The sequence below is a fragment of the Stegodyphus dumicola genome, chromosome X1 (genome assembly GCF_044657685.1).
Source record: "Stegodyphus dumicola isolate Sdum_Otavi_A_Nest chromosome X1, ASM4465768v1".
Taxonomy (NCBI): domain Eukaryota; kingdom Metazoa; phylum Arthropoda; class Arachnida; order Araneae; family Eresidae; genus Stegodyphus; species Stegodyphus dumicola.
In genome coordinates this window covers 257,037,947-257,326,304 of record NC_140780.1, presented here as the reverse complement: position 1 = coordinate 257,326,304, position 288,358 = coordinate 257,037,947, and the positions used below count along the sequence as shown (strand labels likewise).

At 34.3% G+C, this 288,358-nt stretch overlaps 2 protein-coding genes across 7 annotated transcripts; one reads left to right on the top strand and one right to left on the bottom strand.

Moving 5' to 3' along the window:
- Positions 1-19,573: 19,573 nt before the first annotated feature.
- LOC118188581 (DNA oxidative demethylase ALKBH2-like) lies at positions 19,574-63,598 on the bottom strand. 2 transcript variants are annotated; one of them, XM_035359057.2, is made up of 3 exons: positions 62,759-63,598; positions 31,280-31,428; positions 19,574-19,939 (listed from the first exon to the last, which is right to left on the bottom strand). In XM_035359057.2, the coding sequence occupies exons 1-3, from the start codon at positions 63,140-63,142 to the stop codon at positions 19,633-19,635; spliced, it is 840 nt and encodes a 279-aa protein (XP_035214948.1). In that variant the 5' UTR covers positions 63,143-63,598; the 3' UTR covers positions 19,574-19,632. The 2 variants fall into 2 exon arrangements, with proteins under 2 accessions (XP_035214948.1, XP_035214949.1); XM_035359058.2 differs by having other exon boundaries at positions 63,229-63,592.
- A 75,790-nt stretch (positions 63,599-139,388) lies between these two features.
- On the top strand, positions 139,389-287,924 carry Bili (FERM domain-containing protein 8 Bili). Of its 5 annotated transcripts, XM_085807582.1 has the most exons (13): positions 139,421-139,912; positions 143,092-143,221; positions 144,746-144,943; positions 167,525-167,701; positions 189,421-189,522; positions 207,962-208,020; positions 223,234-223,400; positions 223,567-223,752; positions 230,205-230,334; positions 235,375-235,533; positions 270,094-270,208; positions 274,093-274,182; positions 283,117-287,924. In XM_085807582.1, the coding sequence occupies exons 2-13, from the start codon at positions 143,197-143,199 to the stop codon at positions 283,158-283,160; spliced, it is 1,452 nt and encodes a 483-aa protein (XP_085663708.1). In that variant the 5' UTR covers positions 139,421-139,912; positions 143,092-143,196; the 3' UTR covers positions 283,161-287,924. The 5 variants fall into 5 exon arrangements, with proteins under 5 accessions (XP_035208896.2, XP_035208895.2, XP_085663708.1 ...); XM_035353005.2 differs by lacking the exon at positions 143,092-143,221 and having other exon boundaries at positions 139,389-139,523; XM_035353002.2 differs by lacking the exons at positions 143,092-143,221; positions 283,117-287,924 and adding an exon at positions 277,788-283,107.
- Positions 287,925-288,358: the final 434 nt, after the last annotated feature.

Below are 288,358 nucleotides of genomic sequence, written 5' to 3'. Positions count from 1 at the left end.
TAACACGGCTCCAAAACGGAAGATCTACCCATCGGATAGGAGTCTACGCAGCAAATGTCGAAGAATTGATGAAGGAAGACCAGCTGCAGATGCAAAGAAGCAAGAAAAATTTGAATAGCCAACAACGAAATCCAGGCAAGAACGAGAGAGAGTTGACCCGGTTCGCCAAGACCAGCTGCCATCAAACTGCCGAGACTAGAGGCAGATGCTAAAAAGAAGGTCTTCAAGGGTCACCGAACTGGAAGGAAAAAAAAGCTCATGGAGGATGGAACCGAAAGGCGAACCCGCACAAGACGGAAGATCAACCAGACTGTAGTCTTCGCTACTTTCCAGGACTGGGCAGAAAGAAGGATGTCTGAATATTACAAAGATAAGTAAAACTTTATGTTACTTTGAAGCCTTAAGTTAATTTTTCATTCTTACTGCAAGTGGCAGAATTCAAGAAGTTTTACCTCATGTGAGGCCTACCTTTATCGCCAAAAAGGCGAGAAATGAGTTGTTACCTATTTTGGTATTATGTTTTTCAATTACTCGCGAGTAAAACTAAAACTAATGTATAATAGGAATGTGTAAATACTTGAATATTGTAAAAGCATTGATAATCTTTGAGAAAAGTACCTTAAGAGCGTTTAATACCCCTTTCTCACTTCAATATTGTAAAAATTATTGTATAAAATTTTATTTAAAAGATTCTGGCAAGAAAGAAGTTTTAGTCTGAAAGACTTTTGAAATGTAGTATTTCAATGTAGAAGAATTGGCACTTGCTTGGAAAAGAATAGAAGTTAACAATGTACTACTAATGTATGTTTTAAACTGTTATCTTAAAAGTTAAGAAATACTGTGATATGTTAAAAGTGAAAATATTAGAGTAATGCCAAAAAATTTTAACTTATTGGTGTGACTGTAAAATGAGCAAATTATTGTGAATATGTGTTAAAGGTTGAATGAATGTAATTAGGCTCTCTGACGCTACACTTCAAGTTAGCCACTTTTCAGAATAGTACCTCAGGGTTTAAAGATGAATATAAGGTGTGTTCTGAGGTCTTGTTATGTTGAATTTTAACACGTTAGTGTTTTGATTGCAGGCGGTAGTATTGAACACTTGTACATAGACACGCTCGTGTTTGGTGTTTTTCTTTACAACATATGTCAGAGAGCACGGGGAGATAATTAAATAACGTCATGAATGAAATAAGAATTTTAAAGGAGAAGTATAAATATTCATGTTACTTGCCATTTGATTGTGTAACATTTCATTAAACTTGTTTTCCTTCCAGCAACTAAGAAACTCCTGTTTATAGATGCAGTACAGATGAAAACTACTTGTCCATGGAGTTGTTAATGTAAAAACGACTTTTTAATTTCTAGTTTCTAGAGAGAAATGTTTGTAAAAGATTGTCCTCGCGTTAGATTCTAGAGCTAAAAGTTTTCAACAAGGTCGTTTTAGACCTCAGTTTCAAACTAATTAACTCTGGCGGGAAGTATGTAAGGATCCTAAGTTTTACTAACGTTTATTTTGTTTTAAATCTTTACTATCACTTCTTATTTTCTACTTCCGGCCAGAATTAAAAGCTTTAACTTATTTATGCAAATTTGTCTTGCTAACGCCAAGTACTTAAGTTGTGGCTTTTTGCCAAGCAAGAGAGAGGAAGGAGTTATTAGAAGCAGGCCGTTGGCCATAGTAGTTTTACTCATTTGCTGGTTGCCTTCAAGGCCAGAGGTTTAGTCTTCTTGATAATCTCACACGTATCGTAGTTTTAGCAGCTCTCTGTACTACATACGGATTTTTGTTAAATAACGGTGAATCTTAAAGTTAGGCACTTGTATATTAATCCAAAGTTAGTTTAGTTAGAGTTTTAGTTAATATTTTTATATTCTTACATTCAGACCACAAGTGGTTGGTCTCTGTATTCCGAAGTTCCGGAAATCGCTGTAAAGATAGAAAAATAAAGGGTTTTGTATACCCTTCCTGTGTGTATTGTCTACTTTACAAATTATTGAACATAGCTTGAGTAAGCTCCCTGTTCCGAGTCAGGACAGTTCATGTTTCCAAAGCAAGTAAAGAGGAATACTAGTCCTGATAACCTCACTTAACTATCCCTCTAGTCCAATATCTTTAAGTACAGACCTCCAAGCTGTTGCCATCCAAGTAAATATACGGAGCTTACTTTCAGTCTGTTCTGTTTATTTGCCCCCAAAACACTATATCGCTCAACGAGAATTATATGACCTAATTGAACAGCTGCCTAAACCCTTTATCATCATAGGGGACTTAAATGGACATAGTCCACTCTGGGGAAGTAGAGATAGAAACCCCCGAGGCAGACAAATTGAGCAAATAATTGAAGACCATTGCTTTTGTCTCCACAATAACGGTCAGAACACCTACTTCCATGAGCCTACTAGGACATTTCATGCTCTATATCTGGCTATCTGTTCACTATCTATCCTGCCTTTTTGTACGTTTAGTGTCGGAAATGACCTTTATGATAGTCATGATTTTCCCATTTTTGTATCTAAAATGCGAGATGGAGTAAATCCCATATCAAGATATCCCCGTTTTATTCGTACTAGGGCAGAATGGGAATTCTTCTCGTCTCTCGCAAAGATTACAGAAGAGATGGTAAAAGATGTGCCAATCAACGTAGCTGTGAAAGCAGTCACAGATGTCATTATTCAAGCAGCTACGGTCTCTATTCCAAAAACATCAACATAGCTCCCTAAGTACGCAAAACCATGGTGGAACCGTGAATGTCAAGATACACTGAAACAACAGAGGAAAGCTTGGCAAGTCTTTCATAAACACCCCCACTTTGTCAAACCTTATGACCTTCAAGAAAGCTAAAGCAAACGCAAAAGGAGTGAGGCGTAAAAGCCAGGGGGATTCGTGGATGTCCTAGGTGTCTGGAATATCAACCTCTACGTCTAGTAAACGAGTATGGGAAAGAGTTAAAAAAGCATGCGGACTGTACAAAGACCACACACTTTCCTTTCTGGAAAAAGATGACCGAGTGATCAGCACAACAGAAGAAATTGCGAATGCGATTGGTGAGAATTTTGCTGCCGTTTCTATGGCAGGAACTACCCACCGGCATTTCTTTCTGTTAAGCGACGCTGTGAAAAAGCTCTCATTCATTTCAACTCTCCCATCTGCGAGACATATAATAGCGAATTTTCCATGTTTGAGCTAAGTAGAGAATTGACGCAGACACGCAGATCAAGTCCGGGTCTGGATGGTATCAGTTATGATATGCTGAAGCATCTGTCGTATAAGTCTTTGGTTGCCCTTCTTATCCTTTTTAATCGAGTGTGGAAGGAGCACTCCTTTCCCAGTTGCACGGCAGAGAACTGTTGTCATCCCGATAGCTAAACCTGGAAAAGACCCGAAAAATCCTTCGAATTACCGACCAATCGTTCTTACAAGTTGCGTTTGCAAATTATTTGAAAAAATGGTTCACCGCCGCCTAGTCCATTATTTAGAAAGATACAAAGTAATCTCACTATATCAGAGTGGTTTCCGTAAAGGTAGAACAACTATGGTAATATGCTCATGTTGGAAACCTCTATCCGTAAAGCCTTTGTCAAAAGGAACCAGTTAGTGTCAATATTTTTTATATTCAAAAAGCTTATGACAAAGCATGGAGATATGGCATATTATGTGATCTTTACAAAAGTCGCTTGCGTGGCAACCTGCCAATTTTCATAAGGAATTTCTTGAAGGCTAGATTTTTTCAGGTAAGAATTGGCTCAGTGTTATCAGATCTGTTTTGTCAAGAAGAGCGTGTGCCTCAAAGCTGCGTTCTTAGTGTTACTCTTTTTAGCTTAAGAATAAACTCTGTCTTAAAAGAACTTCCTCCTTCCATTTCAGGTTCACTATATATTGATGACTTGCAGATAAGTTGTCAAGGGGAAGATATGAGATACGTGGAGAGACAGTTGCAGATCGCTCTGAGTAGAATTCAAAAGTGGTCAGATGGTGAGGGCTTTATATTTTCAAAAGAGAAGAGTGTATGCGTGAACTTTTGTAAAAAACGGAACCTTCATACTGAACCTGAGCTTTACCTTCACGGCTCGTTGATTCCAGTTCTGTCTGAAGTAAAATTTTTAGGTGTAGTGTTTGACCGTAGGCTTACCTTTCTTTCTCATGTGTTATATTTAAGGAAGAAGAGTTTCAAAATAGTAAATCTACTAAAAGTACTGGCGAACACCTCCAGGGGTGCGGAACGTGGCTCTTTACTTCGTATTTACTGATCGCTTGAACGCGCCAGATTAGACTACGGCTCAATTGTATATGGATCTGCACGGCCTTCTGTTTTAGCGAAACTTGATCCCATACATCATCAGGCCCTGAGGATTAGTTCGGGAGCTTTCAGAACGTCTCCTGTCCAGAACCTATATGTGGATTGTTATGAGCCGGCGCTTCAACTACGGCGTGAGCAATTGTCTCTTTACAAGTATTTCAATATTATGTCACAATCTGATCATCCCCTCCAGGTCTACAGGCTTGATGACTGTCACAAACTTCTATTTTCTGCACAACCTCTTAACATACTTCCTTTTTTAGAAAGAACAGAAATGCTGATAGAAAAATTTTGCTTGTCTGATATCAAGGTCCAGGCAGTAAAGTATCTAGAGTTCCCACCTTGGTACAATCCTAAAATTGAGCTACTGAATGCTTTTCAAGATCTTAATAAGAGTGACACTAATGAGGTAATATACAGGCAAGTTTTTCTTAAGAATAGAGATGAATACAACACTTTTACTCCCATCTATACGGACGGTTCAAAATCTGCCGGTCATGTAGGAGCGTCCTTTGTATCTCAGAACCACACTGAAAGAAACGATTTTCCCATTTTTGTATCTAAAATGCGAGATGGAGTAAATCCCATATCAAGATATCCCCGTTTTATTCGTACTAGGGCAGAATGGGAATTCTTCTCGTCTCTCGCAAAGATTACAGAAGAGATGGTAAAAGATGTGCCAATCAACGTAGCTGTGAAAGCAGTCACAGATGTCATTATTCATGCAGCTACGGTCTCTATTCCAAAAACATCAACATAGCTCCCTAAGTACGCAAAACCATGGTGGAACCGTGAATGTCAAGATACACTGAAACAACAGAGGAAAGCTTGGCAAGTCTTTCATAAACACCCCCACTTTGTCAAACCTTATGACCTTCAAGAAAGCTAAAGCAAACGATTGCAAAATGCATGTTCTGTATTTACTGCTGAATTAACTGCTGTGTATATCGCTCTTACATTCATCTCTAAACAAATCCAGAAAAAGTTTAAAATTTACACAGACACTTTAAGTACTCTAAAAGCTTTAAGTAATTTTTCTGAGACTCGAAAGCCTCTGCTAGTAAACATTCTAATAATGCATAAAAAACTAAAGAGCCAAGGGTATGATATTCTTTACTGCTGGGTCTCTGGACACGTCGGCATAAAAGGCAACGAGCTGGCAGACACAGCTGCAACGTCTGCAAATGCTTTATTGAATCCGCTTGTTCCTTTTAGTGATATCAAAACAGCCATCAAGCAGAGAATCTCAACTAAATGGCAGTTATTCTGGGATGATCAGGTTTTGAATAAATTGAAAAGTGTCAAACTTAAATTAGAGTACTGGAAGACAAACAGAAACCGGAGGGAGGAGGTAATTTTAACCCGCCTTCGTATCGGTCACACTCGAGCCACGCACGGTTATCTGTTGAAGGGCGAGATTCAACCTGTGTGTTCAAATTGTAATGATGTTTTAACCGATCGTCACTTTTTAATAGATTGTCCACAATTTAACAGACTTCGAATGAAATACTTTAATGACTCTGACTTGCCTCTGGACCTTATAATCGGAAAAGAAGCCAATACATATTTATTTGATTACCTGAAAGAGACAGGTCTTTATAATTTAATTTGATTTTATCTTGCTGTTACACATTAGTAATTTAATAAAATCTATTTTCAATTATTTCATGTTTTAGAATTTTACACCCAACTTCATCTGAGCATTCATCATTTCATAACTTTTGGATTGTATACTTTTCGTTTGATTTTAAACCTGTCTGTTTATTTGTATATATGTCTGTTTTATCTATCAGCTGTGTTTTAAGTGTCTGACATGTGGTTCGGCGCGTATAACCTCTTAGGTTTTGCGCCAGAATATGAACAAACCAACCAACCAACCAAACCAAATCAAATCAAATTACAAGAGGAATCTATCGTGTTGCAAGAGACAGTGTTTGTTTGGGTAGTAAGTGGGTCTATGAATTTAAGTACACAGAAGAGTTATCATTGTGGATTGGTAAACAATTTCGAAGATTTTGATATTCAGTTAGCGAACTTCTGGGAGTTAGAATCCCTTGGTATAAAAGATATCGAATTGAGAAAGATAAAGCACTAGAAATGTTCAATGAAACAGTGCGATTCGAGGTTGGGTTACCTTGGAAGAGAAATTGGAAGGAACTTAAAGACAATTATGATGTTGCAAAAAATCGACTTGCGAACCTTGTTAAGAGAACGAAACGTGATAATTCCCTGTATTTAGAGTACTGTGATATCTTGAATAATTATTTAAGTGAGGGAATTATTGAGAAAGTTATGAGCCCAGTTAAGGAAAGTGAATAAACTTTTATATTACTTACCTCACCAATGCAGTTGTAAGGCAAGAGAGCTTAACTACTAAGGTAAGGATTGTTTTTGATGGAAGTTCGCATAAACCAGGATAATTATCTCTAAATGATTGTTTATATCAAGGAGTTAATTTAAACCCAAATATATTTCATTTGTTGACATTTTTTCGCTTGAACAAGATCGCCTTCTTAGCAGATATAGAAAAGGTTTTCTTGCAAATTTCTTTACGTGAAAGAGACAGAGACGCAGTGAGATTTCTTTTTATTGACAATATGGATAACAGATGTGTATATAAAAGGATGTGTATCAAAAGGATAATTTTTGGAGTAAATGCTGGTCCGTTTTCATTGGCAGTAACTATTAAAAACCATATAGAGTACAGAAAGGACTTTCCTGCTACAATACTAACGCTTGATACCTGTTTTTATGTAGATGACCTTATCACAGGTAATGACGACATTCCATCTGCCTTTGAAATTTCTAAACGTGCCGAAAAAATAATGAGAAACGCTGGGATGCCCTTAAGGAAGTGGATTTCAAATTCTGAAAGGTTAATAAAAGAGTGGAAAGCTGTGGGATTTAAGCAGTTATATCCAGAAGATTTAAAGGATAAATTACACAGAGTTCTTGGTCTCTTATGGGATCCATGTAGTGAGCACCTGTTCTTAGAAATTAATAGTTTGCTAGAATTTCTCCAACAGGAAAGGAACACCAAGCGGTTTCTAATAATGGCTGCCGGAATCTTCGACCCATTGGGTCTTGTGACTCCTTTTACTATCCGCTTCAAATGCGTGTTCCAGGAGATCTGGCAAAGAAAATTTTCTTGAGATGAAGCTTTACCTCATGATATACGCGAGAAGTGGATGAGGTGGTGTAAAGAAGCTCCACAACTTAAAAATTTAAAGATTCCGAGATATATACTTGGTTCTTTTATCAATCAAGATACCGAACTGGAAATTCATACATTTTTCGGATGCTAGTATTTAGGCTTATGGAGCAGTTGTTTACGTTAAGTTAAAGGTTGAGAATGAAATCATAATCAATCTTGTGGCTTCAAAATCCAGAGTGGCTCCGTTAAAGAAGCTGTCACTGCCAAGACTTGAGCTTAAAGGTGAAAAAAAAACAAATACCGAAAAGTTGTTTTTTTTTTTTTTTTTTTTTTTTTTTTTGAGTGATTCGAAAGTCACCTTATACTGGATTCAAAGTCCATGTAAGAAGTAGAAACAATATGTATCAAACCGCGTGAAGCAGATACAAGGCTTGACAAGTGATGCTACGTGGTATCCTTGTCCAGGCAAGGCTAATCCAGCTGATTTACTTACGCGTGGTGCAAGTAGTGATTCTCTTCTAAATAATTCAACTTGGTGGACTGGACCTGCCTTCCTAACGGAAATTATTCCTGAGCCTCCAGAACTTAGTGTCACAGAGGACGAGTACTTTAATGAACTGAAAAAACACTATGATAATATTGACTCTTTGAAATCTTTTAGTATAACGAAGGACTTTAACTTTTTAAATCGTATTTATGACTTAAGTAATGATTTTATGCATATTTTACGTGCTTTAAGTTTCCTTTTCACGTTCATCTATAATGCAAGAAAACAGAGTACCAAAAGGTCAGGCTATATAACCGCTGATGAACTAGAGCAAGCAAAGATTTTCTTAATCAGAGAGGTACAATCTCAAGAATTTTCGGCAGAGCTGAAAAGTTTATCTAAGGGTGAAACAGTAGCCCCCAATAGTAAGCTAAAAGGTTTAGCCCCTTTTATTGATCAAAATTCTATTATTTAGTTATATTAAGAGTTAGTGGTCGCCTCCAAAATTCTAATCTTGAGTTCTGTAAAACACATCTTGTGGTGCTTCCACCAAAAAAATCATTTAACCGAATTATTTGTAATGTATTTTTACAAAAAATGCTTTCATGTGGGACCGCAAACTTTATTATATTATGTGAGAGAAAAATACTGGCCCATAAATGGGAGAAATATTTGCAGAAGATTTGCCATCAGTGCATTGTTTGTTTTAAGGCAAATCCTTCTACTTCTCAGTTAATGGGAAATCTGCCATCTGAGCGTGTTAATGAAAGTTTTGCATTTAAAGATACAGGAATCGATTTTTGTGGACCCTTTCTTGCGAAATACGAAAACCAACGTAAAAGTGTATTTAACATAGTTTATGTTGCCGTATTTGTTTGCCTCGCAATTCATTTGGAAATCGTAACAGATCTAACGACACAAACTTTTATTTCTTGTCTTAAACGTTTTTTCACGAAGCGGCAAATCTAGAAAACTTTACGGATAACGCACAAACATTTGTAGGTGCGGCAGAAGAGTTAAGGAGATTGTTTAATATGGTGAATTCTCCTGATGAACTTCTGGCAAGATATTTATCTTACGAAGGTGTTGGCTGGTAGTTCGTCTTCCGAAAGCTCCCAATTTTGGCAGTCTTTGGGAGGCTGGCGTAAAGTCATTCAAATACCATGGGAAGTACTAATTTAATTATAGAGGAGTTTTTACAATTGTAATACAAATCGAAGGGTTTTTAAATTCACGCCCTCTTTCTCCTCTGTCTTCCAATCCTAATGATTATAGAGTCTTGTCCCACGGACACTTTTTGATTGGCAGAGACATCACCTTTATACCTGAGCCTAATCCCCGAAAACAGACTTTCCAAGTGGCAAAAAATAACTAATTATGTTAAAAAAATTTGGTAGTTGTGACGAAAAGATTATCTTAGTAACTTACATCAAAGTGGCAGTTTGATAAAAAATAATGTTAAAGTTGGAACTGTTGTACTTATAAAAGATGAGAATCTTCCACCAACTAAATGGTTGCTAGAATTGCTGAGATATTTTCAGGCAAGGACGGAAAGGTAAGAGTTGTCAATTTACGATTACCAAATAGAAAATTTCTTAAAAGAAGTAGTCGGCATATATGTATCTTGCTAAACCAATAGTTAGACTATATGGTGTATTATTGAAATTGTGTTGTATTCATTGTTATAATTATTTTCATTTAAGTTGTTATACAGTGTTATTGTAATGTGTTTTATTATTGCATATTATTGTTATTCAAGTTGCAAAATTTGTTTTGATATTCTCATATTGAAATTTGCAATTTCAATGGGTGGGAGGATGTTCAGTCTTACCTCCTTGATATATGAACTGCAAAATGTAGAAAATGCCTCTAGAGGGCAGTGCTGTGCAAAAAGGGGAAAACCCAATGTGTTCTCGCTTTGGAGAAGCGAGTGTTCCCGCCTTTGTGGCAAAAGTGGTGAAATAATTATAGAGATGTGAAATAAAGCTACAGTCCTAACTTTATGAAGTGTTTTCAAGTTCTTGAGAACAGTGATTTATAATATGAACTTTCAGTAGTGATGAATTATTGTCCACCAATTACTTTGAGCGCCACTGTAGAATCATTAGCTTTTTTTATGCTGGACATGTGAAAAATTAGCAATGTTCTCGCCGGGACTGAATACGTGCCAAGTGTGCTACTGTTACACCACAAAGGCATGCTGGAAGGAGTGAGAAAATATCTCATGAACTTGTGAAATCTGATCTGGCATGAATAAATTTAAAAAAAAAAAAATTCTGAATTGCATTGAAAACACAGATTTTCAGGTTTTTTTTCGGGAGGGGGGGGTAAATGAAAGACAACATTTTGGATTTTTATTAATGGAAATCTTTCTGTTTTCTACTTTTTCTTTTTGTTTTCTACTTAATGCAAGAATCTCCTTGCATTATTTATTATGCTTTGCACATTAACATAATAAATATCATTTGGAAAGGCTTATGGATAATTTTTACTATATTTTTCAGGAGAGACAATACAATATTTGTGATTAATAGGACAAATATATTGCAGGGAATTGCCTATAATCTGAACATCAGCCATTCTAATTTATCAGGATTTGTACACATTTCTGTACACGGAAATTAAATACTTTTAAGGACCATTAATGAAAAAATTAAAGACCTATGAGCAAATGGGAACTGAATAAATTCAATTACAAATATCATCTATACCTGAATTTAACTTTTGTAATACCATCCTAAAAATAAAATACATCCCTAAGTAGTATGCATTATTACTAAACATGAATTAATTAACATAATTATTAATAAGTTTGAGAATAAAATAAACTTTATGCAATTTATCAAGTAGCATTAAATATTTTACACTTATAATAGTTGGACATATTTGAAAGAAAATAAGTGACATTTACGTTTTACTAAGTTAGTTTTATGTTGATTTTTTTAATGTCTCATTTTGTCACATACTTGGTCAGTCTAGAGGTTTAGTAAATATCAGATAGATTTTATGGCAAACAGCATAGGTTAAAATAAGCAGTAAGAGCATACTCAGCATGATTCATAACAAAAGACTGAATGTTGTCAGCTTGTCTAAAGAGAGACCTGCTGATTAGAACAAACCTGAAAGGCCTCATGTAGGCATGGTTGGTGTGGCGACTCTGTAAACTTGTGTTGTACTCGCCAACAACACAAGTTATCACTAAATGTAACCGAAGGTGATTTCGACAACACACAGTCACGTCTCGTCGTCGGTGCGGTTGGTCTCTCGCTCGCTTTCCTCCAACGTGATTGTCTGTCAACTGTACTAATTAATTTTTAATATTGTAATGTTATTAAATGTTTTTGTTATCTAAAAATTGGCTCTAATGGCATGTTATGAATTCACCCTTAAAAGCTCTGGCAAATTCCAGTACTCATAGTTTGTTGTTGCACACAGCCGCAACCACGTGCAACAAATGGTGACTTCAGGACGGTGAGGCTTAAGCCAAATGAATCGTCGAAATTTATAGTACAGCAGAAATTTTGTGCTTAAACAAGACCTAGTAATAATGTGCGAAATGCAGCTGAACAATATTTTTTACTTATGTGTATTGGATTACTTATCGTGTCTATTGGATCGTGCATCAGTCTCATCATATTACAGCCACGGGGATTACCTTCATGTTTCCATTTCTGATCATCTTCCATTAGTGATAGTGTCCCAACGTCAAGCGAGTGGATAATTTCTGTACATCAAAGTAATTTTCTACCTTTTATTCCGCACATGGATTCGTATGTATTCGTCAAGCGGGTGAGTTTTTTCCTATATTTCTGATGTTCTAGATCATTTGAACCCAGGTCTTAACATTAATTATTTAGTGTTTCTTCACGTGTACTGCAACAGTATTCTTGAACTATATCGTTTTTTTTTTTTTTTGTTATCTGTATTTATTCATATTTATCATGGCTACTAGCGATCCCCTAGCCACTGATGACAAACAAATGGCTCGCGTGGCTGTGAAACCTGCCCCATTTCGCCGTAGCGACCCCAACCTTTGATTTTTTCAATTAGATGCACAATTCAAGCTCGGGGGTATAATACGCGACGACACGAAATTTTATACTGTGATTTCCGCCCTCGACATTGAGGTTCTTCAGTCAGTACGCGAGATTGTTCTGAAACCCCCCTCGGGTAATAAATACGAGGAATTGAAAAATAAATTCATTTCAGTTTATGAGGAGTCTGAAAACACCAAACTAAAGCAGTTATTACAAGATTTGCAACTTGGTGATATGCGCCCACCCCAGTTATTGTCAAAAATGCAGGAGCTTGCGGGTGACAATTTTAAGTCCAATGTTTTACAATCATTATGGCTCAATCGTCTCCCGAAAAATATCCAAGCTATTCTTGCCTCCAGTAACGAGAACCTGGCCCAAATGGCAGACTAAATTCATGATGTTCTGCAACCACAAGCAATTAGCCAAGTTCAGCATCCCAGTGTTGGTATTTCATCTCTTCAACAAGAAATCCAGGAATTTTCATTGCAGGTCGCAGCCTTAAAGACACGATCTCAGTATCGTCCGCGCGGTAGATCAAAGTCCCGGAACCGAAATAATAGGGATTACCGACGCGCTCATTCTGGTACTCAATCAGACATTTTCTATTACAGCCGATTCGGTGATAAAGTGCGCAAGTGTACACCTCCATGCAAATTTCAGAAGACCTCTTTAAACTGAAGGAGCCGTCACTCGAAACCATGAGTGTCAACGGCCCGTGCATTAGTCGATTGTTCGTAACAGATAAACCGTCAGGCAGACGTTTTCTTGTTGATACAGGTGCTGACATTTCGGTTGTACCTCCCTCTCTTGCCGAATCCAAACGGCCGCCTGGAAAATTTAACTTATTTGCAGCTAACGGATCAAAAATTGCAACATATGGAGAAATATTTATGTCTTTGGATCTAGGATTGCGTCGCAAATTTCAATGGCCATTTGTCATCGCTGCGGTTTCGCACCCAATAATTGGTACAGACTTTCTGCAAAAATTTTCTCTTTTGGTCGACATTAAAAATCGACGCTTACTCGACTCCATCACACAATTGTCCGCGGTAGGTAGTATTGGAAATGCCACTAATTTTGGAATTAAATTAATTTCCGGTAATTCTCCTTTCCACAAACTACTTGAGCAATACCCTAACGTCATCTGCTGAGTAACTGGCAAACCGACTGCTGACCACGGTATTGTACACGTCATAGAGACTACTGGACCACCAATCTTTGCCAAAGCACGGCGGTTGCCTCCAGAGAAATTAAAGGCTGCAAAAGAAGAATTTAAATACATGCTTGAGCAAGGAATCTGTCGGCCATCTAAAAGTTCATGGGCCAGTCCACTCCACATGGTCCCTAAGAAAAACGGCGACTGGCGTCCTTGCGAGAATTACCGACGTCTTAATTCAGCTACTTTGCCTAATAGATATCCGGTTCCTCATATTCAGGACTGCATGCAAGTCTTGGAAGGCAAAAATATTTTTTCTACGTTACATTTGACTCGTACTTACCATCAGATCCCTGTCAATCCACCTGATATACCAAAAACTGCTGTAATAACACCTTTTGGATTATTCGAATTTCCTGTCATGACTTTCGGGTTATGTAACGCTGCGCAAACGTTTCAGCGCTTCATTAATGAAGTCCTTCGAGATTTAGATTTTTGTGTCCCATATTTCGATGACATTCTGATAGCCTCGACAACTGAAAACCAGCACCTTGAACACCTTTGCATAGTCCTTGGCCGATTTCAGTCTTATGGTGTAGTCATTAATCCATCAAAATGTGTTTTCGGGAAATCTAAAGTGTCATTTCTTGGTCACGAAGTTTCTCCGGAGGGCGTTCGTCCACCTAGTGACAGAGTCACTGCAATTCAAAATTTCCCAGAGCCAAAAACTGTTCAGGAACTGCGTCGTTTTCTGGCCATGTTAAATTTTTATCGTCGCTTTCTTCCTCATGTCGCTGAAAAGCAAGCACCTTTGCACACATATTTGGTTGGGAGTAAAAAGAAAGATACGCGGCCAATTATTTGGTCTGATGATGCCCGTACAGCCTTTGTACAATGTAAGAATGACTTAGCGTCGGCAACAGCTCTTAGCTATCCTTCTAAGCACCCTTTAGCATTAATGGTTGACGCGTCTAATACGGGCGCGGTTTTGCAGCAACTGGTAGACGGAGCATGGAAGCCTCTGGCTTTCTTCTCGAAAATATTTTCTGCAGCGCAATCAAAATACAGCACGTACGACCGCGAACTTCTTAGTGCGTATGAGGCTGTTAAACATTTTCGTCATATGGTAGAAGGTCGTGTGTTTTCTATCTATACCGACCACAAGCCGCTAATTTTCGCTTTTCGACAAAAGCCTGACAAGGCTTCTCGCAGGCAAATGCGGCATCTTGATTACATAGCACAGTTTACAACCGATTTTAGGCATGTAGAAGGCCCTCAAAATACAGTTGCTGATGCTCTGTCCAGAATTGAAGAGGTTCAGTTGCCATCAACAACAGATTTCTCCGCCATTGCTGAATGTCAGAAACAGGACCCAGAATTGCAACATCTTTTGCTGACAAGTCTTCTCATGGACTTAATTTAGTACCTATGCAGTTAGAACCAGATCTTTCACTGTACTGCGATGTGCAAGGTAATGTGGTGCGGCCATACATTCCACTGAAATTCCTGCATGGTATTTTAGCGGCCTCCATAATTTATCCCATCCTGGCATCCGTGCTTCTCGCATGTTAATTCAACAGCGTTTTGTATGGCCTGGTATGCAGAAGGACATCGCTGCATGGGCGAGGGCATGTGCAGATTGTCAAAAATCAAAAATTCACAGGCACACTCGAACTCCATGTCAACGCTTTGAGTTACCATCTGCTCGCTTTAGCCATGTACATATCGATTTGGTTGGACCCTTGCCCCCATCACTAGGTTATACATATCTTCTTACGTGTGTCGACAGATACACACGCTGGGCAGAGGCTATCCATATTGCAGATATGTCAGCCGACACTGTGGCAAAAACTTTTTTTTTTCTGTATGGATTTCACGGTTTGGGGTACTCGAGTACGTTACCACGGACCAAGGACGGCAGTTCGAATCTCAATTATTTACTGCACTAACAAAATTCTTGGGAACTATAAAGATCCGTACATCACCGTACCACCCGAATTCCAATGGACTTGTCGAGAGGTCCCATCGCTCTCTTAAACAGGCCATTAGATGCCATACTGCTATTCACTGGGTTGATGTCCTTCCTACTGTGTTGTTAGGACTCAGAACGGCTATCAAAGAGGACCTGGGTTCTTCAAGTGCTGAAATGGTTTATGGTACCAATTTACTTACCGGGAGATTTTATAAATCCTGCAAAAAACTCACCCAATGTCCAGCCCCATGCATTCCTCAAACAATTGCGTGAAACCATGGCTGCATTATACCCTAAGCCCACAAGCATACATCCTTCAAGACCTGTGTTTGTGCCTAAAGAACTCACTACATCCTCACATGTGTTCTTACAGTGTGATGCATCAAAAAAGTCCTTGGAGCCTACCTATACAGGGTCACACCTAGGCACATCCAAGAACTATCGGATACTAATCGGCGACAAAGAGACAGTGGTGAGCCTTGATCGTCTCAAACCAGCCTTTATCTTAGCACCACAAACTGTCGAGACTGGTACATCAGGTCCCACCTCCTTCATCTATTTATTGGGTCTACACCAACATCTGCTACTACCCAACTTTGTTGTTTGACTTCTGAATCAGTATCTGCTACTACATCAGTTCCTGTGCCTGGATCCCAGAAAACAAGTGCTCCTCAACATACACGTTCCGGACGTAGAGTCCGATTTAACCCTCGGTACCTTTAATTCGTTGCCACTGGAGGGGGAGTACTGTGGCGACTCTGTAAACTTGTGTTGCACTCGCCAACCGCGCGCCGTTATCACTAACTGTAACCGAAGGTGATTTCGGCGACACACAGTCACGTCTCGTCGTCGGTGCGGTTGGTCGCTCGCTTTCCTCCAACGTGATTGTCTGTCAACTGTACTAAATAATTTTTAATATTGCAATGCGATTACATGTTTTTGTTATCCAAAAATTGGCTCTTATGGCATGTTATGAATTCACCCTTAAAAGCTCTGGCAAGTTCCAGTACTCATAGTTTGTTGTTGCACACAGCCGCAACCACGTGTAACAGTTGGCAAGTGTTGAAAGTTAGTCAGGCTCTGTTTGATGCAGTTAGTGTCGTAGCTTCGTGTAACGTTCCAGCAGTTGTAAACTAGTTAATATACTGTAAAGTTCCAATAAGCCATAAAAGCACCAGAGGTAATAAGTTGTTCCTGACTAGATGCATAAAATAAGTTTTACTTGAATTTTTACATTTTAGTGTTTTATCTTGTGACCACAGTGAGTATTAATGAAAAGCAATAACTCGCTTTAATATGTACAGATAATTTTTAAGGGTAAGCAGTTAGTTATAAATAATTAAATTAGGTAGTTAGATAACCTTAGTCATTATGGATTTACATGGCCACTATTAAATTTTAATTTTTCTTAAAAAAGCCCTATTAAAATAAAAATCTAATAAAATTTCACAGTTTAAAATACATGTAATTTATGACATTGACTGTTAAGCGATATTAGGATAATTACACATTAAAAGCTAGCTTTGCCAACAATAACACTCAACAAAATATTTATCCATCATTTTAATTTGATGCCTTGCCAAACATTTTGGCTAGTTTATATCGATTTCTTTAAGCATCTTTTCTAACAATTAAGAGATTTGTCTCAAGATGCAAACCAATGCTCTTGCTAGTTTCTGCGTGCTTTATCTCCTAACTTGTCAACCTCTCCACAATGTACCTCTATGAGGGTTTACTTTATCTGGTAAAAGTTAAATACAGTACAAAGTCCGTAATCCAGACTCACTGCGACTTCGGCGATTCCGGATTATAGATCATCAATTTAAATCTGGTAAGATGGCATGCAGAAAGTATGAAACCGTAATTTATGAAATAAAGAGCAATTATGATCTAAAGGGTATCAAAATTTACAAAAAAAAAAAAGCTTGATATTTATTTGTTTACTTTATTAAACATTCCTTTCAATGTAAGTTGTTCAAGTTGCTTCGTTTGTGTGCTAATGCTTTCTCTTTAATTCTATAAACAGACATAATTTCTTGTTCAGTTACAAAGTTCCACTGTTCAAGTCCTGCTGCTGTGTCGAGAATGCCGACTAACTTAACCGAAATACCTTTCTGTCACTTTCTTCACTATTGGAAGTGCGCATGGGTAAACGCTTTACACGCATTAAAAGCGCATGCGTAAGTTTGTGGCTTTGAGGTCCGGATTATAGATCATTCCGGATAATGGATGTCCGGATTACGGACTTTGTACTGTAGTCCAACCCCCCCAGCAGAAGTGAAGCAAATTATTGCTATGTTTGAAAGTAACTACAATATCAGACAAAGGTTTAAATAAGCCTCTTATTTAAAAAAACTTAGAACATAAAGGCATGTTCTGATGCTATCAATAACTCTATCATATGAGGAAATAGAAATGGGAAATTAAAGTAAAGGCTAAAATCATAATGAATTGGGTAATTTACAGAATAATAACTGAATATACCTTTGAAGAATAATTTTCTCTTTGTGTATTCAGTTTCTTTCTTCAACATGTTTCCTTTTCATTTTAGAATTTTTTAATTTAATTTGATTTCTGTTATTCTAAAAAAAAAAAAAAAAAATTAAAAAAAAATAAAAGTATAGAAAAAGTGGCTAATTTTATTTCTTTAGTAATATGAACATTCAGAAGAAATATGAAATATATATGGTAAAGGCCGGTTACAGAGCTGGTGTGGCAGAATTTTTAGAATTTAGAGCAGACATTGGAAGCAGAATTTAGAATCCACAGAGATTGCATCAGGTGGGAAAATGTTTAGTGCCAGCTCTGTGTATGATGCATTAAGACATATTAGATGAACCTTTTAAAATGTAAGTTTTCAATTTCTTTATTAATAAAAAAATCCCTTCCTGTAATGCCTGCCCATGTGATAAGATTAGAAGCATTTTGGATATTTTCCATGCTTGAGTCTAGTGAAAAGTAGAGAAAATACAGGGAAGATAAACATGTTCAGAAAAAGATTCCAGTATCAGGAATAAAACATTCAAATATTATGTTTTCATTGTTCTTCCAGACGTTCTCCAAAAAGTAAGAAATTCATCGCAAACTTCCCATAAAATACAGAACAAAGTCCGTCATCCGGACTCGTCGGGACTTCAGCGATTCCAGAATAGGGGTTTTCCCGGATTATAGATCATCAATTTAAATCTGGTAAGATGGCATGTGGAAATTATACAATTAAAAATATGAAACCATAATTTATCAAATAAAGAGCAATTATGATCTAAAGGGTATCAAAATTTACAAAAAAAACTTAATATTTATTTGTTTACTTTATTAAACATATCTTTCAATGTAAGTTGTTTAAGTTGCTTCGTTTCTTATGCTAAACGCGCATGCATAAAGCCTACAAAAAAAATGTTTGTGGCTTCGAGGTCCGGATTATAGATCATTCCGGATTATGGACTTTGTACTGTACATCCATTATGTGTTGATACCATGAAGACATTTTTCATTTTGTCACATACTTCTCGAGTCTTCTAGAATCGTGGGTCTATAAATCTTTCCTTCAAATCCTTCTAAACTTTCCAAGCTGCAATGTCTAAAATACTAAAGAAAAACTATCCCTACCAATTCTGTAACAGCAAAAAGCCAGAAATATTTTGAAAAAAAAGGAGGGAAAAAGTGTAAAATTAATTTTATAGAGAAAACTGATGCATATTCTGAGACAATTACATGGGAAAAACTCTTACTATGAAAAAATTAAAAAGAACACATTTTTAATTAATTACATAGCTAATTTTGCTTTTGCTAGGAGCTGTTTCATAAATTGTGCTTTATATCATTATATCTTGTTTATTTTTCAGATTCAAAATATTGTATAAGTTGCAAAAATGAAACTTTATAATATGACAGTGAAAAATAAAAATGTTTTATTTTAATGTAATTTTTTAAATATAACTTCAATATATTACCATTATTTTAATGAAATTTATCAATGTTACGATGCTTTAAAAAAAAATCGTCGAAAAATTCTCAGATCTTGGAATTAAAAATTTTCTATAAAAACTGATTTTAAAATCGCCAAAATGTTGGCCAAATTTAGAACAGTTTAATAAAAGAATTCACATCCCCAAAAGTGAAAAGTTGTTTAAGAGCTCTCTTTATTAGAAAAAATGAATTTTGAAATGCTTATGTTTCACTTCTTGCTTAGAGACTCCAAGTATCCCATCATTTATATTAGAACTAGAAACACATATATATGTCAAAAGATAACCATATATGTCAGTGAATCACCAAAAATACTCCTCCAGAATGGCAGTCGTAAACATAGACAGAAATTTCAGATGGTTAAAAATGAAAGACCTTCTGCTGATTTTGGCCAAAATTAACAACTTTTAAGGACCAAAAATCGGTTACAAAAAATCCAAGGACTCTTAAGGATCGTACGAACCCCGTTTTATGCAGTAAAAATCACACGCAGCACAAACTCAGAAACAATCTTTAATTTTAAATTTACATAACAGCATCCTACACATACATAATTTTATTTTATGACCATTTGTCTGAAAGTTAAATTGATTCTTACATTAGGAGCTTTTTTCCTAATAGGAAGACTATGATACCAAAATTTATTAGTAGGCCACTCCATCAGAAGAAGACTACCATGCTCAAGTTCAAGTTTCCTAACATTAAGAGAGGCATCAGGCTTTTCAGTTTTCTTTCTACAGTCTTTGTGCCTGAATATAAAATCCCTTGCTTGACCAAAAGATAAAGAAGCAATAGGAGCTTCTGGAACAAGATCTTTCTCATCATCCCGGTGTTCTCCCATATGATCAGAGCCATCCTTGTACCTAAAATTTGTAATAATATTACAAAATGAAAATTCTACATTTATTAAATTCTTAGCTAAAAAAAGCAAGTATCCATATGAGTCATTGTCAAATTATGGCTTTTCGCCTACTAAATTCATTTTAAAAACAAATGGTTTTATTTTTTAAACATAATTATAATTTAAAAAAATATCTCATAGCTACATACATTTAACAATTAATTATTTAATTTTTAGATTATTTTCCAAGCACAATAATTTTAAAATATGGGATGTATGCTAGCTGTCAAAGTTTTAAATAAAAGAGGATTTATGTTTCTGATATTTTTATGATGAGTACCAGCTATCAAGAAAGCAGGAAACCAAATACAGCCTTAACAAGCTGTACCAAACACAAGCATACTGAATGGGATTATGGATATGAATAACTGCAACCTGCAATAAAAAAACTGAATGTATCTGATGATCAAGATTGTAGCTAATGGATTTATTAAAACAAAAAGCTGAAGTACTAAGTTTTAACAAACTAGTTAATAAAGTAGAAGTAGTAATAAAAAAGATTAAATTTAATAGTATTACGTAGCTAAATGAGTAATTTATATATTTTTGCATTTTTTATATTACAAGGAAAAAATTAGGCAGGGGGGGGAGATCCATTTCAAAAGCATTTCAACATGTTTGTAATAGAAATAAACAAATTTCTTAGAAAGTAAAGGTCCCTTATTTAACATTATTTTCATATTTTTCTAATGAAAAAGCAGTAACTTTTAAAAATTATTATTATATTAACAAAAATTATAAAGGCACAGCTGCTTTGCAACAGCCACACAGGCCTCTTACAATAGAAAATGCCAAACAGGATCACCATAATTAATGAAAAGGCTTTATCAGGACACAATTCCTGTGAAAACTAGCTTAACTCTCCTTCCATATGACACAGGAAGTCGAGATGACAAGACACATCATTGTTAGCACACCATGCAGAAAGGCTACGATTTTTATTAAAAACAATGTCACGAAAACAGATTTGCTAAATTCAAAATCTTGGATAATGAGGCAGTTTTTCTTGCAATGGTTTGATCTGTCCAATGTTTTCTTTTCACACGTGAAAAAAGTTTTTAGAGGAGAAAAATTTCCATCTGGTATTGAATAATCTACTTGCATACCTTTTAGGATTGGAAGAAGATTTTAGATTTGAACATGACTTAACATGGATAAAATCCTTGTCTCTAATACCACTCACTCCTTTCAACCAGGCTACAGAGCAGGTATTTACCTCTAATGTCCAAAAGTTCTGCATAAAAACACTTTTCCTGAGGTTGCTTTATCGTTACTTTAAAGCAGGGTTTCTTAAACTTTTTGGTGTGGGGAATTACGAAAATTTTGTGGGATCCCATAAGCATTACACAAATCCAACACACATGCGAGTGAAACTAACAGTTTTTCACTTTTACTGTAACATACTGTCACAGTTTTAGGTCACTGACTTTAATTTTTAAATTGAAATGAACGTTTCTATTATATAAAAAAAAATAGCCCCTAAGTAGTAAATATCAAATGAAATGAAGGCAGTTCCCCCTTTTGAATGAATGGCAGCATCCTTCCCACATTTTTTAATAAACTAAACAAATTTTAACAATTCACAAATTAAAAATTATCTAAACTAAGTAGTTAAGAATAAATTTTAATAAAATGATATAGCAAATAAAAATAAAAGTACTTTTCTGTTAAAGGGGTGCCAGTCACCATATATGATAGCCTGCTAAGTTTGCACCATAAAAAGCTGTGCAATATTTAATGAGTAAAATGTGAAGGCTGTGTAATATTTATATTACAGATCTCTAATGTTTATACATATAGATCAATGTGTAGATGGGAAGAAATAACTGCAATATTTAATGTGCACAATGTTAAAGCTGTGTGTGATACAAATTTGGGCAATGTTTTCGTGTTTTATGAGGAAGTAAATTGCTCTATAGATAGGAAGAATTATGTATGCATTGATATGTTTTCACTTAAAAAATATCAAATAGCTCAAATTTGGCACAGAGCTTATTAAACATCATATATATATATATACAAGGAAACCAAAAACATTCTTGCCATTTCTGATATGACATTGGAAGAGTGAAGCCCAAAATAATAATAGTAGCCAAACTTGGTGATGAAGTGGTTAAGATGGGAGTCCGAACATTGACCAAGAGTATAAAAGTGAGGTGCATCAGTACTTCAAATGTAACTCGCTTCACAAAATCACAGAAAACTTCATTCATTTAAAAGTAAAAATTAATTATTTTTAGCTTTCTATGAATAGCAAGAGCGCGCTCTTTCGGCGAGCAATGGATGGCATAACACACTGGGCCCCCATGACCCCGTCATCAGCTCAACTAGAAATATAAACTGAAATATAATGCAACACATAAAAATTAAACTGTAAATATAATTATAAAACATGAAAGAAATAAATCGATCAGTCATTTATAGGAAGTCTGACAGGTTTATGTATTGATCTTTTCATTTCACCCGACACAGTTTTTAAGTTGACTGACCTTACTCTTTCGTCAGTTCCCTAGCACGTGCAAATTACTTTTGCCATCTTGCACTTAAGTGGCGGCAAGTTCTTATCCTTGATTAGCACTAAGTCATTCACATGTAAATCGGCACTGAGAAGTTTCCACTTGCAACTGAGTCGAGTAGTCTTTTGACCACGGATTCCAAAACGATCAGGAAATCTGTGTGACTAATTTCCACCGTTCACGGATGGGAATTTTCTCATTTATAACATCAGGCTCAGGAACACTTTTTAAGTTGAACCTGGTAATAAAGTGACTCGGCATACTGACAGAAAAATCATTTGGATCCTCAGAAGCAGCCATTAAAGGACGGGAGTTCAGTATGGCTTCAATCTCCACTAGACATGTCAAAAATTCTTGTGAGAGGATCTGCAATCGTATAGCTTGTCTCATGTGGAACTTCATCGATTTAATGGCAGCCTCCCACAGGCCTCCAAAATGATGGGCTGATGGAACATTCATTGTCCATTTAACGCCTTTGTTGGTCAAGTAAGTACCAAGTGCCTCTATCATACACATTTTTAAGTAATTCTCTGCCAATAAAGTTCGTTCCACAATCACTGAATATTTCAGCTGGCTTTCCTTGTGATCCGATGAATCGTTTCTGAGCTGCAATACATGCCTGAGCACTAAGATCACTAACAAGTTCTACATGAACAGCTTTCGTTGCAAAGCATACAAACACACACATGCACATTTTCAGTGGTTTAACTTGTCTACCACGTCTAGGGCTGACCAAGAATGGTCCCCAAAAGTCAGTTCCTGATTTAAGAAATGGTCTTCTGTGATTCACTCTCGCAGAAGGTAAGTCAGCCATCATTTTTTTTTCGAAAACTCAGAGCAAAATCTGGCACAGATAATGCACTTTCTTATTTCTCTGCGTTTTGCGGTTTTTTTGATCCTATAATCCAATACTTTTGTTTCATCGCAGAGTTAACTAATTGTACTCCAGCATCCATATAATTATGATGATAAAATGTCACTAATAATTTGTGTAACAGGATGATTCTTAGGCAATATTATTTGATGTTTCACAGACTCTGGCAAGCTTGCATTTCTTAAACATCCTCCTACACATAGTATGCCACTGTTGTCTAAGAGCGGATTTAGAGAAATTAAAGAACTTTTCTTTAACACTCTCGCTTTCTCTAAAGTAGCTATTTTTTTTTTATACTCAGTTCTTTGGACCAGTCTGATTATAATATCATGTGCTTCTTTTAGTTCACTTGTTTCTAAGAAGGGAGTCAAAATCCTATCCCCCCTCACATTTTTTATAAACCTTAAACACCAAGCAACAACTCTCTGCAACTTGCTCCAAACTGAAAATTTGTTCCAAAGCTGCTCAACTAATTCCAACTGAACTACAATACATTTGGCAGAATTTTTTTTCTTTGCTCTCTTTGTATTTCCGCACTGTCTACATTTGGTAACCCACTGTTTAGGCCAACCCTCAAAACTTTTCCGAAGCCAAATTGGACCACCATTTTTTATTAAGTACCAACTTCTCAGCCAAAATTCCTCTGATAAGCAAATCTGCGGGATTGTCAACAGATGGACAATAGTACCAATCACTTAAGCTCATTCTTTCCTGAATTTCCACAACCAGGTTGGCAACGAATTGTTTCCATCTCTTCGCAATTCCCTTTACCCAATGAAAATCAATACAAGAATCACTCCAAAACACTATTCTTCCAATTTTATCCTTGAAAACACTTTTAAAGTAATTTCCCACCCTAGTGCCTATTACCATGGCCATTAGCTCCAACCGTGGCAGCATTAGTTTCTTTAATGGTGACACTCTACTCTTCAACATTATAAAGGATACTCTGTAATTCCCATTATTCTCACAATATTTAAAATAAACAACAGTTCCGTAAGCACTTGGTGAAGCATCGCAAAACACATGTACTTCCGATTGCTCATTCTCACAATCCAAAAAACAATACCTTGGAATAGTAACGTCTATTAAATTTTCAATTTCATTACATCACTTTTGCTATCCACTTTTGCTGCAAGTCCTCTGGCAACTCTTTGTCCCAATCACACGCTCTCTCCCAAATTTCCTGTAACAATAACTTTATATGTATCACAAATGGCGCAATCAAACCAATAGGATCAAAGATTCTTGCAGCTGTTTGTAAAACACATCTTTTAGTGCATCGCAATGTTTTCCACGAATCCACCAAACCCTTCACCTCCAACGACAACTCTTCTCTACTGTTCAACCTCAGTTTCTTTAAATTAAATCCACCACTTTTTAATATTGATACAACATCCGACGGCAACTCAAATGATTCTCTAACACTGTCTCCACCATAATATAAATCGTCTACGTAAAGTGATGAATTTAACATTTCAAATGACTTTGGTTTACTTTTCTCGTTTTTTTTTTATATGATGCTTTATCGTAGCACACAAAATAAAAGGGGAACTTTTACATCCAAAGGGTAGTCCTTTCATTTTCATAATTTTATATTCTTCACTAAGGTTATCTGAATACCAAAGAAATTTTAAGATTTTTCTCTCTCTTTCAGAAATTTTTATCATTAAGAAAGACTTCTCTATATCCCCATTAAAAAATATTTTGTAATTACGAAATTTTAGAATCACGTCAAGAAAATTTGGATTTAAATTTGGGCCAATTTTCAAATACTCGTTTAAAGAAAGATTACCTTTAGATTTTAAACTGCAGTTAAAGACTATACGAAATTTGATTGTTTCTTTATCTTCCCTAACAACTGCTCTATGAGGTATAAAATACTCATGCTCATCTCTCTCACATTCCTCAATCACTTGATTTTGTTTTTGGTCATTCACTATTTCCCTATACTCATTAGCATTCCAAACATTTTTAGAAAAGTCTTTTCCTAACTCATCAAAACGCTTTTTAGCTAAAATATAACTATTTCCTAATTCATCTTATCTAAACTTCCATAATATATCAATTTTATATCTCTCATTCAAGAATGTTAAATTTTTCTCAAATTCATCTATCAACGCTTTAATCAACTACATTTAAGTCTTCTTTTTCTTTAATTCCTAAAGCATCAAGCTCCCACAATATTTGAACATCTGAAGCAACTACACAAAAATTTGCTGAAACTGCAGTCTTGACATTTGGCTTGTAAACATCTTGACTTCCTGTAAAGCAAACCTGAAAATTGTTGGCATGCAAGTAATTTTCTGGTTTATTTTTTCAAAAGAAGAGGGTTCAATAATCTGCCAAAACACATATGCCCCAATTAATATCTCAATGTTTATATCACTGTCACAGCATTTGGCTAAGATTAATCCGTGGGACTGCATAATATTTTGTACTTCATTTGGAACAGAAACAGATGCCGCTGTAATAGTATTGGCCACTAGCACTTCAATTTGAGTACATTAGATTAGGGTTGTATCTGCTAGATAATTTTAATTCTACTACATATAATTCCTTAATAGGCTTTGCTGAACCAAAGGAAAAAAACTGACAGCCTTTCCCTTCTAACTGCTTTTAATTTTAAGCAATTGGCAAGGGACTTCATACACCAGCTTCTTTAGGAGCCATTATCACATAATATGTGTGTCATTTTATCAAATTTTGTTTTATCGATAGAGCTAACGTATACACTGCCAGTGAGTAACAGCACAGATTACTTTTGTACTGACCTTGACACTGAAGCATTACATTGAGTTTGTTCGGCGTCACCGTTCTCTAGTTTAGCTTTATTTTGCTTATAGAAATGAATCATCGAATGATGAGCTTTCTCATAGAAACAATTTCTGACTCTACATTTTTTTGCATTACACTCAGAAGAAAAGTATTTGAAGCAAAGATTATTTTGTTTAATTATTTTAACTCGCTCATTTACTGAAAGTCTTTTAAAATTAGGACAATTTTGTATCGAGTGGTTTGGATTTGTTTTACACAAAATACATGATTGATCTTTTGCTCCAGATTCATGTACATTAGAAATATTTTTGCAATTTTAATTACGAAGTTTATTAACATTATTTCCATCGCCTCTTTTATTATTGTTACCTGTAAATGATTTTGCAAAAAGGGATTCTGGTTTCTGTTTACCTTTTGATGACAAATAAATATCGCATTCACGACCTAAAGTTTGGGGTTCAAAAGAGAGACATTCTCCCTGTTTAACTGCTATATAAGTCTTTAATTCACGATCAAGTTCACTGAATATTTTATCCGAAACCATAAGATCACATAACGATTTAAAATCGTTTAACATTTCTCAAATGACAATAATAGTCAACATTTGCACTTAACCTTGATGCAAATTGTACCAAATTCTCAGATAACAATTTTTGCATGGAACGAAAATCATTTAAGCACTCTTGAGGGGTTGGCTGAAATTCCTTTAAAATTATGGACTTTAGTTTATCGTAATTATTAATATCTTCTTCCTTCACATAAACCACTAAATTAGCGACCTTCTCTCCCAAAATATTTAATAGGATTTCTGCTTTTAAATCTTCAAGTACTTTTTTTGTCCTAAAAGCCCTTTCAATTGACTGGAAAAAGAGATTAAAGGATTCTGCTTTAGTAGGTACAGAAAACTTTTTTTTACACTTTTAATTAAATTTTCCATATTTTGATTTGAGTTGTTCGTCTCAACATTTGGATTTTGTAGCAAGTCTGTTCTAGTGTTAGCTAAAGCTAATTCCACCTCTAACTGAGAAAGTTTTATTTTCTCTAACTCTAATCTAATTTCGTTTTCTGATTTTTGTTTCTCAGTTTGCATTTTTTTTTCCTCTAGAATATTATCAATAACATTTTGCACAAATTCAGTATCATTTGCATAAAGTTCTAAGCTTTCTATGAAAGTTTTCAAAGTAACAATTTTTGCCCCACTCGAAATTACTAATCCTAATTCCTTCGCCACGAGCGTCAACTCATCTTTTTTAATGACTTGAGCGACTTCACACTCATCTTAATTCAAAGAAAATTACAACAACTCTAAATCGACAATTAGAACACAATGAGCACAAAAACAAACACATCAAACTCAACACAGACACTATCAACTCAAATTATCAAGTAGGAACACTTCAATGCACAACACTAATGAACAGAATTTAACACTAAACATTATTTCAACAAACCGAAATAACTACTCACCTTAATCTACACAATGGAACCATTATCTTCACATTCGATTTCCGTGCAACGCATATTCCCACATCACCACACTATTTTTTCTCACAAAATTTGACGATACACATTATTAACACATTTTCATTTAACTCCACTTCCTGACTCCAAAAATATTATGTCCACCTCTTTGAGGAATGGGCTGGAAATCAAAACTCTACACAATAAATATAAATATTTTACCTTTGCTCCAACGTACAAACTCGAACTTCTTCATTTAAAAATAGAAATAAATTATTTTTAGCTTTTTACAAATAGCAAGAGCCATGCTCTTTCGGTGAACAATGAATGGCGTAACATGGACATAAATTTTTATTCAGTTACAAAGTTCAAGTCCTGTAATTGCTGAATGGAGAATTCTGACTAACTTGTCAATCGAAATTTTTTTGTTTTCAGTAACCTGTCACTTTCTTCACTATTGATAGCGGAATTTTCTGGATCTAGAACCATACTACAGATTTGGCCATCCATTAACTGATTGATCAAATGGTTTGCTCCATTCTGGCAATTTGGCACTCTATTTTCTGGCAATGGCAGCAAAGTCCGAGATCCGGACTCATCAGGACTTCGGCAATTCCAGATTTTTCTGGTTTTCATCAGTTCAAATTTGGTAAGATGACATGTAGAAATTAAAAATATGAAATCGTGATTTATGAAATAATGAAGCATTTATGAAATAAAGTGTATCAAAATTTATAAAAAAAAAGCTTAACATTTATATGTTTATTTTATTAAACATTTCTTTCAATACAAGTTGTTTAAGTTGCTTCGTTTCCTGTGCTAATAATTTCTTTAATTCTATAGACGGACATAAATTTTTGTTTAGTTATAAAGTTCCATCGTTCAAGTCCTGTCATTGCTGAATCGAGAATTACGACTAACTTGTCAATCGAAATTTTTTGTTTTCAGTAACCTGTCACTTTCTTCATTATCAAAAGCAGAATTTTCTCGATCTAGAACCATACTACAGATTTTGCCATCCATTAATTGATTGATCAAATGGTTTGTTCCATTCTGGCCATTTGGCACTGTCATTGCAATGAGGAACTGCTGTTATAACATCTTCATTTATTACCACTTCTCAACATTTCTTTACAAAATCCATTAATTGGAAATTTTCACCTTTGGTCTGCAATAATTTAATATGGACCTACCTTAAACATGCTACTTTATAATAGCATTTCAGCATGCACAACATTACGATATCCATAGGCTTATTGATGGATGGACAGTTTGGAGAAAAGAATAATACAGATTACATTATTTTCACTAAAACTTTAAGTATGAGCCAAACAGTTGGCTACAATTAGGGCCAGTGAATTCATGAATATATTATTTATGAATGCTTTATGAATAAATAAGTTCCCACGTATACTTAAGGCTTATCGAGAGCTGGCGTTAGATATCTTACTGCCTAATGCAATCTCTGCAGGTCCTAAATTCTGCTACCATGCACCTCCCTAAGTTCTAAATTTTTGCCACCCTTAAATGTTGGCTCACAGTGCTTTTTCAAAATTCTAAAAATTTTGTCATTCCTTAATTTTGTTGCCCTGTGCTTCCCTAAATACTGCTACCCAGTGCGGTCATACGAACTCTGGTGCTGGTTCTTGGTTTATGTGAATAACAAATCAGTTATTCTTAATTCAAACAGCACTAAATGCAATCTTTTGGCCTATGAGTATCACTAATAAAATCTATTTTTAGCATATGGAAAGAAATATTTGTTAAATTTTTTCTCATTAATATTTTTTAGTGTATTTAACTTAAATCTGTAATCATTGCCATTTGGCGGGTTGGCGTCAGTATATAGAATATTAGTAGGTATAAAACCAACAATGTTTTTATGTAGAATGTTTTGATTTGAGATGTATGCCAAGCAGATATGCAGCTACAGAACCAAATTATTGATGACACAAATGTATGCTAAAATGATTGTTTCTTCAATAACAAGGTATTTTATTTAGTGCCGAAGTGAAATTAAGAATCGGGCCCAAAGTCTGTTGGTTCCGAGTCAGAGATGTTTTCGGATATTAGATCATCAATTTTAAATCTAGTACGATGCACATGTAGAAATTATAAAATTGAAAATATGAAAATGCGTTTTATGAAATAATGAAGCATTTATGACCCAAGAAATGTTTGTATGACTTTCTTCACTATTGGTAAGAATACTTTCTGGCTTTAAAACCATACTACTGATTCTGCCATTGGTTAGTTGATTGATGATTGAGGCACTGTCATTACAATGAAAAATCTTCAATCATATCCTTATTTATTACTTCACCACAAATGTCATTAATTGGAAAATTTCCCTCTTTGTTTGATATCTGTAAATCTTCAAATTTGTGATGAGTATCATAAAGCTTACCTATTGTCAGTTATACACCAATGGTGATGTATCATGAGACTGGCAAAGAAAGATAGGTTGTTCTGCTAAATTTTATTTTACATGCTGATGAAGTTATGCATGCTTAACTGAGTCCTCAATAAATATATTCCCAGATATATGTAAAGTTTACCTAGGGCAGATGCTAGATATTTTACAATCTAAGGCAGCCTCTGTATGTTCTAATCTCTGCTGTCAAGTGGCTCCCTATATTCTAAATATTTTGCATCCCCTTGCCTTACCTAAGTTTTAAACATTTTGCCATCCCTTAATTTTGTTGCTTGGTGCTTTTCTAAATTCTACAAAATTTTGTCTAACAAACCAGTCATTCTCAATTCAACCAGCACTAAAAGTAATCTTTTGGCTAACAAAGTTCATTTATAAAATCTATTTTTTACATATAGAAAGAAATTTCTGTTAAATTTCTCGTCAACATATTCAACACTTCACAGTATTGAACACTGATGTCTATAATCACTGCAAAGCACATCAAAATAAATGGTTACCATGTTTTTTGGTATTTAATCACTAATATTTAAAAACAAATTTAAAAAATCCCTTCATAAGTCATTCTTTGAGTTGCCATGTGTTGATAATTATGCAATTAAAAAGCAAACTATAATAATGATTCACTAGGTTGGAGATGGGTATAAATTATTTAGCAGGTGTAAAACTGATATAGAATGTTTCGGTTTGAGATATATGGCAAGCAAAAAGGCGGCTGCAGAGCTAAGTTATTGATCAAATTGACTTATGCTAATAAATTATCATTTCTTAAGTATGGAGGTATTTTAGTTAACGCCAAAGTGAAAGTAAGAATCGGGATTCCACATGCTTTATTATGAAAAAATAGCAAATGCATAGTGGTACAGCAGACAAAAAGAAAAGGTTGTTGGTTGTCCAGAAGTCTGGATTTTAGATCATTCTGGGTACTGAATGTCCAGATTTCAGACTTTTTTGCCCTGTATATAAAAATTTATTTTAATGATAATGTACAAAAATGTATATTATTATTATGTAGCAACTTTTTATTTGGGAAATTTACACTTATTCATAATTCACTTTCATAACTGAAAACAAACTCAAAACAATATTTTAAAAGCAGAAAAATTGTATTATGATTCTGGAATTCAAATTAATGAAATAATTCAAAAGAAATTAAATTAGCTTCACAATTATAGAAATATCAGAGCATGTAAATTAAAATGCAGCAAAATAATTTTCTTTATGGAATTATTCTTTAATTACCTGTTCACCAGAACAAAATTAAATTTGCAGTTTGTGACAGACTCAACTACCTCTTTAAGTTGCTTTATAATATTACAGTTTTGCCAAGGTACAGCTGGAAGGCAGTTTCCAGAGAATGCATAAGATAAACCAGGGTGGCCATAAGCTGCCTAAAAATAATAGTTTTAATATTATTATAATATTCAGAATGAACTTTTTATGATAAATTATTTTAAAAATAAATTATTGTTACAAATAATTCTTCTTTAAGGCAGTGGTCTCAAACTCAAATTGCATGCAGGCCACATGCACAATCTAAAACCAACTGAAGGGTTTTTTATGAAAAAATTTATTAACAAAATTTTTAAAAAAATTAAATAAATACAAATTTTGCTTACTAAACATTCATCAAAACATACCATACACATATAACAGTTTTAGTCTTCTTTGTTAGCATAAACTTAAGTCCACACTCCTAACAGACTAGAAGCGAATTATCACTTCATCTGAAAAGAACTACATAGTCTTAGGAAGGTTTTAAAACAAAAGTTTTTATTAAACCAGAACTGGAATGCATGATTAAAGTATCAGTAGAATTCAATATTAAAACTAAGACTAGCAGCTGAAGGCTACAACACAAAGTTGGCTCAAATCTCTCACCGACGTAACAAATGCTGACAGCTATAATGCAAAGCCAACTAATACAATCTTAACTGACCTAGCAGAAACCTAGCAACATGACCTCGAGAGGCAGAAGCATTAGCTCTCTTATAATCCAAAAATCTGAAGTTATGTGCTCTTAAACTAATACATGAATATTTTATCTTTTTGCTGACATAAATAAAAAAAACACAATTTCTTGAAAGTATGTGAAACTCGGAGCACTTAGCAGCGACACAAACGAAATAATAACCTCAATCCTGCTTTGTGCTCATTGGCTAATATATGGCAGGTGGCCCGCAACACCATTTGATACTCATTGGAAAACTGAAGCACGACATTTTCGGATACATGAGCTCTCAGATACGAAAGAGAATTGCACCATATTTCACTGATGAAACAAATCTGTCTTTTTTTTATATGTAATCTAGAGAAAAACCATGCACTTTCAGCAAATAATAATAATTATTACAAGCCTGCTTTGCCTCTCATTGGGCATAACAGGTTGGATTATAGCATTCTTGTCGTTGCGTTAGAATCTTTCAACTGTTTATGTTTCCAGCCTACTTTTATTTATGACACTACAATACATTAGATTTAAACTAGATTACATTAAAGTTTTGTTAGTTAAGAATTTTAAAGCATGTTAGTAATAAGGGAAACTATTTACAATATTTACATACTTCAGGTCACAGGCCTGGATTTTAGCTTATAACAATATCTCTTCAATTTAAGTTGATGAATTTCAGAATGGCTCGTGCTCCTCTTTGACCATAGTAATCTGTGAAGATCTTCTGGAGACTTGGAGTGTGACCGAGGAATGTGGTGTCGAGACCGCAGATCTTCAGTGAGACTACAGGAAGTGAGATAGTGGATGGCTATGAGAGATGGAGAGGAGTTCTGCAGGTGCATCTTATGCTCTAGTGACAGAACCTTTCAAAGTAGCTCAGAAAACGCCCATGATTAGTGAGACCTTAAAAAATATAAAAGTCGGACTTCAGCGTCTAAGAGAGACTGAAGGGAAGATCCTGCAGGTGAAGCGACCGGTGTTGGCTGACTCCCAGTGGTCTTGCCAGTGCTCTAGAAGGATCTGAAAGATTCTGTCCTTTAGTGCCAGCTCTGAGATGGGGACTTAGGAGTCGAACTCTGGGCAATCTGTAGCTTATTTAGCAAGGCTATCGTGTGATACCTTATCCACATATCCAGTTATTTGAATGTCCAAGGGTCAATAGAACTTCTTTAAGAGAGGAGATGTGATGAGGCCTTATAGGATGCTCATTCTATCCGTAAAGAACAAAATGTCCATGGAGTGGAATTATCTTGGCCATAGGGCAGTGACTTTGAGGGCTAAGGATTCCGCCAGGAAAACTGAGGCGCAGTCGCTTAGTCTAGTCGCTGCTGTGTGTAGTTCCTCGTTGTTGATGTAGGCTACAAAGGTTGCACCTACTCCGTCTGAGATCTTGGAACCGTCAGTGAAAATCTTACAGTTGGTAAGGACTTTTTCCAAGAGAGTCTTTTGCGAATGCTGGATGAACTGAGGGGTAAGGAACCGAGGTTCCATGGAATTGCCATCCAATTCGGCATAGAGAAATCTTGTAATCTCTTTTATGAAATAGGCAGTAGGAGCATCGTTCTTCTGCTTTAAAGTCTAGAGGCATGGTACCCGCTAGAACTTGAAGAGCGGTTGTGGACATGGCTGTAAAAGACTTAGTCATGTTGAATAGAATAATCTGCTGGATCTGTAAGAGCTTCTGGTTGAATCATGTGGTGCCGAGCATCCAGATAAGAGAACCATAGAGAAACATCCTTTCTACCCCTCTGAGGTAGTCTTTGAGGAGTCTACCTTTGAGATTCAATCTCATATCTACTATCCAGCTTAGATTGTTCAAGAGGATGCTGGTCTTGTCCCTTATTGCAGTTAAAGGGGGGAACTAAGTTAGCTTCTTATGGATGAGGAAACCCAGGTATTTGAGGGTGTCCTGCTTTCTTAGCACGTGGCCCTCCCATTTAATCCTGGGGGGGATTGCTGATGAGTCTATTCCCTTTCGGGAATATTATCATTTTTGTCTTCTCCACGCTGAAGCTCAGTTTGTAAGTGCAGCTCCATTCTGTAATCCAAGGCTTTGTGAGCCTTTCTTTCTATGGTACTATGATTGCTACCATTGATGACCAGAATAAAATCACCAGCATAAGCTTGAATAAAAGCAGTCTTCGAAATCTAAGTTCAGAGCAGTATTGGCTATGAGGTTCCAAAGAAACATCACCTTAGACGGCCTGCAGAGAAGCATATCAGTGCTGGGGCTGAAGTTACATTAAAAAATCACTCTGCTTTGAAACTCATCTGCGACTGCATCAATATCACACATAATATCTCAAATGGGCTGGAGTAACTTTCAGTTGCCATCCTAATTGCCAGCACAGCCCCTATATGTTCAGTACTTGCGTTTAATCTAGCTTATTTAATGTTTTCTGTTCTCTTTTATTTCCTTTCGTCTTATTTCTTTTTATGAGTTTTTATTTTTTTTTACTTAATGTGCATGTATACATACACACATATTATCTTACATACACACACACATATTATCTTTTAATTAATGTCAGGTCCTCTAATTTTAACTTTGAATAATTGTGCATATTGCATTGGTTAATGTATTATTCTATCTTTTTGTATCAGTAACTCTGTTAAATGTTTTTCGTCACACTCACTGTACACTGCTAGCCATTAAAATTTCAACACCATGAAAGAAAGTAAATACAAAAAAGATATTGATTGCACATAAAACAATATTGCATGAAGACAAATAAGCTTGATGCCAGTGCAAGTCGTGACCTTCGTATCGAATACCCTGTGTATTGAGAAAGGTCAGAACATGCTGTGCAACATGTTGTCTTGCATTATCTTGTTGGAACATGCCGTTTGGGGGCCTTGAAGATAGAGCAAAACCACTGAAACCAAGGTGTCAGAACTGTACCCATCAGTGTTCAAATTACTGTCGATCCAAATTACAGATGTGCATGTCGTTTACCCAATGGTTACTCAAACCATCACAACTGGTACAACAGCTCCTATGCCGATATCGAATGCAAGCAGACACCATGCAGCCTCCTTGAACACTCCAGATAAGCTAAGAGAATACTGCACGTAGAACTGGGACTCGTTTGAAAGGGCAACACTGTGCCACTCCTGTACCCAGATTTGTCGTTCGGTGCACCAGAGTCACTGTCTCTCTCTATGTTGCATTGTCAAGGGAAGCTGAAATAATGATCACCCTGCTGATAGTCCACGCTACTGCAAACGTAGACTCATCCTATGAGCTGATATTGGGCATGCTGCAAACACACCCATTTCCTGATTAATGATCCGTGATGTGGTAGTATGGTTTTGCTGGGCTTACCTCACAATATGGCTGTCCTCTCTCGCATTAGTCATGGAAGGGCATCCAGGAGATCCTGCATGCCATTCAGCATGACCCTTAGCAATTCACTGATTCAATATTCGCATGACAGTAGTTGGATGTTGATCAGTGCAACCAGTGATATCACAAAACGATAATCTACACTTTCGATAGGCAACAATCCTGCCTCTATCGAATTTCAAAACTTGCTGGTAAGCATTTCCTCTTCTTATTCAAGGCATAACACAATGTTCTGAGCAAACTCCAACCTTACACAGCACTTTCCAGATGAGAAATCTACTAAACTTTTCTTTTATGTAGTGCTTCAGATATCATTTCTCCCTCCTGCATTGTCTAAATATGCTGAAATACTAATCATTTACATATCGCAACTTCCTCCTTTCATGTGATTTTGATGTCCATCAGATCATTCCCTCTTGGTGTTTCAATTTTAATGGGCAGCAGTGTATTACATAGATGATCATACCAAGTACATCCTTGTAACTCAGTCAAACCTTTACCTGTACTGTAATTATCTACAGAACTCATTAACTGTTTACATTGTAGAAGTGCATTAAGTATTTAAGTTGTATCTATTGATCTCTAACTTCATAATGTGGACAGTAGAACAACCACTGACTCGTTCAGCACTCTGTTTTGCATCCCTCAGAGCTCATCTTGCAAGCAACACACCAAAGCATTTTGTGGATTTTTTAAAAGGATTGAAAAATTTTGTTTACCCCTCACTAAACATAGGCATGGAGAGCCTGAAGTCCAGGAACTTTTGTAGCAAAGTTAATAACATCAGCAGGGCCACCTGGCTGATATGCTAACTGCCCCACTGTCAGTAGAAGAAAATGGTACATGCGCCATACTGCAGTTCAAAACACAAGAAAACCAAAAAATGCCCATTTCCATGAAATACCATATGCAGAAACTCTGAAAGAAAGATGTATCAAGAACGCATGCCAAAAAGGTATACAGTAAGACCCCGCTTAACACGGGGGATACGTTCCATCAAAGTAGAGCGTAATGCGAAACAGCGCTAAACGAGGCTATCTTTACATGTAAATATTGGGGTTAGGGGAAGATGGCTAGGAAATTGGTTAGGTATTAAATTTAAAAAGTATGTTTTTTTAATAAAAATAAAACCAAACATTTATTTCTTAAAGCCCAAATTAATACCACATTATTATTTCTTGCAAAAATAAAAACAAAATATAAATAACAAAACGAATATTCTTAAAAAAAAAACAAATAAAATTCTCAGTCATATTTAGTTAGCCTTCCGCGTTTTCAGTGTTCTGCCTTTTTGGGACAAAAGCATCTAATGTTGTTTGCCTTTTTCTTTTGCGTTGTTCTCTTAAAAGTTCTTCATAAACGGATAGAGCATTTCTAACACCACGCCTTACTTTTGAGCTCCTGTCAAAATTCGGATCATTTTCAATGAATTGATCCATTATTTCAGTTATGGTAGACAAACTCCTTTTTACAAACGCCGTCGAAAGTTCTTTTTGCTCTTCTTCTGAATCACTGCTGTCAACATTTTTGTTTTCTTCTTGTTCAGCTAATTCCTTGAGCTCATCATTAGAAAGACTAGCCGCTGCTTCTTGAATTATTTCTTCGACATCTTCCACATTTACCCCTTCAAAATATGTCTGTACAATACCGCACCAAACAAGAAATACAAGTACACTCTTTCGGATATGTATTTGAAACCTATCGCTGCATAATATTTCGGGGAATACCCGTATGCTGCGAGCGATTTCGTGGAATCCCCAGGTTGAAATAAAAGAGCGCTAAACCGAAACAGCGCTAAACCGAAACAGCGCTAAACGAAACAGCGTTAAGCGGGGTCTTACTGTATTACTATTATTTAGTAGTTAGGAACTGAAAGTAGATAAAAATTAAGCTTCAATAAAAGTACGCTATACATATTTTTTTTTTCTTCCTTCTTTTGGTAACAGAATAAGTGTATATTTGGCTTTGGTAAAATCAAGGTGGTTAGAATTCATGGAGATATACTACTCGTCATCAGAGTGGAGCTAAAAAATGGGAGAATGCATGCTCTTAGAAGTCGGGACTTCGAAAACAGCATACCTAACTAGGCAACTATCACTGAAAAATACAATACATAATTGCATGTTATCATTATAAATGCTTGAATAGATGCTATCAGTAAGACCCCTACAACAGGGAGCTGGCACATTCCTCCATTTTTAATCTATAGCTAGGTAATCTTAAAGATCCTAAAAAATATCATTTAATTTCCCATGTCAATGGTAAACATAACGTTTTCCGTGCACTTGCAAAATTTAAGGCTATTTTGTGTTGAAATTTTTTTTATTTTTATTTACAAAGAATAATACTAATTAAATTTATTACATTAATTAATTAAAAAATACTTATACACATCTAGTGTAATCCTTCTCATCTCCATGGGATTACAACCATTCATATCAAATATGCTTTTACGTTATACGATATTACTAATGACCACAGTTCTTGCTCAAAGCATTACTTTCAAAGTTACAATTAAAAGAACAAAACAATTACATAATGCTGATTTAAAAATTAAGAAATATTTAGAAATTAAGAAAAACAATTATTGTTTTCATTCAAATCGCAGCTAAAAATTTCATAAAAACTAAATCTGCATTAATTCAGAAGTCAAACAACAAAAATCAGCGTTATATTTTCAAAATTTTCACAGGACTAGTTTCGATGGTTTTATTGAACCACCATCCTCAGCTGCAAAACCGCAAATGAACAAGATAGTAAATTGTGATTAGATAAGATAAGAAAGCCTGGGCAAGAATAAGCAAGTGGCACCATCTGTTGGTGAAACCAGAACTACACTCATGTCCATAAATTAAGGATAATTCGGAGTCGCGCAGAAATCGAACGCTAAAATAAATATATCACCTGTAAAATCACTACACACATCTTCAAGAATCATATGCAAATTTCAGGAAGTAACCAGATGACACCGATGGTACATCACAATGACGAGAGTGTAAGAGAGTGATATATAAGGAATACAAGCAAAGAAGTAAAATTGTTTGCAGGTGCTTTATAAGCATTTCAGTGCAATAACCGAATAGTTATGACACGGACGCATTTGGATGATTTTTTACATGGTAGAATTATCGGCCGTCTGGAATGTGGGGGTACCCAACTGGAAGTATCAGACGAACTAGGAATTGCCCAGAGTGTCATCTCCAGGCTTTGGCAACGATTCCAAGATGATGGTAATGTGAGCAGACGTTACAGCACAGGTCGCCCCAGAGTTACAATGCCGAATGAGGACTGGTATTTGGCAGTTACTGCCAAAAGAAACAGGCAGAGCACAGCCTCAGACCTGTGTCGTCAGCTCTCTTCAGCCACTGGTACGACAATTTCAAGGCAGACCGTGTACAGACGCTTAGAGCAGATTGGTCTATATGCTCGTAGACCTTGTGTGATGTTTTCCAACGAGTCCAGGTTTACCTTGCAGTCTGATTCTCGCCGGACTTTCATATGGAGAGCTCCAGGTACCCGTTACCACCAAGAAAACATCACTGAACGACACTGTTACTTTGGTGCAGGAGTGCTCGTTTGGGGTGGAATTATTCTGGGTTCCAGAACTGACCTGCATGTTCAAATTGGAACCATGACAAGCCAAATCTATCAGGACGTCATTCTGGAACAACATGTATGTTTGTTTCGGGGCGCCATGGGCGCACAATTTGTGTTTATGAATGACAATGCCTGTCCTCACCATGCAAACACCGTAAGCGAATGCCTTCAATCGGAGGATATCACCCGTATGGACTGGCCAGCATTCTCACCGGACTTGAATCCAGTAGAGCAGAACATGCTTGGAACATGTGGAACATGCTTGGCGACGAGTTACAGCCCGTCAACCTCCTCCTACATGTCTACCGGAACTTCGGAGAGCATTGAATTTTGAGTGTAATATCCCGCAAGATCAGATCGAGAATTTCATACTCAGCATGCCTAGGCGTTGTACGGACTGTATTGAATCATCTGAGAGACATACAATGTATTAACAATCCTACCAACCATGTAATATTGGTTTTTTGTAAATAGGTTTTTTTTTTTTTTTTTTTTGTAATTTGCTCCAGGGAGAGAAAATTGCTAGTTTTTTTAATAATATCAAACATATAGCATGTTTTTTGCTCTTTACCTTTTGTTTAATAAATAAGCTTTACAAATAAGTTAAATTTGTTTTGCTTCTAACACTTCCTTTGCCTGATTTTGCATTATCCTTAATTTATGGACATGAGTGTAAAACATAATTTCTTTAAAGGCCAAAGGCAAAGATGGATTGGAATTAGGATCGTTAACTAGAACAGAAAGATTTTTTTGAATGTGAAATGTCTCTAGAAAATCCAGTTCCCGAATGGAAGATGTTTTTTGAATAATTTTGGCAGCAGAAAAATTGAAAGTGTGATTTTCGGACCAACAATGTTGAGCAACAGAAGATTTCCTTTTTTCTAACATATGCCTCATGTTCCTTGACGCAAAATTTTAAGGCTCTCTTAGTTTGTCCAATGTAAATTAAAACACACTGGCAAGGAACCCTATAAATACCCCAAGAATTCATATCCAGAATGGGATCCTTGAGTATGGAACTCGGAATTTTATTGATGGGCGAATACACAACCCGAAAGTTAAATTTCTGCAAAATATGTGCAACTTTATAGCTAATTGATGGAAAGAAGGGAAGGACAACACAATTTTTATAATCTCCTAAAACAAGAGTGTGCCTTTTAGTGTGTTGAGATGAGAATTTTTTAACTGTTTGATTAATAATGTTGGGTGAAAAAGCCCCTGTCAATAGCTATTGGTTTTAAACAATTTACTTCTTTATCAAGGGCTAGTTTAGAAGAGCAAACTTGAAGAGCACAGAAAACATAGGAATAAAATGAAGCTAACTTTTGTTTAGTCGGATGACATGTTTTAAAGTGTGGTGGAAGGCAAACCGATGAAGGTTTACGGTAAACCGTAGTACTGAAGTTGAATGTGTTACGTGTGACCAGAATGTCGAGAAACGGAAGAGAATTGCAAGTCTCAAGTTCAAAAGGGAACTGAATAGCAGGATCAATAGAATTCATTGTTGAAAGAACTTTATTTAAATCATCTTTATTACCTTCAAACAGGGTAAAAGTATCGTCTACGTAGCGGAACCATGCCGGGAATTTTAAAGTTTCAGACAATTTTGATTCATAATAATGCATGTACTAGATATCAGCCAGGATAGGACTGAGGGGGCTTCTCATGGCTAATCCCTCAGTTTGCTTGTAATATTTATTTTGGAAAACAAAATGTGTTTGTTTCAAACAGAGTTGAGTGAGAGAAATTAGCTCATCAATTTCGATGCAAGAGAGAAAAGAAATTCGGGAAGTCTGATATCTAGACATCTTAATGCACCCTCTACTGGAACATTGGTGAATAATGATTTTACATCAAAAGAAACCATGAGTAAATTTCTAGGAGAAATGTTTTTAACCTTTTTTACAAACTCTATTGAATTTTTTATGGTGTAAATGGTATTGTCTAATACAGTTGAAAATCTAGAAACTAAATATTTAGCTAAGGGAGCCCTTTCCCAAAATTCATAAAAGTGATATTCCTTTCCGCCCTATTGTATCAAATTTAGGTACTGCCTTGTATCCCTTAGCTAAACATTTAGTTTCTAGATTTTCAACTCTATTAGACAATAACATTTACACAATAAAAAAATTCAACAGAGTTTGTAAAAAAGGTTAAAAACATTCCTCCTAGAAATTGACTCATGCTTTCTTGTGATGTAAAATCATTATTCACGAATGTTCCAGTGGAGGGTGCATCAAGATGTCTAGAAACCAGACTTCGCGAATTTCATTTGTCTTGCATCGAAATTGATGAGCTAATTTCTCTCACTCAACTCTGTTTGAAACAAACACATTTTGTTTTCTAAAATAAATATTACAAGCAAACTGAGGGATTAGCCATGGGAAGCCCCCTCAGTCTCATCCTGGCTGATATCTAGTACATGCAATATTATGAATCAAAATTGTTTAAACTTTAAACTTCCCGGCATGGTTCAGCTACGTAAACGATACTTTTACCCTGTTTGAAGGTAATAATGATGATTTAAATAAAGTTCTTTCGACAATGAATTCTATTGATCCTGCTATTCAGTTCACTTTTGAACTTAAGACTTGCAATTCTGTTCCGTTTCTTGACATTCTGGTCACACGTAACACATTCAACTTCAGTACTAAGGTTTACCATAAACCTTCATCGGTTTGCCTTCCACCACACTTTAAAACATGTGATCCGACTAAACAAAAGTTAGCTTCATTTTATTCCTATGTCTTCCGTGCTCTTCAAGTTTGCTCTTCTAAACTAGCCCTTGATGAAGAACTAAATTATTTAAAAGCAATAGCTATTGACAGGGGCTTTTCACCCAACATTATTAATCAAGCAGTTAAAAAATTCTCATCTCAACACACTAAAAGGCACACTCTTGTTTTAGAAAATTATAAAAATTTTGTTGTCATTCCCTTCTTTTCATCAATTAGCTATAAAGTTGCACATATTTTGCAGAAATTTAACTTTCGGGTCGTTTATTCTCCCATCAATAAAATTCCGAGTTCCATACTCAAGGACCCCATTCCGGATATGAATTCTTGAGGTATTTATAGGATTCCTTGCCAGTGTGGTTTAATTTACATTGGAAAAACTAAGAGAGCCTTAAAATTTCGTGTCAAGGAACATGAGGCATATGTTAGAAGAAAGGAAACACAGAAGTCTTCTGTTGCTCAACATTGTTGGTCCGAAAATCACACTTTCAATTTTTCTGCTGCCAAAATTATTCAAAAAACATCTTCCATTGGGGAACTGGATTTTCTAGAGGCATTTCACATTCAAAAAAATCTTTCTGTTCTAGTTAACGATCCTAATTCCAATCCCTCTTTGCCTTTGCCTTTAAAGAAATTATATAGTAGTTCTGGTTTCACCAACAGATGGTGGCACATGCTTATTCTTGCCCAGGCTTTCTTATCTTATCTAATCATTATTTTCTATCTTGTTCATTTGCGGTTTTGCAGCTGAGGATGCTGGTTTGGTAAAACCATCGAAACTAGTCCTGTGAAAATTTTGAAAATATAACGCTGATTTTTGTTGTTTGACTTCTGAATTAGTATTTATTCGGCGTGTTATTGTGTCTTAAATCTGCATTATTATTAAGTATTTAAGAAATTTGTATTTAAGAAAGAGGCTATAAACTCAAGCTCTAGTATTTTTAAGCCTCAACTATTTTGAGACTTCTCAGATTATAGAAAAGTGGACCTTTAAAGTTCTGCACACCATGTGTCTACATTTAGACAAATTCAATGATGTATTATAAATTGGTAATAACTTAGAGTAACTTTTTCTTTCTAACTGTTTTTATTAAACCCCTGTGTGTTATTTATGAGGTTTCAAGCCATAAGTTGCTTTGTTTGATTTCTTATATTTTTAAATTGATGTGAGCAGCCATCAAATAAAATGTTATATGTGGAAGAGAAACTAATATAGTATTAAAATCAGGCCAACAAACTCCTTTAACTTCGAGTTTTATTCAAAATAGTTCCATCGTTCAAAATAGTTCCAAACTAAAGTTGTTTCTTGACTAATAATCATAGCTGTGACAACCTGCCTACTACAACTCAGAGCTGCCAGTCTGGTAACTCACAGCAACGAAAAACATAATAATGATTATTCTATTGTTAATATATTATTAACGATCGGTTTTTGTTATCATAGTTGCTTGTCCAGCTGTGCTTTATTTATTATTGTTCAAAACAATATCTCGGGGAAAAAAAAAAAACAATATCTCGAGAAACAGATATTACTGTAGATGAAATGCTGATGTTGTATAAAGGATGTTTATTCTGGAGCCAATACATACCCTTAAAAAAAGAGCAAAATTTAGTATCAAAACATAAATGTTAAGTGAATCTAGTTCTGGTTATATATGGTCATTTATTATATATACAGGGAAAGGTACTTTGTTTCATCCTAAATTCCGCGGCCGAGCGGTAAAGTCGCTGAACACTGGTAGTTCAGTCCGCGGTTCGAATCCCGCAAACGGGCTGGCTGCATGGGCGTTTTCATGGTTTTCCCCATGTGTAACATGTATACGAGCCAGTTTCCCTTAGAAAATCCTCCACGAAGGCATCCCTTCCCTTAGGCAGATAGCCCTCGTGTGCTTTACCGTAATTAAATAAACCAAACCAAACCAAACCTAAATTCCGATCTCTCTTGGTACCTTGGTACCTTCACAAGTTATAACTCTGATGATGCCATTATTGAAATAAGGCTACTGCATCAACATAGATAATTATTATACTTCACCAGAATTATGTGATATCCTTTTAACTTATAAAACAGATATGGTTGGAGCTGTTAAGGCAAAACAAAAAGGATTTACCTTTAGCACTGAAAAATACAAATTTAAAAACTGACGAAGTTATATCATTTACACGTGGCAACATCCTCGCTCTCAAATGGAAGGACAGAAAGGAAGTAACAATGTTATCATATTTTCATGATTTTGAAACGGTTGAAGTAATGACCCAAAGTAAAAAACTGAAAACAAAACCAAAGGTAGTAATTGACTACAATAAAACAATGGGAAATGTTGATCGGTAAAAATATATTTAAGGGTGCCCCTTGGCGTAAATTGGCAGTACTTGGATACTGAGTTTGTGCAAATCTTTGACTTGTTATTTTGGCTTTGTGTAGCGGCGATTTTTGGTATACATTGAACTATTTTCACATAACAAAATATCAGAAAATTGACAAACTTGGCATTGCGCACTCCCTTGACTTTGTCCATGTACACATAGATCTATTTTCACTTAAAAAGTTAAAGGAGCAGCCAACAAAAAATATATAACCTCAATGAACTACATTTTAAATCAAACACTCAAATAATATAAAAAAGGAAATTCATTTTAGCACTACACAAAGGAAATATCCACTTACTTTATTTAGAATAGTCAAACAAAATTCCCTAAGAGCATTCAAAACCTTCTTATAATTATGTGAACTAGAATCTGTATAATGGCATCGCCACATAAACTCACAAAGATAATCGTCAAAAACATCCTGCGTAGTGCTGGTATCCTCCAACATTCAATCATATGCATTTCCTTCCAAAAACAGGGAACTAATAATGGCTAAGTAAACCTTCATTTACACACCAGTCAACTAATGCTCTTTTCCCTTTCATTCTAAATTGTACAGAAACCTAAAATTAATCTTAGCATGTTCAGCCATTTTACCGTGTAAACCAACGGTCGCAAACCGGTGGTCCGTGAAAACATTTTGATGGTCTGCAGAAACATTAGGACATTATTTATATTTTTATGAAGATTCAATTTAAAAAATGACGAGTAACAAAATCTATTATGGAATATGGATTATATGTTTTTTTAATTTTAGCTACTACTTTTAGTGAAATTTCTTCTGAATTTAGCAACATTTGCAGGTGTATCCTGCGACATTTGAAAGTGAGAGTTGGCATCCATAGATATGCTGCTATTATCAATAATAGTGCGAAATGTAATTCTCCTTCCTTTTGAATTAAAAACATACGGTAATGTTGTCGTTAATAATACAGTTTGGTACTACTCTTATACACGCCCTTAGGTCGCCAAATGTGGCAATATGTGTTTTATGCTGTTTTTTGGCACAATTGCGCATTATTCTGCGATGGTTTTGGAGGTGACATTGGTTTCTATGGCAACCCTTTTCACGTGGAAACTTGGATTTGACTGTAGGGGTTTTAGTTGCTGGTTGGTTCATGCGGTGGGTGGTTTGAAATGGTTTATGATGCAACGAAAGATGTGTTAGCAAAATTTTAGTCGCGTGCCAGGTACAACTATTTTTTCGGGTGGCTGGAAATTCAACAAGGATTTAGGAGAAGAAGGTTTTTGTTGGAAAATATAACTTATTGTAAACCTTTTGCTGCATCATCTCTCCTCCTTGAAATGTTTATTTAGTTTAGTTCTTATTTTAATGTAATATAGTAGTTACTTCTACTTCTTTTTCTTACTGCCACTGTTTGCGTTGAGAACAGACTGTTTCAACCTAATTGAGATGCAAAAACGAAACGTGATGTTACGTCATCTGGAAAGCCGATTCGTGCCGATAGTTGATTGGTTGCCGTAAGATGACGTCATGCCTATTTCTGCTATAAGTATCTCGTGCCACTCTGGCTCAACCCTTCTAGTTCCTGCTTTCCTGGCCCTTGAGTGTGTGGTTTCCAGCCCCTTCAGAAGGATGCATGCAGTCCGGTGAATAAAGTTCCTTGGTTCCTGTTCACAAGATGACTGTTCCTGAATAAAGTTCCTTGCTTCATATCCACAAGATGATTGTTCCAGAATGAGTTCCTTGGTTCCAGAGGCTACCATGTGAGTGACTGCCATGGGCGGCATCCATGTTCTTCAATGAAGGTGGCATTTAAAATACATGAGCGGCGATTCCTCGTGTTCAACTAATGCAAACGGAGTTAGGCCGGTTTTGAGTGCTTTCAAGAACTTGATTTAAATTTCAGGTGTTTTCTCGACCATTGATCATGGACTTTTTGAATGTGTAGCCAACTTCATTTTTAGGCCGCATAATTACTGTTTAGGACATTTTTGTTTGTATTGAATGCCAGTGTTTTTGGAGACCAGGTAAAAATATTATTTGATGAATGATGGTTATATTATATTTTTCCTAAGACTCTGATATTGTTTAAATTTATTTTCTGTGTTTTTATTCTTTATTATATTGTTAATAAATTGGTTAAGTTCGAAACTTTTCATTGTTTTCAATCTCTGCACAACACATTATCTCAGGGAGCTTTTATTGCTACTATTGCTAAATGTTTAATTTTTTTTTAAAATTTAAACTTTGCTTTAGCATCATTTTGGTTATGGGCCCAGCCCCTGAGTTATTTTTAGTGCAGACTTTTGAAGTTTAAAGTTAATTTAGGACTTAAGAGATTGGGGGGCGGTTTTTGTTAAAATTCAAATATGGCTACTGTTAGTGTCATGCATAATATTGCTAAACTTGAGGCATGTAATTACTTTACATGGTCCAAAGATATGAAGTTTGTCTTAAATGAGAAAAATGCATGGCTTTTGGTTAAAGGTATTGAAAAATGTCCTGATTTAAATGATGTTAAGGGTATTACAAAAGAAATTATTGCCGACTATCAAAATAGAAGTCGATTGGCATTATCTTTAATTTATATGAATGTAAGCCCTGAATATAGAAGCTTGATAAGTGAAATTGATGACCCGGTAGTGGCATGGAATACGCTTGCCAAATACTTTCAGCCAGATTATCGATCAAGACATATGTCCCTGTTTTCAGAGTTCTTAAATTGTAAAATTAAGCCAAATGAAAGTATTAGTTTCTTTTCTTCTAGATTAAAACGCGTAACTGTTAGCTGATATTAATCAGGCTTTAAGAGACGTATATATAAGTTTCCAGTTTCTTAGGTTCCTTCCAGATAAATTTGATCAAGTAGTTCAGAATGTTTTGAGGTGGCCAGATGAAAAGTTCATTTTTAAAAATGTTGAACTTGAAAAACTAGCAGAGGAAACGCATCTTAACTTAAGAGAGATAGATAGGGAAAACTCCAATAAGACTATAGAAGTTCAAAGTACTCACTGTGAACCCAAATTTAAGCAGATTAAAGGGCTCAATTGTTATAAATGTGGCCGTCCAGGTCATATTCAAAAATACTGTAGAATGAAAGGTAATTTTTCCAGATCACCCTCACCTGCTTCTTCCGTTTCCTCAGCTGTATCTAGTAGTAATAAAGCGTCTCCTAAATTTAAGAATAAACCCAAGTTGAGTAAAGGTAAAAATAATTCCTATGCTCAGTCCCATTTTATAGCTCAAGCTAATGTTAACAATTTGGAGGAAAATGATGATAGTTGGATATTTGATACTGCTGCATCTCATCATTTTTGTAAAAATCATGAATTGTTTGATACTTTTTCTCCTGTGAAAAATGAGAATATGCTAGTAGCTACTGATAGGATAACTTTTCCAATTCATGGGAAGGGTACTGTTAAAATGAAATTTTGTGATACAGTTATTTTGCTTAAAGATGTGTTATACTCGCCTGAACTGAGACGAAATTTAATATCTGGACCTAGGGTGAATATCAATGGAGCAAGATTTTATGGTAAAAATGGGCAAATTAAAGTTACTGATGATGAAAATGAAACTTTGTACAAAGCTAAGTTGATAGGAAGTAACTATCATGTATTCCCGAAAATAGTGAAAAAGGGGGGAAAATCTGTAAAATTTGAGGCATCCACAGTTCAGCATAACAATAGTGAATTATGGCATGGTCGGTTTGGTCATATAAATTATGGTGCTATTGTCAGGACTAGTAAGAGACATTCAGTTCGAAGTCTTCCTGTGTTCAAGCACTCACCTAATTTGTTTAGTGCACATTGCCAAATCAATAAGCAAAGACGAATCTCCTATAGACCCTTAGAAGGTATTCAAGTAAAGAGGCCGCTTGAAAGGGTTTTTTTCTGATGTATGGGGACACATTAACATTCCAGGTAGGAATAGTGAACATTATTTCGTTTCCTTTATTGATGAATATTCTCGTTACGTGGTAGTGTACCCCATTGTGGAGAAAAGTCAGGTGTTTGAAGTGTTTGAAAGGCATATAGCATGTGCGGAAAGATCTTTGAACCTTAGGTTGAAATACTTTAGGACTGACAATGGGCGAGAATATGATAATGATCAATTCAGGTCATATTGTAATAAAAATGGTGTAAAGCACGAATTTACAGATGTATATACTCCAGAACAGAATGGAGTTTGTGAGAGATTTAATCAGACAGCTCTCAACAATGTACGTGCAATCTTGCATGATAGTGGAATGAGTTCCGAATTTTGGTCAGATGCAGTAATGTATTTTGCATATTCATTTAATAGAATTTGTCATAAGGGCCAAGATAGAACCCCATTCGAATTGTACACTAATCGGAAACCATCAGTACGTCACCTTAAGGCATTTGGAACAATTGCCTATGTGGGAATTCCAAAGGCTAAAAGAAATTCTAAGCTTGATCCAAAGGCAACGAAGAGCCGATTGATTGGGTACAGTGTATGAACAAAAGAGTACAAGATTTGGTAGGAAAATGAGCAAAAGTTAGTAGAAACCCTAAATGCTACTTTTAAAGAGTCAATTGGAATGCAGAAAAGTGGCAGTGGAGCTGCACTGGGCACCCTTCCTGATTTGGAATCTGAAGAAAGGGCCGAGTTCTAATCTACTGATACTCCAGTTGGCTATTTTCCTGAAATAGAGGAAAGAACCGATACCAATGTACCTTCTTCTACAATTGGCACTGACACTCAATCTACATTGAGACAAGTAACTTGGCTTTTTAAACCTGTTCCAAGGCCAGACGGCACTCGTACGGATGTGTATTATTTTGAGAGAGGGTCTAATCAAAGACTACGATCACCAAATGATGTAGAAAGGTATTGCACTGAACATAATATTCAGTATAATCCTACCTTGTTTGATTTCAAGGGAAGCAATACTTATAGTGGTGAAATCGACCCAACTCGCACTCCTTCAACGTCATATACCCGAGATAGCTGACTAGAGATTTCAATTCCAAACACTTATAACCAGGCAATGAAATCCACAGAAAAGCTTAAATGGATAGAGGCAATGGAAGAGGAAATGGCCAACATGCGAAAGCATAAGGTATGGCATCTTGTTCCACTTCCTAAAGACAAGACTCCACTAGGTTGCAGGTGGATTTTCAACATTAAATGTGATGAATTTGGAAACGTTCGTTTTAAAGCTCGTTTAGTGGCTCAGGGTTATCAGCAAATTAAATACGATACCTATGATGAAACCTACTCTCCTGTAGTCAACTTTTCAGTAATAAGGCTCTTTTTCTCCCTTTTAGTTGCACACCTTGGATGGGCAAATATACAATGCGACGTAAAAAGTGCCTATCTCTACGCTCCTTTATCAGAGGAAATTTACATGTCCCAACCTCAGGGTTTTGTAGAGCTAGATAAAGAAACTTTTGTGTGTCGTTTAGATAGAGCCTTGTATGGTTTGCATCAAAGTGGGCGATTATGGTACTACGAGTTGGATAGAACACTATGTAACCTAGGGTTTTTCAAGTTTGAGTGGTGTAATTGTGTCTATCGTTTTAAAGATTTTGTCATTCTGTTAGTTTATGTTGATGATATAGTTGAGTTTGGAAAAAGTGAAGTTCAGGCCAAAAGAATATTAAAAGTCCTGAGTTCACATTTTGATTTGAAAATTTTAGGTAAAACAAGAAAGCTTTTGGGCGTGGAATTTGAATATGAGAACAATAGTGTTTTAATTCATCAGCAATTATACATAGAAGACATAGTTGATCGATTTAAGTCTTTTAAAATACAAATTACTTCCCTTCCAATAGTTAAAGGTGTGAAATACTCAAAGTCTCAAAGTCCCAGTACACAAGAAGAAACGACTGAAATGATGAACTATTCTTATAGAAATGTTTTGGGATGTCTCTCGTTTCTTTGCAATCGTACCCGTCCGGATATAGCTTTTGCTGTTAATATATTTTCTCAGTTCCAAAGCAATCCTGGTAAGTTTCACTGGGAAGGATTACTTAAACTTTTAGGGTACGTTTCCAATACCAGACAGCACAAACTTAAACTGGTATGCAAGGAACTGAAGCTCAATATATATTCAGATTCGGATTTTGCTTCAAGCAGGGATGACATGGTGTCTATTGGTGGACAAATAGCTTTGTTGGGAAAATCACCTGTATCTTGGCGTACATTTAAAGAAAGGGGAGTGAGTTTGTCTACTATGGAGGCTGAATTTATCTCCATGACTGAATCAGCAAAAGAATTAGTTTGGTTTAGAAATATTTTGGATGAATGCATTCAGTTTAAAATTGCAAGTAACTATGTTTCAAAACCAATATTGTTTGCTGATAACATGGCTGCTATATGTTTTACAAAATCACCCATTGAAAACTCAAGGACAAAACATATAGATGTGAAACTATTTTTCATTCGTGATCTATTGAACAGGGAAATTTTTGATTTAAAATATGTTCCAAGTAAAGATAATCTGGCTGATTCCATGGCAAAACCGCTGACTAAGCATAACCTGATAAGATTTTGTGGAACAATTTTCTTATGAAATTTGTTTTTGTGTGTATTTAAATTAAGAGTTTTGTTTATTTGAAAATAATATGTTTTAAGCCATATTATGATGGATATTAGGTAAATGTAAAACTGTATAGTGTAGAATGTTGTATGAGTGACCAGGGCCCTGGGTAAAAGTATTGAGTGTGTGATCATACATATGTCTTTATATTGTTTTGTAACATGTTGGACTTTCTTGTTATGGTAAATTTTTGAATAATGCGATAAGATGTTCCCAAAGGAAAATTTTTCCTAAAAATTTCTGAATTGAATGAAATTGTGATATTTATTTATTTTTGTTTTGAATTTTGTAAAGATACTGGCATTCAGTTTTTATTTCAGGTCGGAGATGATGATGTGGGGGGCATTTGTTGGAAAATATAACTTATTGTAAACCTTTTACTGCATCATCTATCCTTCTTGAAATGTTTATTTAGTTTAGTTCTTATTTTAATGTAATATAGTAGTTACTTCTACTTCTTTTTCTTACTGCCACTGTTTGCGTTGAGAACGCACTGTTTCAACCTAATTGAGATGCAAAAACGAAACGTGATGTTACGTCATCTGGAAAGCCGATTCGTGCCGATAGCTGATTGGTTGCCGTGAGATGACGTCATGCCTACTTCTGCTATAAGTATCTCGCGTCGCTCTGGCTCAACCCTTCTAGTTCCTGCTTTCCTGGCACTTGGGTGTGCGGTTTCCAGCCCCTTCAGAAGGATGCATGCAGTCCAGTGAATAAAGTTCCTTGGTTCCTGTTCACAAGATGACTGTTCCTGAATAAAGTTCCTTGGTTCATATCCATAAGATGATTGTTCCAGAATGAGTTCCTTGGTTCCAGAGGCTACCATGTGAGTGACTGCCGTGGGCGGCATCCATGTTCTTCAATGAAGGTGGCATTTAAAATACGTGAGCGGCGATTCCTCGTGTTCAACTAATGCAAACGGAGTTAGGCTGGTTTTGAGTGCTTTCAAGAACTTGATTTAAATTTCAGGTGTTTTCTCGACCATTGCTCATGGACTTTTTGAATGTGTAGCCAACTTCATTTTTAGGCCGCATAATTACTGTTTAGGACATTTTTGTTTGTATTGAATGCCAGTGTTTTTGGAGACCAGGTAAAAATATTATTTGATGAATGATGGTTATATTATATTTTTCCTAAGACTCTGATATTGTTTAAATTTATTTTCTGTGTTTTTATTCTTTATTATATTGTTAATAAATTGGTTAAGTTCGAAACTTTTTATTGTTTTCAATGTCTGCACAACACATTATCTCAGGGAGCTTTTATTGCTACTATTGCTAAATGTTTAATTTTTTTTTAAACTTTAAACTTTCCTTTATCATCATGTTTGAACATTTATTTGTAAAAGATAGTATCAATTTTGTGGATAGTGAGTCTGGCTGTCATATAAATGCTATAGAGATTACGTGGCGGCATGTTAAAGTTACGTTGCCTACTTATTAATAAAAATGCGATTTTGAGTTTTATTTAGTGGTTTATATATTTTTCCCATCATTGCTCTGAAACGAGAGAAGATGCTTTCAATAAATTTGTGGTAAAATTTTACTAGTGATGATTGAAATTGGTTTTTCTACTGTTCGAAGAAGCATTCATTCATGGTTAGTGCATTATTTTGTAGAATGTTATATTCATTGCTTTTTTTAGTATGAATTTCAGGTCATTATTGTTGTTTTTTGAATTGTTTGTAATTTATTTTAGTTATTTTGGTTTATTTTGTTGATTAGTGCGCAAAGCCTAGATTGTGCAATTCGTAGATTTTTTAAAGTTTAACCCTTTGCGACACGCATATTTAAAATATATTTTAATCTTTAAAAAAATGCATTAGAATAAGTCAGATGGACTTACTTAAGTACCTTTAAGGCTTGAAAAAAATTCTGCGCTTTTAGTTTTTACGGGGGAAGGTGGGATACCATTTGTCCCACCATGCAACTAGCACAGGTCTTATAGCATATTAGTGTATAGCAGGAAAAAAAATCATATGTGGAATGAATAAACAAAATAAAGCATGCATTCTAAAATATTCATAATAAACACACTAAAATGCATTTTGTACTTATTGCATATATGCATGACTTGTAAAATTTTGCATATATATATTTAATATTTTTAAATTTTAGGAACAAAAGAAAATATGTTCTTGAATATTATTTTAAGATTAAAATTTGATACACGTACATATGATACTAAATAAAATATTAAAATTGGTACTTGATTTAAAAACATTTATATATGATTAAAATTGAAAAAAAAGTCACTTTTCATGAAACTTTGAAAAACATGTTGTTTCATTCTTTTGTAAGCATAGAGGCTCTTCACATGTTTCACACATCCAAAATGTTCGTCGTTCTTCTTTGGATGGGCTGCAATATGCACATCTCCTGCTCGTTCTCTTTGTAACTTACATTTTTTAATCTCTTTTCTGGTTGTACGAACGGGTTTTTAGTTTTTATTTGAACTGGGGATTTCAGTTTTCTTTTCAGCTCTTTCTTGCCTGCAAGTGCCATTAGACCTTCTATAACTGAGAGAACAAAATCTTTCATTGTGTTTACATCATGATCGGGTTCACGAACAAACTTAAATAGAATAAATGCGTTTACTATACTCAGATCTAAAAAGTAAAAAAAAAAAAAATCATGTACCACCATTTCTTGGTTTTGCGGTCTATTTTTTGTCTTTCCATCTCGTTCTTTTCTATTAATTTCTTTCATTTCAGTTGCCTTTTCCAAGCAAGACAGGATAGAAATGGATCTTTTATCCTTCCATTTTATGCAATAAATTGAATCATCACTAACTGAAAAGTCTATATATTCTCTTGACATAAATTTGTGGGTAGATACTTCCGATTCATATTTACAGTGCCACATGCATAGATGGCAGCCACATGCATAGATGGGTCTGTGTCTTGCATGTGGCTAAAAAGCAAAACAAATTATAACTACTACCCTTTCTTCTTCAGCAATAACTTCAACCTCAGTTATTCTCTCCTGGATTTCAATTTCGTCTGAATCAGAACAGACACCTGAAGCATTTGAGTCGCAATCGGATGGCAATTCAACAAAAAGATCCAAAGCTTCCTGAGTTGTTAATTTTTTCCTAGACATTTTTGCACATCAGAGCATACAATGGATGTAAAAGAGCGTGCAATCACGAAAAAAGTAGATGCAAAAAAGAAAAGAAAAAATAATCGTGAGTGTTGCCATCTATTGAGCGGAAATTCAAGTGTCTGGTGGGACAAATTTTAACCCACTTATTTCAACTGCAAAATTAGTGTTATAAAATATTGAATCCAATTAAGATTTTTGAAAATAAAATACCTTTGAATATTAAAAAGAATCATACATATCATAAATTGTATACCAAAATTTTTTAAATATTGAAAAATGCGAGATACATGGATATCACTCTTGTGATCCTATTTTGAATATTTTTTGCTTATAAACTTAAGCCCTGGTATAATAATGACATCTACTGAGAAAAATTATAACTAATATAGATTATTTTTAAAAGATTAGAAAATTTCTAACGGAAATTGCTAACTGAGAAAATAAATATTTATTAGGTGGGACATATATTGACCCACCATGCCGCAAAGGGTTAAACACTGTGTACATGGTATTCTTGAAATGGTTAGAGTAGACTTTAAGGTACCCCTTGTATTATGGTGAAGTTGTTGTTTCATTTATGGTAGCCTGAGTAGTTGAATGTTATGTAAACCCTATTGCGACCAAATCGGGCGCATGATTCTGGGAAATTTTGAATCATGGGATGTTTTGTAAGTGCTTTTGTGGTGTGCGTTGGTTTTATTGTTTAGGCGGTAGAATGTAGTAAGATTAATTTGAAGTTTCTGTACAATTTGGAACAAAAGGAGAAAAGAACGTTAATTGACTGGTGTGTGTGTTATATATGTAACTGTAACTGTATCTATTATTATCTTTAATCATAACTGTAATATAGAATAGTGAATGAGCAATGTAGAATAAACTATGTTTGTGTACATCTTGGGAATCATCACTGAGCACATACCAAACATATATAAAATACAACACAGTCTGTAAATGAAGGTTTACTTAGTAGCCATTATAAGTGTCCTGTATGTAGGAAGGATATGCGTCTAGTCGAACGTAATAATCGTTTTAGATGGATTTGTAGAAAGAAAGGTTCAGAGGAGGCGACGCCGATATACGGATTCGAGTTCAGGTAATTTTAGGAAGTTTTTTGAAGCTGTTAAAGAATTTTGTGTGCCACAGACTAAAGACGAAGGAAATTCTAAATAGGATATTTGTTTTTTTGTAGTACTTAAATGTATAACATATTTTCCCTTTTTTATGTTATTTTATTGTTTGGTTTAAAATGTAGTTTATCGAGATTATGTATATTTTGTTTGCCCATATTGTAGAACTGAGTGCTTCTTTCACTTTTTAAGTAAAAATATATGGATGTGTACATGGACAAAGTCAAGGTAGTGTGCAATGCAAGTTTGTGCAACTTTGGGATTTTTGTAAGTGAAAATAGGTCGACGTGTACATGGATAAAGTCAAGGGAGTACACAATGCTATTTTTGGGCAATTCGGGGATTTTTTTTTTTTTTTAAATGAAAATAGGTCGATATGTACATGGACACCGAGTTTGTGCAATTTTTTGTCTTTGTAATTATTTTGGCTTTGTATAGTGGCGATTTTTGGTGCAAATATCGCTGTTATGTAAGTCAAAGAATTGCACAAACTCGGTATCCATGTACCGCCAAAAATCGCCAAGTTTCGCCGAAGGGTACCCTAAAATATACTTTAACCCTTGAAATTTATTGTTGTTATGTTAATTTATTTAAGCGAAGTGTGCGTAGTTTGTAGATTCCTTTGCTGCCTAGATTGTGAAATTCATAGATTTTTTCAAGTTTAAACAGAACGCTGTGTACATGATATTCTTCAAAATTTATTGTTGTTATGTTTATTTAAGTGAGGTGTGTGTAGTTCGTAGATTCCTTCGCTTCATAGATTATGCAATTCTGTGATTTTTTTTTAAGTTAAAACAGATCGCTGTGTACATGGATTCTTGTCAGATAGTTTTGGTTAGAAACTTTATGTTTTTGCTAACTAAATTTTTGGTTTTTGTTTTGGATTTTTAGCTTAAATTGTGTGTTCAAAACGTGGTTCTTGCCCATGCAAAAACTGCATTTTTGGAGACATTTTAGGCTTAAATTTCAAAATGTAGACAAAAAACTTAGATCCTAATATGGCAACATGGGAAATTTGTCGCCAAGCGAGGGCCCACAGTTTTTCTCCATGTCAATAGGCATCTTGATGGATTTTTATGAGAACCATCTGCATTCTTGTTTATAATTGCATCACTGGAAGTTTCTGTTTTTGTTTTGTCTAAAAGTTTTTGGTTTTGGTTTATTTAATTATGGCAAAGCACACTAGGGCTATCTGCCTAGGGGAAGGGATGCCTTCGTGGAGGACTTTCTAAGGGAAACTGACTCGTATACACGTTACACATGGGGAAAACCACGAAAGCGCCCATGCAGCCAGCCTGTTCGTGGGATTCGAACCTCGGACCGAACTACCAGTGTTCAGCGACTACCACTCGGCCGTTGGTGGACCTTTTGTTTTGTCTAACTGTTGATCGATGCCGCCATTGTTGAGTAAGCGATGATTATTATGTTTACAATAATTAAAAATTGGTGACATAACACCGTCAGTTTATACATATTGCTTTGCATTTGCCACTTTGTTCTTGCTTTTCGTGAAGTTCCTGTTCAGTAATATGGAAATGTGAAGCTTTCTGTACAAGAAGGTAAGATTTTTGTACTTTTCATGTAATTTTTCAATGTGAATGAAATATGTATAGTTTGCTAATTTGATAAATGTATTTACCTTTTTTGCTTTAATTCACAATAGTGGTCCGCCAAATATAAAATTATATATGCAATCCGTGAAGTTCTAATGGTTGACAACTGCTGGTCTACACCACAAAACAGCAACGTACTTCCTAACACCACACACCACAAGCCCTTACAAATCTTTACCCATCATTCAAATTCACCGCAATCAAGCAACCAATTACGTCATAATAATAGGGTTTCCATAACATTCACCTACTCGGGTTACTATAAATGAAACAACAATTTTGCGATAATACAAGGGACACCCTTAAATCTATTCCATACTACTAGCCGTGTGGATTTTGTAGCTCAGTACCTTTCTAGTTATCAAGTAGCAAGAAACGGTACGAAAAAACATTTAAAAAAATTCTTTCACCTTTTAGACCAAACCGTTTTCAACACTTTTCAAGTTTATAAAAAAGCAGGTGGAAAAAAGACACATCTAAAGTTTAGACGGGATTTTAATCTATGAAATAATTGACAAATATCAAACTTCTATCAATTTTTCAAGCCCATCGAGCGAAGCGCCATAAAATCGTTCATATGAATGACATTTTTTCGAATCTATACCACCTACAGAAAAGCAAGTAAACCCTTCCAGAGAATGTAAAGTGTGTTCATCAAAGAAGAATGCAATGTAGGACTGTGCATACATTGTTTCAAATTTACCAGACCCAGAAAAATCAAATTTTTGAAAAATATTACAACCATTATTGACGTTGACTAAAAGCACCACAATTTGCAGATAACAGTGTAGATCATTTAAACATGCATGATTTTTCTCTCTCCGAAATCTACATGTAATCTTCAAGGCCTGCATTGAGTGCAAGAGAAAAGACAAATACAGTCAAAAGTCGTTAATCCGGACTCGTTGGGACTTCGGCGATTCCGGATTATCGATTTTTCCAGATCATAGATCATCAGTTTAAATCTGGTAAAATGGCATGCAGAAATTATAAAATTAAAAATATGAAACCGTAATTTATGAAATAAAGAACAATTATGATCTAAAGGGTATCAAAATTTACAAAAAGAAAAAGCTTAATATTTATTTGTTTACTTTATTAAACATTTCTTTCAATGTAAGTTGTTTAAGTTGCTTCGTTTCATGTGATAATACTTTCTCTTTAATTCTATTAAACAGACATAATTTCTTGTTCAGTTAAAAAGCTTCGCTGTTCAAGTCCTATAATTGCTGTGTCAAGAATACCGACTAATTTGTCAATCGAAATTTTTTCGTTTTCAATAACCTCTGTCACTTTCTTCGCGATCGGAAGCGAATTATTATGACAAGGCATTTGATTTAAATCATAGCAAAGACAGAGTACATCGAAATGAAATACTACATTTAGTAAGCAATTATAAGCCAAATAAAATAAAAACATCTGCTCTTAAGATAAGGATAGTGCTGACAGATCAACTTCCAATTCATTGCACGCCACCGCGTTAAAGATAAACAAAGTTTAGATAAACAAAGGATATGCCTTTATCCATTTTTTGCAGCAATTCCACATTTTGTTTAATGGACTCCGAAAGATACTTTCGCTTTGTATATCCTTTACATATTAGTAAATATATATCAGAAATTCTATTTGACATAATCGAAAGTTCAAGCTTACTTTTATAAAATTGCTCTAACAGTCTGCAAAAAATAATAAGCCGGATCCAATTCGAAGATTAAGGAACAACGCAATCCGCAACATTAACTGAAATAGATAATTAGATAATTTTAGCTTAGCTTATACTGTCCATTATACACGAAACGCGCATTCATAAACGTATTTTGCGCACGCGCAAATTCACAGCCGTAAAGGTCTTACGCACATGCGTTAGCGCGACGCATGCGCAGAAAGTTTATAACTTTGAGGTCCAGATTATAGATCATTCCGGATTATGGGTGTCCGAATTAATGACTTTTGACTGTATAAAGTAAAATAACGTAAGTTAACAAAACATTTTACGTGGTAAATGTATATTTTAGGATACCCCTTGGTGAAACTTGGCGGTACATGGATATCGAGTTTGTGCAACTCTTTGACTTGTTATTTTGGCTTGCGTAGCGGCGATTTTCGGGGCAAAAATCGCCGCTACGCAAAGCCAAAATAAGAAGAGAAAAAATTGCACAAACTCGGTATCCATGTACACATCGACCTATTTTAACTTAAAAAAGCATCCCAGAATTGCCCAAAAATGGCATCGCGCACTCTCTTGACTTTATCCATGTGCACATCAACCTATTTTCACTTAAAAACATCAGAGAATTTCACAAAATAGGTTTCGCGCACTCCCCTGATTTTGTCCATGTACACATCGAGCTATATTCACTTAAAAAGTCAAAGAAGCAGCCAACAGAAAAATATATAATCTGAATAAACTACATTTTAAATCAAACAATGAAATAACATAAAAAAAAAAGAAAATTCATCTTAGCACTACACGAAGGAAATATCCACTTACCTTATTTACGAATTTAAGCAGCTTCAGTCAAACACAATTCCTTAACAGCATTCAAACACTTCCTAAAATTAACTGAACTAGAATCTGTATACTGGTGTAGCCATATAAATTCACAAAAATAAGAGTAAAAAATATCCCCCGTTCGAATATATCCGATGTTCGACCATACTTATTTCCTTCCTCCAAACAGGACACTTAATATGGCTACTAAGTAAACCTTCATTTGCACACCAGTCAATTAATGCTTTTTTTTCTTTCATTCCAAATCCTAAAGAAACTTCAAATTAATCTTACCACATTCAGCCAATTTAACGCACAAACCACAAAATAACAACGTATTAATCCATTACACACAAGCCCTTACCCAAAATTCTACACACATTTTTCAAATTTTTTCCCATGATTCAAATTCACCGCAACCAATTACGCCATAATTGGGTTTCTATAGCATTCAACAATTCAGGTTGTCATAAATGAGACAACAACTTGGCAATATATGAAACAACGATTTCGGGGTTTTCATCCACTGAGAACCCGTTGGCACCGTTGCATTTTTACTCGCCAAGCCGTAAACGTGATTTTTACTGCATGTAAATTCAAGTTAGCAGACAAAACAATATATTAAGCATAGCATTCAGTATTGAAAGTTAACCTGTGTCTTTCACGTATAAGACGCAGGTAACTTTTTTGAGACCAAATTTAGGAAAAAAGGTGCGCCTTATATGCTGTCAAATACAGTATTCCTTACACCAGCAGTGGTTTGCTAATTTTGATGACCATGGTGATGCATCAACTATTCTGTCATCTTAGATAATCAATAATATTTTTTATTTCAATTTAATCATCTATTTATGTTACACCTGCCATCCTCTGAAAGGTTATTGTTAGAAAATCATTAACAATATATTATCTTGTTAAAATTTTACACCATAAAAATTGATTTATTCTCATAATTTTAATCCCGCCGTGTTATTTTCCTTTCATCCCGAACATAGAGCCGGCATCTATCTACGAAAATATTTCTATCTATTTGTTGTTAAAAAATTCAGCAAAAATAATAATAAATAAGAGAAGAATAATATAAATCTGCAAATGCAAACAATGAAAGTGATAATTCAACAAAATGAACGCAAGAGGAATGGTTGCAAACTTCGAACAAGCGAATAGGTTAAATCTGATGGGTTACCAGGTTTGAACTATTATCGCCAAAGTTGGCGATGTTTACATTTACCAGGTTCTCTGCGGAAGTGCTTCCCAATTTCACAATAATACAGGGGGTACCCTAATGTCAACTCTAACCATTTTACGTATTTAAAAAAATTGCTCAATTTAAAGAAAAATACAGTGTTTTTTATATGAATTTATTTTAAATTTCATAGACATTAAAAAACATCAATAACAAAAATTGATGGTTTTTTCAATAAATTTTGTCAAAATTTTGCAACGAGTAAGGGGTTAATGTATGTAAAACTATAATTACTGTTTCTAGAATAAATACATATTGAATAATATATTCACAGCGTAAAATTGCTTCAAGTGCCACATGCAGTCTCTGAGTTTGAGAATACTGCTATATTGAATAATTCACTTGTATGATGCTCAATATCTTATACACAATCAATGAACAATGAAGTTTACTTATAAGGAAGAAGATTTCATTGTAAAATAAAAATAAGCACGCCTTTTTGAGATATTAAAAAGCAATAGATTTCAACAAATCTTATACAGAGGTTTTCATTAAAGCAAAAATTAATCACATACTTGCAAAACACATACCTGCAAAAAATAAATAAATAAATAAACATACATAGTACTTATAAATGAAACACAAACAGATTAATGTCCTTTGCTGCATCTTTATAATTTGCTGATAATGCTGAAAAGCAGCAAGATAAATCAACTTACACTGTGGAAAATAACTCTAATTAGTAAAATATGACAATAGAATTTAGTAATTAGCAAAATTTAACAAATCAAAGGCACTAACAAAATGTTATTAGCATTCATAAATGCAAATTAAAACACAATAGTAACTCTAAGATTTACTTATATATGATTAGCATATTTATTACTATACCTAATTCAGCTCCTAGCAGTTCCTTACAGAATAATAGGCTTTTGAAGGATACAGTACATTGCTCAAAATTCCATCCTAAATGGCATATCATTCATTAACATTAATTAATCATTTCTTTATGAATAGTATTTACTTTATTTATTTATAAAAATAGTCGGCTAATCTTTAGAATATGGTAACAGGTAGTTTCGTGACATTTTGGTAGGGCGATAAAGGTTACTAGCTAGGACTTTAGCAATAATCTGAGAAGTACACAGTTTGAATCAGATTATTTTGTTTCAGAGAAATGAGAGATCATGAGACACGTAATGTGACATTTTCTGGAAAATTCCAATGGCGATTTTAGCTAATAAGCACTTAAAAACAATTTCACTGCTAAAGTGTAGAATCGCCTACTTATTTGTTTGGCGCTTTTTACAAGAGTAAGAAGAATTGGATTTTTGTCACTTTTCTTTGACTTTTTAAGTGAAAATAGGTCGATGTGTACATGGCTAAAGTCAAGAGTGTGCGCAATGCCATTTTTGTGCAATTCTGGGATGTTTTTTTAAGTGAAAATAGGTCGACGTGTACATGGATACTGTGTATATGCAATTCTTAAAAACGTGGCAAGCAGTGGGTGATTCTACACTTTCTCCCAATTTCGCACCTAATCTTCATCATGATTAAGCACTTTTGTTCCATAAACGTTATAGCATCATAAGTGTAATTCGGCTAGCAGATTGTTGGAAAAAATGTTGAGTAAAAAAAAAAAAATGCCTTTACTTCGTGAAAACAAAATGACATCCAAAAAAAAAAAAAAAAACTAGCAGGTTGCTGTAGCAGGGTTGGTCGCCAAAGTTTCGCCAAGTTACCATAATGTAAAGCTTCATCAAATAGTCTATAAATTTAAATAAAATGTGTTTAAATGAATCAAAGTAACATAGAAGATTAAATTAATATCTTTGAAACAATTATTTAAAAGCAACTTGTTATGTAACATGAACATTTCAAATTAATCTCCCTTCTTTTTAATAAGTGCTGTACGGTTTTTTTCAACACATTTTGACCAGAAATTTACCTACTGTAAAAAATAGCTAAGTATATCCTTCCCTCCAATTATTAACTCATATTCAACATTTGTAACATGTTGCAAGATTATAGTATTTTGATCTGGAGATGTTTTTGAGTTATTCACTAAACATTTTGATACAAGTCGCCAGTATTTCGTTAATGGGATATTACTCACACATCTGAATTATTTCCTTTAATGACAAAAACTTAGGATTTATATTTTGAATACCGATGTAATTCGAAATCAGACGTTCTTCAATTACATTACAAATCACCATTAAAAAAAAAGTTTTAAAGCCACACTTTTCTTTATATCTGGCAAGAATTGGGTGCCCCTTCGATAAGCGATATTTTTTTTTTTTTTTTTTTTTTTTTTTTAATTTTGGCAATGAAACCACATTTCTGGTTACCATGATAGTTTTAACTTTGTTTTAGCTTCCCGATTTTTTTTTAAATGAAAAGAGATTGATGTGTACATGGACAAATTTAACGCAGTGCGCAATGCCTAGTTTGTGCAATTCTGGGATGTTTTTTTAAGTGAAAACAGATCGATGTGTACATGGTCACAGAGTTTCTGCATTTCTTTGACTTTTTATTTTCGTTCTGTTTAGCGGCCATCTTGAAATTGTGCCTTCCTGGCGCCGATCTTGGCGTCAAAAAAGAATCGCCAAAAACAAGGCGCACCCAATTGTAAACTTTTACTATTTCAACTAGAATGAGTACTTACTTGCTTACGAGGAATGTTATGCCATTTACCAAACACTTTCACTTTTAGCAAATCGCCTCCAAAATATACCACTTCATCTTCCAATTGTCGAAATATATGGTCAGACATCCGTTTAGTAAAGATTTTGGAGTACTTAAGGCTTAAATCGTTACCTTTTATAATTCTCCAGCTGAAAGCAGTCAGTTGAAGATCACGGTACGGATCGAAAGAAATTCGTTTACGCTTAGAATCTGGTAAATTTTTTTCAGTATCTGATTGACCTAAAAAACTGCTTATATCGAGTTTATTTTTATGAGGAAAGGAATGTGTTGCACAGCATAATGAAAAATTCGCTGTTCCTTTCTTGTTCTGAAAATCATTTTCTTTAAACGTGATGCTGCTCATTGTCAAAATTACTTCATAAACATACTCAGTTCGAAATACGTAGGAAGATCACAGAAAAACAGCCTGAATACTGAGATAAGCCTCACCTGAAGAATCATGGGATCTCTTTCAATTACTGTAAACATACAAATTCAAATTTTGAAAATTATAAATGTACAAACATCGAATGATCCGTCTTCGTACCCGTTGGGAAAATTGAGGTTTCACTAAAAAGATATAAGAAAGGCAGTACACAATTTGGAAGATAGCAAATGATTTAAAGGGTACTATCCGGAGAACAGGTTTTGGTGGCGACAATTTGGCTTCTTTAAGGATGTAGGCGACATTTTATTACTATGACAACAGAAGAAAAGGCCCTTTTGGTGCAGAGGCGAAACAGGTTTACATTGCGTCTATGGAAGCTTTCATTCTTCTCCTTAAATAATATTTGCCTTAACAGCTAATTTTGAATTTTCTTCCTTCGGGCACAAAGACATGGGTGCATAAGAAGATGTCTGTTTGTGTCGGTCTGCGCTAAATCCCCAAACGCACAGGGAGGTCACGTGACATCCGAACTACGTGTGAGATGATGTCACATCAAAGATACGCCTCTTACGCTCAGTAAATTTCTGCGCATAAATTGAAACATGCTTGTGCAATATGAATTTCAGAAGCAGAGGAGAAAATTGGTCACCGTTAAATCCCAAAACGCGCAGGGAGGTCACGTGACATCCGAACTACGTGTCGATGATGTCACATCAAAGATACGCCCCTTACGCTCAGTAAATTTCTGCGCATAAATTGAAACATGCTTGTGCAATATGAATTTCAGAAGAGAAAATTTCTCTTGAAAATACACTGATGCTAACTAAATACATACCAAATATTAACGTTTTAACATGTATAGCTTTCCAATATACACTTGTGCTTATTTTAAATCATTGAGAAACATATGAGATTTCAGTTTTAAATTCATTCTGTTAATATTTCCAATACATTTCATCTAATAATTAGTGTTTTGTGCTTTAATTTCATCATTGTATTAGAAAAAAATTAATATTTCTTTCTCTATATATTATTCAAGTGAATAATTAATTAATTTAAAATTACGAAAATTTTGTAAAAAATGTTACAACTTGTATTATTTTATTGTATATCTGAAAGGAATCTGGTTTAAATATAAATTATTTACATAATCTTTGGATGGAAAAGCTATCATGTAATATATTTAAACGAAAGATCTACTGGAAGTTTTTTTTTTTTTTTTTTTTTTTAGTTTTTGCATGTTCATAACTTTTAATTTGTATATAAGTTTGTTCTGAATAGTTTTGAAACATATATTGCACCCACACTAAATTTAAATAACAAATTTTTATCCTGTGAAATACACTCAAATTTTAATATGAATGAGCCGTTGTGAAGCTGCCAAGGTATTTTCATAGAAAGCTAATATCAATTTAAGGCTTAAAAATGACTTCAAAGATGGATTCCAGGCTTTTCTAGTGTAGATACGAGCCAGTTTTCCCCAGAAAGTCCTTCACAAAGACATCCATCGTTTTAGGTTGATAGCCCTTATGTGCTATAATCAAATAAATTAAACCAAGCTTTCGTAAGGATGTGATATTCTTTCTTCCTTATTATTATGGATCCTGTTTTTTAAAGTTGTCAAGATTTTTGATGAATCGACAATGTAAACTAATCTGAAACATCTGGCAGCCCCAACAATGATGATTTACAGTTTGCTTAGAATGAGAAGAGCTTTGAGGAGACCATGTGATCATATTTCTTAACATGCAAATGTTAATAGTTCCTAATCACTCAGAATTCTCTCATCACAAGAAGAGCTCTCAGTATTCTATATGTTAATGAATTATTTATATTATAATCTTAAAATTCTTAATTTACTGAGAAGTGAGGAAGATGCTTGCTATATCTTTCTTTCAAGAAATGCGCATATTTTACATCATATTCGAGTATGCTAAAATGGACATTCAATAAAATTTCACATCAGTGAAAGCATGTAGAGTTGCAGCTTGAAAATTTGCTAATGAAAGAAAAGTATATGTTTTAACAGCTGGTTTAGTGGTTTCAGAAGACTGTTTGTAACAGCATAAAATGAAAGAAACACTACAAAAATGTGACTATTCACTGAAACATTTTTATAAGAGAGATATATTCTCTGCATATGATCCGCCAACCAAATATGGGAATAGGTGACCCTGAAAAAATTTTGGACATAGCAGAAAATCTGTTCAGACAACAAAACACCAAAACTGGCATGATTCTTCCATAATGCTGTATAAATGACAAGTTATGCCCAAAAACTGAAAAATTCTTTCCCGTTCAGTTTCTAAATAGAGAGCCATCCCCACTCATGCCAAAAGTTGTTAACCATCTACAAGAGGGAGTGACAATTTATTCAAACTTCTGGTGAGAATATAAAAGACAAGAACTGGTAAATACCAGCTTACAGATATTTTTCTGTGGACAATAAATTTCATTTTCTTGATCTAACAACAGCTGCTCATATATAAAATATAGAAAGACTGGGGAGCTTCACTAAGTGGCGGAATAAAAATTTAAGAGGCACATTTCACTATCATCATGAACCTTACTTTGCAGAGTTAATATGGCAAAAATCTTTGAGACCTTGGAATGTTTTTATGCCATATTAACCCTCCAGGCGGCAAGGCCGTATATATGCGTTCGAAAATAATGGCTCTCATAGCGGCAAGGCAGCATATATGCGTCCAAATATTTTGGTCCTCATGGCGGCAAGGCAGCATATATACGTAAACTTAAATTTTGGCACGAAACGGCAAAGCAGCATATATACGGCCTGTCTCAGAGTGACCTCCCCTCTCTGCTCTTAATGTAAACTGGCAGGTGATAATTTTTCTCTGCGGGAGGTAATTGAGGAGAGGAAACTATCTATTCGCTAAGGGCAAATGGGTTTTATCGTTAGGTTTTGAATAACAGCTCGGAATAAATAGCTCGTTCAAAACTTCCAGCAGTTCCAGCTGTTCTGTGCTTATACCAGCTATAGTAAACTTAAATGTTTATGTTCGTAAAGAGAATTTTCATTTTCCAGCCTAATTATTCTCCAAATTTTAGATGCAGTTTGGCAAAATGTAATTGGAATTAAAATTAAAATTGCAAGAAACTGCAACAATATTTTGAAATATGTGATTTCAGTTATATTGCAATTGTAATTAGCTTCACAATTACAATTAGAAAGTAAGTACTTTTTAAATGCAACAATAATGTATGTAATTGCATTTTAATTCTTAAGTCTTACAATTACAATGCAATGATAATCACAAACATTATAATTATATAATCTAATTACAATTACAAATTTTATTGCATCTAATCACAACTACGGTACAATTAGCTAATTACAACGTAATTTTAACTGCAATTGCAGTAGGTAATTATAACTACGTAATTAGGAAAGTAATTGTCTCATAATTAGAATTACTTAACATAGTGAAATTATGATCATAATTGTAATTCTAAGTGTAGTATGCAATTGTAATAAAATTATGCAATTACTAAGTAGTTATAGTTAATAAGTAGCTGTTATTTTAAATACAATTACAATTTACGTAATTTCATTTAAATTACAATTACTCTATATTTGCGAAATCCAATTTCATATTCAATGCAACTGCAATCATATAATCTAATTACAATTACACTGTCATTGTAACTCCAGTAAGTAATTATAATAATGTAATTAGGATAGCAATTGTTTCTGATAAAAGCAGTTACGTAGCCCAGGAAAATCATGATCTTAATTGCAAATGTAATTGCAGAATGCAATTGAAAACACATAGTAATTGGAATAATATTATGCAATTATCTTGTAATTACAATGTAACATTTTTTAATTACATATACAATTTACTCAAATGCATTTTAATTATAATTGCATTTTAATTGTGAAATCTAATTGAATAAATAGTAATATATAATCTGCAATTATATAATCTAATAAAAATTACAATGCAATTGTAATGACCTTTTAATTAAAATTGCGCAGCAGATGATTGTAACTATTTAATCAGAAAAACAACTGCCCCTTATATTTTCAGTGACATAGGCTAAGGAAATCGTGATAATATTTGAAAATTACAGTCAATAATATTATATTCGAATTGTTTCTGCATTTTGGATAATGAGTTTTTAAATAATACAACGAGATAATCACCTATAAGAAAAATATTAATATTTTCTCTCATGTCTTCTGAATCATCTTACATATATTGTAGTTTGTGGTACCAGCATAAATAGGAGTTTATTTAAAGGAAATATTTTATATAGACCGAAATGCACATAACGTTAGTAAGCAAATATGTATGTTTATGATCTTCGATATACATGTGAACTTAAATTACAAGATTAAGGGAAAGCAAGCAAAGAGTTTATGCCAGTGCAAAGGGATGTTTTTGAAAAGGGTTTGTTACGGGACGCTTGTCTTGTTTACATTACACATGAAATAAATCATAAAAATTACATTTATCCTTTTCTTTTCAGAAAGGAGATCATCAAGGACTAAACTAAGTCTCATAATTTTATCCATCCTATTGCTTTAGCTGGTAAAAAAGGATTCTGATCAGCAATCAGTATGCTTAATTGCTGTGTGTATTAGACATTTTACTAAATCCATTTATTATGAATTACCGCCCAGACAGTAAAGGGGTTCGTGACTCTGGTTGCCGTACCGAAGAGCCTGGGTTCGAATCCCGGATAGGGCATGAATGTAATTTGTTCGTCCTCTTCATAAGTGGCAACAGTGGCCCACATATTAGTTCCCTCCTTAATAACATGACCGGCCTTAGTAGTGATCAATGTCTATAAACGGCTACTACCTGCCATTGGAAAAAAAAAATTACGAATTGGTCTTTTATTCAACATAACACACATTTTCCATAAATAGTTAAAATGCATTATTCAGTTACAAGTGAAAGTACTTGCATGAACTATTTTCCATCATTGTTTCACGTAAGAACAAATAAAAGTACAATTTTCTTATGCACATGTGATTGTCATAGTATTTGGATTACGGTAAAGACTGCAAAGATGCTTCTGTGGAGGACTTTCTAAGGGAAACTGGCTCATGTTCACATCACCCGTTAATAAAAGCAGGAAAAGATCTTTATTTAATTGAATGCAACGAAACGTTTAAGAAGAATGATGTACTCATAGAGAACTTTCTAAAATAAAATGATTTGTATTCATGTTACACATAAGGAAATCCACGGAGCTATCTAAACATTTAGATTGTTTGCCAAAATGGGTATCCGATTTGAACTAGTAGTATTCAAAAGACTACTTATTACTCTGCTGAGCGAAAAATCTAATTGCTTTTGAAGTTATATTGTAATTCGAACAATCATTGTATTACAATTATTATTATTTTTTTTTTTTAATTTTTCCCCAGTGGCAGATTGGGAACAGTTACAGTGCAACACAGTCCATTAGTCTATACAAGGCCAGAAGTTGCAGTCACATTATTATGGAGGCATCTAATATGTGGGCCACTATCACCTCCTATGAAAGGACGAACAGTTAAAGCCATGCCTTCTCCGGGATTCGAACCCAGGCCCTTCGGTATCGCAGTCAGGCTTCCCTAACCACTATACCATCTGGGCGGCACAATTACAATTATAACTGCATTAGTTGTAGTTTTAACTACAAAGTAACTACAATGAATTACCAGCTTTTCTCAGTCAATAACAGATAGCTTAAACTTTAAAGATAAATGGAAGGTCTTATAATTTGTCGAATGGCAATATTCTAAGAAAGTGTAGTCTCCAGGATGGTCGAAGTTTAATTACAGTCTTACATTTCACATACTCGCAGCACTTGCCCAAAGGCTGTTCCAAGATTATTTCTGTTCACCTCATCCATTAATTTTGGAGACATGTCTAGAGGCATTTTTTTTCTGAGGACAGTATTTTATATAAAATGGGCATCCGATTTGAACTAGTAGAAAAAAAAATAATAATGCGTCTCCCTCAAGGTGCAGGAAACAACGAGTACTGATAAATTTAATTGAAATTACAATTATAATTCTAGTTAATACAAATACAATGTTACTTTAACGGTTAGAATTACATTATAGTTCTAATGGCAAAAATATCAAATGAGTATTATAGATTAGTATACTTTTACTTATCACAATATTAAACTTTTAATACCGTTTTATTTTATTTAGCTTATCACAATATTGAGCTTTTTAATACCGTCGGTACTGAAAAAATGTTTTACTACTGTCATGAAATGTATATTCGATAACAGTTTCTCATTGATGTATTTCTTACATATTTTTCTGCATAATTCATAAATGTTTGCAATGGAAATAATTCTGAGGCTTTTATAATACTTCTAAATTTTCATGAAATAAAGTTCCATTAAGGTTTACTTGAAGGAGACTCTCAGTGCAAGCAATCGAAAAGAAGTTATGCTACATTTACATATTATGAAATGGTTGAATGTACACAGTATTTACTTGTAACAGCGGTTCTCAATATATCGCGTTTTCTGAAAGAATGCATATGTTGCCTAAAATCGAATTTAAATCACTATAATCAGAATAATTGGCTAAAGTATTAAATTGTAATTTTTACAGCATCAATCGAATTAGTGGATTTTATTGAAGATAAAAATGTGTTGATATTGACAAGCTATATTAGTTTTTGTATTATAATGAATGCTAGCTAGTAGCTATATGAATATAATGTATGTACTATAATGAATGCTACCTAATAGCTACTCTAGCTAATAGCTAGCTAATAGCTAGAGTAAAACTCAGGATATGGTAACATTAAATAAATAAATAAATAAAATTAAAAAAAAAAAAAAAAAAAAGAAGCAGCAGAAAACGAAAGCGAAAAGGAACTGAATACATTCGGAAAGAGAAGGCTTACTATGGTGAAACATTAGAAACGTGTAGACAAAGTGTTAATAGTATATGTGAGAAAATACTAAGGACAAATTGAAATACATCATAGCTACGTTTGGTGCTTTCTATATTATTTGTATCAATATTAATATAAGTACCGAAAAATACTTAAAAAATAGGTATTTTCGAAAATTTAAAGGAACAAAATTGCAGTCTGAAAATTTATAGCAGCGGAACTTTTGAAGTAATTTGATGCCTTCTGAAGGTCGCCATGAACATAACAATTTATAACTGTCAGCTTTTACAACTAGGAATCAGATAAACTCTATTGTTTGGTAAACCGGACTGTCTAGTAATGTTTTCGGTACTGTCTAGTTTCCGGGAATGGCGATGTATGCAAGCTTTTTCCTCTTTCTGCCCTAAGAATAAACAGCTCATAGGGGAATTCTGAAAAATATATAACCCTTTCATATAAGTACTCATACCCTGATATTCACAATAGCGTTTCTTTATTTAGATAGCTTTGAGCATGCAAATTCAGTAAAAATCAGAAAACAAGTACCATACATATAACAAAGCAGGTTATCTCAGTAAATGAAGGGAATTAAGTACCGGCGATGGCAAGATTTTCCCATGGTTTGAAGACTAAGTAATTTATTCCTTTCAGAAAAATTTCTCGGAAAGCAAATCATCGCTTACGGATAGAAGAATGTTCTAAGAACTACCGGATAAATTTATAATGGGAATAAAAGAATGAAAGAAATCGGAAACTCTTTTCTAATAATCATTTTACTCCCGAAAGTTGGTTTCAGTATCACCTTTTTAAGGAAATGACACATGAAATGGATTTCAGAAACTGAATCTGGAAATCATCAATAGCTATCCAATATTCTGCATTTGTAAATATTTATTTAATTTGCATTTCAACCAAATGTTGAAAACAAAGCGGAAAAAATCTCCTTACAAAAGGGAAAAAAAAAAAAAAAAAAAGATTCCCATTCTTTTACAGTGATATTCCATTAAATTATATCAGAAAATCATATCACTGTTGGATGCAATAAATACTAATTTCAGACATGTTGCCTGTTTATGTTGTTAACTCTCTTTTGCAAATGAACACTGGTAGTTTTGCCTAAGTTTGAATTCCGGCGAATGCGCTCGTTGCTTGGTATTTTGGTGAATTTTAGGTTGAATATACCAAACCAGTTTCCCTGAAAAAGTCATCTACAAACGCATCCTTTTCCTCAAGCAGGTGCCCATCGTATGCTGCCTGACGAATGTGCAAGAATTTTTCTTCTTTTACACAGGTTTCATAATCACATATTATCCACCAGCGGCCGAGCGGTAAAGACGCTGAACACTGATAGTTCGGTTCGAGGTTCGAATCCCGCGAACGGGCTGGCTGCATGGTCGTTTTCGTGGTTTTCCCCATGTGTAACGTGTATACGAGCCAGTTTCTCTTAGAGAGTCCTTCACGAAGGCATCCCTCCATTTAGGCAGATAACCCTCGTGTGCTTTGCCTTGAATAGTACCATACCAGTAATACCATAATCACATATTATATTATTGAACATTTTTAATTTGCAAAACTATAAGTTATGGAAAAATCAATGACATATTTATTTAGATTGATAAAAATTAAATGCGTCATCGGCATCATTTTGTTAGTAATATCATTACATAATCTACTGAATTTTTTTTTTTTTTTTTTTTTTTTTTTTTTTTTTTTTTTTTCAGTGTACTGGGGAATTAAAGAAAATTTCTCAAAAGTATCATCATGTTTTCGTAAACTGATATATAGTGTTAAATTATTATATTAAATTTCAGTTTATTATAGCAAAAATCGTAAATAGCTGCATTATGTATAGCTCTTGCTTCACCTGAGCTTTCGGAAGTTAATCTGCGTCCATCCGCATAATCGAGAAGCAGGTCGATTTGTTTCTCAGTGCAATCGCTGTGGGATCTTAATTCTACTAACCGATGTTCTATAAATTTAAAATATTTTGCCCTGCCTAAATTCTGTAGCTCTCTACATTCTAAAACTTTTGCCGTTGTCAAGTGCCAAATTCTTAGAATTTCGCCATCCCTAAATTTTCTTGTTCGATGCCTCTTTAAATTCTAAGAATTTTTCAGCCATTAATCTGCCTCCTGGCCAGACGTGTTTTTCGATGCCACATATGTCACTGAAAAAGTTGAAAAATCGGAATTTTAAAAGCAAACTTCTTCTTTTCATCAAATAAATTTTATCGATTAGCAGTGCTATGAAAGCATTAAAACATTTATGTAATAAATACACAAATACTTCAGAAACATTTTTTTCTCTCTACTGAAGAAAGGCCTGTCTCTGACTACCTGCGAATTTGATTAAGTTTTATCCAAAATCTACGTCAAAGCGTTTCTTTTTGGCTAATATTAAATTTTACATTGGCATGTTCCTGTCCCTGCTTGATGTTGACAAGATTTATTCAAAACTTACTGTTCTTATTTTTTATTTTAAAACAAACAATTTAAATGGAAATCCTCAGCTTGCTTTTATTTATTTAAATAATAACACTTGATAATGTGAAGTGAGATTTCTAAGTAATTTGCGTATTTGAACCCAAAAAAATGTTAAACACCAATTTTGAAACTTTTGTTTTGGTTTGCTTTATTTTTCCTTCAAAGCACGCGAGAGCTATTTACCTAAAGGGAGGAATGCCTCCGTGGAGGACATTCTAAGAAAAACTTACTCGCGCCCACATTATGCACAGAGAAAACCACAAAAATTCCACTTTGAAAGGTAAAAGTGTCTAATTTTTTAGAGCGAGATTTTCCTAACAATGAATTTTAGCAATTTAATACAAGTGCTATATTTAATTAAGAATTGAAACAATTTTCTTTTGTGATTTACGTAAGGTAACTTTTTCTGTCAAAAATAATCATATGAAAATGCACTGAATTTCAGTACCATGTAATTTAGTTCGGAAACTGAGAGTTATCTGTGACATCTTGTCTATATGTAGAAAATTTTGAATAAGGTTATTATGACTGAAATTTGTTTCAAAATATTCAATATTTTATAACTTCTATCAACCAATAAATGCGATAAAGGTAAACTGCCCTTTTATAAATATGAAACAAGATAAACGAAATAAATTTGTGGTAAAATGAATTACAAACATTATGTCGAAATGACTGACACTGAGCATGTGTTTGTTATTTTAACAGTAATTTAATTATCAATTACATGTAGCTTTCAATAGGAATTAGGTATTTTAAGTCTCTTATAAATTTTTTCTTAGCGTTAAAGCTCGATAACATGAATCAAAAGCAGAAAATTAGTTAAACTACACTGCCTCACTAATCGTAAGATTATATTACTGAAATATGCATATAAAAACAAATTAACATTTTATAAACGTACATTAAAATACCGAAACGCAATAAAAATCAATAATATTTATACTTAAAAAGCAACAAAGCCGGGCTCATGTGAATCACTAGAAGAGGCGCCAAATTGGCTATACGAATTCGAAAATTACTTTAATTATTAGGGGAAATAGGCTTCGTCAAACTTAAATCAATAAAACAAACCAAAAAAATTGCAAGAAAACCTGGAAATTAATGCAATATGCATTTCAGTGTTATTTCTTATTTATCAAAAACGAACTTTTTAACGTTTTCATTTGAAAATTATAAATAATTGGCTACATTATTTCTCTGAATTTATAAAACTACGATTAAAAAATACTTTAAGAATTATGGTATAATTATGCCATAAGAGTTATGACATTTTGATTTAATACAATTACTTTTGCTTAATACAAGTGTAGCTATTTTTATATTTATATGGACGCGCATTGACCTTTCTACCTCAGGTGAAAAAATATCTTGGCACGGCTCTGATAAGCAATTAAGATTAGAAATATGCACAAAATTAGTAACAAGGCAATACAAAACTTCCTTTTCTGTTTTGAATTTCCAGAAAAAAATATCTTTTTTCGTCTAACCAAAGCATGGACACAAAACGTGTTCCTTCCTCCGTAAGGGCAAAAGCAGCCCATCTGCTTAATCGCCTCTAGGCGGTAATCAAAGGAGAGTAAGAAACCATCACTTAAGTGAAACGACTTGTTGATCGCCCTACAAGGCATGGAGGTAGGAAAGGGTAAATGACCCAATGTTTTGGTCACCACGTAAGGATCGCCGGTGCTTCAGAGCAGGGTACGGAGAAACTTGTTTAGGGCGACTCCTTCTTACTTCCTACCTCCATGCTACAAGGAGGGGGGAAGAAAATCTAACAAAGGCCGTTTTCAGGACAATTTTGGTTCACTCTAAATGCAAAAAAAATTGTAAACATGGTTAATTTTTACTGCAGTTTTCGAGACGTAAATAGATTTGAATGCGAGCCGCCCGGTGGGTTAAAGGCAATTGAGAAAGCAGGGCAGTAACAAAGTGTACATCAGACATGAAGTTTGCAATAATTCTGATGCCAGCTTGATGTTTAAAAAAATGGAAGCTGCAATACTAAAGAAGTATCGTAACATTTTTAAAACTAAGGTTCTGTTTATATTTCAGTTCATTTCGTTGCCATATCAGTATGTTTTGATTTTGATGTCCTCCAATTATGAATGTCTTTTAATTTCTTTTTGAACTATAGAAATGTGTCATTACTCTGTATTACGTATGTTTTAGTTAATTTCATAAAACTATACATAACAATTGGACTTGAAAATTTACTGATGTCTCCTCACAGGAAATTTCTAAATCTATAAAAGTTTGAGCAGAAAGAGGCTGTGTTGAAGTATGTAAAGGATATTAAACTGGTTGATAAGGGCGTTATTTTAATAGCCACTGTATTGCCTATTAAACACATAATTGATCTATTTCTGTATAATATTTGGCACTGTTCCTTTATCAGGACCTAATTCAGAAATGTAGATATGTATGCATGTATATATGGATGTATGTGTTCATATATGTAAGTACGAATGTATGTGTATACACATACGCATATAGTATGTGTACATGCATACATTTGTTAATCCGGTCCGATAATAGAACAGTACCTAATATCTTGCCAGTTGATTTTTTTCGTACACTTCCACCCATAAGCCATAGGAATATATTGATGAAGCAACGCACCATGTCGCCAAGAAGCATTTACGTGGCAACCCATGATGTCACCAAAAAATATTTCACAGCCGACTGTATCATGGCCTTGAAGCGAAATCAGTTTCGGAAGGTCACGTGATCGAAATAGTCGATCTCTTTCTCTTTACCATAATACCGGAGTTAAACTTTACCGAAAATAATATAATCCCGGAGTTAAACTTTATCGAAAATTATAGTTTGTCTTAAAATAAATATAAATTAATAAACATGAGTAGGTCGTATGATTTACATCAAATTTTTCATAGTGCAATATTTTTTACAGGCGCTAAAAATATGCATCTTCAATAATTTTTAAAACAATTTGTACTTCGTTTATGTAACTAAAAATATCATTGAGAATCACCGCATGCGAACGTTATTTATGTAATTTTGATAAAAATGAAATCCATTTATGTAATCTGAATCAAATTTATTGCCAAAATAATATAAAATCCACATAAGGGGGGAATTCAATAGATTTATGGATGTGTGTGTGTGATTATGGCAAAGCCTCGAGGGCTATCTGCCTAAGGGCAGGGATGCCTTCGTGGAGGACTTTCTAAGGGAAACTGGCTCGTATACACGTTACACATGGGGAAAACCACGAAAACGCCCATGCAGCCAGCCCGTTCGCGGGATTCGAACCTCGGACCGAACTACAAGTGTTCAGAGACTTTAACGCTCGGCCGCTGGTGGGCCAGATTTATGGATGTAAATTTTAGATTTTCATACTAGTAAAATAAATATTAAGGGAAGAATTATTTTGTAAAACTCCATGCCGCTACCATCGCATCAGCTATATAAATTTTTAGAAGACAAATACCCATAATCATCTCTCTTCACTCCATTCACTAATAAAATCTGCATATCTCAATTTTATCAAAACAGGGAAATGAATTAAAATTCCTTAAATGCTAGAAAATTTGAATATAAAGATGAACTTGCATGCATGTTATGCTATAAATAAATCTTTCAAGATAATTTCAAAGAACTAAATGCTAATTGCATTCATAGAAAAGGACAGCCATCTATTTGTACTAGTTCCAATTTTATGTTGAATCACTTTTTCCAAACCATCTAAGAGGTAAGTGATTAGGCTTGGTTTTTTTTTAAAGTGATTTCCCCAAATTACAGGTCTATTCCACTATTAAAAATAAATTCATAAACCTTGGAGCTGTACCATATACATACATGCTACATATTATACATAATCTATGCAGAAACAAAGCATAAATCAAAATAAACAATTGAGTTATTAACTGAAATTAATTAAATTTTTTATATGAACATTTTATATTAATTTTGTCATTTTTATATTTTGTATAATTATTTAACATTATTTTACAAGTTATCAAACATATTTTCTAACCGAGTTTGTGAAGTCATTCCACAAGTGCAAGAATCTGTATGGTGTACTAACTGTATGCAAGATAACTTATATAAAATATCCATTTGCTTTCCTGGCATAAGAAACGTATTTTCCCTGTTTTTAAGAATTTCACCAAACAAAAAATATACCATTGAAGATTTTAATAGAGTAATTTCAGATCAGTGGCGTAGCAAACATAACTGGCGCCCGGGGCAAAAAATCTTTTTGGCGCCCCCCACAAAAAACTTTCAGTAATATAATGTATAGAACACATTCATAATATGAAAATAATGCAAATAATAATAAAATGCTGAATCTGCCATAAAATACTCAAAAATATATTAAGAATAGCCACTACCTAAGTACACTAGCCTTGGATTCGGAAATGCATCTATGTCGGCGGAAAAATCAGACATACGACGATCTAGAATTAGTTAAAAACGTGTTATTTATTTTACATATTTATATAAGTGTTTTTAAAAAGTACAATTTTTAAACAATTAAAAGTTTAATATACATTATAGATAAATAGATATGTGGCAACTTGCCTACTACAACTCAACTCGGCCAGTCTGGTAACCCATAGCAAGCAAAAATAAAATGATATTTATTCTATTCAATTGTTATTATTATTTAACGATCTGTCTCAAATTATACTACCATAATTGGTAACCCGTATTTATTATGAATAGCAACTTTCAATGTTGCACGAATATGGTGTTTATATGTCAAAATTCTGAGCAACAGTAAGTTATCCAGTGTGATGAGATGCAAGTAAGACATTTCACCTGTGATTTTAAGCGTTGTGCCCCATTCGAGTGAGTCAACATATTTCTGTCATAATTTCAACGGATATATGTATCGTCTGCTGCATTTGAACCGCCAATTTTTCTGATTTCAAGTACCAAAAAACTGTGTCACTATATACATATTGATTATTTTTCTATACATATTATTATTGAGCATATTTGATTGATCTAAAGTGGTTGAAAACGATGCTGCTTCACAAATGGCGAGAGTGGTTGTTAAGCCACCTCCTTTTTGTCGCCGAGACCCATTGTTATGGTTCATTCAATGGGATGCGCACTTTAAATTGAGTCACATTACTGCCGACGAAACTCAATTTTATACTGCCATCGCCGCGTTAGAATCAGAGGTACTGCAATCAGCTCGTGAAATAATTTTGAATCCACCGGCGATGGACAAATACAAAACTTTAAAAAAAAATATTTGTGTTTATGAAGAATCCAAGGCAGTTAAAATCAAGCAGCTGTTGCACGATTTAGAGTTGGGTGATATGAGGCCTTCTCAATTGATGTCTAAAATGTCAGAATTAGCCGCCAGTAACCTAACGGATAGCATTCTTAAAACATTATCGATGAATAGACTCCCATCTAACATGCAAACGATTTTAGCGGCCAGTAGCGAGCCACTTAAAATCTTCTCGAAATCACTGATAAAATTCACGAGCTAGCCATTCCAGCGCAAATACACGCAGCGCAGGCTCCTGGTCCAGGTATTGTGGCGTTACAGGCTCAAATTGATGATTTGTCCAAACAGGTTGCTCAGTTAGTAGCCATCCAAGCTGAACATTTTCAGCGCAACCGCTCATCATCACGTGGTTGAAATACACGTTATGAAACCACTGAGGAAACGTTATGAAAGCCCTCCTCCGGGTATTTGTTTTTACCACCGCAAATTTGGAAACAAGGCAAACAAATGCCGCCCACCGTGTCGTTATAACGACCAGGGAAACGAGAAGGACCGTTGCTCGAAGTCGGTGAACGACAGCGGACGGAATTTTGCACGCCGTTTCGTCATCGAAAATAATTCGGGCTTAAGGTTTCTTGTAGACACCGGGGCTGATGTTTCTGTCGTCAAACCACACTTTTACGAACAAAAGCATCTTACCAAGTTACAATTCAAACTTTTGGTGAACGCCTGATATCTGTCGATTTAGGATTGCGCCGCAACTTCCAATGGCCATTCATTATTGCTATTGTTTCAAGTTCTATTATTGTAGCTGACTTTTTACAAAAATTTTCTTTGCTTGTCAATCTTAAGAATCACCGTTTGATAGATTCCAAAACCAACTTAACTTATCCGGAAGTAATTCGCAACAGTCAAGATTTGAGCATTAAAGTGATTTCGGGTAACTCCCCATGGCATGAACTTCTCAGAGAATTCTCTACAATCACGCGCCCAGTTATGGGTATTTCCGAACCTAAGCACGATGTACTACATTATATTGAAACTAACGGACCTCCAATTGCCGCTAAAGCAAGACGCTTACCTTCGGACAAGCTTAAAGCCGCCAAAGAGGAATTTCAATACATGATGGAACAGGGAATTTGCCATCCTTCAGAATGTTCATGGGCCAGTCCGCTCCATCTAGTTCGGAAACGAAATGGTAAGTGGCGATTATCGCCAGTTAAATGCGGCTACAATTCCTGATCGTTACCCAGTCCCGCACATTCAAGACTGTATGCAAATTTTAGAGGGAAAAACTATTTTTACAACCCTTGATCTTGAGCGGGCGTATCACCAAGTGCCCCTTAACACAGATGATATTACAAAAACTGCGGTTATTACGCCTTTTGGACTATTTGAGTTTCGGATTATGCAGTGCTGCTCAAACGTTCTAACGCTTCATGAATCAGGTGTTAATCGGCCTCGACTTTTGTGTATCTTATTTTAATGGCGTCTTAATCGCCTCCTCTTCAAAGCAAGAACACCTATCACATTTGAGAACAGTTTTGGAACGTTTTCAAAGGTACGGTGTCAGTCTTAATCCTTCCAAATGCGTTTTTGACCAACCAAGTGTATCCTTTCTTGGTCATGAAATTTCCGCCGATGCCGTTCGACCCCTTCCTGAGTCACTGCTATCCACGGTATGCCCGAACCATCTACAGTGAAGGACTTAAGAAGATTTCTTGCTATGCTCAATTTTATCGACTTTTCTTACCTCATGCAGCAACCAAACAAGCATCTCTAAATTCCTTTTTGGTTGGAAGCAAGAAAAACAATAAACGTGTTATAACCTGGACCAGAGAATCTCGCGAAGCGTTCCAAAAATGCAAGAATGATTTACTTTCGGCAACAAATTTGTAGTATCCTTCAGTATTTAAGCCATTATCACTCTACGTTTATAAGGTATTTCTCCCGCTTTCCTAGCGTGCCTTCGTGGTGTAGTGGGTCTGCACGCTGGGCCGGTACCCCAGAGGTCCGCGATTCGATTCCCGGCGAAGACGGTTGCTAATTTTTCAATCTCTCTTGCTTCTAAGTATCCTAATGTCTCTACAGTGGCGCCCGAACTAAAAGGGGTGTTGGATGAGGATTCTGCACACCCAGAATTTGGCAATTGGGTCCCCTAAAGCCCCAGTCGCCCTTTAAAAAGGAGAGTATATAAGGTATTTCTCCCGCTTTCCTAGCGTGCGTTCGTGGTCTAGTGGTTCTGCAGGCTGGGCCGCCGGTACTCCAGAGGTCCGCTGCTCGGTTCCCGGCGAAGGCGTTGCATATTTTTCATCTCTTCTGCTTCCAAAAAATAACCTAATATTTCTACACGTTTACGCATCAACAACAGGTATAGAAGCAGTTTTACAACAAAACGATCAAGAATTATGGAGACCACTTTCATATTTTTCTAAAAAACTCTGACCAGCACAAACCAGATACAGCACTTACGATCGCGAGTTATTAGGAACTTATGAAGCTGTCAAATATTTTTGACATATGCTAGAGGGACGCGTTTTCATGATCTTCACGGATCAAAACCCCTTAACGTATGCTTTTCAACAGCGTTCAGATAAAGCTTCTCCTGGTCAAATGAGACACCTAGACTTCATAGGGCAATTTTCAACAGATATCCGTTATATTGAGGGTTCGCAGAATATTGCAGACACCTTGTCTCCTATTGAAGAACTAGCCGTTCCTTCGCCAATTAAACTTTGCTGCCCTTGCGGATAAGCAACACCGGGATTCAGAACTACAAACCTCTTTCGAAAAGCAAATCTTCCACCAATCTCAACTTGCAGCCTATGCAGCTGTCACCTGAAAAATCACTTTATTGTAATGTTCAGGATTCAAGATTTCAACCTTATGTTCCCTCCGGGTTTCGCCATGCCATTTTTAGTCAGTTACATCGTCTGTCACATCCTGGCATCAAGGCTTCGAGGAAACTGATACAGCAACGTTTCGTATGGCCTAGCATGCGAAAGGACATAGCCAACTGGACATGAGTGCCAAAGATCTAAAATTGTCAGACACACCACCAGCCAACTTAAAAAGTTTTACTTCCCCTCATCTCGCTTCAATCACGTGCACCTCGACTTGGTCGGAAACTTATATTTATTAATAATAATATAATACATGAATACAATTAATTACTATGTATACATTTTTCTTACCTTGGATGAAGCAAATTTATCATTTACTTCATCGAAGTCGATCATTTCAACTTTTTCTCTTTGCACACTTAAAAATGCTAGATAACTTAGGGGATCTTGTCCCATCGTTGATTGTAAATATGTGAAAATTTATTTTAATTTGCTGAACGAACATTTATAGCTAGCATTTGATAATGAATTAGTAAGGAGTATTTGAAGTGCGACTCTTAGGTTTTGAAAAACATTTTCTCCATAGATCTGTAGTGGACTTTTAGGTTCCGTTTCTTTTCTACTGCGGAGTAACGCCATGCAGTCACATTCACTGCTCAAAACAATTAGGGAATATTGTGGGTTCGGTATGAAATAACCATATAATCGACAACCTTTTTGAACAAAAGGAAATAGAAGAGATTATAAAGGAAAACTATAACGTTTACAAAGTTGCGAATATGCAAATTTAGTCTGGGACGTCGAAAACTATGCGTTTTAGATAAGGAGTAAGGAGCCACTTGCAGTATTCCTTTTGTAAAAGGAGATTAAAAACAATTGACAAGCGTTGAATGCTTCGTAGCAGTGAATATACGATGTCTCAGCAAGATGACTTAGTTGAATCGGTAGCCAGGAAGGCCATCAGTCGTTTACAGGAGAGTCAAACGCAATCCATTGTAGCGGAAGCGTTAGGATTTTCCCAAAATGTCATTTCCAGATTATGGAATCGGATTTTGAAAATTAAATATGTTTGAGAAATTCCATACAAGGTCGTGTTATCGTTTTAAAATAAAAAGCGGGAGATATACATGCATTTCGTTTAAAGAAATAAAAATATATCTCTTCTTTGGAGAAATAAAGTGGTCAGAAAGAATGTTTTGGTTGATGTACTGCAAACATTTTATTACACGTTTTATCAGAAAACTCAAGAAAATAAATAATTAATTATATTACAACAGTTATTAATTTTAAATATATTTTCCAGAAATCGATCAAAATAAAAACTGAAATTTTCAGGAAAATCTTGTTTGGAGACCATTTGGCGCCCCTCTACGAGCGGCGCCCGGGGCATCATGCACCCCCTTGCCCCCTCCTCGCTACGCCACTGTTTCAGATGGACAATTTTTAATTTCCCCCTTATCTAATTCTTTAAGAAAACCAAAAATATCATCTGCTGTATCTACTGAAGGAATACTTTGCAACCAGTCCTGTCAAATATTTCATTTTATCATCCTTAATTTTTTCATGGCATCATAACCTGAAACATAAACTAGCACTGCTAAAATATCAGAAGAAACATTTTCTATAAAAAAATCATTAATTAGTAAATTTGAATAATCATTTCATATTTGCATAAGTAAAGATAGAATCCTTATCCTAATCTGGTAAAAGAGACATTCCTTTTTGATGATGAAATTATAATATTGTTTTTAAAACGAAGCTTCTTCTCATTTTCTAATAATTGTAGGTCATTTATTTAATAATCTGAACCTGACATTTGCCGATACGTTTCAAAACGTGATTCAAAAGTATTGAAATTTTCTTAACAATATGTATTCAGCTTCATACTTTTGAAACAAACATGGAATCAATTGAATGAATGCATCTGTAGTTGTTATTAATGCCTGAAATGTTTGTGATGATAAAGTTTCTTTTATTGGGACAGAATGTTAAATATACTATTAGAAAGAAATAATCAAAATAAGGAATTCTTAATGTACTATTCCAAACAAATATTCAAAACCACACTATGCGAAACGTCCAAACTAATGTATTCGATGTTATGTTATAACGAAATACTTGAATAAGATTGAGAACAGCTACAAATTTTCCCAAATAAATCTAAAAATTAAAAAAGTATAAAACGAAGTATAGATAAAAATATTATTTACCTTAGCGTAAGTGATTTAAAATCACTTAATAGCAAAATATACATCCAAAAACTCCACGACAACGGGTTTAGAATTACACGCTACCTCAAAAATATATCGACCATCTGGATGGATCACGTGACTTTTGCGCTTCAAAGCCATTATAGAGTTGGCTGTGAAAATATTTATTGTTCAACCCAGGTATATGTATAGCATTCTCAAAGATGGTTTTTCAGTAGCATGACTGCAGATTATGATCCCTCCAATGGGAATTTTAATGTTTTAGCCTAGTGGTGGACAGCATAGTGCAGTTTTGATTGTTTTCGGCAAAATCTCATATTTAGCATTCTGCATGCATAGACTGTAATGTGGCTTGCTTTAAAGACATCATGCACCTCTTTCTTTCTTTTGTTTTTAGAATTTTAATAGCAAGTTTATAATATTCTCAGATGTTTCCTTACCTGAAAATAGATGACTGTGTACAGTGACGTACTAGAACTCTTGGGCCCCAGTGCAAAAAATGTCCTGCCCCCCCTTAAGTAAATTTACTGTGCTTAATAAAAGAGGGGAAGAAAGTCTATATTTGCGGAGACTTTTAAATAAAATCCAGTAGGTTTTACATGCAAGTATATTTCGAGTTTCTATATAAAATCTGTGCAAATCCAAGTTTTTTCGCTTAATTTAGCAAGCTATTATATAACTAGTTATGTTATAAACTGACAGACAACATGATAGGTAAACTTATAAAAAAAGAAGTTACACTAATATATAGCGCTCTGTGATCGATTGAGCTTACGAACATGACTTATGCAATAATATATGTCATAAATAAGAACTTTTATAATGTAAATGATACATTTGTTAAATATAAAACATATTTATCATAAATTTCACAAAGAAAACTATTTGAATACATAATTTTTGTAGAAAATATGTATGGTAAAGTTCCGCACCCTTTCTTTTAAGAAAACATTTTGGTACACTAAACTACTGGAATACATGATTTTTGTACGTGTTTTAAATTTAAATATGTAAATGTAGTTCAGCAGGACATTCATGGGCCCCCTATGCGTCTGCATTCCTTGCATTTTTGGTGGTCGTGTGTGCTTAATGCATGATATAATTAAAGAAAATAAGAGTAGACAATCTCCTATAACAAAAGAATATATTAAGTACTAAATTACAATTTAAATTACATTGCAGAGATCAACACAGAGCTCGGAACGCAGTTCATGCTACGTTCGCGTACAGTTGTGTGTCGAGAAGTCTGAGTGAGTCGCTTTGCTGCTCCGATTAAGAACTGGATTTTACACGTGGCGCCATCTCATGAATAGAAGTTGAAGTATCTGTCGGAACGCCACAGTATTCCCCCCCAAGTACCATCGGTACATTATAAGTACTTTGGGTTAAATTTAACCTTTCTTCCAGATCTGGTAGTTTTAGGTTGCTCTTTAACGGGATGTAAGCTTTCTTCCGGGAGTGATGTTGATGAGGAAGTTGTTGGATCTTGCATTAGAAATGCTGGTTTGAGACGATCGATTCCAATCACTGATTGTTTGCCATTGCAGATGATGGTGAAATGTTTCGGTGTTCGTTTGACAACTTTGAATGGACCATCATATGAAGGTGTTAAAGTTGGCTTAATTGCATCGTTGCGCACGAATACGTGCGAAGATGTCTCAAGCGCAGGATGTACAAAATAGCTTGGCTGGTTATGCGAAGATGCTGGGGTTGGCGAGATATTGCTCATGGTCTCACGTAAACGTTGAAGGAATGTTGGAGGGTCGATAACTGGAGTAGATTGTGGGTGAAAGAATTCACCTGGCAGACGGAGGGTTGCACCATATAACATTTCAGCACAAGTGCTACCAATGTCTTCTTTGAATGCTGTGCGAAGACCAAGCAAGACTAGGGGTAAGGCTTCTGTCCAGTGTGTGCTACTGTGGCACTTCAGACCTTGTTTGAGAGATCGGTGAAAGCGTTCCACCATCCCATTTCCAGATGGATGGTATGGTGTTGTGCGAATATGGCGAATGCCAAGAAGAGAGGTGAGGGAGGCGAACAAGTGACATTGAAATTGTCGGCCTTGGTCAGTAGTGATGGTGGCAGGCATGCCAAATCTTGAAAGCCACTGGGAGATGAATGCTCGAGCTACAGTTTCAGCAGATATATTTTCAATAGGAATGGCTTCAGGCCATTTTGTGTACCGATCAATACAAGTGAGGAGGTAAGTGTAACCATTTGAAGGAGGCAATGGGCCAACCAAGTCCAAGTGCACATGATCAAAGCGTCTTGCTGGAAGGTTAAATTGTTGAATGGAGCTGTGAGTGTGACGGGATACTTTACACCGTTGACATCTAATACATGAACGAGTCCATTCTGTGATGTCTTGATTCATTGCTGGCCAGACAAATCTGTCTGCGATCAGCTTTTTGGTGGCACGGATTCCAGGATGTGCCAAATTGTGCAAGGCATCAAACACTTCACGTCTAAAATTGACAGGAATATAGGGACGTATTCTATTGTTCTCTATGTCACAGTAAATTTTAAGCGTTGGATCAATGTGCAGCGGTTGTAACTGAAGGGAGGTTTGTGGATTTGAGATTAGGTTCTTGAGTTCCTCATCATGCAATTGAGCTTTTGCAATTTCAGAGAAATCTGGGGTAGTGAGGTTGATATTGTTTACCCGAGACAAGGCATCAGCGACACAATTATCAGTACCAGAGACATATCTGATATCTGTACTAAACTGGGCGATGAAATCCAGATGACGAAGCTGACGAGGAGAACATGAGTCAGAGTTTTTTTTAAAAGCGAAGGTTAATGGTCGATGATCGGTGAAAATGATGAAATCGTGTCCTTCCAAGTTGTGCCGGAAGTATTTAACAGCACAGTACACAGCAAGTAGCTCTCTGTCATATGTGCTGTATTTCCTTTCTGCAGTAGTGAGTTTTCTGGAAAAGAATGCCATTGGGGAAAGTCCTTTAGTGGTATGGGCTTGAAGCACTGCTCCTATGGCCGTGTCAGATGCATCTACCATTATAGAGAGCTGATAACTAGGTGAGTGATAAGAAAGTGTGGCTGCATTTGCCAGATCGTGTTTGCATTGCACGAATGCTGCAGATGCAGATTCAGTCCAAGGGACAGCTCGTTGATCGTTTTTTTTTTGCTATTCTTCAGAAACTCATGTAGGCAGGCTTGTGTTTTTGCGGCATTTGGCAGAAAGCGTCGGTAGAAATTTAACATTGCTAGAAAACGCTTCAGTTCAGAGATGGTTTTGGGCTGAGGTAGGTCGTTAATTGCTTTGACTCTTTCCGGTAAAGGTTTGACTCCATTCTGGGTGATAAGACATCCAAGAAAGGAAACTGAGGGTTGACCAAGTACACATTTGGATGGATTTAGTTTTAATCCATGATCTTTAAGGCGAGTAAAAATCTGACGCAGATGTTGAAAATGTTCTTCCGCATCTGTAGATGCAACCAGGATATCATCAAAATATGGAATGCAAAAATCGAGGCCAGACAGTACTTGGTGTATGAAACGCTGAAATGTTTGGCCAGCATAGCGAAGGCCAAATGGCATATATAAGTACTCAAAGAGGCCAAATGGTGTAGTCACTGCGGTCTTGGGCACATCTTCAGCATGCACTGGGATCTGATGATATGCTCTGGCAAGATCGAGGGTAGAAAATATGTTTGTTCCATGAAAAATATGGGTACAGTCTTGGATATGTGGGACTGGATATCTGTCAGGGACTGTGACGGCATTAAGTCGACGATAATCTCCACAAGGCCGCCAGTCACCATTAGACTTTTTAACCATGTGAAGTGGACTGGCCCATGGACTTTTAGATGGGCGAATGGTTCCCTGTGCTAGCATGAATTCAAATTCTTTGCGAGCAGCTTTTAGCATCTCTGGAGAAAGACGACGAGGCTTGGAAAATACAGGTGGCCATGTGTTTCAATGTGATGATACACTTCTGGCTGATGAGTATGCTGCCCTGATTTGGATGGGTTTAAAATGTCAGGGAATTCTGCTAATAACCGATGAAACCGTGTGCTGCCCGATAAAACACTTATGTTGGTAGGTACGTTTGATACGTGAGAAGCTTGGCCCTGTGATGTCAGCTGAGTTGTAGCATCAATTAAGCAATTATTCTTGACATCCACTAGAAGGTGGAAATGTGTCAAGAAGTCGACACCAATAATTGCTTGAGTTACATCAGCAATAATAAAAGGCCAATTGAAAGTCCGGCGCAAGTTTAAATCAAGTGTCAATAGTTTGGTGCCGTAGGTTGCAATTTGGGTACCATTGGCTGCATACAGTACAAGTTTATTAAGTTGGTGAGCATTTGTTTTAGTTCTCGGGAGCACTGATATGTCAGCTCCAGTATCTACTAGAAAACATAACTGAGTTGAACGATCAGCCAGTACTATTCTGTCGATGTGGCGGACATTCTGTTGGCCAGCAGAAGACCGCCCATTTAGTTTCCCGCTTGTACAAAAGTGCATGGAGGGGCACACTTGCGAGCCGAAATTCATATGATAAAAACATATGCCACTTGTGGGTTCTTTGTACTGCGTTCGAGTATTATGACGAGATTGACTCCTGCTTCGGGCACGAAATTTATTACGTGGGCCCTGATTTGATCGATTATATCTCCGTGAAGCATGAAGACTTGTAGAGAGTTCAGATACTTTTTTGGTCAATTCAGCCACTTGTTGTTCGAGGGATGAACTGGAAGGTGCAGCATTAGCAGCACTGACATAAGCTGGAGTAACAAGTTCATTAATTTTGTCAGCCATTGCTGCTAAACAGGTTAGATCTTCATTGGAAGCAGCAAGAATTATTTGTATGTTATTAGGGAGACGCGAAAGCCATAGTGACTTCAACAAGTCGTCACTAAAATGGCTTCCTGCCAGATCACGCATTCGTGACAGCAAGTATGAAGGTCGCTGATCTCCAAGTTCAAGTCCTTGTAGTAAAGTACGTATTTTGGAAGATTCACTTTCTGAATAGATTTCAATAAGCCGCTGTTTCAGTTTGGAGTATTTATCACAATCAGGTGGTTTGAGAATTAATTCATGCACTGAATTCAGAATATCAGACTCAATTGCTGCAACTACGTGGTTGAATTTTGTAGAATCCTCACTAATGCGAGCGATAGAAAATTGTGCTTCGATCTGAGCGAACCACAATGAAGGATTATTTTTCCAGAAAGGCGGTGGCTTCACCGCAACGCGTGTGATTTGTGGCTCTGGTGGAATATCGTCGGGCATACTGATAGATAATTTTCACTTTAATTAATAAACACTTAACAGCACAAATATTGTAGCAAGATGATACACTATTGATATTTTGCCATAACAATAAATATTTTAACCATGCATGAAAAATTTACGTAATGATACACACACAAATAATACAGGGTCAGCAATTACACACACAAATAATATTTTACCGAAATGCATTTGAAAAGAAACCCTTATTTGAGAAAAAAAATGATGCGTTCATTTTGTATTGCGCACGCACAATATCACCACTTCACAATGAAAGGCACTTTCGAAGGAAAAATGAAATCACTCTTGTAGCACATGGGAAAAAAATTCGCTACTTTCGAACACTGAGGGAAGAATTTTGCCGTAGCACGTTGCACAAAAGTTACTGATGTATCACATTCAGCGAAAATCACTGTTGTAGCACATTTGTCACAAAAGTTGAATGATCAAAGAATTATTGCACGACGGCGAAGTCAGCGGAACGGAACAGATCACATTGATGATTTGCTGAAGCTCCTTGCGATGATATGCACGACTTTGAAAAAAACACAAGCAATATATATCAATACTTCTAGAAATAATTGAAGGGGTACGTTGTAGCATACGTTTAATGTCCATATTCGTTGTTATTTTTAGTCAGTTCTTCAGAATGCCTTGGATGCACGTGGCTTAGGGTCGTTGAAAATCCATTGTCAGTAGCGTGCTCAGTCAAAAGGTCACCAATTTTGGTGGTCGTGTGTGCTTAATGCATGATATAATTAAAGAAAATAAGAGTAGACAATCTCCTATAACAAAAGAATATATTAAGTACTAAATTACAATTTAAATTACATTGCAGAGATCAACACAGAGCTCGGAACACAGTTCATGCTACGTTCGCGTACAGTTGTGTGTCGAGAAGTCTGAGTGAGTAAAGATGTCGCTTTGCTGCTCCGATTAAGAACTGGATTTTACACGTGGCGCCATCTCATGAATAGAAGTTGAAGTATCTGTCGGAACGCCACACATACCCTAATTTACGCCACTGACTGTATATGGCACAAAAACTTAGACGTATATGTGTGTTATATAGAAAATGGAGAATACAGAAAAACAAGAGGTAGTGGATGAATCGTAGCAATAGATATAATGTTTCTTTCTAATGATGCAAATGAGTTATTACAATTAAAGGTCTAATGACCTTACAGGGTATGGATGTCTAGGAATACGAAAGGTTCAATAACACATATTACAGATAAAGAGTAATTTTCTCTATAGTTCAAGATATTTAAAAAAAAAAACACCTTAAAATGTCTGATTTACCATAACTGTGAAAACTGGATTCAAATTTAAGGTTAGGTTATTTTAATATGGCACAAGTACACAAGGGCTACATGCCTAAGGACAGGGATACCTTTATGGAGAATTTTCTAAGGGAAACTAGCTCATATTCATGTTACACATGGAGAAAAACAACCATGCAGCTAGATCGTTTGAGTGTGTTCAAACCTGGGTTGAACTACCAGTGTTCAGTGGTCATAACTTCTCAGTGACTGGTGAGACCCATATTTAATGTGTATTAACAATATTTCCCTGCAATGGAAATGGTTCACAATAGGTAATTGATAAAACTGAGGAGTGTTGTTAGTTCAACCCAGTTTCAAATCCCAGTAAATGGATTGATTGTATGAGAGTTTTGTGGTTTTTTTCCATGTGTAACATGGAAGCGAGGAACTTATCTTATAAAAAGTATTCCTCAAAGGCATTCTTCCTCTTACGTAAATAGCTGTTCAGTCCTTTGTTATAATCTAAATAACGCAGTGTTAATTTGTAAGTATAATTATGATTCAAACAGAACTATATTCAATAATTTAAAAACTTAAAATTGTAATTTTAGAAAAAAAATAGCTTATTTATAGACTGTACCAATTGCGTTAATAGCAAAGTACACAATAATTTCTTTAAAACACCAGGTATCATATTTCCCTTCAGAGTTTATACTCTATAAACACTTATGTAATAGTAATATTAAATACAGCAAAAGTTACTTAGCAGTACATAACAAATCTTTCCAAGTTTACTCTACGTTATGAACTATTAAAGAGAAGTATTTACAGAGAAGATAGTTCATGCACAGTGCAACAAATTTTGAAGAGACTGATTGCCTGTATGATGTAAACTGTTTTGTTATATTATTTGATACAGGCTAGCCAAAACTAGATCACAAAAGGAGATCTGTTTGGCATGTACAAAATTTGAAGAAATTTTTTATATACCACAAGGCACATTTTTGCAGAATTTGTGATAGTTTACTATAAATTTTTAAAATCCTAGTCCGACCTTGGCACCAAATTAGCACCATTGCTGTAGATGTACATGCCGGTCATCTTTCAAAGTATATGCCAGTTACCTCATTGTGGTTGCGATGCATCTGTTGCTGTTAGTGATAGTTTATTTGAACAGTTCTTATAAATGTTAAACATTATTCCTTATAAATATTCATTATTAAAATCATATTTTGTTCTCCACACTTTTATTTATTGAGTAGTTAAATTTTGAAACAGTCATGGATTTATTTTCTGTTTTGTAGCTTTGAAAAATTAAAAAGAAAGATAAGAAAATGTATTGTTGCTGAAAATTCTGAAATAGCAAATTATATTATTGATTGGTTTGTTGCATTATGTTGATTTGTCTATTAAGATATAATTTATGGCCTTGAAACAATTCTTTTCCTGCATACTTAGATATTTTTAGCAATATACCATTGCAAGTATCTTACTTACTAATAATCTTTTTAACTAATGAAACTAATTCCATGTGCGCATACCTGAGAATTAAAATAATAGTTTAATACTAAATCAAGTTCAGTGACAGAAATATAGGTAGTAAAGATGAATGCTGAAAGCAAAGAAAGTAAGTTGAATGGTTGATATACACTGACTACCAATAAGTATTTGGACACCTATGCAAATGACGATATCTGCAGTCCTATGGTACATCACGGACTCAGCCGGTATATATCGTGTAGGAAACAGCATCGGCTTTATGACAATGACATCGGCTTTAGTCGCATGCAAGATGCCTCGCAGTTCGGAGCTCTCTGATTTCGAGAAATCGGGTATCACAAATGTGGCCGATCCTTAAGGAACATATCTAGGGATCTGAAGTACCCAAAATCGACAGTGGCCTATGTGATTAAGAAGTGGAAGGTGAGCGGTGATTGTCGGAATGTGCCCCGAGTCGGCAGACCAACGAAACTGGGAGATAGAGACCGACGAGTGCTGTCCAGAGAAATTCGGAAGAACCGCACCCAACCGATGGCCCTCATCCGCGAGGAGTTTCAACAGGCATCCGAGAGTATTGTTTCAATGAATACCATCCGTAAGGAAGCACATCTGCTTGGTTTTCATGGTCGTGCTGCTGCCCATAAGCCTTTGATCACAATGTCCAACCGCGCTGCTCGGTTAATGTGGTGCAAAGCACATCGAAATTGGACCGTAGATCAGTGGAAACGGGTTCTTTGGAGTGACGAATCAAGGTTCACCATTTACCGTTCGTATGGCAGGGCCTGGGTCTGGCGTCTACCTGGAGAACGTCTCCTGCCAGAATGCATTGTGCCAACAGTCAAGTTCGGCGGAGGTGGAATTATGGTCTGGTGGTGTTTCTCCTGGTATGGGCTGGGACCTTTGGTCCCCATTCATGGTAAGCTCAACTCCGATGCCTACTGCACTATTTTAGATGACAAGGTGCTTCCTACGTTGTGGCAGTTTTACGGGTTGGACCCCTGTTTCTTTCAGGACGTTGTCGTGTTTCGACGTTATGCCAGTTGCCAGTTGTCGTGTTTCGACGTTAACCAAGGCTTGGTATGGTGCCAATGGAGTTCATCGAATGGACTGGCCTGACCAGAGTCCAGACCTGAACCCTATTGAGAACCTCTGGGACGAGTTGCATCGCCGAATTCAGGGATGCACTAACCGTGCAAAATCGGTGAAGGAACTTCTATGTCTTCTCCAAGCTGAGTGGAAGAAAATACCACTAGCTGTCAGACAAAGACTTGTGGAAAGTATGCCCCGGAGGGTCCCCGCTGAAATTACCTCTCGTGAAGGCTCTACCATTGATTTTGAATATAGTTTTTCTTTTCTATCACAGGTGTCCAAATACTTATTGGTAGTCAGTGTATGTAGAAAAAAACGCATTCCTAGCACTGCTACCTGTTATTTCCCAATTTGGCAGAATCTGCATTTAGTTTGTCTTTCGTAAAGAAGCAGCCTATACAATTTATATTCATTTTTTTTTTTGAATATTCAGAAATGCAGTGTTTCATAAAATTATAGTAGAGGCAACACTGCAAAACAAAAAAGTGTTGAGTGCCACATATAAAATCTGATATTTATTAATTTTTTTCAGTTTCACTTGCAATGCATGATAAAAGTACACAAACATTTTAAAAACACACTTATTGGAGAAAAAATGAACATAAACTTTTTAATAGGAACATTGTGCAGAATTTTTTTTAACACATGTGAGCTCCTAGTTTGAAAAATATGATAATGATAGAAATAGTATTACAAGATATGTGCCTGAAATTTTGCTCATTTTATATTTTAATTGCATCATAAAAAATTTTTACTCAAATGCATCTAATTTCAGCTTGCAATAAAAAACTGTCATTTTTTTCTTTTGTAATTTCTAATTTATGTATCTGTTGGATTTGCGAAGTCAGAGAATAGAAACTGTCTTTTTTTTTATCTTTATTGAATTGTCAAGGAAATTATTTAAAATTAGGTAGAAAAAAAATTGGAACCTAGATTTCGAATAAAACTAAATTGATTTTGAAAGCGAGGAGAAACAAATCCCAGTTTGCCTGGAGCAAAGAAATTCAGTTTCTAGTTGTGTTGATATAATTATAAACTGTTATATGAGAGTTGGATATTTATCCACAAGTATGAATGGTGACATGACATATATATGTTATTTTGAAAGCATCATAAATCCAATAAAACACACAGATGTTACAGCAACTATATAAATTTTATTCGCAAGTTTGCCCATGATGATGAATGATGTGACATGAGAAAAAAATAGCAAATATATGGAAATGCAGTTGATTGGCATTTTCATAAACTTAGAATCTACTTTTAAAGTCTGGTTACAAAATAACAGATAACTGTTTATATATATATATTTTAACACAGTTCTGTTTATATATATATAACACAGTTCCATTGTGAATTAAATTATTAATCTTACTGTGAGGTTATCATAATCCCAGTTTTATTCTTTGAAAGAAAAATTTATAGACAATTTGCCTAGTTTTGCTAAGTTTAGCTTAATCAGTGAACTTGACAAAGCAATCGTATCATGTAAAAATAAGATTAAAAATATCTGATACTAGAATATATTACTGAAGATTCTTTTTACGTGCACTACATTTTCTATATAAGACCAATCTAAAAAATGATCACTATTTATTCTTTCGCTTTCTTATACGGAGAAACATAACCAAGCCATTCAGTTGTATGTATCAGTTGTATGTTCAGTTGTATAATGCTCGAAATCGTTCAAACATACATATTCAGATATCTACAAAGACTTATTTTAAATTTCCGAATCAAAGTTGCGAACCATGTTTACATCGTACGAAGTTGTTGATGCTGCGCGGAGCTTCATTGTGACGTCGGCTTACGCATGAAGCGACGATCACTTGACCTCCCTGCGCGTTCGGGGATTTAGCGCTGACCGAGAAAATTTTTCTGAAAATACTACAGATGCTGGATAAGGTTCGGAGAACTGCCTTGGTTGCGCCAACTTAGCTCCTTTAAGGATAAGGGCGGAATTTCATTATGCCAACGGAAGTAAATATCATGTGGGGAATAGATGCTAGGGATAAAAGGAAAATACATGGGGAAAAACGGGATTAAGATGTTTTTATATTTGTTTGGTATCTGATTGCTAATTTGGCTCTGTTACGTTGCTAAATTAGCATTAAAAATCGAGTAATGTGAGTCTATTGCGAAAACGCAGAGCAATTACTTTTCAATGCACTTTTATATATGTATTAATATATCACATTCCTGCTCATATGATCTACATATGTAACAGATAACTAGCTACTTTTGACACTAATTTCTGGATATGTATTATTTTACAACTTTTTCCGTTTTGAAAACCCAAGTATTGAAACATTATGTGTATGCTTGTGAAAATATTATTTCAGATATTCTCGTATTACTAACTATACTATAATCTCATATAACTACGATAGAAATATGCTTCTATTATTTACTTTATTATTACTTCTGTAATGTTATATCTGTCTTATGCATTATTTTGTCTAAATATTCATTTTCATAAAGAATATATAATCAATGTAGAGAATGCGAGTTCAATATATTTTAAAAGCAGAGATAATAAACAAAAAATAAAAGGGAGACTACACGTGCAACCAGATAAAAGTGACCATATTCTAAGGAAAGTTAATAAACTCAAAATGATGTGAAAGTATAGCCCTTGCCACAAAATTCACTTAAGTATTATTTCTGAGTGGTAAAGCAGAACATATCTGAGTGCATTTTTTATATCTAAAATAAAATTTGTTATAGTTGCTGATGAAAAAGTAAGAAAACAATTTTTATGGATCGAAATTTATGCAGCTGAGTATTGAAAGTCTGATACTTCATCGACACTGAAATAGCAATTTATATATTGTATGAAAGTGAAAAAAAAGTGTTGTTTTATGAAAACTTCAAAAATCTGAATAATTTTCAGAACATATTCTTAAAACAAATAAAGAATATACTGTTTCTTAGAAGTTATTTTTTCATAATTATATGCCATATACTTTATGTACAGATCAAGCATGGCCAAACTGAGACTCGGAATTCATAATTTACTCACGTAATAAGCAACTCACGTTGTTTTGCTTTTGAAACATAATTGTCATTTGAAACAGAATTTTGTGTCTTTTTAATAATTACTAGTTTAATTTTTTGAAATCACATTGTGTGTATAATAATTTCAAACTGTGCCTTATTTGCTAAACTCTGATAAGTAAAAACAAAAGTCAAACAGTGCCATATCTGTAACTACCATGTTGATATTACTCTTGAAATGTGTAGTGGTCATCAGCGTAGCAGAAAAGATAAATGTTTTTTTATCCTGGTAGCACCTGCATTCATAATGTACCTCAAATCGTACTGAATGCTCTATAAATATCTGTACTGTGATTTGTATTAAGAAATACAAAACATATCTAATGATCCAAATTTCCAACGAATTAGTTGTTATGGGATGCAGTAGTGAGGTTTGATCCTGAAGTGGGCCGAATACGTATCCCGATCTGCTGCTACGGATAATCCCTTAGCAGGGAAGAAGTATCACGCTGTCCTCCTAGAAGAAGTACGTCATCGATGACAACCATAACGTAGTCTACCATAATAAGCTGTTTCTCCTCGTTTTGGCGTTAAGGCTGTTCTCCGAACCTTATCCCAGATCCCCAAATGTTAACATTTTAACATGTATAGCTTTCCAATATACTCTTGTGTTTATTTTAAATCACTGAGAAACATAGAGGTTTCAGTTTTAAATTCATTCTGTTCAGGGCTTAATTTCTAAGATTAGAAGTGCCGGAGCCCTATGGAAGACCATCAGCAGAGAGGAACAAGAGTAAATAAATAAATAAAATGACTATTAAACTCATTAATAAATTTAAAATTAAATAGTTAATTATTATCAAATTAATTAATAGATATTTAATTAATGTTTATAAATTGTTATTTAATTAATAATTATTATATAATTAATTAATTATAATTTAATTGATAATTATCAGATAATTAATTATTATTTATTGAAATAATTAAAGTTTGAAGTAATTAACTAATTAAAATTAAATAAAATGTAAAGAGATAAATTGAAATTTAATACGGGATTTTTAATATAATTTTATTGTTAAAATAAAATTTTCGAGATAAATTTTCTACTGAAATTATTATTCAATTATATAAAAGAAGTGCCGCAGCCTTCTTATTCAGGGCTCCGGTGCGTTCAGGCTAGAATTATGATTTATTACAAAAACTAAGAAGCACCGGAGTTGAGATCCGGTGGGTTCCGGCCCAATTTAAGATCGTAGGGGGGGGAGTTCTTTTATCATCACAAAAATTAAATATACTTAAAGTATAGCTGATGAAAATTCCAGGGCGAAACAGAATGAGGGTATGAGTGGGTGGAAACAAAAAGTGAGGGGAATCTTGGTGAGAGAGAACGTTCTCTTTGACCGCGGCTAACATCTGCTTGACACCCATCTGCTTCATGGCTACCAAGCAGATGGGTGTCAGGGGTAAATTAATCGGACTGAATCGGACTCCTAAATGTAAAGTTGCTGGTTACGTTCCCCCCCCCCTCATTAGTGGATACTGTGGGAAGACGGTGTATAGGACGTGCTTGAGCAGTTTATCTCAGTATTTCACTCTTATTGTACTAGCTGTCGCTTAACGCACATTTAAGAACACAAATTTTCCTTCCTGCGAGGATAACTAACTGTAAGTATCGGTAACAATACACTAGATATAATCAGGGATAAATAGAAGGGCTAGCTCATTTCTTTGTTCGACTCCTCGCCGATGCGAGCCTAATGGAGGGACGTAACAGGCAATAATCTGACGTCACTGTCCTGATTTCCCTCGTTTAAAACAGTATTTTCATTTAGCTGCGAGACGATTTTCTAGAGGTTACATATCCCAAATTAATTTTAATCATATATATATCTGTTTTCTAATAATGTATATATTTAAAATAATTTCTATATATGTAATTTTAGTCAGTTTTTATTTTAAATTCTATATTGTACAGTATCGTTTACGTAATATGGCTTTTTGCGCTGCAGTAACGTGCCGTAGCACTTACAGAAGTATGAAAGGATGAGATATTTTATTTCATGGGACCAAAGGATCCAAATGAGAGTTTTCTTTTGAAGAAAGTATGGATACACAAATGTCAAAGAGAAGATTCTATTAATGTGAAGAGCGGAAAAATTTGCAGCGAACATTTTCTATGCAGTGTTTATGAAGATGATATGAAAAATCGCTTGTTTGGATAGCCACAAAAAGAAACTGTTGGAATGGAATGCTGTGCCGAAAGTAAATTATGATGACAATAATAAATCGAAATTGATGATGACAATAATGAATCAAATTTTAATGATTTTGAAATAAAACTCACAAATGAAAATGTAGATCATCCTGAATGTTTAAGGATAAACAAGAATGCATTGATAATTTGAAGAACAAAATAATATCCTTAGAAAATTGTATTAAATTGTATTAAAGTATTGAAAAATACAGAAAAGAACAATTTTAGAATGTTTGTTCAGCGACAAAGAAGGTGGACGACATCTAGACAGAAATTGGTATCAGAAATTAAAATCTCAAATAGCGAAATTTGGGGGGGGGGGAGCACAAATCGGAGAATTTTGAAAAATGTCTAAAGCTTATTTTTATAAATACGCAGATTAATGCATTACTGAAAAAGAAGAAAAAAATCAGGTGGACTAGTGAAAATATTTCACATAGCATCGTCATAAGAGCTCTGTCATCTTAAAGCTATGATTTTTGGAAAGTAAAAAAATTGGAATATCTTTACCTAGTATTATCAAATTAAAGAAATGGTGTTTATTTTATTTTTTAGTGTTTTCTAAATTTTACTGTAGTCCAAGAATTCAAAGTAATGTTCTTACTCTAAAGAAGGAAAGAGGCGAATATTTGTATTCTGTAGAAAAAATATGCGTTCTCAGTTTCGACGAAATGCATATAGATTGAAAACTCTGCTATGACTCTAAACTGGACTAAGTTGGTTCTTTTCAAAATATGCAGTTTGTTTTAATCAGAGGTCTCATTTCGCGTTCTGCCTCAAATTACTGAGAAACCGCGTTTTAGATAGAGGATTTGTTTTAGAAGATGGAACTGTTTTAAATTTTGATATTATTAAAGAGGTTTTAAATAGAGATTGAGAAGAAATCAAATTGTGTAACAAACTAAAACCAAATTATTTAATGGTCAAGGGAAGCGAGAGACAAAACGTCGCTCCAGAGAAAACATTATTTTCAAAAAGTACGCAAAAGGTATACTCTACCCCACAGGAAATCAGAAAGCATCTGACTTCTATGAGTTAATCGATAATATCTTCGGTATTATGTGTATGTGTGTATTTAATTATGGCAAAGCACACTAGGGCTATCTGCCTAAGGGAAGGGATGCCTTCGTGGAGGACTTTCTAAGAAAAACTGGCTCGTGTACACGTTACACATGGGGAAAACCACGAAAACACCCATGCAGCCAGCCCGTTGGCGGGATTCGAACCTCGGACCGAACTACCAGTGTTCAGCGACTTTACCGCTCGGCCGCTGGTGAGCCTCTTCGGTATTATGAATAGTACCAAAATAGTACCAACAAGAATAACAAGTATTTAACAAACTAATTTTGTAAAGTACTTGTTAAAGTTATTCTTATTGTATCCTTTGTAACTAATTATTGATTATATTTTGTGCTAGATTAGCATTCTAGATAAAATATAATAAGTATAAAACATCAAAGTAATTGGCATAAAAAGACCTGCTTCCTTTACTCGCACTTTTGAAAAATTAAATAACTGTTTTAGGTACTCTGAATAAAGCTACTTTGTCAAAATTAAGGTAACAATCTTATATACATTTATTTAATTGTAATATAGATATAAGTATAAATTACAAAATTATTTAAAAAATATCTATTATATTGAATCGGAAGATAATTATAACAATGTAAAATTTACAATTAGGCAAAAAATCAAACGTAGGCTAGCAGAAATGTTGCCATATATGTCATATATGTTTAAACCTATGTCAATGTAAAGTTGTTTTTTGAGTAAATTTAAATAGCTGCTATTATAGTTATCTTAGAAGCAGCATAAAAATTCTCTCAGTTAGCATGCAAATAAAGAAATGATTAGAAATAAACGTGCATTAAATAAAAAAACCTGCAAATAAAAATAAAAAAAAAACCACGGAACTTTATGTTAAAAGAGTAGCACATTTTATCTATTATTTTAAAATTGAGTAAGCATTATTAAATTTTTTAATGGTTCAGTCTAAAATTCATAAAGCAGTAACATTACCTCTTCCAAATTATAGCTATCTTTCACACACAGCTCATTTTAAACGCTGGTTCAAAAACGCTAATTTCCAAGCTGTGAATTAATTATATTGGCGCGCTCAGCGTCATCATGGCTACGTCATCACTTCTCACTTTCTGCTTCAGGGGAAAATGCTCTATGAACTAGCCCTTCTCTTGTAAGTCCTGAGATATAATGGCATGGCGAGAAATTTAGGCGTTCCTAAACAAACTCCCCCAAATTTATTGCTTTTCTTCCGCATGCATTTTCTTCCGCTTGGCTTCCTTATGTGAGTGAGGGGACTTTACTTGAACGTCTCATGTTCTCATGAGTTCGTATTTCTAGGGAAATAGAGTATTGCAAGGTCTGCTTATTTTTAAACTAAAACATTAGGAATTCTAAATTTTTTTCCCTTAAATTGTGGTTCAGTTTTATAAAAAGAAGTACCGGAGCTCATCTTATTTAGGGCTCCGGTGCGCTCCGGCTAAAATTGTAATTTATCTTAAACCTCCGGCGCAATTTAAGCACTGATTCTGTTAATATTTCCAATACATTTCATCTAATAATTAATGTTTTGTGCTTTAATTTCATCGTTGTATTAGGAAAAAAAATAATATTTGTTTATATATTATTCAAATGAATAATTGATTAATTTAAAATTACGAACATTTTGTAATAAATGTGACAACTTGTATTATTTTATTGTATATCTGAAAGGAATCTGTTTAAATATAAATTATTTACATAATCTTTGGATGGAGAAACTATCATGTAATATATTTAAACAAAAGATCTACTGGAAGATTTTGTTTTAGTTTTTGCATGTTCAGAATTTTTAATGTGTATATAAGTTTGTTCTGAATAGTTTTGAAACATATATTGCACCCACACTAAATTTAAATAACAAATTTTTATCCTGTGAAATACACTCAAATTTTAATATGAATGAGCCGTTGTGAAGCTGCCAAGGTATTTTCATAGAAAGCTAATATCAATTTAAGGCTTAAAAATGACTTCAAAGATGGATTCCAGGCTTTTCTAGTGTAGATACGAGCCAGTTTTCCCCAGAAAGTCCTTCACAAAGACATCCATCGTTTTAGGTTGATAGCCCTTATGTGCTATAATCAAATAAATTAAACCAAGCTTTCGTAAGGATGCGATATTCTTTCTTCCTTATTATTATGGATCCTGTTTGTCAAGATTTTTGATGAATCGACAATGTTAACTAATCTGAAACATCTGGCAGCCCCAACAATGATGATTTACAGTTTGCTTATAATGATAAGACCTTCGAGCAGACCATGTGATCATATTTTCTTCCCATGCAAATGTTAACAATTCATAATCACTCAGAATTCTCTCATCACAAGAAGAGCTCCCAGTATTCTACATGTTAATGAATTTTATTTATATTTTAATCTTAAAATTCTTAATTTACTGAGAAGTGAGGAAGATGCTTGCTATATCTTTCTTTCAAGAAATGCACATATTTTACATCACATTCGAATATGCAAAAATGGACATTCAATAAAATTTCACATCAGTGAAAGCATTTAGAGGTGCAGCTTGAAAATTTGCTAATGAAAGAAAAGTATATGTTTTAACAGCTGGTTTAGTGGTTTCAGAATACTGTTTGTAACAGCATAAAGTGAAAGAAACACTACAAAAATGTGACTATTCACTGAAACATTTTTACAAGAGAGATGTATTCTCTGCATATGATCCGCCAACCAAATATGTGAATAGGTGGCCCTGAAAAAATTTTTAACATAGCAGAAAATCTGTTCATACAGCAGAAAACCAAAACTGGCATGATTCTTCCATAATGCTGTATAAATGACAAGTTATGCCAAAAAAACTGAAAAATTCTTTCTCGCTCAGTTTCTAAATAGAGAGCCATCCACACTCATGTCAAAAAGTTGTCGACCATCTACAAGAGGGAGTCACAATTTATTCAAACTTCTGGTGAGAAAATAAAAGACAAGAACTGGTAAATACCAGCTTACAGATATTTTTCTGTGGACAATAAATTTCATTTTCTTGATCTAACAACAGCTGCTCATATATAAAAATATAGAAAGACTGTGGAGCTTCGCTAAGTGGTGGAATAAAAATCGAAGAGGCACGTTTCACTATCACCATGAATCTTACTTTTCAGAATTAATAAAGCAAAAATCTTTGAGACCTTGGAATGCTTCTTATGCCATATTTAAAGCAATTGAGGAAGCAGGGCAGTAACAAAGTGTACATGAGACATGAAGTTGGCAATAATTCTGATGCCAGCTTGATGTTTAAAAAAATGGAAGCTGCAATACTAAAGAAGTATCGTAACATTTTTAAAATTAAGGTTCTGTTTATATTTCAGTTCATTTCGTTGCCATATCAGTATGTTTTGATTTTGATGTCCTCCAATTATGAATATCTTTTAATTTCTTTTTAAAATATAGAAATGTGTCATTACTCTGTATTACGTATGTTTTAGTTAATTTCATAAAACTCTACATTACAGTTGGACTTGAAAATTTACTGATGTCTCCTCACAGGAAATTTCTAAATCTATAAAAGTTTGAGCAGAAAGAGGCTGTGTTGAAGTAGGTAAAGGATATTTAACTGGTTGATAAGGGCGTTATTTTAATAGCCACTGTATTGCCTATTAAACACATAATTTATCTATTTCTGTATAATATTTGGCACTGTTCCTTTATCAGGACCTAATTCAGAAATGTAGATATGTATGCATGTATATATGGATGTATGTGTTCATATACGTGAGTACGAATGTATGTGTATACACTCTTACGCATATATGTGTACATCAGGGATGTCAAACTCATAGGTACACTTGGGCCAAACAAACAAGGTTTAACTTTAGGCAGTCCGCCAAAAAAAAAAAAAAAATCAATATTCATAGAAACGTAGATTTTTTTCGAATAATACAATAATAAACATATATATATATTTATATAGAAAAGAACAAGAAAAATTTAATGTTTACGTCCTGATACTTGACATCTCTTCTCTGCTATTATCTTTCCTATTTCGGGAGAAATTTTGTTTGCAGTGATAACTTTCAACGCTGACCCAAGGTGAGCATTATTAATACGGTTTCTAATAGGAGACTTATTACCTTTCATGACTGAAAATAACTGCTCGCACCGATAAGTGCTACCAGACATGGAAATAATTTCATATGCGAATTTTCGAGTATTTTCAAACGTGGCTGGTAAATATTTGTAAAATTCAGGCACGCCCACTTCAATGAATTTTGCTTTCAAATTTGAGTTGCATTGAATCTACGAGTATAAATATCTGGATTTTTGTGGATGGCAACAGCAATTACGAGATATTTATTTATTCTAAATAAAAAAAAACTAAATAAATAAATAACTATGAAATCCGTAACAATATGAATTAAGTAATAATTAATAATAAAGCAAAGTGCATGCGCATGCATGCACAAATATATCGTACAAAACTATGATTGGAAAACTAAGACCATGAGTTCGGCCACATTCGGCTATCGGGGGATGCGTACAAGTTCTGAGTGCACGTGGCCCCCAAAAGCCGAAGGTAGCTGAACGCAAGCTACTCACACGCTTTTGTAATTTAAGTAGTGTGTGTGTCAGCTCGCTGTGAGTAATCTAACAACACTGAATAAATTATCGTTAATTACTTAGAAGTAAACATTTCATTTTTTTCTTCGTCGATATGTTATTTTATTATTTGCCGATATATTGGCCGGGCCGCAAAAATATTTGTTGTGGGCCGCATGCGGCCCGCGTGCCGCGAGTTTGACATCCTTGATGTACATGCATACATTTGTTAATCCGGTCCCGATAATAGAACAGTACCTAATATTTTTCAGGTTGAATTTTTTTTCGTACATCTCCACCCATAAGCCACGAGAATATATTGATTAAGCAACGCACCATGTCATCAAGAAGCATTTACGTGGCAACCCATGATGTCACCAAAAAATATTTATTGTTTAACCCAGGCATATGTACAGCATTCTCCCATATGGTTTTTCAGTAGCATGACTGCAGATTATGATCCCTCCAAAGGGAATTTTAATGTTTTAGCCTACTGGTGGACAGCATAGTGCAGTTTTGATTGTTTTCGGCAAAATCTCATATTTAGCCTTCTGCATGCAAAGACTGTAATGTGGCCTGCTTTAAAGACATCATGCACCTCTTTCTTCTTTTTGTTTTTAGAATTTTAATAGCAAGTTTCTCAGATGTTTCCTTACCTGAAAACAGATGACTGTGTATATGGTGAGAACAAAAGCACAAAAACTTAGAAGTATATGTGTGTTATATAGAAAAAAAGAGAATATAGAAAGACAAGTGGTAGTGGATGAATCGTTTTGCAATAGATATAATGTTTCTCTCCAATGATGCAAATGAGTTATTACAGTTAAAGGTCTAATGACCTTACAGGGTATGGATGTCTAGGAATACGAAACGATCAATAACACATATTACAGATAATGAGTAATTTTCTCTATAGTTCAAGATATTATTAAAAAACACCTTAAAATGTGTGACTTACCATAACTGTGAAAACCGCATTCAAATTTAAAGTTAAGTTATTTTAATATGGCACAAGTACACAAGGGCTACATGCCTAAGGACAGGGATACCTTTGTGGAGAACTTTCTAAGGGAAACTACCTCATATTCATGTTACACATGGAGAAAAACAACCATGCAGCTAGAACGTTTGAGTGTGTTCAAACCTGGGTTGAACTACCAGTGTTCAGTGGTCATAACTTCTCAGTGACTGGTGGGATCCATATTTAATGTGTATTAGCAATATTTTCCTGCAATGGAAATGGTTCACAATAGGCAACTGGTAAGACTGAGGAGTGTTGTTAGTTCAACCCAGTTTCAAATCCCAGTAAATGGATTGATTGTATGAGAGTTTTGTAGTTTTTTCCATGTGTAACATGGAAGCGAGGAACTTATCTTATAAAAAGTATTCCACGAAGGCATTCTTCCTCTTAGGCAAATAGCTGTTCAGTCCTTTGTTATAATCTAAATAATGTAGTGTTAATTTGAAAGTATAATTATGATTTAAACAGAACTATATTCAATAATTTAAAAACTTAAAATTGTAATTTTAGAAAAAAGAATAGCTTATTTATAGACTGTACCAATTGCGTTAATAGCAAAGTACACAATAATTTCTTTAAAACACGAGGTATCATATTTCCCTTCAGAGTTTATATTCTATAAACACTAATGTAATAGTAATATTAAATACAGCATAAGTTACTTAGCAGTACATAACAAATCTTTCCAAGTTTACTCTACGTTATGAACTATCAAACAGAAGTATTTACAGAGAAGATAGTTCATGAATAGTGCAACAAATTTTGAAGAGACAGATTGCCTGTATGATGTAAACTGTTTTGTTATATTATTTGATACAATCTAGCCAAAACTAGATCACAAAAGAAGATCGGTTTGGCATGTACAAAATTTGAAGAAATTTTTTACATACCACAAGGCATGGTTTTGCAGAATTTGTGATAGTTAACTATAAATTTTTAAAACTCTAGTCCGACCTTGGCACCAAATTAGCACCACTGCTGTAGATGTACATGCCGGTCATCTTTCAAACTATATGCCAGTTACCTCATTGTGGTTGCGATGCATCTGTTGCTGTTAGTGATAGTTTATTTGAACAGTTCTTATAAATGTTAAACATTATTCCTTATAAATATTCATTATTAAAATCATACTGTTACGAAATGTAAAGGCGCGGTGAGATGGCTTCCCCGCAAAGCAGTTTTTAATGTTGCCACATTTGGCGACAAAATTGGCAATATACCATGGACGATTGGAGAACCTTCTGGAACGAATTCTTACCGGTTTAGTCCAGAATGTTCCCGAACACAAGCCGAAAGCTATATAAACCGTGCTGGTCTGCAGTCAGGAAGTGTGTCTCTCATCGAGAATGTGTGTGCCTTGTCTAGCGAGCTAATAGTCATTGAACGAGTGTCTCGAAGTCTAGCGCCGAGTTGGTCATCGAGTGCATCGAGAGAGTCATTTAGTGCATTGCAAATTAGTGCATCGTCGAGTTTTTGTCTTAGACTGTGCCGAGTTGAGAGCTATACTCTTGTGTATCGTCGAGTGCATCGTGTGGAGAGTCTCGAGAGTACGTGGAGTTCCGAGAACAACCAAGCAGAGTTGGGAGGTGTACTCGGGTGCTTTGCAGTGAAGCTGTCTCCACCGTGATAGCCTGATAACCTGAAGGCTGTGTCGCTGATTGTGTCAGCGTGTTTACAGTAGTTCTTCGACGACTGTAAAAGTGTTTTGGAGCTGTCCTGATTAAGGTATCTGCCTACGTTCGGAGCACTTTTTTTAAAAACATAGAATTCTGATGAAATATATATTTATTTAGTCAAAATATGATATCAAATCATGAAAATAGGTAAATTTTTAGGAATATTTTCATAAATTTTTGAAATATATGCAATTTTATGCACATTTTTAGGAGAATTTAACACGTTAAATGTCGTATATTTTTTCCCACTGCATGTATTTCAATTTTATTTATACTGTATACTACTACAACACTCATCTGTGTTATGAACTAAAATGTTTATGATATTTCTAAAATTTACTAAAATATGTGTAATTACATGAAAAAGCACAGTTTTTTGTAAAATATTTCTCATCGTTTTATATAGAAATACTTATAAAACAATCAAATTAATAAATATAACTTAGATTGTAGCTTAAAACCTAGTAAATAATATAGAAAACACTTTAGTGAAATTTAATAGAGATACCTTTAGAACGTTTTGAGTAATTACATTTCTTGTATGTAAAAACACTAGAAAAATTGGTTTTCCAGAAAACGCAGTTAAAGATTTCACATTAACAGAAAAACTGTTCTGTTGTATTTACACACTTAAAATTCTCCACATTTGTACATCACACCCTCCATATCTTTATAATTAAGTAATTTTGATTTCCTATTTGATTTTAATTTTTTTCTGGCTATTTTCGAAATGAACGACGAATGACGTTTCGAGTTGTTTATTCTTTCGTTATCAATTCCAAAGTAATTTTTAATCATTTCTTGTTCAATTGATATGCCTAAATGTTCAAACACAGGAAGTAATCCAAGATACCCTGAATTAAAAATTAAAACTGCTATATATGCATCCAGCAACATAGTCTTTATAACTAATCGCAATGTTGCCAGACCCAGTTCAAAAAACCGCAATGTTGCCAGTCCCAGTTCAAAAAATTAAGGCAAATACTTATTGCCAGAAACAAAAAAAAGTACCCAGAATTAAAATGAAATGTTTTAGCACAATTTTACACACAAACAGGTAAAAAAAAAAAAAAAAAAAAAAAAAAAAAAAAAAAAACACGGATAACAACATTGTTTACAATTAAGTTGAGTCTTTTAAATGGCACTTCCGGTCTTTCTGCTTTCACTTCCAGTGCAGTTAATTGGCTATATCTTCTCTTCTAATTATCACAAACGTAAAAATTAACCATTTTCGGAATCCTACAAAACTGACCTTTCAAATTGGGCAATTAAAAAAAAATCGAATTTTTTCGCCGAAATCGTTTTTTTAACGTAGGCAGATTGTCTAAATAAAGTGTGTTTCGATACTTCATCAAATGTCGTCGTTATTCACTCCAAATGTACGAACGTGAGGGAAGAAAATAACGTCTCACTTCTGACACCAGGTGTTACGTAATTATTCTTCCTTCACGTTCGTAGATTTGGAGTGAATAACGACGAAACTTGATGAAGTATCGAAACACACTTTATTTAGACAATATTAATATGGACAGCTCGAAAACACTTTTACAGTCGTCGAAGAACTACTGTAAACCCGCTGACACAGCCTTCAGGTTATCAGGCTATCACGGTGGAGACAGCTTTACTGCAAAGCACCCGAATACAGCTCCCAACTCTGCTTGGTTGTTCTCGGAACTCCACGTACTCTCGAGACTCACCACACGATGCACTCGACGATACACAAGAATATAGCTCTCGACTCGGCACAGTCTAAGACAAAACTCGACGATGCACTAATTTGCAATGCACTAAATGACTCTCTCGATGCACTCGATGACCAACTCGGCGGTAGACTTCGAGACACTCGCTCAATGACTATTAGCTCGCTAGACAAGGCACACACATTCTCGATGAGAGACACACTTCCTGACTGCAGACCAGCACGGTTTATATAGCTTTCGGCTTGTGTTCGAGAACATTCGGACTAAACCGGTAAGAATTCGTTCCAGAGGTTCTCCAATCGTCCATGGTATATTGCCAATTTTGTCGCCAAATGTGGCAACCCTGCCTTCCCTTGCCATTTTATGGCAACCCTAAAAAGTGCTTTGCGGGGGAGCCAACTCACCGCGCCTTTACATTTCGTAACAATATTTTGTTCTCCACACTTTTATTTATTGAGTATTTACATTTTGAAACAGTCATGGATTTATTTTCTGTTTTGTAGCTTTGAAAAATTAAAAAGAAAAATAAGAAAATGTATTGTTGTTGAAAATTCTGAAATAGCAAATTATATTATTGATTGGTTTGTTGATTATGTTGATTTGTCTATTAAGATATAATTTATGGCCTTGAAAACAAGCCTTTTTCTGCATGCTTAGATATTTTTAGCAATATACCATTGCAAGTATCTTACTTACTAATAATCTTTTTAACTAATGAAACTAATTCCATGTACGCATACCTGAGAATTAAAATAATAGTTTAATACTAAATCAAGTTCAGTGACAGAAATATAGGTAGTAAAGATGAATGCTGAAAACAAAAAAAGTAAGTTGAATGGTTGATATATGAAGAAAAAAGCGCATTCCTAGCACTGCTACCTATTATTTCCCAATTTGGCAGAATCTGCATTTAGTTTGTCTTTCGTAAAGAAGCAGCTTATACAATTGATATTCATTTTTTTTAATATTCAGAAATGCAGTGTTTCATAAAATTATAGTAGAGGCAACACTGCAAAACAAAAAAGTGTTGAGTGCCACATATAAAATCTGTTATTTATTATTTTTTTCAGTTTCACTTGTAATGCATGATAAAAGTATACAAACATTTTAAAAGCATACTTATTAGAGAAAAAATGAGCATAAACGTTTTAATAGGAACATTGTGCAGAATTTTTTTAACACATGTGAGCTCCTTGTTTGAAAAATATGATAATGACAGAAATAGTATTACAAGATATATGCCTGAAATTTTGCTCATTTTATATTTTAATTGCATCATGTAAAATTTTTACTCAAATGCACCTAATTTCAGCTTGCAATAAAAAAACTGTCTTTTTTTTTTTTTTTTTTTTTTTTTTTTTTTTTTTGTAATTTCTGATTTATGTATCTGTTGGATTTGCGAAGTCAGAGAATAGAAACTGTCTACTTTTTTTTAACTTTATTGAATTGGCAAGGAAATTATTTAAAATTAGGTAAAAAAGAATTGGAGCCTAGATTTTGTATAAAACTAAATTGATTTTGAAAGCGAGGAAACACAAATCCCAGTTTGCCTGGAGCAAAGAAATTCAGTTTCTAGTTGTGTTGATATCATTATAAACTATTATATGAGAGTTGGATATTTATCCACAAGTATGAATGGTGGCATGACAAATATCTGTTATTATGCAAGCATCATAAATCCAATAAAACACACAGATGCTTTAGTAGCAACTATATAAATTTTATTCACAAGTTTGCCCATGATGATGAATGATGCGACATGAGAAAAAAATAGCAAATATATGGAAATGCAGTTAATTGGCATTTTCAAAAACTTAAAATCTATTTTTAAGGTCTGATTACAAAATAACAGATAACTGTTTATATATATATTTTAATTCAAACACAGTTCCATTGTGAATTAAATTATTAATCTTACTGTGAGGTTACCATAATCCTAGTTTTATTCTGAATATTCTTTGAAAGAGAAATTTATAGACTAAATTTGTTTAGTTTTGCTAAGTTTAGCTTAATCAGTGAACTTTACAAAGCAATCGTATGATATAAAAATAAGATTAAAAATATCTGATACTAGAATATATTACTGAAGATTTTTTTTACGTGCACTACAATTTCTATATAAGACCAATCTAAAAAATGATCACTAGATATTCTTTCGCTTTCTTATACGGAGAAACATAACCAAGCCATTCAGTTGTATAATGCTCGAAATCGTTCAAACATACATATTCACAGATATCCACAAAGTCTTATTTCAGATTTCCGAATCAAAGTTGCGAACCATGTTTACATCGAACGAAGTTGTTGATGCTGGGCGGAGTTTCGTTGTTACGTCGGCTTACGCATGAAGCTACGATCACGTGACCTCCCTGCGCGTTCGGGGATTTAGTGCTGACCGTTTGGGTCAGTCTTATTGACTAGCCAAAACGGCAGACTACGAGAGAGGCGATTCTATTATTTTCCTCGAGGGTAGGTAGGGAACGTCTTGCGTTTGCGCTCTTCCTATAGCAAAAAGTAAATACGGAATATTTTCGCTAAAAACGTTTAAAGGCCTGTCCACACGAGGACGCTCCCGACGTAGTTGACGCAACTCTTTTGACGCCGGCGTAAATTCGCATGACGCAGAAGACGTAAAACTGAGTACGCTCCTGTTCAGCTTTTTCGCCCGCGACGCGCGCGTATAGCCAATAGCCGACCGAGTTCTTATCACGTGTCATAATCAGAAAACCTTCTTGCTTACCCGTTTCAACATGGCGTCAGAACCACACAGAGATGAGTTTTTGCTTAGAAATATCATAAGTGTATACAGCAATAAAATAATCACGCCATCTTCCGGTTTCTCAAAAAGTATATATTGGTATAAATTTAAAATTCTCATTAAAGGGAAAAACTGTATATTTATAAAGCTATGATCCGACCAGTATATGCTTCACCTATTTATAACACCGTAAGTAATAGGAACCTAAATAAATTACAGTTTCTACGAAATCAAAGTTTCTGCCTTACAAAATTATCCTTAATTATTATAAATATTGGCTATATCATGTTTAATAAAAAGCTCTATAAATATCCCAATATTAAATACACCAAAAACTAACTTCAGCAATATAACAACTTCTAAAATAAAGCAGTTGACTGTGAAAGAGTATTCAATAAAATACAATTACGAAATTTTGGAGGAAAGTTACAACTTGTGTCATACAGCAAATATTTATTGAAATTTAATTACTTTTGCAGCGACTTCTACTTGTTACATTATTTTTCAGAAACGCTGCTATCACAGATAGCTGAGTGGTCAGCGCTCTGCTTTGCGAATGATAAGGTTGCGAGTTCGATCCTCACCCGTAGCCAGTACATAAATTCAGTTAGCTTTTCACATTTTGAAACGTGTTTCTTATATTTATTCATGAATCATTAAATTCTTATTTTACCTATTATATTTGTTTTCATTTCTTATTTTAGTCATTATTATTATTGTTTTTAATTTAGTTTAAAAATGTGCATTGCAAATAGAAATCCTTATGTAATAATATATCTGCATCTCTTTATCATATATCATCTATAAATTCTCTTTATTTTTACTTCATTGCATATTTTATCATGCACATAATTTCTCATAAACTGTACAAAGTTTGAACCTCATTCTAAATTCAAAAATAAATAAAAAGAAAAACAAAAGACCAAGGAAGGGGGAGTTAAAAAAATATGAAGTTGGTTTTATTATATGGTGGATGGTGTATATAAAGAGAATTAAGTAATTTAATTTTCTTTATATACTGTATTCCAAACCAATTTTATAAATCCTAATTTTCATACAATATAGAATCTGCAAGTCTATCAAACTGGTCGATACTCATCCTGAAGTAATTAAAAAACAAGTAATATAAAAAGAAATAAATAAAAAAAAATTAAGTCAATTCCTACTTAGGTCCACGAAGAAAAATTTAAAAAATACAAATAAATAAATAAATAAAAATACAAACAGAATTTTTTAAAATTAAAAATTTAAAAAAATTTAATATGTGAAAAAGCTGTATTAACATCAAGTGTCATTCACTACAAGTTTAAAAAATTGTATTTGAACTTGAGTGGATGAATAAAAAGCATTTTATGTACTGAAAATTTGAACAAGATATAGGGAGAGTGTGAGATAATAGTAGGAATTTAATAATTCCGGATATTCATTTCGCAAACGAAGCAGTAAAAAAAAAAAAAAAAAAAAAAAAAAAAAAAAAAAAAAATCTGAAATCTCTTTGAACATGTCGCTCTAAATAAATCTTTCAGACTCATTCTTGCCATTTTTTGCGGTTTTGCCTCTGCTTAATAATTGCACTTAATAGTAAAATTTCAGCTATTAAAAAAATCATCGGATTCGGACAACTTACAAACATACAGAAGCACGCCAAGTAATAAGATACAGCTCTGTTGACGCTATATTACAGAGTCATGTGATTTTTGCGCAAAATAATTCTATTGGTTAAACGCACTCTTCGCAAGCGTACTCGTTTGGACGCTTTTACGCTGGTAACGTAAAAGCGCGTTCGTCAGCTACGTTTCGAGCGTGCTCGTGTGGACGGGCCTTAATGCAACGGCTCTTTTCAGGGCCAACTAAACGGCCGTTTTCAGAACCAGTGGATCCGATTGTTTGTGAAAAGTGTCAAACAACGTTTACGCAAAGAAAAAATTTATATTCTCATATGCGAAACTTGCATTCTGAAGAACCTGATCCAAGGAGGTTAGAATAGAAGGAGGGAGGGTTCGCAGTTTCCTCGACTATCGGGGAATGAAACTGCACCGAAAAAACGGCATCCATGTTTGTAACTTCAAAACATTGCATTACGGCAGTGAAAAGTACATGTTTCTAGGCTGTTCCGTGCATGTAATTTCCAGTAAAAATATGTTAAATTTATAATGAAATGCTTTGCTATTGTTCAACTTTTGTTTTAAAGTAATAAAGATGATATCCATAATTTACTATGAACAGAAAATTATTAAATAATTCAAAATCTAAATGCATGTGTATAACATTAAATCCTTTAAAAATGATGTTTCTGCATATTTCAAGGATTTGTTTAGGTTTCATTAGCAACCTGTTGGGTGTACTTTTCCAATTTTTCCTTTAAGAAGTTATACTTCTGATTTATTCACAATATTATCATAATTTATTAAAGAATTATTTCATATACGTAGTTTAAGACATAGAAGAGAAAGTTATTTTATTTTAGTATGCTTAAATACTTCAAATTTAAGCTGCAATCCGCGATTCAATTCACCTATAGATGGCGCTTTCACATATTAGTATGGCAGATAAAAATCGGTATTTTGATTTGTGATCTGACTTCGTACATTCAAAAATGGAGTTGCTTAGCCCAGTTTTACTTGGGATTTCCGAAATGTTTGATTTTGTTCAAGGAGGCGTAAATTCTCGCGGTATTACTGAAGCAGAGAGAATTTTAAAAAGCTGATCATTTGGTAATTCACGGAATTTTACTTGAAATCCAATGTACAAGTTTTGGCTTTCTATTTAAGGATAAGTTCTATAGCGTCCTGATTGCATGAAGGACATTTCATTGTTCAAAAAGGACAAATAAAAATTTTAAAAAATCTTGTTCATGTAAAGGAGGAACTGCTGGCTGTTGTAGGAAATTGTGTCGCTGTTTTATTGTATTGTGACAGGTAGCTGATTTTAACGTTCGCTGATTGTAAACAAATGATTTCATATGTGTTTTACTTGGGATTTCCAGAAAATCTGTGCAGTCAAAAGTCTCTTTTCTTTCCCTATAAAAATTATATTGAATCATTATACGTATACTAAAAATATATTGATCTATATACATCTATTGTATTTATTATACACATGATAGCACTAATTATCAGATGCAATTTTGAGAATATCAACAAGCAAAGCATTTAAAAATGAAAAAAAGACACTTGTTATAGAACTATTCATATTCTATATGTATTATAGAAAATACATGCAATGAATAATACCATGACCAAACATTTAAAAAAAAAAGAGCAAATTAAGTATTACCTACCTCAGTACTTGAGAAAGCAATCCTGGCATATAACATGTAGTTAACTTTTGATTGCATGATATTACAAGCATTTTCTTTAGATTTGTCTTACGAATGGTTTAAACGATTCAATACTGGTAGTTCAATCTCAGCTCAAATCCTGGTGAACAAGCTGGCTGTGCAGTTTTTTTTTTTTTTTTCCATGTGTTTTGTGAATACGAACCAGTTTTCCCTATCAAGTTCATAAAGGCATTCTTCTTCAGGCTAATAACCAATGTGCTTAGCCATATTCAAATACCCTAATCTAACCTTACCTTTCCTTTAGATTCTATATTCACATGTTATATCTTTATCTGTTCAGATTTGTTCATAACAGGTTCACCAGGCTTCTACCAATCTGGCAGGAGCATACTCAAAACATGTCAAAAACATGTGATTTATAACAAAATCGATCATGTTGTCCTTGCAAACCTTTATAAATGTTCCAAATTTTCTTAAGGATTCTTAATAACCTTATTATTTAGAAATGTGTTTATTGTTGTTTTTATATGAACAAAAGCATTTAAATATATCAATTTTAAAAATAACTGAAGTGTTCTTTTAATAAGTTTTGCTTTTCTAATGCTGTTTTAATTATTAACTTTATATCTGAACATATGAAATCATTTGTTTACAATCAGTGAACGTTAAAATCAGCTACCTGTCACAATACAAGAATAAGTCTATTAAAAAGGTCTGTGTGAAAAGTCTATTAATTAATTACATTGTATGAATTTCAACATCTTTGAATATAAAACACCGAACTAACACTTTGAATATGAAACATCCTATATGAAAACACCGAGTCCATTCCAATCTAATAGAAGAATAAGTTATACTTATCAAAATTTACAGTACAGGCTTCTCCGTATTATATTACACAAAGATTAGAAACCAAGTCTCCACAAAGGAAATCTTACACTGATATGATGGTCTTGTATTGAAACAGAATTGTAGCAACATAGATGATATGAATTACATTATGCCAAAGAATTATTTCATCCTAAATAAATTAGAGCATTTAGTTTCACCAAAGACACAAAAAAACAAAATTTCAGATTTGTCGTAAAATGCTATAATAACTCCGCACATTATCTACATATTTTCTTGTCAGTCAAGAAGTACTCTTGTCAGTCAAGATGAGTACGTTTTGATATCATGCTTATCCATTATTGGGGCTAACGTACATTGTTATCAGTTTTTGTTAGCCAAAAATGGTCGAAAGTAGAGTAAAAATATTAGGAGTTTGAAGATAATCATCAATATACTATAATGTATTTGCATAGAAATATAATACCCAACAACCAAAAATAAATTAAACTTATCAAATGAATTTTAGTATGCCATAATGGTTTCGTGGGAAAATATAACATACCTCTTAAACAACTACAATCATTATATACAACAGCCATTTCATTAAAAAAAGGCATAAATTATATTAATCAGATAAAATTTGTTGTAAGAGCTTCACTATCTGGTTATAATTCTTAAGCAAACAAGAAGCCATTTCAAGTACCATAATATAATTTTCATAAGAGCTATTCCATTCCATCGCAGAATATTAAAAGTGTTTTGGTAGAAACAAGAAATTTTATGGTAATTTTCCAACCATATTCTAATATTCAGATTGTAGATTTTAAAATTTCATCATTTAAAAAGTACAATTTCATAGAATGCAAATTTTGGTACTTCTCCTTTTCACCGGCGCAAATCTCGCCAAGCAGACTTTATTGGCGACAACACACAGTATACACATAAAAAATATAGACAAATGTTAGTTCTAAGAATTTTTTATTTTATAAATATAAACATTTAAATGTCATTTAAAATTTTGTAAAAAAGCCAATAAATTTGCAAAAAGACATTAATTTAAGAATTTACTATGCTTTCATGGTACAACATCCTGATTCGCCGGTTCACATCACGTGGACCCAAGTGATCTCATTTCACGTAAAGTACACTACAAAAATTTAATTCTTTCAGTAATTATGTACATTAATTTCAAGTTAAACCTTAATTTGGAATACAAGTTTAAATCCAAGAATTATCTCAGTTTGTACGATTTCAATAGCTTAATCAGAAATTATGTAAAATCACAGAGCTTTACTTTGCTAGTGCATTCTGATTAGAATTAATGAATTTAACCTTTGACTTTGCATTTTCTATATTTTTGCCATCGGGTGAGCGGCGTGATAGCATCCTAATTCCCATAATTACCGCCCACGAACGCCACCAGCGGCCGAGCGGTAACGTCGCTGAACACTGGTATTTCGGTTCGAGGTTCGAATCCAGCGAACGGGCTGGCTGCATAGGTGTTTTAGTGGTTTTCCCCATGTGTAACGTGTATACGAGCCAGTTTCCCTTAAAAAGTCCTCCACGAAGGCATCATTCCCTTAAGGCAGATAGCTCTTGAGTGCTTTGCTGTAATCTAATAAACCAAACTAAAAGCCCACGAATGACCTTAGGGCATAAAATTGAACTATCTGGTAAAAATTCTATGTAATTGTATGCCAGTATTGAAAGGAACAATCAATCTGATAAGAAATGGCTGCGACTTCTTTTGAAAATGAGATTACCAGCGATCTGTAAAAGTTTACCAGCGAGGATATTCCGTTTGTCATTGGTTGTACCATTACTGGCGACTTTATCGCCTGCGCCGGCAAAACGGAAAAGTACCCAAATTTTTTATTCTTTGTTCTTAGGTAAAACATTGTATTTGTAAAGAAATCCAACGCTTTCTTTCTTACAAGTACATAGACTCCAGAATTCTATTGTAATTCATTAGGATAAAAAAAGTATTTGTCAGTGAAATGACGTTTAACTATAAAATATGTAAATTCATTTGTATACGCTGCCTTTGGTCGCATTTGTTCCCAAAATGCATAAAAAAAAAGAAAAACCTGCCACAATGCTGAAACTAGGGGTTGGATAATCAGAGAATACTTGAATATTTAGTATTTGAATGAGGTTGATTGTGCATGCTTCATATAGCTTTGTCCAAAAACAGTGTACCATTCCTATGTAACAAAAAATAAAGTATATTAAATTACTGTTGACAATTTCAATTTCTTGGTGCATATTTCATAGCTAATTATACACATTTAATATGAATATGTGACAGTTTTCAATGGAAAGTACTACACAAGGACATCATCTATACCCTTAGGTAGATAGCCTGAGCGGGCTTTGCCGTAATCAAATTAACCAGAACCATTCTACCTTAAACTATTCATTTAACAAATGTGGTAAAATTTGGTATACTTCTGTTATCAGGACCGAATTCAGAAATGTGTGTATTTATGAATGCGTTCACATATGCACGTATATATGTACGTATGGCATGTATGTTTGTGTATAAACACACATATAAAAGTACATACACACATACATACATTTCCGAATCCAGTCCCGATAATAGAAGAGCACATAGATTTTTCTATATATAAAACATAACATTTATGTGTGTATTTTTTTATAAGGAACAATATTTCTGGCTTGATCAGTTGCCATCAACTAATGTAAAGTGCAAGTGAAAAACAAAAGAATAATTATATAGAATTAAGATGTAATGTATATTTAAAAATTTTTCTTTACTGTAACTGTTCTTTTATTCATAGAACATTATACTTGTATTTTCTTTTATTCAATTGTAAGGATCTTAAGTTTTACTAACGTTTATTTTATTTTAAATCTTTACTATCACTTCTTATTTTCTACTTCCGGCCAGAATTATAAGCGTTAAGGATTTTATGCAAAGTTTGTCTGGCGAACGCCAAGTATTTAAGTGTGGCCTTTTTGCCAAGCAGAAGAGAGGAAGCAGTGAGTTCGAAGCAGGCCGCTTACCTTAGAAGTTACGCAGTTGCTATTTGCCTTCCAGGCCAGAGGTTTTAATCCTCTTGATAAATTAAACGTATTGTAGTGTTCACAGTCTCTGTGCTACATACGCTTCCTGTTATTATAAGGCCAATCTTACACGTGTATTATTCTAAAGTTAAATTAGAGTTTAGTTTCATTTTGATATCTTTTACGTTAGACCCCGAGTGGAGGGTCATTGTATTCCGAAGTACGGAAGTCATTGTATATAAAGAAAAATAAAGGGTTTTGTATACCCTTCGTCTGTATCCTGTCTACTTACTACAATTAGTGAACATAGCTTTAGTAAGCTCTCTGTTCTAGTCAGGTCATTGTATGTTTCCGAAGAAGGTTAGAAGAAACATTGAACCTGATAGTGGCGCCCAACGTAGAAGAATAACCATGGCCGAGTTTCAAGAAGAACCTGTGCTGCCTGCAGAAACGGCTCAGAATCCAGAAATGCCAGCTGCCGCCCTGGAAGGATTTGGGTACATCGTCCAGACCATGCGCGCTTCGATGAAACCAGAAGCAACATTTAATGGAAACTCACCGGTAACCAGTTTTTTGGAAAAATTGGATGACCACTTCATGCTCTACCCCGTGCACGAGTTTCAAAAAGTTACCTTAGCTACCAGCGCTTTGAGGGGCCAAGCGCTTAACTGGTTCAAATGTATCGGCAGAAGTCTCTTGGGTCAAGCAGGAAGTCCCACCTATACTTACGAAAATTTCAAGACTGCCCTACTAAAAGCCTTCCCTGTTGTAAGGGATCGTGCGAAATTAGAAACAGAACTTTTCAGTATATATCAACAAAGAATGGAAAACCTCTCGAGCTTTATTTTAAGAAAAATTCACGTTTTCAAGCTCTTGTATGGAAACCGTCCGGATCCTGAAATAATTCAAGTGCTTTTGCCGAGGTTACTGCCCCAAGTGCAAGATTTTATTGAATTAAGAAATCCGACTACACTGGAAAAGTTATTTGAGCTAGCAATCCAGTTTGAAAGTAGAAGAACGGCGGATGTCGAAAGAAGACGCCAATATCAACAGCGAAACCAATTTGATACGTCAAGACTACAGCAAACTCAAGCATACGGCTACGGAGAAAAAGCGAATCACTGGGCAAGGAAACCCGAGCATTCAAAAACAGCCGGCGAACGTCGACAGTTCAATAGCAACCCAGGAAAAAAGTCTCAAGGCCAGTGGAGAAAGAAGGAAAGCACCGAAAGGAAAAATAATTTAAACTAAAACGGATTTCTGCTGACGAGAGGGTGCGGAAATCCGAAGGCCACGAAAACCCCTCTTCCTACAAGTTAAATACAGTAATGGTGAAAAATTTAACTCTTCCGAAGATTGAAGTCTTGGTAAATAATATCCCGGCCACCGCACTCCTGGATACCGGCGCGCAGTGTTCCTGTGTGGCAGAAGTCTTTTTTAGAAAGTATTTTCGCAAATACCGCATATATAATGCGGATAATACGACAGTATTAGCGGCGCAAGGAAAAGAATGTAAGTGCGTAGGTAAAGTACCTTTATATATCCGTATCAAGGACGAACAAGTAAAGGTGATGTTTTTTATAGTAAAGAATTTGCAAGCACATTTAATCCTAGGAATAGACTTTCTTTCAGACGCACAAGCTACACTGGATTTTAATGAAGCGTCCCTTAGGCTGACAATGAAACCAGTGCGTGTAGAAAAGGTTGAACCGCCAAGGTTAAATCTTGACCACCTGCCTAATGACGAGCAAGATAGAATCCGACAAGTGGTAAGTGAATTTGCTTCCTTATTTAGTGATATTCCAGGATTTACTCAGGTTACTAACCATAGCATTGACACCGGAGATGCATTGCCGGTTCGTCAAAAACCATACCGGTATGATAAGAATAAGAAAAAAATTATAGAATGGCATATTACCGATATGCTACGTAAAAAGATCATAACGCCCATCTCAAGTAGTTATGCTAGCCCGGTGGTTTTATGTAAGAAAAATAATGATTATCCTTTGGAGCATCCAAAAAGGTGGAGATTCGCTATTGATTACCGTAAATTAAATTCCATAACGAAATATCCGGTATATCCGTTACCGATCATAGAAGAAATTTTAAGGAACATAAAATCAACCAAATTTATGACGACTTTAGACTTAACGAATGGTTATTTTCAAATAGGGGTCAGGCCTGAGGACGTGCCTAAGACTGCTTTTATAACCAAGTCTGGCACTTATGCATTTTTGCGTATGCCGTTTGGCCTTTCAGGCGCCCCAGCAACATTTCAGCGATGCATGGACATTGTGTTAAGACCTGTTCTTGGAAAGTCCACATTTATCTATTTAGACGATATCATTATTACTAGTGATAATCTCGACCAACATATACAGGATTTAAGACAGGTGTTTTCTTTATTAAATGAGGCCGGTCTAAAAGTTAATGTCGAAAAGTGCAAATTTGCAGCCCCTGAATTAAAATATTTAGGTTACAAAATATCGCAAAAAGGGATCGAGACAGATGAATCAAAAATAATCGCTGTACAAAAGTATCCGACTCCAAACACGGCAAAGAAGCTCTCTTCTTTTCTAGGACTTTGTTCATATTATAGGTCCTTTATAAAAGATTTTGCGGCTATCGCTGAGCCATTGTTAAAATTAAAAAGGAAAAAGGAAAGATTCTCGTGGACGGCCGAAGCCAATAGTGCTTTCGAAAAATTAAAACAAGCATTAACGCAAGCCCCTGTGTTGAAATTTCCTGAAAAGGATGAAAATTTAGAAATTTCAGCGGATGCTTCGGATTATGCGGTAGGAGCGGTACTTTCGCAAAATCAGCAGCCCGTGGCATTTTTTAGCCGAACTTTAAATCAAACACAAAGAAATTATTCCGCGACCGAGAGAGAGGCACTTGCAGTTCTGTTAGCAGTGCAAAAGTTCCGAGTCTATTTTGGAAAGGCGCCGATAACAGTATATTCTGATCATGCGGCGGTAACTAGATTGTACTCAGGGAAAAATTTATCCCCAAGGTTAATAAGATGGGCACTCAAGCTGCAAGAATATAATCTGGTAATCAAGCATACCCCCGGAAAGGAAAATATCGTAGCAGATGCCCTATCACGAATTAAATTAGACGAACAGGGTAATACCGTAAAAGTTGCAATGCTGACAGCGTGTACAATAAATTCCCGAGAAACTGTAATAACCGAACTGGGTAAGGATCCTGAGTTTGGAAGTATTTATGAGTATTTGAAGGATCCTGAAAATTTTAGCCACCAAGATATTGTGGCGATAAGAAATAGGGCGGCCCATTACGAACTAATAGATGGTCTATTATTTTATACAAAAACTACGAATTCCAACAACGAATTTCGACCTGTTATCCCAGCTAGTCTTAGATTAAATATCCTGCAAGAGCTCCATGACAGCCCTTTAGCTTCTCATGCTGGTATTCGAAAAACTATCCAACGCGTACGCGAGGCAGTCTACTTTCCTGAACTGCAAAAGCTAACAAGGGCGTATGTCCAGTCCTGCCCAACATGTCAAGCCGTTAATTATATTAATTTCCGCCCGGCCGGGTTTCTAAATAGTATTAAATCCGAATTTCCAAATGAAGTAATCGGCATCGATTTATTGGGCCCTTTCCCAAAAAGTCAGTTAAACAAAAGTCGCTATCTCCTTGTTATGGTTGATCATTTTAGTAAATGGACCGAAATTGTTCCCTTAAAACGAGCCTCCGCGAAATTAGTTACCGATTCTATTTTAAATAAATATATTTTAAAATACGGGGCGCCCCTAAAAGTTATATCGGATAATGGTCCTCAATTTGTAAGTAATATATTTGAAGACATGTGCCAAAAACTGGGCATACGTCATTTAAAAATGGTCCCGTATCGGCCGCAATCAAATATAGCGGAACGGGTCAACAGAAATATAGTGAAAATTATCCGTAGTTATGTTAAAAATTTTCATAAAAGCTGGGATAACTATGTCAATGAATTTGCTTTCGCCCTTAGGACCGCAAAACATGATACAACGGGAAAAACTCCTGCTGAGTTATTTCTGGGCAGAAAGATTATAACACCGTTAGATAAATTATTTCATGTGCAACAAAGAGCCCCAGAATTTAAAATGGGTGATATAGAAAAACTAATTAAGGAGGCAAAGAAGAATACTGAAGTAGCACAGAGAAAACAAAAATTGTATTATGACTTGAAACGATGGGGAGTAACTTATAAAGTAGGGGATGAAGTACTAAAAATTAAGCATTCACTTTCTTCAGCACCAGAAGATAAAACTGCCAAATTTTTTCCACGATTTGAAGGACCATATGTTATAGAAAAAAATAACTCACACTGTTGTAGTGTTAAAGGCCAGAAATGGTGAAATCTGTTCCGCAAATATTGATCAAATTAAGCCCTACTTCGATCGTAATAAAATGCAAATCTTTTCAGATCTTTTGCAGGATCCGGCACGGCAGACACCCCAGGTACAAGTTCCAGAGGTGGGAAAACGACAAGTACAAGGGCAAGCCAATGAGAGACAGAAGCAAGTGAAAAGAAAATTGCCCCGCGGAAAAATGGAAGGTAACAAGAAAAAGAAGCCGTTCCACCGTCCAGAAAACAGAGTTCACGAACACCCCCAGAATGAAGAAGGGAGAAGGACGACGTATGTGAAGAGGACCAGGAGAAATGACGGCAACTATAACCCGGCTTTAAAACGGAAGATCGACTCATCCGACAGAACTCTCCGCAGCAAAAGTCGCCGAACTGCGGAAGGGCCATCAGCGGCGGAGGAAAAAGTACAAGAAAAATTTGAACGGCCAACAACGAGGTCCAAGCAGGATCACGACAGAAGTTTCCCGGTTCCACCAAGACCAGCTGCCTTCAAACGGCCAAGACCACAAGCAGAGGACAAAAGGAAGGTGTTCAAGGGTGGCCGTACTGGTGAAAAACGGAAGCTTCCAGAGGAAAGCACTGAAGGGCGAGCCCGTACAAGAAGGAGGATCAACCAAGCTACTATCTGCTATACCTTTAAAGACTGGGCCCAGAAAAGGATGTCCGAATATTACAAAGATAAGTAAAATTTTATGTTACTTTGCAAACTTAAGTCAATCTTTCATTCTTACTGCAAGTGGCAGATTTCAAGAAGTTTTACCTCATGCGAGGTCTACCTTTATCGCCAAAAGGGCGAGAAATGAGTTGTGACCGATTTTCTTATTATGTTTTTAAATTACTCGTGCGTAAAACTAAAGTTGATGTATAATAGCGTTGTGTAAAGACTTAAATATTGTAAAAAGTTATTGTATAAATTTTATTTAAAACATTCTAGCAAGAAAGAAGTTTTAGTCTGAAAGACTTTTTGAAATGTAGTATTATTTCAATGTAGAAAGAATTGGCACTTGCTTTGAAAAGAATAGAAGTTAACAATGTACTACTAATGTATGTTTTCAAATGTGTAAAATTAACGGCAGGTTGATATGTTCTTATATACATGTGAACTGTTATTTTAAATGTTAAGAAATACCGTGATATGGTAAAAGTGAAAGTAATGTTAAAAATTTGTTATTCGTGTGACTGTAAAGATTAAATCATGGTGAATATGTGGTAAAGGTTGAATGATGTAGTTAGGCTCTCTGACGCTACACTTTAGAGTTAGCCACTTTTAGAATAGTACCTCAGGGTTTAGAGTCGAAAGTAGGGTGTGTTAAGAGGTCTCGTTATGTTGAATTTTAACACGTTAGTGTTTTGATTGTAGGAGGAAGTGTGGCACACGTAGACAGAAACACATTCGTGTTTGGTGTTCTTTTACAACACATGTCAGAGAGCACGGGGAGAGATAATTAAAATAGTCATGAATGAAATAAGAATGTTAAGAGAAGTATATTCTATATGTTATTTGCAATGTCATTGTGTAACATTTCATTAAACTAGTTTTCCTTCCAGATCTCTGGAAGGAACCAGAATTGAATAAAGCTCCTGTTTAGATGCAGTACAGATGAAAAAAAAAGATTGTTGTAGATCCTGGGAGCTGCTGTTGTAACAAATTTCTTTCTTTTAAATTTTCTAGTTTCTAACGAAGTTATGATTGTAAAAGGTTGGCCTCGCGTTATATTCTAGAGCTAAAAGTTTCCAACAAGGTCGTTTTAGACCTCAGTTTAAAACTAATTAACTCTGGCGGGAAGTATGTAAGGATCTTAAGTTTTACTAACGTTTATTTTATTTTAAATCTTTACTATCACTTCTTATTTTCTACTTCCGGCCAGAATTATAAGCGTTAAGGATTTTATGCAAAGTTTGTCTGGCGAACGCCAAGTATTTAAGTGTGGCCTTTTTGCCAAGCAGAAGAGAGGAAGCAGTGAGTTCGAAGCAGGCCGCTTACCTTAGAAGTTACGCAGTTGCTATTTGCCTTCCAGGCCAGAGGTTTTAATCCTCTTGATAAATTAAACGTATTGTAGTGTTCACAGTCTCTGTGCTACATACGCTTCCTGTTATTATAAGGCCAATCTTACACGTGTATTATTCTAAAGTTAAATTAGAGTTTAGTTTCATTTTGATATCTTTTACGTTAGACCCCGAGTGGAGGGTCATTGTATTCCGAAGTACGGAAGTCATTGTATATAAAGAAAAATAAAGGGTTTTGTATACCCTTCGTCTGTATCCTGTCTACTTACTACAATTAGTGAACATAGCTTTAGTAAGCTCTCTGTTCTAGTCAGGTCATTGTATGTTTCCGAAGAAGGTTAGAAGAAACATTGAACCTGATACAATTAGTAACAGTTAAGATTTGTTCACGTGTCTTTCGTGTGGTTCTATTTTTAGTAGTATTTACTCTGTGACATACTGAATTTCATTTTTATTTGGAAATTGAATAAATTAATTGTGATGGTGTGTGCGGAGAAATGGAATTTTGTGAACAATAAAAGATTAAAGCAAACGATTTTTTAAATGCCACCACAATTCAAAAATTAAAAAAAGTGGCAAACAATAATTCTAATTTTGATTTTATTCAAAAATATTTCAGTGTACGAAGACTTTTATGAGATAAAATGTTTGTCATTTTTTGATTATTAATTTCTTAAAACTAAAGTTTCGCTACATTTAAAAAATATTTTATATAATTTTGTTACCAATAGATTATAGATCTTATTATTAAAGTCTCATTCAGAAAGTTTACTTTTAATTAATGGATAGAACCCTATTTCAATGAAAATCATAAGTGTACAAACACTTTTGGGAGCCACTGTAGTTCTATCAGCAAAACGAAATATATATTGTGATATATTCTAAAAGCAAAATCATATAATACATAATGATATAAATTAAATGTATATAACAAATATATAATACTCTATTATGAATAATGATCATAACTGTATAATAAATTTGAACACACGTTATATCACGGTAAATAACACTGCTGTGAAAGGAAGAATATTTGATTAGAAATTTACCTTTTATATATATTTGATAACAAAAAGTTATGAAAACAGGTTATGCAACTTAAGAAACAAGTTATATGAAATTCCCTTTAAGTTACTGCAATATCATGACACCGTAAATAAGCATATCATAAGACATATTACCAAGATAAATATAATTTGTTCCTTCTTTTACATCAATAATAAGTTTTTCTTTAAAAATTTTAGCAGTGAATGCCAAAACAAATTTATTATTGGTGCCTTTGATGCAAGGTCACACAAAGATAAACTTGATTTAACAAATTTCTGAAAACATTAAAATCAAAAGTGTTAAATTACAGCAACATCTATTAAACTATTTTTTTAAGTTTAATAGATGTTAAGAAAGCAATTGCCTGGTAAATTTTAATTCTTATATGAAAACTGAATTAAATTACGAATAAATGAATAAGTGATTAAGCTTGTACAGTATTTATGTTCATACATTGGAAATAAATTGCACTTAAATGAAAGAGCTGGAAATATAGTCTGCATGATGCATAAAATATGATCAAATCTATTTGTTAAATACTTTAATTAATGCTTACTTTCAGGGATGTAGCTAGAGAACAGTTTTTATATATCACTAGCGGGCAAGCCCGCTACATGAGGGAAGGGATGCCTTCGTGGAGCGCCCGCTTTATTCATGTTAGGTCACTTGATTTACGTATGCATTCACAAGATATACGCTAGCTCGCATGATTGCTAGCTGGTAAGCCCGCCAATTGAGCGGGCTGCGCCCGCTTCATACACATGTGGAAAATCAGGGAAGACTGCCAGATGAGCGGGCTGAAGCCCGCTTTCGTTGGCCTTTATTCGAAAGTTGGACCGAACTACCAGTGAAGCCCTCTTTCGTTTGACGGGATTCGAAATTTGGAGCGAACTACCAGTTTTCAGTGCTTTATTCACGTATGCATGCAGAAGATAGTGCATAAACGATACACATGCGTAAAATCAAGAAAACACCTATGGAGTCAGCCCGTTCGCCGGCATCGAAAGTTGAACCGAACTACCAGTGTTCATCGGTTTTGCGCGGGGTGCGCCCGCTTTATTCACATATGCATCCAAAAGACACTGCATACACGATACACATGCGGATTTTTATATATCATTCTGAGAAATAACTTAAAATTGATTTGCAACACTTGGTTTAAATAAAGATATTTTTACCAAAGAATTAATATTATTTTCAGACTTTTTATTGTCGCACTAAATGTAGAAGCTGGACAATTTGAATATTTCATCTACCCTCTTCATTTAATGATTTAATGTATTTTTGCTCCTCCGAAATATTTTAATGACAAATTTATTCATTCATTTGCAATGTTTATCAAATAATATCAAATCAATATGTATATCTGGTGTTACCAAAGGTTTTATTATTCTTAGCATTTTTTATATGTACTATAATTTTTTTAGTAAAAGTGCTGTGTGCAAACAATTACATACTGGCAATGAAAATTTTGAGATTGTGTCAGTGTTGACAGGGAAGATGTTTTTTGTTTCACAAAAAAAACAGCAAATATTTGGTAGAATAATGTCTAATAAGCAATTTTTAGTCACAAGTAAAAAAAATCGATAAATCTTCTTAGCACTGATGAGACATCCAATATGCATATATTTTCGATGAAGCTTATATTCACAGGTATAAACACTGCATAGAATTGACACCAATTCTAGTTACGAACATATAAGCAACACGATAAAATGAAATTTGTATAATGACATAATAATAGGTAAGAGAATTAATGCATATTTGCCCCAGAAATACGACTAATATAGAATATGTTTGAGATAATAAATATGGTTGCATTTTTAAATAACTACGCAAAATCTTATTTCTTGCAACTAAAAGGCTGTGTATTCATGTATTATTCTTATTCTACTAAATAAAAGTTTGTTATAAATAAAATAGTAATACAGAAACAATCTAATAAATTACTGAACTGATCCAAATCCACTGTCCTTGCCTTTATTTGCTAACCTGTATACTGTATACACATGTCTGTGCACGCTGTTTCATTTACTCCAAAGTTATTTAGTTATATGCAATCATATTTTGAATAATGGCTGAAAAAGGAAATTACCTAAAAGTCTCTCCCCTATCAATATTTATCACTGAACAAATACTTGGGTGCTTTACATTACAGAAGCTATTCTATTCATTGCAAACTATTCTATAGTGGAAAAGATTTGATATCTGTAATACTTTTTATACTATTACTCATACCAGATCGTCATAGCTATTTTCTGAACTTGAAATTTTTTATGCTAACTATCCTGAACCACTGTAAACAGTTCTAAATAGTTTAACAGGAAATGACTCACACACAGAAATTTCAGCATTACTAGAATATGAAATTCAAAGTTCATCATTAACATTAAAATAATTAACTTTTATTTTTATGTGTCATTCTATAAATTTTCATTTAAATCATTGCTAACATAAACTGAAACACAATTTAAATTTCTGCAGGTAAAATATGCATGAAAGCATAATTGTATATGTATGTGTATATGCTATAATAATTTATACTATACAAATATGCATGTTTACTTTCGAAGAACACACATACACATTTATATATATGATACACGAGAAAGAAATTTTGCATATCTAAAGAAAACTTTTCTTACGAGAAAAAATGTAATCATTTTTCTTTAAATGCTTAGAACGTTCATATAACGTCCAACTTTCTTTCCAATTCGAAATACGCGAAACCACTCCCTTCTTCGTTTTGCTATCTCGTTCGATATTTTTCGAACCAAGAATGCAATGGAAGCATAACTCAGGTTCTTTGCAAGCTCGTGATTTACACTGGTGTACAAAACAAAACGTGTGGTCTTTCTAAGTTATACATAATGCCCACAACAATAAAAAATAAAACGTTTAATTAATTTTCGATCGCAACACGCTTCACAAACTACGTAGCATTGTCAAACGTAAATACCGATTTTTAATGTTTCCACCCTTTAGCCACTAGATGGCGTATCAGAGCGCTGGAATCCCGGATACACTAAAACAGAAATTCACATATTTAGCAATAATTATCTAACAAATAGTCCCAGGTTGCATTTTTTTAAATGAAAGTTTTAAATATATCCTTGTCAGAGCCAACAACAAGAAAATAAATATTAATAAAATAAAACAGATTTATGTGATTTTAATGATATCAGTTTATCCACGTTTCATATTTATGAATCTCGTAGAAATTGCCTTGAATTAAGCTGAATTACAGAAAATATACCTATATAAATTCTTGGATACGTCTTTCCACATGTTCAATTGTGTTAATATTTTACTTACTTTTATCGCTATACTGCCCAGAAATTTGTAAGTTTATGCAAACAATTTTTTAACAACAGAATAGTTTATCTTGAACAAATGCACAAATTATATTCGTATCAGTTCACGAAACTTAAAAATGAATACTAATTAATACATAAAGAAAAGTATTACTTTATTTAACACCTTTACAATTCATAAAAGTAGTAACAATTGATTTCTTACTTTCCATGAAAATTATAAAACGAATTACCTAAAACGTTCAAATTATACAAATTAAATCCTAACATATATCATTGTATGTTAAGGAACGAAGATATCAGTTATAAACAGAAACATTAAAATGTATTTAACATATTTTGATTATTACGAAGGCCCTTTTTTCAAATCTGGAAAGAAAAAAACACGACATTGTGATATGTTTTAACATATTTATCAAATTACATGAAAAAAGGAAATCAATACTTACGCGTGAAAAGTAATCCCAGGAATCATTTTCGAAAATCTATTTGTGCATCCATATGCAACACAAGCTGGCATACTTCAAAAGGAAAAGACAAAACTGTTGCAATTACAGACTTCCTTGCACAAGTCACAGCGATAACAGTAACATGGTTGCCAAGCTTCACCGTGTGAGTTGAACCTTCTCTCCTTCTATTCTTCTTGACCTGATCTGATATGTAATCAGTTCTGTGGTATGAGTAATAGGAAGTTCCGGACTATATCGAACCTACATGATCACACTGACAGAAGCAGCAATAAAATTACTTAAAGAAGATCCGGACACTATTGAATTTGCAAATTACTTTTAAACATATTATTTACAAAATAAATCTAGCTGGGCATACTGTTATAAATAAAGATTTCACAGTGGTGTTAACACAAACATGCACATCGAACGAATGCACCGAACATTAAAATATATTTTTCTTCATGGGAAAAATGTTAAGAGATTGGATAACATTATACATGCTATTATGAGATTTGTAAGAGATAAAATGATTAATCGCTTAATTACAGCAAATAAAGGTAAATTAACAAGTAAGATTTGGGATTTAAGAATCCATAAAACAAATGAAACACTATGTTTATAAGTAGTAGAGAATGAGAATGGGTGGTCTGTTTCATCAACACATACAGAAATATACACTATACATGAAAGTAACAAAACTTGTACATGTCACATACAGTGCACTGAGTGTAATATATGCATTCATTGATATATATATATATATATGCAGCTGTATTGATTCATCAGTTTGTAGAGACATTAGGCATTTTTTTTGGAAGCAGGCAAGATGCAAAATATGCAATGCCTTTGCAGGGAATCAAACCGCGGACTTCTGGATACACATCACACCATGAAGCCATGCCGAGGAGGTAGGAGAAATACTTTATATACTCCCTCTTTTAAAGGGCGACTGAGGTTTTTACGGGACCTAATCGCCAAATCCTGGCTGTGGAGAACAATCATCTAACACCCTTTTAGTTCGGGCGCCACTGACATTATAATTTTACATTGGAGGCATGAGAGATTGAAAAATTAGCAATGCCTTCGCCGGGAATCGAACCGCGGACCTCTGGAATATGCGCCCAGTGTGCAGATCACCACACCAAGAAGGCGGGAGAAATACCTAAGTTAGGTAGAGTATGTGCAAGCACACTAGAAATACTACTACACTAGAAATACTACAACTACAAAATACATAATGAATTATCCACTTATTATAGATGATGAAAATGAATTTTGAATTACGTAGCCAAAAAAAAAAAAAAAAAAGAAATCACAGACCCTCTCACTGGAACACAGAAAGAGAACGAACTAAATCAAACATGTTTAGAATTAGTAGATTCATTAAAATCTGACAAACAATGTGATGGATTCTAAAATCAGCACCACTACATCTAGAAGCTGCTGATATGTTAAGTGCACAAGAAATACATTTCCCAACTGCTAATAAAGATATTCCACCTAATAAAAATATAATACCCAAAAGATTCTCAAATACAAAACGAAAAGGAAACTGACAAAAACTTCTACAATAACTTCACAGAATGAAGACAATAATACAATTCTAAAAATTATTTTGGATCACAAAAATTTTTCACATAATTCCACTGAAGAAACTTAACACATCTAGTGAAAAATATATATTTTAACAATAGTCATTAGTATATTTATTCACAATTCCTTTTGTCCATTTTTATCATCTAAAACATCTTCTTTAAACTGTCTGTAAGTGTTTTATATGTCCCAGATGATATTTTTTTCTTATTTATATAATACTATCTCTCTCATTCTTCAGAACTTCTCTTTAATAATAAGATAATTCCAACTCTGATCCTTAAAATGATCAGGAACAGATGATGTAAAAGGTCAGAACAGGGTTTTGAACCTCTATCTCAGGTCCTCGTGATAGGCTGATGTATTCTGTGACTAATGAGTAAGTCTATTTTTGTTCATCCTCCTTGCATTACTGTCTTCCGTCGCCCCCTCTTAAGTCCAACAATACCAAATATTGTCCATACAATCAATTATTCATTGACTTTTATACTGTTCAGTCAATAGATTATTACCGAACATTTTAATGTAGATAAATATATTTTGGTGAAACTGAGTCAATCCCAAATTTGAACAGTAAACAATATTTTCTACTATTTAATACTTGCTATTTAATATTTGTCAAGTTTCTTATTTCTAATTATTTAACCCCATGTACATTCACATGTTGTGCACTGGCCATTTTATTATGTGTAGAATTGTTTAAAACTAACTGAACATTGTAACAATCTCATCAGAGTTTTGTGAATTGCCACATGCTGCTACATTTTGGGATTTTAATTATTAATACTCGTAACATTAAATAATAGAAACCTTAAGTTTTTTTTAATACTAACTAGCTTTACATATCTGGTGTACACCTTTAATAAGGCTTACTTGTACATTATGTAAACTTGTATTTTATGCCAATCAGTCCCCCTCCCCACACATGTTGATGTCAGCAATTATTCGTATTCCTTACATTTTGCAGCAGTAATTCATAAGTTTGTCTTATGGATATCTGAGGTATGAAGGAATATGTGAAAAACACGTTTCTCCCCCCTTCGGGGCCGAATTTTGAAAACGTTTGAAATTGGTTTTTAGGTATTCATATTCCATACATTTTAAAGCAAGAATCTTATGTACACTGCTCGAAAAAAAAAAAAAAAAAAGGAACAGTGCTATATCTCTAGTTCTACTGGGGCGATTCACGAAATTCAAATTGCGTTCTTCATGTCTCGAAAGCGCGACTTAGGATATATATTAGATTTATATATAGCACTATTCTAACATAGGTATTTTGACACAAAATCGGACTTTTTCTGAAATAACATACCAATTTTTTTACATATTTCTATTCTACGACTCAAATTATGCCAGAATACCAAGTTTTGTAAAAATCGTACGAGTAGTTTTTGAAATATTAGCTCTCAAAATTTTAGCTCCTCAATGTTAATTGAATTTGGCAAATATTTATTTATATCTCTTTTTTTATTAAACTTTTTTGATTTTTTCTCTCACATTTCGAAATTTAGGTTCATTCCAAATAAAATTTACCCATTTTTTGTGTTTTATTTTTTAAATTTCTATTTTTAAATAATTTTTATAAATTTTTGAAAAAATTTTGAATTATAACCTATAAAATTTTTTACCATCATCTTAAAGTAGGTATATTTTTAAGCATATCTGCAAAAAATTAGACTTTTTTATTCAAAATTTTCTAAGATATACACAAATTTACATATTTTCGCGTTTTGAAATTTGGCATCTTTTTTTTGAGCGATAATAACGCCAAATGTGGTCTATGGATTTTTGTTACACTGTATTGCCACAGCTATTTTTAACCATAAATTTCAAGTAAAATTTTACGGAGAATTAATTATATGAAATTTTTCCCCTCAATGATGCGTAATAAATATTTATTAATACTATATGAAAAGCTATTTTTTTTTAATAAATTTTTTAATATTTTTTTTAATTTCTCTCTATCTTTTTTTTTTTATTTTTTTTATTTTATTATTTTATTTTTAAAATAAGAGTAAATTTTTGTAAGAGTAAATTTTTACCTTCGGCGTTTTATCGTCTGCTACTTTACTTCGTTTAAATCGAATTGTCTAAAACTGAGAATTTTCGTTTGATGTTTATTTGAATTTTATGACATTAACTGCACAATTTATTTCTAAACAAACTGATGCTTTAGAAGTGGCTGAAAGAGCGGCTGGTACTATCATCCATATTTTTAAAGCACAGTATATTTTTATAGAAACATAAGATTTAGAATAATCATTTTTATAAAAGTCAAATTATGATATAAATATACAACCCTCTAGAGACTGAATTAATGGAAGTTCAATGGTTATGTAGAAATGATCTGCAGCTACTTAATCGCTGGATAAGTCAGCAGATTCCGTGGACAAGTAAGAATAATTATATAAACGACACCCAACATTCTGAATTGAATTAACAACGAGGATACGATGTTTATTAAATGAATTCAAGAAGTTTTAAAACATAAAAAAAACAACTCATTTTTTTATCCTAAAATGTATTTTTGTGCGTAGCGTATTTTCATTATTCTAATTTAAAATTCTAATAATTCTTAAAATTCTAATTTAGAATGTAATTGTCAAGAACTGATTCCTAATCATCAGTAATATAATAAGTAATTATTACGGTTATTAATAAATCCTTCTCAGAAAGTAATTGCAAATATTTCAAAAAACTTTCTGTCTGAATACAAATATTTTAAATTTTATATTAATCAAGATTGCACACGATATTATTTATTTGCACTTCAATTCTTAACGTCAGTTCTAGTAGAAGTTACAAATCAATTATATTTAATTAAGGATTGGATTGGATTATTTAATTATGGCAAAGCACAAGAGGGCTATCTGCCTAAAGGGAGGGATGCCTTCGTGGAGGACTTTCTAAGGAAAACTGTCTCGTATACACGTTACACATCGGGAAAACCACGGAAATACCCATGCAACCAGCCCGTTCGCGGGATTCGAACCTCGGACCGAACTACCAGTGATCAGCGTCTTTACCGCTCGACCGTTTGTGGGCCTTTATGAAATGGAAGGCGATAACTTTATTTAAAATGATTGTCAGAAATACCAAAATGTTTCGAAAAGTTGGATACTTTTTAATATACTTTCAGAATTCTTAAAGAAAAAGAGAAGAAAAATAAATTTTTTCGTAAAATTTAGTATTTGTATTTTTTTAAATTTAAAACTTTTCAATATTATGATATTTGATTCTTGCGATTTCAAAAATAAAATATTTGACTAAAATATGAATAACATTTTAAGAAACCAAATGTAGGATAAAATTGTGTAAAGCAATGGGCACAATGATAAAACTGTTTAAAGCAGTATATGCAAGTCATCCTAAGTTAAAATGTCGGTTATACATCTCTCTTATTTATATATATCTTTTCTGAACGGAACATTGAAAGGCGTGTAAAACTGTGCTTTACTGTATTTTCTCTTTTAATATAGTATGCAGTTTTCAAACTCAACGTAGTCTGGGTTACAAAGTATTCTTCCGAAAGAAACGTAGTTCAAATAAATAAAATCAAATTCTGGAAAATTGATATTAATAAATATATTTAAAATGCTCAGTTCGAAGGAATAAATAGAAAATTTTAAAACAATTATCTGAAGAGACAATGCAACACAAACAATTAAAATAAAAGTATAAAAATTACCTAAAATAATAACTATGACGAAAAATACATATAAAGAAAACTATTTGAAAAAAAAAATAAAATAAACGCTGCACCTTTATTTACGCAGTTTGAATAGGTAAATAGAAATTTTTAAAACAGTTATTCGAAAAAAAAAAAAAAAAAAAAAAAAAACGTGCAACTTAAACAATTAAAATGAAATTCGAAAAAGAAAAAATTACTTAAAATAATAAGTTATAATTAAAAATATAATATAAAGAATATTATTTGGGAAAAAGGAACGATGGTGACTTTTTTTCCTCTCACGGGAAAGGAAACTAGGTTGCCATATATTAAGATGTTCGCCAAGTGAAGTATTCTTGGCGCAAACTGACAAAAAAGTGCCAACATAAATTTGTGAATTTCTCCGTAAATTTCACTCCAAATTTTACAAAATTTCATATTTAGGCGTAATTTGCGTCGTAGTATCGAAATATGTAAAAAAATTGGTATGTTATTTCAGAAAAAGTCCGATTTTGTGTCAAAATACCTATGTTAGAATAGTGCTATATATAAATCTAATATATATCCTAAGTCGCGCTTTCGAGACATGAAGAACGCAATTTGAATTTTGTCAATCGGCCCAGTAGATCGGGAGATATAGGACTGTCCCTTTTTTTTTTTTTTTTTTTTTTTTTTTTTTTGAGCAGTGTACATCTGTTTCTTCCTTATATGAAAAAACATAAAAACATGTTTTGCCCGCCGAACCTTAAAAAATCGCTTCTTAAATGACATATTCGGTACAAAAGGAATAAGCTCCTAAGTTTTGATATCTGTATCTCTAATAGCTTTGGGCGATGATCTGTAGGTGAATAAATGAATAAATCAGGAATTCTTCCTTTATGTATAGATTTATAATAAAACATCTGAACAAATAAATATGTATACCAATTAAAAAGAAAACTATTTCAGAAAAACTAATAAAAGAAATTAATTTACATTCAGTAATGCGCACCAAGTTCGTAATGTTTTAAACGCGCGGCGTTTTAAAAAAATCGGCTTTGACCACGCTCAGCTCCTTGGAGTAAACACGCTGCGCTTGAATCTGTGCAAATGATCAGGGAGGAATCAGGAGGAAACTAGCATCTGAGGGGCTAGACCAGTGTTTCCCAACCTTTTTTGTGCTATGCCCCACCTAATCCTCTCTAAAATTTTTATGCTCCCCCTAGCATATACATAATTTTGAATATTTAAAAATTGAAATGTTCACGAAAGAAACTTGAATAATAGAATAATAGCTTTTAGAAAAAAATGACTACGAAATTTTGTGTTCAAACATAGTATGTGAATTTTCAAAACATGGAGAACTGAAATTCAAGAAAAAACTCATTTTAGTGAAAGTTTTTTATTTTAAGTATTAATACTTTTTATTATTTAAATTTAGCGAGTTTCTTGCGCTTGATACTTGCTTGAAAGAAATTTTATGTCAGGTTCTAATTTAGATAACTTGAATCTCAAGTCTCCCGGTTTCATAATATCCAACCGATTTTTTTTTTTTTAGCTGCAAATCATTTATGGCACTAAATCCGCATTCAGAAAAATATGAAGATGGAAACGGTAACAATAGTTCTCTTGCAAATTTTGTTGCGTTTGGATATCTGATTCTGGTTTCCTTACAAAGATATGACATCGCTCCTTTTATATTAAATAAAGTTTTAATTCACTCATCATTTTGCATTTCTGCGAGTTCTTCTTTTTACTGCATATGTGAAATATCAGCCAAATCCACTAGCACTGGCTGCATCATCCAAGTTGGGAAATAAATTTGTTTTAAGTTACAAAATCTTTTAAATCAGCCGATAAAATTTTCAGATGATCGACAATAACAAGTATAGCGGTAGTCACGTCACATTTTCGGAGACAATGAGACTTTTCAAAATTTTTGTGGTAAATAGTATATGCCTGACATATTTCAACAAAGATAATGAAACCAAATATCTTCCTTTTGCATCGACATTTGCTCCTTGAAGTTATTTATTTAATATATTTAATTTTTCAAAGATATCGGCTAAATAACCCACAATTGCCTTGTTATCATCCGTTAATGGATTTTTCATTTCAGGTTTGTCGCTTATAAAATAACTAAGAGAATCAAATAGTTCCATAAATCTTTCAAGCAGTTCCCTTTCAACAGCCTTCTTACTTCAGTGTGAAATACAAGTCTCATATACGTAGTATTCATTTTGTTCTTCATAAAATAACTTGAAAAGACGTTCACATTTGGCCCTAGCTTTAATAGCATTGATACACTTTATAACTGAATTTAGTACTTCATTTAGAACAGGCGAATTGTTTTTAGCTACCAGGTTTTCTCTATGAATAACACAATGCACAAGAAGCATTTCTGGATTCTCATCTTTTATCAATTTTAAGCAACCCTTTTTCTTATTCCGCGCTTTATTTTATTTCTCAACCATTATATTAGGAGCACCATCTGCAGTACAAGATGTATTATATTTTTTATTGGTATATTTTTTATATCTAAGTAATTTTTTAGCTTACTATAAAATATCTTTGGAGGTAGAGGTGCTTTCTAATGATTTACAGAAGAACATTTCTTCGGCAAATTTCCTTTATGAATATATCTTACATAAGTTACAAGTACGGCCTCACTGTCTCTCAAAGTTGGTTCATCCATTTGCACCGAGAATTTTCTTGTTTTCAGCTTTTCAACAAGTTGTATTTCAATATCCTCATTTAATCTTTCTTCTGCAAACAGTATTGTTATTTTGTGGCATAGCTTTAACGACTTTGTCATCTTTTTCTAGAACAGTTTTAAATGCTGATATTGATGGTTTGATTAAATTTTCCCCTATAGTACGGCTTTTTCCAGATTAAGCGATGAGTAATGAAATTTGATAAATAGCCTCAAGAGCACGATTAACAGTTGCATTATGAGCAGTAAATAAAGATTTAATATTACTCTTTTTTTCAAAAATTTTCCTTAAAGTGTGAAAATAATTCAAATCTCAATTAATATCAGCATTATGTTTCGCCTTCAAATGGGCCTCAAGACGACCTAGTTTCATTGATTAGTTGGTCAGGCATTATTGACATAAAAGACAAAAGTTGACCGTTTATCGACCAGCTATGAAACCAAGTTTTAAATATGCCTCCGAATACCGACGAACGTTTTTCTTGCTTGCACCCCTCATTTCACTAAGGGCTGAAAGAAATAAATCATCATGATATAAAGATCAATATAAACAAAGCTGAAAGCAGCTGCTGTTGCCATTCAAGGAAAGAATAATATACCGGTTGCCATTCCTACAGTAAAAAATAAAATTAATTCGTTGGCTGAAATGTGCGAGAAACGTCTGGAAAGCATAACGTGTTAGTTATTTAAATGCGTTTAAAAGCATTTAAATGTCTATGTCAACAGCGAGAATTCTTTATAAAATATTTAAAATGCACCGCAATTTAAAAACTTTTTTACGTATACATCACTTTACATTTTTCTTTATTTTGGGGAATAAAAAATGAAATTTCGAAAAATTTTGACTTCATGAAACATATTTAAAACGCCCTTTGTCCCCTTAAACTCTGGTCGAAGCCATTTTCGAATTGCCCCCCTTAACAATCGCATTGCCCTCTTGTGGGACGTGGGCCCCACGTTGGGAAACACGGGGCTAGCTAGACTTTGGCTTGTCATTCTAACTTCCCTACTCCTCGATGAAAATAATAGAATCGCCTCTCTCATCTCTCTCATAGGTTGCCGTTTAGGGGGGCCCAAGAGCGATGCGCAGTGCAGGGAGAAAGTTATGCTACATACGCATGACGTCATGTAGGTGACAGCGTTAGTTCTTGGCGTTTGTTTACTTTCGTTGCATCAACAGTTTGATTTGATTTGTGTTGTTAATTTGCTATTATACCTAGGCGGAAGTGGAAAATTGTGCTATAGCGTTGTGTCAGAATTATACACGTTAATACGTTTTTTGGCGGAAAACACTCTTTACAACCAGATAAAATAACTATTTTTTTAATGAATTTATGTAGTTTTCATGCATAACTGTGATGTAATTTTACATTTATTTTTCATTTTACTGCTATTTTACATTTAAATTGAAAAATCTCTCATTTTAAATCATTTTTTATCATAATCTTCATTTTGAGTATGAGACTTACATCGTAGTGAGATATTTAAACTCAGTATCATGTTTACCAATACTGAGTACCTGAATGATTAGTTAATAAATTCGCGTATCCAACTTCATTCACATGTTTTGGTTACTTTCTTTACATCCCAAACGTAATTCTATGTATTGAAGCAGCGTCTGGGTTAAGCTTTGCGAACTAAGTAAACTGACATATGCCTCACCGTGAGGAAAGAACAATTTCTCGACCACACTATGATGCAAACATCGAATGAGTGAGTGACATATTTCCTTCATTGTTATTTAACTGATGCATACAGGTATGTGTGATGTAATTTAATTGATATAACTTACAAATGCTTGAACCTGAAGGAAAACAAATCTGTGTATAATGCTAGAATAGAAATAGCGAAAGAGTAAGTAAGATATTCTGTTCAGTGTTATTTAACTGCTGCATATGTTTTAATTTTGATTTCATATAACTCGTTTTTAATTATAAGAGAAAGAAAAATAATTCAATATTGAACACATATTTCAAGTATAACAAAAGTATTTTAAGAAACAACCTGATAAAAATACATTAGTAATTAAAAATATTTAATTTGTGTACAGGCTGAATTGAAATTAAGATGTGGTGGTGTATTTAATTATGGCAAAGCACACTATGGCTATCTGCGTAATAGGTGTGATGCCTTCGTGGAGGACTTTCTCAGGGAAACTGGCTTGTATACACGTTACGCATGAGGAAAACCACGAAAACACCCATGCAGCCAGCCGGTTCGCGGGATTCGGACCGAACTACCAGTGTTCAGCGACGTTACCGCTCGGCCGTTGGTGGGCCGAAACTAAGATGTAGGGCAAGTTTATTATTATTATTATTGTGCGTATATGTGTAAGAAAATGTATTTTAATTGTTCCATTTTTAATGTATGGAAGGAAGAATAGGATGCCAATATCGAAGATTATTTACTATAGCAAATAATCACGTCAGGATAAATGTTATATAGAAATCTTGGGAGTGTAAGGGATTATAAGAGTACTTTTAGATTATACTGAAAATATGCGCACTTCTGCTAAAATCTGAAGTGAATCAGTATGAAGTGACTTTTCACTTTAAAAAGAATGTTATAAGTATACTATTTAAAAGTATAATGACGAATATTAAGAAATTTGTAGAATTTTATGGTATTTAAATATAAATTTGTTAAGTCAAATCCTTTTATATATATTTTTGCTTGAGATATGTAATTTAAACTGAAAATCACGATCATATATTTCTCATGGAATGTCAAAGTTCATTTGTATTAAAAAAAGTGCATGAGCAATGAAAATAAATAGAATAATACTTTTTGATTATGTTTTTACCATGGTCTTAGCAGTTATGCCATCATGTGTTCTGTTCAACAAGATTTATTTAGTGCAAACAATACTACGAAAAAATATTGAAAAATACCTTGTTTTACAATATTTATTTCCCTTAATTAACTTAAATATCGTTTTTCCTTTTCTAATGCTTTCCTTTACGAAAAGAATTTAATGTTTACATTTATTTTCAGCATTCGTACGAATTCTGTGCATAAAATAAACATTTTCTTTAACAAAATACTTAATTGGAAAGTATATACCCGGTATTTCCGGTGTATCTACCACATATAAAATGATCATTTTGCTTTAGTTTACATTTTTTTTTCATTACCAAAATCATGTAGCAGACGCGTCGGCCGATGCGTCTTGTCTCCCGAGTGACGTCACTACCAGCAACCAATGGCACCTGGCAAACCTTAGTATATTAAGGCTACTATAAGTATATTAAAGAACCTTGGTTGCCGTTAGGATGCAGACGCTACTGTCTTATTGTAGTTGGTAGTTATGTTCTCAGTAAAAATATTTATGCACATGGTACCTTAATCTAGTTATAAAACAAACAGGGGAAAATTTTTTCTTTACTGCATTCTAAATTTTTCAATTTCAGAGCTCATTGATATGTGTTAGTGGTGTTGCATGGGTAATTTTAAATGAAGAATAAAAGTGATAAATCGTGTTTGATATCGAGCCCAGTCTACGTTCAGAATTTTTCCCTGCATTTTCTGTAGAAATATTTGAATCTGTTTAGGAATTATAAATATGTTAGAGCAGCTATCCATTTTATAAACTGAAACTGTTGGGTACGCACAGCAAAGTCATGAGGTGCGGAGAGACTGGCTTTGAATATTCTCATACGTTCCACTACTCGCCTCACGGAGCAGCAACAGGTTTGTCTTTCTGTTTAACAAACTTCACGAAATGCATTGTATGCATATAGCTATCACAACTGCTATCTTCATACTTGGCATCTCTTACATTTCGTTAACGTCAGTGAGTTAGCATTCAAAATTTTAAAGTAAGCATGTGCAGCAGATATGCTGTGACATAGACATGCTGTGATACTTAAATGCCATCTTGGTGTATCGAATTAACTTTTATATAGTTGCAGCATTTTATAAGCAGAAAAGGCAAAACAATTTTTCTTTCTGTTTGTTGAGTGTTCATATTTGGTAGTTTTTCATTAAAGCTGTATCATGCAGTTTCTGTTCCACATTGACACATTAGGATATATTTCTTCCCCCATGTCTTTGACAGGAGACTAGATGAAACAGAACAATCCAAAAAAGTGATACAGTGTTTACTTCTGCAAAGAACTCGTTGGTGGCAGTGAATTTTTTCTTGCAGTAATACGTGGTTAAGTTTTGAAATAAAACATGACTTATGGCATATATAAGTCAAATTTAGCATTTTAAACATGGTATTTGGTGTGTAGCATGGTACTGTGCACATATTTGTTAAATTTAGCTCAAAATTAGCTGGTTAAACGCATTAAGCACATGCAAGTCCAATATAGCTCGTTAAACATAATCAGTACAATTACATTTGGGCTAGCAGAAAAGCATGATATTAAGCATATGAAAGTAAAGATTAGCTAAAAACTTAAAATAAGTATTAGTTTTATTGTTGAAGTAGATTTTTGATAATTTTATTATCATAAATGAGTTAAAAAAATCTGAAAGTTTATATTGATTTCATATTGTGCCGAAAGATGCCTTTTTTCTAATGTTTCGTGTGTTACCTTTATTTAATATCACGTTCTTCGCACTTAAACCATAAAATCCTATTCAACGGCAACATCACAAAATAACTTAAAAAGAGAATATCTTTAGAATTTCCGATACACAGTCTCGCACGCTGGAGATAAATTTTTCCGTACTGTGTTCCCATTGCTCGCTTTGAAGTTTGTTAATGCAAGAAACATGCATAGATTTATGCAGATTCTTCGTTATTTAATTTCTTTAAATACAACGCAAGGTGATAATATTTGGTGGCCACAATTTGAAAAGTGAAAGAGACATTTAACATTTTCAACACAAAATGCCAAAGCAAAATTAACGTTTTTCAGACTTTTATGGCCCTGAAAAAATCCCTTATTTTTCAAAAACTTGTGCCATCGAGTAACTGTCAGAGTATTTATAATTGTGTTTAAAATTATCATGAATGGATCATAATGCTATGTTAACTTCACTGCAAAATAGGCATTTGAATACGTGATCAGCTGGGTTTGCTTAATGAAGACCACTTCATATGAAAATAGTGTTAATTTTAACTTTCAGAGTAAATTTTTTGAGCAACTTTATAATTTTACTTTTAGAGACCACTTGTTCAATTCTGTCATCTGGCTGTGTGCACCAACTGCCTAATTAACAAATTTTGCAAAATTATTAACAGTCTAATGCACATAGTACTCATGCCAGCTTAAGAATGAATATATCTGCCAATCATCAGTCATAACAGTTCTTCCCCTTGTCACATGCTTCTTAATCAGTGGCATCAGAATTTTCATTTATCTACCATTTGCTGTGAACATGTTTTCGATGAAGGCAATAATTCTTCCAAGATGCATCACCATAAATCGTCTATCTCTGACAGCTTCCTTAATTACACAAAAATATTTCTATCTATTAATTGCTAGAAAATTTATTGCTACCTGTGAACAAGCAGATCCATTGGGCTACCAGGTTTGAGCTACTATCACCATTGTTGACAGCATTTACATTTACATTACATCTTTGTGAGAATGCTTCCGTGATATAGAAATATTCTTTAATTTCATGATAAAATCCTTAAAAATCTATTATGCTAAAAGAACATTCATTACCTGGTGTTAGTTTTTTCTTTTGTGAGTAAGATTTCATCAGTTACCACTTTTTTGTTGATTTAAATGTTAGAACAAGATAGTAAGCTCTTGTGTAATCATTTCAATTAACCATTGTGCTGTTATTTATTTAAAATAAGTTTAGGTTTGTAATACCCACTAGATGTTATATCCTGATATCATAAGTAAATGAATCATGCAGCAGTAATGAAAAAAATGTGTGAATCAACAAATCGTGTATGTATTTGAACATCATTTACTTCCCGGCCGTCACAGCCATTTTGACCTCATGTCTTGTTTTAATTTCATGAGATTATTCAAACAGAATATTTTATGTATATTTTTATGAAGAATGGCTCCTTTTGGCTTTTGGTGTAGAATTGGGTGCCCCTTCGATTAGCAACTAATTTTGTTCAGTTTTTGGTGATGAAACCCCATTTTTGGTTACCATGATAGTTTTAACTTTGTTTTAACTGCCTGATTTTTTTAAAGTGAAAATAGGTCAATGTGTACATGGACAAAGTTAAGGCAGTACACAATGCCTAGTGTGTGCTATTCTCTGATGTTTTTTCAAGTGAAAATAGATCGATGTGTATATGGACACACAGTTTATGCAATTCTTTGACTTCCTATTTTGGTTTTGTGTAGCGGCCATCTTGAAATTGTACCATCCTGGTGCCGATCTTAGCATAAAAAAAGAATAGCCAAAAAGACAAGGGGCACTCAATTGTAAACTTTTACCTTCCTTTTTGAAGAAGCAGAATAGCAACTTGTTCATCTGTTAGCAAATTTGAAGTTGTGAAATTTATTTCATTTAAAAAAGAATAATTGATTCTGTGAAAATGTGATTATGTCACCAAATTAGTGAGGTAACCATTTACTGGATGTTAAATAGACATACTTTTCAGCAGGAGCATCTTTTTTCTCAGCTTTTCATGTCTGAAAAGTTCTGGATACCTGCTTTAATTGAAGAAGCGCTGCAGATATGCTGGTCAGAGAAGTTGGATGATGCAGTTGAAATTACCAAATATCTGCCATTTTTTAATATAAGATTTATGTTCTTAAATATTTTATTTGTGTTCTGTAATCAAAAATACAAATGTGGCTATTAATTTGATGACTTAGGTTCTTCTTTAAATGGATATGAGTGAATTCTTTAAATGCTACATGAAGACACAGAATGGAAAATAGTAACACAGTTATAGGAGATGTTTGAAATGTGGCTATTAATTTGATGATTTTCCCTAGGTTCTTTAAAGTAAATGTTATATGAAGACACAGAATGGAGCATAGTAACACAATTACAGGAGATGTTTGAAGCATGTTGCAAAAGTAGTCCGAGAATTGCTGTATATGAAACTGGAGAAAAGTTATAAAAGTATTGTCAGATGTGTAACTGTTAATGCATTAAATATATAGGTTTTCATATACGAGGGTCAGTCAAAAAGTTAGTTGCACTGCCTAAGAAAACAAAACAGCAGCAAAATTTTATAATAACTCTATTTATATCTTAAAGTTCTATTCAAAATCTACTTTTCAACATAATTAGCATTCAACATAAGCAAGTCCTTCTTATTCTTGTCCAGGCTTTCTTATCTTATCCAATCATTGTTTCCTATCTTGTTCATTTGCAGTTTTGCAGCTGAGGATGGTGGTTCGGTAAAACCATCGAAACTAGTCCTGTGAAAATTTTGTAAATATAACGCTGATTTTTGTTGTTTGACTTCTGAATTAGTATTTATTCGGCGTGTTATTGTGTCTTCATTTCTTTCCGTTTGGTAACGTTTCAGAAATGCAAATGCACTTTCAAAATGCTTTCCCTTATGTTCCTCTGTCAATAGATGTGGCAACCATTGAGCACACACTTTACGAAATTTAAAGTGATTGGCAATAATTTTATGCACACTTCCATGAGAAACATCCAGTTCATTTGAAATTTCATCTATCGTTATGCGTTTGTTTGCAAGAATGCATTCATTCACGCAAGCAGCGATTTCCGAATTTGTTGCAGTTGAGGGTCTTTCCTCGTGCTCAGTGCCGTCAATATCTGTACGTCTTATTCTCAAACATGTTGCACTATTTCGCGATAGCTTGACGTGACATTGCATTTTCACCATAAACTTAATGTATCTGCACATAAATTTCAGCGCAGTTGTACCTTTTTGCCCACAAAAACCGAATCACTGCACACATTTCCAATTTGGACGCTATTTGCAGCTGTTGAGACATGTTTGCGACTGATTATAAAAAAAAACTAAACTTGCCTTGGGAAAGCCGCTACGTCACGCGATAAAGGTACATGCCTAAAGTGTTGCCACACAGTGTCATTGAAATAGTCTTAGACGGAACATATTTACGCAGTTGTACAACAAACTTTCTGATTGACCTACGTAAATAAATTTATATAAAAATCTTAAAGCAGCTTTAGGTTTATGTAAATTAAGAGGAAGCATGCTTTAATAAAAATGAACTAGAATATTTTCATATATTTTTGTCTTGAGTTTAAAATAATAAAACAGAATATTTATTTGCTTAAGATCATTTTTAAACATACTTAAAAATATGAAAAACTTATGTCTTCAGTGAATGAGCAGTGCATGTGTTGTATGTTTAAAAAAAAAAAAAAAATTGCACAGAACTGTATAACAAACTAAATAAAATATTTACTTATTCTTCTGCAATTAAAGCATTGAAATACATGTTTTCATTTTTCTTTTATGTAGCATACGAAATTATATGTGAATATCTTATCAATGTTAGTTATCTAGTATTCTCAGATTTAATTATTTTGAAAAGTCATAATAATTTTAGATATTTTTAATGAAGTCTTGTACAAGATAGCTTGAATTTTAATCTATTTAGAATTTTATTTCATTCTTAATATTTATGTTTCCTTTTATAGGTCCTTTGCAGATAAATGAGGATCATGTTTCAGAGTGGGAATTACCGCGATCTTATCCTGTTGGTTTTAGAGCTGTTCATCCTGAGTATATACCAAGACATCCAATTCCATCACAGCCTTCACAAGCATGTTATCTGCCAAACAGTCCAGCTCAATGGCATCGTGATGTCAATCAGAGAGCACAAAAACATGTTAAAAGTATGTTTTTAAATTATAAAAATGCATTGGAGGTCTTTTAAACATAACTTACTCTCTTATTTTTTAAGCTTTATTTATTACATATAGCTTCAGATCTTTTTTTTTTCTATAGGACAAAATGGTATTAAAAATATCCAAGTGTACTCACTCAGAGTCGTAGCTAGGGTTTTCAGCACCCAGGGACAACTGAAGATTTCATGCCTCCTACTGCTTGCCAAGGATGAAAAAAATTTAATTCTAAAATGTCGTAACATCAGTTTAGCGCCCCTTGGATTCTGCACCTGGGGACAGATGCCTCCCCTTTGCCCCCCTCTAGCTACGCCCCTGATCTCACTGCTAAATTTTTTCAATAAACAAGGAACTGAAGTATCATTACACATTTCTAAACCTTTTTTCAATGAAATAGTTTCAAAGCCAGGACACTGTTATAAGAGATGAGTAAAATACATTTAAATTAAAGATGACCAATGATGTCAGCTAAGAGCTGTTCTTTTTTTCTTTTTCTTTTTTATTATTACATTTCCGCATGAATTTACATAAATAAGAATCCAAAATGAAGTATCACTAATAACTCAGTGTACTTTATTTTTCTGTAGGAAATTGTTTGGTGTCTGTTATCCTATAATCGAAAAGATTCATGGCTTTTATGAGCAAACTGTTTGTGAAATATTTTTGCTTTTATGTGTTGAATATGCATTCCTAAGTGAGTCTGCCTTATAAGTTTTAAAGTAGAAGGTTTGGACTTCCACTTGCAGTGCTTTTGCTAGTTATTTCAGTTGCAAGAAATCTTAGAAGAAATTTATGTACATGTGAGAGCTTCTAAAAAGTAAAATTTGACAAATTTCCGAGTTTGTTGCACAGACAATATCTATAATTAGTTATTTCTTAACCAATATAGCGCAAAAGGTTTTCAAAACCAAACAGGCACTAAAAAATCTTTATCTAGATCAATGATTGCTATTAATGACTAGATTGCAGTGCTGTCCAATATATAATATTCTAGGCTTATGAGTAAGTGTTTAAACAGTTAAAAGTGCATGCCCTTTATTGTATGTTGTTGCAAAACGTAATGAGATAGCTCCCTTGCAAGGGTGACTTACGGTTGCCAGAAAGTGGCAGAGAAAGGCAGGTTTTTTTGGTGTAAAATTGCCCATTTGGTGATATTTGGTGCCAGAATTAGTGATATGTCACAGACAGAGTGAGAACATTCTAGAACACGTTTGCCTTGGGAATATTCTCGAAGGTAGGTTAAAGCTATATACACTCACTTCCAAAATTTAAGCACGAAGATGTAAAATGCAAAAAAAAATGAACAAATACTGCTTTGATTGACACAAAATTCGGCAGGAAAGTAGCATATATATTTATGCATAAAACAAAATCAATAATTATATACAGAAATGAAAACAATATTAAATTTTTGTAAGGTATCAGATAATGACATACTGGAGACTTAAACAGAATTATGTATAAAGTGAAAATAAACAGCATAAAATGGAAAAAAAAAAAAAAAAAAAAAAAAACATTAATAGGATTTGTGATGCCCCCCTCATCTGTATACAAAGTTTAAATCTTGTGACCATGCTTTCAATTAGGTGGTCAACCACTGCAGAATTAACCAATCACCATTCTTCTTGTAGAGCAGTTTCCATCACAATAAGAGTGACTGGAGGTGGGAAACTTGAAGATACAGCACGGCCAAGAGCATCCCAAAGATTTTCAATGGGATTAAGGTTGGGTGAATATGCTGGCCACGCCATATGCGCAATCCCTTCACTCTTCAGGTAGTCATCGACGATGTCACCTCTATGGGCACATGTGTTATCGTCCATTAAAACAAATGTAGGGCTAACTACTTCAGCGTAAAATCTCACAATGCACTTTAGGGCTTCATCTTGATACCGGATAGCCATCAAAGAACCCCATTTAAAGATGTGCAGGTCGGTGCGGTATCCTAATGAAATCCCTGCCCAAACTATAATGCTTCCGCCTCGGAATGTGTGATGCTTGCTTATGTTTTGGGACTGATTGCGTGTTTGTTGTTCACGCCATATCCTTATACGCTTGTCTTCTGGCTCCAGAGCAAATCTTGACTCATCAGTAAACATGACATTGCCCCAGTCAGACACATTCTCGGCACCACCGTAATCGTGCCCCTCTTGATTGGACGGATAGAGGAACACAAACTGGAGATACCCACACATACAGTCCACTCATGTGTAATCTTCAGCGTACAGTAGCTGCAGATATTGCCTTACCAATGGACGCTGTAACCATAGATGTCATATGCGTGGAGGTCGCTCTGCGATTCCCCTTGGCTACAATAGCAATATATCGATTGTAACCCTTGGGCGACCAGCTATGGGCCTTCGGACAACTGTCTGTGCGGTGTGGAATTGTTTTCATAAACATGAAATTACAGAATGATGAATGCCAAAGAAAAGAGCAACATCTGTGATAGACTGTCCTGCTTCAATGTGCCCCACAGCACGCGAGCACTCAGAATCTTCCATTCGTCTTCTGGAAGTCATACCAACACGTATGTCTTGAAAACAAATTGTACGAAAGTTTGAAACACCTTCTATCAGCACTTACAATCAACTTCTGGAACCCTTCATAAAGCTGGCTTCTTATAAGACTGCCTTTTTTGCATATTTCTTGACATGAAAGCGTGATTGCTGTTACCTAACATATCTGCATACTTCCATCTACCTCTGCAGTGAATTGCATCCTCTTCAATTCTGATTGGCTTCCGGAAATTAGCATTTTTCTCTCCGTGCTTAACTTTTGGAAGTGAGTGTATACCCTGCCTGTACAGGGAGAGTAATGTCTTGAGTTCAAAGATGTTTAGATCATAGAAATTTAAATAAAGCAATAAAATGAAAACATATCATTTGTTAACCATAGATGAAGTTGTTACAAAAATGTCAAAAGCAAAAATATTTTCTGTTTTAGATGGTAATTGTGCTTTTTACAAATTGACCTAGACCAAGAAAGTAGTGATTTGTGTATCTTCCCGCATGCCAGACCTACACATGACTGCCATTAGTCTGTGACAGGCAGCACAATCCAATTCGGAAACATTAAAAATGTGCAATAATTTTCGACAGCGTTAGCCAATGCCACATTTTTAAATCTAGAACAAGTGTCCAAATGGTCACCACACATGTCAATATCACATAATGGGCAAGATGGAGAGTCTGCTAACCAAATCTAGGTGTTTCATAAGGTAGTCATGTCTGGTTATTAATTTAAAGTTAGTGGCACCAACAGGTCTAGGTAGGTTGCAAGGATTGGGATTCTGCATCAAGGAACCCCAAATTTCCCTTCACAGAGGCCCCATTCTTCTCCCAGAGATAAGCTCCACATCTGGCTCTAATGATTCTGACCAGGATCATGTTGTGGGAGGACATATCCAGCTTTGCTCAGAGTGTCAGCACACTTATTACCCAGGATTCCACGACTTGAGCACTGCAGAGTAACATTTCTACCATTATTTAGTAAAGAATTTATCACAAACTGACTATTTAGAACAAACCCATTATTTGAAAGTACAACTGAAGAAATTGCTTTAATAGTAGACTGTGAGTCAATAAATATCACAATGTTCTGATCATCTCTTACTGATTTCAGTCAAAGGCAGTTGAACATCATTCACTTCAGCATCATAGTTAATATAATTTGCACTAACAGCCCTGCTAAAGCTGAAGTGCTGGAAGTAAACCCCTGCACCAGCGTTATTATTAGCACCTATAGCAGAACCATCGGTGTACACATGCAACCAGTGCATTGTTGGAAATCTTTCTCCAATAGTGGCCAAAGCAGTCATCCTCAATTCTGTCTCAGTGTAGGATTTCTTACTGGGCGGCAGAACCAAGTCTAAATTATGATTTGCCAACTTCAAATGTCTTAGAAACTCACCAATTCTCAAGTAGTGGCTGTCGGTTAAAGGACGGGATATAAAAAATTGAGGCAGTTCATTTATGACATGTAAAAAGGTAAGTTAGTATTTTAACCTAGCTCTGCAGGATTGTAAATCCTTCAGAAATTACCACATCTCATCAATCTCTTAACCAACTTGAGAGCACTTTCTGTTGATGAGTCAGAGGCTCAATATTTGTTTGCAATTGCATAGCCTAGATAGGAATAGAAAATGCTCCACTGGTGATGATTCTCAGGGCATTATTTCGAGTAGTTTCAACTCTGTTCTAGAGGCAGTTATGAGAAGTTCACCACAATATTCAACAGCTGGCCTAATTTAAGATTTATAAGTGGTACAGAGTAGATCTTGGGTAGTACCCCACTTTATACCAGTAAGCCTTTTAAGCAGTCTATTTCTCATGTTGCCTGTACCCAGTATAGTACCAGCCTATACCCAGCTGGCCTATTTATTCCAACTTAGCCTGGAATGCAAAACCATTCCCAAGCCTGTTGACTCCTGGGGAGCTGTTGGTCTCCATAAAATAGCTCTATCTCTTGAGGTTTGTAGAGGGTAAAATCTTGAAGTTACTGTCTTACTCATATTTGCAATCATTTCATTGTTTTTTGACCTTGTCGAAAGGGTGTGAAGGACAATGTTAAGCAAATCCTGGATATTATAGATGTTTGAAATTAATCAATTTCTTGACTTATTTAATAACTTTGGACGAATGGTAATATATTTAGCAGAGAAAACCTTTTTAATTAACAACAAACCATTTTATTTAGTATTCTAAACATAATAAAAAGAATAACATTCCATGCGTTATCTCGCTCAAAGCAATATATAAAAAAAATCACTATTGCCACAAAAAATCTACACTATAACGAACATATTAAATTATTGTGTATTAACTCAGTTTGTGCACATTCCTGAACATTCTCCCACCTTGCAATTTTAGGAAATTGCAACATATTCTTTACTCAGTTCATCAGTTTCTAGTTCTGATTCTTCAGAGAGAGGCCATTTATCCGGGTCTTGTTTAAGCCACTCCCACCATCTGCTACCCTCTAGAGGGAAGATCAGCTGGGTTGCTTGAGCTTGATACATAATGCCAGTCTTTCGGATTTGTGCATCTCCTTATTTCAACTACACGATTTGCCAAAAAGACACTTCAGTGGGAGTCTTTTTTTATCTATGTCAGAACTGCATACGAGTCACTCCAAAGGTACACTTGGCACTTTGTCAATTTAAGAGTGTCAATAACTTGACGATACAGCCGAGTAGCTCCAAGCAACCCTAATCTCGGAATAGTTACTTCTTTGGTAGGCGCTACTCTTGATTTAAATAATACCAATGGTACTGAAGTTTTGCCCTCAAAATATGCACGTAATATGCATAAGATACCTTACTAGCATCACTAAAAGAATGTAGAGAGATAGACCAGTCATCGAAGGGTCCAATCACAGGTCTTCTTGAAATTTTACAATAATTCAAGAAGTGTAGTCTTTTGAGCCAAGCCTGAAATTCCCTTTCTATACCTAGTGGAAGATTTTTATCCCAGGAAAGTTTCATCTTCCATGTTTTTTGCAGAATGAGATTTGGAATTAACACTTGTAAATCCGATGGGGTCGAATATCCTCTGTGAGACTGACAGAAGAGATAGTTTCGTGTGGGCACTCTCCGAAAATGTCAAAGGGTTAAATTGCAATAGATTTCATCATTCTCAGTGTCCCATGAGAGTCCCAGAATTGGAATGAACTTCTGATAGGAAGTCATGCTTCTATCTTTGAATAGTGCAGCAGTCCACCCTCTAAGATCAAAACCTCCTGAAAACATTAGAGTTTGGGACTCTTCTTTGAACTTGACTACTTCTTCTGTGGTTTCGAAACTAGCTATACAATTGTTGACATAAAAGGATTTCTTCAATCTAAGTGCCGTTTCTCTTAAATCTTGTGGAGCATTATCCAAATGGTAAGAAATCGTTGCTCCCAACAGGAATGGACTCGAAGAAATGCCGAACACGACATGACAGTGTCTGTAGGTAACAATCTCGGTTTTGTTTGAATCTTTCCCTCCACAGGAATTTCAAAAACTCTGTCTCTAACACACGAACTGATTTGTAAGAAAGCTTTCCTTATATCGGCAGTAGCACCAATTGCACGTTGCCGGAATTGTATCAAAAGTTTTGGAAGCATTTCTATTAAATTTGGTCCCTTTTCGAGGCAAGTATTCAAGGAATTCCCATTTTCATCCTTCAATGATGCATCGAATACAGGTCACACTTTCGTAGTCAGACTGGAATCCTTGATTACTGCTTGATGAGATAAATAGTGACCAGTATCACTGTTCTTCGGAGCTATTTCAAATATACCTTCCTCATTCCAGCCTTTAATAATACCATCATATTCTTTGAAAAATCCCATTTTCTGCAGTCTTCGTGTATTGGCGAAAATTCTTTTTTCCACTTTATCTTTATTATCTCCAAGAATCCGACAACTATCCTTCCAAGACAAACAGACTTCATACCTATTGCCCTCGATTACTTTAATGTTCTCTAGGAAAAATTTGATCGTTTCAGTGTCTAAATTCCCCTTAGTCTTCACTATCTCCGGATCTTTTATGCCAATTGTCTTTAAATTCCATAGTTATGTGAGATCCAAAAACAAAGTCTGATAGTATCAAGCAAGGTAATATGACTTTGCACTGGGCCTTGTAGAGTCCAACCCAATTTTGTTTCAATGGCAATAAGGTTTTTGTCAATTGGAATGATATTATTCGTAATCAACCTTCCGGAATAGTCGGCTCCTATTAACAATCCAATATCTGGTGTATCTCTACCAGAATCACTGATTTTGATTCTATGTTCTCGAAGTGAGGAACATATATGTTTGAGTTTCACTCTAGGAATGTATCCACAAATTTTGTCTTTATCTAAAACCGATAACTCGTATTTGAATTTATTTTCCGTTCCTCGTATTTCGACATAAAAAATACTGTGGATCTGAGATTCAGTTTCAACTCCATCAAATAAATTGTGGCTCAAAGTCTCTTGATCTAATGGGACTAAATCTAGTCTCTTTATTATGTCTTTTCATAAGTAAGATCTTTGGACCCACTGTCAAAAAGCATTCTCACAAGTTCCTTTTTTCCATTATCTACAATCTTCACCATAATAGTTTAAAGAAGAGTTGTTTGCAGTTTTTGGTTAGACAATAAAATCTCACTCGTTTTGTTAGCTACTTTAGGTGCTTCCTTTTTTGAACTTCTAGAACCTTTTAGTTCTCTGCACATCACCGTTACATGACGTTTGTTGCAAAATAGGCACTTCACAGAACTTTTACACTTTTCGGCAGCATGCCCAATTTTTAGTCAGTTAAAACAAGCGTTTTTCTTTTTTAGTAAATTTTTTATATCTTCCAATGAAAGGCTGTGCAGCTTAAAGCACTCATAAGAATTATGTGTTTCCTTGTCACACCAAACACAAAAATTAAGCTGTTTCTTCTTTGAATCTCCTGCATAAATACAAGCTGCCGTGGCTGGAACCGAGTCAAATTTGTCTGAAGCAGAAAAACTTGTACGGGCCAACGGAAGATGCTCTTCACTTTCAACTTCAATTCGGAGAAAATGCAATAAATTTTCCAAATTTTCAGTGTGTGCAACACTTTCCCTACATTGGCGAGATCGCTCCCATGCCCTCAGAATTTCTTCAGGTAGTCTCTACAAGAGGATACAGCATAGCTGCATAAATCTCACTTTTTACCCCCAACGTCTCCAAAGCACTGAGTTGCGTCTCTAACTTATCATATAAGTTGGATAGAATCATATTTCCTTTTTTGCTAGCTCGAGCCAAAACCAACTTTAATAATTCGTGAACAAAGATTTCTACCAGTAATTCATCTCGTGCAAATCGAGATTTTAGCTGCTTGATAGCTTCTTTATAATTCACACCTGAGGGAGGATAACTATCTATGAGCTCTCTCGCTGGGGCTCCAACGACCATTGCTTGCAATAGGTAATGAAATTTGTCATCGTCATCTATATTTACACCTTCGTCGATCTTCTTAAACTGTGCCCAAAATCCTAACCAATTTCGGGTCTCCCCATTAAAATTTTGAAGCTCCAACTTTGGTAATTTAAACTTTCATTCGTGTCAAAATCAGCCAAATATTCACTTTCATTTTTTTATTTTCAACAAAATTTCGGAAATTTGTGATTGAACTTCGTCTAATCTCTTGAATTTTTCTTCCAACTGTGAGCTCAGTACTTGGAATTGATTAACCTCCACGTTAGACTTCAGAATTTCAGCATCTAAAGCATTGGCAGTAATCGTAAACGATTGCCTTAGTCGCTTATGCTTTTTTAATAAAATTTCCATGATTTTAAATTCAATATTTCCAATATAATCAGATAATAAAGGATATAATGAAATAAATTATAAACTCACTTGATAAATTCCAATATGAAATCAATGTTTCGTTTTCAAACCGTTGTTTCGTTTTCTTCAAATAGCCATGCCGTCATGTCACCGGACACCAGTTGTTTGAAATTAATAAATTTCTTGACTTATTTAATAACTTCGGAGGAATGGTAATATATTTATCAGAGAAAACCTTTTTAATTAACAACGAACCATTTTGTTTACCATTCTAAACATAACAAAAGGAATAACATTCCATGTGTTATCACGCTCAAAGCAATATATTAAAAAAAATCACTATTACCACAAAAAGTCTGCACTATAACAAACATATTAAATTATTGTGTGTTAACCGAGTTCATGCACGTTCCTGAATAATAATTATCCCAGTCAGCAGACCACAAAACATGATTGTCAGCAAAGAGAAGGTCTGCACCCCAGGATGTGAATTCATACGGAAATGAACAATATCATTGATCAAGATGTTGAAGAGAACAAGACTCTGGGCCTAAACCTGAGGAAGCCCTTATCTAGTTTCTCTATAGCCAGAGACAGCTGATCCAGATTTAGTTCTGGTAAAGAGACTGCCACAGTACACGTTTTAAGATAGAAGCCATCTTTTATCTCCTGTGTGAGTTTTGCTATCTGTTTAATAGTATTTCCTAAAATCGGCATATCAGAAATACAGGTGAATTTTTTAAGATACTGATTGAGTCTATTTACAAATAGGCATTCCGTCAATTTACATGTAACACTATTAAGGGATACTGGAGGAAAGCTAGTAAATACGCCTGGATCTTTACAAGATTTGAAGGATGGGTATTATTCCTCCTTTATGCCACACACTGGGAATGCCTGTAAGGTTAATAAGTCTGAGTAAGACTTTCATTTGTGTATGTTCAGTACACCTTTTAGCAGATACAAATTTAAAAGAAAACCATTTAGCATATATTGAGCTCCAAAAATTTGTCAAAGAAAATTAAACCAAATTATAGAGGGTCCATATAGAGTTGAATGCATTATAGATGTCTTAATGTGGGGATCTAATGAAAAGGAACATGACCTACTGTTATATATTTCTGTGGATACTTATTTCACAAGACACTGTATTTAATTACATGCTACTTTATTATGTACAAAACACATTATCACTCACGTATACACGTATCACTACAACTACTTGCATTCCAGTCTTAGTTCTGGTTTCCAGTAACTTTGCGTACTAGCGATGCTGGCACTGCACCACCTTAAAGTCCGATTATGAGTAAGTTCTTGATACACCGCATCCCTTCCCCTATATCACAACTGCAGTCTATCTGGGAGACGTCGAATTCTACTGGACTGATGCAAAGGTTGTGGCACAGCAGGTTTCTTTGGTAACCTGGTTGTATCAGCAGCAGGATCGGTGGATGGAACATCTGGTACAACCTTGGGCTCGGAGGACGACACGAACTCATCTACCAGGTGGCTATTATCTTTTGGATGGTTCTGGAACTCCACTCATATCAGGCTGTTTGGGAATCAAAAGAGCTAGAGGTGGATGTATGCAGCCATCATCAATTATGGTTCCTCTATCACTCATCTGATTGACATGTCGCCGCCGTAGCTGGCCATTTACATTTATGGTGTAATGAAGCTGCCCATCCTTGGATTGAACGGTTCCAAATCTCCATCGTCTATCACGTTGGCGATAATTTCTTACTGCCGCTCTATCTCCTACTCTAAATACATGGTCTGCAAACTCGTAGGTTCCTTTTCGAACTCTGTATTCCACCCTCCTTTAAGGATCTGATCTCAATAAATCTATTCTTGTTTGAATTTCCCTCTCCAGCATTAGCATTGCTGGACTTTGTAGAGTAGTTAAATTTGGAGCTTTTCTGTATTGCATCAAAAATGTACTGAGTTTTTGTCTCAAAATTCCTGTATAATTTTGCATAGTTCTTAAAGATTGTTTTACTATAAGCACATACCATTCAGCCTGCCTATTACTAGATGGTTTAAATGGTGCTGTAGTTTTGTGTTTGATTCTGTTACTCTGTAGAAATACCTTAAACTCATGTGAAGTGAATTGTGGTCCGTTATCAGTCACTAAAAATATTGGTAATGCGAATTGTGCAAAAAAGACCCATAAACATTTTATTGTTTTGAAAGTCAAGCTTGATTTCATTGGATAGGCTTCTAGCCATTTAGAGTGAGCGTTGACGATCAAAAACATATGCTCAAAAATAGATCCTGCATAATCGATGTGAATACGTTCCATTGGAGGGCTTGGGTACTCTCAACTATTAACTTTTACCGTAGGAATGTTTTGCACATTCAGAGCCGCTTTTATCAATATTTTCAATATCTTTATCTATAACTATTCCAAAACATGTAAGATCTAGCAATTGCTTTCATCTTTACATTCCGTAAGTGTCCATGGTGCAACTCTTTGAAAACATTCTCATGGTATCGTTTTGGAATACAGACGTATTGTTTTACAGTAAATAATGTCGAATTGGAATGACTGTAAAGCCAAAGCGTAATGCAGGAGTCTTGTTGCTGCCAAAACTGGCATGCCTTTGAGCCGAAAATTGCAACAAGAGGTTTATGATCTGTAATTAACATAAATTTCCTGCCTTTTAATTACAGAAAAAATTTTAGTTCCCCAAAGGATTGAAAAAGCTTCTTTATTGGTTTGAGAATGTTTTTCTTCATTTCCGTCAATGTTCGAGAAACATATGCAATTGGCCTTTCTGTTCCATTAGGAAGTTTGTGAGAGAGTACCGCACCTAACCCCCACTGGTGATGCATCAGTTGCCAATGTTAAGGGCAATTTTGGATCATAATGCATCAAAACTTTTTGTGAGCACACTTTTTTAATTTTTAGAAAAGCCTCCTGACAATCCTTTGTCCAAACCCATTTTGAGTTTTTCTTAGGTAATTGGTATAAGGGATTTGCGATTGTCGCTAATTTAGGGCAAACTTTTCCATAAAAATTAACTAGTCCCAAAAAAACTTTGAACTTCCTGGACATTTCTGGGTCTTGGGGGGCCTTTGCTATCGCTGATATTTTTTCCTAAGTCTTGTAAACCATTAGCATCAATTTTATGAACTAAAAATTGTAGCTCATCCTAAAAAAATTTACTTTTCTCTAAATTTAATTTCAGTCCATGAGTTTTACATTTCTCAAAGAAATTTTTTGAAGTATTTAAATGTGCCTCATTATCAGACCCTGTTATTCACGCATCATCCATGAAGACTTTGCACCCTTCCATTCCTTAGAATAGTTCGTCTGTGTAATGTTGCCAGATTGCCGGTGCTGCATTTAGCCCGAACTTTAATCTCTTATATAATCCCTTCTGTATTCTTTATGTTTACTGTTAGGAATTTTGGAGTCTCAGGGTGTACTTTCATTTGTAAATACACATGTTTAAAATAAATTTTTGAAAAATGCTTTCCTCCTTTCGAACATGAAAATATTTCCTCAATGGTTGGCAAAGGGTGTCAATGCGTAACAGTATTTGGGTTTACTGTCACGGAGTAGTCCAGCTTAACTACCGGTACTACTGGTGTTGCCCATTCCTTTCTATTATACCCTCTTTTTCCAAGTGATCAATTTCTTCATCTATCCGGCAAATGGTACTTGCCTAGCTTTAGAAACTTTGGGTGAAACGTTTGGCTTCAATTCAAGTTGAACCTCCTAATATTATATCTCTCCTAATTTTCTGTCAAAAATCTCTTTATATTGTCCCAATAATTTATTTAAAGTACTCTTTTGAGAGACAGAAATTGACTTTATTGAGTTCCAATCTAAATTTATCTCTGAAAGCCATTCTCGACCAAATATTGTATCAAGGTTTTCTTTAACAATGTAAAGGGTTAAGTTTTTATTTTTACCTTTATATTCTACTTTAAGTGTAGTAAATCCTAAAGGTATCAGTTTTTTTCCATCATATGTTTTAAATACCAGACTTGTATTTTGAATTTTATTTTTTGAAATTGACCGGTATTTTTTAAAACTCATCGATACTACACCCCCCGTGCCCAGTTCCATAGCTACAGGTTTTCCATTTATGCTCACTTGGACCATTCCAGCGGTTCCTTTTTTTTTTCACCTCACTGGAATGTATGCTGTTTATAGGGACTGTGTTTTCATTTCCTATACCTAATTGTTTTTGTTTTGCTTTCATTCTTTTAGTGTTGTAACATGCTCTTTCAATGTGCTCGATTTTCTTACAAAATCTGCAGATACTTGTGTTAAATTTACAAGAATTTCTATAATAGTCAGTCGCCATGCATCCCGAACACCATTTGCCTTTAGCACTCTTAGCTGAAAAGTTTTATTTTTCAAACTTTTATTTTGGAGCAACTGACTTACATATACTTTTATTCCTGGCACTAAATTCCTTAATTTCCACTGGTTTTCCAATTATTTTGTTTTCACCTATGCCAAAGCTATTTTTAAAGTGTCATCTAAACTGATATTATCTTGCTCAAAAATTCTATCTAGAATACCCCTATGTCTTAGCCCACTAACAAACACATCCCACAGCATTGTATTTAACATACTCTGATCGTAAGCTCATGGCATGGCAAGTGGCCTTAACTCTGCCGTATACACACTAATTGTTTCCCCCTTGTGCTGCTTTAGATTTAAAAATACATGTCTGCTAGGCATAAGTGGCTTAGGATTTGAATGATTTCTCAATGTTGTTTTTAACACATAATCTTTATCGGAAGGATTATCAAGAGCCAGCAAGTTTTTTAAGAGACTATAAATTTTTCTGGACAAACTGAAAATGAGTACTTTCTCATGTTTGACCTGTAAAACATTTTGTATATCTAAATAACTTTTGAATCTTTCTAAAAATGAATCAAACTGTTCTTCGTGTTCATTATGTTTTTCAAACTGAACTGAAAGTTTTGAATTGTATATTTGTGGAGTAATAACTGAAGTAAGTCTCTCCATTAGAGCTATATTCTGCTCTATTAACTCAGTTCCAAACTCCTCCATGGTGAATCCTCTGAAAGAAAGATGATTATAAAAGCTTTTACCTTGAGCAGTCTTCGAGGAATCCCCTAATCCAAATGTATTCCGATAGCATTAAAACATGTTGCGAAGGCACTTCTTGCATTATTTTTGAATGCCACATTCTTGTCGCCAGATGTGTATCTTTGTGGGTAATTATTTCACAAGACACTGTATTTAATTACATGCTACTTTATTATGTACAAAATGCATCATCACTCGCATACACACATATCACTACAACTACTTGCATTCTAGTCTTAGTTCTGGTTTCCAATAACTTTGCATGCTTGCAATGCTTAGCACTGTGCCAGCTTAAAGTCCGATTATGATTCATTTCTTGATATACCCCACCTACGACTTAAAAAAGTACTCCAGATAGCAGGAGAAAATAATCTGAAGTTCAGTAAGGCTAAGTATAAAGTAAAAGTTCATTGTGTGATTTATGTAGGATATGAATCTGGTCACAATGGGTTAAAAACCTGATTTTTCTAAATTGGAAGCAATTTGCCACAACCTAAAGATGTGCCTTCTCTACAGAGATTTTTAGGAATGATTAATTATTTATTCCTAACTTAACTGCAATTAGTGCACAATTAAGACAATTACTGAAGTAAAATGTTCACTGGAGCTGAACTGGAAAACATCAAATAGCTTTCAAAATGCTTGAGGAACTGGTTGTAAAAGCACCCATACTAAAATTCTGTGACATTAATAAGGATATAAATCTTTCAGTAGATGCAAGTTTTGAAGGATTAGGTGCTGTTTTACTACAAGAAGGTCAGCCATTTCCTTATTCTTGTAGAGCTCTAACGAAGAGTCAGAAAAATTATACTCAGATAGAAAATGAACTTTTTGACATTACTTTTGGATGCACTAAGTTTTATCAATATGTACAGTAGTTTCATGTATGGGACACCTTTGTTTAACCCGGCATTACTTGCGCGAGAAAAACGAACAGGATTGCTCACACTGAGTAAGACATATCCAGGGCGGTTTCTTCCCTTCTTTTACCATTAAATCTGCAAAAATATAAAACAACAAAAACAGAGAAGAGAAAATATACTTTTAAACATATATTAAAAATTTTATCTTTAATTTTCACATTTCATGCAAATGCATGCCATATGATCCATGTATTCATGTTTTTCACAAACAAACTTAGTTTCTCTGTCTTTTTTGGGTGCCCCATTCAGCACATCTTTTATATGTCATATTTACCTTCTTAGCAGGGAGTGTCCTGGCCTCATTGTTGCCCAGTTTTACTTTTAGGCTTTGTGGGAGCATTGCATGTTGACTTTTTATAATCTTCTATTAGTTGAAATGGTGATGTTTTCAGAAATGAATGTTGGGTTCGATGCCCAGTAGGTGGTTTCTTTGTTGATAGCAAAATTATCCATGCATTTATTGCAGCAACGTTCAACATGGAATAAAAAATAGCCATAGGCGAACAACTTGTAGTTTTAGCCATTGAATACATTACAGCCATTTCATCCACTATATCACCGGCACCTTTAGCACATTTCTATTTTTTGGGGTGTAGAAGAAACAATAGTTGTTTCTTTTAATCGAGCCAATAAAAATATTAATACATTGATTACACTAGTTTCTTTATCAAATCAGAAGGTAAAAGTAATTTCCAAGCTACCAGAGGAAAAGTGACATTTTTTGAAACGCATGTTTCTAGGGAGTTTTGAAATTATATTTTAAGCAGAAATTCTAACATTTGCACAGAATTTAATTGCACTCCATTTTGTTACATTATCCTTTCCTACAAAATAGTTACTTTCATTTGAATCAGAAAAATTGCTGTCTAAATCAGATTCTATATCAGTCGAAGATTTATGTTCACTGTAAATTTCTTCATTCGGCACTTCATTATCAGAAAATTCATTACCTTCCTCAACACTTTCTTCACCTGAAGAAACAGTGTCAAGTAAATTTCTTAAATGTTGCATTTCTTCATCATAACTTCAAAAACGTGCCATAATGAGAAAACGATTTCAGTGCATCTAACCAGTACTCAGAATTGTTACAGAAATGTTCACGCTGGGTGTGACATACCCTGGAGTGGCATTTTCAAGATACCTATTTTTAGAACTTTTTCCTCTATTCTTCCTTTCCAACTTTATGAGTTTGGGGGCAGCTACAAGAAGAATCACCCATTTAAAAAAAAAGATTGGAGAGAAACAGCGAAAAAGTGGAGGGGATGGGGTGGGTATGACAGGTTAAGGGACAATTTTGTTGATCCAGATCCCTTTGAACAGAGACCCTAATGTATTTATCTCTTATAAAAAAAGTTTCAAAAATAAGATTTCAAAAATAGATGTAGAGAAATATATAAAAAGAGAAATACTCTTTGTTAGTAACCTTTTAAGGTTTCAAAAGCAAATTTGTGATCAGTGAAAGAGAGTTTTATGACAAGAGAACTGTAAATTGAATGGTTCCCTATCTTTTAAAAACTTCTTTTCAGTAAGGAAATGAGGAACAATACATTGGAAAAAAAGCAAATTGTGTTGCAATCAAAAGGATATTTCGTATTCATAGAATTCAAAATCCAATTATTCTTGCTACAGTTTTCAGTAGGGATAAAAAAGTGTTAGCAAGCTGTAAGGCAATCTAAAGACAGGAACCAGTGGGAAAGAAAAGATCATCTTGGCAGATGGTCAGGTAAGATGACCTGACCATCTGCCAAGGCACAGGGATCTTACCATGTAGACAGAGTGAAAACTTCTATCATTCTTAGTTGTTGCTGTGGACTGGGAAGCAAAATGAGTGCAATTTTGTACTTGTGTGTTACTTTTACATAAATTACTTAGCATGGCTTCAAAGAGAAAAAGATTAACATTAAAACAAATAGTTGATGTGATTCTTGAAGCAGAAATTCAAAACCATAGTTTGAGAGATTTAAGGCAGAAATTTAGAATACAAAAAAAAAAAAAAAAAAAAAAAAGAAAAAAGAAAAAAGAAGAAACAAGAAAGTCACGTGCTAAAGGCTATAGAAGAAATAAAAATATTATGCATTAATAATTTAAATGAATGTTCCAATAGTGTAAAATTTAGAAAAGCTGAAGCATGTGAAATTGATCTAGTAGTGTCCAATTGATTTTGTTCCATAAGAGCAAACAATATTCTTTTGATGAGTATTATTGCAAGAAAACGCAAAAGAAATTTTGGAAAGTCTGGGACTGCAGAACTTCTAAGCATCAAATGGTTGGCTTAGTCAAATTTAAGCAAAGACATACCATTATTTTTTACTTTGCAGTAAAGAAAAGTCAGTAGATATGCAACTTGTAACAGAATGGATAAGAAAGCTAAATGAAATTCAGGAAGGATGTGAAGCTAAAAACATCTACAAGGCTGATGAAACTGAATTATTTTCTCGAATTTTGTCTAATAAAACTCTGTGCTTCAAAGGAGAAAAGTGTTCTGGTGGTACAGGGTGACAATTATTGAGCTATATGAAATAAAAAAGCAAATTTTAAAAAACTACTTAGTTAAAAATTTTTTATTCAAATTCGTAAAGTAACTACAAGATATTTGGATTTAGTTTATGATATGTTCAATATGCTTGCCTGCAATGGCTATGACATGCTGCTGATGAAGAGCAAAATTTTGCAAAACTCACTGGTGATGCTTTCGATGACCTCCCTGAATGGCTGTTTTGAGCTTAGCAATGTTTTTTTGGGTTTATTTGAATAATTTTTGTCTTTAATGTAAAATGTCTCATAAAAATGTGTCATAAGGAACGAGATCAGGAGAATATAGCAGTTAAGCGATTTCTGTTCCAGGGGCCCCCAAATCCAGAGTGTGCTCTCCAAAGTGCTCTTGTAAAACTTTGAACACTCTATTTATCTGATAGGATCATGCTCTTTCATGCATGTACCACATTTTTTCGAAATCTGGGTCACCTTGGATAACAGAGATGATCTCATTTTCTAAAATTTTGAAAGTGTTGAACACTCGCCATGCTTGCAATGAATATCACGCTGATTATTCTACAGCTTTACATTGCACACCAAACAGTACTTGTTTGGAGTGGAAAGACTTAATGATTGTGAAATGGAGATTTTTCGGTCCCCTAAATGCATCAGTTCTGCTTATTGATGTGCACATCCAAATGAATGTGGGCTTCATTGCTAAACCAAATTCACATCAAATTCTTGTTTGTCAGTTATATTGACAATAGTGTGTTGGCAAAACACAAACACTGTTTAAATGACAATGGCATTCGGAGGCTGACGAGTTTGAATTTTGTATGGAAAGAGCTGCAGGTGTTGAACAACAATTTGTCGCAAGTCTTGTGGTTGATTATGACCTTTTGTGAAGCTTGTCTGATTGATGTTTTGGGGCTATTTTTAAACACTATTCGTATTTTCTTGATATTTTCCGGCATTTTAATAGTTGCTATATGACCACTATTGCCAACACTGTTATCACAAACACTACCAGTTCCCTCAAACTTTTTAATCAGATTGTTGATTGTTATAATATTTGTACTCCGTCACCAATTTCCTTTGAGCCATAATCAGACTATTATTTCTCTGATAGTAGGCCTTAATGATGAATATACATTCAGAAACTATGTATTTCATCATTGTCAACAAAAAATGAACAACAGCAATATGAGTGTGCATGCCCAAAAAGTTTCCAAGTTACTCAATTCCTGCATTCTTCCGCCAAGTTTCAACTGAATCTTGCCAAATGGTTCAACAGTTATCAAGTTGTTGTTTTTTTCTTTCATATAGCAATTGTTATACTGTAAAAGCTTCAAGACACGTCTCACTGACCTTTGTTACAACAAGGAAGGAGAGTTTGAGCAACCACTTGTAATTAGAAACGCTTGAAACACATCAATCCTAAAGCTTTACTGGTCTACCAGCATCTGAGTTTTTGGCAACTACTCCGGTAAAAGAAAAAGGAGAAGAAAACAGTAATTGTTTTGAGCGTTTTGGCAGCAGAGATTAACCAAATGATAACCATAAAACTAGCATTTTTATTTAGAACTTTAACTTGAACTCAAATTTTGGGGAACTTTCGAATCGGTTGTTGTTATAGTGTTGTTTAAATTATTATCCTTTAAAACTAAAAATGTCAATAATATTATGACAATATAAAACTAAGAACAGCTAAGTAATGTCTATGATTACTTCTACATGATGAATGATTTATTAAAGAAGCTGTTAGTTTTTCCCTAGCAGCTATCCGGAATGTAATCCAACATCAAGAAAATCATCAATGGGGTGTCTTGAAATTTATTAAGCCCTTAAACTAATAGATTTAACACAAATTGGAGTATTTACTATTTTATTTAAAAGGCACACAATAATTTGCAACCTTCTGATGTAACTGCCGCAATATTTTTGGTGAATCAGACGATACATCAATATATTTTGTTTTGCCATGGACAGCGATAAAACTGCCCAACCAAATGCCAAATGCCGAAGCTAGCAAGGTGAGTGTGAAAATTCTGCCGTTTTGGATCAAAAGAGTCCAATTTCAAATTAGCGGAATCAAGAATGAAGAACAATTATTTGGTTGCCCAATTAGAACCAAGATTTATGGAGATCATCTGGGATATCATTAAAGACTCTATGAGCAACAAATATTCGGCTGCTAAGGAACGATTACTCAACACTTTTGAGGAAAGTTCAAATCACCGCATTAACCCTTTGAACGGCACCGGTATATAATATATACCGTTGTTTATCAATGTTTTAACCTCCGAAAAAATGCTAATTTTTCTACACCAAAAACTATAATCGTAAGTTTCGATTGTTTCTTTCGATTCTAAATGGCAGCACCATCCTATGAATGCTCTATATTTTTCATTTATCAAATTAATATACCTCGTTCCAAGGTATCATGTTTGAAGATTGATAAATTCTATTGGAAGGAAAGAAAAAAATTCAAAATCTGCAAATATATGACATATACATGCTGAATCTTATATATTTACATCATTTCAGTCGGAAGTGATAATTAACAGATTATTTATACGATTTTTAAAACCGGTATATAATATATATACCAGCATCCACCATACGCCAATAGGGATGAGAGATGGCGTAGTACCCTCACCCCTATAGGCATGAGGGTGGTACCATGGCAGTAGATGGAAGCACCAGTCTTCTCCTTTTCCATTCCATCACATGACAGAATTTCTTTATATTATGACAGTTTATGAAGTAATAATTTTAATGATTAATTTATAAGTTGTTTGAGATTCAATATTATGTTCATGAAGGGATGGGAAGTTTACTGACCCTGCGCTAGGACTGAATTCTTTTTTTATTCCACTCGTTTCATTCGTCTCTGTTTAGCTAAAATTTTAATTTCAGCACTTCACCTTTTTCTAAGAGAAAGACTCATCGATTTCAAAATTGCTGTCTGGGGTCAAAATTTTGCACAATTGTAGGGGCTAAATGTGGCATGTTAGCCTCCAAAAGACACCCATTGCTTCGTGCTTTACAAAATCCTAGAATTCAATGAAAAGGAAAAGAGGTGATTAATAACTGATTTGTCATTCCGGAGTCACGCCTTCTTCCCTTTGTGTGGTGCGATAAGATCACACAAAGAGAAAGCTCACTTAAAAATACAGGATATGGAATTGCACTTAAGGTCCATCTCTTAGTGTAATCACAAAAACCGCTGATTTGAAAGCATGCTTTTATTCTTATCATCTTTGTTAATTTCAGATGAAAGACTAGGGCACGGTGAGAGAAATTTGCCTTCTGAGTTAAGATAAAAATAGGTTGTTTTTGAAATAAATTTCACGGTTGGTGAAAAGAGGGAAAATATTTCTAAGGCCCCTTTCAGATACAAACTAAAATTTATCCAAAAGTTGAAAAGGAGCCCCTAGGAAGTCAAAGGGGTTGAAAATCGAAATAAGAGCTTTGAGGAGTATCAAATAATAATATTGTTTAAAGGCCTGGACAAAAAGATCTACTACAACCTATATTTACAAAAAATAAAAAAGGGGTCCTTACGGTCCTCAATAATCTAAAGTGTGTGTGGGAAAGGGGGATTCTTGGTATTATAGCATGAATTATGTTTTTTTTTTTTTTTTTTGTTTACATATTATCTAAAGTATAAAATATAACTTCAAATATGCAACATACTTTCTCACCTGAGCGTTTGTTTCATTTTGCAATTTTTTTATTTTCAGGCTGAGTTATATGTCCTTGTAATATACTAGTTCAGTTACAGCGTGATACGATTTACACATGCAGTTTATATTTGCTAATTTTTTTTATAAAATAATAATATTGAATTTAAATCAAGTTTAAAAGCTTTTTACGCATATTTTACATAAGTATGTTCAGCTGGGTTGCATCATCAAAGTGCATAAAAACAAATTTTATATTTAAAATTTTAAAAGTTTTTGTCTTCAGACTTGCATAACTACATTCAAGCACCCATCTCTACAGACACACCGGACGAAGGACCTTCATCCCAGGTCCTCGTTATGTGGAACCCATTCAGAGTTTGGGGTATCCAACGTCTGTGAGACCTCGTTCGCGCGGGCGCAGCCCCCTCAGTCCCTGCCCGGCTTTTACTAAGCATTGGGCAGAACTTTAACATTGCAAAATTAATATGTTGTCACCTTGCCACTGGGCACCACTCCATTGGCGAAACCACATTGTAATAAAGTGATCTGTCCGCTTTGTCAGTCCCCGCCACGAGAACTGAATGGGGTCAAACCCCCGGGAACTTAGTCGACGATATATACCATGTAGCTCCACCACAGCCGAAGGAACAGACACGACAGTACCAGTATGGTCCTTGCCAAGCCTGAACCAACCTGAGTACAATACTCGGGCTCTAGTCTTGTGAAGTCAAATTAACCCCCGTGGTTGAGACTGCCTAGGTACAGACAGATCTTAGAGGGGACCCATCTCTACAAATGCATATCAAAAGTACAAAAAATTTATTTAAAATACAAAAATTGGCAGCTACCAAGAAAAAAAAATGTCTTAGAGGGGCACCGATATAAAATATATACCGGCTCTTAAAATTTAGGATTTCGCTCTAGATTTTTTTAAAGTATGAATTTTGTGTCGTTAGGGTCTGTAAGTTATAGTTCATGCAAAATTTTACTACAATTTAAATTATTTTTATGTACCACTCCTCAAAGGGTTAAACGTCCTCACCAGGTTTGAACTTGGCAACATGAAACCCAGCCAGCTCCTTCTCAGAATGAAATCTCTGGGGGTAGACATGTCAGAGAATATTTTGCAATCTCTCTGGCTGGAAAAGATGCCAGACACTGTGAAAAACATTCTGGTGGTTAGTAGCCAAACTCTGGACAAGTTGGCCACAATGGCTGATAAAATTGTGGAACTAAAATCATGCCAGGAGTCAGCTGCCATCAGCAAAAATACAGTGGTGCAAGAACTGCAGCAGAAATTTGCCTCCTCAGAGCTCCAAATTGCCCGGAACTCCAGACCATGAACTCGCATGTGCAACATCTGCTGCACAGTCCTATATCCAATAGTGTCTGCTGAACTGTGTGTTCCAAAACACTTGGACTTGCACTGTAATGAGCTATCAGCTGAGCCACTGTCTGGTGCCGATTTTCCTGTGCCAAGTGGGATAATCTCTGTTGTCCTTTTTCTTTGATGCATGGACGTCTAATAATGGCAGATCATGAACAACCTACATGTCCTGCAGTTTCAGAGGGACTTGTTCCACGTCTTCAGGCCATTACAATATATCCTCTATCCAATTTGCTTTGATCAGCAGCCTTTCCCATCACTAGCAGAAATAAGTGCAAGAATAATTTCTTACTTCCTCCAGCAACAGTTAAATACCATTCTCACATAATCACGTGCCCTTCATGTCATTCAAACAAGTTCATTGAAAAATATAGGGATAGTCATAATGTGTTGGTTCGTGAGTGTATATTTTTTATTATGGCATATATTAATGTGTTTGCTATTCCCCTTCTAAAACCCTTTATTGTTGATAGCTTGTAAATTTAATCACAGTTTCAAATTACCAAGACCAAATTGTAAATTATTATCTGTTATCTTTAAAAAAAAAAATCTTTTATCCTCAAGGCTCATTTTTACAGTGATAAAAACCTCAATCTGAAGTAATATATTTTAAGTTTACTTTTCTTTAATAGGCAGTAATTGATATATTATATACTTTTTCCTTATTAAAAAAAATGTTGGATAAAAACACACTTAAAACATAAGACTTGTTTTTGTATTTTTTTTTCATTAGAAGAAGACATTTGTGTGATGCTAATGAACAAAGTAGTGCTTTGTGTAGAATCAGAGAATCCCCCGCAAGCCACTGTGCAAGAACTTATGGAACTAATTTTATTAGATGATCAGGATCTTTCATTACCTGCTAGTGCAAGAGATGTTTTCTCTTTATGGCTTGTTTCACCTATGCTTGGCAAGTATTCTGTTCTTATAACTTAGCCTTTTATTGTACATTCTGCTTTGTGTGTATTTATACTGTACCTTGCATCATGGATTCAGCGATGGTTATTGTGATAACACTTTTAAGTTCATTAACAAAGTCTATGAATTCTCGTATCTTATAACATAAATTATAACTTTGCCCTACCAGTAAATAAGCAACATAACTAACAAGCAGAGTGCAGGATTGTTTTCTTACTGATTTTTGTCTTCATTCTGCCTAATTAGAATAAGGTGACCAGATTTCAAAGTTTTAAATTTGCTATGCTATATATATATAATTTTTTAAATAATTTTTTTTACAAATAAATTATTTTATAATTATTGTTAATTAAGTGGATTTAGTATGTAGGGCAATATATATATATATATACACAGTACAAAGTCTCTAATCCGGACATCCATTATCCGGAATGATCTATAATCCGGACCTCAAAACCACAAACTTACACATGCGCGTAATTCGTTTACACATGCACGTAAAGCCAGCAAAGCATTTACCGATGCGTGCTTCCGATAGTGAAGAAAGTAAGAGAAAGCATTATTGAAAATGAAAAAATTTCGATTGACAATTTAGTCGGTATTCTCGACACAGCAATTACAGGACTTGAACAGTGGAACTTTGTAACTGAACAAGAAATTATGTCTGTTTATAGAATTTAAGAGAAAGTATTAGCACAAAAAACGAAGCAACTTAAACAACTTACATCAATAGAAATGTTTACTAAAGTAAACAAATAAATATTAACCCCTTGGGTATTGATTTCTTTGAGAAAATATTTGCATGTGGTACGGATATAATTTTTGGTTGCGATTCATCAGTAGCTTCTTCACTATCAGGAGTATAAAGGTAACAAAATTTATTATTTAGGTAATCCACTGTATTTCTAATCTTTCTTATTCTGTCATCTTTATTTTCCTTTTCATTATCCGTAAAATGGGGTAGTTCGGTCCGAGGTTCGAATCCCGCGAACGGGCTGGCTGCATGGGCGTTTTTGTGGTTTTCCCCATGTGTAACATGTATTCGAGCCAGTTTCCCTTAGAATAGTGCTTTCCCATAGTGCTGACAAAAATTGGAGTACTTATTGCATGTCTTTTTGACCAATACATATGCATTTTTGGCTTCTTCACTTGCGACATCAAGATGCATAATGCAATATAAGCTTTCATTTCATCAGAACTTACAGGAAACCACCTTTTTTTTTTTTTTTTTTTTTTTTTGTTACACAACCTTCTTTTTCTATCCCTTGTCTGGCATATCTATTCGTCTCTTCTACTATAGTGTCCCAAAAATCTTCATTCAGGACTTCTTTCAAAACATCTAAAGGCGTAGGATTACCATTTAGTCTACACAGGCTCAAAGGATTAATTCCAGATATTTCAGAAAAATTTTTTATATCGGCTACACTTTCTTCTTCCTAAATCCATTCCTCTGATGCTGGTTCACGAGAAGATTCACTATCACTGCTCGATAGACGTCTTGTGCGTCTTCGAAACCTTGATATTATATTACAATTGTCGTCATTTTCTAGTTCAGTATCGCCCACCAGCGGCCGAGCGGTAAAGTCGCTGAACACTGGTAGTTCGGTCCGAGGTTCGAATCCCGCGAACGGGCTGGCTGCATGGGCGTTTTCGTGGTTTTCCCCATGTGTAACGTGTATACGAGCCAGTTTCCCTTAGAAAGTCCTCCACAAAGGCATCCCTCCTCTTAGGCAGATAGCCCTCGAGGCTTTGCCATAATCACACACACATACACACACACACTAGTTCAGTATCGTCTTCATCACCTTAGCTTTGTATTTCATTATAATTGTCAATTTCAGGATCACTAAACAATTTTTCTTTAGATTTCTCAAAGTCACTTTCACTATCACTATCATAAAATATATTCCTTCTTTTTGACATAATGGAGCAGAGTATCGCAAACAATGTTCACTGAAATACTGTAATTGCCTCTTCTATTATGACTGATACAAGCTACAATGAAATGAACAGAATTGTACCTAACCTCAAGAAACATTTTAGACACGTCAACCGCTCCTAGGGAAAACAAGTGAATGATGTCTCTCAGACGTCAAATGTACCCAAGAGTTTAATTTTTGGTGTGACGTCTTAGACACGTCATCCGCTCCTAGGGGGAAAAAGTGAATTACGTGTCTCAGACGTCAAATGTACCCAAGGGGTTAAGTTTTTTTTTGTAAATTTTGATACCCTTTAGATCAGAATTGCTCTTTATTTCATAAATTACAGTTTCACATTTTTAATTGTATAATCTCTGCATGCCATCTTACCAGATTTAAATTGATGATCTATAATCTGGAATCACCGAACTCCCAACGAGTTCGGATTACGGACTTTGTACTGTATATATATTTATATTCATTTTTAAACAGAATAATAAATTTTTAACCCTTTGTAAATTATTATGATGAAGTAGAATAATAGTCTCTGAAGCATGAATATTTCTTAAAACATCATTTTCTTTTTTTATCTTCATATAAAAGCCAGTGCAATTTTCATCAAAATTTGGTGATTAGCATACCCTTCAAAGTGTCCACTTTAAGCTGTGTCTCATCGCTAGTCCAAAAGCTGTTTTAGCTGAGCGAGTATTTGGTATAATGCTAAATACTCGCTCATTTGCAGCATTAGTGCCAGGAAGACAAAAGAAAAACTGGCAATTTTGAAATATTTGAACAAGGTATCTGGCTCTTATTAAAATATGCAGTTACACTGAGGTGACAAAAGTAACAGGTCCTTCAAAGTGTCCACTTTAAGCTGTGTCTCATTGCTAGTCCAAAAGCTTTTTTAGCTGAGCGAGTATTTAGTATAATGCTAAATACTCGCTCAGTTGCAGCATTAGTGCCAGGAAGACAAAAGAAAAACTGGCAATTTTGAAATATTTGAACAAGGTATCTGGCTCTTATTAAAATATGCAGTTACACTGAGGTGACAAAAGTAACAGGATACCTTCCAATATCGTGCTGGACGACCTTTTACCCTGTGATGTGCAGCAACTCGACATGGCATGGACATAACAAGTTGTTGCAAGTTCCTTGCAGAAATGTTGAGCCTTATTGCCTGTGTAGATGTCTATAATTGTGAAAGTGTTGCTGGTACAGGATTTTGTGCGTAAACTGACCTCACGATTATGTTCCATAATTATTTGATGGGATTCATGTTGAGGGATCTAGGTGGCCAAATCATTCATTGCAACTATCCATAATGTTCTTGAAATCAATTGTTGTGGCCCGATGACATAGTACATTGTCACCTATAAAAATTTCATTGTTGTTTGGGTACATGAAATCCATGAATGGCTGCAAGTGGTTTCCAAGTAGCTGAACCATTTCCAGTCAATGATTGGTTCAGTTGGACCAGAGGACCCAGGCCATGCCATGCCATGCCATGAAAAACAGTCCACACTATTATGGAGCCACCACCAGCTTGCATGGTGCCTTGTTAAAATCTTGGGTTCATGGTTTCATAAGATCTGCACCACACTCAAACCCTACCATCAGCTCTTAGCAACTGAAATCATGACTCATCTGACCAGGCTATGGTTTTCCTGTCATCTAAGATCCAACCAATATGGTCACGAGGTACTGCAGGTGATGTTGTTCTAGTAAAGACACTTGACTTGGTTTTCTGCTGCCGTAGCCCATTGAAGTCATATTTTGCCACATTGTCTGACCAGACACATCTGTTGTACATCTTACATTGATTTCTGTGGCTATTTCATGCAGTGTTGCTTGTCTGTTAACACTGACAATTCTATGTGCACATCGGTGGTCTTTTAGGTGCAGGCTGTTGGCTACCGCATTATCCATAATGGGACATTATGTCTGAAATTAGGTACTAGCACACTCATGACACAGTAGATCTCAAAATGTTGAATTCCCTTATGGTTTTCAAAATGGAATGTCCCATGTGTTTAGCTCCAACTACCATTCCATGTTTAAAGTCTGCTAATTCCCGTCTTGTAGCCAAAATCATGTCAGAAACCTTTTCATGCGAATGACTTGAATACAAATGAAAGCTCTACCAATGCACTGCCCATTTATACATTTTGTACATGATACTACTGACATCTGTATATTTGCACACCCATGACTATTGTCACCTCAGTGTATTTCCATCCACATCTTATTTTTTTATCATTCCAATATTTTTTTCCTTTGCTATACTCTGAGCCGCCTTAGCCATAGCTGTTATTCATTTAGCACCATCCAGGAGGCACATGGGAAATAAAGATATCACGGGCATAAGTAACATTGCCTCTATGATTTTTCACTTCTTCCACAGTCACTTAAAAAGCATATTTTTGAGAAATTAATGGATACTTTTAAATCTGACCAGGCAGGAAAATCAACAGCCAAATCCTGGGCTAACATTCAAGACATATTGAAAAAGTTTTATTAAAAACCCCACAAAAAGGCTGTGGCAAATTTCAGACTGCAAACAGGTCACGATTGCATGGCTTATCAACTTAATAAAAGTAGATCCGTACTACTAATCTAACAAGTCTTGGAAAAAGTGTTATTTCCTTATGATTGGATGCATCAGTTAAGTATGAAACAAATGAACATTTTTCCATTCTCTCATTATTATTTTTTAGGACAAGTGCTATAAATTCGGGACAAAAAACAAATTGTAAAAAACGGGGACTGAAACTTTGGGACTGCTCCGGGAAATTCTCAACTTATGGTCACGTTAAATTTGAGGACCTTTTAAAAGTAAATATACAGGGTGTCCTGTAAATGTTGTGACAAACTTCTGGGTGAGGTAGGGCACATTAAAGATTAAGAATTGCATAGGAATTCATACCCAGAAACGTCATTGTACGCCTTCAGAGGTGTTGTACAGAAGAGTGCTAGTGGAAAGTAAATATTGCCTCATTTGAGTGGTAGGTAACATTCGAAGCGAATGGAACGCTGTACGACAGAGAGCTTGCAGACATGCATTTAGTGTATGGAATAGCTGGGATAGTGGACGAGCTGCTGCACACATCGAGAACACTCCCCCAACAGATATCAATTACCCCACAGTTTATTTGCACAGCTGCATCAAAATTTATGTGAGTATGGGTCGTTAAGAAATGGCATGACAAGTGAGGGCAGGCTACGATTCGCTCTCTCAGTCATTAGGGAAGAAAGTGTGTTGGATATGGTGGATAGTAATCCAATGACCAGTATGCATGCCATTGTGTCTCAATTAAGATTGTCTCATACCAGTGTCTAGCGTGTCTTGAATGCCAAGCCCTACACCTTTTGTCTCCAGGGTTTGGTTAGTGCTCCCGAATGAGCATCCTGAATTATGCATTTTGCACAGTGATTTCTGCAAGAAAATGCCTGTGAAGTTAATTTCCCAGCTTATGTTTTGTTCATGGATGAGACCATATTCAATCACCACAATCAGCATTTGTGGGCTCAAGAAAACCCCTGCATTGTGGGGTCATCGATGTCAGGTATGTTTGGCGTCTGATGGTACAAACTTCAAGCATCTGTTGTAACATTCAAGCTGCCATACACCATTTGTATTCACATCCAATAAATGTTTCAGATTAATCACTCTCTTGTTTCCTTTCCTATCTTCTACCTCTGCTACCACTTACCCCTGGCATTTCCGGGTATGGGTTCCTATGCAATTTTTAATCCTTATGGTGTGCCCTACCTTCCCTAGAAGTTTGTCTCAACATTTATGGGACACTCTGTATGTGTGAACAGAGCATCCACCTTTCAATTATAAAAGAAAATTGAGAGTAAAGTATTTTACTATAATTAAATTCTTTAACTGCTTGCTGTGTGGTATCGAAGAGCTATTAACTTGAAGTCTGCTGATTGAATCCATTTGCTACCAGCATCTTGTCATCAGAGTTAATATTTTAAAGCTTTTTTTTTTCCTTAAAAAAATTCTTTTATAGGAATAATGCAAAAAAATAAAGTACTGCAAGAATTCTTGCTAAAAGTAATTTTTAATACTTTTCAATAAATTTATTTACAATTGTTTTATCAGAAAGTTCCTATATATACTTTATACACAGAAGTTCTTTTACATCCTTTATCTTTGCAGCTAGTGATTGCAGAAATTAAACTGTGATAACAGAATTTTTTTAAATTGCACAGCTATTATGCATTATTTTTATTTTAAAATATCAGTCTTGCAAAAATCACAAAATCTAACTTTTTATACAGTCTTGTCCATATAAATGTGAAGTAAAAGTTCAAATTTTGAATTCCATGAAGATTTAAAAAAATAATTGGAAAAAAAGAAACCTCAAGCTGGTAGACTACATTGGCCCTCCATTATGGCTACATTATTCAGTTTGTAATTTATAATTTTTTTAATGTAACCGTGTTTTTAAACCATGAAATTTGCACACAAAAATTAAATCATAAGTAACAAATTTTACCATAGTTGTTTTGAAAGCTTCAGTGAAATCTATAACTTATAAATTAAGAATGCAAACATAAGCTCCTGCTGTGGGTTGATATAGATTGTTTTCTAAAATGAGTGGACATATTTGCCTAAAAATTAAGTGAAATGATAAAACTAAGACTTTTATGTTATAGAGAAATATGTAGTAATAATCTAAGTGTGTTTCCCAAGTTATAAGAGTTAAATATGAATTCTCTAGTCTGAAAATTTGTGTGATGAACTTGCAGATGTGTTTCTTAAAACATTCTAATATTATTTTAGTTGCAAGCTTTCTCAATCTGTGTTGTAATTTCTTAGATAATCTTTGTCTGTGTTGAGTATTTTCATTCAGCGGAAGTCAAGTTAAATTCATCTAACAATAACATACACACCTGAACATTTCAATCTAATACCATCAATCCATTACAATATTGCAATTTTTACAATGACAGTATTATGTTATTAACGACATAAATGTGTATAAATAAAAATTACAAGTAATTATATCTTTTATTTAATTAGTAAAAAATATTCAGTTGTATGTATTACATATGCCATCCCCAAAGTTTTAGTATTTGAAATGTTTTTAGAATGATGCCTTATCCTAAAATAGTAACAATTTTATGCAAGTCAGAAACCTTAATGTTGTTGCTTTAGCATAAGGATGATCACACATTAATAATAAGTTTTTAACTAGAAAAAGGCCCTACCAGTGGCGAAGTGGTTAACTGGGAGTTTGATCCCAGTTGAATGGGCTGCCTGCATGTTTGATTTTCATGGTTTTTTAATGTGTAATGGGAATACAATATACTTTCTCCTAGAAAGCCCTCCACAGAGGCATCCCTGTTAGGCAGCTAGTCCTTGTGTGTTTTACCATGTTCATGCTTCGCCATAACTTGTAAAAAAGCTGCTTTCATAAAACCTTACCTGTACCTTTATGTCAGGGCATTGCTATACGAGTAGGGCTTTAATTTGCTGCTGAACAAAAGTCCTATTTGTATCACAGTGCCTTATTCTAAAGAAGTCGGCAGTTTTGAAGGTTGCTTTTCCCACTTTATAAAACTTATATTCTCAAAAGGGTAGAGTTTCTTTCTCATCCGGAGTACACTTCGGAAGTTTTCTGCCTTATTAGAGTGTAGTTAAGTTTGTGTAAAGGTGCCAGTAACTTAATTACAGAGCAATGACATGTAGCCGTCCCCAGCATATTGTTGCATATAATATACCTTGAGACTTTAATTAGTGTAGCTAGCACTTTTATTCAGATTTCTTTGACAAAAAATCATTTTTGATTTTCCTTAGAAAGTTAGAGGTAAATGTTAAAATCAGTTTTCTGCTGTTCAAATATTTTTCAGAATATAGATCATTTCGCAAAAATTATAATGTAAGTTTTTCCCAGCCGAAATTTCTTTTGTTAAAATCTTGATTTAAAAAAAATAGTTCCTTATCAATTGTACAACGTTCTGTTGCATAAATCACTGATTTAGGTTTCAGGATTCGGGAGTTTGAAGAAAACTTGTAAAATAATTCATGACATGTTAGTGATAATGAATAAATTTTATGCCCCTAGCAAGAATTTCTCTTTCAGTTCAGGCAAGTGTATTTATCTTCTTTTTTAAACTTGCATCAACCATGTATTTTTTTTTTCAGGTGTTACTTATTGAAACACATACTATTCTCCAGAATCCATTATTTCTGATCCTGGAATATAATTGATGAAAATCAATTTTTCTTTTTAAATTCAGCTACTACTTGTCACCAATATAATAATTTTTTTTGTTTCCCTTGGCTACAGAAATAATTTTGGCTTCTGTTGAATTTAAATTGAATAGAGCAGAAATAGTGAAATTTCTTTTTCTGGCTATATGGCTTTTGCTACCGAAAATTTCCCCTAATTTCCTCAGACAATTACCAAGATTATTTCTTACAAAATGTTATTGTATAATGCATTAGATAATTGTGCATTATTACTGAACTTGAGCCACTGCTTTCAGAATGGCAATCAACTTCTGCTAATCATCCTACATACTGTCTGGGGTAGCATTATTAAGATGAAAAACATATTCATCACATTAGAAAGTGTGTTTGGATTTATCCAAGTATGCCTTCCAGAGTGATGATGGAGGAGGAGTTGATAATAACAGCCATATTATTTCCCACAGACGTTTGTAACAGAAATGTGAACGTGCTGGGTATCTTGAAATAATGTTGGAACTTTGATTATTAAATCATTTCATAAATACATTTAATTTCTACTTTACTTGATGGTGTGCATTATAAAATGTTTTCAGTTCATTCTCAGTAACCTTGCTCATTAGCATATGAGAAGTTATGTTGGTACCAGATTGCCATCTTTGATATCCTATGCTGGTATCTGTATCATTTATTAGCAGACTTTTTCACTTCTTTCCTAATAATACATTTATCATTCTATAAGTGTTGCATTGTTTTATAATACTGAAGTGGTACATGATGTACTATTGGTTCTGTATTTTGTGGACCTTTCTGACATTCCATTTTAACCACTCATTTTTACTTAAGTTTGTGACATTTCTTATACACTTCAAAGGTTTGGTTTATTAGATTACGGCAAAGCTCTCGAGGGCTATCTGCCTTGAGGGAGGGATGCCTTCGTGGAGGACTTTTTAAGAGAAACTGGCTTGTATACACGTTACACATGGGGAAAACCACGAAAACACCCATGCAGCCAGCCCGTTCGTAGGATTCGAACCTCGGACCGAACTACCAGTGTTCAGCGATGATACACCTCAAAGGAAATTTCATTTGGGATATTTATTGATTTAAGTAAGCAGATTTGATGTAGTAAAATATAAAGTATTGCCAGTTAAGGGAAATATTTTTTGCAAGCCTTATGCACAGGCAGTCTAGCAAAGTGAATGCATGGTTACATCTCAAATAATTCTCTTCTGTATGAAGTAAGAGCAGATGTCACTATGTGATGATAATCTATAGTAACCTAACATCATAGGAAGTTTTTCATAGCATTTGGCATGCCTTTTTTAATGTTTGATTTAATTATATTGTTGCGTGACTAAGAGTTCATAATCGACTGAATGAGCACAGCACTAGTGATAGCTTGATAAAATTTATTTATCCCAAAGCAACACTGTACAGTTCTAGAGCCTTCCACAAAAGTACCCATACAGCTCTTCTCAGTATGACAGAACACGATCAGTAGTTATCACTTCAAACTACTAAGAACATAAAACAGAACGCATTGCAAATTTCATACAAAGAGCAAAACTCACGCAGAGATCTAACTCTGAACTCAAAAACTGCGAACTGGTGCTCTCTCCAGACTTATCTAGTTTTCCCCAGTTGCCAAGATATCTTTAATGTGTCAAAATTACTGGAAGGCATGCACTGTTAAAGTTAAATTAAGAATCAATTGTTATTTAATTATAGTACGAATTGCAGTTATACAGGTCCTGTACCAAAATATCACCAAGTTTAATGATGTTTGGCAGTTTTTTGACAAATTTGGCAACAAAAATTAAACACCGAAACCATCGCCAGCAAGATAGCCATTTACCTCACTGTTAAATAGCCTTGCTCCTATAATCTTATTTTTCTGGGAGAGTTTTGCTGCTTCAGACTTTTCATGTTATTATATGAACAAAACTACAATTTCATGTATAATTCACTAAACTTATTTACATCTGTACGAAATTCATAACATAACCCTTCCCAAAGATTACATGTTCCAAGTAGTACAATTCCTGAAGTCTTACTTACAAGTAAGGAAAATCAATGTAAGTACTAAGGCGATAATTTCAATAAAAAAGTGCAACAAATCAAATACTAAATCAATAAATGCATGAATTCACAAATTTATATACAAATAAGACCGTGGTCTCAGTGTACTATTTGTTTGAAATTAATCAATTTCTTAACTTATTTCAATAACGTCAGACAAATGAAAATACATTGTGCAGAGAAAAATGTTTTTAATTAGCAACAAACCTCTTTATTTAGTATTCTAAACATATCAAAAAAGAACATTCCGTGCATTATCATGTTCAAAGCATATGTAAACAAAACATCACTGTTGCCACAAAAAATCTAGTTTATAATGAACATATTAAATTATTGTGTATTAATTGATTTTGTGCATGTTCCTCCCATCTTGCAATTTTAGGAAATTGCAACATATTCTCTACTCAGTTCAGAGATTCAATGGATGAGGAACTTGTCTTCCGACCCTAATGATTATAGGTCTGCCTATTGTTGGGGACTCAGTCAGAGGCTCAACTATCCTTGATGTATCAATCTGACCATCCAGAGTTGTTGGTAATGGGGAGGATCTTCTATGATCTGCATCTTGATAGGGATTTAACGAGACTTGCGGCTGAAAATGCTGAGGTATTTGTGAGGGAAGAATCATGTCTAAAGGATACAGGTCTTATTTTTCCTCTGTCAGCTGTTTTTACTTTTGTCACTCTTGCATGACTATCTGCACCTGAAAGTACTTGGACAACAAGTTCCAGTGGCCAGTTCATGTGCTTTTCCGGAATTCTAATCAGCACCACATCCACCCACTTGCAAAGTGTCTCCTTTTCATTCTGTTCTATGGTCTAGCATGGTTAGGTATTTATTTCTGAATCTCGAGGAAAAATCAAAGAATCTCGAATCAAAGAAAAACAGAAAAATCAAAGTCTTCTCGAAATTTTACAATAATTCAAGAAGTGTAGTTATTTGAGCCAAGTCTGAAATTTTCTTTCTATACCTTGTGGAAAATTTTCATCCCAGTTACCACAGTTTTTCGTGTATGTTTTTTGCAGAATAAGTTTTGGAATTAACTTAGTTGGAGTAGTAAATCTGATGGGGTCGAATATCCTCTGCGAGACTGACAGCAGAGATTTTTTCATGTGGACACTCTCAGAAAAGTCAAAGTAGTTAAATTGCAATAAATTTCACCATTCTTGATGTCCTGTGAGAGTCCCAGAATTGAAATGATCTTCTGATAGGAAGTCATGCTTCTCTCTTTGAATAGTGCAGCAGTCCACCCTCTAAAGTCAAAACTTCCTGAAAACATTAAGAGTTTGGGACTCTTCTTTGAACTTGACTACTTCCTCTTTGGTTTCGAAACTAGCTATACAGTGGTCGACATAAAAGGATTTGTTCAATCTAAATGCCGTTTCTTTTAAATCTTGTGGAGCATTATCCAAATGGTAGGAAATCGTTGTTCCCAACAGGAATGGACTCAAATAAATGCTGAACACGACACAACAGTGTCTGTCGGTAGCAATTTCAGTTTGATTTGAATAGCAAAGAAACTGATCTGTAAGAAAGCTTTCCTTATATCGGCAATAACACCAACTGCATGCTGCCAGAATTGCATGAAAAGTTTTGGAAGCATTTCTATTAAATTCAGCCCCTTTTTGAGGTAAGCATTCAAGAAATTCCCATTTTCATCCTTCAAGGATACATTGAATACAGGTCGTTTTTTCGTAGTCAAGTGGAATACTTGATTACTGCTTGATAAATAGTGACCAGTATCACTTTTATTTGGAGCTATTCCAATTATACCTTCCTTGTGCCAGCATTTAATAATACCATCATACTCTTCGAAATATCCCATCTTCTGCAGTCTTCGTGTATTGGCGAAAAGTCTTTTTTCCGTTTTATCTTTATTATCTCCAAGAATCCGACGACTATCCTTCCAAGACAAACAGACTTCATACCTATTGCCCTCGATTACTTTAATGTTCTCTAGGAAAAATTTGATCGTTTCAGTGTCTAAATTCCCCTTAGTCTTCACTATCGCCGGATCTTTTATGCCAATTGTCTTTAAATTCCATAGTTCTGTGAGATCCAAAAACAAAGTCTGACGGTATCAAGCAAGGTATTATGATTTTGCACTGGGCCTTGTAGAGTCCAACCCAATTATGTTTCAATGGCAATAAGGTTTTTGTCAATTGGAATGATATTGTTCGTCATCAACAGTCCGGAATAGTCGGCTCCTATTAATAATCCAATATCTGGTGCACCTCTACCAGAATCACTGATTTTGATTTTATGTTCTCGAAGTGAGGAACATGTATGTTTCAGTTTCACTCTAGGAATGTATCCACAAATTTTGTCTTTATCTAAAACCTATAATTCATATTTGAATATATTTTCCATGCCTTGTATTTCGATATTAAAAATACCATGGACCTGAAATTCAGTTTCAACTCCGCCGAACAGCTTGTTTGTGGCTCTTTCTTTGATCTAATGGGACTAAATCTAGTGTCTTTATCATGTCTTTCCATAAGTAAGACCTTTATAACTCTCTCTCAAAAAGTATTCTCACAAGTTCTGTTTTTCCATTATGGACAATCTTCACCATAATATTTTGGAGAAGAGTTGTTTGCAATTTTTGGTTAGACAATTGAGTCTCGCTCGTTTCGTTAGCTACATTAAGTGCTTCCTTTTTGGAACTTCTAGAACCTTTTAGTTCTCTGCACATCACCATTACATGATGTTTGCTGCAAAATAGGTGTTTCTCAGAACTTTTACACTTTTCGGCAGCATGCCCAATTTTTAGGCAGTTAAAACAAGCTTTTTTCATCCTTAGTAAATTTTTCTTATCTTCCAATGAAAGGCTGTGCAGCTTAAAGCATACTTTGTCTGGAGCTGAAAAAGTTGTACAGGCCTACTGAAGACGGTCTTCACTTTCAACTTCAATTCAGAGAAAATGTAATAAATTTTCCAAATTTTTAGTGTGTGCAACACTTTCCCTATGCTAGCGAGATCACTCCCATGCCCTCAAAATTTCTTCAGGTAGTGAAGACTCTACAAGGAGATACAGCGTAGCTGTATAAATCTCACTTTTTATCCCGAATGTCTCCAAAGCTCTGAGTTGCATCTCTAACTTATCGTATAAGTTGGATAGAGTCATATTTCCTTTTTTGTCAGCTTGAGCCAAAACAAAATTTTTTAATTCGCGAACATAGATTTTTACCATTAATTTGCCGCATGCAAATCAAGATTTTAGCTGCTTGATAGCTTCTTTATTTTAATTAATTAATTATTATACATTATTTTAATTAATTATAAACACCTGAGGGAGGATAACTATCTATAAGCTCTCTCGCTGAGGATCGAACAACCGTTGCCTGCAATATGTATTGAAATTTGCATTTACTATATTTACTATATTTATTATTTTCTATATTTACTATATTTACATCTTCGTCGATCTTCTTAAACTGTCCCCAAAATCATAACCAATTTCGGGTCTCCCCATTGAATTTTTGCAGCTCCAACTTTGGTAATTTAAAGTTCCTCTTCGTGGAATTTTCTGAAGTTCCAGGTGTAATTACAGGAGTAGAATTCACCATTTTATTTTCTACTTTTGTTCTTAAACTGATATATTTATTGTGATATGTTTCATTCGTGCCAAAATCAGCCAAATATTCACTTTCATTTTCACTTTCCAACAAGGGTTTGGAAATTTGTGATTGAACTTCATCTAATCTGTTGAATTTATCTTCCAATTGAGAGTTCAATACTTGGAGTTGATTAATCTCCAATAAAACCTGACCTTCCAATAATACCTATATAATCCACATATGCCAATATTTGTGTGGACCTATTCTGCAGAGTGCGTCTTCAGTCTTAACCGCTGTCTCTGATGCACTTCTCTAATGCTAAATTGAATAGCAGGCAAACAAGGGAATCTCCTAAAGGATTCAGTAAAGTAAAAGATTCAGATAAATGAATTATTTTGAATTTTGTAATTCTACATCTCACTGTACCAAGAATAGCATTAGTTAAAAAGCTTAGTTTCCAAAGTCTGCCATGGCTTCAAATAGCTTGTGTCTGTTTACAATTTCATACACCACCTTGGAATCTGTAAACAGATGGTAAGTTTTAATATTGTATTCTTTAGTTTTTTCAAGGATTTGTCTTCAGACATGAATTAGGCCAATATTATTATAGATTTATAGACTTTTGGGGTATAAATCCACATTTTAATTTCCAATCATCTTCTCAACAAAGGGTTGCAATCTTGCATCTAATAGACAAGAATATATTATATGCTGTATTGAGAAGAGTAATATCCTATAGGTGCAGCATTCAAGTTGAGTTCAAATGGAGCCTTCTTTCCCATTCAGTGGATATTTTCTCCAAAATCCAAACATTGATCATAATATTATGAATGGCATTTATAAACACTGGTTTGTCAATCCTCAGTAGTTCAGATGGTATACACCAGCGACTTAGTGGTAAAGTCATTGAACACTGGTAGTTAGTTCCAGAGCTCAAATTTCAGCAAACAGGCTGGCTGCATGGGCATTTTCGTAGTTTCCCCATGCTTAACATGTATCCAAGCTAGTTTCACATAGAAAATCGTCCACAAAGACATAACTCCCCTTAGACAGATAGTCCTCAAGTGCTTTGCCATAATCAAATAAACCAAAGTAAACCAAAGTAAACCAATCAGGTGGTACAGTTAAATACCGAAAATCTGCCCACCTGAAATCTGCATTCCATCTCAAAACATTGAGTACGAAATATCAAAGAAAAAATACTTACCAAATAATGATGTCATAATTACCGAATAATAATGAGTCATAACAGAAATATCGAATTATTGACACCATGATAAAAGTTTTTTCTCCTCTAATCTGCTTGAGGTAAAAAAACAGACTATTCACTCAATTCTTCTTTCAAGTTCATGATTCAGGTTGTTGTATTTTCTAAGCTTTGTTATTTCACGAGATTATTTAGTGCTGCCTTTTTTTTATCCAGGTATTTTGTGGATAAATTAAGAATATTTTAAATTTCAGCCCTTTTTAATACAATTACAGATAAGAAATGCACTCATGATTTTACTGCTTGCAACGTTGAAAAACGTAAACACATTGCATTGACGGTAATACAAAAAGTTCAGATTCTTTAAAAGATGGAGGCAGGTACTCCTCCTCAGTTTATAGCAGAATCGTATGGAATTGCAACACGATTGTGTATGATATACGGAAAAATAAAGAAAAGCTGTTGAAATTGTACAGCAACAGTGATTCTAACACCGGTATCCGAAACCGGAAATCTTTGCACAAGGTGAAATCGGCAAACCTGGCTGCTGTGTACATATAATACAATGACTAATATAATAAATTTATATATGTAATAATAATTTAATGCATATAGTAAGTTATTGCAATAATGTATATAATAATTTAATTAAATGTATCTAATGCGCCTTATTTATTTCGCACCTTTAGCCTGAATATTATGATTTATCTTTTCTGTCCTGAAATCCGCAAAATCCTAAAATCTGTACAACCTCTGGTCCCAAGCTTTGTGGATTTCTGGACTTCTACTGTATGATAGGGATTCATTTTCTGCACACTAGAAGAATTTGGTTCTTCAAAGATTCTAAAGGAGTTACCAGTTTCATTTCTTCCTTCCAACAGATCTTGAAAATATGCCCTCCATACATTCAATACATCATGAAGTTCACCATTCTTATTTTGACATGTGTTAATTCTTGGTTTGAATTCTTTTCTTATATTGTCTAGTTTAAAGAACCTCCTAGATTCTGTCTGGTTGTTCATGAATTCTTTTCTTATATTGTCTAGTTTATAGAACCTCCTAGATTCTGTCTGGTTGTTCAGGTTTTTTAACATTTCCTCTTGGAATGGGCTTTTCTTTTTTTTATATATATAGCGTCTTTTCCACTTTCCTCAAATACCTATATCTTTCTACATATTGTAATTTCTGGTATAGTGCTTCTGTATCATAATCCTGTAAGCCTTGTTTTTGTTTTCAGTGGCTTCTTTGCACTTGATATTAAACTAATCATTTCTTGTACTAGGTTTTAGACTTAGAAGTGTTTCAAGGGCTGATGTCAATGTTATTTCTTTTACCGAGTGCAAGCTAACATCACACTTTTGATTTAAGTTTTCAAGCTATATATCTTTGAATAACTTGAGCTTATAGCTTTTAAGTAAACCTGAATCTTTCATTTTGACAATGTTTGGTCTAAACCTAACATTTTCTTTCCTAGAATAGAGTTGCTTACATATTTTTTTATCTTACTTTGGACAAAACAAGCATATGGTCAGTATCCACTTTCGCATCTCAATAACTTCTCACATCTATCACATTGCCCCTTGATGTCTCCTATCCACATGCATGCAGTCTATTTGATTAAGCTTTATACCAACCCAGTGAATGCCAAGTATAGTTGTGTTGTTCCTTATGCAGGAATGCTGTACTAACAATACCATAATCTCCAAGACAGCAAACTTGGTGTCTCTCCATCACCATGTCTCATATACTAGGGTAGCATAAACTAACCAGACATTAGAAGACTGGGTAGGTAATTATCCCTGAGTCTTAAATCCAGAGAAGGATGTTAATAATCCTTTATTAGCTCTCTTTAAAATTTACAGATGGCACCAACTCATGCTTACAAAGCCAACACTTTTGGCTTAACTCAAAAAGGTAATTAGTAAAGGGAGTTAAGTTAGCCTAACTTCTTCACAGGTTACTTAATGTACAGGATGGCTCATTCAAAAGTAGGCGTAAACAAGCCTAATGACTAGAAGTGCTTAACACCGCAGAAGTCTAATCACTAATAAATCAAAGATAGCAACATGGCCTTCAGGCAGGCAGAACATGCTCTAAACATCAACTTCAAAAACCTTCCCTTTAAATACTAACTTCTTTCTACCTTATTCAAAAACACACATCCTAAATCACTTACATTCTGAAACGAAAGCATGAGCTGAAAGCAATAGTGATGGAAAAGGTTGCTTCAAAACAAAATTAACTGTTTAGTAAATTAAATAAATCCCCACATTTTCCCCTGCGAGAATTTATGTATACATAGAAGAAGTCCGTAACATCTTCGTTAAAGAACTTGAATTTTAACTGTCTAAAATTTTCATACCAATTTCTTACAATTTTGCTTTACCTCCTATGCTTTAGTAGCTTATTGGAACCTTAAAGTATATTAACTGGGTTAAAACTGCTGGAACTTTACATGATGCTGAGACACTAACTGCATCAGACAGAGCCCAACTTTCAAAGCTTGCCAATTATGCCTACATCAAGCCTTTCAGGTTTTTTCTGATCAGCAGACATCTCTCTAGGCAAACAACAGCAGTGATGACAGCCAGTCTTTTCTTGTAAATCATGCTGATTATGATTTTACTGTTCATTTTAATCTATGCTGCATGACATAAAATCTCCCTGCTATTTACTAAAACATCTAGACTAAGCAAGTGACAAAATAAGACATAAAAAAAGATAAACATAAAAGCTAACTAACTATTAGTAAAACGTAAATAAAATGTCTTTTATCTTCTTTGAAATATATCCAACTATTATAAGTGTAAAATATTTAATGCTTCTTGATGATAAATTTCATGAAATTTATTTTATTCTTAAACTTAATCATAGTTATATTATGTTTAATAATAATGCATCTTACTTATGGATCTGTTTTATTTTTAGGATGGTATTACAAAAGTTCATGTATAGATATTTTTAATTGAATTTATTCAGTTCCCTTTTGTTCATAGGTCCTTCATTTTTTTTATTAATTGTCCTTAAAAGTCCTTTATTTCTGTATGCAGAAATGTGTACAAACCCTGTGGGTAAAAGAAAATAAATTAGGGACACATATTTTTTATCAATATAAAATGTGTTTATGATAGTAAGCATAACAGAGTATTTTGAGTCTTAATTTTAATGTGGCTGTTTATACATTTTTTACTGCTTTATTTATTTTGTTATGTTGAAAAAACTTTTCTGCTTCCTGATTAAGTTGTTATATATGTTTCAATGATAAATCCAAAAAGTTATTGTATTTATTAATTATTGTTTATTTATTTTGCGTGTGGCGGAAAAGGAAAAATACCATTGTGTAGTTTTTCAAAACCTGTTTTTAATATTATATAATCAAGACTAATTATACCTATGTCTTAGTATTAAAAAAAAATGGAGTACAAGTTTTTTAATCAAAGAACAGGATGAGTCATTTTTATAGGAATAATTGAAATCATCTTTTTATTTTTGAACTGTAATGTAAAGTAGTAGCTGCAAGGATAAAATTATGAGATGATAACTTTAAAGAAAATTGTTAGTCATACTGATAAATAAAATAATAACTAATAGATAGATTTTTTTCCTTCATCTTTAAGAACATAGCTTTTAGAAATGCCTTATCATAAATTAAAACTTTTTTTACATTCATTTTTACTTTTAGTAATTTCACAATGGTAATTTATACCCTATGGAACCAAATATTAAATTGAGATTGTAATTTATAAACTTATGTTAAAGTTCCTAAAGAAGAACATTTCTTTTAAAAAATGTAAATGTTTTTTATTCTTATTTTATGACAACTGTATAACTTTCAATCTTTCTCAGATAACAATCTTTTTTAGGGTTTTAAACTATTTGCAAAATTTTAAGAATTGCTTTATGCATGGTTATTTTTCAATCATTAAATTCTTTTCAAATTGCTTATGTACTTCAGCTGTTTTAAAATTTGATAAAGGAGGCTACTTTCTGAGCATACTTTTAAAACATGTTGTTTACATGCCTCAAAAAACTAATATGTGATTTGTTTAAATTTAACATAATAGTGAAAAGCATAATATGGCCTCAAATTATGGAATTACATAATTTTTCTTTTGAAAATTATTTAAGTTAGCAGCTACTAATAAATAAATAAACGGATAAAATTATGATAAATGTATGTATTGAAAGTCAATTTTTAAAATGAAAAAAAGAAATGAATTTAAAAAAATTACATAACAGCAGAAACATGCAAGTGCAATTATGATTAAAGTTGTAAAAACACGGTAGTGTGTATTTAAACTAAAATTCTGATTCTGTTATGGATGCTGTAATTTCAGATTATTATCAGCAATTCTAACAATACACTAAAGGTCAAAGCAAGCTATTACTCATACAGATATAAGAAAACAATTAGAGGTATTAAAGTCATGATTTGTTATGCTTCAAACACTAATTCATTTATTACTGCTTGAGTACTTGTTACACATACAGAATTCCTACTTCAGTAATGTCAAAAATTCTGTTATGGAACACTAAACACATCTCTGGAAATAGTTTGCTTCTTTTCTAAAATTTTTGCAATATTGCAGTGCTTCAGATTTTTAATGTTAATTATTTTCATTTATAATTGATATCGGAATCAGTTCCCAGAAATTCAGATCAATGCTCTATAAACTATTTAAGTAAAAGATATTTTGTACTTTGAAGCATATTCCCCCCCCCCAATGGCAGATTGTGAACAATTACAAATGTAACCCAGTCCATTAATCTATACAAGGCCGGATGTGGTGGTCTCTTTATTATGGAGGCACCTGATAGGTGGGCCACCATCACCTTTCCTATGAAGGGAAAGACAGTTACAACCATGCCTTCTCCGGGATTCGAACCCAGGACCTTCGGCTTCACAGTCAGCTTCTGACCACTATACCGACTGGGTGGCTTGAAGCATATATGCTGAGAATTTTGTCTTATTTTTATTGTTTTATTTAAACAACTGTTTCAGTAAAGGATCTTTCTGATAAAAATTTATTTGAAAGAATTAGAAATCACTTCAAATTTTACTGAAAGCTGGTAGAAATTATAGAGAGATGAAATCCAGTGCTTACTGCAAAAGCTAAAATTCTCAACTAATTTATGAATTTTGGTCACTCTTGTGATGTGGGAATAAAGGTGGTAAACATTACTGGTTGTGAGTTTCCAATGAAACCAGGATGGTCACTAACAATGAAGTGTAAGCTGGAAAAAAGTAGTTATATTGTAAAGAAATCTAACCTAAGAAATTGTTTTATATCAACTGAGTTTCTTGAAAACTATCTCTTTTAATGCAGTAATTTGAAGATAAAGTGCCATTTGGTGGAGTGCCACAATGAAATATACACTTTCACGCAAGCTTATAGCCAGTCTCTGCAATGACAATGAGTAATAAAATAAAAATATGAGAGATGAAAAGAAAATCTCTCTTTAAAACGCTTCGTAACGTTTTAGAATTAAGATTAATGATTTCTTTCGTACATTTGCTTACATAGGATTTCATACATTTCCTTACATTACAAATTGATTTAAAATAGTTAAGAATGGGAATGCTTTTTATTGAGTGTACCCAAGTCCTTGAAGATGCTATTTACATTACTGTTCATGAACTGAAAGATTTTAAAATATTGTACAGTAAAAGTCAAGAAATCCGCAAAGCTTGGGACCAGATTAGTGCGGATCCAGTGCGGATTTTAGGATTTTGTGTATTTCAGGACAGAAAAGATAAATCATAATATTCAGACTAAAATTGCAAAATAAATAAGGCATATTAAATACATTTTATTAAATTATTATATACATTAAATTAAATTATTATATACATTATTGCAATAACTTATGATATGTGTTAAATTATTATTACACATATAAATTGATTATATTATTCATTGTATTATATATACACAGCATCGAGGTTTGCCAATTTTGCCTTATGCAAAGATTTCCGATTTCGGATTCTGGTGTTAGAATCACTGTTGCTGTAAAATTTTAACAGCTTTTCTTTATTGTTCCGTATATCATACACAATTGTATTGCAATTCCATACGATTCTGCTATAAAATGCACCTATCTCCAGCTTTTGCAGAATTTGCACTTTTTGTATTACTGTCAATGCAACGTCATTACGTTTTTCAACGTTGCAAGCAGTAAAATCATGAGTGCGTTTCTTAGGTGTAATTGTATTAAAAAGGGCTGAAATTTAAAATATTCTTAATTTATCTACAAAATATCCAGATAAAAGGCAGCACTAAATAATCTCATGAAATAACAAAGCTTAGAAAATACAACAACGGGAATTGTGAACCTGAAAGAAGAGTTGAGTGAATCATCTGCTTTTTTACCTCGATGCAGAGATTAGAGGAGAAAAAAAATTTATCATGATGTCAATAATTGGATATTTCTGTTATGACTCATTATTAGGTAAGTATTTTTCCTTTGATATTTCGTACTCAATGTTGCGGTTTCCGGAACCTATAAACTGAATGTGTATATTTTGAGAGGCAACGCAAATTTCAGGAGTTGGTGGATTTCAGGTCAGCGGATTTTTGGTATTTGACTGTATTATAACTATGAAAATAATTTAGTATGTTCTTTGTAGTATCTCCCCCATTTTTTAATATTTAAACATGGCATTAGTTTCAATTTTGTGGTAACTATTCGTTCAAATGGTTTATAGTGATATTCATTTGGTTTTTCATGTACTTTTAGAGCTTCAACTCACAAGTTTTCAACGTCCATACCATACCCGTCAGCAGTGGATGACTCTGCTTTTAAAATATACTTCGGCTACCACTAAGCATTTGGATAAAGGTATTTTTCTTGTGTGTTTATAAACTGGTCTCATGATAACTGGGCACATTTGTGTCAAATCACTCTTGTTCTATGAAACAAATTTCTATTTGCTGTTTGAGAAAATACAGTGCACTGGAATCAAATTTTATCCAAAAACTAAATTTAAATAAGAGCAGAGCCAATCATGATTTTGAAAGCTATTGAACATACACTGAAGAGCCAAAAAACCTGGTACACTTGCCCAATAGTATATAGTAACTATACGACCCCCTCAAGCACACAGAAGTGCCACAATAAAGTGTGACATGGACTCAGCTAATGTCTGAAGGTGTGCTGGAGGTAATTCTCACCATGAATCCTGTAGGGCTATCTACAAATGCATAGGAGTGCGAGGTGGTGATCTCTTCTGAACAGCTTTTTGCAAGGCACCCCAGATATGTTGAATCATGTTTGGGTATCTAGGAGGCCACTGGACATGTCTGAAGTCAGAAAAGTGTTCATGGATCCACCGAGTAGCAACTCTGAGTGGGGGGCAGCATTGTCTGCTGGAAAGGTCCAAATTCGTTGGAATGCATAGTGAACATCAATGGGTGCTGGGGATCGGACAGGATGCTTACATATCTGGTACATGGCAGAATTGTATCTAGACATAGGTGTCCCATATTATGCCAGCTGCACATGTCCCATACTATGACAAAGCCTCCACCAGTTGCCACAGTTCCCTGTTGACATGTAGAACCCATGGATTCATGAATTTGTCTCCATATACATACATGTCCATCTGGCTGGTACAGTTAGAAACAAGACTCGTCAGACCAGGCAACATGCTTCCAGTCACCAACATTTCAAGGGCAGTGTTGTGATCAGGCGAGATGGAAAGCTTTGTGTCATGCAGTCAGCAAGGGTATACAAGTAAGCCTCTGGCTCCGAAAGCCTATATCAATGATGTTCCTTTGAATAGTTTGCATGCTGGCACTTGTTGATGCCCCAACAATGAATTCTGCAGCAGTTTAAGGATAAAATCTGCACATCTCTCATATTTAAATTATCCTCGTCAGCCCCATGCTTTCATGGGCTTTTTCCACCCACAGCAATATTAAAGATTTTATTTTTTAACGGATTCATGATATTTACAATACACTCGTCAAATGATCATATGTGAAAATCCAAATTTTATCTCTACCTCAGAGATACTGTGTCCCACCTCTCATGCACCGACTATAACACCACGTTCAAACTCTCTTAAATCTTGATAACCTGCCATTGTAGCAACAGTAACCAATCTAATAACTTTGTCAGACACTTGTTGTCTCGTATAGGTGCTGCGAACTGTGCTTTGCTGTGATTGATTTTGTACCTCTGTTATGTACATACGTATGCCTATACCAGTTTTTTTTTACTCTTCAGTGTATTTCAGATAGTGTTTCTTATTCTGTGCCTTTTGGATAGTAGTTACTTTGTATGTATTTTATCATTAGCTCTTGTTATTTTTCTAACCTATGGTAACTTAATATGATGGACTGGAACAAGGAAAAATTCAGTGTGTTTAATGGTTGTTTTGAAATAAAAAGTATTAATATGGCACCTGCAATTGCTTTGTAATGTATTGAAAATCAGAAAATGTATTATGAATGACTGGAGGAGAGACAGAAAATATTAGACACAAATGAAAATCACTGCTTTTTATGATTGAATAAAATAAATGTTTATGTTCAACATCTATACATTTTTTTAAAAAAATTACAAAAAAGTTTTAATTTAAAGGTGATTTTCGAGATTAACTGACCAATAATTTTGCTATCTGAGTTCAATGTCATAAATGTCAGTTAAATTACAAGTCAACTTTATTAGTTAATTGTAAATGATAAATTATGGTGGTGTAGACTAATAGATTTTGTTCCTTGAATCATTTTTTTAAAATTTATATATAATATTTGATAGATTTTCTTGAATCTTCCATGATTCTGCTGCTAAATACATTACGCAGCAATTCCGAATTTTGTTATTCTCTATTGATTATAATAGAAGGAACTAGGAATTTCCAATTTTCAATTTCTTGTTAGGTAGTAGTAGAATTCTATCTTTTTTGGGGGGAAGTAATTATGATATTATTTCATGGTGGTAAACTGCATAGCCAAACCGTACTAGTTAATATTTTATAAAATTACATTGATTTTATTATATAGATGTGAGAACTCACTTTCTATTCTTATGGTTTTTGTGTTTTGGAGTTTGCTTTTTACCAAGTTATAGATTTCATGTTCGAAAAATTTACTTCCTAGCCTCCTGCTGCACGGCCGATAATTGAGTAGTTAATCCTTCAGATTTCAGCTTTGGACAAATCAATTAAGCCTTTTCACCTAAATGTCTTCAGACTGCAGAGCATGCTTTGTGAACAGAGTATTGTGGTGAAACAATAATGTAATTCACTAGCTGTTTACCATGCCTTTATCAGGTCAGAAATACGTATCATAGGCAGTTACTTGTCCATTCCATTGAAGCATTTTCCACATTGATATGCCGTATACTAGCTGCTGTTTGCTAAGTCAGTTGAAAAATTCACATGGCCCCCATCACAGTGTAATTTGGCTTATCTTTATCAATACATCTAGCTTGTGTGAATATTGAAATAGTCTTTTTAATGGAATTATTTTCTTCTTTCTAATTTAAAAACAGAATTTTTAATTGTTAGTGGAATTAAAAGAATACATTCAGAGTGAAACAATAGCCAATCCATAAGCACAGTTTTTTTTTTTTTTTTTTTTTTTTTTTTTTTTTTGGCTGGTACATCAGGGAGAAAAATAGAATATAAACTTTGGTTTATGTGAAGGAGATGCAGAATACTTCCCTTACAAGAATTTTTTCTCCATATTATTGGTGTACGGAATTTTTCAGGACCTTGTCATTTCCATAAAAATTTATGCACTAAGAAATAATTATCGGACTGTAATGAAACTTGGCATAGAGGCATGTGTTAGGTAGATATGTAAATGAATAAAAAATACTGTACGACTTCTCATTATATAATGTCACCAGAGAGCACTGAACTTTCATCTTCCTGGTGCATAAAAAAGATATGCAGGAGGCATTTTCATCATCATCAAAGATAATATGATCAGTCACCATCAAAGATAATACATGATTTGGTGATCAACTCGGTGGGTAGCCTACTAGCCTAGACCATTCTGACTTTACTATTAGGAGGTTTTGGGATAAGAGAGCAGATGTAAGCATGACAGCCAGGTTCAAGATGTTGTCAGACCAACAGCCAAAAGGGCTATCACATCACCTGACATGAACACACAGCACCAATTATATCAATGTGTACCTTTCACGTACAGCCAGTACTTTCAGTCTGAATGCCTGTCTGTACCATAGTGTTGTGCCTTGTTGAAGAAATTTGTTATTGTGGTGCCCATTACAAATGCTATCAATGAACCCACTCATCATCACCTCTGAACTGTTGTGCTTGATAGGATAGTGCCACAGCCGAATGGAGCTGATGTACGTGTGAGTAACACGTGCATACGAAAATATCCCTAACATTAACTAGGAAAGCCGAAATCTTAGTTAAGATAGACATGTTACAATTAATAATCAAATTTAATAAGGAAAAGTAACAGTTGCCTGGTACATTATAACGGCTTAAGAAATTCAGAGCACAGTACAGATGCGAGTACACAAGTTCACATATCTCGGCAAAGCAGAGACGCACACATTTGTTGAAGTAGTTCCACTTGACTGCCGGGGAAAATTCTTCTCTCCCCGTCAGCCTGTAGGTTTGCCAAACGGGTTTACTGTTTCGCCAATTGGCTCTTTTCTGTACAGTTTTTAAGTCCGTATCGCCTGTTTGGCGCTGCCGCTGCATACTCCCTCCGCAGTGTCAACGAAATGTGACATACCGATGCGGGGGTCGGATTAATCGTCCAGAACAGGTGATACGATTGTCCGAAGTTTCTTTCACACTCTTGGAAACAACTTGAGAAGAGTCCATGGTTACAAAAGCGGGTTTCAGTCTATCTATGGAGATCGTTTGCTTAGTCCCTTTTATTTCGAGATCAAACGTTTTATCTTGTCTTTCTAGCACCTTAAATGGTCCATCATAACGAGTTTGAAGTGGTTTTCTAACTCCGTCGTGTCGAACAAACACATATGTGAACTTGTGAAGGCGTGGATGAATGAAACATGTTCGCTGGCCGTGGCTAGAAGTCGCGGTCGGGCGGACACTGGCAAAGTGAGATTTCAAATCCTCCACAAACTGTTTGGGGAACGCATCCGGAGGTGTCGGATTGAAAAATTCTCCTGGGAGACGGATAGTCTTTCCATACACCAGTTCAGAAGTGGTTGCTCCTATGTCCTCTTTGAGAGCGGCGCGGAAACCCATCAGCAGCGTTGGATGGGCAGCCACCCAGTCACTGGTATCGTGCGCTTTTACGGCAGCTTTCAAAGGACGGTGGAATTACTCGATCAGTCCATTCGCCTGTGGGTGGTACGGAGACGTCCTGATCCTCTTGATTCCCAATAATTGGGAAAGGGCTCGAAATGAGCCGCTTTCAAACTGTCGCCCTTGGTCGGTAGTAATAACAGTCGGACAACCAAATCGAGTAATCCAGTGGTCATAGAAAGCCTGTGCTACTGTGCGTGCTGTTATGTCTGGTATGGGTACTGCTTCGGGCCATCTGGTAAATCTATCTATCATAGTTAGACAGTAATAATTATTTTGAGTAGGAGGTAGGGGACCAACAAGGTCAAGGTGGACGTGATCAAACCTCTGTGATTGGTCTGGAAACTTCATTAACGGGGTTCTAGTATGCCTGCTTACTTTTGCTTTCTGGCACGGAATGTACTGCCGTGCTCATTTCGCGCAATCTTTGCGGATGGAAGACCAAACAAACCGTGAACATACTAACTTTGTTGATGCGCGAATGCCGGGGTGAGACAAATTGTGCAAGATGGCAAAAACTTTCTCACGGAATGCCGGAGGAATGTAAGGGCAGGCGTTACCTGTTGACACATCACAATATATCGGTAAGCTACAATTCGGTAAGGTAAGTTTTTTGAGATGTAGAACTTTTGACTCTTTAAGCAATGTTTGTAATTCTGGGTCGATTTCTTGCATTTTAGCGATTTCCTCATAGTCGATAGGGTTAGGCATGCTTATTGCTTCTATACGCGAAAGTACGTCGGCAGCGATATTCTCCGAACCTTTTATATGGCAAATTTCAGTGGTGAATTGTGAGATAAAGTCTAACTGCCTAGCCTGACGAGGTGAACACTTATCCAAACGCTGTTGGAATGCATACGTGAGCGGTTTGTGATCGGTGATTAAAGAAAAGTTCCGTGCTTCCAACATATGCTTAAAATGCCTAATAGCAGCATAAGCTGCCAATAGCTCTCGATCATACGCACTATAGTTCCTTTCCGCCTGCGAAAGCTTTCATGAGAAAAATGCGAGAGGCTGTAAATTTCTATCAACTATTTGTGATAGCGTTCCACCGATCGCGAAGTCTGACGCATCAACCTGTAAAACCAACTGGGCATCTTTCTTCGGGTGTGCCAAAAGAACAGCATTAGCGATTAGCTGTTTGCACTTTTGAAATTCACTCCGCGCTTCCTCAGACAAATTCAGGATTGTCTTATCATTTTTCTTAGCCCCTTTTAAATACGAAGTTAAATGTATTTGATTCTGGGCTACGTTGGGTAAAAATCGACGGTAAAAATTTAAAAATCCTAAAAATCTCTGCAAATCTTTTACCATTTTAGGAAGTGGGTAGTTAAGTATCGGTTCTTATTATAGGCACTGGTACATCGGCGATTAAAAACTTCCAAGAAAAGTATCGTCTAAGTCCTAAATTCACAGTTAACAATTTTGTTCCATACGTAGAAATTCTGGAATTATTCGCGGCAAATAATTGAAGCGAATCAGGATGCATTTTCTTAAACTTAGAAGTCGGTGTCACACATGAAACATCCGAGCCCGAATCAATCAAAAAGTTTAAATTTAATCTGTTATCGTAAACATGTAAACGACATGAATGCGCGACTGCTGATGAATTTCGATCGACAGCCGCTACTACTAGTTTTCCTGGGCCGTAGTGTTCTGAGAAAAGGAACAAGGTGCTCGACATTTTCGTGCATTATTACCGAATCGCGAATGAAAATAACAATAATTGTTCACACGCTCTCGGGAATGCCCACGCGAAAAACTACGTGCTGTGTTATGTTGATCCCGGGGGAAATTATTCCTCGTTTTTCCGCGGGAGAGTCGCTCGACTTGTTTACTTAGGGCAGAGATTTCACTCCTTAAGGCCTTAAGCTCCTCGAGGGGGGGCACCAGAATCATTAGGGTTTCTGGGGGAACTCACCGAAGCTGCCTGGACCGTGAACACGCTGTTGTTTGTTGGCGTGCACACTTCAGCTATCTTATCAGCCATTTTTGCTAAATTGTCTAAGGATTCCGAACTTATTGATAAAATGGCATGCACCTCGGAAGGTAACCTTTGCAGCCATAATGATTTTAAAAATTCGTCAGTTATACAGTTTCCACCTAATTCTCTCATTTTTCTCAATAAGTGAGATGGTTTGTCGTCCCCTAAATGCAATTCAGAAATAAGTCTGCGTATTTGCTCGCTTTCCGAATCTGAGAATTCTACTATTAACCTAGCTTTAAGGGCATCATATTTAGCCGTCGCTGGGGGATTAAATAAAATATCTGATACTGCGGAAAGAGTTTCAGGGTCTATCGAAGAAACCACGTGGTTGTATTTTGTACTATTGCTACTAATCTTCGCTAAAGCAAAGTTACTTTCAACTTGAATAAACCAAAGTTTAACATTTTTTTTCCATAAAGGGGGAATTTTAACTGCCACGTGTGAGATTTGTGGCTCCTGAACCGCCATATTCGATTCCTCGTTGGTTTGGCCTTCCGATCCTGGCATGGTTGCCAATTATAAATATATCGTAAATTGTAAACTTAATGTTTTGCACTATACCTTATCAAAACAGTATCAATTTAGAATAAAATAATGAAGACATTCAATATCTCGATAAAAGTGTGAGCACAACATATCACAAAAACATAATTAAGACCAATCACAGATAATTAAAAAAAATTTTGACCACATACCTGTAAATCCTCCTTAAGTGTGATAAACCACGTGTAATCCGTACGATAAAATGAGGAGGAAATAAATAGGGTGGACCCTTTATCAGTCATAAGGAAGAGCAATGGCATCAAAATAAGGCATATTTTTAGTTTTTTTAACAAAGATTGAGACAGATAGTCATTAGGGATCGAAACAGAAGGAGCGAAGGACAGGGTCACCAATGATGTATGTGTGAGTAACACGTGCATACGAAAATATCCCTAACATTAACTAGGAAAGCCGAAATCTTAGTTAAGATAGACATGTTATAATTAATAATCAAATTTAATAAGGAAAAGTAACAGTTGCCGGGTACATTATAACGGCTTAAGAAATTCAGAGCACAGTACAGATGCGAGTACACAAGTTCACATATCTCGGCGAAGCAGAGACGCACACATTTGTTGAAGTAGTTCCACTTGACTGCCGGGGAAAATTCTTCTCTCCCCGTCAGCCTGTAGGTTTGCCAAACGGGTTTACTGTTTCGCCAATTGGCGCTTTTCTGTACAGTTTTTAAGTCCGTATCGCCTGTTTGGCGCTGCCGCTGCAGAGCCAAGCCAATAACAAATTGATGTTCAGTTTCAGCTGTGATGACAACTGTGTACATGTGTAGAGTCCCATATGGAGCATCTCACACCTGCCTTCACTTTACAGCAGTATACTGCTCTGACAGCTGGTGTGATGGTATGGGGTGGTACGGCATGACACCCAATCACCTCTAATATTGATCTGCAGCATCTTGACTGTCCAACAGTATGTGTATGACATCCTTCAGTTACATGTGTTGCCACTCATGGGAGGATTATTGAGAGGCATTTTTCAACAGGATAGTGCTTGGCCACACAGCAAGGGTGTTGGAGGATTGGCTGCATCACATTACCATCCTTCCCTGGCCTACTTGATCATTGATCAAGCATATCTGAAATTGCTTGTGGCAGCTAGTTGAACAACTAGCAGTTTAGTCAAGCTAGAAGTGCACATATAATAGTTTTGTAATGTGATGACAGAATGACACCATATGGGAGCTATGTGCCATATCGTGTCGTGTTCATGCTTGACGTGGCGGAACAGGGTGCGAGAACCTCCATTTATTAGTAATTTTCCTGTAATAAATTATCCTTTTGACTTGATTTTGCAATCCTTTTTTCAGTGTAAACTTTAATTTGATTCTGGCAGTTCTTTCTTGGTGTGTAAATTTTTTATCACAAAAAGAAAAAAAAAAATTCTGTAAAAATATATTTTGATTCATTTTTAAGTTTACAGAATAGACGCTTCAAGAACTTACAGGGTGTTGCTTTTTTCACCAGTACATAGTCCATCACAATGTATAGCTTTCACATTCCTACAACTTTCAAATTTCAGATTGGTTCTTTTTAAAAGTTGCTATGTTTTAAGTAAGGCAATGAGTTGGTATCTATAAGTTACTGCGCAGCACAGTGGAACCTTCGAAAATGCAGCTGCACAGCATATGCTAATATACTGAGATAGTACTGGATGTACCATGCGAAGTGGCAGTGGCCAGTCATAGGTTTGGTCAATGTCTTTTCAACCATCAATATGTGCATGAAAACCAAATTCAGTTATTTTACAGCAGGTAGTCTTGTCACTACTTGGTTAGTATATTTATTCTTTGTCAGTGGCTGTCATGCCTAAGAAGATGAGTGTCACGCATATATGCTTCCACCCAAAACATTTGTACATCAGTAATGGTTAGTTTTCTTTATCCAGTGCTTCTGATAGAATGTATTTTTCATTCCTTGATTTTCAGAATATGAATTTTCTCTTTTGTTTTATTACTTTACTCCTTCTCCTTCTTTTCTTTTTTGAGAAGTAAGAGGTATGCTCCTGAAATGTGAATAGAAACTATCTTCACATCTTTGAAGTGCTGATACAAATCTGTCATCTGAGAGAAATGTTATACTTCCTAGTTCATTGTATTACTTTTTGTACATTCTGATAATCTGCACCCCGTTCTGAAATGTCACCAAATATTGGTGACTAACTTTTCACCAAGTTAAGAATTACATAAAACAGAAACTAATTAACAAAATTAAAAACACAGAAACATCCACAATAAAACATCTTCTTTTTCCATTGTTCTCGCCATTGTATACAACGAGCTGTTTTAATTGCTATAAACATCAGAGAATTGCCCAAACTCAGCATTATGCACAAATTTTGATCCATAAAATTTTGTTGTTTGCCAAGTAAACTTCATGAAATTTGAATTCACATTTTCTGTTGTTGAACAAAAAGGCCATATTTCTGAACAGTGCAATGCTTTCTTTTTCATCAGCTGAAAAATTCCATAGTTCCGTTACAGTTCCTTACAAGAAAAAAAAATTCAACAAAAATACAAATGAATGCAACAAAAGCAAACACCAATCACAAAAATGACCATTGAATTTAAAGCCAGAAATCAGCACCTGTCTGCTGTGCATATGCACTTGCTTGAATTATTGCATAAATAAATTTTGGTGATGCTATGGGTTGCCTATTTTGGTAATATAGTGGATTGCCTTGTGAATACTTTTCAATGGAATACAGATAATCAGAAAGAACCATTTTTTTTTTTTTTGTGTGTGTGTGTGTGTGTGTGTGTTTCCATGTTTCATTGTTTGAGGAAATATTTTTATACTTGTATTATAAAATGTTAAATTCCAGAATAAGCTATATTAGAATGAAAGTAGGAATTTAAAAAAGTATCCAATGCTTGTTGAGAAAAGATATTTATGATATTTATTTTACTTTTAGTGCAGCAGTCACACAGTAATGAAAATGCAGTAAGTGTGGAAATTTCATGACAAAGTTAGTTTTACTGTTTAGAAGCAGTTCAGTAGATTAGACATGTACTGATAAAAGTTGAGCATGCCTTTTAAAGGATCTATTGTCACCCCTTTCCTGAAGCATCAGGATTAATTCCAACATTATATCATTTGAATTAGGTCTTGCATATTACACAGGAAATTGTGTAACATAGTTGATGAAATGCTTTTAATTTCTTAAAATTTGTAATATTTTTCTAAAAATCTCTAACATAAGCAGTGAGAGTAACAAAACATTTGTGGTTACATTAATGAATGAAGTAATTAAACTCTAAAGAAAAACAGTTAATTATCATTTCAAATCACGCTTCTTTATTATTTTCTATAAATTGAGGCCAGTGACAAAATTCTGCCATCTGTTTAGAAGATCATATACGACTATCCTTGTTCTGATTATAACCTAAGTGAAACTCCTTTCCCTTTCACAAAGAGTTAAACATGTAAGGGTTATTTGCTTAGACATCCTTGTGAAGGATTTCTTAAAGGAAACTGTATCATATATATCTGCACAGCTTAAGGGAAAATCCAGCAAACCCCATGCAGTTGGGCCAGTGCCAGGATTGTCGTATTAATAGCCTCCATTCATGAGCTCAGGCAGAAGTTTCTAATGCTGTCTGATGGTTTAATTTGACAGCATGCTTCAAACTTCATTTCTGCTAAATTCTTGAGATAGTTTATTATGTGGTGAAAAATTTTATTAAACTGAAAGGAGCAGAAAAATTTCTAGTTATTGAAAGTTTGAATTGTGAAAAACGTTAATATAAATAATTAATTTCAAATTCTGTGTTTCAGTATTCTGCCTGACTTCTAAAACTTTTTACTTTGATGAAGTTCAAATTTTCAAAATTTTATTACATTTCTCCTTCAGCACATTTCTCAAAGTACTGTAGGGTGCATTCAGTCATTCCCAAATTACTGCAACTGAATGTACAAACTTATGATGAAACTAAATTTTGTGCCCTATTTGAAGAGTCTCAACTCTTTTCAATCATTTTTCTTGATGACAGCGCATTTCTATAATACTGTGTCTTCTCTATGTAACATATACCATATTTTCTTACTATCCCATCCCCAAGCTTTTTAATGCCAGGTTCTGAAAAGTTTGAACATATTCATGTAAATTTCCTCTTTCTCAGTGCCTGCATAGTATTTGCTCCCTTAAATTTTAAAACTGATTAATCCACACCATGAGTTGATTATGATACGGAGCGTGCCTTGCGCCCCTGCATGTCTGCCAATAAATATGCAACCCTTAGTAGAACACGGAGAGAGAAGCAAGACCAGCTGTTCAAGGAGTAGTATGCATATTTTGGAGTCTTGAAATAAATTTTTACTGTGTAATATGTCTGCTGAAATTTCTTGATGAATACAGTGAGAACATTTAATGTAATATGGGCAACTAAAATCCCGTGGGATCTACAACGATTACCACATTGATGACATCTGGACTTAACTAAATCAGGCCATATGAAAAGCTCGCAAGTACTTTCAGTTTTGACGGATCGCCATCTCAAGACCTCCAAACCAGAACTTATGGATTAAATTGATTTTTATCCTCCGGATGACAGATGAGTAGCAGTTATAGTTCATATCATTTTGTTTTCTACTTATATATTTGTAATTTTTACTTTTGTTTTGGCTTAAAGCTTGCACAATTTCTGATGTATATGCAGTCCAAATTCCAGTCTAAACCAATCAGATCCAGCCTTATATTTTATTATATGTAAAAGTACATTTGCTCTTGCCACCCCCAAACATATCACAGAATCAATTATTAAATATAATTATGTAGTTGCTCATCTTCATCCAGATATCGCGTCATTAGTTTGGGATTTACTTATGAAACCAGACCCTAATGATCCTTAAACAAACCTCAAATTTGAGTTAAACTAATCGGGAGAATCATCTCAGCAAGAAATTTGCCAGTTATTTCCTGGAGGGGAATTAGGCTCTCGAAAACCTTCAAGTTTGCTTAGGAATATGAAACATTGAGCTGAATACTTAAACGTTCCCGATAACTTAATGTTAGAGTTATTCCTTCGGCATTTGCCTTTGGCAGTGCAGTCTATTTTGGCAGCGGTTTCTGGTTTAACTTTAGAAAAGCTGCAGAAATTGGCAACAGCCTCAGGAAGTAAATTCAACCTCAGGGACTTGTGCCATTTCTCGTACAGTCTGTCAGTCTATTGAGGATAATTAGTTAAAGAAATAGAAAAGTTAAACAAATGTATTGATCATATTTCCCTTTGACGAGGTTGCTCTCCAAATTGTGGAGATCAAAATGAAGAAAGGAGAGATTATTGTGTTTGCTGGTATCATAGACATTTTCGCAAACAATGCATATCAAACCTTAACAAAGTGAAGTAACAGAGAAGACAAGTGTATCAAACCTTGTTCATGGATGGGAAATGAAACCAACAAAGAATAAAGGCGACTTGGTCTTTGCCTCAAATTTCACGTTGCCTGTTCATTCGTGACCAGAGAACAAACGTTTCATTCTTGGTCATGTGTTGAATGTATAAACGTGTCATTTGTGTGTTGAATGCACAAACAATAAAAGATAAATACTCTATTCCATACTTAGCTGATTTTACTACCTCATTGCATGGTACTAAAATTTTTAGTCATGTTGACTTGATCAAGGCATGTTATCAGATACCATTCAACCCCACCGACATTTACAAAACTGCCATATGTACACCATTCGGTGTATTTAAAAGCACCCATATGCAGTTCGGCTTGTGCAACGCATCTGTGACTTTTCAACGTTTGATAGACAAAGTCACGCGAGATATAGAAGGTTCGTATGCTTTGTCATTGACTTGTTCATAGCCTCTAAAGATTCTGAGGAACATTGCAGGCATTTGAAATCTTTATTCTCAAAACTTAGGGAATATGGACTTTGCATAAATGTTTCAAAATCCACCTTTGGTCAAATATCTATTGAAGTTTTAGGTTTTCACCTTAGTGAAAACAAAACTGAACCTCTTCCTGTCAATGTAAAGTGTATTTTAGATTTCCCTCAACCTACCACCCTCACTCAACTTTGCTCATTTTTAGGCATTTTTAACTTTTACAGATGCTTCATACTTAAAGCAGCACACATTCTTTTTCCTTTAATAAAATTGTTAGAAGGACAAAAGAAATCTCATTTTTGTGTTCAGAATTCATTCTCACCATTAAATTGGAACGAAAATGCTGAATCAGTCTTTATTGCTGCCAAAAATGCCATTGCTCAGGATACTCTTTTGAGACACCCTATTTCCAGAGCACAGTTAAGTATCTGGGTAGATTCTTCAGATCTCGCAATAGGTAGCACTTTTATGCAGTTGTCTCAACAAACTTGGGAACCTGTAGCATTTTTATCTATGAAACTGAACAAAAGTCAATAGAAATGGTCCTGTACGATAGGGAATTATTTTCAACTTATTCTGCGATTAAGAATTTCCGATACATGTTAGAGGGCAGAAATTTTCAAATTTATACAGATCAGAAACCATTAATATACGCTTTTAAGCAGAATCCTCACAAATGTTCACCTCGCCAATTAGACCATTTAGATTTTATTTCTCAGTATTCTACTGATATTAGGCATGTGCAAAGTTCGAAAAATGTTGCTGACGCTCTTTCGAGAATTGAAATTAATTTCATAATAAAATCTCCATTTTGGGATTTAAAATATTTTCCAAAGCTCAACAGCATGGTCTAAAGGTAAAATACCTTCTCAAAAACAATACATCATCTTTGAAGCTGAAAGTCAAGCCGTACCAATACTCTGATGGTAACATTCTTTGTGACATCTCTTCTGATGTTCCTTGTCCATTTGTGCCAAACTCCTTTTGCGGACTCATCTTTAATCATCTGCATAATCTAAATTCAGTCATTCTAGCACGTCCAGGAATTGCAGCTTCTACAAAACTAATTTGTTCTCATTTATGTATGGCCCGATAGGAAATGCCATATCAAAAATTGGGTGATTCATGCCAGTGATAAAAAATAACCAGACTTAGTAAAACACCACTGGGAACATTCTCTCTTCTTGATGCACGTTTTGTAAATCCACATGGATAATTTTGGCCCGCTACCACCATCAGAAGGCAACATGTACCTTTTGACTCTAATAGATAGATCTTCCAGATGGCCTGAAGACATATCTATCCCCAGTATGGAAACAACTATTTGCAGAGCTATTTTCAACTTGTGGATATCTCATTTTGGCTGCCCATCAGTTATAACAACTGACCAAGGTTCTCAAATGAGATACACAATGTTTGCAGAATTTACCTGCATTGGGAACAAGCAGAATAACAACAGCCTATCATCAAATGTCTTCATGTGACACTCAATTCATCACCAATCACTGGCATAGAATGAAACAAAAAACCCAAAAGGCACATTGTCAGGATAAGTATTATGCACGTTTTAACATAAAATCATGTACACATGTGTACTTACGCATCAAACGAGTAAAGCCACCGCTGTGTCAGGTCCACACAAAGTCCTTACCAGAACAGACAAAACTTTCACAATTGAAATAAATGGTCTTAAATCTAATGTGTCTGTAGACTGTGTAAAACCGCCCTATGCTTTCAGACTCTGATTTGTCTGAAACCAGAGAGACAGTTTAGCAAAATAAATTTGATCTTGCCAACTTTTAAGACACAAACTGTCACAAGATCGGGAAGGCATGTTCAATTCCCAAAAAAACTTGCTTCTTACATTACAGTTTAAAAATTTGCTTTTTTACATATTTATTAATATTTCACTGTTATATGGGTTCATTATTACCTTTTCACAATGTTGAATCTCATTTTGATTTTTCTAATTTTGTATCCTAATTTTGTTGTTAAGCACAGATCCTTTGAAATATTTCATCATCTGATGTTGCTTTGAATTGCCATCAAAGGAACTGGGGAGGAACTCTGTGGTGATTTTGATAGGGAGTGCACCTTTCACCCCCAAGTGTCTGCCAATTAATATGGAAACCCATAGTAGAAGTGCAGAGAGAGAAGAGAGACCGGCTGTTCCAGTAGTAGTACGCATATCTTGGAAGTCTTGAAATAAAGATAAATTTTTGCTGTGTAATATGTCTGCTGAAAATTCTTGATGAATACACTGAGAACATTTAATGTAATATGGGCAACTAGAATCCTGTGGGATCTACAATGATTACCACACTAACAAATGCAAACCCTTTCAGATTGCTTGTGAAGGTCATGCCAAACTTTTCCTTCTTAAGAAGCTGAAATGGAGCTTTAATCAACTAAAACTGCGCATAAAGCAGGACATCAAATGTTACGTTGTAAGAACAATATTTATACAAAGAATGATGGTTGTCATTCCATGTAATATAATTTTAGTACTGCCAATAATAATAAATATTATGCCACATTCAACCCTCCCAAAGATTATTAAGTTGTTCCATAGTCTGTCAGATAAGAAGTCTGACATCTCTTGTCTTTTCGGATGCAAGGATTCACTCTCATGCAAGTTATCATTTGAAATCTTTTTTAAAATCCTCATGTCTGCTAGGGCACGATAAATCACTACCTTGGGGATCCTCTTCTGTCGATTTTCTTACAGTTTTCAATATGGATTCAGGAGCTTTGGTGGCCAAATCTTCATTCTGTTGAGCAAAAGAATCTGAAAGTTGTTTGTTTTCATCCAACTCGATATCATGGACATACATAGGTGTATCTCCTCTGGGTGCTAAATATTGTATTGAAACATTGGTTTCATGACCATCTGGAAATTTAACACAAGTGTAATCAGGGTTAGCCTCAATGAGCTCCACTTCCTGTACAATAGGCTCATATTTAAGCAGCTTGTGTATGGTTCTTCATTAATGCTGTTCCGGGTTGTGTTAACCACATAAGTAAAGAACGTCCATTATATGATCTTTTATCATGGATGAACACACGTTCGTATGGTGTAGCATTTGTTGCTATACATAAGAGTGACAGGATCGAATGCAAAACAGGTTACAGAATACCTTCCCAACATTCAATAGCCATGTTCTTTGATTTTAGTGCCAGCTGGATGGTTTTCCATGTGATTCCATTATACCGCTCTACTTGGCCATTTCCTTGAGGATTATATGCAGGTGTGCAACTTGTTGCTATACCAAGTGAAGTTAAGAAGCATTTTAATTCACAAGACATAAATGAAGATCCCCTATCAGAATGTATATAGGCTGGCATCTCCAAAATTGAGAAAATATTTTGCAGATGAGCAATAACAGTAGCAGATTACATATCAGAGCAAGGTATTGCAAAAGGGAATCTTGAAAACTTGTCTACAGTACTAAGAAGGAAATGGTTCCTGGAAGCCTTAGGTAAAGGACCTTTGAAATCTAGATTTAGTCTTTCAAAAGGTGCAGTTGCTTTAATTAAGTGTCCTTCAGATCTATAAAAAAAGAGGTTTTCCTTCACTGCTGCATGTACATTATTAGTTATTCTAATTTCTTATAGTGAAAAAGGCAAATTTTTAGATCTTATCCAGTGATACATTTGAGTTGTTCCGGGATGACCAAGTTCATCATTTAGTGCTTTTAAATCTGTTTGTGCTTTTATAGCTTCATTTATTCTTGATAAAGTGTCTGCAGTTTCATTTTTATTTCCATTTTCCTAGTTATATAATATCAAATTTGAAACAAGCAACTTCTAAACTGCAATGCATAATTTTCTCATTTTTAATTTTACTGGAGATCAAACATAAATGCCATGGATCTTTGATCAGTAAAATCTTCAAAGTGCCTTCCAATTAAATAGTGTATCCAGTTTTGTAAAGATTCAACAATAGCATATGCTTCTTTTCCAATAGAAGAATGTTTTCATTCTGAAGAGTTGAGTCCTACAGAAGAAAGCTATAAGACAACCAGCTTGAGTCAAGGTTGTGCCTATTGCAAATTTAGAAGCATCAATTTCAACTGAATGGTGTAATATACTCAAATTGCAGCTAAAGAAACTTTGGCTATATCTCTCTTAGGAGAACTGAAGGCTTTCTTGGCATCTTTACTAAGGGAAAAAGATCCCTTAGTTAAAAGAGGTGAATCTTGTCAGAAAATTGGGAATGCAATGGCAATAATGAGCAAACATTTCCACTGCTCGCCATAGAGATTCTACATCTTTAGGAATCGGTAAATTTATTAGTGGTTTCATGATCAGGTTTTATTATTAGCTATAGAGTAGACCAACAATTTAACAGATTTAATGGAGAATATGCATTTTTCCTCATTCAGGGTTAGGTTATACTTCTGAGCAGCAGCCATAACTCTTTCCTAGTTATTATGTTCAGCTTCATTCTTGCATTCAGCTGAACTCCATTTACTAGGCCTGTAGCTATTGACCTTTCAAGACAGTGAGGACGTATTGAAGCTGAAGCTAGTGTATAAACTGCCGCTGTGAAATTAGTACTGCTTACAAGTTTGGATTTGCATGGTAATGGACTTTTTACCACATCCTCGACATATTGCATCCTTAGCTGGGCAAACACTTTGTAAATGAAGGTCTCTTCCAGGAAAAAAAAAATTTCTGGATCAAATAGGAGCAACTACTGGCAATTGTTCACTATTGTCATTTCTGTTCTCACACTGTTCATTGGCAGCTACCAGTGCTGAGGAAGATATTAAATATAAGGCAGAACGATGTTCAGCAAGTTCTAATGCTCTAGCTTGATCATAAGCTTTTTCTTACGAAATACTGGCATTTTCTAATAACCATTCTCAAATGCATGGATTCTTTAAACCTTGGATGAATGCATCTCTAATATACACATTTTTATATTATTCTGCAGTAACAGACTTAAATTTACAATCCTTGCTCAACTGTTTTAATATTTGTAAATATTCATTTACAGACGCCCATTTATTGAAATCTAGATGCTAAACAGTGCCGGGCAAATATTTCATTTCTTTTAGTAATGTACAATGAATCTAGAACATTAATTGCATTATCATGTGATTGTGAATCATTAATATATTGATAAACAATACAAGTACTAAATTACATAACAGCTGTAGTTTTCTTTCTTTAGTTGCCTCTTTTACTTGTGTGAGAAAATTTTAAAAACTTCTTTTCCAGTGTTTCCATTTAGATTCTGCTCCAACACGTGCAGGGTCAACATCAAATATTTCTGGTTTCAAAAGGGTTTCCATTTTGCAAAAAATAAAGTATAAATTAGTTTTAGTTGACTAAATTATTGTAAATATTATAAAATTGAAGCTGAAGTGAAGCTTACATTGTAAGAACAATGTTTAAACAAAGAATGACTGTTGCCATCCCATGTAATATAATTTTAGTGCTGCCAATAATAATAAATATTATACAAGTTCAGAGTGAATTTATCTCCTATATTTGTTCTTAGAGTGAATTTGTCTTCCAACATATTTGTTCTTATATGAAGAAAAAAAGCTGTGCATCTTATTGTAAGTTAAGTACTTAATTGTGCAGTAAATGTGATGCATTTCTATGTTTTTTTTTTTTACTGCAGATGAACCTGAACTGTTTCTGAAAAGAAATGTGTTTTATGACAAGCAAGATGAGATGAGAGTAAGCTAACAGTATTTTGTTTCCAGTTATTTCCTACCTTATGAAAGTTAGCGTAAATAAAATTAAAACCTTTTAACTTATCATTTTTAATTAAAAAAAGTAAATTAATACCTTTTTTGGTTCACAAAAGAAATATGATGCGAATTTTCACTATTATTAAAGAAAAGGGGGTTAAATAGGGAAAATATGGCTCAGCTTTTGTTTTATACAATGACTTAAGAAAAATGTCTCTTTAATTGCTAAAAAGCATTTAAGTTTAGCAGTCAAAATCATTACAGGTAGATGAAAACCCATAGACATCACAAAACTCAAATAAAAGTCTATATCCAACCCACTAGTCTCTTCAATTTCCCCAAAACAAATATCTGACAGCTCAGGTTAACGCACTGTCTTTTACTGGCATTACTTCTAAGTCAGAGTGCTCTTTTGAAAAATTTTACATTACACATCTTTTGCAAAATGGAGGAAACCTGTATTACCTTCGGCTACCTTTAAATATAATTTTCTGTTTTCTACAACTGTTTTTTAGCATTTGAGTTTAATATGTAAATACTCCACTTAATTCTTCATTTCGTTTGTCTAGATTTATTTGTTTTTATCTAACCTGTTATTTTATGTTAATTAGCTTTACTCTCATTCTCCTTTTCCATTTTCCTGCCGGAATGCTAATTTTATTCTGTGCCTATTCAAATGAGGCAGAAAGAGATAATATTTAAAGGAAGGTTTTTAGGTTATAAAATTGCAGCATGTTCCACCTGCTGAAGCCCTGAAGTAGAAACTCTTCGATAGCAGTCTGCCTGTGACGTTGCATTAGTCTTGCTGTTAGTGCTTGTCACGTCAGCATAGCTTTTAGCCAAATTGTGCATTATTCATTCTGTGTAGCCTTTGGCTAACTTAACTTACATTTTTAATTGAATTAATTACTGTTTTACTTCATAACCACTGGCTGGTTCTGTAAGCAAAATTACATTCTCTTAAATTACTGAGTTTTAATAAATGGGTCTTTTTACACCCTTCGTATAGTTTGTCTTTTTCTTGGTCTAAGTACTAAGCCGCTTAGTTTCAGCCTGAGTCTCATTTTAGGTCATGCTTCCCCAAAAGGTGAGACTCTACACTGGTGCTCAAACAGATGTAATGACCATAGCTAAAGAAAGTCTTACATTTAGTGTGGCCTCCTCAGCATCACAAGTTTCGTCGACACCAGCTCCATAGAGGGATTTGATTTTATTGTGCATACTATGCAGGCGTGTTCTTTCTTAGTGAAGATCAGATGTATATGTTAATTTTGTAGTGTAGTCTCACAGCAAAACTCATTGCCATTTTTGTATTCATTTGCCTATCGACAAAATGAATACTGTAAGATTTCAGCTAAAATAAACTTCTTTTTATTGGTTAGATCTTTACTTGAACTGTGAAGCAACAATTCGTTAGGTTCAGTTGTATCAATAACAACATGTAGGAAAGGGAGAAAAGATTCTTTTATTCAACTCGAAAGTATTTGTAGTTGTCACTCCTGGCGCTTACAATTCCATGCCAATCCTTTTCGTAGCGACTCAAAACAGAATGCTAAAATTAAAGATAAACCTAAGTATCAGGTGCATCATCCAGCGGTAGCCATACCGAATCACTAATCAGCGAAGCCATACAGAGATAGTTTAGCATGTAGTTGCCTCTTGGACCGACCTACCATCGATGTAGACTAACCACAGGGTTCATAGCGGCCTTACAAAAGCTTATAAGTCCTTGTATATGAAAATAAAATATGAAGGCCCTTTATAGGTGCTTTTTCTTTAAAGCCCCTTTTCTTTATTTTTTTGTTGTTTTTAGTGTTCTTTTTTTCTTTTTTTTTTAATGAACGTGCATTTTTTCTCCGCACCAAAGCTGAAACTAAATAAACAACTTTTCTTCCTTAGATAGAACTTCAGATGGTGAATCATACTTTCGGAAATAGCTTTTCCCCCTTTCTCTGCATTAACGTAACCTTTGGTGCGGGCGAGAGTACAGACAGGTGCATGTCGTTCTATTTGTCAAAGAATTGCGAAAGTGGTAGAAAATTCTGGTACATTCGGTTATTCTTTTCCTCCCATCCAAAAATACTGCACACGTTTGAATTTCTATCAAGATTTTAATAATTTGAATTCTCTTCTGCGTGGTCAGTTCATATTTGCGTTTATTATGATCGTTATGCTTATATTATGAGCATATGTATGAATTTTTATAATAATATAGTTGCAGTAACTGCTGAAGTATAGGTAAACTTTCAGAAATGGGTAAGTGTGTTTTAATAAAGATTAGCTTTCTAAGGAATAATATTCTGAATGGTTTAAAGGGAAAGTAATCGAATAGTCAAAATAATTTAATTTTTTTTCCCCAATACATAATACAGTACGGAGATTGGGAGGTTCACCCTTTCTCCACAAAATCGCGAATATTGAAACCATTACAGTTCGCTGCAAAACAATCAACAGATTTTTTTTTGTCACTTTCCAATCTGGATTGAATAGGATTAAAAGTTCTGCAGTCTACCAACCCAAGTGAAGAAAGATTCTATTCCGGAAATTTAACGCAGTCTGTTCAAAATTAGAATGAAAAATCCCCCAGATTAGTAAGTCTCTTTCTTTTCCTTTATTTAGTTCTTTATTCTCCGAATACCAGCGGTAGCCATACCGAATCACTAATCAGCGAAGCCATACCGAGATAGTTTAGCATGTAGTTGCCTCTTGGACCGACCTACCATCGATGTAGACTAACCACAGGGTTCATAGCGGCCTTACAAAAGCTTATAAGTCCTTGTATATGAAAATAAAATATAAAGGCCCTTTATAGGTGCTTTTTCTTTAAAGCCCCTTTTCTTTATTTTTTTGTTGTTTTTAGTGTTCTTTTTTTCTTTTTTTTTTTAATGAACGTGCATTTTTTCTCCGCACCAAAGCTGAAACTAAATAAACAACTTTTCTTCCTTAGATAGAACTTCAGATGGTGAATCATACTTTCGGAAATAGCTTTTCCCCCTTTCTCTGCATTAACGTAACCTTTGGTGTGGGCGAGAGTACAGACAGGTGCATGTCGTTCTATTTGTCAAAGAATTGCGAAAGTGGTAGAAAATTCTGGTACATTCGGTTATTCTTTTCCTCCCATCCAAAAATACTGCACACGTTTGAATTTCTATCAAGATTTTTATAATTTGAATTCTCTTCTGCGTGGTCAGTTCATATTTGCGTTTATTATGATCGTTATGCTTATATTATGAGCATATGTATGAATTTTTATAATAATATAGTTGCAGTAACTGCTGAAGTATAGGTAAACTTTCAGAAATGGGTAATTGTGTTTTAATAAAGATTAGCTTTCTAAGGAATAATATTCTGAATGGTTTAAAGAGAAAGTAATCGAATAGTCAAAATAATTTCATTTTTTTTCCCCAATACATAGTACAGTACGGAGATTGGGAGGTTCACCCTTTCTCCAAAAAATCGCGAATATTGAAACCATTACAGTTCGCTGCAAAACAATCAACAGATTTTTTTTTTGTCACTTTCCAATCTGGATTGAATAGGATTAAAAGTTCTGCAGTCTACCAACCCAAGTGAAGAAAGATTCTATTATGGAAATTTAACGCAGTCTGTTCAAAATTAGAATGAAAAATCCCCCAGATTAGTAAGTCTCTTTCTTTTCCTTTATTTAGTTCTTTATTCTCCGAATACCAGCGGTAGCCATACCGAATCACTAATCAGCGAAGCCATACAGAGATAGTTTAGCATGTAGTTGCCTCTTGGACCGACCTACCATCGATGTAGACTAACCACAGGGTTCATAGCGGCCTTACAAAAGCTTATAAGTCCTTGTATATGAAAATAAAATATAAAGGCCCTTTATAGGTGCTTTTTCTTTAAAGCCCCTTTTCTTTATTTTTTTTGTTGTTTTTAGTGTTCTTTTTTTCTTTTTTTTTTTAATGAACGTGCATTTTTTCTCCACACCAAAGCTGAAACTAAATAAACAACTTTTCTTCCTTAGATAGAACTTCAGATGGTGAATCATACTTTCGGAAATAGCTTTTCCCCCTTTCTCTGCATTAACGTAACCTTTGGTGCGGGCGAGAGTACAGACAGGTGCATGTCGTTCTATTTGTCAAAGAATTGCGAAAGTGGTAGAAAATTCTGGTACATTCGGTTATTCTTTTCCTCCCATCCAAAAATACTGCACACGTTTGAATTTCTATCAAGATTTTAATAATTTGAATTCTCTTCTGCGTGGTCAGTTCATATTTGCGTTTATTATGATCGTTATGCTTATATTATGAGCATATGTATGAATTTTTATAATAATATAGTTGCAGTAACTGCTGAAGTATAGGTAAACTTTCAGAAATGGGTAAGTGTGTTTTAATAAAGATTAGCTTTCTAAGGAATAATATTCTGAATGGTTTAAAGGGAAAGTAATCGAATAGTCAAAATAATTTCATTTTTTTTCCCCAATACATAATACAGTACAGAGATTGGGAGGTTCACCCTTTCTCCACAAAATCGCGAATATTGAAACCATTACAGTTCGCTGCAAAACAATCAACAGATTTTTTTTTTTTGTCACTTTCCAATCTGGATTGAATAGGATTAAAAGTTCTACAGTCTACCAACCCAAGTGAAGAAAGATTCTATTCCGGAAATTTAACGCAGTCTGTTCAAAATTAGAATGAAAAATCCCCCAGATTAGTAAGTCTCTTTCTTTTCCTTTATTTAGTTCTTTATTCTCCGAATACCGGCAGCTGTTGATACCGATAGTGAAATATCACGTAAGGAAGAATCACGATGCATGTATTGCGCAATAACATTTGCGATATTTCGCAGAGATAATTAATTTTGATGTTCAGTGAGATTTGTTTATGAACACTTAGTTTTACTTTTAGTCGAAAAATTTAAAGGCTACAATCTTCCCCCCCCCCGGCTCCTCTTTTTCCCAGTTAGCTCAACTCTCCGAAATGTTCGGCAGTTTTCAAGTATGCAGATTAGTTCAAATTTTACTGTTAAAGGATGACTGCATGAAGAAATTTCTCATCTTCTGATTTCATAAATGTTCCTCTTTTTTACTTCTAATAACTTTGCTTGCAATATCTGTTAAGGGAAAACTGTTATACAATAAAAATTTAGAGAATGTTGATAATTTTGATTTAAGTTAAATTATTTAAATATTTATATGAGTGGAAAAATAAATTGTATTTATTATTAGGTGCCAAGCGAATACAATGAATATGGCTTATTATTATTTATTTTCTCTATTTTGAACTAAAATTTCATCATTAAATCTTGTAATATAGTTTCGTTCTGCATAGTTTTTTTTCTCTCATTGTAAACTAGATCTGTAAATTGAACTTTTATTTAAAATTTAAAAAAAAGTTACTGTTTTCTGTGGCTGAGGTAATGCTCATTCTCTCTTAATAAATACTGCATTTCTCATGTTGTGTATAATGTAATTAGACAGGTGCTTTTTTTTTTTTTAACTAAGATGTGGCTACGAACCCTGTAACCAGCAATTTACGTGCACAGCCATAAAATAGCAAATTAAATAGCAGAGAAGCAATATGGCCGAGACAGAACAAACTCTGTCTGAAATAACTAAGACACCAGCTTAAATGACAGCTTTCTACACTGTTTTGCAAAACGGTCAAAATTGAAATCTCATTTTGGCAAGGAAGCATGTGTTAAAAACAAGAGCTATAAGGAAGGTTTCTTACAAAATAAAATTCACTGTTATTTAAATTAAATAAAACACCACATCTTTCTCTCTAGAATTTTAATGATCGAACTCAAACGTCTAAAACAGAGATGGGCAAACTTTTTCGATCTCGGGCCAAAAATCAGAAGTCTGGTGAGCCAAGATAAATTTTTATAAAATTTTAAAAACAATATACAGGTATTACATTTTAAATATGTTCATGAGACGAATGAAATAGCAATTTCATTTTTAAAAGTTCCTTATATTGAAGTTTGAAGTGAGATGTACTCATTCTAAGGAACGAGGCTAAATGTTTATCTGTCAGTGTATTATCTAATAAGTTATTCTTTCTAAGGTTCATAGTGGAAAACACTTGTTCACATATATAAGATGAACCCAACATAGCACTGATTTTCTGGGCATGATATTTTAAATTTTGGAAACTTACTTTGGATAATGATTTGTAAAACTCTAACTTTGGCATATTTAGAAACAACTGCTTGAGAAGATTGTTAGATTGCAACTCAATTAATTGAAGCTGAAAATCTGACCTCACTGCTTCACAATTTACTTTGAAAGGCATGGTAAAAATATTGCAATTCTGCTTGAAGTCTGCGTTTGAACTCAAAATGTAGTTTTCAAGCCATCTTCATAATTTTCAAGCTTCTCTCCATTTACTGAAGGTATTGAAATTAACCTCGGTAAATGAGATAAGTCGTTCTTAGCTAGCTACCCAGCAAACAGATTAAGTTTTAGTTTAAAAGCTTTGAGATGGGCACAGATATCGTTGATACATTGATTTTTCCCTTGCATCTTGACATTCAAGTTACTCATATGACAAAAAAGATCTATAAAAATGCAAAGTTCGAAAGTCATTTTGTATCTTCTAGCATTTCGCACTCCGCAGAACACTGTTTCCAATGGTAGAACGACACAGTGTCGTCTTTCAGCTGCCGAACTTGCTCGAAAACACATCCTCCACTAAGCCACCTTATTTTCGTGTAATACAGTACAACAGAGTATTCAAATTGCATGGACTGAAGAAAATCTCGAAATTGCCTGCGAGATCGAATATTATTTACAAACTTCATGATCGCATTAAGTACGGGTTTCATATTCAATGCAGATTTACACAGAGCATCTTGATGTATAACACAATGCATCATTGTTCCTGGGATAGTTTTGATTAAAGAGTCCAAGAAATCCAAATTTTTTTTCCCTGTCATATTTGGTGCTTCATCTGTCGTAATATGACATATATTTGTTGTAGGCACTTTCAAAGATGAAAGCCCTTCCTGAAATTCGTGAAAAATATCCCATCCTGTTTTAGTTCCCTTTAAAGAACGCATGCATGCCAGTCCCTCGGTAATTTCAAAGTTCTCATCAACACCTCTTATAAATAATACTAATTGAGCAGTATCATTTATATCAGTGCTTTCATTCATAGCTATGGAGCAAAATTTAAACTGGTCAATCTTTGACTCTAACTGTGATGTCAAATTGTTATTGATGTCTTCAATTTTAGAAGTCACCGTTTTTTGAGATAAGAGTCTCAAAATTATTTTTCTTGTCTGTACATAAAACATCACAAACGTGAATTGTTTAATGAACTTCCCATTGTTGAGAGCTTTATTATTTTTATTAATATTGTGTGCTACAATGTAACTTGCTTGTGTAGCTGCTTCTTAGATACTGTTTACCTTCTTGAAAAAATTTTGTTGGTCTGATAATTTTTTACAAAGACTTTCTGCATTTTTTTTTCATAGTCGGACTTTGCTTCATAATTGGAATTCTTGCTTAGATGTTAAATGATGAGAAATGTTAAATTCTTTGAAGACTGCTACAACTTCATTGCAGATGAGACACACTGGTTTATCTGTTGACAACTGTGAAAAAATATTTCCAGGTTCATTCATCATTAAAAGCACGGCACTCTGAATCAACTTTACAGTTTTTAGTAGCCATTTTTGGGTTGAAATATTTTACGAATAACCCAAACAAGCACTAGCCACGCTATACATTTAATAATTTCACCAGTATTCAGAATGATGCTGTATGTCCGCAATCTTTCCATATACAATCAATAATATTAGAACTCATGCCAAAATAAAAAGCCATTGGCAGGAGCTTAAAATCCGCAGTCTGCCTCATATGAGGTCTAATTCACCTATATTGGATTTCCATATGTCTGCTCACCAAGAAAGAGATAATGCTTGTTGGCGGCAATCTACAACTGTAACTAACAAAGAACTTCCGCTTTTAACACTTTACCGAATCAAAGCTGTCTATGCTTGCTATTTCCGTTGATTTATGCTTTGTAGAACAAAAAGAGAGAAAGTAAAAAGATCATGAGTCCTTTGGGGAAAAAATAATATTTAAACAAAGTAGAAAAGGAGATGGATGTATAATATTATAAATATATATTTCTTTTAATTTACCTCGGACCTGAAAATTAAAATTCTATCCGTGGGCCGCGGTTGGCCCGCCGGCCATAGTTTGCCCATCCCTGGTTTAAACTGAACTTGCTGGTATTTTAATTTCAAAGCTTAAGAGTCAACATTTGCACTGAAAAGCTGAATCTAAGCTAATGTGTAATAATCGAGAATTACTTCTTTCTTGAACAACAACGTATTATTTCTTGAAACAGTTGCTCTCCTTCTAGTCCTCTGGAAGGAAAATACATTAGTATTTCTGTTCAGCATCCTTCAGAGTGATTTTTAATTACGTAACATTTTCGAAAATGAGTCATTTGACTTCTCATAACATTTAACTTCCCATTCATTCAATTTCAATTACTCAGAAATTAAATTTAATTCTCCCAACACTCTCAAGAAAAGTTTTTTGTAACAATTTTCTAGAGTGTTTCTGGAATGCAGAGTTTCAAACATAATACCACATGAACGCCTTTCTATGTATTATAAATCTAGACACACAAGACCTCGGTAACACTAAGTTCAATCTACAGCTAATGTGCTAACAACGTAAGTAATTAAAAACTTTAGTGTTATCTGGAGAGCCGTTCTTAAAACTTCACACATACTTCTAAATATTTTTAACTTGCTTTGCAATTACTTCATATAAATTTGCTGAAGACAGCTAAACGTTTAAGCATTTCTCATTCTTCCTTTAACAGCTAACTTCATATTACTTTTATTGATAACAATAAAAATTTTCAATCTAAAATCAATTTAAAAATAGCCGGAATTTAAATCTAAAGAAGGCATGTAGTTTGTGAACTTTTTTGGGGGTATAATTTCTTCTGTTTTTGGCAGAGGGTATATTGGATATTTAGTAATATTCTCATGTTTTCAATAATCAATTGCAAACCGCCATGCTTTATAATACAAAGGTGGAAGATTATTTTTCTTCTAACATGACTCTATAGGACTTGCATATGGACTGCTTGTGGGGATTGTAACTTTATTTTCTAACATCTTTTTAATATGTTTTGATTATTTTTTCCTTAACATTATCGTATCTATAAGGCTTAGTTCTTATAGGGGGCAGCATTTCCTAGATTTATTTTGTGGCTCACAATGCGAGTAAATCCAGGATTAGAATCGAATAGTTGTGAAAATTTTCTTACCAAGGCTTTAAACTTCGCCTTCTCTTCTGTTGGCAGTTGAATGAATTCCATTTCGAGGGCTTTGCTTTCATCCTTCTGTATTTTACACATTTGTACCTGCAGTGTAGCATCTTTAAAATTTAACTTTGCACTTGCTGCTCGTAAAATATCATCTCCGAATATTACAGGCACTAGCAAATTTTTGACTATGTAGAAAGTAACTCATTGTTCCTCATGTTTAATGTGGACATGCAGACCCACTTTCGTGAGGCACATGCATTTCTTTCTATCCTTGAGTGGCAATGATTTTCTGTCCTGTCACCCTAAACACACAATATCTCTTAAGATATTTCTTGAAAACATTCTGCGACTAAAGCTTCACTGTGTCGCAGGGTCTAGCGAAGCAGTAGCTGGCACATTATGTAATAAAATTTTAATTTGTGGCAGAGCCAAATGTTTCTGTATTTAATTGTAGAGGGATTTTCTTGCATCGGGTATAATCTAAATGTCTTATCATCGGTCACTCGAATTCGTTTAAATTTTGTTTTTCTGTCCTTTTTCTTCTTGCTTACTCTGACAATCACTAAAACTTTTCTTTTTCTGCCCACTGTTTCTATTACCGACCCTTGTAGTCGCATTCGTTTAACGATAGGGATGTTGCCTATTCTGGCTACCTTGTGCCTTTTGCTGGGTTGGCAATGTGAAAAACTGTACAACCAGCCTCTGCTCAAATCCCGCTGTACGTGTACTTTCCAGGTGTAGGTTTCACTTCTTAACTCACCTAGTAGGAACTTGCTTATGTCCTTGTACCAGCTTAGTGCTTGAGCTTTCAAATTTGTCATAGCACTTGTCACTTTTTGCTTTTATGGAACATTATATAAAATGCAAATCCAGTTGTTCCTAGAACACCATAACAGAGCCCTTTCTGTTTAAAGTGGCAGCGGAATTCATAGCTGGTCTCACCTGTGAAGCCAAACTCTCCTTTGGGTTAACTGGTGCTGGTGGAACTTCAAACCTTGTAGCAAGCAGCCAAACTAAATTTTCTATTTTACACCGACATGGTTCGCAAACGTTTCGGGTGACAAATGTAAGATTCGACCAAAAGAACTTTCCTTTTATTGGCTAGATATTTACTTGAACTGTAAAGCAACTATTCGCTAAGTTCAGTTGTATCAAGAACAAGACATAGGAAAGGGTAAAAAGACCATTTGATTCAACTCAAGAAAGTATTTACAATTGGCACTCCTCATGCTTACAGGTTCATGCCAATAATTTTGGTGGTGAGTCAAAACAGAAATTTAAAATTAAAACTGAACCTAATTTGGATAATCAACCAAAGTTTCACACAGTTTAATGCGTAATTAGCTCTTTGCCCTATAACTGACATAGAGTAACCGGCAGTTAATATGCACAGCTGTAAAATAGCAACTTTAAGTAGCAGAGAAACAATGTCGACGAAAGTTGGAACAGGCTCTGTCTGAAGTAACTCAGACACCAGCTTAAATAATAGTTTTCTACCTTACTCTGCATAAGGTGCAAAACTGAAAATCTCATTGTGGCAAGAAAGTGGGGGTTAAAAAGAAGACCTATAGGAAAGATTGCTTCCAAATTAAAATTAACTTTTAATGAAATTAAATAAAACCCCACAACACTAAACTGGGATTCCGTGTAGTTCCTGAAAGTTAGGTGTGCAGCATGCTGATAGTTTAATAAAATAGGAAAAGGAAGAAATGCGTACTAATTTTATGAACAGATGCAAAGTAAGGTGAATAAAATGCATCTGAAAACATCTGCGTGTAATATACATGACACTATATACAGAAGGCTTTATGAATATTTAATTGGCAGTTACACACTAGTAATATCACATAAATGAATTGATTTCCTAGCTGTTTCACCGTGTAATAAGACCTCACTAATGAAATGTTTTTTCGGGAAGAGATCTAATGGAATTGGTGAGGATTTGATGAGTTGGCTTAGAACTGATACGTTTAGAAAAATGTAAGGATAAAAATCAATGAAACGATGATAGAAAAGTGCTATGGTGTCTGCAGAGTGACAAAATACAGGCTAAGGTTATTTTGAAATTAGAAATTAAACTTTATGCTCTACAGATGAAACATTCTCAGTTCCATGGGTTCAGAAGGCAAATTTACATTGTTTAATAACCCCTCAAAAAACAAGTATTACATTCCAATCTTCAACTATACAAATGTTTTCCCTGCACATGCACATAGCTAGCACCTTTCCTTCACCTCCAGCAGGTTATGCCACTTAAACACACCAGTTTCCATTGTTTTAGAGGTATGTCAGAATTATTATTGTCAAGTATTTTTGAATAGAAATGTATAAAAAGGATTGAGTGCTGATGGCATATAAGTTTAGGATGAGCAAAGGAAGTGATACCAATAAGCCAAAAGTCTGCAGACTGAGCAGTTGAGATAGAATATATTTAATTTATACTGTTTCATTAATATAAACTTTTTTTTTGCGCATAATCATTTAATACTTTGGATTAAATTGCCATCAAAAGATGTTTGAAATGGGGGGTGAGAAATATAAATGAGTTTTATACATCGTCTTATGTTTTATATATACAGTCAAAAGTCTTTAATCCAGATTCGTTGGGACTTCAGCGATTCCGGATTATCGGTTTTTCCGGATTATAAATCATTAGTTTAAATTTGGTAAGATGGCATGCAGAAATTATTAAATTAAAAATATGAAACCATAATTTATGAAATAAAGAGCAATTATGATCTAAAGGGTATCAAAATTTAAAAAAAATATTTATTTGTTTAGTTGCTTTGTTTTATATGCTAATACTTTCTCTTTAATTCTATAAACAGACATAATTTCTTGTTCAGTTACAAAGTTCCACTGTTCAAGTCCTGTAATTGCTGTGCCAAGAAAACCGACTAACTTGTCAATCGAAATTCTTTCGTTTTCACTAACCTCTCTGTCACTTTCTTCATGCCTTTATCCATTTTTTTGCAGCAATTCCACTTTTTGTTTGATTGACATCAAAACATGCTTTCGCTTTGTAGATCCTTTGGCAGCTCCAGAATCGGAAATTCTATTTGACATAATCGAAAGTTCACGCTTACGTTTATAAAATAGCTCTAAGAGTCTGCAAAAAATAATAAGCCGGATCCAATTCAAAGGTTAAGGAACAATGCAATCTGCAACATTAACTGAAATAGATCATTTTAGCTTAGCTTATACCATCCGTTATACATTAAACGAGCATGCGTAAACGCATTTTCAGGAAGTTTGTAGCTTTGAGGTCCGGATTATAGATCATTCTGGATTATGGACATTCGAATTAAAGACTTTTGACTGTATATAATTTTTTAATGCCTCTGAAATCCTAAAAAGCTTAGTCCAGGAGCGGGAAAACATTTCATGTCGGAAGGCCACAATTCAGGTATACACAGCACCGTTGTGTAAAGCTAATGTACATTCTGGGATTCTCAACCCCTATAGATTCTTGCCATCTAGCCACATGTGGTAGTTCCCCTAGTCAAGAGGTAAAGTTCCCAGACACTTGACTATGAGCACCCTTTGCACTAAGATTTATCTGAGTTTATGGAGACGTCCAGCATAGAAAACATAACTTTACAGAGTTTACAATACCAGTTTTTCTTCAGTTGAAAAATCCATATTTTACATATAACGGAGCTAGTTGACACATGCAACTGACTGTGAAAGTCATACTGGAACTAAATCATTAGTTAATCAGGTATAGTTTATTAATGTTCCAGTTTAAACATAAATATATGAGGATAATGCCATGGAACTGATTTTAAAACAAAAATATGAACGAATACTACAAAGAAAAGCATTTATTCAACAAATTTTGATTCAATCTAAAAGCCGCACCAAAGGGAATAGAAGATGCCAATCTTTCTGGCAGGTATTAAGATCACTGGTTTCTTAATCCTTCTCTTTTCTCAAGAATTTTGAATCAACTTGTAACAGTTACTCTCAGAAATGATGTAAAACGTTATGGATTTAGATAACCATTTCAAATTAGTGCCTTTTTGAGTGACCGAATATTTATGGTCTCAGAAATTGAAAGAAAAATTATTTTCACTTAAGAGGTTCTTCATTATTTGCCAAAAAAAAAAAAAAGTTTAATAAACATAGTAAAAATGTATTCACATTTTATTCACTACGTTCTTAACTTACAAGCTTAATTGAATAATTTCAGCGTTTCACCTTTTTCAAGAATTAAATCCTTAAACAAATAACCTCCTAAACTCAAAAATATTTAATGAAATGAAAAGTACGATACTTAGCTTCGTACGAAAAAGTTCCTAAAATCAATTTAATGAAATGTATTTTTAAATGTATCACTATCTGACCTTGTAAAATTTGAGATCGAGCTTATATTTCAGTGATGCATTGCTCTAACGAGCTATTCAGCAGGTAAACCTAATTGCATCTGACAATCTGCGCAACCAATATGTTTGCCGAATCATGCAACTTGTGCAGAGGTCTTCTGGGAAATTATTTGCTCAAGGATGAGATCCTTCTCTGAGAATTTTTTCTAAGCGTAAATCTCTAACTTCTTTAATGCAAATAGCTAAATTTCAAGGACTTCGGTTATATGGTAATATTTCTTTTACATATGCGTCTCTTGTCATTATAAATGCCAATGTTTTATAACGTGCATTTTCAGTTATGAATTTTCCCTATGACTGATATGTGTATGAATATTATATGTACATGAATACATATATGGAAAATGAGAAATATATTAATCAATTTTTGTTCATTTTGAAGTTTTTCGAAAACCTGGAAATAACAGAAAGGTTTTATTAGATCTCGGAAAATAATTCACAGGCAGAAAGTCAAAAGTTGAAGACAGCAGTTTGATGGAGGGATAGACATTAGTGCTAGTGATATAAATGAAAAGTTATTAATGGCTGGATAGCTGGAAAGAGTAAAACTATTATGGGCAGATGAAGGCAATATTTGCTATGATCAAAATTCAACAAGAGCAACTATTATGAAGAAATGTTATTTTGATTGCACTACTGCTTTAACTTCTCTTAAAGTAAGTTTATTTTTCACAGGTGTAAAAATTACGTGGAACAGCAGACTTTTTGATTACTGATAAATGATATCGTGTAAGAGTGAATCTTTAACACAATATTATTATAGCTTAAAACAAATTTAGCTGAAGAATGTCTTTCCTATTTTAACACTTTGTACTTGAATTAGCCACTCTATTGCTACATGAAGGCTTAACGAGGCTGGACTGTATGCAAGAAAACTAGTGGTTTTCATCGTAGTCACTCCAGATTTCAGAAGAGCCCATTGGAACTGGTGCCATCATCATGCCAATGAAGCCAAGGTGACTGGGTCTGAGTATTGTTTACTGATGAGTCCAGATATAGTCTCAACAGTGATTCTAGACATGTTTTGATCTGGAGTGAGGATGGAACAAAAATGAGCGTCACTAAGTTGTTAAACCAAGACTTAATCAAATTTTAAAATGCATATTTATTCACTGATAAAATTTATGTTTAGCAAAAGAAAGAGCATGTTCAAAAAACAGCGAGCAGTGTTCAGATATGTACTGCTAAAAGCAAAATTTTCAAATCAGTTACCAGTTTTCAAGTACATATATATGTAAAGGCTTAAATATTGTATTTTCTAGCAGTGGAGCTTTCAGTATATTTCTTTGTGTATTGTGAAATGAACTATTGCATTGCTGTAACAAAATATTCTGCAAAAAGAATTATCAAGGCATATAGCTATTTAGTGATCTACCATAACAAATTATCTGCTTGCAATAGATTTTGCCCTGCAACCCATAGATTTAAATATCTTTAGTTATAAACTAAATGATAATCAGTTAACATTAATTGTTCTTATATATTGGACACTTTTTAACATTTGTATTTAATTAAATGTTCATTTACATAATTTAGATATGTGATATGAAAATATTGGAGTTGTTGTATGAAGAAGCCAAGTATAATATCCTTAAGGGTCGCTATCCTTGTGATATACAAGATTGTGATGTTCTGGCAGGTATTCAGGCACGTCTAGAGTTGGGACCTTTCAATCCCCAAATTCACACTGCTGAATTTTTTAGGTAAACTGACAGAATTCTCAATTAAATTTATTAAGCTAATAAATATTAATAGCTAAATTCTTTTTTTTTTGTGTGTGTGTGTGTGTATTTGCATCTTGTGCATTTATTAGGCTTTTTTATTATTTCCTTTAGTATTTTAATTGTTTTTTAAATGTATGATTTACAGAAGTAAGATAACTGATTACCTCCCAAGTTATGCTTGCAAAAATCGTTGGTCTATCTTAAATGTCAGTGCTAAACCAGGTCCTGAACATAGGCTGTTGGATCGATACCGAAACATATCAGTAAACACTACTAGGTATAAATTGTTGAGGAAATACATGGAATTCTGTTGGTCTCTTCCTTATTATGGGTTTGTACTGCATAATTATTTTGTAATGGCTGTGTTAAATTGTGTAAAATTACTCTAATGTTGTTTTCATATCATATTAATTGATCTTTTTGACTCATGCATGAAGCATTTATGTTTATGTGTGTGTCTTTTTCTCTAGATATATGTGTATACAATAAAAGCTACACTATCTGGCATTCAGCTAACTGGAAAGCTGAAGTAACTGGAATATTTTAGAAAATTCTTCTCCTGAAGAATTTAAAAATAAGAGACTTGTAATGCCATTATAAAGCTCATCATACTGCCAACATGAATACATTGTCACAGACCCAGTTATGGATAATCACAATGTCACAACACAATCATTAGGTATTCATTTCAATTTAATGTAAGCTCATTATTTTTTGTTAAGCCAGTTTAATTTTTCTAAAGATCCTGTTCTTAAGATAAGTCCTATTCTTTCTTTGCATTTTGAAAAAATGATTAACATTTGAAACAGCATGAAGTGAAATATCTTCAAAGGTACAGAATCTGGGCATTTACAAAGCCACAGTTCATGATTTTAAAAATGGATAAATGAAGGCAATGCGATGTGGAAAAATTAAAAGTGTGGAAAAGCAATTTACGGTTTTTAATGTTATATCTGTAATTTGTATCCCCTTATTATCTAACTGAATAAATAAACAGCTGTTCATTTAAAAATTTCTGTCAAAATCATTTCCATTTCCACCAACTTTTATGTTTGGTGAGATTTCGTTATGGGATCAAATGCTTTAATTTTATGCTTAAGGACTACTATATTGGCATCTATGACTGAAATAATCCCTCCAAAATGTTATATAATTTTGCATGTAGACTTTCAGCTTTCAAGTTGGTAACAAATAAAATGAATATTTGCATAATTTTAGAACAGACATTTTTCCCATTCAGTTTGCTTCTTTAACATGAATCCCATTTTTCATATTCTCAACTATCCGGAATTTTCATATATCTAGAATTCCATATTTCCAGAGCTTTTATTGTGTATATATATATATAATGTGTGTTTGTGCCTATGTGTGACAAAAATATATAAATCATTATTCTAGTAATTTGTAATAGTCTTTTAAGTCTCCATTTTAATTTCACTACTTTCCCCGTTTGTTCAAAAAATAGTACCCAATAATAAATATCTCAAAACTGTCATTTCCAAAGCAATCTGTGTCATATGATTTTTGTATAATGCTGGTGATGTAGATTGTTTTGTAAACTTAACTAATAATAATTTTGGAGTACTGTTAATTAGCCAATTAAATGGCATCAAAATTGAAATTAATTTACTCTGGACTTAGATTTCATCTCGAACAGAACATGCTTCTTTTCGCCTTCTCTTGCCAATGAGATGTTGCCACACTGCTCTTTCCTTATCACGATATCAAAAATTCAAATGTTAAATACTTGAACAAGCATATTTAGTGTGCTAAGTTATTTGCACTGTGAATGTCAATTAAAATAAAAGTGAATATTTAAAACTATCATGACTGTCGACTTTTCATTCTGCATTTAGAGTTATTCAGCACTGGTTTCCAGGTATTTCTATGGTACATTTCAATGTGCCAACTGTCTTCAAAATTACTTCTAAGCTATTACAGTTTTTGCACCATAGGCGATATTCAAAATTATTGAGTGACATTTTTCCAGTTTATTGCACACACATATTACATACATGCACACACACACACACATATATATATATATGTAATGTAATGTGTGTGTACTACATTAACAAGTAAAGTTTTATATAGTCCATTTCTGGGACTTTGTTATATTGCAAGTGTTTTCTTCTGAAACACTTTTTCCTATTCCAGTCAATAGGTTCATCTATGAACTGAGTGTAGATCAAAATGGCATAATGTAAATTAAGCAATTCATTGTCATAATGTAAATTAAGCAATTCAAACTACTTGAGATTTTTGTGTTGCTTAAAACATACATATGTAGGTCAAGAGAAAAAGAATCAATAAAGCAAAAAGAGAAATCTGGTGAAAGGAAAAGTGCAGAAAGTTATTAAAACGTAAAAAGTAAATTAAAAATCCGTCTAGATGCAGTCTATCATTCGCTGTCTTACTGGGAAGAAGCAGTGCATGACACACAATCAACTGTTAATAGTCGCCTTTATAATTGATCACCTTCCCTTATATGATTAAGTGAGAAAGAAAAATTGTCAATTTATAATGTTAATATAAGGTTAAAAACTGTACATCCCAACTGTGTTACTTTTTAAAGTAGTTAAGAATGAAGCTAGATGAAATGTTGATGAAAATTGTAGATGAAGAATTACAGTAAATGAATGTCTAGCTGTAAATGTTTGTGAATAACTCTACATTAAACTGCAGTTTTTCATCTACTGATTTCATCCACATTTAAGCATTTTGCTTTATTTTTCAGTATTTGGAAAAATCAAGTGGGAAAGAGGTGCGCAGCTTTCAATCGTATAGTAGGATTGATACAGCACGAAGTTCCAAAATCTGGATGTCTAGTATTTGGATACAAGATGACCTGCATTATTTATTAAGGCTAGAAAAAGAGAACAAATTATTTAAAAATGCAGGTGTGCTGTCATTCCTGTATGTCACTTTAATGATAATATATTGATTGACAGATGCTTTTCTTGAAATTGGCGTTCAACTGCTAATTCTTAGCAGCTCTTTGCAGGTATCTCAATTGATCCCATGTAGAAGCCTAATCTGCGGATTCCTCAGGTAGTCTTCTAAGAGAATCTGAAAAAGAAAAATCTCAAAACATCATTGCCTTGTGAAAAAGTGATCTGTGTGGCATGGGAGGAAGTTTGGTCAGAGGGGAAGGTGGGCATCCAAGTTTGGAGGGTGTGGCTTTTGCTGAGCACGTGATCTCAAGCACCTAGCAGGAGCTTTGGAAACTGCTTAGTATGCAACAGGAGAAAGTTGAGGAAAATACCCTAGGGAGTAAGGGTTCAACTGTGTAAATGAAGTCCAGTATTAAAATAATTTCTCGTTTCCTTTTATGAATACTCATTTACTTTACACACATGGAAGGTCATCAGATAATGTCACTTATTTAGTAGCTTTGCATTTCTTTTCTTAAGGAATGACAATATTGATTGATGTTAGCACAGCCACATTTCTGGCCATTGAATGAACGTGCAGGGGTGAGGAACAGTTTTCTATCTGACTTAGACAATAAGTGAAGCACAGAAACATATATGTTTGGACTGTACTGTTAGTCATGTGGGTTTTCTTCTGTTAGCATAGTAGCGAGGAGGAAAAGAAGAATTAGATTCCAAAGAACTTAAAGTTTAGTTAACATAGGAAATTGTTACATAAGGCTTTACTGGAAATATCAATCCAAACATATAAAACAGCTCAATTATCACACATGAACAATGATAAATAATAAAAAAGAACAAACATTTATGAAGTAAGACTCAGAATAAATGAACATGGGAACAAAAATAAAAAGTTAAAAATTTAATCAACAAGGAAAGGAACTAAGAAATGTAGTCTATACATAGGAAATTAATGTTGTTTAGGCAGGATAAAATTATTACGGCTATCATATCAAATTTAAAGATTGGATTTTCATTTATGTTGAAAAGAGTATCTAATTCTGGAGCAGGAATATGATATAATAATGTTATATATGTTGTGCCACAATTAAAAGCACTATAGGTTCTTACCCCTTTACCTGCCTTTTAGGCAGGAGGTGGATTTTCATCAAAAGCTCCCAGGAGAGGAGTAGTAGAATATCTTACTGTGACCCTCCAGGGTTCTCCAATCCACAGAATGGCACACTGAACTCTCTAAAACACCTCTTCACGACACCAGCTCACCACTGTCAAGGCTCAGAGACCACAATGAGTCGAGAGCATCTTGAAATGGTTAAAAATTAGCCATCACACTTCCCACTTGGATGGTTCATGCCACTACCCTGTGGGTTCCCATAAGTTTCCCTTTTAGATAATAAGAACTAGGTCCGTGTATTTCATGCCTCCACAGCTGAGACTGTTAGAGTATAATACTAAGCTACACTCTATAACAAAAAAAAAAAAAAAAAAATCGACGCACCAAGAAGGAGTTGTCCGATGGAGACAAAATGTGGTGTATAGGAAGATTGTGTACAGAATAAGAAATGATAAGAATTTCAGAACAATTGAATGATTTATTTCAGTTACATAGTTACAATGTAACGAGCTCAATAAGGTGTTGACCCACCTCTAGCCTGAATGCAAGCTGCCACACGGTATGGCATAGACTAATAAAGCTTCTTGAAGGGCTGCTGCCAAATTTGCTCCAATTGTTGGGCTAGGTCATCCACATTCCCTGGTATATGCAGTCGCCTTCCCATCATATCCCAGACATTCTTGATAGAAGAGAGATCTGTAGATCTGTCTGGCCAAGGAACTGTTTAGGACAATTCATAGCAACACGTCCCATATGTGGTCTGGCATTATCTTGCTGGAAAATAAGGCCAGGGTACTGAAAAAGGAACAGTAGCGAAACAGGTGTCGTCAACGTACAGCTGTGCTGTAAGTGTGCTTTTAATGATGACCAAAGGGGTCTGTCTTTCAAGGGAAATGAAACCCCAGACCATAACTCTTGGTTGAAGGCCTGTGTGGTGTGCAATAGTGAAAGCAGGATCGGCACGCTGCTCTGGGCATCTCCAGACACGTCTTCGATGATCATCATGAAACAGAAGTGAGATTCATCGCCAAAGACTATATATATCCCCAGTCAGCATCATTCCAACCTGATTGAGCCAAGCAACACTGTAATCTGTTTCGACAGTGTGCAGGCATGAGGGGCAGGTGGCGTAATGTTCGGTATGAGTGTAGATTTCGCTCTATCAGTAATCTGTGAATGGTTTGGATGGACACTCAGGTTGCACATCTGATGGTTGAAAGTGATGAATCAGCTGATCTGACAATTACTGTCCTTTTGATCTGTTGTGGCCCTATGTTGACTCTTACCATCCATGACGCTGAAATCTGCTATTGTCCACCCATTCTTGCGAGCATCCTCTAATCGCCGCTTTGCTTTGACTCATATGATGAGCGATTCTCCGATTTGTCCAACTCTGACAGTTGCTCGTAATGAGCTCAAATTCCGAGGCGAGGCATTTTTTTTCAGTCATTGAAATGTATCCTAAATCGGAATATTTAACAATAGTTCAAGAACAGATCCTTATATACATCTGCTGGATGTGCAGTTCTGATGTGATGAAGATCGCACTATTCATTCATTGGACACCAAATTCTAATCATTTGTATATTTGGTCAAAACATTAATGCATACGAAATTTCAAAGCAATCAAAAGATTCCTTCTTGGTGCATCGATTTTTTTTTTGTTTTGTTGTTGTTGTAATGTATAGTATATACATCCCCTGGGAAGAAGTAATGCAACGTAAAAGCATATTTGGTAGACCTTGACAGAATTCAAATTGAAGAGAATTGAAGAGAAAATATTAGCCCAAAAAATAGCAGCTTAATGCTTTGGGTACATTTGACGACTTAGACTTGTCATGCACTTGTTCCGGCTACGTTATGGATAATGAATCTTTATTATCATTTAAACTAGGACAAAATTAAACATGTACATTCTTGTTCATGGCAAAAGTGATTGGTATCAGTTATAAGAGCAGGTTTCTTCCAGTACTTTAGTGAATGTTGTTTGTGAAAACTCAACAGAATTTTTTTAAATAAATGTACACTAAGGGTTAAACAACTTATCAGAAATATTTCATGAAACCAACACATAAGTATTGAGTTTTTTTGTAAATTTTGATTCCATGGTCATAAATACGTCATTATTTCATAAACAACAATTTCATTCAGTTTTATATTTGCTACATAGTATGTTACTAGATTTGAGCTGATAATCTAAAATCCAAATATCTAAATTCCAGATATAAGACTTTTTAATGTACTTGTTTCCCATAAATTACATGCAGCTGAAGCTGTACACTCAGAAACAATGGTAATAGTTGGTTATGAGGCATAAGTTATCCTCTCTTACGACCCAGTACATGATTGCCAGTTTCTGTTATCAATACATTTTTTCCCTCTACTTTTTTGCTGTTTCTTCACTTTTTGCATTTTCCCCCTCAACAAATTTTAACATTTACTTCATATTCTGATAATCATTTTATTGTTTACCTACACATATATGTTTCCAGGAACACCAATGTCTGTTGTAATTTTTGCTGCTTAACTTTTTTTCTTTTACGTTATTTTTATCTACATTGAAGTTTATTTCCATATTGTGGCTTATAGTGCATAATGTTTACTTCAATATCTTTATTCTCTCCAAATTTCTGATATATATATGTATGCTTATTGTTTATTTCTTTATAATAAAAAAATTTATACATGAAATGAGTTATATTTTCTATGAGTTCATGTTATAATAGATAAAAGTAAACTTAATCTTATTTTCTCCCCTTCTCTATGAAATTCAAGCTCTGCATTTTTCCATGCTCAAGTAGAAAAACCAGTTAAAGGTCTTTCCCTTTTGTTTGATCATTTTGACCAGATGGTTTTAGTTGGAATTAATAGAGATGGTGTGCATATTATTGATGAAGTTGATTCAGTAAGTTTCTTTTCATTTCTTTATTCAACTTGTATGATACAATTAGTCTCAGACGTTTAGGTACAGCAGGAAAATCTCATTAAATAATGTACAGCAGTAGTTCAAAACAAGTCATTTGAGGTTTACTTAACAAGACAATGAATTTTACTTTATTTATATCAAAATACAAATGATAGTGAGTCCAGAAATTTTAGTATAATTTGTGTGCCAAAATAAAAAAATAGTACCTAAAAAAATAAGGCACTCCAGAGAAATTTTTCCATATCTGCCTGTGAGATAAGGTACATGTTATTCCATGTGCCTTTATTTGTAATCTCTTCATCTGAAAGTTTTCCCCTAAATATAACAAAATTTCACTATGTTTCTAGCATTCATTGCCTCCTACTTTACTTCTTCAGTTAGGGTCATTTTGCATGGGATTTCCATGTTCAGTGCTTTTCATGATCTTCCATATGTTCTCAGTTGTAGAAATTTAGGTGTTGTGGTGATTAAGAAACCCATTAATGATGGTACACCAATCCAAACATGATTGTTTTGTTGAGTTACTTATAATCTCATCAAATTCCAACAATGTATGGAGACTTTAACCTGTTAAAAATTCCATTGAAGCCATTCAAAAAATTTAGCAAATGGCAGCCTATTCTGCTTACCTGTCTTTGGTAATTGATTGGTTTCGGTTAAATTAGTGAATACTTTTCTTTCTTATATCAGAAGTAAATGCTGAAAATTAAATTGATACAGAAATTAAGAAATATATTATTGTTGCTAAACACAGCATTTATGGTTCAAGAAGATTTTTTTGCAGTTTATATTACTTTTAGACAATACTATAAGAAGATGCATACTTATGTATGATTCTGAAACATAAACCTTTACTTAGGCACAAGAAACTTGTCTAGCTGTTGTTGAGCGTAAAATCATAAAATAAATCTTTGGCTGTGTAAACATATATGGCTTCTGGTGATAGCATAAAATGCCATGTATAATTTGTTGCATTATTATCAATTCTTACTTCAGTTGGACACTCAAATTGTGTATATGATTGAAACCAGTCAGTTTTGTTTGTAATATGCTGAGTAGCTCCAGTGTCGATTATCCATGCATTATTATTAGTCACAATGTGACACCCACTAATAAAAATACTCACCCCATTATTGGACTTTTCTTCATGATTGACTGTCATGTAATTATTTTTCTGGGATTTGCACTCCCTTTTAAAGTGACTTTTTTGCCACATTTAAAACATTTATACTGTTTTCTCTGATTGATAACAGGCCCATTTTTTTCTTGAAAATGTTTGTGCTCTTGGAGTTTTTCCAACAGTATCTGTAGCCATTAAAGCAACAAGTTTACTGTCTCTAGATGGCTGTGACATCCTTCTCTGGTCTTCTGAAATTAGCAGTCTCTTCAATTTTGGCAGTGTTTGCTGTTCTTCCGACCTTGCACACAATGCCATTTTTAGTGGTTCAAATTCATTTGAGAGAGTTTCTAATAGTTTGCTCATAATAACAAAGTCCTTTTGTTTAATTTAAAAATTGTGAATTCGTGATGCCAGATGTTCTACTTTTGCTATATGCATTGCATTGTATCTGTAGGATCATGCACAAACGATGAAAACTGCAACTGGCATGCATACTGTGCTTGCTTATTTTTCTGTTCAAGCAATTCATGCAGCTTCACCCATTTTTTTCTTGCTGTTTTGCACATGGAAACTAAATCACAAATTGTTGAGGCAAAAAATTCCACAAGCAGCTCCATTTCCCTTTCCAAACTTGGTTAGTTCTCGGTTGTACTTATTCCAGATTTCAAAGGAAGCACCTACGGCAACCCGCTCTAGTTTGAGCCCCAGAACACACTTTGAAAGCTCCTTCTTTTTCCTTAAGTAAACCTTTAACCGTCTACTTCCATTGCACCCAACTTTGTGATCCTAAAAGTTTTTCTGTGGTAAATACTTCTATGATTGCAATACAATCTGTTTTCACTTCTGAGGAATTAACAGTTAGGCTTATTAACAATAAAATTTCTTATAATGCTGATAAAGTCATACTGGCCCATAACCTGTTAAAGTATTATTCAGTCAGTGATGTAGAGCACATTAAATCTTAATTTATTTAACGTTAAACAATCAGGAAAGCATCTATTACCTTTTACAGAGTGTGAAGCAAAGACAAGCGGTAACATTACATTTCAATTTCTTTAGAACAGTGTTTCTTAACTAAAATAGGATGTTGTCAGATGAATTATACAAAAATTAGACATTGCACATGCAAACAATATATTAATAAGAAAAAGTTAAAAAACACATTTCAGCAAAACAATGCACAAACAAAAGCATAAAATAAATGCATTAAATAAATTTGAGTTCATAATATTAACAAGTTAAAATTTTTATAATAATAATCTGTTCAGATGTCTTACTGTATGTATTTAAATTAAATTAATAATTATCTGATTAAATTCTGGAGACATACTTCATTTTTGTATTAGTGAAGTTCTTAAACTCCCAGCTGACTGTGTTATCTATCATTATTTTTCATGTATGAAAACTCATAAATTCTAAATTTTTATCCTAAAGCATTTTTAAAGAGTTCTCTAAAAATATTTAAAGATATCTTAAACAGTTAAAATGCTTAATATCTTCGGCATTTGGTTAGTAGTCGTATAATCAAAATCATTTGAGTATAGGTTGGGGCAAAAGTCATGGCAGTTATTTTTCTTTCTTGAAGATACCAGTCCGGTTGGAAAATGTGATATATACAGACGAAAGGACAAGGTCTTATATGCAAAATCATTTGAATATAGGTTGGGGCAAAAGTCATGGCAATTATTATTATTATTATTTTTTTTTTTTTTTTTTTTTTTTTTTTTTTTGAAGATACCAGCCCGGTTGGAAAATGTGACATATACAGACGAAAGGACAAGCTCTTAACTACATGTGTGGACAATGAATAGCACTGAAATATCGTAACACACGAATTTATTATGGAAGTATACAGGGCAATATGGCCTTCACCGTGCAAAAGAATGATAACACAATACACATAAAGTTGACATGACAAACATGGGCCTAAAGACCCTCAGTGTAGTCCCCTGCTACTGTCACCACATGCTGCCAATGATGTGGGAGGTGCTGAATACCATCAGCCTCAGCATTTGCCGCACCATTTATGAATCGGGTCATCTGTTGGTGCACAGCATTAGCTATGTCCTCTTGTGTTGCAAACCGTCTACCACGTATTGGTTCCTTAATCTTGGGAATGAGATTAAAGTCACAGGGTGAAAGGCCGGGAGAGTACGATGGGTGCTCCAATTCTTGCCATCCCCAACGTCGGAGTAGCTGCCGTACACACTCTGCTTTATGTGGTCTTGCAATGTCGTGCAGAATTATTGCACTGTCCACAAGATTCGGATGTTTATCCTGAACACCATGTCATACCTGTCGCACCAGGAACTTCCTGTAGTACTGTGCTGTCACTGTTCTGCCGTGAGGAACAGTCGCAAACAATGAGACCCCTGACATTATACGCGACGATCACCATCAATTTGACTGGGAAAGGATTCTGACGGACCTTCTGCTGCCTTGGTGATCCAGGATGTAGCCACTCTGCGAACTGATATTTCAGTTCTTGTTCATATGCCCTGGCCCAAAATTCATTGATGGTGATTATTCATGACAAGAATTGATCGCCGTCCTGTTGCCAGTGTGCAATGTGGTCAGAGCATATTGCATAGCGCACCCACCTTTGAACTTCCCTTTAGTGCATGTGGTACCCACATGAAGCGATTTTGCATAGCTGTAGCTCATTACATAATATCGTGTGGACGGTGTGTTTCTTGATGCCACTTGCCCTCTCTAACTCCAGTAACGTCCATTGTCTGTCTTCATCGATGAGGTGCTCGATGACGGCACGTGCCAAGTCAGTCCGCACACTCACTGGTCGTCCCAAACGTTGCTCATCACTGGTTGACACATGTCTTTGCTGAAACTTTCCTACCAACTGTGCTACTGTACAATATAGTAGGGCATTATTCCCAAGGGCTTCTATTAATTCACTGTGGCATTCCATCGCATTTCTCCCTCGGAGAACGGCTATTTTAATGTAAGCACACTGTTCAACACGGGTTACTTCCATCTCGCATGACATTCACCAACTGACTGATTTCAGACCCCTCGCTACCACAGAGCCAGCTATCACAGAGCCATTTGTTGTTATGCATACACACTATGCCTGCAGAACTTCCACACGACACATACGTTTTGTGATCCGTTCACATATCTACAAGAAAAAAATAGTTGCCATGACTTTTGCCCCAAACCTCATACTTGCATGAATTCTTTCTTCAGAGCATTCATTGCTTGTATTGTAAAATATGGAAAAACTATCTATTAAATGTTCAGAATATTGTCTACCTTTAGGTTGTATGTTTTACAAATATGAGAAGATTGTCAATCTTCAGAATAGTGTGGGCGTTGAGCATTTGTAATTGAAATTGTTTCATGTTCCTGCTGCATTAACTCTGGGATGAAGCAGAATTTGGGGGGGGGGCAATGAATCCTTGACCTATGGGATCAGACTAAAAATAAAGTTACCTAAAATTTAATGGCTGTATCTAATAAATCTTTTTAAACTGAGATGAATCATTTGTGAGACAGTTCTGGAATTTAGACAGGTGGGTAAAACTTGTTCAGCAATTAAAGTTTAAACACATTTTGGGTAGAAAATGAAGTGTTTTACCATGTTTATTGATAGGTTTAAACATGGGAATAAATTTACTAGGGAAAAATTTAATTAAAACCATAACAGTTATACTCGTGTACCTGACTAATCTGTACATTTTGCTCAGTGGTTTATCTAGTAACAGTGTTATGAAACAAAAATTTAAACATGCTTATTTATATAAAATAATATTATGTGTATTTTGCAGAAATCCAGCTCTATCATGTATGTATGTATGTATGTATGTATGTGTGTAAATAATGTATGTATGTATGTGTGTAAATAGACTTTAATTGTAAAATATGTGTTACCTCATTCCTAGTGTCTTCTTCTAAGTATGAAGTTCAGAAACCTATCATGGGATTATGCTGCTGTATTCAAGGCTGAAAATCCAGACTGCCTTCCATGCTTATTTATTCAGTTCAAAATTCCTGGACAGCGTACAAGGGAGACAAAGTTGATTCAAATATTCTCTTATCAGGTCTTTTTATTATTTTGGAATTTTAAGGCTGTTTGTGCATATTAAGAAATACATATCATTTCGCATATTTAAACATGTTGGTATTTTATTGTATGATGGTGTTTTATATGTATACCAAAGTTGTCAGAAAACTCAAAAACTGATAAAAAAAAAGTCAGGGAATTTAGATATTTTAGCCAAAATCTCGAAAATCAGGGAATATTGTATGGTGATCTCCAAAGAAGCAATTTTTATACCAGTGTTAGAAACAGATCACTTTCTTGGCAAATTATGTATCATATGAGCGTCATTCCTGCAGCTGGTGTAGAGCCAGTTTTCACAATGCCAATCAGCTTGTCTTTCAGAAAGGCAAAGCAAGTTTCCAGCATCTTTGGTGTCCTATACTCTCCAGAATCCAAAAAGCATGCATAACGCGCATATTCTTACGAAGAACAAAAAATCTATGCACGTTGAATGAAAGGAAGTTCTGCCTCTTGGTTTAGAGATCTTGTTTTTCTGTTTCGGCTCCAATTAAAAAAAATCTTGTTTGTGAAACTTTGTAATCTTTTACATTATTAAGTAATTTTTTTAATGTATCTTTACATAGCATTCCAAAGTATTTGCGTGTTAAAATGATAAGAATTTATGCAATGCATTTTTCAAGTTAAAAGATATCTGTTGATGCTTTTTGAATCATTACTTTGCATTGATAAAAATAAAATTTAACCTTTAAGCTTTTCAACATTGTTGGCTGCATGAATCCAACTTAAAATTTATGCAAGAGAATGTGATACTTTGTTTGGTAAATGGAAAAAAGAATTATTTGCTCTGATTTTTTAGTTTGTGATTTTTAGATAATTTGCATTTAAAATTATATTTTCATGAAACAAATAAGAGCAAAACTGACAGCTGAATTCAGAAACAAATGTGCTAAATATAATAATGTTTGCCCCCCCTTTTTCTTACAAGCTTCTTCTAGTGAAAGTAAGCAATTAGTCCTTCTCCTCCTTCAAATTTCTGATTTTATTCAGCTAAAACAATATGTTTTAAACTTTTTTTTCTTTTTAATAAATGCCTTATTTGCCATTTTACAGTAACAAATTAAAAAATAATCTCTCATTTAGGCTAACCATTCAATATATCTATATTCTCTAAAATACCATTTATTACTGTAATACAAATTTTAATATTTTCTGTCTTTAAGTAAATTTATATCATTTGATGTGACTTCTCCCTCTAAATTTAACTATTAGTACCGTAATTTCGCGCGTATAGTCCGCGGACTATCTGTGTTTAAAATGCGAATTTTTGAAGCTGCGGACTATCCACCAGTAACATTAGCGACATAATACGCTGCTTGTTCACGGTTAAAATCGTTGAAATTTAAAAAACACGCTGTCGTGAACTGCCGATGATCAAATATAAAAAAAGCACGAGATTCCAAGAAAACATTCGTATGTATCGTATCGATAGTAAACCATAGAACATAGTGCAGAACGAATGAGTAGTAGCAAGTAGAGCTCCTAAAATCCAGGCTGGCGCATCAAGCGATGCCGGGATATGAGCCAAAGAAAGTCTTGCATGAACACTCACTTAGCGCAACCAGAGTCTTGTATCCCAGTATCCTTCGCACTGCTTTAGCGCAACTGCCGGGAGGGGGAAAAGTAATTGATGCGTCAGCTCAGTTTTTAGGAGCCATAGTAGCAAGTACCTGGAGTACAAAAAAAAAAAAAAAAGCGTGATTCGTTTACTCGGTGGTTTGGCAACACCGAGTGAGTGGGGTCGAAGGTCACATTTCATTACCACTTATGACGAGTATAGCACGTTGCACAGTATTTTGTATTTCATCTTCGATAACGTTGATGAAACATCGCCAGGAAAAAGATGGAAATAGAGTAGCGGGCCGTTATTGGTTTAATCCTAGTATTCGGTGCACACGGGATTTGGCTACTTTTGGCGATTTTATGATGAGCAGTAAAAACGGGACATATACGATGAGTAGTTAACGGGTCATTTAAAATAATATATAGTTTAACATAGTATATACTACATATATAGTATATATACTATGTATATACACACATAGTATATAGTGCATAGTATATATATAGACGTTCTTTGGATCATTTTTGGTGTTGGCGATAATTTTCAAAGTCGCGCCAAGGCTGCACCGTATACTAGGAATTTACCCCGTTATTTTGAAGTGGACGAGAAAGCGGTGAGAAGTTGGCGCAAAGGATGTGTTTAAAAAGCATGGGGATATTGCCGTATTAAAAAAACGTAATTTCGGACGTATAGTCCGCGGACTATCCGGTGGTGCGGACAATCTGACGATTTTTGAATTTTTTTTATATAAAATCTTGCGTGCGGACTATACGTGCGAAATTACGGTAGTTATTGTAACATTTTTATATGTTATGGATAAGTGCTAAAGCATGATTACGAGATCTGCTAAAACATCATTTTTCTACATTTGCTGCTCCAACATTGTGTTATAGTTAATAATAGTAAATGCAGTTGCATACATAACATCAGCGCAGGCGCAAGGTTATCCAGCGCCCGCCTGCAAAATAGCTGAAGTTGTCCCCCTTTTTTCTAAATTTTTTTATAGGAGAAGGAAGTTTTGAAGAAAGCATTTGTTGAAATTGATTTTAACAATTTATTGAGAATAATTTATTTTTCTGCATTTCATATTTACAAATTTTTCTATAATTTCTTTTGCATCTAGTTCTTGACAGATTTCATTTTCAATGGCAATCAAAGCTAAATTTATGAGTCTTTCCTGCAATATACTTGAACATAAATATGTCTTGATCAATTTTAATTTGGAGAATGATCTTTCGCTACTAGCAACACTAACAGGAATGCTAAGTAGTATTCTCAGTACGATCTTCAAGTTCGGGAAGCACAAATTATTTGACATAATTAAGTTCAAAATATCGAATGGGTCATTCATACCAGCTGTAAAAATCTCTTTTGAAGCTACTATTTCGTCATAGAGTTCTTGTGTGTTAATATCTTTATTGTCACCACACTGTAACAATTTTTCTAATTTATCACATTTTATTTTCAAATTTGCATTATCGATTTCTGATAAATTACCCAGGTAACTAAAATTATCGCAGTGATTTTTCATTTCATCAAATCTTTTGTTTAATGATGTCCAAGCAGTATCCAAAATTCTAAAAAAGACATTTGCCCTAAACTTCTCTTCTGGAGATTGAGGGGATTCGTCAGCATGTTCGTAATCGAAGTGACATTTCTTTTTCCTTCTTCGGACTTCTTCAACAGTTTTAAATTGTGGCTCGCCATCCACTTCTTCACTAAGTTCTTTGGCTTTCTCAAGAATACTTTTGCAATTGATATCACTTCTATATTCTTTAATGAATGTTTTGAAGTTACTTGTTGCCTTTAAGGCTAGTGTAAAACTCAAACCCTTTTCTTGCAATTGTTTGCTGACAGGATTAATTCTGTTAAGCAAATCGTGCCAAACTATCAAAGAACAAATATTTCAAAGAGAGTATCATAGATTTCTCCTAATTGATATCTTAAAGGTCGAATAGCTTCAATTTTGCTTTCCCATTGAGTGTTTGAGAGGGGTTTTAAGGTTAAACAGGAAATGTTTTTTAAAAGAACTGCCCATCGCTTAGGAGAAGAAGAAAATAAATTGTATAATTCTTGAATTGTCGAAAAAAAACTAACTGTATCTGCATTCACTTTTGCTGCATCATCAGTCATTAAATTTAAGCTACGAGCGGCACAAGGAACATAAAACACACGAGGATTTATTTTTAAGATGTTATTTTGAAGACCATTTTTCTTCTCTTTCATATTTGCGCTGTTGTCATACCCTGGCCTCTCATATCATCAAGGGGAATGTTCCACATTTTCAACATTTTCATTACTGTCTCACATACCCCGTTACCTGTAGAATCATCTACTTTAATAAAGCCTAAAAAATGTTCACTGATTTCTCCCATTCTATCACTGCAGAGGACAAAACATATGATGGCACTCATCTGTTCTGTTTTGCTAATATCGGGAGTACAATCTAAAATTATCGAATAATACTTGGCTTTTCGAAGAGATAGTAAGATTTTCTCTCTTATACTACTGCCAATAATTTGCAGCATTTCATTTTGCTTAGATAATGAACTTTGCTGTTGCTACCTTTAGGTCGTAATACTCTTTCTATGTGAAATTCCATAACAGGGTTGAATTTTGCAAACAATTCCACTAATTTTAAGAAATTTCCGTTGTCTTTTTGGTGCAGCACATCAGATGAGCCTCGAAAGGTTAAATTCTGGCTGCCAAGAAATTTTGTGATCTCAGTCAGTCTCCCTAAGACATTTGACCGATGGGTTTTTTTTTTTTTTTTCATACATCTCGTGTGTTTGGGAATTAATTGTTGTTTTATTTTTCAAATTCTTCTCAAGCTTTTTCCATTTTAAGAAATTTTTCATATGTGCTCTACTAATCTCATGCCTATGCAAGGCTTTAGATACATTTAGCCAATCATTATAACCTTTTATGAGGCTACTATTGTCAACCGATGCAAATATCTTGTAACAGAAGCAAAAAACAGAGTTTGTACTGATATAATAGCCATGTACGGGGAACTAATTCTCCGTTTTCCATTTTTCTGTTATAATATGTATCACTAAATTTACGTCCATTATTACTTTTCGGATACATTAAGCCTTTCCTTTGAATAGGCCCCATTTCAGACAAAGTCATTCTCACTTTGTCACTAAGAGTTGGCCACTTTGCAGGATCATCAAAATCAATATAAAGAAAGGAATTTTCATTTATGCCAGTCTCTTCCATCGAATTACCTGGATAATCTCTAACTTCTGATTTATTTAATTCCATGCTTGGATCCTCTTTCCCTTCCTTTGGAGTTTCATCAGTCCTTTCAATAACTTCATCCAATGCAGCTGATGTTCTTTGGCTGGAAGATGTCTGTTCTTTTGTAATTGATTCTGATGCTGATTCAGTGTGAGCATCATTTACGCCCGAAGAAGTCTTCATCTTCTTTATGAAATGAGACATTGCATCTGCCTGCTTCTGAAGAGCAGCATCTTTCTCAGCTTTGCGTTTACGATTCTGTGCACCGGATTCTGTGCATTCTGTGCATCTTCTTTGTTTCCATGTTATCAAAATTTCACACTAAAATTTTAAAATTCAATTCTAAATTTTAAATATCTAATCTTTCTTTTAAAAATAAGCCATAACATCTGCTAAATATAGAATAAAGAGGAAAAGTAAGAAAAAATGAAGCTAATGAAAAAATAAACTTTATGATAACTTTTTCGAGGGGTTGGGAAGTATTAGCATCTTTCTAACAAACAATAAGGAAAAGTTTGACCGTGTGATGGGTCAAATTTAATGCTTGCCAAGGGTTCTGTGTACAATGACCACCAAACCTCTCTCTCCAAAAACACTAGCTAAGTCTTACCTCAACCCAGTGTTTCTCAACCTTTCAGTACACGCGGCCCAATGTTCAGCCGTAATTTTCATCGCCCCCACCCACGTATTATAAAGTGTATGCAATTATAATGTATTTTGAGTAGTTTTGGCACTAAATTTTAATTACTAATTACTTACTAAATTAAACTACGACCTTAATTTTAAACTTAAAAATTACCAAGAATACGTAAATTTATTCACATTTCGCAACGTCGATCCTCAGCATCGACAAAACAAGAATCTGTTGCACTTTTATTGCTGTTCTGTCCACCATCTCAGATATACTCGTGGATTCGTGAGAAGTTCCGACTTGTCTCAAACAATCTGGAGTATCTGCGTGAATGTCTGCATGTCTACATATCGCTGTGTGGCTAGATGGCACTGCATGTCGCAAGGATTACCGTTTTCGGAGCCAAGATGCCGTCTCAAGCATGCACAGATGTCACAAAATGTTTCTCTATAGGGAGAAAGAGGAAATTCGATAGCGCCAGTTTTAATTCCAGCCAGTCTCATTCGAGTCTATCCTTCTGTCGCTATCTATTCTACCATGAATGTTTATGTTATATGTTTTCGTGTTAATTGCAATTCATCATATTAAAAATTCACGGCGGCAGATTTATGCAGAATTATGGATAGATTTTTAAGCGGGCGTAAGCGAGCATTAGACAAGAGTCAAGCATTAACAAGTATACAGACGAACGTGGTTCCGAAAATAAAATCAAGAAAATATTCTCAAGAATACTTAAATTTTGGATTTACCAGTACTAAAGTAAATGAAGAACAAAGACCATTATGTATCATTTGCTCAAAAATATTGGCAGCAGACAGCATGAAACCTAATAAACTTCAAAGACATTTGGAAACACTTTATAGTGAGTACGTCAACAAACCCGGAGAATTTTTCAAATTAAAATTAAAATCATATGAAAAGCAAAAAACATTTTTTTAAAAAACTTTGTCTGAATGAAAAAGCATTAATTGCTTCTTACAAAGTTTCATATAAAATAGCCAGATGTAAAAAGCCTCACACCATTGGTGAAAAGCGTATTTTGCCAGCAGCAATTGAGATTGTAGAAACTATGTTTGGAGATAATTTTGCAAACCAATTGCAGTCCATACCTCTTTCAAATGATACTCTTGCCCGTCAAATTACTGATATAGCTGAAGATGTACAGTGTCAGCTTTTCTCGAAGTTGCGTGACAAATTATTTTCAATACATTTTGATGAGGCAATAGATAGTGATATAGACACTCATTTCATTGCCTATGTTCGATTTTGCGATGATATGTCCATAGTAGAAGAACTGCTTTTCTGCAAACCAATAGAACTCAAAGCAACAGCACACACATTATTTGCTATCTTAAATGATTTTATGAACGAAGCAAATATATAATGGAAAAATAGCGTCAGAATATGCACCGATAGTGCTCGTTCAATGTCAGGAAGATTCCAAAGTATACAAGCACTAGTGAATCAAAAATCACCAGAGCAAATGGACACATTGCATGATCCACAAGGAAGCTCTAGCTTCCAAAAAAAAAAAAAAAAAATGAGTCCTCGTCTGAATATTATGTTACTACCATTGTAACCGTAGTAAATTATATAAAAATGAGACCTCTGAAATCAAGAATTTTTTCCGCACTTTGTAAAGACATGGGCGCAGCACATTTAGTGTTACTATTTTATTGTGAGGCAAGATGGTTATCATGTGGGAAATTTTTGCAACGTGTTTATGAATTAAGAGATGAAATCGCTATTTTCCTACAAGAGGAAAACAGACCGGAAACCAAGAATTTTCGCGATGGTTTATTTGTGATGAAATTCAGCTACTTGGTCGACATATTCGAGAAATTAAATGACTTGAATCTTTAACTCCAAGGAGTAAAATACACATATATAATATAGCAAATACACATATATTGGATACGAATGTTAAAGTTAATGCTTTTTGTAGAAAATTGGAATTGTGGAGCAGAAATGTAAAGCAAAAAAACCTAACAATGTGTAAAAATGTGGATTATTGTATTAAAACTTACAAGGCAAAAAAAAAAAAAAAAAAATGTAAAAGTGGTTTTTGTAACCATTGAAAATCATTTAACCATGCTGACAAAGAATTTAAAAATTACTCTCTTGCTGACGACAAACTGATAGAAAGTTACGAGTGTGTTAGAGATCCATTTCAAAATACTCCCGAAGGGCTCTCAATTGCCGAGGAAGAAACCTTCATAGACTTCACGACAAGTAGAGAAACCAAAACACAATTTAGTAATAAATCACTCTTTGAATTTTGGGCAGGAGTGAATGATGAGTTCTCTGCGCTAAAAACAAGGGCATTTCGCATTTTATTACCATTTTTAACATCCTACCTTTGTGAAACTGGATTTTCTGCGGTGGCTTCATTGGAGACAAAATATAGATCTCAGCTAAATATAGAAAAAGAACTGAAAGTGTCTGTTTCTAATATTAAACCTTCCTTTGAAAAACTTTGCTCTGCAAGACAGGCCCAAGGAAGTCACTAAGAATTATTAAAATTGTTTTTAATTTAATAAGTTTCGATTTAGTATTTTTTTAAATTTAAGAATTATGCAAACATTGATGACACGAAGGCATGCTAAGAAGGCGGGAGAAATACCTTATAATGTTTACAAAACAAGTACTCGATTATGTACAGTTATAAGGTATGTCTCCTATTTTCCTAGGGTGCCTTCGTGGTGTAGTGGATCTGCACGCTGGGCTGGTATTCCAGAGGACCATGGTTCTATTCCCGGCGAAGGCGGTTGCTAATTTTTCATCTCTCCGGCTTTTCCAATTAACCTAATGTCTTTACACAGTCTTGTGGCTATCAAATTATAACTATAATACCAGACAATAATAGAATTAACAGGAATATGTTTGAAATGCTTTTTGGTGTTACATTAAAATCTTCATTTGGAAACCGAACAATGCATAATCTTCCTATATTTATATTGTTTGATACAGTCTGGAATTTTCCTAAAAGAATAAAAGATTTAAATTACCTTTTATTCTTAAGGAAAATTTCAGACAGATAACCTTGAAGTCAATTTCGACAAATGAGTGACTGTAATTATCACATATCTTTACAGCAGATTATAGAGTCGGAAAGAAAACAAAAATTAGTTTGCTTAAAATGCAGTCTTCTTAGAAAGGCATATAAGGACTTGTGTTTTGCAAACATAGTGAGTCCTGACTGGACTGGGAGGTTGACTACAACCTGTGTCTTTACGAAGTGTAGAACAGAAGACAAGATGAGAAAGGTTAAATTTCCCTTTATTAACTACTGAACACAGGTGCTCCCACACTTTGGGATACAGAGACCAACTACTTGTGGTCTGAACATAAAAATATAAACTATGAACTAAAATAAAAAATAAGAGCTGACTCTGAATAACTCACAGAGATATTTACGATTAAGAATGGCCTTTAAAATGTGCAACGTATGTAGTATACAAACTGCCGAAACTACAATACGTTTAAATTACAAGAGGACTAAACCTCTGGCCCTAAAGGCAAACAGCAGTAAATTAAAACATGCTTGCTACAAGGTGGTGGCCGGCAAACTCACCTTCTCTCTCTCTCTCTCGCTACCTCTATATTGTTGGCAAAAAGCCACAACTTAAAATACTTGGGCGTTAGCAAGTACAATTTGCATAACCAAATTAACGCATTTAATTCTGGCCGGAAGTGGAAAATAAGAAAGGACAGTAAAGTTTTAAAATAAAATAAACGTTAGTGAACTTAAGAACCTTACAGGCTCACTTATTTTATAATCTTTTCCTTGTAATGATATTGAAAACTTTAATCATGATCATCTTATTGATGATGAATTTATTGATGTTTGCATCAATCATATGATGTTAATATTACAGAAAAAGATATAGTGTGTCTAATTTACATTCATGGATATGTTTGTAGATCTGTATTGAAGCATTGAAATAGTAATCTCTGCAGGAAAAAACTAATTCTTGACATTCATAAATACCTCTGCATTCAAAATATTTACAATCCTAATATTTAAAATGTACGAGAAGTTATATATTTCATCAAACAATCAACTTTTTCTATATTAATGTTTCTCATCATGGAGAAAGCATTATTTGGGATGAGTAAAAGTATTTGTGTGTGTGGCAAATCACTGCATGATTTGTTGAAAAGCTGTGCTACATGTATTTGCAATATATTGCTGAATAATTACTGTAAGGCTAAAAATAACAATTTAAAGGAAACCAATGACGAAAAAAGAAAAATATGTAAATTAAATAATTCTGGATTTATATGTAATAAATTCCAGAATATTAAATTTTATAGTTATATAGTAAGTATCTGCAAACTGTACATCTCAGCCGACATGCCTTGGGTAAGCTCATCAAGCGGCTTCTTTACAAAAGCATGCACGAACACACCAAGATGCTTAATTGGAGAGTCTAGTTATTAAATAAATTGTACAAATGTTGAGAATTTGGACTTAGGCTATAAACACCGGCAACCTCCTCCTGCCCCCTCCCCCCGAAATAGAAAATAAACTCTCTATACCAGTGTCCAGATAGCGAAATATCCAGCTATCTGTCCAAAACAGAAATTACCGATATTACAACAACATCCATATTACAATAACAATAGTTTATTAGTTTATAAAATAATATGATCTGTGGTGCAACTAGGTACCTAATCGCCTTTTATAAATTGCCATGCCGTACACTTAGTACACCAGTTAGTGTGCTCCTGTCTGCCTTGAGCATTGCTGATTACTTGAATGATGAATATCTATCGTAGTGTTTAAGGCATCTTAGGTTAGGTTTCACTTTTTATCTTACTTACATTCTTCTGCATGCTTGGACAACTGAAAACTATACATCAGCGTAAGTTTTTAATAACCAAGGAATTTAATACTGTGCTATAACTACTACTTCTTTAACTATAGGTAGATTAAAAATCAATAACCAGGATGAGTAAGAAGGAAACGAAAGGCACAATATTTAAATATGATTGTAGGCAAATGGTAATAAGAATATTACAATTAACTTAGTAATTCTTGAATACTTTGTAAAGCTTTTTTGGGGGGAAGGAAAAAACACACTGGTCCGCAAAATGTTTTCGTAAGTTTTACTGGTCAGCGGACTAAAAAAGGTTGAGAAGCACTGTTCTATAGACTTTTGCATTTTCGTCCATGCAAATCTTGCCCTCCCCTCCAACTCCTGTGAAGAAAATGAAAAGTTGGTGCCTGTGTTCATTCTTACATATGGCAGAATGGCAAATTTTCCCTGATAGAAAGGGCTAATCCATTCCCCCTTCTCACCCTCACAGATATTTTCAAGGAAAAAAAAAGCCGTATTTCACTGTATACATTTTATATAAAAATATAATAAAAACGATAAAATAAGGATAAATAGAAATTATATTAAGTAAAATAAAATAAGAACGTACTTCATCAAATGGACTTTTCTTTTCCAAGAGTAGTAAGGTTATTGTGCATCGAAAATTTTCTTCGCCAACCACTCAGTGACTCAGTAAATACGAAAATGGAATGTGTAGATCATACATAACACGTGGCTTTCTAGACACATGGAAAATGACCGTTATCTGGTACTAGATGCGCAGAAGGGTCATTGTGAGTAATGAACAATGTCTGCGTATGTAGTCGGTGTAGGTACGGTATTACCTAGATTTAAACTTGCTCATAGCATGAATTCCCAACTTGAACTTCTTTGTATGATACTATCCCTGACGATTGACAGATGGGTGACAAGGCATTGATGGATGAGCTGGAGAGGAAAGGTGGGGAGGGGCAACACCTCCTAACACCTTCTGTTAGGAGGTGTTGGGAGGGGGCGCTAACTCCCATGGTCCCTCTCCTGTGTAAGCATTCAAGGAACATTTTTCTTCTTCCTAGATAAGTGCACATTCTTTTGCATTAAAAAAAGAAACTGTGTGTCGTTTGCTGGTCGGCCCGCTTCCGCCGGCCCTGTATAACATCTTCCTTTTTAAAAAAAATTTTACATATTCTTTAAAATAATGTGGTTTTTTTTGATGGTTTTACCAGATCGAGTAACGTTGTCCATTTTCAAAATTTGGTGTACTTCTTTCAGTATTTTGTGGTGTGACACTTCTGTTAGGTGCTGAAGAATTTACAGGCACGTCTAAACTTGAGATACTCCTACTAATTTCAGTTATCTCAGGTTAATCTACATCTTCATGATTTTCATTTTCATAGTTATTTTCCATTGCAAACTCTTTTCGTAGGGCCATTCTTAGCGGGGTTGCAGCATGTAAAGGCCCGTTTCCATTGCTGCGTATGCATTGCTGTGCGTATGTGTTTCTCCAATCAGCGAGCGAATTCACTTTGATTGACATCTGCAATCTGATCGGTATGCAGTGATGGATGACATATGGATGGAGTTCAACAATGTTCAACTTCTGTCCGTATGTCTGTGGATGCGTTGGGGTCACGTGGTAAAAAAGGAGCAATCAGGTGCAGTCACTAAAAATTAATGGCGGCAGAAGTAGCGATGAACGCTCGCTAATAGGGAAAGAATATTTTGCTAAAAAATACTTATTTCTGAATTAACATTATAGCGAGAAATCTGCATTTTGAAAAAGACAGCAATCAGCTGAATTTAGTTAAAAAAAGATAAGAAAAATAAGATAGCTGCAACTACAGTACTTGTTCGCAGATAAAATCAGGCGTTCAAGAAATTCAGTTCAAGAAAATCAGCGGCAAAAATTATAATTCCAAGTCCATGAAATAGCAAAATTTGTCCTGACAATTATTTCCTAGTTCTGCATATTCATTTACCTTTAATGAAAATGAATGTCTGACTATATCAAACTGCTATAGCAAATTAGATATGATTAAAAGATTTGTTATCTTTTTCTTTTGAAATAGGTAAAAACTAAAAAGTTAATTATAAATTAAATTTGATAGCCTTTTAAATATTCCACTGCATTAAAGAGTATGTTAAATTTGTATTTCCCTTTATAAATATATCTTTTTGGCTAACATATATTTGTAAGCACATGAAATATATTTTTAACAGCCCGTTCAACTTCAATTGGAACGCCACTTTAAAAGATAATTTTTTTGTAAAAAATGTACTAGAAGCTGAAGAACAAACTCTGGTGAATTTTTCAGACGATATCACACTAAAATAGGACCAAAAAATTTAGTTTTAAGAATTGATTTACTTGATGATGTATATAAGCCAAAATATGCAAGCAACTCCTGTGTGCTGCTAGCTTAGTGGTTTTACTTTTTCACTAACAGTACATTTTAGTTTTAATAATATATATATTATTTCATAATATTTAAGCTGACAGTAATAATGTTTACTTTTGGGGGGTCGTGAGTTCGAATCCCATACGCTTTTAGCACCCTGTCTGCAACTTTCTCAGCTTTTTGTTCCAATTTGATCTATATTTGTGTTTTATAATTTATTTCTATTATTATATGCATTAAATATATTGTTTTATTTATGCTCTTATTTATGTAAATTTCCCCCCAGCAAAAAAGTTTGAAAATTATATAATACTAATTTAAAGCATACCCTGTATATATATATTTGAATTTAACAAACATTCTCTATTCGCAAAAAGCAAATTTAAAGTTAATTAAATATAGATGAAATAAATGATTAATTATTGCTGCGAACTAATCTACAATATCATTTAAATTCTGAGAGCATATGTAAATTAAGTGCAAGTATCAAAATCCATGAATAAATATATAATTCCAAAAATTTATTAATCCTAAAAAATTTATAAAAATGCATAAGTAAGTAATGGGATAGATTATTAATCCTAAAAATTTATAAAAATGCATAAATGAATAATAGGATGGATTTAATCCTAACTAAAAATGCATAAGTGAATAATAGGATAAATAAATTTTTGGAATTATATATTTATTTATGGATTTTGATACTTGCACTTGATTTACATATACTCTCAATTTAAATGATATTGTATATTAGTTCACAGCAATAATTAATCCTTTATTTGTTTGCATTAAATTTCATTTAAATTTAATTAACTTTTAATTTGCTTTTTACGAATAGAAAATGTTTGTTAAATTCAAATTTCATTCCTTGCAGCAATGGCGCAAGAGAATTATTTAAATTTAATTTATTTTGAAACCCTGCAGATATATATATATATTTTCGTTTCACTTTTATGTGAATGTATATACATGTGCTCAGACTTTGGGATGTTACGACTCTAAACTTTCATTCCAATTAACATGAGACAGTATTAATGCCCTAAACATTTTTTTAACAAAAAATTACTATAATAATTGCTTTTAAATTCAGTCCTCTCCAGCAGAAGCACAGGAATTAATTAATTAAATATTTCCATTTTCTTTACCTAATGTGTGTATATATAAAGAGAAAATTCTTATTTTTATAACTTCTATAAAAAGAGATATGAATTAAAAATGTTTAAATTAAAAATAATATTTTATGGATTATGCATAAAATATAACTGCCCATGGTGCATTTTAAAACAAACGAGATTTCTAATAAATTATCCAGCTATGACCCTAAAGTCAGCGGTATACAAGCATAGCAAATTTTGCGTAAATATTGTGAACCTTTCTTTACAGTTGCTCTGTACTTTTAAAGTACCAACTATTTTTTAATCCCTTTAACTTTTTTATTTTATTTATTTATTTGTTTACTTTTTCACTAACAGTACATTTTAGTTTTAATAATATATATATATATTCATAATATTTAAGGCTTCTACAAACACAATTTTTTTTTTTTTTAAATTTACTTAAGCTTCTATGGAATTAGTGATGTTCATAATATGCATTACAACCTTACTTATGTAAAAATTGCTGGAGTACTTTACTTTCACAGTTCATAAGCAGAAATAAAAATTTCCAATAACATGGAATTTAGTAAACAAAACTTTTCTGTGTTTTACGTCAGGATCCATATCAAATCCAAAACAAACAATACTTGCTTAAGCGGAAAAAATTCAGATGTTCAGCATCGTAACACGTGAACTGCTTGTTTGGCGCCAAAATATTACAGTGACACCTAGCGGCGGAAAATGAAAATATTTTACGGATACGCAGCAGTGGAAACGCTTGTACGGATGCCGTAGGCCTGTCTACAATTGACGCAACGCGTTTGTACGCAGTAGTGGAAACGAGCCTTAAAAGTATGTAGGCAGCCAAAATCAGGGGCAGCTGGACTCTTGCAATACCATGCCTAAATATTTTAAATTCATCGTAAGTATGTTTTATACAATTTGTCATATGTAAATACTTAGTGAGTATGAAATAAAAATTTATTAATCATTGAGCTTTTTTTAATTATTATTTTTTGTTTGGCTTCAGCAATCTTAGGAAAGTATGTGGGCAACCACTGGTGTAGAAATGGCCGTCTTTCCAGTGAGTTCCTTTAAGAATGCCTCTTCTGTTCCTTTCTACAATTCTGTCATCTGTTCTTATAATCTTATATGAACATAGTCTTTCTGCTTCATCTATAATTCTCCCATTCTCTTTTATGTACACATGATCTCCTACCTTCATTAGTTTTAATGGTCTTGCATTCCTATCATTATAGCCTTTTTGTGAGGTTTCTTTTTTCAGTAAATGTTGTTTGTGCTCTTTGTGTCATTTAGTTTGGATTAAATTCTGTTTTATAGGCATCAATCCTTTCACTTTTCTTCTAAACATCAATTCTGAAAGTGACTTTATTTCAGCTGAAATAGGACCGTTATGATAGTCCAGTAATACAAAATGTGAATAATCCTTATTGCAGTAATCCTACAGCTTTTTTTAACATTTGCTTGACAGTCTGAATCTGTCTTTCAACCATTCCACTTGATACCACCATTCAAAATTCCATGTTCTTGCAAATTCTTTAAATTTCTTGCTACACTATTGTGGACCATTATCCAAATATACTATTTTCAGAATACCATGTGTTGCAAAATTGATTTCAGTTGCCTTATCACTGCTACACTTGACAAATCTTCTAAACGTCCAATTTCAACATATTTTCTAAAATAATCTATAACTATTAGATAATCCTTGCCTTGAAAGTAGGAAATCTGTTCTCTGTACTTTCCATGGACCATTAAGTATTTCTTTAGATATCATTGATTGTTCAGTATTTATTAGCTTTTTTTTGGGGGGGAAACCATATTGGACAATTCAGAACCAAATCTATAATTTCTTTCAACATTCCTGGCCAATATAATATTTCTGTTGCTTTATTCTTGCATTTTTATATTCCTAAATGACCACAATTAATTCTACTTAATAGTATATGTTTTTGTAAACGTCTTGGTACAACAGCAAAGGAATTTTTAAATATTAATCCATTTGCTTCTGACAGTTTTTCTCTGAAGTTAAAATATAGTTTTGCCAGTTTTGGAACCATACATATTTCATCTGTTAATTAATTTTCTTAAAACTTGTAGTTCATCTTTTTCTGTTTTAGCTGAAAAATTTCCATTTTGTCTAAAGACATTGGCATATATATTCTACAACGAATCCAACATGGGCTTATATTTCTCCTTTGAAGAAATCACACCCTTCAGTAAATGATCTTGATAATGCATCCGGTGTAAAAAGTTCTTTTCCTGGTTTATATTTTATCTCAAACTCATATGACTGTAATCTTACTGGCTGCTTGAAAGCTGATTCCAAGGATTTATAGTCACTTTCAACTGTAAAATATTTTCCAAATATATTCTGGTGATATTTCTCATTCACATATGCAATAGGTAAAGTTTCCTTTTCAGTTTGAGCATAATTCTCCTGTGTATCTGTTAATGCCTTAGATGCATATGCTTTAAACTATTATGCAGTAAGATTGCTCCTAGACCTTCTTGAGATACATCTACAGATAAAACTAGTGGCATGTTTATATGATAATATTCTAAAACTGATTTATCTACTGAGCCATCTTTTAGTCTTCTAAATGATTTCTGATGTACTGCATTCTACTTTCAGAAATCCTGTGTTCTCAATATATCTCTTAAACATGTCAATTCTGATATATCAGGTATAAATCTAGAAGCATAAGTAATCACTCCTAGAAAAATTCTAATTCCTTGACAATTTTTTGGTGGTTTTAGAATAGCCTTAATTTTGCCTTCGTCTGGTTTTAAACCATATTTAATACATAGCCCATGTATTTGATTTCATTCAGCTCTATTTTATATTTCTTTAAATTAAATTTAACATTATTTTCTTTGACTCTTTCCAACACCCACCTTTAATCTTAAATCATGTTCTTTTTATCTTTTCTCCAAACTGATAACTAATCTATATATATTTGAACTCCTATATCAATAAAAATTTCAGAAAAGCTTCTGGTGATGAACACAGTCCATGTGGCAACCTTGAAACACAATATCTACCAAGGGGAGTATAAACTGTAGTAAAATCACAGTTTGAATCTTACAGTTTGCATATAAAATACTAAGCACTTTCCTATTTTGTGATTTGAGACGAAATTTCTTCAAAGTTTGGTATGTGATAATGTTCTCTCAGTATATTTTGGTTAAGGTACTGATGATTCAAACACATACTTAAATTCAAATACATATCTTTTTTCTTACTACAACTAATGAATTCACAAATTCTGTAGGTTGATTAACTTTCTTTATAGTACCATCTTTGTCTATTCTTGCCTGTTACCTTTTAATGCGTTTAATTAACTAAGTGGAATTTTCCTACAGGGCTCTATTTTACCTATAGCTTCTGGTTTTAATTTAATATGATAGTTGTAATTGTTTAAAATGACCTTTGACTCAGTCAAACATTTCTCTGTTAAATTCATTTGTATAAATTTATACAATGGTAACACATTACATTGAGCACCAGTATCCAACTTAACAAATAAATATATAAAAATGTTTACTTTTAGATTTTCATGCCATTCTGTTCTATTTTTAGAAAAGGAATTACAGTCAAAAGTCTTTAATCCGGACTCGTCAGACCTCGGCGATTCCGGATTATTGGTTTTTCCGGATTATAGATCATCAATTTAAATCTGGTAAGATGGCATGCAGAAATTATAAAATTAAAACTATGAAACCGTAATTTATGAAATAAAGAGCAATTAAGATCTAAAGGGTATCAAAGTTTACAAAAAAAAAAAAGCTTAATATTTATTTGTTTACTTTATTAAACATTTCTTTCAATGCGCGCATGCATAAAGCATACATTACGCATAGTCAAAATTAGAAAATTGCAACCAGAAAACTATTTGATGTGTATTCATGATTATAATGACGAGGAATTTGATTTAAATCATATCAAAGACGGAGTACATCGAGATGAAATCAATCCTCTGTGGAGTCCATGGTTGTAACTTATTGTAGGAGCTCCTAACATGGAAAGCTTCACATTTTGCCAAAAAAATATCATGCTTAGTAACATTTGAAGGAAAAAGTCACAAGCCCTCATAGACACTATAAAGCATAAGAAAATAATTTCTATGAAAATAAACTAAAAAATATATTTTCAAACAGTTCTGAAGTACAGCAATCTCCAGTGCCAGCTGCTGAATCATCAAATTTAAACTCCTTTTTAACTAAGGACAAAATGTCAGCTGCAGAATTACTGTGGGCTATGAAGCTTGTTTGTTCATATGTTTCTTCTCCTCAGGGGCTCACGTTTTGTGAGTACAGGTGTGGCAATCCCGAGGTAGCCTAGCCCTTCAGGAGATTATCTTGGTGAGATGGGTATCACGATCCTGGAGGCCCAGTGAGCTATCCTCTCCTCTTAGCTGAAACTTTTCCCTTCCTTTCTTCCTTGTGGTTTTCCTATTTGGAGGTTGGTACTAGTCATAAGAAACTGGAATTGCTCTTGTTTTGCCTAGTTTTTCAATGGCAAGAAAACTGCCCATGTGTTTGCCATGCGTGGAAACCTGTATCATTGGAAAGGAAGGTCCTGGTAGTTGAGAGGCAAGGTACTGTCCCCAACAGATTGCTTTCGCCTCTGCTTCAACTAAACAGGAGGCACCTCGTTGTCCTCGCAGGTATAAATTCTGGTCATACCTCATTTGAGAGTATGCTATCAGATACACCTGATTCAGAAATGGAATTAGAAGAGGGATTAGTTCCGCCAAAAAATCTTCTACCACATCTAAAAGAGAAAGAAGATAGGCAAAATAAACATTCATGACAGCTACCTTAATTTCTTATGACCGTCGTGTATTTCGTCAAGGTCTAGTAAACATCGAAAGCCTGATAGATATCACCCTGCTTGTTTTGGAGTGTAGGAGACATTTCTCAAGCTAGATAGCACAGCAAAGTTGCGGAGATATTCAACTGTCAGAAAAGACCTTTTGTCTGGTCAGCGCGTAAGCAGAGGTGTTGCTATCCTCACTTCCCATGTCTACTCTTCAACTGTCTTTCCTTTGAACGCATCTCCAAGCTGCTACGGGGCAGATCAATATCAGAATGCTTGTCACTGTCTGTACCATCTACTTGCCTCCTAATGAAGATACATAGTGAAGTGATAGATAAAGAGGAATTAGATGATTTGGTATTACAGTTGTCTGCTCCTTTCATTGTATTTGGAAATTTCAATGGCCATAATCATCTCTGGGATAGTGGTGATATAAATTTTCAGGGAATTTAAATAGAAGACCTCATTAGTGATCACTGCTTTTGCCTCTGTAATAGTGGAGAACAAACGTATTTCCACCAGCCCAAGAGGACATTTCACGGTAATGATCTGGTCTTTGTTCACCATCACTTCCCCCGTTTTGTTCATTTAGCATTGGGAACAACACTTTTAATAGCAATCATTTCTCTATCTTTGTGACTTCGAGTTACAGCATGGCCCAATTCCAAATCACCATGTCTTATTTATGAACAAGCAGACTGGGAAATGTTTTCTCATTTGTCTATGCTCACTAATAACATGACCAAGAATGTACTAATTGATGAAGTTGTCACTAGTACTCTTGCTCAGGCAAGTAAAATCTCTATTCCCATATCATCCAGCAGGCTTCCTAAACATCCCAAACCATGGTGGAACCGTGACTGTCAAGTAGCACAAAGCAAAGAAAAGCCTGGGGAATTTTTAGCAGGTATCCCTCGCTTAGCAATCTTATTTCCAATAAGCCAAAGTGGTTTCCGGAAAAGCCAATAGACAACTGATAATGTGCTTCTGCTGGAGACCACAGTGCGTAATGCCTTTCTTATGAGGAACCATTTAGTCATATGGAATTCACCAAGGTCTTTATCATTATGGAGAAAACTTCCAATTTTCATTCAGAATTTCATGAAAGGCTGTCGCAACTAAAAATTGTTTCTGTGCTGTCTAAATCCTTTTACCAAGAAGAGCTTCAGGGCTGTGTACTGAGTGTAACCCTTTTTAATGTTAAAATAAATGCAATTATGAAGAAACTTCCTCCCACCGTATTTGGTACGTTATATGTTGATTACTTGCAGATAAGTGGTATATCGAGAGACAACTGCAGATTGTAATTAACAGGATTCTCTAACCAAAACAAGTTTGTGCCCATTTCCGCTGTAAAAAGTGTTTTAAAGTGTTAAACATTTTGAAAGTATTATCAGATACATGCTAGGTTGCAGATAAAACTTCTATGTTCCAAATTTACAGAGCTCTTATTTGCTTCAAATTTGATTACAGATCAGTAGCCTGTTAATCGGCATGGCCTTCTGTGATAAAGAAGCTTTGATCCTGTTCACCACTGAGCCCTGATAATTTGTTCAGTAGCTTTCAGAACATCTCCTGTGTAGAGTTTGTATGTAGAATGTTTCGAGCCACCCCTCTTGCTGAGGCTTGAGCAGTTGTCTCTTCAATGTTACTTCAAAACTGTATCGCATCCTGATCATCTAGCCAACGACTTGCTTGTTAGCAAGTTTTATTGGGTTTGTGACACTTAGCCGATGAGACACTTAACCGACACAGACACTTAGCCGACAAGGACACCTAGCCGACATGGACAGTTAGCTGACAAGGACACTTAGCTGACACAGAGAGTTAGCCATCAGGACATTTAGCTGACAAGGACACTTAGCTGACACAGAGAGTTAGCCAACAGGACATTTAACTGTCAAGACATTTATTCACCAGGACATTAAGTTGACAGTGACATTTAACTGACACGTACCCAATAATTATCTAAAATTACTATCAATTACAAAATTTCTTGACTTCTTTGTAAGTTCAGTATTTAATTACTTTTTTCACCTATCAGTAAAATTCATTTTTCGATTCTTAAAGATACCATATGTGCTTTTAATTCTTGTGTAATTTAGCATCGTTTGATATATATCATGCTGCTTGGTGTATATTGGCCAAATTGAAAAAGCGTTGAAATTTCTCATCAGGGAATATGAATTAATTTTCGAAAGGAAAAAAGAAAAAGAATTTTTTTAGATAAGTACGATGGTCACTTGGTTACATTTTAATATGGGATCTGCAAAAATTGTCCATAAAGCTTCTTCACTTAATTAACTGGGTTTCTTTGAACATGTATTAATAATCTTTCTTGTTTACTTAATGACATTAATTTTCTTATCTTGGTTTTCCTAATGCTTTCAGATGTTTAATACCTTTACGTTTCATTACTATTTTACTCAAAACACCATGCTACATTCCTTCCCGTATAAAATTGTTTCGTTCCTCCCAATGAAGAAAAAGTTTCCAGTAATAAAATTCGATGCAATAATATCCATTTCAATTAATGGATAAATATCATCAGTGTAGTGGAGAAAATCCTTTTCGGAATGTTGCAGCACTTGCAATTAGTATGTCAGTTTTGCCAACTGAAATGCAGAGGCAGCTTTCCTAAGATTGGTATCATGGGCACTTACCATAACAGTCAAGACAGAATTGTAACTGAAATTGAACAAATCAGCGTAATTGAAGAATTTCCGAAAGAAATAAAAAATTTACATCTTGAATAAAATTATTATAAATAAATAAATAAATTCGAACTTATGTCCCTGAAATATTTATGTTATTCAGTAACGAGTGATTCGTTGGTTAACCAATGATTATAAAAATAAAAGATTTTGTTCTCACAAACTTGACAAAAGAAATTAGCTCAAACTCAAGTTTGTACTACCAATTTTAAATTTGTCTATTGTAAATGCTCACCCTGGTTTACTTTCTGAACATATTTTCTGCTGCTAAACTGCATGAATATTTATAAATCCTTAACACATTGACAAAAGTTACATTTTACATGAAAAAAATTCATATAACTGATAGGATTGAAAATACTCATCACGACTTGCTAAACGTAATACACATATTACTTTAATTAACAATTATAGATATGTTTTATAGATATATTATATCTATTATAGTCAGTAAAAACGATGTTACAGAACAAGGTATTTAAATCCGAGATTTTTAATCCCACAATCATGAGACGAATTGCTTATCTTTAGCTTAAAAATAGCGGAACAAAGAGTCGCTCTACTACAGAGGTTACAAACAACAGAACAACATAGAATGAAGTGTGTTTGTAGGCGGAATGTAATACATAAACTCTAGTATATGTGTGTGTATATATATATATATGTGTGAAATGTAAATTCTCGCACATTATTGGTATTGTGCAGCCAGGGCAACAGGAATGAGACAAATTTTTTAATATGAAGTGATACGTTTATTTTAGCATCCATCTTCCAAGCATTCCTCCTGAACATCAAGGAGAAGCCCTATTTATAGATATGTGTGCATCATGGTGCTCATCCAATCAGCAGTATTAATTGAGATCACGAGGTGATGCTATCTTCTCAGCTGGAGTGTTCTTGAGGTCTTTATGTAATATGACAGAATTATGAGTTTGGCGATTTGGTGGGTGCCAACAGGTTAATATAATTCATAAGAAAGAGAGGACTTTGCCGAAATTTAGGAACAGGGATGCAGTTTAGGTAGAGAATTATTAAGGAATGTGATTAGAACTTAATTGATTTAAATACAGTCAAAAGTCGTTAATCCGGACTCGTCGGGACTTCAGTGATTCCAGATTATCGATTTTTCCGGTTTATAGATCATCAGTTTAAATCTGGTAAAATGGCATGCAGAAATTAAAAATATGAAACCGTAATTTATGAAATAAAGAACAATTATGATCTAAAGGGTATCAAAATTTACAAAAAAAAAAAAGCTTAATATTTATTTGTTTACTTTATTAAACATTTCTTTCAATGTAAGTTGTTTAAGTTGCTTCATTTTTTTATGTGATAATACATTCTCTTAAATTCTATAAACAGACATAATTTCTCGTTCAGTTACAAAGTTCCGCTGTTCAAGTCCTATAATTGCTGTGTCAAGAATACCGACTAATTTGTCAATCAAAATTTTTTCGTTTTCAATAACCTCTGTTACTTTCTTCGCTATCGGAAGCGAATTATAATGACGAGGCATTTGATTTAAATCATATCAAAGATGAAGTACATCGAGATGAAGTACTACATTTAGTAAGCAATTATAAGCCAAATAAAATAAAAACATCTGCCCTGAAGATAAGGATAGTGCTGACAGATCAACTTCCAATTCATTGCGCACCGCAGCGTTAAAGATAAACAAAGTTTAGATAAACAAGCGTTAAAGTTTAGATAAACAAAGGATATGCCTTTATCCATTTTTTGCAGCAATTCCACTTTTTGTTTAATGGACTCCAAATCATACTTTCGCTTTGTAGATCCTTTACATATTAGTAAATATATATCGGAAATTCTATTTGACATAATCGAAAGTTCAAGCTTACTTTTATAAAATTGCTCTAACAGCGTCAATGTGATGCATGCGCAGAAAGTTTGTAGCTTTGAGGTCCGGATTATGGGTGTCCGAATTAACGACTTTTGACTGTATATCATTACACACACACATACTATATATATATATACACACAATCATCTTTCTTCCCTATATATATAAGATGATTGTAAACCAAATGAAAATTATGCATTAATTCAGCTCTCTCAGTATTCACATTTGAAGTTGTATCATAATGGCCAAATTTGGTAGGTAAAAATGAGTATGCCCAATTCCGACACTTTAATAGAGTTCCTATTGTTATCTTAAGAATGGTAAAATGAACTGTCTGATGACAATTTTTAAGCATCTCTTGTCAGTCACCATAATCTTGAAAATTCTCTTTTTTTATTAGTTTTTAATAACAAAATAAAGTAGAGTTGTTAATCTAACACTCTGTCAATATTTCCTCTAAAAGCCTAATTCAAGAATAATTGTTAATTTTACTTCGGTATTCAAATATGGAACATCCTTCTTATTTTCTAGCAACACACTTATAAATGTCTAGCCTAAAAAACAATTATAATTGGAAGAGACTGGTTATATATTAAGCAAAATAGTTACTCTATTTCTGTTGGGACGTATATACAACCCAGTTTTCCTCAGAAAGTCCTCCTCGAAGGTATCCCTCTGGCTTTGTCATAATTACATAAATTAAACCAAACCTACTTTTGTTAGGTGGCTGCAGGCCATGAGGCACGAATTCCTGTGCCGAAGACGTATCCCAGATAGATAAATATACCATGCCTAGCATGTAAATAGCATTCTGAGGATGTAAACAACATATGAGAAAAAAGTAGTTCCAGTGTGGTGAGGAGTAGGGTGGATCAATCTGCTTCCTGACAGGGAAAGGAAATTTCATTAGTGGGAGGAATGAAATGATTTTATATGGGAATAAATGTAGCATGATGTGTTGAGCAAACTGGTAATGGAGTGTGTATTAAAAATCTGAAAGCATTGAGAAAAGCGAGACTCATTGTTGGCTAAATGTCCTGTCAGCTAACTGTCCGTGTCAGCTAAGTGTCCTTGTCAGCTAAATGTCCTGTTGGCTAAGTGTTCTTGTCAGCTAAGTGTCCTGTCTGCTAAGTGTCATGTCAGCTAAATGTCCTTTCGGCTAATTGGTGTTGGTTAAATGTCTTGTCAGCTAAGTGTCTGCGACCGAGTTTCATTTGCTCTAGCAAGCACATCTTTCTTGTATTAATGCTTTTGGATTACACATCCAACAGTGTATGCAACATGACTTGGAAGAGGTGAAGTCCAAGCGGTAAAGTATTCAGAAATACCTCCTTGAAAAATTGCATACATTAAGCTTCTCAACATATTTTCCAACTTAACTAAAGATAACACCTATGATGTCATGTACAAGCAGATTTTCTATGAACATAGACAATCTATAGTCTTTCAATGATTATTTTGCAGTATATACAGATGAATATGTCTCAGGATCACGTTGGCTTTGCCTTCATGTGCAAGACTACTTTGAGGGAAGAAAACCTCATCTCGTTTGTACCATCTAAACTGCGGAAATTTTTGCTTTTCTGTTAGCTCTTTCATAGGTAAACAATGTAGAAAAAATTTCATTATTTACATAGACTCTTTAAGTGTACTAAAAGCTCTTGAATCGTATGTGAAAAACACAAATCCATTAATTGTAGAAGTGCTGAAGCTCAATCTTATCTTCAAGGCCAAAGGTTACTGGATCCTTTATTGCTGGGTACAAAGTTATGTTGGTATAAAAGGGAACAAACTGGTGGATATCGCTGCAAAATATGCCTGTGGAACATCCAGCCGACCAGTCCCCTATTCACATATTAACACTGTTGATTGGAAGGAAAATTTTGATGAAATGGCAGAAGCTTTGCAATGCGCAATTAACCAATTAATTGTGAAATATAAAACCTGAAATAGAACATTGGAAATGTGCCTTAAACCAAAGGAAACAGGTACTTCTGACCCGACTAAGAATCAGTCATACAACGCTAACACACTGGTACCTATTGATGGGCAAACTGAACCAGTATGTGCTGAATGCAGTACAGTTTTAACCATTAAACACGTTTTATTTGATTGTCCAATTTTTTAATTGCTTTCGAAACTTATATTTTAGTATTTGTGAGATTTCATCAAAAGATTTAGTTAGCGAAGAACCACATCCTGACATTTTTAATTTTTTTAAATTTACAAAGTTTCAGAACGTTATTTGAATGCCCTGAATTCAATTTGTGTTTCAAAAGGTCTAACTGGAATGTAGTTATATTCATATTACCAAAATTTATCCTTTGACTATAGGGTTTTCTATTTGTATTTCATGGTCTTTCATATCCTAGTTTTTGTAAAGGAATTTTATGTATTTGATTTTATTGCAGGTTTTATTAAACTTTATTGCTATTTTATACCTATATGTAACTTTTTCCTAAATTTCTATATGAATGGTATTCATTGAAATTGTTTTATGTTAATTTATTAAAGCGAGGTATGCGTAATTCGTAGATTCGTTCGTTGTCTAGATTGTGCCATTCGTAGATTTTTTTTAAGTTAAAACATATCGATGTGTACATGGACTCTTGTCAAATAGTTTTGGCTAGAAACTTTACGGTTTTGCTATCTAAAGTTTTTGTTTTTGTTTCGAATTTTTAGCTTAAAATGTGTGTGCAAAACGTGGTTTTTGCATTAGCGAAAACCGTGTTTTTGGAGACATTTTAGGCTTAAAGTTTGAAATGTAGACAAAAAATTTAGATAGCAATAAGGCAGCATGGGGCACATATCAGAGTAGTTCCAAAAACTACTTACCCATTTTACCCCCAGCTGATTCAAAGAAAATACACTCATGTTAACAAAATGGACAGAAACCTTAAAAAAAAAAAAAAAAAAAAAAAGTCAGTTTAATAAATACAGTTCAAAGTCCGTAATCCGGACTCGTCGGGAATTCGGCGATTCTGGATTATAGATCATCAATTTAAATCTGGTAAGATGGCATACAGAACTTATACAATTAAAAATATGAAACCGTAATTTATAAAATAAAGAGCAATTATGATCTAAAGGGTATCAAAATTACAAAAAAAAAAAAAAAAAAAAAAGGCTTAATATTTATTTGTTTACTTTAGTAAACATTTCTATCAATGTAAGTTGTTTAAGTTGCTTCGTTTTCTGTGCTAATACTTTCTCATTAATTCTATAAACAGACATAATTTCTTGTTCAGTTATAAAGTTACACTGTTCAAGTCCTGTAATTGCCGTGTTGAGAACCGACTAACTTATCAGTCGAAATTTTTTCATTTTCAATAATTTCTCTGTCACTTTCTTCACTATCAGAAGTGCACATCGGTAAGCGCATGCGTGATCGGTAAGCGCATGGGTAAACGCTTTACACGCATTAAAAGCGCATGCGTGAGTTTGTGGATTTGAGATCCGGATTATAGTTCATTCTGGATAATGGACGTCCGAATTACGGACTTTCTACAGTATATTGTTTGTTGTGTTTAAAAATGCATTTGATAGGGTCTGGAGAGCTGGACTGCTTAGGAAACTGATTTCCTATGGCATTTCAGGCTACTTGTTTAAATGGATTAATAGTTTTTTTTACCAATTCTTTATAAGTATGTTCATGCTGTTATCAGGTTATACTCAAACCACACAGGATTTACTCCAGGGCATTGTTCCAAGCTCTATTCTTTTTAATATAATGATCAATGATTTAATAGACACTATTTCCAGTTCTGTACAAGGCGTGAATGTTTTACTATTTGCTAATGAAGCGGTCATGAGTGCTACAGGATCTAACTTTGCTGGCCTGGAGAGCATCCTGCAACCGGCCTTAAATGTTCTTAACACCTGGGCTTAATATTAAGCAAATAACAATCAGCTCTAATTCTCAAAGTAATCACCATTGGCATCCAGTGCCTTTTGGCAACAAGTGGCTAACTGTGCAATGTCATCGCTGTAAAACTCAGAAATTTTGGATGCAAAGAAGTCCATGAGGCTTTTCAAGGTCTCACTAGTTGTTGAAGGATTTTCCACGAAGATGGTTGTCCAGGGAATGGAAAAGGTGGTAGTCTGTTGGTGTGATATCTGGGGCGTAGAGTGGATGGGGTAGTGTCTCCCAGCCCAGTCACTGGTTGGTGTCCCTGGCCTCCCAAGCCACATGCAGCTTCACATTGCCATGGCGGAGGAGTACACACTTATTATTGACCAATCCTGGCTCTTTATGCATCAGTGACTGATGCACACGTTCCAATTGCTGTAAGTACAGGCCCACTGGCAGAAGCTGATAGCGCACCGCTTGGTGACTAGTCTATCAGATATAGACCATGATCTTGCGTGGGTGGAAAGGTGGTCTCGCAGTGTGAGTCACAGTGTCCTGTGGTGACAACCAATGTCTGAAACACCTGGGTGAATCATACCAGAACCACTTTTCATCGTTGGTGAGATGGATGCATTGTTGTGCAGTGACAAACAGTGACAAACGGGCATCAACACTCTCTTGCTTGTTTGCATCGGACAGTGAGTGGGGTAACTACCCACTTGGTCAGCTTGTATACCTTTCCTATGCGATGCAAATGGAGTCTGATCATTTCATTCACCTGGAAGAGTGCAGCAAGCTCACGACATGTTTGGCTACTGTCATTCTCTATGGCTGCTCTCAGAGCCTCATTGTGTGACGCATTCCAAAATAACATGTTACGATTGTTCACTGGTGGAGCTAAATCAATCCCTGTATTTGCCATGGAACTTCAGACTGAAGTAGAACCGTTAAGTGAAAGGTGCCAAAGGGGAACCATAAACTTCATTGAAGGAAATCTTATGAAGAAAAAATAACTTTCTAAATTATTAAAGACCAGCAAATAAAAGATTAAAAACCCACAATTCCTTCCTTTCTGCTGTTCACGATCTTTATTATACCTATGATATTCATACACCCAATCGTCAAGTTTTGCCTCAGGAATTGAATTGTGTTCTAGATCAAACTTTGTTGGAGGGGGCACCTGGATCTTCTTTGGAATATCAATAAACAACTCTCCTTTAGAAAGTGAAATAAAAAATGCTGCTCTGACTACTATATATAGTAGGTACCCTCCTGATGACTGGCCAGGGTTTGTAGCAGTCGTTACAAGTGCTTATATTTGAAAATAAAGTATAAAGGCTCTTATAGGTGCTTACTTTTTCTCTAAAGCACTTTTTTTTTTTTTTAGTACTTATTTTTTGCTTTTAGTGCTTTTTTTTTTAATGAAAGCGCATTTTTCCCCCATACCAAAGCCGAAACTAAATAAACAACTTTTCTTCCTTATACAGAGCGTCAGATGGTGAATCATACTCCCGGAAATAGCTTTTCGCCCTTTTCTCTGCATTAACATAACCTTTGGTGCTCGCAAATACAAACAGGTGCACGACATTCTATTGGTCAAAGAATTGTAAAAGCTCTAGAAAAATTCTGGTACATTCCGTATTCTTTTCTTCCCACCCAAGACTACACATTTTTGAATTTCTATCAAGATTTTAATAATTGTTCCACATGGTCAGTTCATATTCACGTTTATTACGATTATTTATTATGAGTATATGTATGAATATTTGTAATAATATAGCAATAACTGCTGGAAGTACAGATAAACTTCAAAAATGGGTAAGTGTGTTTTAACACAGATTAGCTTTCTAAGGAATAATATTCGAAATGGCTTAAATAAAGTGAAAGTAATCAAATAGTCAAAATAATATTTTTTTTCCAATGCATTATGCAGTACGGAAGCTGGGAGGTCCTCCCCTTTCTCCACAAAATCTCGAACATTGAAACCGTACGTTTCGCAGCAAACATACAGTATGCATACATTTTGCAGCAAAACAAGCAACAGACTTTTTTTGTCACTTTCCAATCTGCATTAAATAGGACTAAAAGTTCCGCAGTCTACCAACCCAAGCGAAGCATGATTCTATTCCAAAAATTTAACGCAGTCTGTTCAAAATTAGAATGAAAAACACCCCAGATTGGTAAGTCTCTTTCTTTTCCTTTATTTAGTTCTTTATTCTCCGAATAACAGCCGCTGTTGATTGCGATTGCCTAATATCATTTATGGGGAAATTAAGGCACACGTATTGTGCAATAATGTTTGTGATATTTTGCAGAGATAATTTTGATGTTCGGTCTGAGATCTGTTTATGAGCACTTAAAAGAGTTTTACTGTGCTTGCTAAGCAGAATATTTTTCAGTTCTGTGGGCTATTTTTATGTGATGCACATATCAAAATATTAAAAGAATAATTTAGCCGAAAAATCTAAAGAACAGCTGCAATCAACCTCCCCGCTCCTCTTTTTCCAGTTACGCTCAACGCTATCCGCAATTTTCAGACATGAGACAATTTCCGAGTATGCGGGTTAGTTAAGCTTTTACTGTTAAAGGATGACTGCATGAAGCAATTTCCCATCTCCTGATTTCAGCAATGTCCTCTTTTTACTTACTTTTACCAAATTACTTTGCTTGCAATACCTGCTAAGGGGAAACTGTTATACAATGAAAATTTAGAAAATGTTAAGAATTTTGATTCAAGTTAAATTATTTAAATATTAATATGAGTGGAAGAATAAATTGTATTTATTAAAATGAAATAAATTGTATTTATTAGGTGCCAAGCAAATATAATAAATATGACGTATTTTTATTAATTTTCTCTTTTTTGAACTGAAATTTCATAATTGAAACTTGTAATGTAGTTTATTTCTGCATAGTTTTCTTCCTCTCACTGTAAACTAGTTCTGTAATTTGAACTGTTATTTAAAAATAAAAGTAATTGTTTTCCATGGTTCAGTAATGCTCATTCTCTCTTAATAAATATTGAATTTCTCATATTTTAAATTACAAGTCTAATTTTTCTCTCAAGGTTATGCAGATGTGAATAATGTAATTAGGTGCTTAATTTTTTTTTCTTAAAATGTGCTTGAAAAGCAATTATAGGTAGGTGCTTTATTTTTATAACTAAAATGTGGCTACTAATCCTGCTGGCTCCATGTATACACTGATGGTTCAGCAGAAGGCACTATAAAAAACGCTAGTGCTGGAGCATACTGAAGTACTTTCAGTATTAGCTATCCTGTTGAGAAACACTGTGACAATTTTGATGGGGAGATATCATTTGCAATTGATAAATTGAAAAACAGTCCTGATCGCAATATTGTGTTTCTCATCGAGGCTACTATATTGTCGCTTTTGAATTCAAAATACAATGAAAATGCACATACCCATACTTGTAGAGCAAGGTTTTTTTTATCTTAGAAATTCTAGAGAAAACATCACCCTCCAATGCATTCCAAACCATTGTGGCATTTTTGGTAATGAGCAGGCCAATAGACTTGCTAAAGCTGGTTCTCTTATAATTCAGCCTGATTCTCCTCTTCCTTTGCATAACATCAAAAGGATTGTTAACAATAAAATTAAGAATAATAGAATGACCTTATACAGAGATGCAGCTGTGGGTAAGAGGTGGAACATTCTGCTTAACATAAAGAATAAAATTCCCAATTCTATACCTCAAACTGATGAAGTATCTTGTTTTCAAATGCTAACTGGGCATGATTATTTACAAAGTCAATTATGTCATACTGGAATCAAGAATTCAGCTTGTTCCTGCTTATGTCATCAAAGTGACATGGATGGCAGCTATCTCAACTGCCCCAAGTCTTTTAATGTCAACACTTTTGATGCTAATTTTTATTCTCATTTTCATTTTACTGGGCTGCTCGTCGCTTACTGGCAGAAGTACCGCGGACAAGCGTAGGATTAAAAATAAATAAATAAAAAGTTAGGTGTCTTGTCAGCTAAGTGTCACAGACCCTTGAATTAGTTCTCTCAGCACAGTATGCAAGGGACACATTTTCTTGCATAGTACTAATCTGGCTTGTGTACAATATTTTACTTCTTTAAATAACTTTTCTTTGTGTTCAGGAACTAAAACATCATTTAAAGCATTACAGATTATCTTTTTATTTAAACACTTTATCCTTAACTGAATTAATGTTATTGAATGTCTGATTTTAAGAGAAAAAAAAAAAAACTTCTGATTAAAATGAACTACAATTTTATCCAAACTGACTCGGCCCATGGCTAGATCAGCTCAGCATATGGTGCATATAGCATAATGCGCAATGCGTAATCTCCCAAATGGGGGAAGTGCTTTTCTGGAGAATTTTCTAATTGAACTTGCCTCATTTATATATTACACGTGAGGAAAAAACACTTGCGCAGGATGCTTCAAATCTCATTCAACATGCAGTGTTCAGCAGACTAACATATAACAGAAAATTATGTAAGAAAACTACTACCAAACTTGATTGCTGATGTTTAATTCCAGTAGTGTGAAATTTGGACTTATTATTTGGAGTAGTCTGTTACTAAATAAATTGTATTTTCCTTATTACTTGAGATAAAGTCATGGATATCAAACATTGTAAGTTGAAATCCCACTTATAATTTCTGCAAAAATATGATCTTGCAGATATTCTCACATTTCTTTTTTGGCTTTACTTGTATGTAATGTAAATACGAGGCATTTTCCTTGAAAAATCATCCATGAAGGCATCCTTTTGCTTAGGTAGTTGATCCTTGTGAGCTTTGCCTTATTCAGACACCCATATCCATATGTTAGATTCAGCTAATTCCATAACCAGGTAATGAAGAATTTTATACATCACTGATCTTTTATTACATCCTGAGAAACATCATTTTACAATATTATTGCTATTAACAATGACACCGTTCCTTCAGCAGTTTATTAGCCCACTAGCAGCTCTGCTGCCAGTCTTCATCTGGCTTTTAAATGTACTGGAAAATGGCTGAACGAAAAACCAAACGTTAAATTTAAATGCTGCGTAGAATTTTACTCTGCAGAACAACTTCATAAAAAAAAGTTATTAAAGTAACAAAATTACAATGAAATAAGCAATATTCCTTAATACAAATATTAATTATCCTAACAAATAAATTGACCAACTTCCCTTTGCAAAATCTTAAGAACTCAAATGGTATAAAGGAGGTTAAGAACTTTGTTTCCTAAAAAAATCATTCAAAACTTTTCATTATCTTAAAAACAGTGAAATGAGCAGTAAATAACATAAAAGAATGCAAAAAACAAAAAATTCGGAAAATCAAAGTATAATTAGTATAATTAATGATATTTTATCTTATAATTTTTAAGAGAAACTATTATAATGAAATAAACTATATCCCTTAATACAAATATTAATTATCCTAATGAAAAAATTAAGGAACTTTCCGTTGAAGAAAAAAAAATCATGCAAAACTTTTCAATATCTTACAAACAGTGAAATAAGCAAAAAAATAACATGAAAGAAACTTAAAAAAAAAAAAAAAAAATCCGCGCAGAATTTTACTCTGCAGGGCAACTTTATCAAAAAAATATCAATAAAAATGTATTATATATATTAAAAAAGGACAATGAAATATGCCAAACTCTTAAAAACAGTGACATAAGAAATACAATTAAAAACAGTAACATAAGAAATACGATGAAAATTGTTGCCAAACCCATATTTCTAAAAGAATGAAACTATTCAAAATGATGCGATTTCATCAAAAATCTATCAACAGGACAGGAAAATTATAAGACAGGAAAATTGTTGCCAAAATCACATTTTTAAAGATGTGAGAAGTGTACTCGGAAGCTTCATTTAAAAATACAAAATATTATCATTTTTCCAAAATTCTTTTTGTAAAAGCAGTCACAAGAATCAAAGTTTAACGTGTGCAAAAAATAAACTGTACATTTTTAAAAATAATCTTTTTTAGAAAAAATCCCGTTGAAAAGGTGTTAAGCTCACTCTGTTAAATAGATTCGTATTTAATCGATTTATTGAAACACGAAATTTATTTTAAGTTCGTAAAATAGCTAAGTGCGTACGTTTCATGACGATGTGAAAATGGAGTGTGTAGAGTAAAATCTCGCTTTCCTATAGCTCATTATGTCTCAAAATGACGCGATTTCATCACAAAACATAAAATAAAAAAAATTCTAATTCGAATTTCAAAAAAATCGCTTCGAGGTGCACTGGCTCTTGTCTAGATGTACCTATGTACCAAATTTCATAGCCGTGGGTCTATTAGCTTATGCGCAGCGCGAACGAAAGACACACACAGAGACAGACTCTTTGTTTTATTATATGTAGAGATTATGTTAATTGTGCTTCAAAGCTAAGAGTATCACTACCACAAAAGCACCATATTTGGATAATTTCGTCAATACCACCAAAATTTTTTAGAGTTCTGAAAATACAATGAATGAATTACTTATGTTAGATCAAAATCACCAGAAAAACTCAGTTTGGTCCACTATTCCTAATCATCTCTAAATTCACTGACTGACTGCGAAAAATATGTTCTGATAAACTAATAAATTTTTTTTAACATCTTGGAACCTCACCTGAGGCTGAGGAATTAAATGTTGTTGAATATTGCATGTTTGATCTCAGACGAATGGGCTGTCTGCATGATTTGTTTTCCCCATGCATAATATGAATATGAGCTAATTTCTCTAAAGAAAGTCCTTCACAAAGAGCTGATGTGTTTTGCCTTATTCACTTAACCTGCATTTCAAAAAGCCTTTTAAGATGCATAATGCTTGCTATTTTGCAATGTCTAATGATCAGATGATATATATACTGAGTCATCAATAATCCAATTTAATCTAAAGGGGATGCAGTTAGCAGATAAATTAGAGCAAAGTGGAATGATAATGTATGAATCATATCAGCTATGAAACTTAAAACTCTCCCAGAAACATATAGTTGCACTTACCTGTGTCTGAGTAACTCTTCATTCATGATACTTTCAGTACTTCATTTATCTCATTATTTCCATTTTCACTTCATGTCAATAGTTTATTTCTTAGCAATAAAATGAATATTTAAAAAGAAGTAGTTATCTTTTCATTTAGTAGTGCGATATTTGACCTTCTAATGGAAGTTCTTGTAATAAAACCTTGTTTCACGGAACTTTGATAAAAATAAGTTCATAAACTAACATTGAATTGAAAAGGCAAAAATATGCTCAAATGCACTTTTTTTAATTTAGTTTTTTCCCACCATTTTCTCAATATTCGATGGTTAATGCATGTTTTATATAATGCATTTACCTTTAATAATATGTTTATATAATGCATTTACCTTTAAAAATGATCACTGCAATATTTTAAAGCAAAAATACTGACTTGTGAAATTTCTGTCCTGGAAATGACTTTTAAATACCTTCATTCATTTATAAATTATGTCAGTTAGATTTTTCTTATATGAAATAAATATATATTTTTTCAATTAATAGGCTAATATGATGGATAAATTAATTTCCAAGTTTGTTGAAGAATTAAAACAAAGGCCTTCATGGTGTGAAGATCAAGTAGATAATTTCATCTCAGTGCCTCATGAAGAAGATGACAGTAAGACTAGTTTCTCTTTCCATTTTGAAAATCTTGCCTCGCACATTCATTCTTTTTAATATTGTTACGAAATGTAGAGACGTGGTAAGATGGTTTCCCTGCAAAGCAGTTTTAGGGTTGCCATAAAATGGCAAGATAAGGCAGGGTTGCGACAAAATTGGTGATATGCCATGGACAGATGGAGAACCTTCTGAAACGAATTCTTACCGGTTTAGCACAGAATGTACTCGAACACCAGCCAAAAGCTATATAAACCCCGCTGGTACGTGGTTACGAGTTAGTTAGTATTGAGTGTGTGCCTCGTCTAGTGAGCTGATAGTCAGTCATCGAGCGAGTGTCTCGAAGTCTATTACCGAGTTGGTCATCCAGTGCATCGAGAGTCTTTTAGTGTATCGTGGTTAGTGCAGTGCCGAAAGAGCGTGTTGAGCTCCGGGAACAACTGAACCGAAGAGTCGGGAGCTGCGCTCTGTGTGTCGTCGAGCGCATCACGTGTTGTAGCATGGAGAGTCTCGAGAGTACGTGGAGTTCCGACAACGACCGAGCAGAGTCGGGAGCTGTACCCTGGTGCTTTGCAGTGAAGCTGTCTCCACCATTATAGCCTGAAGGCTGTGTCGCTTATTGTTCCAGCGAGTGGATAGTAGATCTTCGATGACTGTAAAAGTGTTTTGGAGGCTGTCCTGATTACTATTGGTAAATAAAGTGTGTTTCGATACTTCATCAAATGCTGTCATCGTTATTCACTCCAAATCCACATGAACCCGTAATGAACGTACCGAAGGAAGAATATAAAGTGACAACTGGTGTCAGAACAAAAAAACGCAACACTTGGTCTCAGGAGTGGGGTTTATGAGTGAATGCCTGTGTGCAGAGGAAAGACATGGTGGAGGAGATGAAGACTTTGATGGACTTCTTATGATCAGAGCCGGACAGAAGGAGTTGAAGGCCAGATATGCTGAGATAAAAGCCAGAAGTGCTGAGATAAAATCTGAATATAAAACGATGACAGCTGAGATCAAAGCCACACTGAAAGAGATGAAAGCGGGACTGGAAGATAAGAAAGCCTGGTGGGAAGAAATAAATTTCGGCCAAGAAAAGGTGCAAGAGCAACTCCAACAGCTGAAAGTAGAGATTGCAGAAGAAACTGGAGCCATAAAAGAAGATGTGAAAATGACAGTAGTGGCATCTGGAGAATCCAAGAATGAAGAAATGAAAGAAGTAGCTAACGAACTGCCTGAGAAAGATCCAGAAATGATCGATGAAATATCTAACGGGATTAAAGAAAAAGAACAAAAACATGAAGAAATAAAAGACGGGAAAGAAGTTCCTGATTCTCAAATGCTTGAAGTAGAGAGGGAAGAATGCGAACGAAAATGCAACAGTAAAGTTGGTAGAAACTGATCGTGAAGTTATGAAGTCACAATTAGCGAGTATTGAACCATCTGAAAATGCACATGATGCTGAGATTGAAGAATCTGATGTATAGCTGAAGAAAAATTTACCGACCTCACAAACTATGCATGCGTATCATAGTGCTGATTGTGCAGACAAGGACTTGATTCTAAACCTGAATATTTGTGTTTGTGAAGAATTTGGTTCCGTTCATGATGCAAAATTTGGAGCTGATTCCAAGGAAAATAAGCATGTACAATCTGCTAAAAATAGAGGTGAACTGTATGCATGCTGCGAATGAATTACAGAGTGGTGAACAAACTGTTTCACATCTTCTAGTGGATGAAAAGTCTGAAAGAACTGAATCTTCAGACTGTGATATGCAAAACAGAAATGCATCAGAGAACTGCAGTGGAGAAGTATTTGACCCGCTATAAGTTAATGAAAAGACTGAGACTGAAATTCATTCTTAACTTTAATTTGTATAATTTAAAATTGTTATGTGTTTGTGGATATAACTTGTATATAGTGTAAATATTTGTTTCTTTAGTTATATTACTTGTTTGTTTTATTATGTTTTGTTTGTATGGAATTTAGCTTCTGACCAAGGGTTGTACTGCCCGGGATGTGCAATCCTTGGGATTGAGCAGTGTTACGAAATGTAGAATTGCGGTAAGATGGCTTTCCTGCAAAGCAGTTTTAGGGTTGCCATTAAATGGCAAGATAAGGCAGGGTTGCCACATTTGGCGATAAAATTGGCGATATGCCATGGACGGATGCAAAACCTTCTGGAACGAATTCTTACCGGTTTAGACCAGAATGTTCTCGAACACCAGCCAAAGGCTATATAAACCCTGCGGGTACATTGAGAGATAGTTAGTATTGAGTGTGTGCCTCGTCTAGCGAGCTGATAGTCAGTCATTGAGCGAGTTTCTCGAAGTCTAGTGCCGAGTTAGTTGTCGAGTGCATCATCGAGAGTATTTTAGTGTATCGCGGTTAGTGCATCGTTGAGAGAGCGTGTTGAGCTCCAGGAATGACTGAACCGAAGAGTCGGGAGCTGTGCTCTGTGTCGTCAAGTGCATCGCAAGTGGTAGCGTGGAGAGTCTCGAGAGCACGTAGATTTCTGAGAACGACCGAGCAGAGTCGGGAGCTGTACTCTGGTGCTTTGCATTGAAGCTGTCTCCACCGTTATAGCCTGATAGCCTGAAGGCTGTGTCACTGATTGTTCCAGCAAGTGGATAGTAGATCTTCAACGACTGTAAAAGTGTTTTGGAGGCTGTCCTTATTAATATTGGTAAATAAAATGTGTTTCGATACTTCATCAAGTATGTTTTATGTGATAGATATATAGTCCAAATGCACATTTGTATGATTAGAGTTTGCAGATATCTGACATTAGTTTTCAGGTTTTTCAACAAATATCTACTTACATAGTAATGCTGATCTGCATGCTTTGTTTTAGAACAGTATTTTACATTTTTCGTCAAATTTTTGCTATTTTATTTTCATTCCAAAGCGCAGATAATTTTTAAATTTTATCACCAAATTCTGTGATACAGTTAATCTAAATGGAATACTTATTCTTATAATATAATTAATCCAAGTGAAATACTTGTTTTGAAATTTCTGTTACATGATTTATTTAACTTTCCTCACTATAAATTGCTATGATTTTTTGATTATGTGATCATGTTAAAAATAAAACTGTAGCCACTGAATGGCCTATTGTGGGTCCTTTGAAAATTTGATTGAACAATGAAGATTTTTGTTAGATTTTGCTGTTGGTGCATAAATTAGTTTTATAGTTATAATGGAATGTTTTTTAAGTCTCTTTTAATTCTTGAATTCAGATGTAAAAGAGTACCTTCTAGGACTTAGGTATGATCGCTAAAAGAAGCATTTCCTTTCCATGATAGTTGTTATTTTAAATCAGATTAAATGTCTGTATAAAATATTTGAGATAAATATTCATTATTAGTCCTAAGGGGCAATTTGCGTAGAAGGACTATTAATTTCATTTTGGCATTTTGCGTTCATTCACTTTTCAAATTGTTCCTACCAAATGTTATTGCAGTGTATTATATTTAAAGAAATTAAAAAATGAAGTGTCTGCATAAATATATGTATGTTTCTCGCATTGTTATGAAACAGTGGTACCTTGTGCCATCAAATTTTGAATAACATAACCCTCCTGCAAATATGGGCATCTGGAAGCCCAAATTTTGAATTTGTTTTATTATCGATTTCATATTTTGTAAAACTTGAACGAATTTTTGATTAACAAACTGAGGGATTTGAGTAAAGTGAGCAATGGCAACATTGTACAGGAAAAAAAAAACATTTTTATCTCTGGTGCGTGAAACTGTGTGTTGAAAATTCTAAAGATATGCTCATTTTAAAATTATTTTTCATTTTATTATAACATAAAATGGTTATTAAATGTAATTTGGTTTAAGATTAAATTGCAATATATAAGCATTTTCATAATTTTACAGTCCTGCCAATAACTACAAGACGTTTATCATCTGAAGCATATATTGAAGACAGGTTGAAAAGATTATCACTGACTACTTTCAATGAATCAGGTATCAAGATTATATTTTTATTTCACTTTTATTTTAAGTATTTCAAAAATTATTAGTTTCAAACTTGTACTAAGAAAAATGTAGTTATATTTACTGTATTTTCTGTAGTAATTGAAATACAAAAATTTAAGTGCATTTTCAACTGGTATTTAATAAAAATAGCTGAAATTATTTTATTTAGCCATTTTGCAATAATGGACATCAAAATCAATTTGAAATCGGTTACTAGGTATTGACTGAAGGGGTTGAATTAAATTTTATGGGTAATTTTGTATAATGTGTGCATTAATTTAAAATATTGCTTTCTGAGAATCCGTTAAGCAACTATCCCTAGAATAAATACACATTGCACGTACTGTCAGTCAGAATTTGGATTATGAAACTAACATTGCCTTTTACCAGGTATTTATGTCATGTTATAAAACTAATGAGCTGCTTCAGTTGGAGAAGCTAAATTATTTTCAGCTCACTTGTCCTGCGGAACTTTATATGTGTTCAATAAAGTTGTAGTGAAGCTAGTTCATGGACAAAATTGACTTTGTAGTTACCTTTATCATGTAGGACCAAGAAAATGCCCATATAGCTTGCTTGTTCTGGGTATTCTTAAAGTAGCAATGTTAGCGATTTTAATTGCATGGCAACTGACGGACTAATCATTCATATCAGTTGCTTTGCTGACATCTTATAAGTCATATTGTCTTTTGAGTTCCATGCAGCCTATAGTTTTATTTTTTGCGACTCATGCCAAAATTAAGTTTTCTTGTTTAGTTCCTGATGGTTAAGTAATACAAGGGCTCTCTATCTTAGAAATAAAAGGAGCCTTCAGGGAAGATACCTTTTTATAGGAAGGATAAATAAGTAATACAAAATAAAAAGGGAAAATCTGTGTCATAAGACAGTCCTGATGAGCAGAAGCTATGATGACAAAGCATAATAGTAGCACAGTCCTGGTTGCAAGAGCTAGATGTTGAGTTGAGTACTCAGCTGTTTTTTAATACAGTCAAAAGACTTTAATCCGGACTCGTCGGGACTTCGGCGATTCCGGATTATCGATTTTTCCGGATTATAGATCATCAGTTTAAATCTGGTAAGATGGCATGCAGAAATTATAAAATTAAAAATACAAAACCGTAATTTATGAAATAAAGAGCAATTATGATCTAAAGGGTATCAAAATTTACAAAAAAAAGCTTAATATTTATTTGTTTACTTTATTAAACATTTCTTTCAACATGCACATGCGTAAATTATACATTATGCATAGTCAAAATTAGAAAATTGCAACCAGAAAACTACTCAATGTGTATTCATGATATTTATAATGATGAGGAATTTGATTTAAATCATATCAAAGACTGAGTACATCAAGATGAAATACTACATTTAGTAAGGAATTATAAGCCGAATAAAATAAAAACATCTGCCCTGAAGATAACGATAGAGCTGACAGATCAACTTCCAGTTCATTGCCCGCCGCGACGTCCCCTCCCCCCCCGCGCGCAGAGCAGCGTGAAATTTATAAACAGATTTCGGAACGGTTAGATAAACAAAGGATATGCCTTTATCCATTTTTTGGAGCAATTCCACTTTTTGTTTGATGGACATCGAAACATACTTTTGTTTTGTAGATCCTTTGGGAGCTCCAGCATCGGAAATTCTATTTGACGTGATCGAAAGTTCAAGCTTACTTTTATAAAATTGCTCTTACAGTCTGCAAAAAATAATAAGCCGGATCCAGTTCGAAGATTAAGGAACAACACAATCATCAACATTAAGTGAAATAGATAATTAGATAATTTTAGCTTATACCGTCCATTATGATGCTAAAGCAAAGTTTAAAGTTTTAAAAAATTAAACATTTAGCAATAGTAGCAATAAAAGCTCCCTGAGATAATATGTTGTGCAGACATTGAAGACAATAAAAAGGTTTCAAATTTAACCAATTTATTAACAATATAATAAAGAATAAAAACACAGAAAATAAATTTAAACAATATCAGAGTCAGGAAAAATATAATATAACCATCATTCATCAAATAATATTTTTACCTGGTCTCCAAAAACACTGGCATTCAATACAAACAAAAATGTCCTAAATAGTAATTATGCTGCCTCAAAATGAAGTTGGCTACACATTCAATAAGTCCATGATCAATGGTTGAGAAAACACCTGAAATTTAAATCAAGTTCTTGAAAGCACTCAAAACCGGCTTAACTCCGTTTGCATTAGTTGAACACGAGGAATCGCCGCTCACGTATTTTAAATGCCGCCTTCATTGAAGAACATAGATGCCGCTCACGGCAGTCACTCACATGGTAGCCTCTGGAACCAAGGAATTTATTCTGGAACAATCATCTTGTGGATATGAACCAAGGAACTTATTCCGGAACAAGCATCTTGTGAACAGGAACCAAGGAACTTTATTCACCGGACTGCATGCATCCTTCTGAAGGGGCTGGAAACCGCACACCCAAGTGCCAGGAAAGCAGGAACTAGAAGGGTTGAGCCAGAGCGACGCGAGATACTTATAGCAGAAGTAGGCATGACGTCATCTCACGGCAACCAATCAGCTATCGGCACGAATCGGCTTTCCAGATGACGTAACATCACGTTTCGTTTTTGCTTCTCAATTAGGTTGAAACAGTCTGTTCTCAAAGCAAACAGTGGCAGTAAGAAAAAGAAGTAGAAGTAACTAATATATTTCATTAAAAATAACTAAACCTAATAAACATTTCAAGGAGGAGAGATGATGCAGTAAAAGGTTTACAATAAGTTATATTTTCCAACACGTTATACATTAAACGTGCACGCAAAAACATATTCTGCGCTTGTGCACACGAATATGCGCAGTCGTAAAGGTATTACGTGCACGCGTAAAGGCCTATGCGCATGCGTCAACGTGGCGCATGCGCAGAAAATTTTTACCTTTGAGGTCCGGATTATAGATCATTCCGGATTATGGATGTCCGAATTAACGACTTTTGACTGTACTCTGCTTTCACTCCTGCTAGAGTCCTCAAACATTCACACAGGAAATTTTCTTTGGGACAAGCATTTTTATCTCCTGTGAAATCTGTAGTGTGCAATATTACTGCAGACTGCTCAGTGAAACAGCATGGTCAGCATCTAAGGAAATGTCATCTTGATATATCTTGTGTGGTGTCACCTTCAGCTCAACAGTAAATAGAAACATAAATCTCCTACAATGACTTTCTCAGGGAAACTGGCTCTTATTCATATAAAACATGAACATGCTACTTCCTTAAGTAGCAGTTTTGGTGATTTTAATGTACCATGCAATGCCACCATTTTAGTAACCTTGTAATGCTTGTTAGGCTTCAAACCCAAGTAAAATGCTAGTGTTCAATGGTCATTCCTAATCAGCCAATTCGAAAATATTTTGACTCAAAAAATATACTGTGGATTTGCATTATATTTACAGATAAGGATTTTGCAAAGACGAAGTCTGTGTTGTACAGCTTTCCAAACATCTTATATGTGTAATGTTACATTTGGTCTCGGTGATTATCTGCAAAATTATTTACCAAAAATTGTGTTAAGTAAATATTTAATATATTGAAATTCTTTGTATTTACTGTTTTAGGGTACATTTCTTAATACTGGCTGAACATCATATTGTCATCCACAGCATCAAAACACATTTGAAGTTGGCAGTGATTTTTAGTTATGAATTGTTATCATGAATGGATCTCAGTCAATGTAGCTTTTAAGAGGATGGACTCTTGTAATCCATCCTGGCAAGAAAAAAAAACCATATTGTCATGTAAAATGTTGTTTTGGATTCCTGACATTGTATAAAGTGGTGAGCTGTTAGTTTTAATATCAAAATTTATTTTTGCAATCTGCCACAAAGGTTTTGCTTTCCGAATCGAAATTTTTCTGTTTTCTTGCCAATAACCATTTTGGTACTATTGCCGGCTGTGCTTAATAATATTCATAGATTCTAAAAGCTTCGCTTGCAAGCAGTTTGAACTCGTATTAGTTCTAATACATTTCTAAGGTTGTTGGTAAAGTCTGTAATTTGAGAATTAGTTGAAATGCCATGTTTTTCTGCATTCATGTGTCTTTTAATAACTACTGTTAGTTTCATTAGTGTAAGATACACTGAAGTGACAAAAGTCATGGGATACCTCCTAATATTTTGTCGGTCCTCCTTTTGCCCGGCGAAGTGCAGCAACTCGACGTGGCATGGACTCAACAAGTCGTTGGAAGTCCCCTGCTGAAATATTGAGAGCTGCTGAAATATAGAGCCATGCTGCCTCTATAGACGTCCATAATTGTGAAAGTGTTGACGGTGCAGGGTTTTGGGCATGAACTGACCTCTTGATGATGTCCCATAAATGTTCGATGGGATTCATGTCGGGTGATCTAGGTGGCCAGATCATTCGCTGGAATTGTCCAGAATGTTCTTCTAACCAATTGCGAACAATTGTGGCCCGGTGACATGGCGCATTGTCATCCATAAAAATCCCATCGTTGTTTGAGTACGTGAAGTCCATGAATGGCTGTAAGTGATCTCCAAGTAGCTGAAGGTATCCATTTCCAGTCAATGATGGGTTCAGTTGCACCAGAGGACCGAGTCCATGCCATGTAAAAACAGCCCAGACCATTATGGAACCCACACCAGGTTGAACAGTGCCTTGTTGATACTTGGGTCCATGGCTTCGTGGGGTCTGCGCCACACTCGAACCCTAAAATCAGCTCTTACCAACTGAAATCGTGACTCATCTGACCAAGCCACTGTTTTCCATTCGTTCAGGGACCAAACGATATGCTCACGAGCCCACGAGAGTCGCTGCAGGCGATGTCGTGCTGTCTGCAAAGGCACTCGAGTCGGTCTTCTGCTGACATAGCCCAAGGAAGACAAATTTCGCCGCACTCTCCTATCGGACACGTCCCTCGTACGTCCCACATTGATTTCTGCGGTTATTTGATGCAGTGTTGCTTGTCTGTGAACATTGACAACTCTACGCAGACGTCGCTGGTCCTTGTCGTTAAGTGCAGGTGGTCGGCCACTGCGCTGTCCATGGTGGGATGTTATGCCTGAAATTAGATACTCTCGGCACACTCTTGACACTGTGGATCTCGGAATGTTGAATTCCCTAACGATATCCGAAATGGAATGACCCATGCGTCTAGCTCCAACTACCATTCCGCGTTCAAAGTCTGTTAATTCTCGTCGTGCGGCCATAATCACGTCAAAGTCTCTTCACATGAATAACTTGAACACAAATGAAAGCCCTGCCAAAGTACTTCACATTTATACATTTTCTACGCGATACTACTGCCATCTGTATATTTGCATATTGCTATTCCATGACTTTTGTCACTTCAGTGTATAATGTATTTTACATTATCATAATTCATAGAACATACATCATATAGGGAATAGAAATTGCATCATCTGTGAATGTAATCTGATTTTCTAGCCAACAATACCTGAGATTTTATTTAGTAATATTTGTGCTTGAAGGAAATTTATGAAAAGCTGTTTTACAGATGCTTGTAAGATTTTATGCAGAATTTAGTTACACATAAAAAAACGTGGAACATTTTAACTCTCGAACAATTTACTAAAACCTTAAAATCTTTCACCTTTAGCATCGTGTTTCATCAAATAACCAGTCTACTGTTAATGTTTAAACAAAGCCTTTTTCTGCATTCTTCATAAAATATCATGTCCCAGAACTGTTAAAATCATTCATTGGTTTGAGAAAGAAAACCTGATACAGAAGTCAGTTAAGCTGAGATTTTGTGCATTGAAGTCTTTCAAGAGATGGTTTATCCAGCAGTAGTATTCTTTTAATAGATGAGTTTGGCTGTAAATAAATTAAAATAATGAACACTCTACTCATGTTTGTTTTTAAGGTTGAACTGATAACTAACTTTGAAACTTAAAGAAAATCCTAAACACTAGCTCTCAATATTTTTTATGTAAATTTCATGGAAGGAATCATTGCTATAAAAAATATGTTTCATTGTTAATGATCTCCTCTCAAATCACACTGCCAATGACTTGTTTGGCATTGATAAGAGTTCTAGCATCACCTCTCAGTAGATTCTTTTATATGTTGGCATTCTAAACATGAAGATTGAAATGACAATCATCATGTTTAATTAAAATTAAGTCATTTTCATTATACAAAATGTCAACATTGTCGTACAAGCCACCACATTTTCTGAAATTGAATAACTTCCCATACTGAAAGAAAAATTAATTGTAATATTATCCTGTCTTAGTTCTAGGCAAATTAGTAGTTGGAATTTTTAGTTTTAAACTTACCAAGAAACACATTTATTATATTGAAAAAACTGGATATTTGTGTAAATGTTATCCAGTTTTCCCAGTTTAAACACACTGTTTCCATACTTCATCCTGAAGTAAACTGGTATTAATGTCCAAGTCATCTTTTGTAATCCTCTTACAACTGCTCAAAAAACTCCTCTTCATAGCATCCAAATTATTGTGTAGAATACCATGCAGCTCCTTCCCGGTAGGATAACATTCCCTCACATTAAAGTTCTTGTTGTTTTGTTTGTTGTTGCCATTCACCACTACAATTCTGTAAGCCCTTTGACACTAAAATTCTAAACAGTGGAAAAAGTGAGGCCAAAATCCATCTGGTTATTAGAAAAAATTTCATAATTAGGAAGGCACTTTAAGCCAAATACATAATGTAATTAATGCATAGTTTTACTGTGATAAACTTTGACTTCAAACAGATAGCATTTTTTCTGCTGAAATTGAATGATTAAATTATTTTGTATTTAACTGTGTTAAGGGTAATTTATTTATGATTTATATGTGGGGAAGAGAGATCATATATTTAAGCTTAGCGCACTTGTGCAAGATTTTATATTAATTTATCTAAAAATATTTTATCTGATTTTATATAGTTCAGTGTAGCACAGTGGATTGAGCAGGGGGGGTTGTCACAATTTTCATACTGTTCCTGAATGGTACCTCTGAAATCGTTGCTGTAATATGAACAATGAAAATGCTGCATCAGTTTATAAAAAAAAAATTCATGCTTTCAATAGTGTAGAAGCAATTATATATCTAAGCTTCGAACTTACTATTTCTTTATAAGGATATTTTGTGCTATCTAAAACAGATGCTGATTTTCGTACAAATGTGAAAAACTGCTACTTATATAGTTTTCTTCACATATTCATTAGTTGTAGCAATTATTTCCTCAGTAGTCATGTTTGCATTATCACTTAATGTGGGATAATTTTCAAGTGATGCTTTTCTTTAACTAAATGGGCAACCCATCTTTTGGTAGTACCATAGGAAGCTGTACAATTACCACACATTGTAACCATGCATTAATGAATATTTGTTAGTGTTATACTTATCTTTTATCTAGAAGAAAAAATCCAAAGATTTTACATATTTTTAATATTAACAAACACTGACTGAACATTTTTTCTCCTCTTTATAATTACAGAGGGTGAGGCGATCATTTTATATTTCACTATCCTAAAAAAAGCATTACATCAAATCTAAGCATAGAACTTACTGAATGCTCCTTTCAGTAAGAAAATTTCCTTACATGTGAATGAAATTGACAGAATACCATCATTCTTCAGTTTTGTGTAGGAAATGAGCACTTATTAGATTTAAGTAGTAACTCAGAGAGTAAACAAAAAACAATAGGCTTATACTAAATTTCTTTTCCTTTAATGTTTTTAATTAATTTAGGTGCTTTTGGCTCACCAGCGGCCGAGCGGTAACGTTGCTGAACACTGGTAGTTCGGTCCGAGGTTCGAATTCCGCGAATGGGCTGGCTGCATGGGCATTTTCGTGGTTTTCCCCATGTGTAACATGTATACAAGCCAGTTTCCTTTAGAAAGTCCTCCACGAAGGCATTCCTCCCTTAAGGCAGATAGCCCTCGAGTGCTTTTCTGTAATCTAATAAAACCAAATAAATTACGTGCTTTCCATTTCATAACATATGCAGTTTATTTTATCTTTATATGATATTTAAATTAAAGGAACGAGGTTAAAAATGAATTAATAAATTAAAAACAAGTTTAATTGTATTTGACCTAGAAATAAGAACGAGATATCTAAATCATTAGTTGGTTGGTATAATGTAATGAAAGGAAAGCACATAAAGGCTTTACCAAACAGCAGATACCCTTATTGACATCTTTTAAGGAAAGTGTTTTGCATTTGTGATATGTATGGAGGAAACCTCATGCAACCAGCGCATTCTGTTTCCAAGAATAGACCTTGGAACAAACTTTTAGTGTCTCATAACAGCCCTGTGTATCAGTAATTCTGATAATAGTAGCTCTGCTGTATTTGCCATCTGAATTGTAGCTTGGTCAACCATACCATTCTCCAGTTTGTGTTTTTTTTTTTTATTCTGTGCATTCACTCTCTGCATTTCAGTAGCACTACATTCCTGAAGCTCTTCATGAGTCTCTACACTGTAGCAATGAGATATCTGTGAATGACTTACTGTTTCATTGAAATCATCGTTAATTCACAGCTTATGTCTTGTTCCTTGAAATTATCAATGGTTTCAATGCCTATATCAATTTTTGGAATGCTTCTTTTTAACCCTCTGAGTGGCACAGCTTTTTGTATCTGCTCAGGAAGACTTGTATTTTAACAGTTTCTGTCAACTGAATGTTTATAATTATTTATTTTAGTCTGTTTTCTTAAATTTTCATTCATTAAGGTGATGTTTACATTATTGAAGAACGGATAGAAAAGGGCATCATGACACTCAAGTATTTCATTATTATGTATATCAGCAGATCATTATTTAATAACATTATACATTCTTAGAAACATTCTGAAGTTTATGTACTGGAATAAAATCGTGACTCTTGTCATGGTGTGCTGAGATGTTCTGATATAATTTTTATACTAATCACTGTTTATTTTTCCTTAATAGGTAAACCTGTGCACTCACCAAAATCCTGGTCATTTCAAATATAAATGCTTGGAATTAATTTCTTGTGAATCCTATGAAGCATGGATTGAAACATTAACATGCTAATTGTATTTTTTAGCTTGTGGTGTGGATTATTTAACACTGTTTACCTTTAACATGATGCATATTGAAATTTTTTTTTCAATATGCATCATGTTTTCAATATGCATCTGTTTTGGTTTACAGTCTCAATCCGCTGAACACAGAAAGCACTTTTATAATGATATTGCACTTGTGAAAAATTTACAGCATGCTACAATGTTGTTATAGCAGCACTTGACCCTGCATTAGGTGTTTCTGTTGCATAATTAGGCACTTCAGTGATAGGTGTCGCCCACCTATTAAAATGTATCTAGAATAAGGAATATCATTTTTGAATGATGATTGTTTCATTTATTTGACAAAATGTTAATTGCACATTAGACTTTTGATTTGTATTGTTTGAGTATCGGTCTTCAGTAAATATAACATATTTTTTTCATTCAGCATTTGTATCTTCTGTTGTCTCTATCTTTCAGCATTTTAACAGTTTACTTGCTACATATATAAGTGTGCAGCTGACACCTATCACACCTGTGCTTAAGCTAGGGTTACAGAATTCCAGTGTTGTGTATGTTTCAAATAATTTTCATTAAAAGGTGCATTATAAAGCCTGTTATTAACATACTTCCATGCTGATGTTTCATTGCTTGTGAATTTATAATAATTTAACCCCTTGCAGTTGAGAAGTAACTCTCAGTCCCCACTCGATTTGATTGAATTTTTTATTTCCTAAAATAAAACTCAAGTGTTCTTAAAATTACTTTTGTATTTTCATACAAAATATGTATCTTGTGTATTGACTTCTCATTGATATCATTAATCTTTTAACAGGAACTTCCATTATGAATTAATAAAAATTTCAGTAAATTTTTGTAAATTGATATTGTGTAATAATAATTCAAAACCATGTGAATTTCTAATTCATTCTGATGAAAACTGTATTAAATTTTTATATACATTTAATTTTTAGCGCAAAATGATGGATCTTCTAGTTATGATGGCAGTTATTAAATTGTAATTTTTTTCATGGCTGCGGAAAGTATCCATTGTTGCATATTTAAAATCTATATTTCAGTGTCAGATGTGTGAACATGTGGCATTTCATACCAAAAAATTTTACAGAACATAATCAGATTATAACTGAATATAATATGGTCATGTTGATTTCTGGAGAACAGCAATAACTGTCAATGCATGAAAATGAAAAATAGGATTTTGAGAACCCTGTATTATGATACAGCATTCTAAAGCTATGAGACATTTAATCAAATTTTTTAGAAAGATTTGTGGAAGTTCATCAAAAAGAAATAACTGCTTTTCTTAAAAAAGCAGCACATATATATTTAGAATGAGTATTCTTCAAATTTGTGATTTTATATAACTTTTCAGTCCTTTCACATTTACATTCATTCTCTCTTGTGTACTGCCATTTGAATCTGCTGTTTAGCTTTTAATTGTAAAGCTGTAATGCATCAATTCCTCCTACTACTTTCAGTTTAATAGTAAACTGAATACTAAATTTGCTTACTATTTGTCTCAGATGTAATACTAAGGTGACCAGATTTCAAAGTTCAGGATGATACAGCATTTTCTGTTATTGAGGTAGAGGTAGTATATAGGTCAATATGTATATAAACTAAAATAAATATTTTTTAACATGTAAAGGATAAATCAAAATGCAGTATTCATTGTTCAACAAAGTAATAAATTTGTAAATTTAAAGCTGTGTCTTATTACTAGTCCAGAAAATGTTCAGAGCGTGAAATACTTGCTCAGTTGCAGGAACTCTGGGCATTTTAAAACATTTGAACAAAGAATCTGGTTCTTATTAAAATATGCAGTTATTTATGCTTACCTCTGAACTGGGCACATCTTATTTTTCAACCATTCCAGTATTTTTTCTACCATAATATATTGTATAAGATAAACAAATTCCTCATATATATCATTTTCCAATAATTTATGATTTGGTATTATTTTATTAATTAACAAAGAGGCTGTTTCCACTTGACCCCAAGAAAAGATTTCATTTAATATGATGCCTGGGACACTTTTCTTGAGATTGGAAATAAGTCTTCAGTGGTAAAAACATTTGGAATACACTTTTAATGGTGGGAAGTAATTCTAACGATCTTGTTTGTGAATACCATAGTATCATTGAAAAATTGGTTTCTACGAAGTTGCAGAAATTTTTCAATGCTTCTACTCTGAAGATTTAAAGTATATCTTAGAAATAATTGTCTCTACATAAACTGGCAAAATATCAGCTGATATTCTTGTAGTAGATGGATAATATATATTGGACATCCAACTCTTGTTAAACCATGGTTAAAGTTTTATTTCAGTTTAACCAAAACATTATTTTTTCCACGTCTGTTGGTTCCTCCAAAGTTAGAATTCCTATTATTGGAACAAAGATCAATAAGTTTTTTCATTATTTTCTTCATGACAGGTAGTTAAATAGTTGCTGGCAATATCAGATTTTTCACCAAGTAAGGCTTGAAATTCTAAAATTTTTACTCTAACTCTATAATCCAATTCAGTATAAATTTAAGAAGCATTGAAAAACGTTTTTTTTCCCCCCTAGTGATTGGATGCATCAGTGAAGATTAAAACAAATGAACATTTTTCCAAATCATTATGCAAAGCTCTTAAAGCATAAGTCATGAAAACATTTAGTATTATTGCTTCAGCCTTGGTTTGCGCAAATTTAAATTTAGGTTCAAATGCCTTTTGAAGCAGCTTGGACAAACAATCCATAGACTTAAAACTATGGTTGTGGCAAATAATATGGTATGCGAAAGTACCTTCTACTGCAGTGAATTCATCTTCCTGTATCACCCATTTTTTCCTGTTTGAGGAAATTCCTTAATGATGAGATTAGATGCAGCTGCAGAGTTTTACCTTTCATTTTTGTTACAATTTATATGAAGTTTAATATCTGTATGTCTACCATGGCATATTGTAAATTTTGAAGACCATGTTCACAGCACAGTATTGCACCACACATTAGAATCGCTTATAGCTTTATCAATGCAGAGTTATTCCTTCTGTAGGTCTTTGTTAAATTTTTTTTTGTTGTGGAACCCATTACTAAAAAAAATCAATGGTAAAAATAATACATTCAATTAAACTGCAGTAAAACATATGTTCAGCAATATGTAATGTACCATTGATAAATAAAAAATATATGTCATTGCCAATAGAGAAACGTTATTGCCCAGCATTGTTTCGGCAGATTTTAAAAAAATATTTCAACCCTTATGCAAATTCAAAATGATGATGGAATAAAAGTTTTAAACCTGACAAAGAAAGCTGATTTTATATGCTTATATCTAGAATGAAATTTCAGCAAATGATAAAAGAATTATTTTTAGATGCCATTCAATAGTATGTAAGGGTGTGTAATGCATACATACTAAGGTATATAATGCACCGTTGATAATTAAAAACTATATGTGTATATTATACATTGAAATCACAATCGAATAAATATATCAATTAAAAATTGCAGTGCTGTCTTTTAAGTGAATATCTGAACTGTAACTGTGAAAAAAATTCTGAGGATGTTGGTCAGTTGAGGAGAGAAATAGTGGAATCAGAAATATATCTCCTGTACAACAATTTTTCTAAGGTAAACATGAATCCCTTGTTTATCCGGCTGATTTGGTGTGTATCTCTTAACTTATGCTTGCAGTCTCAATTTGCAATTTACACTACTTAAATAATATATGCATTGAAACTTTTATGTTCTCACACTGTTTTTTGGGACCAAAAAATCGGTACAGGGACTGAAAATTCAGGGCGTCTGATCACCTTAGATATACACTTTGACAATCATTATGGCATCAGACATCCTAAAGGTAAAGGATGTAGTAAATGGTTATGATCATCAAAATGAATTTGATGTATTCTTATTGGATGGGACTTTCTGCACTGGTCATCATAATGGAATAATGACTGCTCACTATAATATGTTGATTGTTCTTATAAAATATTAAACCTTCAGTCTAGAGAGGGAAATAAGCCACAAAAATTCAAAAATTAGTTTAAACTTATATAAATATATTCTTGCTTTAATTGGTCATGCATCAGAGAGATGGAAATCGATTTTTAAAGAGTTTGATTTAGTTTTTCAATTGTCCAAAAACAGCTAGAGTACAGAATTCAAGGATCTCGGAACTCCCATCCTCTGGGCAGGAGATTCAGTCAATAGATGTCAAGTTTCTTCATTTAACAATGACATTAGAGTCATAAACACTCCTGTATTATTCATCCATCTGGCACTACACTGTTGTGTCCAGGGTGGCATGTATTCAAAGGAAAAGAGCGAAATGTTTGTTTTTCTGGATAACTTATTGTTGGATTTATTCTCTTTTTCAAACTGACATTTCAAATAGCTACTAAATAATAGAAGAGCATTTCAAATAACCTTAGATCTTGCATGGCTTGCATTTATTCCACATGTGTGAATTTTCTGTGTTAATTTAGATATAGAAATCCAATCTGAAATATGACAGTATTTTTGTGGTCCACATAATTGTTGAAAGGTTTTAAGATACGTACATCTATATATTACATTATATATCAGTAATATGTCATTTTCATAGACTTTCATGCTAATTTATTTATTTAAATGTACTTTTTATGTATGCATGTGTCTGAAAACATGCTTTGTGCATTTGTGTTTTTATGTAGATAAGTGTAATATATAATTTATATATGAATTAGTTGTGTCAGTTTTTATTGTTTATAATTTGAGTTTTAATAGAGTCTGAAATTCAGATGTCCACTAACTGGAGTGAAGTATTAACCTGACCTCCTATACAACTTTTTTAAAAGAAACTCTCTCACAGATTGTAGGAACAAAAAACATGATATCTTTAAATAGTACCATAAGCCGAGATATTTCTTTTGCCAAAAAGCATCATCATTTGCAGTAATATTGGATAATTCTGCAAGTTGTTTCACCTGCTGGCTTCTGAACCACATTTTAATTTTCAGGACTCTCAAGTGGTTGTGTTGGGTGGTGGATTTAACATTTTTCTATGTTATTAAGTCCTTTCATTGGAGGGCACAGCAGAGATTTTTATTTCCAATGGCGGGCACTAGCCGTTATAGGTGTTGGCTGCTATTAAGGTTGGAAGATGAGAAAGCAGAA

Coding starts and splice junctions, on each gene's coding strand:
- Bili (XM_035353001.2), top strand. CDS start 139,843: ATGAGGTGCGGAGAGACTGGCTTTGAATATTCTCATACGTTCCACTAC. Junction 167,702..189,420: donor GCTTGTTTCACCTATGCTTG/GCAAGTATTCTG, acceptor ATGTACTTTTAG/AGCTTCAACTCACAAGTTTT. Junction 270,209..274,092: donor GCCTCATGAAGAAGATGACA/GTAAGACTAGTT, acceptor ATAATTTTACAG/TCCTGCCAATAACTACAAGA.
- LOC118188581 (XM_035359057.2), bottom strand. CDS start 63,142: ATGAGCAGCATCACGTTTAAAGAAAATGATTTTCAGAACAAGAAAGGA. Junction 31,429..62,758: donor ATAACATTCCTCGTAAGCAA/GTAAGTACTCAT, acceptor TATTATTTTTAG/GCAGCTTATGGCCACCCTGG. Junction 19,940..31,279: donor AATTTTGTTCTGGTGAACAG/GTAATTAAAGAA, acceptor TACAAATTTTAG/GTACAAGGATGGCTCTGATC.